Below are 279,589 nucleotides of genomic sequence, written 5' to 3' on the forward strand. Positions count from 1 at the left end.
CATTGTCCAACCAGATGACCATGAGATGCTGACGATGGAACCATCACAGGTAGTAACCACAGATATCCTCATCCTCCATTAAAATCCACCCACTTTTTTTTCTAGCCCCACCCACCAATGGGAATGTGTCCCTTGAGCTGAAGAAATTTTCCCCATCCATTGGCTTAAAGAGAAACAGTTTTCAATTAGTCTGGACAACATTAAGACTGCAGTCCAGTGCACCTGGCAGCAAAGAATTGGGTTGACACCTGAGACCTGAGAAGAAGACGCGGCTGAGATTGTGCACACTTACTTGGAAGGAAATCTCTGCTAGGAGTGGGTGCGCCTCAGTTAGTCCCCTCCCTCAGGGTAATGGATCCATTGCTCTGCAGAACCACGGACATGGCTTCTGTGCCTGCCCACAGAAACAAAATTAAAATGCTTCCATGGAAACGACAGATTGCTTCTCTTATGCCCAATAATTCTTTTGTGCCAACCCAGAGATGATTTGGCCAATGTTATTATTTCCGCGGCCTGTGTGGCAACGTGCAGACAATGGATTTATTTTGCAAGGGGCCATCGCTAGTGATGAAAGAAAGTAGCAATCTCACATGTTGATCTCCCTGCCATTGTCCTCCTTGGAATGGGAAATTAAAAGCTGCACGTCTATTGACTCCCTCCCTCTCTCTCCCCGCTGCTTCCTTTTTCTTTGAATTAGCATAACCCATCAAAAGAGGAGCAGGCAAATCAGGTTCATTTTAATAGCAAGGGGTGCACACAAAAGTCAAGGCCTGTACACTTGCGTAAGACGCTATTCACTGTAGAAGCTGCACTAAGTAACTTCGGATGCACGCACGCCATATATTTTCAAGCGCATTCCCCGTCACCCAAGAATCCTGAGAACTGCAGTTTGCTAAGTGTGCTGGGAGTGGCAGCTCTGTGGGAGGAAGACTGCAGCTCCCAGGATTCTTCTGAGGAGAGGGAGTCATGTGCTTTGGGTGTATGGCGTGGATGCATACATTGTTGGCCATCTATCAGGGGGTCTTTAGTTGTGGTTCCTGCATTGCAGGGGATTGGATGAGATGATCCTTGGGGTCCCCTCCAACTCTATGATTCTATGTCCTTACCCAGACAGGATGAAGCAGAGATGGAGCAAAGGTAGAGTCAATGATGTACATAGGCAAATTCAGAGTCCAGACCAGCCTTTCTCAACCTTGGTTCTCCAGATGTTCCTCAACTACAACTCCCATCATCCCTGACCACTGGTCTTGCTAGCTAGGGGTGATGGGAGTGCCAGTTTGCATTTCTTAGTACAGAAAGTATTGATCTGATGTGCAGAGATCTTTCCTATTCTAATTAATTCAAGAGGGTTCTGGAAGCTTCTCCGTGTGAAAGAAACAAGCAGAAGGTTCATGATGTTTGGGTTATTCCTTCAGAGAAGCTGAGTACAACTGGCTTAAACTGGTTCTGTTGTCTCTTCTGAAGGTTATGCCAGCTATAATAGTAAGGCCAGAAGGAGCCTGGGTTTCACTCTCTTTCTGTCTTTCTTTCCGTCTGGTGTGGTGTTCTGTATATGGTGTTATGTTTTTGTCTTATTATAAGTTACTGTAATATTAAGTTAAGCCTGCTGCAACTGGATTTCTTATGGACAGTGCCAATCCTGAATGTATTGGGTTAGTGACCATTATGCTTATTTGCCTTCAGTAGCAGTGAAGCTCTGCTGGATGAAATACAATTGCCTCTGGTTTATTTTGGGGGAATCCTGCAACGTGCTTAAGTTTTTACTCTGCTAACTATACGTTGGAGTAATGCTCTGGATCAATATTGAGTAGCATTCCATGACAGGTAGCTGTAGTCCAACAGCATCTGAGGACCCAAAGTTGAAAAAGGCTGGTCTAGACTTTGTGACCTTACAGGGGCCTCCTCTTTTGATGGCAATGTGCAGGGCCAGCTCTACTATTAGGCAAAGTGGAACAGCTGCATCAGGTGTCATGGAAGACAGTAGCCCAGTGCCAGGGCTGAAGTAACATTCAGCTGCCAGGGGGAGAGAGACAATGGGTTGGATCCAGGAGTAGTGTTGATGTAGAGTAGACTCTTCCCCTGCAGAGAAATCCCAGAACATCCTCAGTCTTGAACATATTGATACTTGGAGAGAGGGAGCAAAACCCAAACAACATATTCATAACTGAAAACTGAACAGTACCAACTTAAACCAGTACTGTGTTTCTAGCTTCTAGCTTTCTACCATCTCCTTTGTTTAAGCTGTAGGTCAAGAATCCATTTGAAGCACAGATTTCCCAGACTTAAAAAAACCTGTCTGGCCTGAACTTTTCAGCATCAGTTGCTGTGCCGGCTCTGAATAATATCTGAATGCAAACACATGCTTTGAAGAAAAAAATGAAAAAGAAAAGAGGGAGGAGGGCGCTCTAACAAATCTGGCTGAGCCTGTTGGGTAGAATTCAACAGTCTTTCATTACCATGGTAACACCTGATTGTCAGAGTTGATCAGATCTCTCTCTCTCTCTCTCTCTCTCTCTCTCTCTCTCTCTCTCTCAGAAGCAAATCTGCTCACTCTTTAATCTGGGTCTCCTCAAGTCAATGGGATGCTTGGTCCCTATCTTTTAGGAAAGCAACATCTGCACACCCTCCATTTCCAGTGTGACACTTGTGAGTGATGTCAGTTCTGGAGTCTGGCCGGAATGCGCACAGAAACAATTTCCTTTGTAGCTTTCCTCCCCTGGTACTTCTTCCAGAGATGCTAATTAGCTGGAAAGCCTATGTTAACATGGGCCATGTTTCAATTTCTTTTCCCACCAACATGCATATTTCAGTTAGTGGCACCTATGTGAATCTTCCCTCTTGATCCCTTCTTAATTTAGATCCTCCCTCAGCCTATGATTAAAGTATGTGAAGATTAGAGATGAGAAGAAGCCATTGATAATTATTTTCACCCTTCTTGAACCTCTCTTTTGGACACAGAAAAGCACTTGAGAAAGTTCTGCTGGATCGCAATTCCAGCTGACACGCCTCACAAAATTCACAAAAGGCTCTGGTGCCTTTTCCAACATTAGGCCAATAATATATTTACTGTACCCAGTCACCAGTCTTCGTTATCCCTAAATGCTTGGCCATGGGTACGTTGTGTTACACAGCATGAAAAGAGCTTTAGAACTCTCTGCCTTGGGGGGATGGTTTGAGTATACGTGTTTTCACCTATACACAGAACCTTTGGAACCAAATCCCCATGTAATTTGTGGTCATATTGCAAACAGAGGGTTGTCTTCCAGAAAGTAGAACCCATGGCCGCCTTAGGCAGAAGTCAAAGCCATGAAACTGGTTACAAAGTGACTCTGTTCCATTTCCATTCTGGCACACACAGCGTGCTTTAATGGTTCTCTAGAGGCTTTTAACATGCATGGCTTGAGGATGCTTCAAAACAGATGAGATTCACACAGACCAGGCAATCAGCAAGAAACCTCACAAAAACTTTAACAAGGAGAGGTCAGCGTTAAGTTGAAGTCTAAATGGGATGAAATAAGGCAGCAGCACCAAAGCAGGTGATGCAGCTGCAAAGATGTTAATTACAAGCATGAATTCCTTAAAGTGTCCTTCCTTTACCTTCATGCATGTCACAGGAGGCATTGGTGGAAGCCCGGCATTTGTCAGTGGACATTTATAATGTTTGTGGCCGAGTTTACACACAAAATGAAGTTCTGAAACATTTATTGGATTGTACCACTTCAGGGGGAAAGGCTGGGTTTTCATATTTCAATCCCCCCCCATGGGAACACCCCCTTCTATTGTACAGAGCAAAACTGCCGAGGAAAAAGCTATATTGTATGTATGAGTTTATTTGAGAGAGGTGTTGGCTTCAGGGAAGCAGGTAACTTGCTGTGCCTTCTTCTCCCGCCACTAGAGGGCACACTATCTACTTTTCCACATTGAGCTCTCCTATTTGTCAATCTCTCTCCCGTGATAAGGTGGGAAAGAGTTTCATTGGCTGAGAAGGGAAGACGAGGGTTGTAGAATGTGGCCATCCAGATATTGTTGGACTACAAATCCCGGCAGTCCCAGCCTGGCAGTCCCAGGCCACAGTTCTTCCTCTCTGGTGCAGAGGATTCTTTCCCCCAACTTTCTTGTCTTGAAGGGAGACAATTATTTTATTTTCTCTAGGATCTGCTTCATTCTTTCATTACAACATCGACACCCAACTTTTCCTCCAAGGAGCTTAAGGGAGTGCGCATGGTTCTCCCTCACTCTATTCCCCACCTCACAACAACCCTGTGAGGTTAGGTTAGGTTGAGAGACAGTGGGTCAGCCAGTGAGCTTTCATGGCAAAGTGGGGATTTGAACCCTGGTCTCTGAGGTCTTAGTCTGATGTTCTAACCACCATGCCACACTTCCTTCTCTAGATGGGCAATGCTGGTTTCCTGCATTCTTATTGCAACAGAGGATTTGGACTAGCTGACCCTTTGGGTCCCTTCCAACACTCCAATTCTGTGATTCTTTGAGAGAGCTGTAGACTGAGGTCTCCTGCCAACCTAGCAGTTTGAAAGCACACCAGTGCAAGTAGATAAATAGGTACCACTGCAGCAGGAAGGTAAACGGCATTTCCGTGCGCTCTGGCTTCTGTCACAGTGTTCCATTGTGCCAGAAGTGGTTTAGTCATGCTGGTCACATGATCTGGAAAGCTGTCTGTGGACAAACACCGGTTCCCTCAGTGAGATGAGTGCCACACCCCATAGCCGCCTTTGACTGGACTTAACCATCCAGGGTTCTTTTGCCTTTTACCTTAGACTGAGGCATAAATATCCAGATGCCCTTAATTCTTCTCCCCACCCCACCCCTAGCAATTCTGTCAGGCAAACTTGTACAGAGATTGAAGTTAATTAAAAGTGCAATTGGGGATAGGGAATATATCGTGACATTTTTATTTTATTTTATTTTATTTTAATTGCCTGGTATGTAAAGAAAGTGTGAGTCATGCTTTGCTGAGCAAAACAGACAACATTAGCACCGGCTGAGAAGGCAATTATTTTTATCAAGAGCAATTCCAACACACACACCACACACACACACACACACACACACACACACATCTCCTCTTTCATTTTGCTTCTTCAACATTTAAACACCATGTGCGGAAAGACTGCCCCTGTAGCATACCAGCACTCTCCTTCTCGTTGAAACTATTTAACAAAGAAAACAATGAAGAATGGCGTTAATATTCAAAATGAGGAAAGAAGCTCACAAGAATCCACCCCCCGCCCCGTTTCCCAGTAGCCTTCAGTTATGACCAAAGGATTTGCTAATCTGGTCCTCATCAATTCTGCATTTTTCTTCTGACTTTCTGAAATGTCTGGTATCCTGCTGCCCTACTGTAGATATTAATATTGCACAGCTTGAAGCAATAGGATGAATTAAAACTGACTTCTCTTGGAATAAAAAAATTGTCCAGACCCATAAATATGATTCAAAAGCTGTACTAACAGAACTTGTTCCAAAACAGATACAAAAACAAATACATCCAAATAGTTGTATAATATTATGTGCATGTTCAGCACAGGTTCACCTTCTTTCAAATTTGAAGTAACTCCAAACAGATCTAAAATCAAAGGTATGCCTGCCCCCACAGCTTCCATTAACCTGGAGCTGTTTTATTTTCAGAAAAGACCTCACTATCACATCCTCTGTTATTTGAGAGAAAAGTGCAGAGATTTGCAACTGAAAACCCTCTCACATGATTTGAAGTTAAACACCACGTGAGAGAGCAGAGAACATCCTATGTTATCAACCCACTTAGGTACATAGAGAGCTCTTCATTAACTTCAAGGGATTTTTCCATATTAAACCTTCAGCAATACACATTCAAACACATACAGAGAGCTATTTTCCATTTCAATGCCAATTAAACAATTATACTTAACATACCCAACGCCCCAAGCTAGCTGAGTGTCCTCTCAATAACATGCATGTGAACTAGGTATGATCTTGAGGGAATCAGAGTTGTCAGCAGCCATTGGGACGAACACTGTGACCAGGTGAGCCTACTCACTCTGCTCCCAGGTGCTACAGATGTGTCTCCTCTCCCTTCCCCTTGGACCAGTCCTTCAAAGAGAGGATCCCTTCAAATACAGGCTGCCCATTGACAGCCCTCCAAATAGGACCATCTTCTGTAATATAGAACATGTGGCCACCATCATCCAGGCTGACTGCCACTTTGAGGGGGCCCACTCTTTAGTGGATCAGTGCCCCCTACTGCACATCAGTGGACTTATTACAGAAGGGAGCAGCAGCATCATATCAATAGACAACAGGCCATGGGGTCTGCCATTTTAATTTTGCAAAATGGACTGGAGTGTTGGGGGTGCGGGGGGGGGAGCAATGCTTAAATGGGAGCCCAGAGAAGGTGTGAGCTCTGGGACTCTAGGGGTGCAGTTTGCTGACCCTGGGCCTGGCTGAGGTTTGGAATTTGATGGCAAAGCCATGTTTGCAACTCTGTTCAAAATAGCTACATACCATGCGTGGGCTTTTTGGTTCACTAAAGAAGAATGAATTATGCATATCAGTCTGTACCCTTGTCTACCATGATATACAAATGAGATGTTCGCATTATATTTTCCAAGGAGAGCCCTAAAAGCTGATAGCTTTTTTATTTTTAGCAAACCAATTTAGGGTGCTTTGTAGTAACTGCAGCTGTCAGCACTTCCATCTTAGCTCTTTTAGCGGTTTTAACAATTCAGGTGCATAATTGCCGAAGTTCAAACACTACTAATGATTCCCTGCATTTGCAACAATTCACCGTGCATGCATAGAAGACTTTTTAAAAAGTGCCTCTTGAAACCTCACAGAACCTGCACCTGATTATAACATTAGCCAAAAGCTTTGGATTGTCCAGCTGTTAACTCTTCACAGGTAAATATTTAAGAACCTTTCTCATCCAAAAATACCCACAAGTCTTCCCCCCCCCACCGCCAAAGGACAAGATGAATAGACGCTCAGGACTACACCTAACATCCCCAGACAGCTGGGCAATTTGGGCTGGCTGAGGCCGATAATGGGAGTTGTAGTCCAAAATAACTAGAGAGCCCCAGGTAGGCAAAGAGTGGGCAGATGAACCATTCACCCTTCTAGGCTTATCTGTACCGGGATAAGAAATCTATTCTGCATAACACTCTCTGTGAGTATATTGACTGTTTACTTTTCAGATTTATAGTGTGTGGACCAGCTGATTATAACAGATTAGGAGTATTTTTTCAGACATGGGTAACACAAAGTCTTATCCATTTAACCCCTTAGAGTGCAGTATATTTCAAAACCAGAGGTTTGCAAATATAGGTTTGCTCAGCCTTGCAAGAAGCCCATTCCCATATTTCTTTTGGTAGGGACTTAAGCTGGGGGGAGGAAAGATTGCTAAGGGGCTGGCATGGATTTCTGCTTTTCTAGAACAGGCTGGGATCTAGCCTGAAGAGTCTGGTTCTTCTCTATCTCATGTCAAACAAATGAGATTCATTAGACTTTATTCACTCCAATAACAGACGCTTTGTGTTCCACCCACCATTGCTTTCTAGGCATGGGTCGGAGTGGTTTTGCCTTTGCACTTCCCCTCTGCTCCTTAACAGTAAATTGGAGCAAACCGCAACCAGTGGAGAACCTGATTACCATTTGTTCCGATTCAGTACTAAGCAGCATGGTGTCCCCAGGGAAAGCGGAGGGACAAATGGAAATTTGGATGAACTCTCAGCCCAATACTTTAACCACTGCACCACCACACACAAATAATGCCTCCGGATGTGGGTATCAGAACGGGCTGAGGGATCTCCTCATGCAAAACGTTTTGAGAGTCACAGTACCTTTGTGACATCATGCAGATCAGCCAATTAGACTTGCTTGCTGGCTTGCTTTTCCCTTGATGGAAAAAGGGAAGGGAACTGGGAACACATTCTGCAGCACATACGGGAAGGCAGCACTAGATGGCGATACAGACTGCAAAATGCAAATACAAAACCAAGGCATTTCGCATTTCTGGTCCCAGAAAAAAGATGATTCCTTTGCAGTCCTGCTTTTTCACTCTCCATCTACCACCTTCCATCTTTATTTTTCTGGGAGAATGAACTGAAATGCACATTTGGCAACTTGCCCTCTCGTCATGGATGCATGCAAGAAGTGGTACCTAACTAAAAAGATCCCTTGCTTTGAACTCCTGTTGGAAAGTGGATGCTTATTTCTAGACTTCCCACCTTTGGGGATTGGGATAGTTCTCATGCTCAAAGAAGTGTAACATCAACAAATAAAATGCAACAGTCCCATATGAGATACAGTATACTAAAGCAGTCTTGTACCTGTTGAATAAAATCTCAAGCAAGGAGGTCCCACAGGACTTCTGTTTTGGGTGTGATCAGAACAGTGTGGTGTAGTGGCTAGAGCAGGCTTCCTCAACCTCAGCCCTCCAGATGTTTTTGGCCTACAACTCCCATGATCCCTAGCTAGCAGGACCCAGTGGTTAGGGATGATGGAAATTGTAGTCTGAAAACATCTGGAGGGCCAAGGTTGCCTGGGCTAGAGCATCAGACAAGGACTGGGGCAAACCCAGCTTCAAATCCTCATTTAGTTGTCAGGTTTACTCAGCCTGACACTTTCTCTCAGCCTGACCTACCTCATTAAGGGATGTGAAAGTGATCATGCTGTCTTGAGGTATAAACTGGAGGAAAAACAGGATCAAAATGCAATTGATCATTAAAGAACGGGGACAATTTAGGGGCGATGGCTGGGAAGCAGTAAGTAAGAAGTGCTTTAGCAAAGGCGCTCTGCATGTGCTCAAAATCACACCTCCTCCTCCCCCCCTAACATTCTTGAGCCCAAAAGGCCTTGCAAAAGAGTGAGAGCAAGAAAAGTCCAAGGAGACTCGAGCTAAAACCCAGTCACAGCTGCAGGCAGAAGCTTGTGTGCCAAGTTCATCTGAACCACAGAGAGCTTCCTGGTACCTGCTGCCTGGCAAGGCTGCTGGGGGGGTGGGGGTGGAATTCATCTCAGTGCTTCAGGGAGCAAACCCAGGAGCTCTGCAAAGGCTGCATGCAGCTGCTGCCTGTCCAAATCTGGCTAATGAGGTTCTGCAGAATGGCTCTGGAGTTTGCATTTTTATGTTTTCTTGGAGCTGAGAAGCAGCGCACATGCTCTGCATGCAGAAAGACCCAGGCTCCATCCCCAGCTTTCCTCTTTAAGAGAAGGCTGTGAAGAGCCATAGAAGTGCTGCTTGGGGCTCCTGGGGGTCGTAGTTAGGGGTCAGGGAGAAATTCAAATCACCTCGCATTTAAAAGCCAATTTGCACTTTCTGAAATAAAATGCGAACTGAAACACAGTCATCCTGTGAAATTTGCTCTCCTTCCAATTTTACAGTGCAGTTTTCTACCAAGTGAGGCAAGCAATGCATACAAAAATGCATATATGAGGAAGAAGTGTGCATATATTTGTGGAAATAGAATACAAAAATTCATTCTATTGCGGGAAATTGTTTTTCAAGAAAGCAAAAACAAAAACAAGCAGGCGGAAATTGCACACAAAAATAGGCATATTAGGAGAAATGTACACTAAAACACCGATGAATTTTCATGTGGACTTTTAAAAAAATTGCAAACCAGTGTGGAAATGTGGAGAACTGGATTAAAAATCAGAGAGACGAGACACCGAAATGGATTGATTCACTCATCCCTAGTTGTAGTCCAAAACATCTAGGGGGCAACAGGTTGGCAAAGACTGGAGTAGACAATTTTAGCTTATATACTGATGGCTTGTTTTCCTATACAAGGAATCAGGTCAATGGCCCATCTAGTCCAGCATCCCATTCTCACAGGAGCCAGCCTGATGCCTGTGGGAAATTAGCAAGCAAGAGCATTTTCCCTTCCTGTCAAACTGACATTCAGAAGCAAGGCTGCCTCTGACTCTGAGGCAGAGCATAGCCATCATGGCTAGCAGCCATTGTTAGCCTTCTTTTCCATCACTTTGTCTAATTCTCCATTAAAGCCATCCAAGTTGGTGGCCACCACTGCCTCCTGCAAGAACGAGTTCCATAATTGAACATAATTGAACTGTGTAAAGCAGTGCTTTTCCCTATCCGCCCTGAATCTTCAGCTTCATTGGAAGCCCATGATATTCAGGTTCAGTCCTCAGCGTCTCCAGGTAGACAACCCTGCCAGCCAGTGTAGATAATACTGAGTTAGATGGACCAATGGTCTGACTCAGTATAAAACAGCTTCCTACATTCCTACGTCCATTGGTCATGCTCACTGGGCCTGTGGGGAGTTGTAGCTCAACAACAACTGGAAGTCCACCGGTCCCCCCTGCCATAAACCAATCCCTGGGACCACGTAGCCATATCACAGATCCTTGGATAGCTCAGACTTAACATGCAACAAAAGGAGTTGAATTGCATTTCTGTTCCCAGGGGTGTTGGGCAATTCCTGCTCCATGCTAGGTTCTTGCTTGTTAGGAAAAAGATTGGAAGGAGGCTGCACACTGGTGCGTCTAACAAGACACAAATTGGAATTGATGTCTTCCTCCCCTGTGCAGCGCAAGAGCTGCCCACTCATCCCCACGGCTAAAATGCCAAGCGTACTGCTGCTGTAGCAGAGATCAGGTCAAATGCCACCATCCAGCAAACTCCAAACATTACTCTGAACATTCAGGCTGCCTGACCACCAACTTTGATTTTTTTTAAAACACAGTGTTTTCTGCTACGACACCTCCCTAGCTCCCATCCCTCACTGGACCCCACCCTGCACCTTCCTTGGGTGCTTTTGCCTGGCTGGCAGGTGGCTTTGAACAGTGTCTCTTGCTCACCTGGATGGCTGTTGTTTAGTCGTTTAGTCGTGTCTGACCAGTGGCGTAGCGTGGGTTGTCAGCACCTGGGGCAAGGCAAGTAATTTGCGCCCCCTATCCCGTGGATTTTAGCAGGGGGCAGAGAGCTGCGAGTGCGAGTGCCCCCCCAGATGTTGCGCCTGGTGCGGCTGGTCCCCCCTGCACCCCCCACTACGCCACTGTGTCCGACTCTTCGTGACCCCATGGACCAAAGCACGCCAGGCACTCCTGTCTTCCACAACCTCCTGCAGTTTGGTCAAACTCATGCTGGTAGCTTTGAGAACACTGTACAACCATCTCGTCCTCTGTTGTCCCCTTCTCCTTGTGCCCTCCATCTTTCCCAGCATCAGGGTCTTTTCCAGGGAGTCTTCTCTTCTCATGAGGTGCCCAAAGTATTGGAGCCTCAGCTTCACGATCTGTCCTTCCAGTGAGCACTCAGGGCTGATTTCCTTAAGAATGGATAGGTTTGAGGGGTACACAAATATAGAGGCCTTTGGCTTTTGAACGACTGGAAGGAAGTCTATTCTGCAGAGGTAAAAGGAACATCCATGGTGCTGCCTGCACTCACATCTTACTCCACCCGTTTTTGCCTCTGGCCACACCCACCCCGGCCACATGTGGTCTCTAGATGTTTGCCAGTGAGAGAATGTAGTCCTTGATCTGAAAAATGCCCCCCACCTGCAATGTAGCCATTGGCAGTGACAGTAGCTAATACCAGGCTAGATGCAACCCTAAACACAGGGGCGGCCAATGTGATGGGCTCCAGGTATTGCTGGACCACAACTCCCATCATCCTTGTCATTGGGTCATGCTGGCTGGGGCTGATGGGAGTTGGAGTCCATTGACATCTGGCAGCACCATGTTGGCTACCCTTGTACTGGAGAAAAGCTGCATTAGATGCAAGGGGGTGTATTTTGAAGCTGACACGCATAGGGCTACTCTGTTAGGCAGCTTCCTGGCTGGCCCTGCCATTGCAAACCAGGCTGGTGGCTTGTAATTCGTTTGTGCAGCTGTGCCAGATGTCATGGCTTTGCAGGTGTAATCCTGAGCACTAAGCTTTGTTGAACTACGGCTGTTCCTGGGGCGAAAGCTTTATTGTTCAGATTTAAAGCTTTCTGGGCTGTTGACATATATATTATTCTTAAAGGCAGATGCATGGGTAAATATTTTACATCAGCAAATAAATATCAGTGATTTATTCCCTCCAGGATGAAACCTGCAGCTTCCTCAGTTTCACAGAGGCCCTTTTAATCACAGTCATGTGTTATCCTTTAGCACCTGCTAGGCAATGGAAGAGGCTTTTAAGATACTTCAAGGAGATGCAAAGGGGGGGGGGGTAGAGAGGACATTTTTGCTCAAGCACTCAGCTCAGAGCTTAGAGAAGACCTTGTACAAGTTGAACAACACTGGCAAATGCTGAGAATTCCAGTTAAACCTGTCAACACTGACTTTGGAAGAATCAATAAAACATCCCACCATCATCTTAACTCTTATGTTTAATATTAATTTGCCTAATTTGTAGAACTGATTTCTCCCAACAATCCTCCAAATTCAACAACATCATATGGAATGTGGGTCTGTGCTGGGTTAAGGGCTGGGAGAGGAAATACTGGGAGAATGTAGGATAAATTCTGATTTTTTTTTGCTATTCAGGCAAAGGGACTTTATCCCCTAGCATTCCTTTCAGTTCTGATCTCAGTGCTAGAAAACTGTAGGGGGGATTTCAGCTGACTCTATATTAAATCAAAGAGAGGATCCATCTCATTAGTGTGCAATACTAATAAGCCCTCATTATGATGCATTTCCTAGACTTTCAGACCAAACAGGCATGTTAATAATATACTGAGTGATTGTCTGTTTGGCATACAGCAGAGCAGTAGCTGCTAACCTTTTTGGAGCAGGGGGCACGTTTTGGGAAAGTGCTGAGGGCAGCAGTCACAAAATGGCAGCTGTGGGCAAAGCATGGCTTCTGGGGAGGGAGGGCATGGCAAAAACACAACAGAAAACCTGTGTGGACATCAAACAGTATTGATTTCACATAACAGCCCTGCAAATCTTGTCCAACATCCTGCTCTTTGGGAGCACATTTCTAGGAGAATATTTCCAGGAGCACATTCCCCCTGACTGTGGCAGTGAAACACAGCCATTTTGGCTAGTGGCCCTTGGCATTCTCCTCCTCCAGGAATTTGCCTAATTCCTCTTTTAAAGCCACCCAGCTTGGTAGCCACCATTGCCTCTTGTGCAAGCAAGTACCACAATTTAACTATGCACTTCATGGTTAAAACTATTGATTTTATCTATATTTTGATTTTTTAAATGTTGTCTAAAAACAGTAAGGTAAAGGTAAAGGTACCCCTGCCTGTACGGGCCAGTCATGTCCGACTCTAGGGTTGTGCGCCCATCTCACTTAAGAGGCCGGGGACCAGCGCTGTCCGGAGACACGTCGGGGTCACGTGGCTAGCATGACGAAGCTGCTCTGGCAAGCCAGCACCAGCGCAGCACATGGAAATACCGTTTACCTTCCCGCTATAAAGCGGTATCTATTTATCTACTTGCACTTAGGGGTGCTTTTGAACTGCTAGGTGGGCAGGAGCTGGGACCGAACGACGGGAGCACACCCCGTGGCGGGGATTCGAACCGCCGACCATACGATCGGCAAGTCCTAGGCGCTGAGGTTTTACCCACAGCGCCACCTGCATCCCCTAAAAAAAGTAGACAACATTTAAAAAAATAAAAATATCTGTTATGTTCCTTTTTTTTACTGAATATTTATTAAATGGTATATAAATCCTGATAAATAAAAGCTCCTCCCCCATGATGTTCAGCATACATTTTTTTGCATGCATATGCACCAGCATACATTTTTTTGCTGGTGCATATGGCCGCTATTGTTATTACTGCCATTTTAAAAAGATCACCTTCCAAAGTTTGTTCAGTCAAAAGAGGGCTCTTGGCATGATTTCTATGCATGAGCTGAAAAACAAACAAACAGCAGAGTTTGTGACAAGCATAATTGGTTATTAAAAAGGGTGTGTGTGTCATTTTTAGCACCCTTTAATTGAATAAGCTCACCCTTAAAAGAAATAACCACACTTTCCTTTTGGAGGGTGTGAAAGAGAACTGAGGTGGAGGAGGAAGAAGCTGATAGCCAGGGCCACTCCCTAGACTGGCAGAGGGAGATTGGTGGGGCAATGCCCCATTTCCCCTAACAGACCAACCTCCACGGGGTTTCAGCCCGAGTCTTTAAGCTTTGCCGAGAACTTGCCCTACTCACTTATATTTCTTTGCCCCATACAGAAATCTGAAATGGTTTCTGTAGTGGCTCAGCGAGTTTCAAGTGTGCAAGATAAATGAATCATGTCAAAGGAGCTTCTAATGGCTGCCAAATAAAGCACTTTGCCCAGAATATATGTTTCCCTCTGAAGACTGGTTAGGGCAGACGACTTAGCAGAAAAGGGACCACTGTTAAAGGAAGTAGATAAAGCCAAGATTCCCCCCTCCCTCCAAATACAGAGTGCTTTTTTTTTTCAGGGAAAGGTTGAAAAATAAACATACTAAAGTCTCCAAAGCTAACAGAAATGCCAGAGCTATACATAGTTGAAGGCCCACCATCTTACCAACCTGACCTTAGCTCAGTTTTAGCCACCATGTGGGATACATTTAAGGTGAAACAAGGTCCTTTAACAAGGCTATAACTTTTCTTTTGAAAGGAGAGTGGCAAGAGCTTTCCATTCGTGGTTTGGGTCTGCCGCCAAAGTTATGCACAGTTATTTCTGCCAGGCTCGCTTGTTCTCAGTGAGAATCGGGTTACTTTGTCACCTTAGCAAGGCCAACTTATTTTTAAGCTTTCTTAACCATCAGACAAAATAAACTCATTTTTTTCCCTGTGGTTCTGCGTGCAAGAACTATTTTTGTGCAGAAGCATCAACTTTCATATGCTGTGCTTGTGGCATTTCCTTCCTTTAGTAGAAGAAACGCTCTCCCCAATTTAAGGTGTGAGAAGGATGTTCAGCTGGAAATTTGTAGAGCTGGTGTTGGCACGTTTGTCCTTACCATCTCAACAGTGACAGGGCTGTGATACACACTCTAACATAGAGATGAATCCCATATGTCTGCTTGTTCCAGACTCCCGAACCATATAATTTCCTCCCCGGTTATAGATCTTCACTAGGGTTATAATTTTATTTCTTAAAAAAAAAAAGCAACAGATTTTCATGGCATCTGCATGCTAATGGCAGACTCCATTTCAATCTGTCTCTCCCCAACTCCATTAGGGCAAATGAGATGCTGCCCCACCAACACCAGTCTGCCTTTGGCCGGCCCCACCTGTGTGCTTTCTTACTGACAATCAGTCCAGGAAGTGGCACTAAATGTCAGCTTCATCCTCCGATGTCCCTGTGTTGCCTTTGTAGAACAGGAAGAGGATGGGGACAAATCCATAATTAGTTTGCCCCACCTGTCATTGGCTCTGGTTCTACCTACTGCTGGGCTCCCTGCCTTCTGCCTTACCAGTTCCAACGGGCATCAGCCACCTCTGTCTTTCACACTATTCCCCACAATCCCCGGGTCTCAACAGCAGACCAGCCCAGGTTATATGCATGGATCCAGTGCTCCAAAATAGAGACAATTTTTCCATATAGGGAAGGTGTCAGGGATGTCCTGCTGACCGATTACAGGCAGGGATGCCTAGCGCCTCTTGTTTTAACCTAAAATGGATTTACCGTTTGCTAGTTCTCAGTTCAAGAACTTGGAAAAGGCTTGTAGGTGTTCTAAGCACCTACAACATGGGTAGGCAAACTAAGGCCTGGGGGCCAGATCTGGCCCAATCACCTTCTAAATCCAGCCCGCAGATGGTCCAGGAATCAGCATGTTTTTACATGAATAGAACGTGTCCTTTTATTTAAAATGCATCTCTGGGTTATTTGTGGGGCATAGGAATTCGTTCATCCCCCCCCTTCAAAATATAGTCCAGCCCCCCACAAGGTCTGAGGGACAGTGGACCAGCCCCCTGCTGAAAAAGCTTGCTGACCCCTGACCTACAACAATCTCTGCTTTAGGGATGTGTATTGTACCTAAAGACTCACTTGCTCAGTAGGTGACCCAGCTGTCAGCATTTCCTTCGGAACATACTTCAGGCCCTGCCATAAAGTCTTCCCATCTGTTTTGGTCCAAGCTCCAGAGCATGCTGTCAAGTAGCACTGTCACACATAGACTCCGAGGCTCGTTCTGGATTGTTATCTCCATAAACTGATATTCTGAAATGGGTGACGTTGCTCCATAAAATGGTTCTGGTTTTCTGCCATATGTTGTTATGGAGAGGCAGCCAATCGCTCATTCCTCCTGCACATTTCAGATTAGCTTCATCTAAATATAATTAGCTGTAATTAATGGCAGTGCTTCAGCTGTGAAGGCTTAATGTTGGAGCAGCTAACAAGTTAGGCTGATGGCGTCAGGCGTCGTCCGCCGCCGGCTGTGAGGAACGTCACCGCAGCATACATACATGGGAGGGTGAACGACGCAGTACAAAATTAGCGGAGGAGGCAACCTCTAGGAATTAGATAACAGCGCAATCATGAAGGTTCTTTCTCTGCCCACACACCAGCAGGTGATGACTGTCATTACTACTCCCAGAGGTGTTTGAGTAATAATCAACCAGATGGTCACATCCGCACTATACCTTTAAAGCACATTCAGAGCACTTTAGCAGTCATGGTTTCCCCCAAAGAATCCCAGGAGCTGTAGTTTATCCTTCAGCAAGCTATGGTTCCCAGAACTCTTAAGAAACGACAGCCCCACAGATTCTTTGGGGGACACCATGTGCTCTAAATGCATAGTGTGAATGGAATATGTGAACACAAATATATTTCAGCTCGTGTAATAAAAGGGTCAATGTCACAGGAGCAGGTCGGTCTGCAACTACACAGTTCTAAGATGGAGTTAACTCACTATTAGCAAAAACACGAGCTCCACAGACTTGGCTGTCAGGCCTAATGATCAGAGTAGCTCATTACTGCTGGTCTTCCTCCATGAAAATCAGTTGCCAAGACAGAAAGTCCCTGCATCCTCCCCAGGACTTATTCAAAGCAATCAGAGATGGTGCCTGGGTACATTCAACCTCTGCATTGTCCTTTTAATGCCTCTCTTGGTTCTGGGAGACAAGGGGGAAGGGAGCTAGTTGCATCAGGAGGGGGAGATACCTTCGACTTTTCACCAGCCTGATTTATCTCTACCTCTTGGCCTCCCTCATCCCACCCTTTTGCTTCTGCTTCTGGACTTCTTTCTGCCACCGACTCTCCCAGCTCACTAAGGCCTGTTGCCTCTTCAGTTTCAAACACCTCTTCTTCCCAGTCTTCTCCCTCTGACCACTCATCATTGTCCCACCACCACTGCTCAGACTCTGTATCTTCTTCCTTTGGGAGTTCCCAAGCTGGTTCCTCCCACCATTCCTCTGCATCCAACTAGTCCATGACAGTCAAATGGGGGTTGATCGGGCCAGGACTTGCTTCAGGCTCAAGGGGGCCCCTAGCACTGGGCCCATTCTTATGCCATTCTCCCCACCCCACCCTGTTGACTTACTCAAATTGTTCCACCCAAGTTAAGCCACTACACTCTTAGCATTATCACCTTTGGTCCATAACTCCTTATTAGTTGGTTATTTCCAGTTGCTGTACATTGGAGGTGATTCCTCAATCAGCTGGCTATGAGTGCAATTGATTGCGGGAGAGGAAACTGGCAAGAGAGCAACAGCTTAGCATATGATGCCTGTGGAGGCAGAGTATAGCCATCACAGCAAGTCGCTAATGATATTTTTGTGTGCAATTTTGACCAAGATACACAGTTTTCGCAAAGCAATTTCTCTTTATATAATGCATTTTTGTATGTTATTTCCCCTAATATATGCATTCTTATGCACGATTTAGCCAAGAAGACATGTTTTTGTGTACATTACTTGACTGGAGAACTGCACTGCAAAAGTACAAATTCTGAAAGATGCCTGCGTTTCAGTTCTTATACGGTTTCAAAAAGTGCAAATTAGGTAAATTTGCCTTTAAAATGAACCAAATTTCTCTCCCAGCCCTATTATCCTAGCTACCTCTATGCACGGCCCAGCTGTGCTGCCTCAGGTGTTCTGGGTTTGTTTGGGCAGCTTCCCTGCAGAGCTCCTTTTACATCTGTAGCGACATCCCAGCCAAGACTCCTGCTAACTTTGCTGGAGACACTTTCACTCTTCTGCACAGAGAAAAGGCTTCTGTTCCATAATCTCTGTTAATCGCCAAGTTTTGAAACAAACTTCAGCAGCTCATTTATCTCTACGATTAATTCAGGCTGTCACTGTAATCAAACTGTTTATATCAATGTTCTAAATAAACTGATTAGTTAATTAATGTGTGGGCTTAATAGATTTGCTAGCTTGTTTTTCCAGTGGACCAGTTTCTAGCACCCTTTTCATTGCTGTTGTTATCATTATTTTAAAACCACCACAACAAGGAACAAAGTTTAAGCAACTTTATCATGACATGACTGGATGTGTGTTAGCTTTCACCTGGTCTGTAGATTTAAGCAGAATGAATTGGCAGAATCCTGGTTTGGTACGTGGTCAGACTGTAGGTGGTCATACCATTTTGCAAAGCTTCCCCATGTGAAACCTCCCTACCAAAAATTAATAATCATTGCTTTTCAAGGGGAAAGGTTCTATCTCAGTCTGTTCCCCAGGTCTTAGCTTTCTACTTTCAGGGATTTTTTTAAAAAAAGTATTATATACAAGTGTCGATTTATATTAGTGCAAATTTCAGACGACGGCTGTGTTTCACTTCTCACATTGATTCAGAAATTCAGAAATAGTGTGACCTTTCTATGGAAACAGAGCTGAATTTCTCCCAGGTTCTTGCTTGGCAGCTGGGCAGAATATTACCTTCAAATGCCTCTTTCAGATGAAATGGAAAAATGTAGTCAATGGGGCCTGGAATATTCTTGAAGGTTCTGATGCCAGAGGACTTTGATGCTGCCTACCTCCCCCCCCCCACCCAAAAAAGAGACGTTCCCACTACTAGAACCCTGGTATGCGTTGATGTTGCACCCTCCTGAAGATCATGCCTCATTGTTGGAGTCTGAACTGGGTGACCTTCAAGTCTCTTGGGATTTGAAATCACCTATAACAAAACCAGAAAGGTGTGAGTTTCCTTGTTGTGACATTGAAGCAAGAGAAATCAGCTAGCAGCGGGAGCTTTCCCTTCACTGTTGATGCAAAAATGACTTTTCTCTTGGGAATACCAATCCCTCCATCGACAACAGCTCTGCAAATCACTTTTTGCTCTCTCTCTCCCCCTCCCTCTGTTTGACTATTTCCTTGTGAATTGCTGAGGACAGCAACAGCCAGGCTGTGATAGGTCTGGCCACAATAGATTTGCAGCACGTTGACAAGCTGCCACAGCGTAAACTAGCTGTGATCAGTGCCGTTGTCTACCCGACAAGACTCTCCTGTTTTAGGGTGGCTTTTAAAAATACGTCTTGTGTTTGTGTGATGCATAGGCTGGCAAAACCAACTCTGGTTTCTATAGTAACGTGAGTGACAGTTTAGATCTTAACCTTAGGAAAGGTAGAATGTGGCCATTTCTTTTTTTAGCTGTTGTGTTTGGAACGGAGAGCAGCAATTCACAGACAAAGCAGCCTTTGAAATTAAATTGTGGTTGGATACTCGTGGTTAAATATTGGAAGCAACAGCAGGTGTCCGTGAAGCATAAAACAACTGACTGTGGGAGATTATAGGATGGAAATAAATCTCACAAAGATTCCTTGAAACGGCGAATACATTTACAGGGTGCCCAAATAGGTCTAAGGACATGAGAAGAGAGCCTACTAGATCAGGTCAAAGGCTCATCAAGTCCAGCATCCTCTTCCAACCAGATGACTCAATGGGTAGCCCTAAAGCAGGTCCCAAATGCAACCTTACTCTCTGTCTCCATGTCTGATTCTTAGCAACCATTATTTGGAGGCACACTGTCTCTGATGCTGCAGGGAGACCATAGTCTTCGTGACTAGTAACCATTGGTAGCTTTATCCTCCATGAATTTGTCTAACCCTTTTAAGACTGTTCAAGTTGGTGACCCATCTTGTGGGAGCTCCTTGGAGGAAATGGAGGAAAGGCAAGATATAAATTGTGTCTGTGTGTGCATCATTTTTTAATCATAAATTTATACACCACTTAAGACTAAAACAGTGTTTTAGCCATTTATGAAAATGTCTAGTACTACATAACAAAAGTGACAAACCACAAGGCTGTGTGCGTACGATATCATTATGGCACATTCAAAACACATTCTTTCCCCCAAAGAATTATGGGCACTGTAGTTTACCCCTCACAGAGTTACAACCCCCAGGAAACCTTAGCAAACTGCACTGCCCAGAATGTGCTTTGAATGGGCTTTAAAGGTATAGTGGAGCCCAATACAATATACAGTCATACGTCGTGTTACGTTTGCTTCACACTGCGACTTTTCAGGTTACGAACGTGGCAAACCCAGAAGTGTTTACTTCTGGGTTCGCCACGCGCACATGTTCAGAAGTGATCTGTGTGTGTCACACATGCACAGAAGCGCTCTATCGTGCTTCGGGCACGTGCAGTAGTGGTGCTCTACTTACAGACTTTTTGGGGTGCGAACGGCACCCCAAAGTGGATCATGTTCGTAAGTAGAGGTACCACTGTAATTTTTTTTTTAAAACTCACAATGCAATGTAAAGCAATAAAATTCCCCCAAACATAGCAGCACCTTTTGAAAACACCTTAAGAGCCAGGAATCCCTTCCATTTTCACCCTCCATCTTGCCAAAGCTCATCCAGACATTCCATAAGCAAGAGCGTTGATGTTTGAAAATTGCCCTGCGCTGCCTGCAGAATCCACCCAATGCTTTTTTAGATGCTAGCTTTGTACAGACAAGGGAGCTTTCTCCTTCAGCAGCTTTAGACCTGGGAAGCTCATTAGCTCAGCATGTTTGCTCCATGCCTTGAATGATATTTAGGTGGCCAGAAAGTTGTTTTACCCCCCCCCCGGATTTTTTCATTCTTGGTTTGCAAACACTGGTTCAGTACAATCGGAAAGAAGCTTTTCTTCTTCCTCCTCCTCCTCCTCTTCTTCGAATCACTGCCTTCTCTCCAAAATGAAAAATCCCATCTGGCCTTTGGTGAAGCTGCTGTAAGAATTTGAAGCAGCAGCTGCTTGCATGTCCAAACTCTGCATACAAATCTGCCTGGAAATGCAAATACTGTCAAATAGGTTCTTTCTACACAAGGCAGACTGTGACCCATCTGGTTCCCCGATATGAGTGCAGGTTAAAAACCAATGCAAGGCTGAAGCTGTTTGGCTGTCTCTTCTGTGGGGAATTGATGAAATGCTAATGATGAATCTTATGGAGGCTATTACCTTACTGCCCTAAAGCCTACAGGGTCATGTAAGAACATAAGAAGAGCCTGCTGAATCAGGCCAATGCCCCACTTAGTCCAGCATCCTGTTCTCACAGTGGCCAACCAGATGCCTGTGAGAAACCAGCAAGCAGGACCTGAGCCCAAGAGCACTCTCCTCTCCTTTGGCTCCCAGGAACTGGTATTCAGAAGCATTACTGCCTCTGACCATTTAAGAAATAGTTCACACATTGACAAAAAACACATAGGAAGCTTCCCTTTAGGTGTGCTTCAGACATTCCAGGAAGTGGTGGTAATGTGAACATTTTTTGGAAGGGAGGAGGGGGATAATGGAAATGGCCTTCTCTCAATTCTGTTGTATAGTTTGATAGCTGAAGGTGATTCCTTAAGGGCATTTGATGCCTAGTGGTTACTATCTAGTGCCATCTGCAGTGCCCTTGCCTAGCTGAAGCACTATGCCAAGGCTGGGGACCCCTCCAGATGTGGCTGGACTACAACTCCCATCATCCCTGATCATTAACTACGGCAGTTGGGGCTGATGAGAACTTAAGTTCAACAACATCTAGAGGGCCACAGGTCCCCCTGCTCTTCGCTAAGCTGTAAGATGGTCAAAATAATAAATGCAATCTTATAATCCTATTAGTGAAGCCATCAGTTTCTTTGGGGAGGGGGATGGTGGCAAAGCAATTATTTTGAAAACGTTGACCTTTTGGCAAAACATGCTAAAACTCTAGTGCTTTCCAAAGTGCTTCCCGGGTCAGTCCTGAAATAGGTAAGCCTCAGATATGCACCCTTGTCCTAAACTTTGAGAACAGCTCCTGCTATGGTCCTCAGAACACTGCATAAGAACAGAGTGTAAGGGGTACTTAATGAGAGGGACTGATAGCAGTCCAAAGCATAAGACACTATCTGGTTGGCAACCATGAGAACAGAATTATTGACTCAATGGCACTGGAGAAATGTGCCTAGTGCCATCACTATCAACCTTTAAGTGCTAGTTGAGGTCAGTTGGGCCTCTGTGATGTGGGGACAGCTAAAAGCTCTCCTCCTGGATGATATCAGTGATTGGGCTGGGATATAAGGTTTCATAGTCCGAAAAATTGGGACAGTGACTTGTTGGCGGAGGGTGCTCTATAACTTACACCCATGTCAGGCTTCGAGGAATCGGCTTCCTGCCCCTGTGACAGTAGATAAGAGATCAAACGAAAGGAACGCCTTACCAGTTAGATCTTTAATAATCACAGCGAGAGAACAAAGAACACATCTCCTAGAAATGGCGGTGCTCCCAATTAAGGGATACTCCCCCCTTCCGTCCCTATTCATCTACATCACTCCTAGGTATTGTAATCTGAGTTTGTACCCTCTGTGTTTTTTGTTCTGACACTTTTGGAGCTCTCCGTGACTTTGGAGAAGGGGGGTGGATGCTATCCAGAGTATGTGAATCTGTTAACTCTCTCTTTTCCAGTGTTTCTTCTGCAACTGTTCCCCATCCAGTATTTCACAGCTTCTGCCTTCTGAACTCTGCCCCTCTGCAAACCACTGTTCCAAATCTATGCTGTCCTCCTGCTCCTGGGAAGATTCAGGATAGGGATCAGGGGAGGGGTGGCTCCCGCCATTCGTCCTCACTGCAGCCCTCCTCAGCATGGGAAATTTATCTACCCACCACCCCATCTTAAAAAACAAAACACCAGCAGAAATCAGGAATCCATTTGTGTGTGTGTGTGAGAGAGGGGATACTTTGTAGTATTGTATCACATATATTACAGAGGCTTAATAAATGACAATTTGCTTACACCAGGCAAAACACTCTGGAACACCCACCCACCTCAGATGGCTTAGAATACATGTGTACAATGCAAAGGTCAGCATCCACAAAAGGTCAGTAATAATAATAAAAAAAGAAAACTGCAGAGCTGCCACGTCCCAAGCAGATGGCATTTCAATGTAAGCTCCTTGTAACTTCTAAGGGCTGACTTCTGTGATACTGGTCAACCAGGAATGCGCCTTGTGTATATTTTAAAGCTGCTAATAGATACTCCAGCAAGAAACCGCCCTGTTTCTTCAAAGGAGTTAAAATTAACTCTGCAAAAAGCAAACACAAACCCTGCAATATATTTTAAGATAAAATGATGCTTAATTATAGATGCATTTAGGTAAGCAATTTGAAAGAAGAAACTGCTAGATTCCAAGGGACCATGGAACATTTACGGTTGCTGAATGTTTTCAAAGCTAAATCAGGACTCATATTCTGCCCATATTTTGTCAGGCAAAAAGAAAGATACATTGGTAACACAGCACCTTTGACCAGGGATAACTTTGTGATCCACCCACTCCTCAGTTGTGCATTGTTGAAGGCTCATCCATCTCCAAGCCTGTTTTCTGTTTGGCATTCAGATCTCACCACTGCCTTGCACTCAGTTTCTTGGGTGATTTGCTTTATACTTTAGCAGAACAAATAGGAATGGGGGCAGGGAGAAATTTAATTTGGTTCACATTTAAAGACAAACCTACCTAATACATTCTTTCTGAAACAATGCATGAACTGAAAACAGAGCTATCCTTCGAAATTTTCACTTCTCTGAATTTTGCAATTGAGTTCTCTTGTGTGCAAAAACGCATATGTTGGGATAAAGTGCAGCTATATTAGTGAACATAACATGCAAAATGTGTTCTTTAAGGGAAGACGGCTTTGCAAAATTGTGTATATTAGGTAAAATTACGTACAATAATGCATATATTCGCAGAAAATTGCCTTTGAATTTTCAGGAGGACTTAGAATAATTTTGCAAACTGACGTGGAAATGTGGATTTAAGATTGAAAAGATTGAGAAATGTGGTGCTGCTATTTTGATTGGGTGAAGGTTAAAAGAAAGGCACAAGGGTTTTCCATATAAGGTTGCTGGAGAGAGAAAGCAAAAGAAGCAGAGCTGTTTCTCATTGTTCAGTTATGGCTTTCTGCAGCTACTTCAGTTGTATAAAGACTGGAAGTTGTCAAGTCAACAACCTATAGTTACAAGTCATAGGCCTTGTCTCAGGTTATTTCCACAGACACCCATGGCTGCTACTATGTGAGGGGAACCTGTGACCCTCCAGATGCTGCTGGATTAAAGTTCCTATCATCCTTGACTTCTGGCCACATTGGCTGTGGCTGATTGGAGTTGGATTTCAGTGGGTCTGTTCTAAGGTTGACTAATATTGGATATTACCAAGGGACTCTGAAAATGTGACCTCCGCACCTTACTCTAAGAGCAGATAAGAAGGGAGCTGAACTCTGCAACTCGCACTTCAATTTCCACCAAAGCATTCCCCAAAGGCAAAACGTAGGGCAGTAATTTTCCAGAGTGAGATACTGGGGGAATAGGGGTTGACCACAAGGAAGTGCATGAGCTTGTCCCTGCAATGTATACCTATATACATAGGTGTGTGAATATATATATTCAAATATATATGAATATTTGTTTTCTGTGGGAGGCAGTTCTCCCTCCCTCCCTCCCTCCCCACACTTTATAATTATGTGGTGTGTGTGTGTGTAACTGATTTTATCAACAAGAACATAAGAAGAGCCTGCTGGATGAGGCCAATAGTCCATATAGTCCAGCATCCTATTCTCACAGTGGTGAAACAGATGCTGGTGGGAAACCAGCAAGCAGGATTCAATCACAAGGCCACTTTGCCCTCCTGTGGTCTCCAGCAACTGGTATTCCGAAGCATTAATTTCTGCTTAATCCCACCTTCCCTGGATTCTGGCTTTCCTTTTGCCTACATCACCCTGGCTTTCGTTCAAATGTGCAGCACTTGAATCCAGGCCATTCTTAAAAGTGTTTCAGATCACATTCCACCTCTGCAGTTTAGCCAATTGCCTCCTGACCACATCATGCGTAAAGTGAATGTCGAGATGCAAAAGCTGCCTGGTGAGGCCCCTGGGGGTAACACAATATTTTTAGATGCACAATTCCCTGAACACAAATCGTCATAAAATATGGATAACTTTTCTTGACTTGAGATGAAACTGAATGGAGAATGGGAGGGGCATTCAGAACAATACCCAGCACGGAAACACATTCTTGGAATGTTCTGTGCTTAAAGTTGATCATTCTTGTTGCTGTCGATTAAAATGCAATATTTGGACGCATAGTAGGGTTTCCCAGGGGTGCAGAAATACTATATTGCATAACTATAACATATCAATGCTGTGTTGCTCCCCACCCCGTGGCCTTATGGGTGTGTTTTGCATTCTGATGCACATGTTAGTTCTCATCTTACTTGGGTCAGGAGTAGGATGAATTAATAATTCACACAGCACTTTGGATGTGCCAGATGCTTTCTGATCTTCACCATGTTTAAGTCAGGCCTGCATAGCCTCCTGCACAGGGTAATAGGGGTGCAAGACTTCAAAGGAGAAAAAGGGGAAGGACAGTAGCTCAGTGAGAAGAACATCTGCCTTGCATGCAGAAGGTCCCAGGTTTAATTCCCAGCATCTCCATGTAGGACTGGGAGAGGCCTTTATTTTGTCCCAAAGACACATTTGGTAGTCTAAGAAACTGCTCTGCGCACCCACAATACTGTACCCAATAAACAGAAGCTAAGTAGTTTTCATGTAAGCAAAGATGGAAAGTAATTTTAAGGTGGTGAATACAGACAGCATCCCTGATTATGAGTGGGGGAGAAATTCATTTGCATTTCTCAAAACTATTAGTGAGCCGAAACACAGCTCTTCTTCAACATCTGCAGTTCTCTGAATTTTGTGGCACAAAAATGCACATACTAGTGAATATAAATTCCCAGCCTGCATTTTGTTAGGACTATCTGCTTGCAGAAATGAAAATATTGAGCAAACTGCACGTATTAGGGGAAATGCACAGGAAAAGGCATACAGATTTTTGTGTGGGCTTTTTTTTTTAAAAAAAGAAAGAAGTTTGCAAATAGATGCAAAAAAATCAAAAACAGAATTTAAAGGGGGTGGGGTGGGGTGAATAGGAAACTGAGAGGGACAGATTCATCCATCCCCATCCTTGCTAGAAATATGCTACCACTTAGAGACCCCAAGGCTTATCTGAATCAATTCCTGCATCATTCCCAGAATTGTCACACAACGTTCAGCTTTCATGCTTCCTTTTCTTTCTTGAGACAATGCTGGTCTAAAACTCGTCTGGGAAACACAAAGGTTCTCACACTCCTGTTTCAACAGAGAATGGAATGACAGTCCAAACACAACAGGGATAGCCAAACAGTTCCACCAGTTTTTCCCTTCCCCTGTATTTGGAAGGAAGCCTCTCAGAACCAACAGCAACTCATTTCAATGTTGATGAAATGTCTAGAACAGAAGCAGGCAGACGGCATGGTTCTGGGATCTACACTTTCTTCTTTACTTTACTTTATGGAGGTTCTATGTCAGGGTCATGATGGCTAAAACCCATTGACCGATATCCCTTATGAATTTGCCTAATAACAATCTCATTATTTTTAGTGTGGATCTTTATGCAGCCAGAGCAGCAGCATCCATTCAGCAAGAACCCCAAAATTTCCAATTTGTGTGCTCTGTAGTCCTATACATACTTAACTTGCAAGTAAGCCCAAATGTACTCAAGAGGACTTACTTTTAAGTATACATTTTAGAATTGTACTGGGAAAGGGGTGGGATCCAAAATGGCGAAATCAAGATTAATCATGCTAAATGGGCACAAAAATGCTGGCTGACTGTTGGAAGGAGAGAGAACAGAATGGAGTGTCCTGGGAAAGGGCGTGGCTGGTGGACAGAACAGGAAAGCTCCACACTGCGACAGATCTTCTTGCAGAGTCCATTAGGCCTTTTCAAAAGCCCATCTGGACCACTAGCCATCACCACATCACGTAGTAGTGAATTCTGTTGTTTTCAAAAATGAAACACTTTCAGGTTCTGCATGTCATCCTCTTGAGAGGACCAAGCTTATCACAGGAACACATGAAGCTGCCTTATATGGAGTCAGACCCTTGGGTCTATCAAGCTCAGTATTGTTTGCACTGACTGGCAGCAGCTCTCCAGTCTTTCAAGCAGAGGGTCTCTCCCAGCCATACCTGGAGACACCAGGGATTGAACCCGGACCCAGGACCTTCTGCATGTGATCCTTCTTTGTCATTTTCTCTGGATCATTCCCATTTTATAGTATATCTGGTGCTATAAAGACCACAGTCTGTGTTTTCAGGCAGACTGTGGCTGAAATTATGGAGGATGGTTGTTGATTTATTTTATTTTTATTTTATGAAATAGCAGCTTCCTTTGATTTTTCAAGTCACTGCCCTTTTGTGGTCTCTGAGATGATAAAGTGCAAGAGAGAGTGCACAAGTAGTTGGGATAGTGGAAAAGGGCTAAGTTGGCAGAATGTTCAGCTGAAGGATTTCCTACAGGATCACCACCATCTCTGGGGGGCCTTTGGCCTAACTTGAAAGCTGTGCTCCAAAAATATGATCCTTTGCTTTGTCTCTGCCCACAAAACAGGAATGATAATAATTACATTTATTGGCAGCAACTGGCCAATCCTTTGGCTATGAAGTGGCACCGAAAAATACAGTGCTGCTTTCTGTGAAGTGAAATTGGATTTGGGAAATTCCATCCAAGTAACCATTGTGGTTTTCTTTCCGTGGAGACAAACTTGTTGAAAGGGTGCACTGTTTCTTTTCTAGTAGTCAAAATTATGTTTATTTACCAAAGGATTTTCAATGTATGCTAGAAAATCTTGAAAACCTTTTGCTCCAGCCATGAGAATGCGGCCCTCAGAAGGTTGAATCTGGCCCTCAGGTCAAAAGAGGTTTCCCCAACCCTGATCTTATAACTTCAGAAAAGACCCAAATCTGTCTAGTTTGCATTTTCAATCTCAAAATAATCCAAAACAAGAACCATCACCCACTCACCATATCTACCTTGTACATTTAAAGAACATGACTTTCCCCAAAGAATCATGGGAACTGTATTTTACCCATCACAGAGCTACAATTTCCGGCATCCTCAACAAACTACAGTTCTGAGGATTCAATAAGGGGAGCCACGTGCTTAAAATGTATAGTATGCACGTGACCACAAGCAACTCCTCCAACATATTGAAGGGATGCCTGTGGAGGCTGCATGGGCTAGCACTGACCCAAGCAGAGCTGCGCATCATGGCTATTCATGGAGGAGAAGGTTCTCAATAGCTACTAGCTCTGATGGCTATGCCTCCAGCCTCCAGCCTCTGAAAACTGCAGGAGGGGGGAGACTGCGTTTGCACTCAGGTCCTGCTTGCAGGCTTCCCACATGCATCCAGTTGGCCACTGTGAGAACAGGATGCTGTGAGAACAGGATAGGCCATTGGCTTGATTCAGCCGGCTCTACTTAGGCCCTTTCTGTACAGCTGTATGCATCGAGACAGAACTATGTGCGGAGAAAAGCTACCGGTACTTTCTGTGACCTGAATAAATGATGCATCCCAAACAGGTTTGCAAAATGCCTCTGATATTTTGCATAATTTATGCTGCAGTCTTTGCTATTTTGCATAATTTATTCTGGCTTTTCTGGTCGACAAGCTTTACATGGCATAAGAATGTAAGTATCTACCACTGGTCCATCAAGAGCAGCAGCAGCTCTTCAGGGTCTCAGAAAAAGGTCTTTCCTGACCTGGAGATGGCTGGGCTAGAATCCAGGAACCTTTGCCTGAAAAGTATGCACTCTACCATCTACCACAGAGATATGGCCCCTTCCCAACACAGTAAGTGGTCTTATCTAGCAGCAGACGATTGTTTCTATGTAGGTATATATCGTCTACGCTAGTTTTTCCCAACCTGGTACCCTGCAGATTTTGCTGGGTTCAAGCTCCCCTAATCATGGAGCATTAGCCATGCTAGCAGTGAGGCCTCTGGAGGCACTGAAGCCTTCGCAACAGCCTGAGGATGCCAAAAGCAGATGCAGAAAAACTAGTGAGAATTGGGGACTTTGCCAGTGTAGCAACAGAGAAGGTGGCAGTTTTAAATATTGCATTCAGATCTGAGATGTTTCTGAAAGTGATGAATACTTCAGTAGGATGTGGTACAATCTGTAGGAAGGTCAGAAGTTGCCTTATACTGAACCACACCATTGTTTCATCTAACTCAGGATTCCCCAACCTGGTGCCCTCCTAATGCTTTAGACCGCAGTTGCCACCAGCTCTAGCCAGCATGGCCAATGGTCAGGGATGATGGAAGCTGTAGTCTCAAACATCTGGAGGGCATGGATTTAGGGAATTCTGTTCTACAGTGAATAGCAGTGGCTCTCCAGGGTTTCAGATCAAGCGACATTCCCAACCCTACCTGGAGATGCTGAGACTTGAACTTTGGACCTTCTGCATGCAGAGCAGCTACACTTCTACTGTGGCCGATCTCTAAAATTTGTGTGAAGAATGAATTGATTTATTTGGTTTGTGTGTTAATTCTGTAAAATCAGAATACTCAAGCCAAGGATTGTTTTTCTTTTATCGTATTGTTATATTTCATTTATACCGAATATTGTAATTTGGTTTATTACGTTGTTTTCAAAACTAGGCCATGACGACGATGACTTTGGAGTGTGAGCAGACCATGCCCTTTGGAGTGCCCCTTGAGCAGACTTGGGACTACGGAAGCCGTAACCAAATGCTGGCATGGTGTTTCCTGAGAACAAAGAGCACCGGCTGCCATTTTGAATCAAGCTGGTGGACTGAACCTTTTGAAAACTGCACCAGTTTTAACCACTGATTTCTAAACTGCAGCCCTGTGCATAGGATTTCATAATATCCAACTTGCATCAAAGAAAAAGTTGCTTCTGTTTTTTTCTGTTCAGGATTCACTCTGGAAAGTCAAGGGGACCTTTTTGAAGAAGCAGCGTGGATGATCTTGTTAATTTGTGAATAGCTGTTTCATACAGAAAGCAGACTGAGAAAGGCTTCAGTTCTGGATAATTTTCTTAAACACAGGAGTCAGCCAAGGGGATGTGGTTTAGACATGTATCCAGCCAAATGAACCAGCTGGGACAGTAAACATGTGTGTAAAAAAGAGTGGGGTATAACCAATGTCTACAATTTTTGGTATATCTCTAACTTGCATAGCAATATACAGCAAGAGCCAAACAAATTGCAATTATGTCAGTTAGGAAAAATTTAAGATCAGACCAAAGACCACTCTAGTCCAGGATCCTGTTCCCACAGGATCCTGTGGTCTGTCAAATGAGTATAGGAAGGCTGCAAGCAGAACATGAGCACCATAGGACTTTCATTCTCATGAACCCCAGTATATTGTCCCTGACAGTGGATGTAGAATATAGTCATCATAGCTAGAAGGCATTCATAGTCTAATTCTCAATGAATTTGGCTAATCCTCTTTTAACATTTGCCCAGTCCTCCTGGGCAACAGCAGGTGAAGAGGGAGGTGTGTTATTAGGGACCACTGGAGTAGAGAAAATTATTATAAACCTCCCCTCCCTACACATTGTGGTCCTGCCAAACATCCCCCCTCTGCTACTAATCAATCAATTAAAAAGAAACCTGGCATTGTTGCAGGTGAAGCATTTAGCCTCTTGTTTCATTTGGCTCTCATTGTGTCTCTTTTCCTGATATAAGTGAAGGTTAGGGCTCAACTTTACCTTTCGGGGCTAAAAAATATAAACTGGGTCTAGGAAATCTTAAGTAGGAATCTGAAGAAACTGGCATATGAGGTGCATCAGAAGATTAATGATGCTTTAGGGACGCGGGTGGCACTGTGGTTTAGACTAGGGCTTGCTGATCAGAAGGTCAGTGGTTCAAATCCCCGTGAAGGGGTGAGTTTGCGTTGCTCGGTCCCCGCTCCTGCCCACCTAGCAGTCCGAAAGCACATCAAAGTGCAAGTAGAGCTATGGTGGGAAGGGAAACGGCGTTTCCGTGCACTGCTCTGGTTCGCCAGAAGCGGCTTAGTCATGCTGGCCACATGACCCAGAAAAACTGTCTACCGACAAATGTTGGCTCCCTTGGCCAGTAAAGCGAGATGAGCGCTGCAACCCCAGAGTCGTCCGCGACTGGACTTAATGGTCAGGAGTCTCTTTACCTAAGGATGGTATAGTCTCAGGTTGCTTCCACATGACCTGTTTCCTGGTTTGGTAATGTGGAGAACTGAATTTAAGACTGGAAGAAACTAAAATTGACATATTCACCTATCACAACAAAAATGCAGGTATTTTCAGGTGTGCAGGATTTCTCACCAGTAGGTGGTGCTATGCCATTCCCTTGCTGACTGCTTTGTATTCTTATGCTACCATCTTGTTGTTCTGCGTGAGAAATTATCTGGAAACTCTGCTATGCCTAAGTATGTGTGCTACTAGAGGGACCTGCACTGGTGAAATCCAATTCTTGTCATAAGCCTGCCTCTTTCTCGGTCACTTCATGCAGTGGTCATTTAATTGGCCCTTCACAGTAACCATTTCTGAAATCTGAAATAAAAAAATAAAATAAAAAATTGTGCAGTAGCACCTTAGAAGCCAACTAAGTTTGTTCTAGGTATAAGCTTTTGTGTACATGCACACTTCTTCAGATACACTGAAACAGTGTATATATAGTATATAGCATATGTAATGAGACAAGAATCTGATAAGGGTCTGGTGACTTCTGTTTCAGTGTATCTGAAGAACTTAGTTGGTCTCTAAGGTGCTACTGGACAATTTTTTATTTTTAAAATTTATTTCAACTGCATCAGACCAACACGGCTACCTACCTGAATCATTTCTGATATTGGACATGCATTTCAAACTGCCATTCCCTTATTTCTGTAGAAACACCAGTCTGTATCAAGCCCCCACTTCTCCTTTAATTAAAAGAAAACTCAGCCTATCAGTTTCTCAGACATTTCATTCAGAATTAGACCTAAAACCCTTTGAATAGTTTCCTTTGAAAATACTCGATCCTACTCACAAGAATCACACAGGAGCTTCACATCAACTAGTCTGGAAGCCAGTCTTTACATAGCTTTTTAAAAGAAAACACAAGCTACAAGAACAGATGTTGGTTCCTTTTTTATTCAGCCAAATCCATACTTCACAAGTTAACGAAGCAGTTTTCTAAGCATTGGTAACACTGTGAACACCAGAAGAGCCTCGCTGCATCAGAGCAAAGGTTCAACTTGGCCAGGATTTTCCTCTCAGTGACCAAGCAGATGCGTCTGGAAAGCTTACAAGTAGGACTTGAAATGAATAGCACTCATGATTCTCAGCAACTGATATCCAGGGAGGAGGTACACCTGGCACAATTATTATCAACATTTAGGCACCAGGAGATGTTCATGTTTACCCAGGCATTTGGTTCTTATGAGGGATCATATAGTAGGATGAGCCTTCTTGTTTTGGTGTTATTCTTTTAGTAGGTGGAGTAGGATTTGTCCTTTTATAAAATTGAAAGATGAGCAGCTTTAGTAAATAATGCTCTTTCGTTTCTTTCTTTTTTAAAAAACATTTGTATATTTATGTGGTTTCTTTGTGGGGTTACAATCATAAGTTGTTTCAAGATGCTTTATATTGTAGGTGATAAATAAATGTTGGTAATAAAAATAATAGGAATGTGGAGATAATAGTAATGTGGAGATAATATACAGCCATCATGACAAATAGTCGTCCAGCCCACATTTTACCAGCTGAAACTCATCTTGCTTGTTTCCCATACACTTTGCAGCAGGATAGAGACAACTGAAACCATGAGCCATTTCCTCCAGCTGCTTCCTTCCTGGTAGTTCCCTAACCTTCAGCAGGTTTCTGGAGCACCACCTCAGTTTCCTGTGCATCAGTGAAGCTATTATCCCAAGTACCAGGTGTTCCCCTCTTGTCTGTAATATTGTCTCCCCTCACCTCAGGATTTAGTTTAAAGCCCTCCCAATCAGGATTGCAAGACTCTTAGCAAACACATTCTAGCAAACTACTGTGTGGTTCAAGAAAGCAGAGACCAAAACTTTCCTGAAAACACCCCCTTTTCAGCTAGTGGTTTACTTCCAGTAATATCCTCTCTTGTCCTGGGCCACGACCTTCAACAGGAAGGAGTGATGACCACCTGTGCCCTAAGGCCCTTTAACTTCCTGCCCAGAGTCTCATAGACCCTTCCTACTGTATATGTAGAAGACTATATCTGGCAGTATTGTTTGTGCTCACATGAATCAGAAGGAAGGGGTCGTGGTTACTGGACTTTATAAGACTTGGAAACTTATCTGTCACAATGTGAATCTTTGCACTTGGAAGACAGTTCCACACCTCCTGGAACATCCTGCTATCTCCACACACTGCTGCCTCTGTCCCCTCAGTAGGGAGTCACCTTCCTCCACCGCTCATCTCTTCCTCCTCTGGGGAGTAGTAAACTGTTAAACTTTTAAAAGGTGCTTATGGGCCACTTTCCCCACAATGCCTCACTCTGATATTTCCTCAGATTGAGGTATAGGCAACATTCAGAGAGCACTTTAGGAGCACCACCACCGCTTTGTTGCAATGGATTAGGCCGCAGCGGTTCTCAACCTGTGGGTCCCCAGATGTTGCTGGACTACAGCTCCCATCATCCCTGAGCTTTGGCCTTGCTAGCTAGGGGTGATGGGAGTTGTAGTTCAACAACATTTGGGGACCCACAGGTTGAGAGAGGCTGGATTAGGGGAACAGTTGCATTTTTTATTTTATTTTTTGTATTTAGGACATGAATTATGTACAAAGAGACATTTGAATGTAAAAACAGTCCAAAAATATGAGGGGTGTGTGTGCTTTTAATGATGCCATAGGATCATTAATATAATCAAACAGAGGAGCCTGTTCTTTAAAAATAAATATGCCTGCAGAGAGAGAATCAGGCATGAAACCATCACAGTAAGGCAAAAGATGGCAGCCAAGATCTCGACTGAAATCAATCGGAGGGGTGGACAAGGGACATTAAGTCTGCAGTCGTTTCTTAACATGCTAATCTCCCTCTTGGTCAAGCATCCAGGTCTTGTGCTTCAGTCTGCAGCTGCAAATCAAGTTGGCATAATTACCTCCATTCAGTGCAAGGGAGTCATATTTATGCAAGCCGATGTCTCTGGATAAGTGGCCATTGTGCCTGCCGTCATGGTAACTCCTAGCACAGGATGACTTGATGAAAGAGAGAGGTTTTGCAGTTGCTCATGTCAATTAATACTCAGGTTAAATATACATCCAGAATACTCTATCGAGACTATTTGAAGAGGGTGTTTGTTACATTTTCCCCTGCCCCCTTTTTCATTTGGACAATGCTTTTCAGAAGGCTGCGAGAACCATAGACAAATCCCAATTCCTAGCTGCATCTGCAGAGAATTGTTGGAAGGAACCCAAAGAATCATCTAGCTCAAACCCCCCATTGCAGGAATCGCAGCTAAAGAATCCCAGACAGATGGCCATCTATCCTCTGTTTCAGAACCTCCAATGGTCGTTTCGTGTCTGTTGTTCCTGCTTTCTGCCTTAGATTATGATACAGCTTTAAACACTCCATTTGAACTGACTGATTAAAAATACATCCTCTGTATACTTATTTGAAAGTAACCCCATTGAATCCAGTAGGGTTTACCTCTGATCAAACTTGTATAGAATCTGGGAATTTTAATCTGAGTCAGTCAAGGTGAAAATTAAAGTGTGTGTTTGGGGGTGGGGTGGGGTCTTTATGGTAGACTGACTAATCCAGAACGCTTTAATCTGGGGTTCTGCCCACTGCCAACATGTAGATTATCCCAAAGGGAATGTAGCTCTCCACAGAACAAAGGCTGCATACTTCTGCTGTAGACCCAACCCAAAGAAAGCCACAGAGAATGCAATTTCCATATTCATGCATTTTCCTTTATATTCTTTCAGCTCAGTATTTCTTAAATCAAGTTTACTGAAATCTTTGATGAGTGGTGATGGAAAGATCCAACAGTTTGCTCAACAATACTTGGTGGTCATTGTAACAGGAGTTGTGCAAAGATGACAAAGCCTTCTGAAGTCTACTTGCTTCAAGTCACACCTGGAAATTCAATTTACAGCTCTTTTGTTGCAGCAGAGAAAGAACTTTCAGACTAAGAATGTGTCTCTTTGTGTTTCTGCCTGAGAATATTCCTTAAAGGTGCATTATTAAGCTAATACAATATTATATCTTTAACATTTTGTCTCTAATTTCTATTAATCCTTTTCTTAAGGGTGCCATTTCAGGGTTCAGTTGTGGAGGAAAAAGATTCAAAGAGCTGTTCAGAGATACTATGGCAAACACACACACCCACACCCCAGAAAGCTACCCACTCCAGTGTATTTTAAGGATCAATTTTCTGGTTATTATCTCTTTTATATCTCATAATTACTGTAGCAGTGTTACTTATTTACTAGATTTTTTATGTCCTTTCCAAGGGCAACTCAGGGTAGCAAACATGCCTTTCCCCTGCCTTCCCTTTATTCCTTACAACAACCCTGTGAGGTAGACTAATCACAACTAACTTGTGATCCCAAGTTCAACTAACAACTAGCTTAGCTTGGATCCAATCCATAGTTTCCATGTCATTGGAAGTCATAGTTCTGCATTATTCTGTACTAGTCAGATTTCCCTGCAGTGCTGAGTCCAGTTCTGGACACTGTGCTTTGGGCAGGTAACAGAGAAACTGGAAAGGATTCAGAAGAGGATAATGAAAGTGTTGAATGTCATGTTTAACATTTCTAAATAATTCTAATCAAGATACAGCTGGGGGAAGGCAATCCACATAGCACATTCACAACATTTTCTAAAAGGCATTCCCCAAAAGCAACATCCTACATAGATGTAAGACCCTTTCTGGTTGCTGAATCTTAATTCGACGACTAACACAGCAAGCCAGACCAAGCCACGTGTCACATATAATTCTGTCCTCCAACAGAGAGGACCAGCTGGGGGAGGGGGTCAGGAGGAACAGCCAGAGGACTACAGCCACTGTGCACCTGGTTCCTGAAGTGATTGCTTCATCCTGTCTCATGGTAGGGATGGCTCTCTAGGCAGCAAAATGCCTTGAGTCTCCCCTTGCTGCTGGGACTCCCACTAACGCCACTTGCATTCCCTCAGGGACATGGGATGGTGTCTTATACTGAGCTTTAGATGTGTGTTGAAATGTATGATGTGCTCTACCCCAAAGGATGTTGAGCTGCAAAGCCAGGAGCATTCATTACCTCTTTAGCACCAGCAAAACACGGATACTTCAAGGAACATTTGACTCATGCCTGGAGTCCGATTGGCCCCATCCCCCGCCACGAGGCATAGCACGAACATTGCCCAAGGATTTAATCCATTCTGGGCATGACTATTGATTTTATAGTCCATTGTTATATTATCTCTCTTATGTTGCTCATAAATCACTTTAGTGGTCCTAATATAGTCAAGGCTCTGGAATCCTGTGCTTGTGTCTTATGGATTTTCCCTCTAGTCTGAGCATCCAGCTCTTTCTATGATTAACAATCATCCAGATTAGTACATACCGGGGTCTCCCCTCCTAGCACCTTTGTCTTCCTTTTGGGTGGTAGAGAGGAAACTGTGAAAAGCCTTAAACGAAAAGATCACCGATCAGGGTTAAGTGAAAATAACACGAACAAAAGCTTTCTCTTTATCCAACTCTGCACTAAATGGGCAGTTTTTAAAGGGGTGCTTTGCCAGCACAAAATCCTTAGGTGAGGAATTATTTGTTCAACAGTTTATAAAGGAATGTCATTCCCTGCATTAATTTTAATCTCCTTAAAAGGATTATCAGTTAACAGAAGCATATGCTCACATTCCACTTAATCCTCAGTAAACATTTTTATAAAACTATTCCCCCCCCCCAATATGTTCAAAATATTCAGGAGGGCCGCTTTGCCTGATGCTTTCAAGGTAAAGAAAGAATGTTGTACAAACTATGCATTAATGATACATGACTAATAGTAAGAATGTCTACAGTATGTTTCATGTGGTTCAAAATTTCTTCACATTCATCATAGACTTGTTGGAAGGGGTCCCAAAGATGACCCCCTGCAATGCAGGAATATGCTGCTGCCCAAATGTGGATTGAACGAAACCAGGGGCTGCTGACCCTTTTCAGTGGAAGGGGCTACATTCCCAGTTGAACAACTCTCTGATGCCTGCAAGCCACCACTGGGTGAGGCTACCCACATTCGTTTTGTCTCTCATGCAGAGAGCGTGTGCGTGCGCGTGCGCGCACACACACACACACACACGGAACAACCCACACAAACACTTGTAAGACCTCCCTTCTCTGCGCTCTTCATCTCCCAATATCCAGCTTGGATGTAGGGGTGCTCATACATTGCTTTTAATGAGTGCACACACATATTTGAGCTGTGCACAGTTATTCCTATCAATGTTCAGCAAGTGTACAGTCCTTGCATCTGTATCCACAACAGTTGGGCTTTACAAATCAACAGGCACACGATCTTTCACACAGCTTGTGCCTATGTTTAAGTGGAACTTGTGAAGAAGCTTGATGAAGCGGCTGAGCAGTGAGGAAATGGGTGCTGTAGAAAGAGCAGACACACTCAAAGGGGGCACACACCACACTCTGTTGCTCCGCCGTGAGCTCCTTGCCAATTTGGATACAATAACGGAACTGGAGGCCCCTTGACTGTCCAGTATTGGACCACTGTGACCAGATAGCCCCAGCTGATGTGGACAGACTCCTCCATGCTGGAGAGACTGCAGCACTGGGGAGAGGGCAGGCTGGTGAAGCCCGAATTGCCCTGCCCTTGGGTTTGCAATTTTGGGAGAGGGGAGACTGCCCGCTGGGGAGCGGGAGGGCTGGTGAGGCCCCCTAGATTTAGAGGCCCTAGGCTTCAGCCTACTTAAAGGTAAAGGTAAAGGTACCCCTGCCCGTACGGGCCAGTCTTGACAGACTCTAGGGTTGTGCGCTCATCTCACTCTAGAGGCCGGGAGCCAGCGCTGTCTGCAGACACTTCCAGGTCACATGGCCAGCGTGACAAGCTGCATCTGGCGAGCCAGCGCAGCACACGGAACGCCGTTTACCTTCCTGCTGGTAAGCGGTCCCTATTTATCTACTTGCCCCCGGGGGTGCTTTCGAACTGTTAGGTTGGCAGGCGCTGGGACCGAACGACGGGAGCGCACCCCACCGCGGGGATTCGAACCACAGACCATGTGATTGGCAAGTCCTACTTAGCCTATACCTAAATCTGGCACTGACCAAAACCCACCCCTGCCATATGGTGCGTGCAGTTCTGCCAGCTGAGGCAGCTGTCTCATCCTACCTAATAGAAGGAGGCAGCCCTGCATTTGGGTGTGTTTTGCTTCCATTCCTAGTTAACTAGGCCGATGAGTTAATGGCAGAGGCAAGATCTGAACTGCAGACTAGTGAAGGCTTCACTTCCCAATTCACAGATCACATTCTGAGCTGCTACTCAGAACTATCCAAGCTTGTCTAAATTGGTTGAGAAAGGATGTGTATGTTGCAATCTGATTTCCACTCTTTGAACATACACACAGGACATGTTGCCTACTATAATTTTTTAACACATTTGTTCCCCTTCACATTGAATCTTAGCGGCCTCACAATTCACAAGAGGACGCCACACACCATCTTGACCTTACCTGTCAAGAGCAAGCTGAAGGTCTTAGCCCATTTGCTGCCAAATGGAAACTTTTCTAGTCACCATTAGAGTGATGAGTAAGATTAGCAAAACAGTATTTATTCCTTTCAGTTTATGGATGCAGTAACAATCCATAATCGACATTAATAATTGCAGGGACCAAACCTTGGGTGGCAGTGAGCATGGTCAATCCGGACTGAGTTCTATTAGGTCCCCCCCTTTCATGTTCACTTCATTCTGGGGTTGTTGCTCCCCCCCAGAGAGGGGGTGGGTACCCAGGTGCCCAATGCCAGCTACATTAACATCCACTGATTTCTATAGGCAGCTTTTTCTTCCAACCTGTGGTAGCTTCTCAGTGTGAACCAGGAAATGACTTGCCAAGACAATGAGAGAGTTTTCCCTACTGCTTTAATACCTATGTGCTGCTTTATCCTGCCTCCTTTCCCAACCACTCCATTCCCCCTCTCCCCAGCTTCCAGTTTCCCCCCTCTTGATGGTCAGTCTATGGTGGGCACAGCACATGACCGACCCCATTCCTTAGAGTTCTTCTTCTTCTTTGTCTTCTTCTACTTCTCCAGATCTTGGAGTTCCCCTGAGTCTGCTGAAATGCCCCCCTCATGCATCCTATATTTTGTGCTGCTGCTTGGACTACATAGACAACGGCACTCAGAGAACAGATTCTGAAACAGAACATAGGATGGTTCCATAGAGCTTCAGGTTCAGAGGCGGTCTGCTAATACCCCTATAGCTAGAAGGCTGGGGTTGGGGGATGTTGTCAGGATTTCGTTCCTGACTTAGATTCAGCAGGGTTCCTGGGTGCACCACAGAATCATAGAATTGTAGAGTTGGAAGGGATGCCAAGGGTCATCTAGTCCAACCCCTTGTAATGAAGGAATCACAGCTGCAGCTGCCCATCCAACCACCATGTGCCATCTGCCCATGCTCCAGAACTATTCAGTACAACCTCACACATACAGTACACCTTTCATTTTAATCAATGACAGCAGAGTATTTACTAGATTAACTTTTTAAAAAAATCCATCCCCCCATCTTTATTTTGTTTTAGAAAAATAGGAGGATGTCAAGATGAGACTGGTACTTATATTGAGAATATGGAAATATTTCAGCAGGCTGGGGGGGGGGGGCGAACCCCCACTACCATGTCATTTAGCTGACTTGACTGATGATATTGAATCAAAGCTATTCTGCTAATACCCCCATGTAAGCTCTGAGCTTGCCAAGTAACGAATTTGACATTTTGGAATTCAAACAGCTTCAGAAGGCTTTTCTGAACTTCCAGTAGAAGTGCAATCACATACAGTAGAACAATTCTGTGTAATCCAAGGATTAAAGGGAATATTTTCTCAGAGCTCTACAAACTAGAATACTGCAGGAGGAAATGGAGGAGGGTGTGCATGTGTCTTCCTTCAGATAACCTTCAGGAAATGACCAGAAGAAAAAGGTGGGGGCAGGGAAACGACTACATCTGAAGTAGGGAGAGGCCCAGATCCAGCATTCTCTGACCACCAGCAGTGGCGGAGTTAGATGCATGCCATGCACTGGGCCCTTTTGTCACCCCCCCTCATGGATGACACCCAGGGCGCCCTGCCCCCATTGCCCCCTTCCTACGCCCCTGACCACCAGCACAAGGGATGTTGTGCTAACACAAGGGTGAGAATAATGATTGTGCAATATGAAACCCAGCACAACAACTAGTGGAAGCTGGTTGTGCAGTAGGTTATACAACAGAAACTATCAGGGCTACAACAACCTGTTGCACAACTGGCCATGAGAACCATGCTGGCTTCTTGGAGCCTAGCGCAGCACACATGAGTCCTCCTCCTCCTCCTCTATTTTTCCTTCAAAACCACCTTTTGAGGTATGGTGTGTGTGTGTAAGAGAGAGAGGGCAAACATAAACATCAAGGAAAGCAAGAAGCACTACGTGTTCAAGGTCATTTTCCAACCAAGCCAAAACACTGAAGGAAGGTGCAATGCAGGTCTCTCTCTCTCTCTCTCTCTCTCTCTCTCTCTCTCTCTCTCTCTCTCTCTCTCTCTCTCTCTCTGCGTGCGTGTATTACTTGAGACAGTGTGTAGCCTGAGGAGAGTTCCAAGGGCTGAGGTTCTCAATTTCAGGTCTATGGACTTTATAAGTGAGCCTGGGCTTTACGGCTCTTAAGTTCAACACTCCGTCTATCTGCTCCACACCACACTGACACATGATGGTTGCATATTAGTTTTGTCTTCTACACAATTTCTAAAGACATTCTTCTCCATTCAAAGCCATTTCTTAAGCCTTTGAACAAAACTGAGACTGCTTTTCCCATTGATTTCCGCTTTTTGCTCTCGTAACTCCACTGTGTGCATTCAAGATAATTATAGATTGATATTTTTTTAAGCTGGGGGGGGGGAGAAGCATTATCTGTCTATGCTTGTCAGTCTTCTCTGATGCTCCTTTGGTCCAAAGCCTTTATGGGATAAGCAAAGGGAGATATTTGTCAGTGTTTCTCCATTCAATTTTTTTCACGTATCTTGATTTGAGTCTGTTCAGGGGAAGGGATGTGAAGGACCCATGGATTTAAATACTTTTAATCCCTTGCTACATAGAAAGTGGTGAGAGCGCATGGTCCTCTAATGATGCTTCAGCAAACAAAGATCATCATGGGGACCAGCAGCATGATGAATAGTTTACCACACGTTGCCAAGGCAACCTTATTAAATGACTGTTGCTGGGGAGCCACACAGAGGCAGCCTGGAGCATTTTCCTTAATGAGGAATGTAGCCCCTTTGTCTGCGTTCATATTCTCCACTATTGTTATTTGACTTAGTCCCTGGATCCCTCTGATGGGGACCTTGGATTGCAGAAGTCCACCCAGTGAATTTATCAGAGAAGCAACCGTCTCTGTGAAGAGGGAGGCAGTTTTCTCATCTTGGACATGGAGTTTGGAAACTCTGCCACACCTTGTGGAAAGGGCCTTGGCAAACTGGTAGAGCACCTTCTTTGCATGATGGTAGGGCTGGGAAAGATTCCCTGTCTGAAATCCTGGACAACTGCTGCCAGTCAGTGAAGACCAGGTATAGGGAACCTTTTCCATGTCAAGGGCCAAAGGAAACCCCACCTTCTGGATTTGAGAACTTGAGACACATAACACCCCTATTTTTTCAGGATTCAGCTTCAGTTTACAGACTCACATCCAGTCCATCACTGCCTCCAGGCACTGGTCTAACCTTCCCAGATTCAGGTAGAACAGAGAGAGAAATCTTGGTGTCATCCTCATATTGATGACAGCTCATGCCAAATCTCCTGATGACAGCTCCCAGGGGCTTCATTTAGATGTTAAATAGCATGGGGGACAAGATAGAACTCTGTGGGACACTACAGGATATCCCCATGGCAGTGGATCATGGCCTTCCATAACTACTTTCTGCCAATGGCCCTGGAGATAGGAGCAGAATCATTGAGGTCCAGTGCTCCAATCTCAATGTCCCTGAGATGCTCTATGGTCAACATTATTGAAAGCCACTGACAGATAGAAGAGTCTGTGCAGGGTTGTATTCCTGACATCTCTCTCCTGACAAATGTCATCAAACATGGCAATCCGGGTGGTTTCATTGCCATGACCAGTCTGAAGCCAGACTGGAGGGGATCCAAGTAATCGGTTTATTCAAAGCATGCCTGAAGCTCTGCCGCTATCACCCTCTCAAGTGCCTTGCCCCCCCCCCCCATATTCACTACTAAGCTATAGTTCTGTAGTACTTCTAAGTCTGAGGAGCATGGTACTTCCCTCTGCTCCAGTGAAGCATTGATCACTACCTGGCCCCTGGCCCATGGTGACAAATTTACAAAACTATTTCTTAAGTCCCCTCTGATACAACTTGGCGTCTAGAGTGGCTACTATGAGTCTGCTAGGCCTTCTGAGAACAGACATGAAATATTGATCTCTGCACCTTCAGGGTAGGAAATGCTTCTTCTGAATTTCTGTTAGGCACCTTTTTTAGCCAAACCTTTCCACCTACTCAGAACATGCATATAGTGTTGCCACCTAAAGACACCAAAAATAAGGAATGCATTGTAAGACCATAAGAAAATAACTATTACCCATGTCAAGACATTCATTGTACTTTGCTAGAATATACGATTCTTCATATGTATTAAATCAACATATTCACTTGAACAGGGATGTTATATTTCAATACTAAACAAGGCACTAATCTTTGAAATAAGAACAGGTGGCAAGCCTTTCTATCAGGCAGATACATCAGGAAGGTATCCTGTTATTTATCTCTATTATGAAAAATAGGCATGCCATTTTTGCAGCACCTAGAGATTTAAAAATAGGATACGATCCTAAATTAAAATCTTAATTAAGGCTGCAATCATAAACATCCATACTTGGCTGTATATATTATTGAAACCAATGCAAATTATTTCAGAGATATGTTTAAGACATAGATACCCATGAGGAATGTGAAGATGTACATCTTTGGAATGATCTGATATGTGAAACAGACCTTGATCCCTCAGAATCTTCTTCGTTTCTTTTTTTGCCCAGCCAGATACAACATTTCAACATAGGGAACTGGTTTATACTGAGGCAGACCACTGGTCTACCTAGTTCAGCACTCTCTCAGAAGTGGCTTCCAAGAGTTTCAGACAGGAGACCTTTTCCCAGGCCTATCTGGAGATTCCAGGGATTGAAAATGGGACCTTCTGCATGAAAAGCAGATTCTCTGCCACTGAGCTATGGACCATTCCCTTGATATATTCAAACACCACCACTGACTGTAATTAGGAGTACAGTTGTACCTTGGATCTCAATCGCCTTGGCTCCCTGTGGCGATCACACAGAGCCCCTGGACGTTTAACGGTCTATTGATCCCTGTGCCACCACTGTGCTCGCTTCCCTGCTGCCACCAACCCATTACTCTCGGGTAAAACACTGAGTCCAGACAGTTGTTAAAATTGAACCAAATAAACAAGTTTATTTTATAAACATTAGCAAGTTTATGGTTTCCCAGATAGTATTCCTGTCAGTATCTTAACTTTAGTTTCTTTACCGGCCTATACCTTCCTAGTACCTTCTGACTGATTATCTCAACCGTTTGGCTGACTCCTCTTAACAAATTCTCTCACTCTCTCACATCAGTCTAGCCCAACCCACAGACTTATCCTCTCTGTCTCTTCTAACTCCAGACTGTCTTCTCAACCACCCTAACTCTAACTCCTAACTCCTCCCCTTGGGTTCCCATTGGTTAGTCATTTTACAATTAGTTAACCCTTTCCTTATGAACCCAGTATGACGTCACATACCTAGGAGGGCAAACGCCACATATCGAACAAATCAGCTCCTGATTTGGATCATGAATGGTGAGGTTTGCTTACTCTCCTAATATATCTTTTAAAGAGAATTTTATACTGATTTGATTGTTCGCTTTAAAAAAATCTGAATATAGTCAGGATTGGACAGTCTTTGTATCAATCACTAACATGGACCCAGAAGGTAGACTGGTGCAACCAACCCTCGTTCTAGAAGCTGGAGACAGCAGAGGCAGAGGAGGTGGGCCCTTTGCAAATGCATCTTTTATGACCGTTTGAATAAAGTGTCTTCAAAAGCTTGACCCCTTTAGGGTGAACAGTGGGATACTAGTTCATCTCCAATCACTACTACAGCCTTGCTTGAGGTCTTGTTATATTTTTGCTGGAGACCAAGTGAACAGCTTCCTTAAGGAAAGAAGTGAAGGCGGTGTTTGTGTGTGTTTTAAAGCATGTGTGGCCTGTTTTAGAGGAAAGCATTTGAAATATTTCACACAGGGATTACAAAAAGCTTAATATGATTAGAACTTTTCAGAATATCCACCATATTAGGGTCTTGAGTTCTTGAGATTAAGTTCCAATGTGCCAAGCTGGAAAAAAACAGCACAACTTAACTGTCAGGTAAGAATTTCTCAAAGAAAGAGCAAAAGGTTATTCTTTGCGTAGCCGGATTTACGTCAAGTCCTAAATTCAAAGGGACAGGTTCTGTCATATCATGTGTCAGGATGTCATCTAGAACAGGGTTTCCGAATCTTTATCAAGGCAAGTAGCCACAGGTACTGCTGATTCTTAATATTTCACTGTACTGAAAAGTGGGTAGCACCAACTTAAAAGTCAGCACCAACACTTTGAATTGTGCTCTGAGGTGTACTGGGAGCCAATGTAGGTCTTTCAAGACTAGTGCATTTGCCACCTCAATAAAATTCATGCCACCTGCCCTGGTTGCTACTAACACACCCACCCACCCACCCACCCACCACTTGGCTTGCTGAGTGACTGGCAACAGAATTAACCCTTAATTACCTCTGCTGTTGCATTTCCAGCAGTTGTGGACTACATTTCCCATCAGCCTTAACAAGCACAGCCATAAGGGAAGGCTGAGCTAGGCCACAATGTAGATTGCCAACATTCCCAGCCCTTGCATATGAATACATTTTACAGAGAGAGATTGTGGGTTGGGAGCAGCTTTTGCTGACTGGCTGTGGTACTCTCATGTTGTACTCTGTTATTGCAGACAAGGAAGAGTGACAGCATTTAAAGAAAAAAACCCAACAACTTCAGAGCAGATGACTGGCCACAGCGGCGACAGCTGTCTTACTCCCGGTCATCACCCAGGATTAGTGAAGGAGCTACATTCTTAGTACGTTCCCAGATTAATGTTGAACAGTGAGGAAAGCTCCTTAGTTACAATTAGAGGCAATAAGGTTATGCTGGGGCAGCTACAGTGTTGTCCAGCCTGTTTCCAAGAAAAAGAAGGAACAAGCAAGAATTCTAACAGGGCCTTAGGCTTGTTCCAATCATAGTTGGGAAAATCAAAGTACTCACAGCAAAAAAAGCCCCGATGATTCCACAGGTCAACAAGCCAACCATTTAAGAGCATCACAGCCATTGCAAAGCCATCTGCCATCTGGAAGAGACACAGATGGTCAAGGAGAGGGTCCCCTCCCCATGATTGTAAATAAATGTCTCGTCCTTGGTCATCACAAGGCCCAGGGTTATCTGCATCATGACGGGAACAGCAACAGTTGTATGGCTTGGCTGATCTATTTTTTATCAAATAGACAGATAATGTTAATGGGGTAGACAAATGTCTTTTCCACATCTACTTTCATCATTGGCTCATCTGCCAAGGAACCTCCCAAGCATCTGCTACACAACCTTTGCAGAGGCTTCTGTTCTATAATATGTGCTCAGTTCATGGAGAGAACCCTGGCGAGAACTATTGACCCTTACTGCCACTCCATGTGACAGGTCCAGCTCCTAATTTGAGGGGGTCCCTGGCCATGAGACCTTCAGTGAGACCTTCTCCTATGCCCCCTGTTGCGCTTAAGGCAATGGCAGCAACAGGCACCCTAATCAGTGCTGGGCAAAAAGGCAAGTATATTTAACTTGCATTGCATGATAATTAAAATATTATTTAAATCAATAGAAAATGTGTGTATGCTGTAATGTATGAAGAGTGGTGCAATAAGTTTTTCCACAGTGGTACATTGTCATTCTATGCCTGGGAACACCCCCCCCCCGCCATATCTTCAGATTCATCTCTGTTGTGTTGCTAACATTTGTATCTAAGTCAATTTTAAAAGCTCTAGACTAGAGGGACCCGCTCCTCGCATCTGCTGCTTCAGCCAGCTTCCCATTTTGTTACTAGAAGCAAATCACCACCGAGTGATCAAAGGTGATGCCTTTGTCGTGTTCTAGATGCATTGACCTACATTATGGCTTGCACTCCAGGCTATGTATTCCTTTGAAGTACAGAGGGACACTGAAAGCCTTTCTTTTACATCTGCTCTGCAAAGACATAAAACAAAAGCACAGACAAGTAAAAGGATTTAACCTCTTATAGGAAGATTCTTTTCCTTGCATTCTTTCAAGTATTAAGGACACGCCTTCATCATTACCACCAATCCCAGGCACTTCAGGGAGGCTGCCTTTCTGCAGTCAAGATGGGGTGACGTGGGGTTCAGAGACTCTGCACCCCAGCTATTGAATGTTCTCACTAGGGAGGCCCACCCAGTATCTACATAATGACCTTTTTAGCACCTAGCAAAGACCTCCTTCTTTTTCCCAGTTTCTCAATCTTAAATATCTGTTTGGTACTGTTTAGGTTCCCTTCTCCAAATGCCATTCTCTGCAGCTGGTTTTAAGGAGGGCCATGGTGAATCAGGCCAGTATCCTGTTCTCACAGAGGCCAGCCAGATGGAAAACCCGTAAGTAGGACCTGAGCACAAGAGCGCTCTCCTCTCCTGGTATTCAAATGCACTGTTGTCTCTGCCAGTGGAGGAAGAACATAGTCATCCTGGCTAGTAGCCACTGGTAAATCTTATGTTGGGGACTGGGCAGAGGAGGAATGGTGGAGACCACCTCCCCAGCTTGACCCTTCCAGGGTGGAGGAAGACAGTTTAGATTGACAACAGGGGTTTGAGGGAGGTCACAGCTCAGAGGCAGACAAGGGGGAAAGTTAGGAAATAATGGGAGAGGAGGAGGAGAAAGAGGAAGCACCAGAGGGGTGACAGCTGATGGACACAATGTCTTTTGAAAGCATTCCAGACCCCCCAACTCCCCCCCCCCGGTGAGCTTTGAAAGTAGGAGACCAAAGAGCTCAAGGACAGAGGCGGTGATGAGATTGACGAATGAGGAAGCGGAAGTGATGGGGGGTGGAGATTCACTTGGCACAACACCATTATCTAAGAGGCTGGGTTCTATAGCCTCTCTGTGTAAATTCTGAATAAAAAGCAGATAATAAGAAACATTTCCTTGCCTTTGTACATTCCTGGCAACCTGCCGTGGGAGTCGCTGGCAGCACCCTTCCACAAATTTGTCTAATTTTCTTTTAAAGCCATGCAAGTTGGTGGCCATCATTACCTCTTGCCCGGGCAAATTCCATGCAAAATTCCAAGTTGGAAAGCCATATTTCCAGCTCACATTCTGGTATCCTGAACTAAACTTGAGAAGCGTGTAATTACGTTTGCCTGTTTCATTCCCACCATCCTCTTGTCTCTTCTTCCCTTTGCAAGACTTTGGCACATAACTGCCCATCTCAAAATGTCTGGTCCCATTTCCAGTCGTGTCCACCTATCCCCCTGCTATCCTGAGCCCAACTCAAGAAGGTGCCCTTCAGATGCTGTTGAACTACAACTCCCATAACCCCTGACCATTGGCCATGTTGACTGGAGCTGGGGGAGGGGGTACCATGTTGTAGAAAACTACTCAAGTCTTTCTAGTAGTTAAGCCCACAGCTTTCCTCTAGCCAAAAGAGAGAGAGAAGTTATACATGATGTTGACAGTGTGGTTAGCAATGGCACCCTGTGTTTGGAATCACAGTGGTGAATTGGTATGCTGCGATGTGGGGAGGGTGGTCATCCGTCCCTAGCACAGGTGTGAATAGTTTTCCACTTTCTAGGCAAGAGTCCAAGTGGTTTTGCCTTTGCCCCGCTGCTTTCCACTGGAAAACCAACTCTTTAGTGCTAAATTGGAGCAAATGTCGAATCCGATTGACATTTGCTCTGATTCAGCGGTAAACAGTGGGTTTCCCCGGAGGAAAGCGGCGGACAAAGCAGAAGTTTGGATGAGCCCCTGGTGTTTCATTTTTACAGCGTGTGATTTCTCCAACTTGCTCACTTGTGCAGAGGTTTTTCTGGTGTGACCCACCAGGACTCCTTCAGACACTATAGCTTATACTATGCCGACTATCAGCTTCAAAAATGATTCAGAGACTGACTTCACGCAGAGCACTGCAATGAAAAAACAACAATTTTCAAATGTATTTTCATCAAAGGGTTGAGGGGAGGATATAGATATTAAAAATATTTCAATTTAAAATTAGCCCCACTCAAATTCTTTCCCCAGTGCTAATGAAAAATCCACTTTAACAAACCCATTATGGTAAATTCACAAAGCATTAATCATTTGAAAAATGGGGCCTAATTAACTGGTGGATTAATTAAACAAATCAACAGAGGAGAGGATGAGTTCTCCAAGTAAGCAAAAATATGAATCAGAACTTGCTTTCTATTTTTGGTGAAAAAGATGTGTGTGCATGTGTGTGTGTATTTATTTCCCCTTGTTGAGGATTTTGAAGTTTTCCGCAATGTTTGCATGTACTGAAAGGAAAAAGAAGTCTCAGCTAAAACGTAATTTTCAAGGTGGGGACTCTTCCTACAAGTGAGCTGGACGGTGTGTTTTGCTCATTAACTGTATATATGTTGCAAGTTAAATGGCCTTTGTGTCTTCTGCACTGGATGGTCACTTCTCCATTGCCAAAAAGGCGTTGGGGTTGGGAGAAAGACTGGACACATTTGCTTGGAAGTTGCGTAGGCTAATTTGCATACATGCAAATTTAGAAACAACAGCACAAGAAGAGCCTGCTGGATCAGGCCAGTGGCCTATCTAGTCCAGCATCCTATTCTCACAGTGGCCAATTAAGTGCCTATGGGAAACCCGCAAGCAGGACCAGAGTGCAGGAATCCTGCTTTGCATGTAGAAATCTCAGGTTCAGTCCCCAGCATCTCCAGGCAGGACTGAGAGCATCCCTTTCCTGAAAGCCTAGAGAGCTGCTGCCAGTTAATGTGGACAATCCTGAGCTAGATGGACCAGAGGTCTGACTTGATAGGCAGACTCCTCTGTTACTCCTATGCACAGGGAGCAAGGTGCCCAGATCCTGTTGCTTGAGCCCTTGCTTCAACTCCCCTTTGCCCTTACAGTGGGGTCGTCATTCAGCCCTGTGTCCCAGTTTCTAAAATGTTTGTGCCATCTTTCCATTGTGCTGCACTCATTCCCCACAGCACAACAGAACGTCTTCCTTCCTTCTTGCTCCTGCCCAACTAAGGCGCTGCACAGGTCTTTGCATCCCTGCACTCTGAAGTGCCTCTTCCTGAAAGAGGAGCTCAGCATTTTTGCATAACATTAGCTAGCCCAAATTCAGATGACAAATTCTCCTTGGAAACATGAAAAAGCTCTGCATTTGAAATTCACAGCGGTTTGCCATTTCTGCAAGGAAAGTGAAACTAAACCAAAGCAGCGGGTGCCAAATAAAGGCTTTGGACAAAAAAAGGGAGCAAAACGCCACAAAAATCCTTGGAGGAAAAAATATTTTGAGTTAAACATGGTGTGTTAACCACTTTGTTGAAAAAGCAGTTTCTGAAAGATGAAAGTGTATTTGTTCATGTCCCCACTGACTATTCGCTCTGAAATGTTTGTGCCTAACCAAATGGTTGGTTCAGTCTCTGGAAGGGTATTTTTAAATCCCACATGGAAGCCAGCCAGAACCTGGGATCTTACTCTAGAGGAGCGTTGACAGTGTGACAGTGAACAGTGAGTCATAAGCATTTTTCAGATGCTCAGAAAACAAAGTGACCACTTAAAGGTAAAGGTAAAGGGACCCCTGACCATTAGGTCCCGTCGTGACCGACTCTGGGGTTGCGGCGCTCATCTCGCTTTATTGGCTGAGGGAGCTGGCGTACAGCTTCTGGGTCATGTGGCCAGCATGACTAAGCCGCTTCTGGGGAACCAGAGCAGTGCACGGAAACACTGTTTACCTTCCTGCCAGAGCGGTACCTATTTATCTACTTGCACTTTGATGTGCTTTTGAACTGCTAGGAGCAGGGACCAAGCAACGGGAGCTCACCCCGTTGCGGGGAATCGAACCGCCGACCTTCTGATCAGCAAGTCCTAGGCTCTGTGGTTTAACCCACAGCGCTACCCGCGTCCCTTGGAAGTGACCACTTACACATTGGCTAGACAATCAGAAACACATCACCAAAAAAGAGGACAAAGGGGAGTGCAGATTTGCATAAATTTGCATGTGCTAATTTATGTTTGTAGATGCAAATTTAGATATTATTTTCATCTCATCCTGAATTCATGTTGGAAGTGAAACAGCAAGGATCATTCAGTTAGCAGCTTAAGTTAACTTTGCTAGTGGTCAATACAACTAGCCAAGAGGGTGCCAGGTGAAGGTGTTGCTTAGCAACTTAGAGTGGCATGATGTTTGCTAAGTTGGCACACACTCTAATTGGCTGTGCAAAGCTGTGGGAGTTTTTCCTCTGTACCTTTGATTGAATGTCTTCCTGCAATATACGAGGCTTGAAGTAAGAAACACAAAACTGCTCTCAAATACACAGTTTTTGTTTAGTTTTCCTCAGCCATGTGTTATCACCAGTTCTTTTCTCTCTGGGCTCCATCTGTGTTTCAACAGGACTTGGACTGAGAAGAGTAATCTCTGTGAAGTAGGAAACAGGGCCACTCGAAAATGAAGAATTCAGGACACACAGATATGCAGATTAATGTTCCCCTTTCTCCTCTTCCTTGGTGACTTCAGTGGTTTAAGCTCCCCACCCATGAAAATCTAAATGCTTGGAATGTATTCACCAATGGACAATGTTTGGTAGGCAGTATGAAGCCTCTGGAATGGACAGGCCTGAGCTGACTGCACAAGCATTAGAAGCCCAGTCATGTGCTTTGTGGCATCTCCAACACTTAGCATCCTGGCTTACCTACCTTCAGCTGAAAATAGGGAATAGCTTGTAGTGCTGTTCAGACCTGTGTTGCATTGACTTTTTTGCCTGTCTGTTTCATGGGGAAATTTGCAACACTTTGCAGAAGGATAAATCATCTCAAGTTGTAAAATGGACTACAGATGCAATATAAAATAAGGTATTCAAATCTGAAGGGGCAGAAGATTGATCAGCCCCAGAAGTGCTCCCATCTCTTACTTATATTGCAGGGTGCTATGGGAAAAGTGCACTTTCAACAATGAAAAGTACTATGAAATATGCTTGGGAGCGCCTCTTACAATGCATCTGCTCATGACTGGTTTTGTGCCATTAGAAGAAGAAGAAGAAGAAGAAGAAGAAGAAGAAGAAGAAGAAGAAGAAGAAGAAGAAGGAGAGAGATCCAGAGGGGTTCCTCCTCCTCTAAGCAATCACACAGTTAACTGGGGTGTGGGTGGGTGGGGGAACCCCCCCCCACCCTTGACCTGACCTGGGGCATTTTCGTCCAGGTGTCTTTAGATGCTTAATTTGAATAGTAATCTTGAAAAGATTGTCAGACTTCATATCCGAAAGGTTACCTTTGCAAACAGCCAAGTACGTAAGTAAATAGAAGTCATATGATTAGTTGCCTCATTGAATCAATTGGATTATTCGCATGGGCGATGTTATCCCCTCTCTATGTGCTGTATTGATCACAAGCTTCCAGGAGAATGGGCAGCAGTGGGAATAAAGGCCACACAGCAAAATCCTGGTTTTGGAAGTGGAACAGCCTTCCACACCCTTCAGATGTTTGGACTGTGACTCCCATTAGTCCCAGGCATGCTGGCTGGGGCTGATGAGAATTCATTTTTACAAGGAAATTTTTTTTGCACAGAAAAAAAATATGTCTGCCCCCATAGGATACTTTGCTGCATAGTGTTTGAAGTATCCGAATAAACTAGGGCTGCACCAATGGGGGTGGGGAAATACAAAATATGGGAGGGAATGGGTTTTTTGAAGGTACACAGGGCCCCCATGTACATATTTTCCTGTTATTTTGACTGCAGATTCTCCCCACCACCTTCTCCTCTGTTGCTTCTTTGTTGCCCTTCTGTTCTCTCCCAATGAACCAGGGGTTGTTTCATTTGAGAGATTGCACTCCAATGCTACAGGACCCATCTAATTTGGCTATGTAGCATTGGTAGGGAGGACTATACAAAAAAAGGCAATTGAAATAAAATGTGATCGTTTCGGATCGTTTTGTAAACTGCCCTGGTGACAAGTGATGCCACATGGGAAATTGGGGATGCGGAAACTTTAACTGCATCCCAGATGTCACCAATATGGTGCCCTCCAGGTATTGTTGGACTTCCGTTCCCATTATTCATGATGTTTGGCACTGCTGGCCAGAGCTGATAGGAGCTGGAGTCCAATAATTTCTGGAGGGTACCACTTTGGTTACCCCTGCTGTACCCAATGCTTTTTTCTGTGGGTACTCAAGGGCACGCAGTACCAGCACCCGCCCAATATTGAAAGTGTGACACTTCATGGTGAGTTGTTGTTGTTGTTTAGTCGTTTAGTCGCGTCCGACTCTTCGTGACCCCATAGACCAGAGCACGCCAGGCACTCCTGTCTTCCACTGCCTCCCGCAGTTTGGTCAAACTCATGCTGGTAGCTTTGAGAACACTATCCAACCATCTCAACCTCTGTTGTTCCCTTCTCCTTGTGCCCTCCATCTTTCCCAACATCAGGGTCTTTCCAGGGAGTCTTCTCTTCTCACAAGTTGGCCAAAGTATTGGAGCCTCAGCTTCAGGATCTGTCCTTCTAGTGAGCACTCAGGGCTGATTTCCTTCAGAATGGATAGGTTTGATCTTCTTGCCGTCCATGGGACTCTCAAGAGTCTCCTCCAGCACCTTTTTTCCTAAAAAGAGAGCACAGTCTGTATCAAATCTATGTTTCCTTCAGGCGACAATCCTATGCACACAGTGGTGCAGGGCTGGCCCAAGGCATTTTGGCACCTGAGGTGAACCATAAAATGGTGTGTGTGCATCCCCTGGCCAGGGAAGAAGGGTTGAGGGAGTATCTACATCAAGAACAAGTGGGGAATAAAGATCTACATCAGAAGTAAGGAAGGAGTAAAGAGCTCCACTGGGAACGGGGGTAGGGGGTAGGGGGAGACCAGCAGCACCTCCTATTGGGCAAAATGTCGAGGTGGCACTGGGGGGCAGACCTGGCCTCCAAGGAGCACACTGGCAGCACTCACGGCTACCGCAGCGGCAGCAGCAGGCAAGGCATTCCTTGGAGGGAAGGGGATTAAACTGTGCCAGGTCTTGTTTTTGGCGAAGAGGAATAAGAGCTCTTGTTAATTCACAAGCAACTTCTTTCCTGTTTAGAAAAGAGATTGAAAAAGACATTTGCCAAGGGACTATTGGAGGAGATCCCCATTAACCTCCCTTCCTCTACCAGCTTTATTCATCTCACCTCTCAGGTGTGACTACTAGGGATGAACATCCCGTTCAAATTCCATTCATTCCAAAAGGAATTCCACAATGAACAAATAAGTATGAATGGGTACATCTCTTATTATTCATAGTGGTACACATTAATAATCATGCCTGCTTGAGGTGACTTTGCCTTTTTCTGGAATCAGTAGTGATGGTAGAGGAGGTGACACTGGTGTGCTGGACTCCCAAGTATAGAAGAGAACTGAACTCAGGTTCAACATCAAGAACAAAGGTCTAGAAGTCAAGATGCCAAAGTATATGAGCAAGGCAAGAAATTCATAACTGAACAGAAGACATGACGATGTCCGAGAATTTGCCCCTTCTGCCAAGCTTCAAAAGATGGGACAAGCTGTACAAGAAACCCATGCTCTGTTGGGGCAGGTGCATCTGATCCCAGCTATGAAGGAAACACCTGATTCTTGACAACAAGGCAGTCTCCTGCCCTTCTACTCCAGCTCTGTCACCACTGCCTCCTGTTAAGCCCCTCTCTTTGGTTGGTCAAAGGACTCCTCTCTCCATGATGCTCCCTCCTTTCTGACATCTTGAAACACAAGGGGAAAGTCTCTCTCTACTATCCCTTCCAGCCACCCTCCCAATCTGCTCCTCCTCCTCTTGCATCTGGCGTTGCCAAATCATGCCAGTTCCTGATAGAGCTGATGGGTCCCAAGACATGGTGACTATTCCTGGTGGCTGCTATTTTATTTTCCCAGAATGCCCTAGATATTTTGCCATTCTGGACAATCAGAAGCCTTTTTTTTAAAAAAAAAAACAACACCTTTATTTTGACTGCCATTGCCACTCCTCAGAAAAAGAAATACCTCAGAACAATGCAATAGATGGAGCATTATGGGGAAACAAGACGGCTATTGGCAGTAGCGGTGACTGAAATCTGCTCTGCTCCCACAGCCACCACAAGAAAGGCAAGAAATATGTAATGAAAATGAATGCAAAAGTATTGAACCAACCATGTTTCTCATACAAATTCATAACAAATGCATAGCCTCTGGGTCTCCAGGTATAGCTGCATTGCAGCTCCCATAAGCCCCAGCCAACATGGCCATGAGTCAGAGATTATGATTAGTTTATGATGAATGTTCACTGCACTGATGTTACGTGAGAAAGGAGTATACAAATACTTTGATGAAATAATAACACAATTTTTAAAATTAATTTTTTACCTGCCATTCACCCTAAGGTTTCAGGGTAGGTTACAACAATTTAAAAACACAATATTAAAAACAGCTTAAAACAAATTACAATGCAAGCTGGGATACAAGCACAGAGACAATTGCTAGGGTAAAATGTTGTGCCTTAAGCATACAAGCGAAACTATATAATGAAGGTACTAGGCAAATCTCTGCAGGGAGGAAATTCCACAACTTAGGGGCTGCCACAGACAATGCCCTCTCCTCCCACCACCCAGATACACAAGGGCAGCAGAACTACCAGGAGGGAACCTACTCCTGATCCCAGCAGCGAGAATTGGTCCAACAGAATCTGAAGGGCCACTGGTGACCTACCCCTGCTTTAATGAATTAAAAGGAATAGTTTATACTGAAAATAGTAGAGAATAATTAAATGAAGATATATGATTGCTAAGATGTATAAGACTGAATCAAATAAGTGCTGGAGATGCAAAGAGGTGGCGGGAACGTTCTTTCATATGTGGTGGACTTGCAAAAGGGTAAAAGAGTATTGGAAAATGACCCATAATGAATTGAAAAAAAATGTTTTAAAGTACTTTCTCTCCAAAACCCAGAGTCCTTTCTGTTGGGGATAATTCAGACTGAAATTCCCATGTGTCAAAAAAAAGGTTATTTATGTATGCTATCACTGCTGCCCATGTTTTGTTAGCCCCAAAATGGAAAATGAGCGAGGTCCCAACTGAAGAAGAATGGCAACTTAAGTTGACAGAATATGCACAACTTGCAGACTTAACATTTAGAATAAGAGAATGAGAACAACACATGTTTAAAGAAGATTGGAAAACGTTTATTGAATATATGGGAAATAATTGTGTACAGCTGAAAACGCTGGCAGCATTAAGATAAATTCAACAGTGTAAGTAAGTTTTGATGGATGCAACAATGGAATACTGGATGGTACAGTTTTTGTAAAATATGCAGGGATTTATGATATGTGAAATGAACCATGGAAAGAGAAGAAGAGAAGTCATTGATATCTTAAGGATGTAAAATGAGTATCTTAAATTGTAAAACAGAAAACTTAATAAAAATATATATACAAGAAAATAATTAAATGACGGGGTTGGGGAGTCTTGCACACTCCCACTGATGTTATAACATTGCAGTGGCCTTGAACGGAGACTGCCAGACTGTCTCCTTAATGCCATGAGGACATGCTGCGCTCCCTTGGTCCTCTTTAGCTTTGCTTCCCGTTCGTGCCTTGACCTTACCTCCAGACTTGTCTCAGCTTCAGGCTAGGCCTGTGGCTAAATTCTGGCAGCTGCATTAGACAGCGAGCTATTTACCCAGAGGATTTGCCTGGTCCTTCTAGTGCTGCAGATGCAAATAGTCAGGATTTTGTGGAGTTTTTGCCAAGGCATCAGAAGTAGGTGGATTAGGCTGGAACCCTTAAGTTGTGGGTCTTCTTTTGTTGCCTCTCTGATGTTGCTCTTTGCAGTTATGCACATCGATAGAAGGATTATGATAGAGAAAGTTTGGCACAGGATCACGGGAATGTAGGAAGTTTCCTTGTATTGTTCCAGACCATTATTCCATCTAGCTTTGTATTGTCTACACCAGTGATTCCCCAATTTTGGGCCACTGCCCCCTTGGCTCCATAAACTCACCCCCAGCCCCCCTCCCTGCTCTACCATATAAAAAGCATTATCCAGACTAGCAGTTTTCATGAGCCACCAAGGAAGATAATAATGCAATAAACTTCAAAACAGTAACAGTTAATCACACACTTATTCAAAATCCAGTTAAATTAATTCAACAAAACTGAAGAACTTGATCCAGTGATACTAGCTTTTCTAAGTCTGTTAAGTCATTTACACCTCCAGTGCCCCCTGCAACCATCTTGCCTCTTAGTGGGCCCCCCCAGGTAATCCTACCACCCTTCAGGGGGTGCTGCTGCTGCTCACTTTGGGAATCACTGCTCTACAGCAGGCATAGGCAAACTCGGCCCTCCCAATGTTTTCGGACTACAACTCCCATCATCCCTGGCTAACAGGACCAGTGGTCAGCGATGATGGGAGTTGTAGTCCCAAAACATCTAGAGGGCTGAGTTTGCCTATGCCTGTTCTACACTGACTGGCAGCAACTGTTCAGGATTTCAGACAGGGGACATTCCCAATGTACCTACAGATGCTGGAGATTGACCCTGGGACAATCTGCATGCAAAGCAGATGCTCCACACAGAGCAACTGGTTTTCTCAGTTCCACTCGGACTTCTCTGCTCCAAATTGCTTTCACTCTGCATTGGCTTCTCCACCCAAATTTCCTTCTATGAATTGGCACTAAGAACTGCCATTATACATACGTGGGGTGACAAAGCACAGCATCTAGAATGCCATTCGGTTGCAAAAGCAGCATCACCAAAATCCAAGTTTGCCTCAGTGTTGGACGTGGGAACTGTGATATATGCCAGGGGGCGCTGTGTTCAGTGGCGTAGCGTGGGTTGTCAGCACCCGGGGCAAGGCAAGTAATTTGCGCCCCCTAACCCATGGATTTGCGCCCCTTAACCCGTGGATTTGTGCCCCCTAACCCTAACCCCCAGATGTTGCGCCCGGTGCGGCCGGGCCCCCCCTGCACCCCCCCACTCTACGCCACTGGCTGTGTTTTTAGTGCACTGCTTTTTGGACCTCTTGAAGTCCTGTCGTTCACATGCTGTGCTGTTAAGCAAGTCCTCCCCCCCATTCTTGTTACGTAGCAATAAAGTGCAGTTGTGTTTGAGACGCCTTCTCTTTCCTGATTTGTTCTCCTGCTGCCCGAACATGAACACCCCTCCCTTTGCAGAGGCCCAAAGTTTCCGCCTTGTAAAGTAACAAAGTCCAGACTGCTGACATTGCTCATCTGCTAGGTCACACCTGCTTCTTCACTTCTTCACCCTTCTGTAAACAAAATCTATTCACACACACACACACACACACACACACACGTACATACACACGTAACTGCTCTGCCCTGGTTGCCATGCAGTTGCTAAGGTATAATAAGTTATTTTTTATCAAAGTTGATCCAACTGGATTAAAAATGGAACATTACTTTTAAAAGGATAGAACAGAATAAAGCATTATATGTTAATATATCATGAGCATAAATGTCTCATTAACTTACTAGGTTGCCAAATACACAAGTTGGCCCTGGTGCTTCTGCTTATTAGCTTTGCCAGCTTACTAACACCATGCTTAAAAATATAATATGCATTTTCATCATGACAAGGCAGCCAGTCAGAAAGCCCTGTGTCTGCAGCATTTTTGCTTGTTACAGGATCCCTATACCGGGTCCTTGGTATGTGTTTGTGTGAGAGAGTAAAAGAAAAAATCCTGTACTGTGTGTCTCAGGCCTGATCACCCATGGCCTACACAGCAAGGATGTTTTAATTTTACAATACCATTCCACTCCAAACTGGGTCCGTGAAACCCCCTCCCTTTGGAGCCCAGGGAAATCCATACAGCTACGTCGCTGCAAATTTCTAAGAAAACTCTGAAGACTCTTGGTTCCAGCTTGCACTTAGATAATGTGCCCCGCAAAAGGATGTTCTAAAGAAGCTGCTGGCTTAACATAAGTGTCAGGAAACAAGAGCTTGATTCCTTGTCAAAATCTGAGTCATCTGCTCCCTGAGCCCTGCGGCATTAGAAAATAGTGGCCTTGTTACTTTATAAGAGCACACACAGCCCACATTTTCACCTTCATAATTTGGGTGCATGTGATACCAGCACAGGGAGACATTTACACAGGAAGATTTACACAGCTCCTATGGAAAGTACCCGAGGTAGTTGATGAAGCAGAGAGCCACAATAGGCATCATGTGGGATGTTCACTATCAATCCTAGAGGTTAAAAAACCAAACAAACTCCAGAGTAGTCATGAGAGTGAAGTTTGAACCTGAATTTGAAGGGGCAGTTTTAACCTTGTGTTAATACCGACACATTGTTCTATTTGGGCAAGCAGGAGGCATTGACAGAGTTCAAGGACATATCCTAGCCAGGCAAAAATACTTTTAGGTTGTGAATCAGGGCAGGGGAGGGGGGGTGAAGGGAGAGACCCAAGGGCCAAACAGAGTGCTTGGGAGACCATTTTCAGCCCCTGGGTCTGTGGTTCTTCCAATCAAATTGTCCCCTGAAGCTGGGGGATGTGGGAATAGGCAAGTTCCTTTATCACCCCCTGTGTTTTCTTCCAAGGGTTTCTTACAGCAGCACTGGAGAACGGGAGGGGGGCAATTTAGATCAGGAAAACAGCACTGGGGAGCACAGGGCTGCTGCAATCAGAATTGCCTCCCCACTCCCTTTAAAGAAAACGTGGAGATCTGATTACATGCAACATCTCTTCTGGCTGTTATGAAGCATAAGGCAGAAGGAAGAGACACGACAGCAGATTTGATTCAGGATAAATGGCAGAACTTCTTATGCCCTGTCTGTTCAGCAGGAAGCCTTTCCTATTTTTCAAGAATAGAAAGTCTCCCTTAATTTTACTGTATTTTGCAGCAATGTTGTGCTCAGCCACGATACCATTCTGTGCCATCCAAAGTCATGTTGCAGAATATAAAAGAGTGATTAAAAGGTAATTGCTGGTATTGGACTGAAGAAAGCTTTGCAAAGTTCCCGCTGTGTCCTCAGATGCAGTCAAGAGCTCCTTGATTCCTTACTCTCCCCTTCTGCTTTACAATAGAAAGTGCCTCCCGGCCCCCAAAATATTGTCTGATTGAATCTAATTTTTAGCCACTGACTGAAACTGTATTGATGAATAATATTCTTGAGCATTTGCTTTATTTTTTTTAAGTGTCTGCCATGTAAACATCATTAAAACAACAACAGCTATCTAACCTTGAATTTTATGTGTGCATGTATGCATTAAATTAATTTAACACACATTTATTAATTGGCTTATTTTAAGAGGAGAAAGAATGCATCACAGAAGCAGTTAAAACTACAGCAAAAACAAAAACATGCTGTGGGGTGGGGCTACACAAGGAACCTCTAATTTGGTTTCTTCACCACAACCCCCTGTCTGTCCATCTGTCCATCCATCTGTTCTCTACAGGTTTGGCTACTTATTGAGGTATCACCGCCAAGCTTGGCATTAGGGTTCCCAAGATGGGGGTGGCCGTCTTAAGGCCGGGGGCCATTCTGAATTCAGGTGGCAGACTAAAAAGTGACCTTGATGTGACTTCGTCCAGTTTTTGGAATAGGTTCTGCTATCTCTTGAGATATCATTGCAAAACTCTGCATTCAAGTTCCTTAAGTGGGTGGGGGCAGCAGTCTTCATTCATGTCTGGATACTGGGCACCATTTTGAATCAAGATGGCAAGCCCAAATGTGGCTTTGGCACAACGTCACCCAATTTTTGGTAAGATGGGTCCAAATTCAGAAATTACACCATCCATTTAAAAACCGCTATTATATTCCTTGGGTTCTAAAAATTCCTGGGCAGTGCTAGGCACTTCCCCACTAATCTTGAGATCCAATGTAGGATGGTAGTGGCCCCGGTTGTACAGCCAGAGCCTTGGCAACTGCCCAAGGATACTGGATGGGAGCACCAGCCTTCCCAGCCTGCCATCGACCTCCTAAGATGCCTACATGCCAGGTGGATGTTCATTTTATCCATCCAAAATTTGCCTAAGGACATTTGGGGAAACTCTGACCAATGCCCCAATCCCATTCTTCTGTTTCTGTTCTACTTTTTGCTCTTTCTCTGTTAAGAACATTGTCTTCCTTTTCACTGTACAGAATTTGGATTGTTCTCTTAAAATGTTTCTCTCTCCCCCTCTTTTCAAACTCACTTATAGAGCAATTTATTTTCACCATATTGCTTTGTGTGCTGACTGCACTTGGAACATTGTTTGGGGGATAAGAACTCTCCGCTCCTGTTGCAGCTTGAGAGCTGCCAAGATTCACTGAAAGAGCCTCATATCACACTAAGTGCACCCTTAGCAAGGAGAAATCCAAAGTAGTAGTAGAAAATGGCAACTGGTTCTGGCTCAAGCCTCAAGTCTGCAGGGGCTTCTCAGTTTGTCCCCAGAATAGCCAATGGCTGTCAATTATATTTTATTATTATCATTAGTTTCAAGTGGCTTTCAGTGTTGTTTTTTAATAGAGTTACTGAATTATTTTTTTTAATATATATATTTATTCTCTGTTTTCAGTTGTATGTGTTTTGAATTATGCTGTGAGCTGCCTTAGGTTCTGTACCAGAAGAAAGGTGGGTTATATATGAATAAATGTGTTAAATGAAGTCCTACTCGGAGCAGACCTATTGAAATCAATGAACCTACATTATTATTATATTTAACCCTGGCATCAATGGGTATAGGGTAGTATACAAATTTAATAATAAATAAATAAATATCCTGGGGGGCCCCTGCCCAGGACTCAACAAATTAAAATACAAAAAGGTAAAAGCATATAAGATAATCATTAAAAGGTAATTCAACTCAGTCATGTTTACCCTAGTATAGTGGCTAGAGAACTGCATTGCAAAATCTGGAGAACTGAGAATTTTAATAGACGGTTGTGTTTCGGTTCACATATTGTTTGGGAAAGTGTGAACTGGCTTGCTTTTTCTTTAAATGCAGACGGAATCCAATTTCTTCCCCACCCCTATCTTCTGAAGCACCCTGAAGGATGCTTAAGGGAGATATCAGTTCTCCTGCAGAGACACAGCAGGATTGCTGGGGTTCAACTTGGGAAGCCACGCTACAACTTTAAATTTCCTGGTGTGATGGTGTTCCCCCTGCCTCACTTCATCCCTCCCCCTTGCTTGTCACTCACCTGCTCCACTGCCTGTCATGGCAAGGGGCTGTTGAGAATCCTGGACCTCAGAAAGCAGAGAGGCAAAGATGCCTGGATACAGGCAACAGGGAATGAAATTAGAAGGCCTCACAAGACATTACATGTGCATCAAAATCCTCCCCAACTCCAAATGTTTGCCTGCAGGTTCAAAAGATAATAAATTAAATTGTGGTTTTCATGCAGTGGTGGCCAACCTGGAGGGCTTTAAAAGGGATCATTGGAGTATATGGCTTCCAATGTCCACTAGCCATTATGACTATGGACTACCTCCAGTGCCAGGGGTGGCAAATATCTGAATACGAGCTGCTGGGGAACATGAGTGGAGAAAGTATTCATGTCTTGCTTGCAGGCTTCCCATTACAGCATTTGGTTGGCCACTGTGAAAACAGGATGCTGGACTAGATGAGTGCTTGGTCTGATCCGGCAGGTTTCTTGTGATGCGAAACATCAACGTCTCACAAGTCCATTTCAGCTCTATTCCAGAAAGCTGAGGAAAAGGCACATGATAATAACAGTGCTCCATTTCACTTTTTAGCAATTATGTGCATTTATACATCTGGAAGACACAACTGGCCATATGGTTGGCTTGACCACTAGCCTCAAGGATTAAAAAAGAGCATCTGGCACTGCAACATCCTTGCTTGCTTTTACTCTGTCCCTCCTAATTACCTCAAGAGGCATCTTTATTTATATCCTCAACTCTGCTGAGTGCTGGATTTCAGATGCTCTGGCTCTCCTATCCCCACTGTAAACCAGATGCTGGCCTGGGGACTGGAACCACACTGTTTGCAAGGGATTCCTGCTTTCAGGCCACTCAATAATTTTGTTGAAAACTGATTGCTAAAATAATATGTCCACAGGCATATTTGGAAGTACAGCAAAGGAGTATGTATGTATGTATGTATCTATCTATCTATCTATCTATCTATCTATCTATCATCTATCTATGTATTATTGTATTTATTTATATCCCACCTTTTCCCCCAGACAGGGACTCAAGGTGGCTTACAGCTTAAATAGAAACATGTACTTAACTATGTGCTAATAAGATTGTGCTCAAATTCAAAGCAGATTTCAAGGGGTTATAATTATTACTCCAAAGAAATCATGGCTTTAATACCAACCCAGTTCTTACAGCTACCCCTTTGAGACCCCCTCCATGTAATTTTTAAATGGACCTCAGTCACTTTATTGGTTACAGGACCTTCCCTCGATACCTTATCTTGCACACCGGGAGATAGGAGCCTGGCTGTCTCGTTGGGGGGGGGGGGAATACCTCCTGGCAGGCAAGCACTACAAATCCCAGGGCCCCCTGCTGCAGAGGCGCGTGCGAGAGAGCGATCCGCCGCAGAGGTGGCTGGGAGGTGTAGTCCAAACCTTCCTCTTAGACTCCCGCTTGGGAGAAATAGTTTCCTCCTTTGGCTGGCGTCACTCGTGTGTGTGTGTGTTTTGGGGAAGAAAGAGGGGGTGGAATTGGAACGATCGCTTCAGCATCAATCAGCCAGGCGGCGCATCCAATGGGAGAAGCCGGGGGCGGAGTTGGGCGGGGATGAAGGATGGAGCCTGCGGTGGCCACGGCGGCTGGTGCAAGAGAAGCGACGCGCATGGGTAGGCTGTGTGTGGAGCTGTTCAGCGCAAAGGTGCTGAGCCTCGCTCGCGCTTAAGGAGGCTCCGCCGGCTGCTGCTGCTGCTCCCTTAGCTGGCGGCATGGGACTGGGATCCGGCTTCCTCCACTGCCACGCACAGTAAGCGATTGCACCTATGCAAATATATATAAATGTGTGTATGTGTGTATACGGATTTGAGAAAGGGAGCGATCCAAAGGGATCTTGCTTTTCGCGTGGCTGCTCTGCTCGCCTTCCTGCTGTTGCGCGCGGGTGTGGAGTTCCAGCGTGGGGAAGGCGATCTGGAGTAAGGAAAAAGGGAACGTGGTCCATGCTGCTGCCCCTCCCCAAGCGCCTGCCTCTGCTGTTCCGGAAGGGTGTATGTATTCCATATCCTTTGTGTGTTTGCTTAAGCCTCGGCGCGCACAGACACTCCTTGCGTCCAGAAGGCACCGCGAACAGGCGAGCAGATCGCGGCTTTATTCCTTTTATGCATTGAGGCGGGGACACGCGAGTGGTGGCGAGACTGAGGATGCCCCCACCTCAATTATAATTTTTTTTAAAAAAAGAATAACTTGAGGGGTGCGCTGAGTCGGTCCACAAGTCCCTGCAGGCACGTCTGCGGGGAGATAGTACTATGCGGGGTAAAGCGTGGAGTAGAGTCACTACTACAGCCATAAGTAGGAGGCGGTGGGCAGCCCAGATTGCAAAATGGTTCCCTTGCATCGTACAGTCCGTCTCACCAACCTGCCTCCCCCACCCCTCAAATCTCCCTCAAAATCTACGGTTAAGTTTCTTCCACAGATTAATATTTTCTCATTCAGCACTGTTTGACTGAGGTAGGTGGGTGGAGAGAAAGCTAAGCTGGGTTGGGCGTTGATCCCTCGGAGCAGAGAGGCGGTGGGGGAAATCCAGCGTGGCTGTGCTTATGGCCGAACGGCAGACCTGCCCTCTCCTTTGTGATTTGGTTTTTCCTTTTCTTTCATTTTTTGCTACTGTCTGTTGCACACCAGTGGTTCACGCCACAGACTTCTGTGCCTGGCGACAGGGCTGGCTGTGAATACTGAGCAATGCCATATGCCATCAAGCCAGGAACATTGCCTCTGTGCTGATATCGCACCCCTCTCCCGGACTCTCCGTTCTGGTGCCCAGATCAAGCCTTTGTCCCGCACCGGGTGGGTTGTGCTGCTGGCAGTTCTGGTGCTGGGTAGATTATTGTCGCCTTACGGTTTTCTCAGTCGCCAAGGAGTAAAAAGAGGTCAGCAGCACAGCAGGGGCAACTCGGCGAAGTGCTTATCTGGGCGTGGAAAACGAGAGACAGAGAGATTGAAGTTTAATCAAGGAGCAGCATGCTTCCCATGCCAATGAATCATGGGGCCACGCAAATACCTCCTATGATTTGCCTTTGGCTGTGGGGGAAAGAGATGCAAAACTAGCAGAGAAGCCCTGCCTAATCCAGGAGGGAGCCAAACGCAAACCAATTAGCTCTCTGCCATATGGCTTTGTCTTTCTTGCAGCCTACCTCTGGACTGTTCTATCCAGGATGCCCATCTGACAGATAATCTGCAGCATGCACTGCACTGGAAGTCAAAAGTACTCAGAATATCTGTTGATAAAATGGTCAGAATAAAATGTGTATCACAACAATAACCAGCCAGGACCCAGAACAAAGGTGGTTTATTTCAGGATAAGCTGGTGGGTGTGTATCTGTATCTCTGTGTGTGTCTTTTAATAATGTCAGCCATTTTTATTTGATTTGATTGTTGCATGAATGGTTCTGTTTGCCATTTTCTTTCTTTTTCTTTTAAAAAAAGCAAAGCTCTGTGCTTCTTTTGTTGGTGTGTTTGCCCATTTGGCTCTCTTGTGCAGGCTTCTCTGCCTGAAAGGCTTTCCTGGCAATATTTTGTTCATGCCCCCCCTTTCTTTCTGGGATCCTGCAGGAACAGAGTCAAGAAGATTTCATATCCAGCTGGGCATTTTTGTATCTGGCAGCTGGCGTGTGTTCAGAATGTGCCAGTGTAAGAGCATCTTGGTCAAGAAGAAAGGCTTGCAGATCAGTGAAGGAACACAGAAAGGGGAGGTCCCTTTGGGGTTGGTGTCGTGTCCTTTATGTTTCCAAATACTCTTTGTGATTCTTGGGATTATATCATTCAAAGTAACTTACTGAATCTGGTCCTTCTTTATGTACCTTAACTGCCTTGTTTTACCCATGATTACTGTGGTTGGGTTCACCACCACCTCGCCCCTTCTTTCATGCTTCTAGGGGGAGTGGAGAGTCTTGGCTCACTGTAGTAGCATAACACTTAAGAGTATAACTGTGAGTGCAGAACGGGGGATGATAATCAGTCCAGGTTAAATAAACCCATATAAAGGGCTGTGGACTTTATTGCGTGCTTAGGATGCCAATACCAATGTTCAGATGTTGGGGGGGGGGCACCGCCATGTGTAGTAAAATGCCTGCTGTATAAAAGGATAATTGGCTAACTAGGTATAGCATAGTGTCAATAAATGGAACATTCCTAGCCTCTGAGTCAGGCATAGGCAAACTCAGCTCTCCAGATGTTTTGGGACTACAACTCCCACCATCCCTAGCTAACAGGACCAGTGGTCAGGGATGATGGGAGTTTTAGTCCCAAAACATCTGGAGGGCTGAGTTTGCCTATGCCTGCTGAGTTGTCTCCAACTAAGTTCTACTCAAAGTAGACCTACTGGAATTGATGTACCTAAATTTGTCATGTCCATTAGACTTCAGTTGGAGACAACCACCTGTCTTTTTGACCCCTTTCAACAGAATGAATAAGTGTTTCCCCTCAATGCATCCATTTTAGAGAATGGGATTAATCAATATATAGAGCATGATACTCTTAATCTCAAGGTTGTGAGTTTGAGCCCCACATTGGGCAAAAGACCCCTGCATTGCAAGGCGCTGGACTAGATGACCCTCATGGTTACCCTTCCAACTCTACAATTCTATGATTATTGTTTTATACTGTCCGGGTGGCCACCGTTGTACCTGTGGGTTCGTTACAAGGAGTAGCTTAGGAATTCAGCCATGTAGTTATTGAAGGTAAGAAATCAGCCTCCAGATCTGTCACTGTTTTGACACTTTACGGGAAGCAGGTATATAGTTCTTATGCCGCCCACAGAAGCATAGGAAGCTGCCTTATACTGAATCAGATCTTTGGCTCATCTAGCTCAGTAATGGCTACACTGACTGGCAGCAGCTCTCTGGGCTTTCAAACAGGGAAGTCTGTCCCAGTCCAACCTAAAGATGACAAAAAATTGAACCTAGGACTGTCTGCATGCAAAGCAGATGCTGTACTACAGAGCCACAACCCTCACTGTACAGAAAATAGAGTCAGCTGAGAGATAAAACAGAAGAGTAGATCTCCCATGTGGTACTGGGCTTTACTGTTTCATGCTACCCAGCCTTTCTCAACCTGTGGGTCCCCAGATGTTGTTGAACTACAACTCCCATCACCCCTAGCTAGCAAGGCCAGAGCTCAGGGATGATGGGAGTTGTAGTCCAACAACATCTGGGGACCCACAGGCTGAGAACCACTGCTTGAAACGGAGGGGAGGGGTGTCAGTTGTATAAATGCCATACACACATTAAATGCACTATTCACGCCTAAAATTAGCATGTCAAGGAGAAGGTTCTAGGCTTGTACTTTTTGACCATATCTTAATTAAGAGGCAATGTTTTTTAAGTGAAGATGTTTCAAACACGAGTCCCCCCCCCCCCCCGACTGCAGTGGTACATCTCGGCACAAGGGTTCTGCTCATCTGGTCCAGCTCTTAGAACCACTTTCCCAATGTGTCTAATGGAGTGCTTGCTGCGCCCACAAGAGCAGCTCCCAAAACACTAGAGAGGAGGGACATGGTGCCTTTCAGGTGTCAATGGACCTCAGCTCTCACCAGTCCCAGCTAACATGGCCAGGGATTAATGGGAAACTGGGAGCCCAATAACATATTGAGAGCCACAAGTTCCTCACTCCTGCACTAAAGGGACATCTATAGGCACATATTGCCACTGTCACTGGCACCCTGGTCGCATCCATAATGGACGTATGCAGGGGTGTGTGTGGAATACACAGCACATTTATGTTGTATGCATGCATGTTGAGGGAGAGGTGCTCCCATATCAGGGCTGGCCCAGCACATTTTGCCCTTGAGCCCAAATGGAAAGTGCTGCCTCTCCCACCTTGATACTGACTCTTCCCCGGCCCCTGATGCAAGCTCCTCTTTTGCTTCCACCCCAACTGCTGAGAAAAAGGGGAGAAAAAGGAGGCCTGAAATAGAGGCCGGGGTGTGTGCCAGTGGCAGTGGGGGTGGACAGAGACAGAGGAGGATGTGAGAGGGGGGTAGGAGGCAGTGGAGGAGGCGGGCAATGAGCAGCTTGCTGCTTGGGGGGCCAGATCTGCCTCCTCTCTCAATGGTCCTGAGCCTGCCGCCCTGAGGAATTGCTTCTGCTTTCTTCATGGGTGGCTTTCCCCTTTCCCATATTGCTGAATACGGGAGTGAAGAATGCTCAAGTAATTTCCAAGTCTGAGCCCTGTGAATCCAGGCTCCATCAAGACCTGCCCTTGAACCCTGTTTAGGCAGTAGGGCGGTTCATAAAAAACTTTTTTTAAAAATGGCTGCTCCAAAGGTCTTATCTTACTACACTAGGGATTATATAGCTATATCTGAAATTTCATGCATATCAGTTAATATCTCGACCCTCCTCCACAAAAATAGCTGTTTACTTGGCCGTTTTCCTATGTCGTGAAGGCTGAAATTTCAATTCAGTGGAGCAGGGTCAAGATATTAACTGATATGCATGAAATTTCAGATATAGCTATATAATCCCTAGTGTAGTAAGACCAGACCTTTGGAGCAGGCATTTTCAAAAAATAGTTTTTTTATGAACCACCCTATCAGGCAATGGTTTTAGATATGCCTGCAGCAGCATGCTACAAAAGGCAAAGTTGTTGCTTTCCACAGCTGTCGCCCCGGTTAAACTCCTTTCCCCTGGCGCATACCCTGCCCAAGAGACATAGCTGAAAGGCAGCTTGCTGCTCTCTCTCTTTGCACTCAAGGGAGCCTCCCTTATCACTTTAGACCTTGCTCAAGGAATTCTCCTTTGCAGGTTTGTAGTGGCTTCAACAGTTTGGCATCTGGGTCAGGGCTAACCACTTTGCCCCTCCTGTTACTGACTTAACAAATCCCGGTCTCCCAAGTAACCTAACCCAGCAAGGAACAATAACAGATATAAACCTTTGTTTTTGTTTAAGCAAGCTTGCTGCACCCAGACTTGTAAATGTGGTATGTTATTTTAATACACCATTTTGTTTTATGATGTGTATGCTAAAAACTGCTGGTTTTATTTATATTTTGGATTTTTTAGATTGTTTTTAACATCTGATTTCATCAGTAGTTAAAGAATAAAACAAAATAAAATGCAAGCACAAAGCCTGCAGCTTGCACAGAATGTCACATGCAACATTACCTGCCTAAAATTGTGGCTGTGTGCTCAGTGCAATGTCTCTCTCCTCTCCACCCCAGCTACAGTTCTCAGGGCTCACTAGAGAGAAAGAATGTCTATTAAAGCAGGATGTTTTGGAACCCAGTCCCATGTTGCTAAAGAGGCAGATCTGAAGAGTTTAAGGCCACTCGTTTGCCCTTGCGGGCATCTGTTTCTGCCAACTGAGGAGGACACTAAATGCATCTGATGATGTAGACCAGCCTTTCGTAAACTTGGGTCCCCAGATGTTCTTGAACTACAGCTCCCATTATTCACAAGCACTGGCCATGCTGGCTAGGAATGATGGGAACTGTAGTCCAACAGCATCTAGGGACCCAAGGTTGAGAAAGGCTGATGTAGACTCTAGTCCACCAAAGCTTTGCCTGTAGGTCTCCAAATCAATTTGCAAATTCTTTTTTTAAAAAAAAGTCACCATGAAAATTCATCAGCGTTGCAGTCCACCCCCCCCCCAATATGTATGTTTGTATGTTATTGTCATCAATATATCCATTTTTAGGCTCACTTTACTGGAGGGTATCCATTTTTGTACATCTAACTGGGCTGGAGAACTGCATTGCATTGCATTATCTTGGAAAGTGTTAATTTCAAAGGATGCATTTCCATTTGCGTATTATTATTTTTAGTGCAAATTAGTTTGATTCACATTTAATTCCAATTTGAATCAAATTTCGCTCCCATCCCTACGCCAGATTCAATGGTATTTTGTTGTTGTAGCAGACTGATTTGAGAACCCCTCTGAAAACCATGATTGCATTTTGCATCGAACATCCTCTGCGCGAGAGATGGTGGGTGCTCTGATCTTTTTGTTTTCTGCTTTCATTTGATTAGAAGGTCTGTCTCCAATCTTATTTTTAGCTTCGCAATTTTGCCACTCGACTATCATATTCCCAGGACTTCAGCAGCCCAATAGATGAACAAGTATTTCCTTTCAGTGTTTACAACTGAATGCTTCCCTTGTTGCGCTAAAATACAGGACAACTACATGGCAAGGGAATGTCACTGAAGCACTTTCCGTGCTAACCTGATTGAACAAGGAAAACAGAATCATACTGTTGCCCAAGGCAGGCGACACATTAAAAAGAAACTTCAGGCTACGATTCTAGATACACTTGCTAGGGAATAGGGTCATTCAGACTGGAGAGCCATGCAGACATGGAACATTTGCCCAACAGCCACTCCGTGTGATGATGAGTTCATATGGGTGGCAGCCTAATAGGCTTGATCTTCAGCATTATTTTATAGATTTCCCTCATCTGTTAGGCAACGTATTTTGTGTGTGTGTGTGTGTGTGTACGGACCTATATCTTCTCACACCAGTTTTGCAAAAGAAATCCTGCAAACACCCTCCTTTTGCAAACTTTCTCCTTTATATCTCAGTGTTCTGGGGAAATGATCAGCTGATATAGCAAAGACAACTCTGGCTACATGGTTACTTGGGAGTAAGTCCCACTGAATTAAATAAGATTTACTTTGGAGCAGAGATGCACGGGATTGAAGTGCTGATATCACATTTTATACAGTAGAGGTTTGATTCCAGGGAGAACTATGATTCCTGTTATCTGTCTGCCTGTCTATCATCTGTCTGTCTGTCCATCTGCCTGTCTATCAATATTCTTCAGGGTGTCTTTTAACCAATTGATTAATCAATCCAGTGAGCTTGCAATGTGCATTTTTAGGAATCATGGGAAGCTGAGCAAGGCATACCTCAGTGAGTTCCCTGGTGGAAAATGACTTTGCCTCACCATGCACCTCTGCAGGAAAGGGGCCAGAGACTAAGGGAATGCTTTTAAGTAATGCAGTGCAAAATACTGGGAGGCTGTCCGTATGGACTAGAACCTTACAACCTGACAATTATTTCATTATCTGTTCATTTACTTACGTAGTTACTTATATTCATAGCCTGCCTTATAAACATTTGTTATCTGGGCAGCCTACAGAATGAATTCAAGATAATAAATACACTCCACCCACAACTGTGCATATCTTGGAACTGCCCCCACATGAGCTACCTTACCTTCTGGAGGAGGCACACCAAACAATTCTTACCCCACAAGCAAGGCAGCTCTCTGGGCTCTGGGACACTGTCAGGAGACATTGCAGGGCCATCTGAGTTCCTGTAAAATCTCTTGAGAGCCTTCAGAGCCTGTGCAAGAGCCTCCCAGAGCAAGGCGGAGAGCTTAAAAGTGCCTTCCGTGCTGGGAAAGCCCTGTGCAAAAATAGCTTTTAAACCTTCCATGCACCTTCCATTGCACCTTCCATGCATCAAATCTGTGTGATTTCAAGTGGCTGATCTTCAGCCGTGTAACATGTGGGAATTGCGAGTCTACTGCACAGCCAGAGCCGGCCTGCAGTACCGTCCGCCAAGAGCAAGCCGTTCCAGCACAGGGGCGGCAGGGCCAGAGGCAGTGATTCCCATTTCTCCTCAGGTGGTGAAACAGGTGGCTGCCTCTGTGTACAGCCACAATACAACATTTGAAATCAGAATGCAGCAGAGGGCAGCAGAAAATAAAAACTTGGCTGAAACAAATTTACTATTATCAACAGATTTAAAAGGCGATGACAAATTTTAAGAGGCATGCAAATTTTTAAAAATGTATTTACCTCACATCAAGTTGACAACAAGATAGGCACTAGGCCATTCTCTTGCAATCCAGTTGCCACCACGGACAGAGAAAAGGAAGAGAAAGGTTCAGAATTTGATAGATCCTAAAGAGAGATCTTTATCAGATACTGATGTGAAAATTCAGAACATAGGGGGGTTGGACTAGATGACCCTCGGGGTGCCTTCCATAATTCTATGATTCTATAAGCAGAGTAGTTCTTTGATTTCCTATGTTCCTAAATGAGGTCCTAGAATAAGAGATGTTGGGAAATGCTATTGTACATTCATTAGGGAAGTTTGCCCAAAGCAAGATGGACAGAGTCATATTTGATTTACTCTAGCCCTCCATGAGGACTGTCATTTTACTCTCAAAAAAGAAAAGAAAAAAGCACCCATGTGAGGGGCTGGCTTTATAATTTAAGGTCTTGTGGCAACATCTATCCAATCTGCTTGCTAAACAAATGCTTTGTTAATATGAAGCAGTAAACAGAAGGCCTTTCATACCCCTAAATCTACTACAGCAATAACAGTGACTTAGAAAGTATGCCTTTTAAGTCCAAACACTGGCAAACTGGAGTCATAATTTAAGTGTAAGTAATTCCTGAGAGGGATATTTTTGCAAAATCGAATCCAAAACAGGGTAAGGTACTGCAGAGACAGCTTCTAATTCTTCTTTCAATGAGTTTCCATTACACTGCCAGGGTGCCATCTCAATGAAAAATGAAAATTAGAAGCTGCTCATGTTTCAAAGAGGTTTGTGGTGGTCTCAGGATTTTGCAGAGGCTGAAATGGACAGGTTCATTCATTTCAGTGGGCCTGCTCTGAGGATAACTTAGTTGGATACACGCAAGCCATATATTGAACAGAATTAGCTTTGGAGTTATACATATTGTTCTTATAATTTAATATATAATCTGCACCATTTGTCCTTGATAGCTCATTGCGCTTGGGCGATCTCAGAATGTATGCAACAAATTTGCATTATCTGCTGTACATTTCCAGGATTAAAATTGATTTTCTGCATAGAGTTTGTTTAGCTTTGTAGGTATCAAATTGCATCTCCCTAATTGATACATTTAATGAAGTTAGACCGTATTTGTAGATGTGAGGGGAGGAAATGCCCTAGATCAGGGGATGAAAAGTTGTTCTCAGCATGCACAGAGTTGTGTGGAGATGGTCTTGCAGCATTTTAGATGAACTTAAGCAGAAGTCCCACCAGGCTGTTTCTGGGGCTACAAGACTTCCCTTGTGGAAACGGGGAGGGGGGGAGCGGGGGCAGAGGAGATCAGTTTAGAGATGAAGGAAGAATCAGTTTTAACAGATTTATACACAGAAGCTGGTGTTTCTGATCCATCCAAGTTCTACCTATACGGGGCTACCTCTTGCATAAAGTACTTGCTTAGGTCTGTACATCATTGTAAAGAAATAAATAAATCCTGACTACTGAAGTGCAGAATGACACAGAAAAGGAATATGTATATTAGATACATATAAAATAGCCAAGCCCCATGCAGTACTATATTTCTGCTGCATAATTTTAGAAGTATAATTGCATAGGTATTTTTATGCAGTTATATGTGTTGTTTATGTGCGGGTTACTACAAGAAACCTGGAGTGTATTGGTGTGTGTGTATGTGTACGTAATATTAAAAGTATAATAATGTATATACATAATATATGAGAAATTTTAGCATGTGTGGATAAGTGCACCACTGAGACTTTCATCCCTAGAGCAGCTGCAGGTGGTGTCTGATTGATGGGGACAGGAAATGCAGACGAGGCGTCCTTCCTGCTTTGGCTCATGTGGAGCAACGCAAGAAGAAGAACCTACTGGACCAGGTCAATGGCCCATCTCGTCCAGCATCCTGTTCTCACAATGGCCAGCCAGAAGTCTGTGAGAAGCGCCCAAGCAGGACTTATGCACAACAGCCACTCTGCCTGCCTGTGGTTCCTAGCAACTGTGATTGAGAGGCCTACTGCCTCTGACAGCGGCTGTGGATTAGTTGCCTAATCCTCTGTGAACTTGTCTAAATTAGTGGCCATCACAGCCTCCTTCTAGAGCAAGTCCCACAGTTTAACTATATGCAATGTGAAGTCCTTTCTTTTTTCCATCCATCCTCCCGAATGTTCCTTCATTCAGCTTCATTGGATGCTCAGGAATCCCATGCTATGAAAGAGGGAGAAAAACCTTTCCCTGCCCACTTTCTCCACAGCATGGATAATTTCATAAACTTCTGTCGTACTGCTTCTTATCTGCCTTTTCTCTTAACTAATAAGCCACAGGTGCTGCAACATTGAACAGGGACCTCATTGGAGGGTTCAGGGTGCAAGAATCAGCATTTGCAGCTGCCATAGACGGCTCCCTTAACGTTACACTGGGAAGTACAAACCACTTACTTCCTGTCTCCCTGAAATAAAATAGAAGCCAAATCCATGCATAGGGATGTTTCACATGGACATAATAACCAGTTATTTACATGTTTACCTACTACTTTATTGTAAGTCCTGCTTGGAGGTGCCAGGGATTGGGACCTTCAACATGAAAAGAAGGGGATACCATGCAGCTATGGCTCCTTAATCAAGTGTAACGCTGTGTTTTAAATTCTGAATTTTAAATTTGTTGTAACCTGCCCTGGGATCTGCTGGTGAAGGGTGGGTAAATTCTTAAACTACTATTATTACTATTATTATATTAATTAATTAGTTATTGGAGCAGTTAATATAAGTATATGTTAATGGCAATATGGGAGGAAATAGATGCTGGGCTGGTATTTGGAGACACACACACACATTCTCCATAAAGTGGAGAAGTAAGACATGTTCAGAAATTTTATTTTTTAATTAACAGGAATTAGACAGCTTTGGCACAAAGACCAGAGCAAGGCATTCCCCAGAAGAGGTTTATCAGTCTGATGTATAAATGCTCAAGATATAATAATAATCTGTATAATATGCACTAGGCTTCCAATTTGGGTTAATTCCTAAGCAGTGAAGTCACTCTGGTTATAGCTTGCTATCTTCCGAAAAATGGTTTTTGACTGGTCTAGAATATCCTGAATAGTCTTTTGCAAATGAAACTATAATTTTTGAGGATTTCTCATTTGGAGTGTGAACAACTGCTACTTTTTTTTTCTTAACAGGCTTTGCTCTTCTCATTTTTCTCACATCTTTTATTGATTCTCTCCCCCTCCAAGCTTTGTCCTTAGAGCAAGTGGATTATACTAAATGTATTTCTCATCCTGAAGGCACCTCAGCAGTGGGTCCTCTGTGCCTTACACTCTCTCTGCCTGAATGTAAAACTAGACTCTGGATGATAATGTTTAATCTGGTACCTTTGGCAATTCACACTATCATTCAGCATATGGCTGGACACTTTTTGGCCATGGCTGGAACGCACCACTATTCCCATAACAAAGGGCCATCTGAATCATTCATTATACACAGCAATTACATTTTCTTCTTTTTGGAATGTTTGCTGTGGCATGTGGACATGCATAGGAACATAGGAAGCTGCTTTATACAGTATCAGACCACCTAGCTCAGTATTGTCCATACTGGTCCAATGCCAGATCCTATGGAGAAAGTGGCAGGACTGGAGGCTGGTCAAAAGTTGCCTCAGCACAGACAGTTCCCACTTATTCCAGCAAAGCTTGCAGCCAGACTGAGGCCTTTTATGCTTCTGTCTCCAGATTACCTCTTCCATCTTCCACACCTTAAACAGCCTGAAGATGGGTTCTCCTCCTCCTCCATTCCATAGTCCCCTTCTGGTGTGCTCCTTTCGTCTCAAAGCTGGTGATCACAGAACCATAGAATTGTAGAGTTGGAAGAGACCCTGAGGATAATCTAGGCCAACCCCCTACGATGCAGGAATATGCAGGAATATCCCCATATGGGGATTGTGGTGGCATCAGAGGGGTGCCAGTGCCACCCCCCACTCCAGGTCTGGATCACTCCTAGATTCAGAAGCCATGAAAGCTGGTGAAAGAATTCTCAGAAATGGTTTTGGGGCAGGGGAGTTGGCTGAAGGCAACAGCAGAGGGAGAAAGAATTGGGCCTCTACACTAGGAATTGAGGGGGCTGAGAGCATGTTGGCAAAGAGCAGCCCCAAAACCTGGAATCAATGGTGCTCAGGGTGGTTTTAGCCTCCCCAAGTAACTGAACAGTTCTGAAGACTGTTCTAAAAGAGTCTGAACGATTACTGTACATGGGTGCAACATGAAGATAGAGATAGGTGAATCTCCAAATTTCAGTTTCTCTCATTTTCCCAACCTTAAGCTTTCTGCTCATTTCCACATCAGTTTGTGATCATGATTAAAAACAAAACAGAACTCCGCATGAAAATGTGTATCCATTTTTGTGTGCATTTCACCTGATCGACACATTTTTATATGTAATTTTGCCTGTTTTGCAATAACGCGATTGAAGCAGTCAGTTGTCCCCATCCTCCTTCTGCCGAGTCGTTTTGGAAGACTTCTGGACCCAGGCGGCACTTGACAGGAAAGGTTTTACCTGCCGCTTGGAGCGATCCTCGTTCACAAAATGGCTTTGCATGATTAATACCTGCTTCTCTCCAAGCACCAACTATTAGGGGACCATAAAGGCCTTTTGAAAACCAAACACCTTGGCGCTGTGTACAAAGCCCGCTTAGCAGTGCGAAAATGAGGTCCAAAGAGCTGCGGCGGCTTCCCAGTGGCCCTTCCGTCATCTCTCGGGTTTCAGATGTTGCTTTAAACATGAATAACTCTTTCTCCCCCACCAACCCAAGTTCCTTTTAAACCTTTGTGCTGAATATTATTGAAGAGCTCTGAACAAAGGGCAGAGGCTCTTGTCTAATGAGAGGAATAGTATCCCGAAGGATTTTGTCTGATGGAATATTCATTAGGCAGACTGCCAGCTACAAGGGTCCTTTGACAATTGCTGGGTCCCACTAAATTTGGATGCAACAAAGATTTTGTGCTACTTCTTAGCATGCAGTAAATGAATCCTTGCCCGCTTTTTTTTTTCCACAACAAGGATGGGGGGTGTCACAGAAACTGGAGCTTTCATAGTGCAATCCATTGACTGAGGGCAATGGGACTTATTCCCAGGTAAGCATGGATACCAGAGGTCAGCAATCTTTTGGGTCCTGGGGGACATTTGCCAATGGGAGAAGCTGTCATGGATGCTACACTTACATTGCAACAAAGCATATACTGCCACTGATTCTATGGACTATGATAGAGTGCCTCTTTCAAGCTAAATTCCAGGAAAGCCTTCCACACTCACAGCAATTTATGGGCATACCATTAAAAAAACCAAAAACAAAACCCAGAGAAAAGGAATTTTATAAATGATTTGAAAACAGCAGAATATAAGTTTTTAAAGAATAGAGACATATGTATATGTGCATTTCTAATACTTTAATATGTATTGATAAAACTTCAATACCTCCCACCAACCAAATTTATCTCAGGGTGATTTACTATATACACACAGACATACACACACACACACATTAGATGCAGATAGCCACACATATATAACTAGCCAATCAATAAAAAAGAATCAACAATATGTAAAAAGCACTTCACAATCTTGAGCCAATGCTTTTTTAAAATATAGATATGTTATGTATGTCTAAAGAATGCAATTGTGGCACCAGATGAGTCTTTCAGGAGAATTTGGGACGCTACAGCTGATCAGCCATCTTCTTAGTTGTCAGTGACGTCTGTAAAACATGTGATTCTGTGCAGCCAATAAAGTTCTGTGTTGGTCACAATGTGACATGTAGCTCATCACACCAGCAAATCATGCAGCATGCAGGTGCTGTGTAAGGAGATATTTACCTGCTGACATCAAATGATCACAGCTAGTAAGGGGGAATTTGTGAATTCCAGTACAAACTGAAATGATCTGCTCTGTCATGGGGTTCAATTGGATGGGATTATTGCATTAATTTTCCTGATTATAATGCTAGCACTTCTAGCCCAGGTTCTAATGTTCCTTTTACACTGCATTAACTACTACATTATGGAACTGTGACATTTTGATCAATACACTGTCATGTTTTAAATGGAAAGAAAGAACTGTACTGTATAGATCAGAACATGATCCTGAATTTTGTCATGTGGAATTGCAGTGCGAAAACTCCTGTAATTTTCCAGGTTAATGAGGTTGACCCTGTAAGCAAATAACACAGAAATGAGCATGAAACTTCTGCTAGATTCCACTCCTTTTCCAGAAGAGGCTTTTACATTGTGCGAAAGGTCACATAAAATGTAGAAATTATCAGCTAAGGAAACATAGGGAAAGTGTGATAAAGTGCTGTCCAGACCTCACTATGAACACTTTGCTTCAAAATGGGTGCTCAAACCCTTAAAATGTAAGTTCCCCGCGAGACACCAGGATGGAGATTGGCAGATTTTGTTCAGGGGGGGAAAGGGAGACTAAGCCAAGCCTGCTTCAAAACATGCTTCGAAGCATGAGATATTTCCTGAACTAGTTCCTAACCTAAGAACCTTCAACCCACCAACTGCTTTAATCCCAGCTGGGCCTTCCCTGACATCCCCCCTCCCCATAAACTTTCACCCTGACTCCTTGACCTTCATGCTCCATCCTTCATGCAGTTCCCTCCTCTTATCCAGTCACACTCCAGAACACAGCACCTCCTGCACTAATATGCAGATTGCAACCTAATTATCCATGGGCTTCCACCATTCTGGGAAGTTCAATGTAATGTTCAGCTCAAAAACTCCAAGTCCATTTAAAAGACGTATTTGGAGAGGCATCACATTTACGAATGTGTATTTAAATGTGCTCTTTTTTGTGTACATTATTGCTGAATTGAGCAGCATGCCTACATAAAGAAGAGACATGGTTTGGAATTAGACTGATTCAGCTACCCCTAATTACAGTGACAAGACCCAATTGGAAAATAACATGAATAAAAAGTGGGAGGGGAGCAAAGCTGGAAATGGCTCCTAGGTTTTGCAGAGGGTGAAAATGAATTTAGAAATAGGCCTGTTGTTTTGATTTTGCTGTATTCTTAACCTGGGCAACACGTGTAGTGCTTGCTTGGCCATATAACTTCTGTCTATCTTTGCAAAGGAACATAAGACGAGAGCCCCATAACTGGATCACACAAAAGACCCATCTGGTCCAGCATCCTGTTCTCACAGTGGCCAAACAGTACACTACAATATCCTCTTTGAGGTGAGGTGAACAGAACTATACACAGTATCCTAAGCAGGGCTACACCATAGATTTGAATAATGACATTATGATATTGGTAGGGTTTTTTTCCCCCAAACCCTTTCCTAATGATCCCTAGAAAGAAATTTGTGTTTTTCCCAGCCACTGAACACTGGATCAAAATCTTCACTAAGCTGTTCAGAAGACTAGATCTCTGGCTTGCAGTAGTGTGGTGGGACAGACCCATAGATCTGCCCTTCTAACATGGGCATTGCTGCAGCTTACATCAAGATCACTGGCCTCAGGCAATGGTGAGGATCTTCAAATGCATCGCCTAATATACACATCCTTGTATGTAGCTTTGCCTAAAATGTGCATTTAAAAGCAGATTTCCCAAATGCTGTACATTACATTATTCCCATTAATATAAGCATTTTATGCACTTTCATCTAATATATTTTTGTGTGTTTAATATATGTTTATTTAATATATATGTAATATATTTATTATTTTTAATATTTAATATATTAACATGTATTTAATATATATTGCGTGCATTTTTTTTGTGTTGGAAGATTGCAAGATTCAGGAAGGTGCAAGTTTGAAGGATAGCTTTGTTTTGGTTTGCAAATTGTTTCGATAACTACAAGTTATGCAGTCCGAATGACTTTCTACCCCATTCCCACATACAGGTGCGACATGTTGATTTTTAAAATCCATGCTTCTGCAAGTGTGAAATTTCTGTCTGTGGTGTTGGATCCGTGTTGACTCCTTCACATTTTAAGTCATAAATTGTGGCTTGATGTTTCAGCCTTCGAGGGATGAGGCTGCGCATGTGCGAACCAGTTCTTAGATTGGTTAATTGCAGGTTTTTTTCCGTTTCTGTTGCCCAACATACTACTGAGATGAGATCTCTGGGGATAATTGCTGCACCGCCCTGTTATTATGCTTTGTTTGAAACGAGAAGTCTTTAAGTGTATGTCAGGGCAAACAGTGTTCTGATTTGCACAGCTCCTTATGAACAAACAGACCCATTTGAACAGGGGGCGGAGTGGGGAAGGGAACCTTGTAATTATGCAAAAGGAGCAACCTTTGTGAACAAAGCTACATAGGACACACAGCACAGAAACACTTACCAAGGGCTTACAGTGAGAGTTTGATCTAAGGAATCGTATCATATTTATTTTGGCCAATGATCCACTTGGTCCCAGTGCCATCAACCTGACCAAAAGCAGATTCCAAATGTTCCCCAGGAAGACTTTTTCCCAGTTCTGTAACCCATGGCTGGGGTGGGGGAGAAATTTGATTCTGCTTGCATTTAAATCTACCCAGTTCAAACTTTCCAGAGCAACATACAAACCGAAGCATAGCCATTCTTTGGAATTTGCCCTTCTCCAGCTTTTGAAGTGCAAGGGATGCATACAAAACTGAATGCATGCCTAAACATGCATATATTAGTGACAGTGGGAGAGGGTGAAAACAACATGGCATTCAAATAACAAATAACCATTGGCCATGTTGGTTGGGTTGGGGCTGATGCGTGTTGGAGGCCAACAGCATCTGAAGGGCATCATCTTGCTCAGTCCTGCTTTACATATTCACTGAGAGAGGCCATTGGCCTGTCAAGCCTAGTGCTGTCCAAGGTCTCTAACAAAGGTCTTTCTCAGCTCTGTTGCCTGAGGTTCTTTTTAACCAGAAATTCCAAAGATTGAACCTGGAATCTTTTGCTTACATGTGTTTGCTTGACCACTGAACCATGGCCCTTCTCACTCCAAAATGCCTGTTTTATTTAGATTGGAGTATTTGAGAAGAACATTTCACTTATGAAGCTCTGTTATCTCTGGGTAAAAGCAATTTGCACCGGAGACTGTTTATGAGATAGCCCAGCCTGCTGTCTTCAAGAATCATGTATCTCTCATCCCTGTGACATTCCCTGGCTCAAGTATGTATTTTTTTTTTTTACAGATCTGAGATTCCCCCCTTCTTCTGCTATGATTTTCAGTGTGAGCTTTGGAAAAATTGGCACTACAAATTTTTGGGAAATTTCCTTTCAGTTCCTTGGTGCCCCTAAAGCCACACACACACACACACACACACACATATACACAGCACTATCTCATCTACCATAGAAGCTATATTTACAGCAAATGTGAATATTTTAGTGTGCATTTGGAGAGTGCAGTAGCAGCTTGCTTTGACTCCAGTGGTTTATTGCTGTGTGCTACTGATCTCTGTGGTGCATCCACCTTACCCTTAGAACAGCTGCAGAAGTCTTGCAGCACCTTGAAGACTTTTCTGTGGTGAAACCAGACTAGATTTGTCTGCCATGACATCCTGCCCTCCTTCAGCAGACACACGGATGGAAAAGAAACGTTTTTTAAACTGCTGAGCCAAGTGGCTATGAAATGTAGGTCAGTTCTGTTTTTCTACAAAGCCCAAATGCATGTAACATAATTACACAGTAACCATTCATAACAGCAGTCGCTGGTGATAATCTTGCTAGCTATAGCATGCTAATTAATTTAACCACTACAGTGGGGGATTTCTGATGCAGTCTGAACCACATAGAGTCAGATTTACTGATGTCCTCTAGTTCTGCAGTTTACATTTAAAGCTTGCATTAAAGCTGTCCTCGTATGTGTGTGAGTGTTAGCTGAGTATAATTATTTCTATATGAAGACGAAGTTGGCAAATGTTTAGATGGAACTTGCTTGGCTCCATGGCCAATAGGCAGGCACCAGTGGCAGGTCTGCGGCTGAGATGTCACCTGACCAGGTTTAAAGAAATTTGATCATTGTGTTCCTGCCCCAGCTGGGATTTTTTCATTCTTTTTTCTGTTGCTCAATCACAGAAAAGATAGGCCTTTCAAAGCTGCATATATTTAAATGAGGAGCAGTGGAGAGAAAACTCCCAGGAAAACAAAAGTGGGAAGCCTCAACAGAAGTAGAGTGTCCAGATCAAGGGAAGTAATAGCTCCACTCTATTCAGCCTTGGTCAGACCTGGAATCTCGCATCCAGTTCTGGGCACCACAGTAAGGAAGGATATTGACTAGCTGGAACGTGTGCAGAGAAGGATGACCAAGATGATAAAGGGCCTGGAAACCAAGCCTTATGAGGAATGGTTGAGGGAATGGGATATATCTCACCTGAAGAAGAGGAAGGTGGTGGATTCTCCTTCCTTGGAGCAGAGGTTGGATTGCCATCTGCCATGGATGCTTTAGTTGAGATTCTTACATTGCAGGGGGTTGGACTAGATGACCCCGAGGATCCCTTCCAATTCCACAATCTATGATCCTTGGCTAAAAATAAACACAAATCTATTATTGCCTTTAAAAAAAATCCCAGTGCGTATAAATTGGAACCATCGCTTACTGCAGGACTGTAATAAAAATCTTGTACACAGAGGACCCCGGGTTTGTAGCTGTGCTCTGAGAAAAACAGTGCATGCAAATCACACATAAAGAACGGCCAACTTTGGAGTTAAAAGAACAGATATTTACCCATGGGCAGGACCTGGGTGCAGATCCAGGTCAGGTGGGGCTCTGACTGAATCTTGTGGGTCATGGGAGGATCGTGGGTGGAGCCTGTAAGAAGTCATGGGTAGTGCCTGGCAGAATCTTCATTTCGCTGATTTTTCAGACCACAGTACTGGTTACCTGGTAGAATACTGTTTTGCTGGCTAGTCTGGTACAATATGTCTTTCCACTGTTGGAAGCAGTATGCCTCTGAAAACCAGCTGCTGGGGATAGCAAGTGGGGAGAGTGCTGTTGTGCTCAGGTCGTGCTTGTGGGCCATGTGTAAGCATGCAGTTGGCCAGCATGAGAACAGGATGTTGGACTAGATTGGCTTTTGGCCTGATCCTTCATATATTGACTAGACTGGCAATCCTTCATTCAAAGAGGGCAACCAGATGGCAACCCAGAAAAGAATGCAGCCCATAGAAGGTTGCCCAGGAGGAAATGGGCCCTTGGGCAGGCAGGCGGGATTCTCCCACCCCTGATCAAGTGGATGGAACACTTTTCAGATCCCCTTTCATATTCTAAATAGAACAGAGAGTTTCTCCTTCCTAACAGGGGAGAAATTTGTTTCAGTTCACATTTAAAGGCTAAACTTATACTTTCCAAAATTGTAAGTGAATTGAAATGTACCCATTCTTCAAAATTCACACTGAATTTTGCAAGGCACTTCTCCGGCCATAGAATGGGCACAAAATGCATATATTGGGATAAAGTGTACATAAAAATGCACATATTAGAGAAGATAATATTCAAAAAAGGTATTATATTGGGAGGGGGAATGAATGCACAAATGTGTACTTTGGGAGAAATTTGCACTAAAATGTTGAAAAATCTTCACGAGGACTTAAAAAAAAAATCAGATGTATGTGGAATTGTGAAGAACTTAGTTGGAAAAATGAGAAACCAAAATGGACAGCTTCACCAATCCCTAGTTCTGTTGTACAAAAACTGACTTGAGAAAAGGAATGATAAAATGTTCCATGGTCTCTATGCCATCAGTGATTCACTGGAAGCAGCTGTAAACTAGGAGTAATTTCACCCCGACTGGTGGTTTAGAAAGCATATGGGGGAAGGGGGAATACAAGCCTCTGCCGCAGAAGCAATAGCCTAAAAATGGAATCGCAGGCACAAACTATTTTTATTGACATGACATGATGACAAACCAAAATAGCCTCCGGGGACCGCTTTGTTAGAATGAGTGGATGCTGAGGACAATGATTTTTCAATGAAGCTAGCGAATTTGCATCTGTCCTCAAAAGGATGGAGGCATTTCATAAGTGTTCCCTGCCTGTATCAACAGCGTTGTCTGTGTCCTCCTTCCAGGAAAGTGTACGACAACACCGTAATTGCCTGCTCCCAAGAGCTTCCATTGTTTTGTAATTTTGCAACGTCCAGAAGCGACCGAGGGCGTCCACAAATGAACTCGGCAAGGGGTGTGGGGGAAGTGTGCCTAGTGTTTTCCCCCATGCATTTGTTGTCTCGTGGCAGACAACAGCATTTGATAATGAAGGGAAATGCCAGCTTCTCTCGTGTGATCTGCGGGAGGCGATGGCACCATAGGGTGGTAATGAGGCTCACTCCGACATGCCTGTGGACTTGGAAAGAGCTGGCTTTGCAAAGAAAGCGCACCACTCCAGTGTTGCCAGGATACAATTTGTGCATCGTGTTTCAGGGCACACACGAACTGTCAGTGTGGTGCAAGAACAGAGGTGGGACACCTGTGACCGTCCAGGTGGTGTTGGACTGCAACATCCACCAGACCCTGCCTGCATAGCCAGTGGTCAAGGTTGATGGGAGATGCAGACCAGCAATATCTGGAGGGCCACAGTTTGCTCACCCCTGGGATACAGGAAGGCTGGGGAACATGTGGCTTTCCCCCCACCCCTGCTCTGGAAGTAAGCCATCTGAGGTGTAGGATTGAAATGTGCTTCCTGTTTATAATTCAGTAAAAAGAAATTAATTGCCCCTGTTATGAGATGTTTGGGGAACTTTGCTGTATAGACTTAATGGCTATATTATACACTGGTACTTTTGGTTATGAACTTAATTCATTCCAGAGGTCTGTTCTTAACCTGAAACTGTTCTTAACCTGAGGTACCACTTTAGCTAATGGGGCTTCCCACTGCTGCCGCCCCACCGGCGCACGATTTCTGTTCTCATCCTGAGGTAAAGTTCTTACCCTGAGGTACTACTTCTGGGTTAGCGGAGTCTGTAACCCGAAGTGTTTGTAACCTGAGGTGTTTGTAACCCAAGGTACCGCTGTACGTTGGACTGTATGGTGATTCTATATAACCAATGGGGATCATTCATGTAGCACAATTCTAAGCATGTTTACTCCTCAGTGTGCTACACTGTATTCAATGGAGGTTACTCCCAGAAAAGTGTGCAAGGGATTTCAGCTATGCCTGCCTTTTTCCAACTTCCTCCTCCTTCATTCCACCAAAACACGATAGGGAGGAGGATGGAGACAAAACCATAATTAGTTGACTCCACCTCTCATTGGCTGTGGCTCCCCCTACTGTCGGCCTCCCTGTTTTTCACCCTACTAGTCCCAATGGGCGGCAGCCGTTGTTGAACCTACTGTCGGCCTCCCTGTTTTTCACCCTACTAGTCCCAATGGGCGGCAGCCGTTGTTGAACCAAAGGTGCGACAACCACATACCTGTGGGAAAGCAGCAAGTGGGATTTGAGCACAAGATCATTCTCCTCTCCTGTGTTTTCCAGCAATGGGCATTCAGAAGCATTAGTGCCCCCAACTGTGGAGGCAGAGCTAGCAGCATAGCTGGCCACTCAGGTGCTGGGGGCGGCCCGCACGTCCTGCAGCTGGAGGCGGGGTGAGCCGCCCATGGATGTGGGGCGAGCCACCCATGGATGCGGGGTGAGCCGCCCATGGAGGTGGGGCCCGCAGTATGGAGCCTCTCCACTGCCTCCCCCTCAGCTGTAGGGCAGCGGAGGGAGAGGTGGAGGGCAGACGCAAGTCCCACGCTGCCGTTTCAGACAGCATGGAATCTGCAGGCGCCCAAGCCACCATGTCACTCCCAGGAGAGATGCATGGCTCAGGCATGCTGCAGGCCTCGTGGTAAGTGTCGGCCCTCACGGTGTGGTGCCCAGTGCCAGATGCATTTTGTTAGGTCTGTTGATTGAACTAAAAAGTTTTGTGAGCCCAATTTTTTAAAAAAGACCCTCATATTTTTGCCATTTTGTCACCCCCCTCAGTGATGACACCCTGCTTCCTCCGCCCCTGTGCAGAGCATAGCCATCGTGGCTAATAGCCTTCAATAGCCCCCCCCCCATCCATGAAATTGTCTAATCTTCCTTTAAAGCCTTCCAGATTGGTAGCCATCACTGGCTCCTGAGGGAGCGGGTTGCGTAGTTCCCTATCCCTGCTATAAATGTTGCTGTAAATGTTTCACCTGCAGCTAACTTCACAGGGGTGGCGATAGTGAGGTTAAGCAGGCAGTGCTGTGAAGGGCAATGTCAAGAGATGATGTAAATATTTCAAAGAGCATGCTAACTTGGAAAAAAACACCTTAATTATCTTGAAAATCAAAACCCAAAGCCATATTTCAGTTCGACAACTACATACATATTTCCCTGGAAGCATATGGTATCCCATATGGACACAATAGCAAACAGTGGCAGCCCACTAGGTCCTTTCAGAGGGATGGAACATAACACAAAGAACTGCTGCACAGGAAGATGATCTGAGTTTTCCCAAACAGAAAGTATATAAAGCAAAGAGTTGTGCTGCTTCACAATGTAGTAGCCGAGTCAGATAATGCTGGCAGCTGTAATATTTTTATGTACAGAAAATGTCAGTGACGCATGCCTTTCAGGACTGAAGATGCTCAACCAATGTGTCAGGCAGAAATAAGCCTGTTTTTCGGTGTGGGGGTGAATGAAATGTAGCAAATCTTCCCTAAGGCAGGTTTGGGTAATCAAGGGCTCCGTGGCTGAATAAACATGGTAAGGATTTGGGTCAGGAAATGAGTTACTATGATTTTGCCGCTCAGACTGACCCATTTACAAGGGAGCCATACTGTACTCAAGGCATATCACATGCTATAGTGGGCCACAGGGCTAGAGCCAGGGTGGAGCCAGGGAGTGTGGATGCTTAAGGCACTGATTCACCTTGCCGAGGGTTGGGGAGAATTTTAATATTTTAAAAAAATGGAAGCATGTTTAAAGGACAGGGACATTTCTGGAAATTGTTGCCAGCTGATATTTGGTTCAATCGTATTCCTATTGTTTATTGTTATATTTGATTGTTAATTCAAACTTAATTCTATGGTGTTTTATGGCCAAACTATTATGGCTGCCCTGGTCTGCTCTGGTGGTGCAAAGGAGCCCAGAGAGCAAGCAACCTTCTTCAATAAATGCTAGAGGTGGACTGAAGCTTTCAGAGCCTCTGCCTCCCATCCATCTCTCCTAGGCTCCACCCTTTTTTAGAGAGTTAGTCTCTCAAAGGGCCAGCCCTCTCATCTGTAACTGGGCACTCTTTGTGTGCTCACTATCCCCTGCCTCTTGTGCTTCTTATGCAGTTGGACTGGTGGGGTAGGATGAGAGACACTCAGATCCTTGGGCCCAGGGGAAGGCCTTGCAGGACCTAATCCAGAAACTCCTGTCCACCATCCTCAGGTACAGCAGCCCCATGGTCAGTCAGGTGCTCAAGTCACAAACCTGGATGCTCTCCATGGGTGGTGATGCTGCAGCCTCTGACTCGGTGTCTTGGTTTCTTCTGAACTCCAGGGCCAGGGCAGTGAAGGATAGTGAGTCAAAATTCTGAAAAGTGGCCTTGTGTTTCAGGGGGCAGGGAGGTGAGGGGGCAAGAAGTGAGAAATATCTCAGAAAAAAATGCTTTCTGGGAAATTTCAAATGAGCACTAATTGTAAGCCTGGGTGTGCATGCACAGCACATTGCAGTTGCAAAGTGACAGGCAGAAAAATCCAGTGGTCCGCCAAGACCCTCAACAATATTCCAGCGGTCTGGGCAGAGGAGGAGTTTGGGAGTCGCCATTTTGGAATACTGCTCCCTATCGTCTCTGGTCATTGGCTACACTGGCTGGGGCTGATGGGGTGGGTAGAGTCCAAAATACTGTTTTTGGGGAGGCTGCAGTAGGAGAACTGAACCCAGCATCTTCTCCTGCTTCCCTTTGTACTCAGAGTTGCTTGGCTCCCTTCCACACCCTATACTGCTGTGTGCAAGCAAGCAGTGGCTTCCATTTGTATCCACTAGTGCCATGGAGAGAACCAGACTTCTCCTTCCCCCACCTCCCCAGCCATGCACAGCCCCTCCCTCTCTCCCCTTTAATCACCCCCGCTCATCATAATGACAGGCCCTTTGCTAGCAGGCTCGAGACAATGTGCTTCAGAAAACAGGAGAAATGTATTCATTTAATTCCTTTCTAGTTTTCCCCAGAACCTAATTACAGGAGTGAATTTTAAAGACTCAATAATCCCAGCCAGGAGCATGACCTCCTCTCCTGAATGCTTTAATTTGGCAACAAAGCAGACCACATTATTTCTTGCCTTTACGATACGAGAGCCACTCCAGTTCCCAAATACTTTGCTACAGCCTGCATTGTCTACAGTGCTTACGGCCTGTCGCCTATGAATTATGGCATTCCAGCAAGAGCAAAGGCGCAAGGAACACAAAATGGCAATGAGCTTAACCAGATGTAACAACTTCAAACCTCGACTCACGTGGTTTAAAACCGTAAAAAATTAAAAAGCAACAAATTATTGTTCGTTTCACACAATGCAAACTTTATAAGAAAGCAGCAATCTCCATAAATCATACTTTGACAAGAGCTATTACATTTGGTCTTATAGCTTAATCTTATTCCAATATCTAACAAAGGGTGGAACCTTAGGCCTGTGGACAAATGCAGCCCTCCAGGCCTCTCTGACTGACCCCTGAAATGCTCCCTTAGCCACCCCTATTTCCTTGGGCTACACCCCTCACCAGCCCTGCTTTACACCCTCCTTGAGTGTTTTTGCCTGGCTGGAATGTGTCCTTCAACTCTGATTAGGCCTCTTGTTTACCTGGATGGAGCAGTGTGTGTGTGTGTGTGTGTGTGTGTGTGTGTGTGTGTGAGAGAGAGAGAGAGAGAGAGAGAGAGAGAGAGAGAGTAGAAACCAGCCTAATGTACAAATCTAAATGTACATTTGATGCTCTGCACACTTTTGCTCCTGAGCCCATCCACAACTTTTATGCAGCCCCTGAATGTTGACCAGATGGGAATGTGGCCTTTGTGTTGAAACAGGTTTCCTACCCTTGTAATAAAGCTGTGACAATGAGACTTTTGATTAATTTTCACCCTCTCTCAGAGCCGATAGGAAAGCTTATGGTATGCCAATATGGTATGCCACCTCTTCCTCCTTTGGGTAATGTCTGTTGTTTCTAATCTTTTGCCACTACAGGTGGCGACCATTTTAGGCACGTCCAACTGACGCCACTTGTAGTACTTGAGGTGGACTTTCAGCTTCGAATTCACTATGTCTGGTAATTCCCATGGGTTTAAAAACTTCAAACGTGATGACATGCTGATGCTGGTGATTTCTTACCCACCCTTCATAAGATCCCAGGGTGGATTACAATATAAAACGGCAGTATTTAAATGTGTTCATATAATAGAGTGAGTCTTAATAACCCCCCACATATCTGAGGTGTCAAAGGCCAGGGTAAAAAGGTGTTTCATCAGCATATGGTGGAAGTTATACAGTGATGATGCTAGACAGAAATTCAGGGCTGCCACAGAAAAAACAATGTCGCAGGGTGGCCATTCCCCACACATAACAATGCATTTCCATCTGTCCCTCTCCCCAGACCACACCCCTCAGAGGCCTGCTCCATGCCACCCTCAAGCTGCTTTTAATTGTCTAGAATGTGAGATAATGCCCCCTCTTTGTCTTGATGGAAGATGGCGAGAGGTCTGTCTCTGTGCAGAAACTTCCGACTTTTGCGAGGTTGGAATGCAGCCTGCTGCACGAAGCTAAGAGCCACAACAGTTGCTTCACCCACTTTTGTCTGTGGCCCCACCAATCCCTGATATTTGGTTCTTGGATGGAAAAAGAGTTGTTAGTAACAGATTTATTATTAATCTGTAGAGAGCAATAACTTCTGCACAATGCACTGGGCACGGGAGGAATCAGAGATCGGAGCCACTTGTCTCTCAGAGTGATGTTTTATTTTTCAACACTTTTTATTTTTACTTTTACTTTGCAGTACTGTTTAAAAGCTTTCCTGTACTCATGAAGGGAGAAAGAGGAGGGGGAGAACAGGAGATTGTTTGAGGCTTGAAAATGGAAATCTAAATATAGCACATGTCTAAATGGGAGCGTTGCTTATATTCCGCCACCCTTCTCCTTCAGCAAGCAGGTTTCGCTGGCGATAACACTCCTGGGCAATTGCTTTCTTGATGCTGCGATTGCTGGTGAAAGGAGATAATTTATTCCAGAAGATCAGCAATGAAAAATGGGTGGGTTGTGGGATTTATTTATTTTTTGCGAAGCTGCTTTTTCAGGTATGCCACCCCCTGCCTCGCATAGGACCGTTTGCCACCCAGGGCTGTTGAACCCATCCAATGCCAGAACTGCCTCTTAGTGGTGCTTGAGGAATTTGATCTTATCACATTCCAAAATGAACTGATCTCCCATGCAGATCAGGCCATAAGTTGTTCTTAAGATTTTGCACTTCTCTGCAGGCCGTGGCTCCAAAATGCATTGAAAAGTATTTTACTGTGAGTTGAAATACTTTTGGAAGTGAGGTATTTGAGGAAAAATATGTTTCAAGAAGTTTTGTGGCAAAGTATTTTCAAATGTATGTATTTAAATTCACATTTAAGTACAAATTTTCAACCATATATATATATTTTTAATTATTTATTTCATAAAGTTTCTAAACACCTTTATTGTAAAAAAAACCCAAAACCTCCCTCTAAGATTAATACAGAACAGATTTCGGAATGAGCATATGGGAAACTGACCGATTTGTTGCACCTGAACATCCTTTGGGGACTTGAGTTGTGCAGCTCTGGGTGCAGCTGATATCTCATTGCTGCCCCTTAATATATTGGTCATTTAAAAAAACAACGACTTAGAGATATACAGATTTTCCCAGATGCATCAGTTTGTTCTGCTCTGAGTTCTGATTCTCCTGAGCGTCCAATGTAACTGGAATTTCTCATATTAATTCCAGCATTGGACCACACACTGCTTGCTGCAGCTTTCAGTTGATTCAGTTCATCCGTCATTCCTCCTCTGTGTTACCAGAGTGTGCATTGAAACAACCCTGCCAAAAGGCTACCTAGCTGTGGTCCTAAGTACGATTTCTAGATTCTTCTTGTACAATGCTTACCAAATGTGTGATTTCTTGATTATTGGTTTTACCAAATGTATGGTTTCTAGATTAGCTTAGTTTTCGTGTTAATTGCTAACAGGAAAAAACCCTATTTACAATCCCATTAACCCAGAAAATTGAAATTGGGGGTGGTATACTGGGGCATATACTTACATCCTGCAGTTTTCATGGTGGAACAGAAGCACCCATGTGTGGAAAGGGTGGGGGAGTAGCAACCTGGTCCGATGACGTTTGTTGTTGTGTCACAGCACGCCCACTGGTGTGAATAAAATGTTGTGTGGCTTGCTGGTATATTGGTGAAAAAGCTACATAACACAACAGGTACCCTCATGCTTCCCCCCCCCAAAATATGTTTAGGGGTACTTTCATTTTGACTCAATAAAATCACAATTTTATAGTTCAAATCGGGTGCAAAAAATACAGTAAGTGGACAAAAGTACAAAGATTTACAAAATGTTTAGGGGTATGTGTACCCCTGCGTACCCCCCGAAAAAGCACTAGCTACCCCAGTATGAAAGGGGCATTAGAAAACAGGACAGAAGCACTAGCATGACAGTCAGGGCAATTATCACAATATTCCCTACACTCTAAGTGAAACTCAAATGGACAGATTTCACAGCCTAATGAACTTGCTGAGTTGGGGTTCGCTGCTCCCCCTCCTTCATTACACTTTTCATGTCTCTGCAGCCGACCTCCCTGGACAAAGCAGAATTCAACCAACAGGTAGGAAGTTCTTTGAGCTCCTGGATGTTCCTAGCTATTCTTAGGTGCTTGACCTTTCTTCAGAAGCAAGAGTGAACTTTGTGTTGTCCCCGTGAATAATGCAAAGTTAAATAATACAAGGATGTTGAACATAGTTTTAAGAATAACAATATGGATTCTTCCCTTCCCTTCTGACTGTACTATTTTTAAACCAAATTCATTGAGATATGTTATAATTTTCCAGCTGTGAGCAGCTCAGCTAAGGTAAAGGCAGTGCGAGGTCTGTTTCCTCTCTGTCTCTTTTCTAATAATTAGGAACCTAGCCAAGCAATACGGTAGAAGAAAACTTAATTTCTTCCTTTAATTTAATTTGAATAGAGAACACTGTTGGGAACATAGCAAAGCCATCCTTTTTCATTCAGTAGTTTGGGAAGCTCTCCCAGATTCTACCGCCCAGAAACGTCTCCTAGTCAACGCAAGGGATGAAAAAGGAACATTCTCCAATTAGCATCCTACAGCAAAGCAGCAGTGCGTGTTGCTGACGAAACCCACACGATGGAGCTTGTGCGGCTCAGATGCCCTCTTCCAAGCGGTGCTTTTGATATTAGAACAGAGGGTGCAATGTTGAGCAATTAAAGGATAGACTGGGTGCTTAATTGACGAAGAAATAAATTTGAGCACCCGAAGATTTGAGCATTGTACACAGCGCGTAACATGACAGAGCCTGCCCAACAGTTTAAGGCTGGCACGGGAGACCTGTTTCAGCCCAAAGGCTGAATTCTCCTTAGAACAGCCTTCTGGGGGCCTAGAGGCAGGAATGGGTGTGGCCTTCCCAAAACTAGGTAGAGCAGCACAGTCAGCTGGATAGCTCAGTTGATTAGAGTGTGGGGCTGATAATGGCAAGGTTGAAGGTTCAGTTCCCATAAGGGACAGCTGCATATTCCTGGACTAGATGATCCTCAGGATCCCTTCCAGCTCTGTGAATCTGTGTGGCTCTTGCCATCATACAGTAGGCTGTAAATGCCACAGAAACACCAGTTGCTTCTTCGCACAACCTCTCCATCTTCTATCTAGGCAAGCAAGGGGCATCTTGTTCCCATTCATCAGTTCTCATAAGGATGGTTGTGGTGCCTCTTGAACCAATGGACTAAAGTAGCAGCAAATTCATGTGTCTGGCTGCCTGCTGTTGCTCCATCCGTGTACAAGGTGCTTTACAAAGAACAACAGAGCACAGAGGAGGAAAGAAGGGGAGAGAAACATAATATCAGGCTCAGCAGAGAGGGAAGAAGAGATAGCTGGAATGGAGTGAGAGCTGGAAGGGCGGGGGGGGGGGGGAGGAAAGACAAAAGATGTGAGAGGTTGGTCCATGTAGCACGCTACTGTCTACACTGACTAGCAGTGGCTCTCCAGGAGGTTTCCCGAGACTTGCCTGAAGATGCAGATGAATGAGCCTGAGACCTTCTGTATGCTAAGTTGTATCACTGGGTTGAATATTCAGTGACTGAAAGGAAATCCGCAGGAGAATAGTGCTTGAATTTGTTTTTACCCTAGTAGCAGCAAATCCAGGTTTTGAGGGGTACTTGGGCAAGACACCATCCATGGAAGTCCCCTCTCTCCATGAGTCTTCCACCTCAATGTCCTCATTCCCTGCTGCTGACTGCCTCACTGTTGCTTGCATGCCGGACAGTGCCAATGTGAAAATAGGCAGGTCCAGGTCCTCCCCGCCATCGTTGTTTGTTTGCTCCTCCACTCTGGGCCAGAGCCAGAGGCAAGTGAACAGGCTGTTTGAAGTGGTCACCTGTCAGTACACACCCACTGCTGGTCTGGAGGTCCTCAGCTGGTGCCGAATGATGCCTTGACATCCATCTTGCACTGTAGCCAAGACAAAATGTAGTACAATTGCAGCTTATGCTCATTTAACTTCCACAATTTCAACCATGCATGGTTGAAGTCTGGTTGAAATTCAAGAAGTTATATGCAAGCTTATAAAGGTAAAGGGACCCCTGACCATTAGGTCCAGTCGTGACCGACTCTGGGGTTGCGGCACTCATCTCGCTTTATTGGCCGAGGGAGCCGGCATACAGCTTCCGGGTCATGTGGCCAGCATGACTAAGCCGCTTCTGGCGAACCAGAGCAGCGCACAGAAATTCTGTTTACCTTCCTGCCGGAGCAGTACCTACTTATCTACTTGCACTTTGACGTGCTTTTGAACTGCTAGGTTGGCAGGTGCATGGACCGAGCAACGGGAGTTCACCCTGTCGCAGGGATTCGAACCGCCGACCTTCTGATCGGCAAGTCCTACGCTCTGTGGTTTAACCCACAGCGCCACCCGCGTCCCTTATGCAAGCTTATAAGAGAGGTTAAAAGCTCATTTTGCTTCATGTTTTCCCGGCGTGGAAAGGGCTTTTAAGCTCTTTGCCTTTCTTAGGAGAAAAGACCTACTCGGCATGTGAGTTCAGGGATGCTCTTGCGAGATCTCAGACTGTGTGAGTTCCCATGGGAACTGCTGGCACCAGGTGTCTTATTGTACCAGGTATTCCCAGCACAGAAAGAGCTTTTAAGCTGTCTGCCTTGCTTGCCGGACAAGGCCCTCTTAGTGTGCCTGCTCCAGAAGGCATGGGGTGCTTACGTGGTGGTGGTTACAAGGGGGCAGTTTGAGTATGCACATTTTTCTGTATACGTATATTCTGTATATATGTATATTCTGTATATTTCTATATGCCCCCTTGGAACCAAACCTGCACATAAGATGCACTCCTACTGTAGTGGGTTCATAGTTAGAACTTGGGTCTCTCTGCTCCAATTCCAGTACTATATGCATCCAGCAAACTATCCATCAAGAGAAACCTTTCCTTCCAAAATGCCTATGTCTTTACAGAAGACAAAGAAGCGACCTTAGTTTTGTGCAGCTTAATGATGTATTTTACCAGCCAAGCAGGTCTATTGTTATTTCCTAAGAGGTTCCCTTTCAGCTTGTGCTGAATGTGTTCATTTAGGCTGCAATTGCACTTTTTATGCATTATTCTTGGGTCCCATTATTTTGCTTTTTGAGAAGAACAAGCCATTCTACTTCCCTGTTCTCTTGATGATAGATTTTAAGGCTCCTGCCCTGTTCAAGAATGAATAGCGACATGAATTTGATGACTGTTTCTGGGATATAACTTATTGAATTGCAGTCATAGGAAATTCTGCTTACCCAGGGAAAACCCACAATATGCGCTCAGCTTGGAAGCAGGTTTTAAGTGACTTGGATTGTTAAAATTATTATTGAGGTATAGGGAAGGATGGCTTCATTGCTAAACTGGTAAAGTTTCATAGCAATTTTGCGTGCTGATAATTTTTTTTTTTCATTCAGAGGGCATATGACTCAAGCACCGGGGCTGTGCACCATAATTATGCCAAGGAGGGGTTATTTGCAGCCGTATTTCTGCCCTGCATGTAAGAGTTCCACGAAGAAAATCAGGCCTTAAAAGTTCTGAGAATACAGCTTAGGGGAGCATACACATGTTTAAGTTGTTGCAGAAAATATGGACCTCATTGTTATTAGTCTTGGCAGGAAACTGATGGCAGAAATGTCTCTGCTGACATTTTTCAAAAGTATAGAGGTAGATTCAGGCCCCTCCTCCTATTCTAAAAGCCCCACCTTGATTGATTGTAAACAGCTTGATGCCATGCATGTTTCCTTCAAAGAAAAGGTTCAATGAGACTTGCGGAGATGAAGAGCTTGTGAATCTTAAAGCACTGCAGAAAGCCATTGGTTAGTAGACTATAATCAAAGTGTCAGAAGGGATTTCAAGGGTCATCTAGTCCACCCCCTGCTAATGTAAACAATCTGCAGCTGCCTGTAGATGGCCATTTCGGTCCTGTTCTGGGCTTGTCACATTCAGTGCTGCCTCTGCTCTGCCATAATTCAGTTTTCACTAAAACCCGTGTTGTTCATCTTGCGATCCGCTATGACTGAAACTCACTAAATTAATTATGTAATCAATAATATAATTGATTTCAATGCATCTCCATGGAAGAAAAACATTAAAAACAATGCCAAAAGACACCTATTTAAGGAGCATTTGCAGACTAAAGAAACGATAGCAAATACTATTTTGCATTCGCTACCATGATTTCCATTCCTAACCTCCAACAAACATGCAAATTGCAGCATTTTCCACTCCCATTTTCATTTCTAATGGAATTCTCCAACATCCCTAGTGGCCATCAAAAATAGAAAGAACCACCTTCTGTCAGCCTATTTGCTGCATCTTTAATGCAATTTGCAAAAGCAAGTCTGCCCTACACTAGTAGCATAAGGGTCTTACACCATACTTAAGATGCTTCCAATATTTAATAATGTATTTATATATAAACCACCCTTCCCCCTCAGGAGCTCTGGATACTCTTCCCCTCCTATATGATCCTCACAACTATCCTAAATATGGTGACTTGCCTAAACAGTACCTAGTGCATGGGCAGCCAGTCTGGTGCCCTCTATGTGGGCTGCAAAACCCACTTGGGCAGATTCACCCATCCCTCTGGGTGGGTGTTCACCACTAATGTTTGTAATTACTTGGTCCAGAGTACAGATTTGTCCAACTCTTATGTTCCAGTGCATTATGAATCAAGCATTTATTCCTCACAAAGTACTTCTCTGGCTTGAACTTTTCAAAAAACATGTTTCTGAAAAATATGCCAGCAATGACTTTTCAGGTGTCCCTTAAGATTTCATTTATTTATTGTCTAAGACCTAGACATGAAGTACAGACGTTGCTCATACACAGCTGTGAAAAAGCCTTCTAAAGATTATATATCTTCATGCTCCAGGGAAATGTGCTCAGCTCTCTAACTCCCAAGGCTCAGAAGCCTTTCTTGAGCTGTGTCCTGTATCAGTATTTCAGGGAGTGCACAGTTCCCTGGAGAAAGAGAAAGAGAAAGAGAAAGAGAAAGAGAAAGAGAAAGAGAAAGAGAAAGAGAAAGAGAAAGAGATACATCTGTGGAACAGATCAGGGGTCTGTTTCACCTGCAATTACTGTCCAGAACTTAGGCAACTGTCTCTCTTTCTCCTCCTCCTCCTCCTCCCATATCCCTGTATATTTTCATTGGAAAATTGAGGTGTTTCAGCAACAACAAGGAGAGCAAAATGAGTCTCACGACACTACACAGCTGGAGATGGCTCTCAGAAAACATGTGAACTTTTGGCTCGTAATCACCAAGCAAATTCCAAATTTATCTGAGTGGTTTCCACCCATCACAGGTTGAACTGTGTTGTCAGGGCAGATGCTGAGAGGGGCATATGTGTTTCTTTTAGCTCAGTGATAGAGTCCATACCTTGTGAGCAAAAGCTCCCAGATCCAATCCCCAAGATCTCCAGACGAGGCTGAAAAAGACCCCTGCCTGATACCATGGAGAGCAGCTGCCAGTCAGTGTAGACAATACTGAGCTAGATGGACCTCTAGTCTGACAATGGAGCTACTAAGAGGCCCCCTCTGGGAGTCCTTGCACCCTAGGAGGTGTGTAGGGAAGGAGGCAGTTTTTCAGCTCTTTGGAGCCTAAGTTGTTTGGGGTTTAAATGCTAATGGGAGTGCCTTGAATTGAGCCTAGAAACAAACTGGCAATCGGTGCAGCTATTTTAGAACAGGGGTTATACGAGTTCTAAATGGAACACCAGCTGCATTTTGGACTCTTCTTATAAAGGAGGTGCTACCAAGTAGAGCCACTTTGCTTGTGCCTTGATATTGGCAGAGACTTTTTGCTAAACATCTCTCATTGGCGTGTCCTCCCATTTCTCGAGACTGCTGCCTCCTTCATTTTACTGAGGAGAGCACTGTTTTATTTATCTGCTTGCACATTCCGGTTGCTAAATTTAGGGGTAGGGAGAAAAACTTTAAAATGCAAATATTTGGCTGTCCAGCTACAGCGTTCTGCTTCTCAAATGTGTCTTTTAGGATTTTTTAAATATATATTTTGAATGCAGTGGAAATGTACAAAGAGTGGTCTCTCTTGCTGTGTCCTGTTAGGACAATGTTCTTCTATCAGGTATAGCTAACTTTAACTGTGCAAACTCTGCTCCACAGAGGAAACAGTGAACAAAACACAGGAAAGGATGGACTCTTTGAGCTGATATGCCCCGCAGTAGGGATGTGCACTGACCACAGGATTTGTTTTGGATCCTGGTTTGGTGCTTTGGGAAACAATTAAAAATAATCAAAATTATATTTCATTTAATAATGTGAATAACTTTGATTTAAACGTATTAGGCTACCTGGGTGTGATCGAGTCAAAGTGAAGCACCAAAAGTGTGGTTTTCAATGGGGCTCTGCTTAGAAGAACTAGTTTCTTGATCATGCTCTCTGAATTTAAGTATTGTGCCCATCTTCTAGATAGATGACCAGACCAAGCTCTCTGAAATAAATTGGAGCTGGGCAAGGATGGGTCACGCATCCAGCTAGCTCCTCAAAAATATTGTGAGCAGCAGCTTACAGGAATCCTTCCTACACCTTTGGGGCAGGGAGGGGAAATGTTTTTGTTTTGATCCAGTTGTACAAAGAATGCCTTCATCTTATCACGTGGAGAATAAAACTGGTCTCTGACACCCCCCAGAATATCTTTATCTTGGCCCAGCCTGTGAGCATGGGCAGTTTGTATGGAAACCCAAGCAGGAGGTTGAATCAGGAGCCAAGGGAGTTTATTTCCAAGAAAGAGGTTTGTTCCAAGCAGAGGCAGGCACATGCATGAAAAGCACCTTGGGCCACTCCATGGGAGATCAGGATGGTTGCTAACACATGAGCAGGATAGCCTTGGATGTTTCTTCAACAGCAGTGTGGAATTCATTGAGGCTGTGTGCTGAGATATCAGCACGATAATCTAAGATGTTGCTTCAGCAACAGCCTGAATTTGAATAGGCTGCATCTCTGCCCCCACAAGCAGAACCCTCTTGTATTTAAAGAGGGGTTTTTTTGTTTGTTTGTTTTTACAGCAATGGCTCTGATTGTAATGAGGAGGGGAATTGTATTGAGGAGGGGAGCATCTCCACCCCCATCGTTCAGCCTGGACACTGAGGTCCAGCTCTGAGGGCCTTCTGGCAGTTCCCTCACTGAGAGAAGTGAGGTTGCAAGGAACCAGGCAGAGGGCCTTCTCGATGGTGGCACCCACCCTGTGGAATGCCCTCCCATCAGATGTCAAGGAAATAAACAACTATCTGACTTTTAGAAGACATCTGAAAGCAGCCCTGTTTAGGGAAGTTTATAATGTGTGATGGTTTGTTGTGTTTTTAATATTCTGTTGGGAGCCGCTCAGAGTGGCTGGGGAAACCCAGCCAGATGGGCGGGGTATTATTATTATTATTATTATTATTATTATTATTATGGCTTGGTCATGGTTTCTGGGGTGGAGCTTGAGAACCAGAAGATGATGTCAATGTGATCTCTTCAGGTCATAGGATGAACTACCTTGGGGAAGGCGTATTTGGGGTCTGCACTGCGTGTGAATCCTTCCCTCACTCAGCCACTCCATTAGAGTCTATAGTCTTATCACTGAATGTGGAAAGCTTAACCACAGGATCACTAAAATCCTTAGTGAACCAACTTGAAAGATGGTGGGACAGAGCTGGGGAAGGGCTGCAGCTGAGTGGAAGAGCATATGATTTGCAAGCAAAAGATTGCAGGTTCAATCCCTGCCATCTCCAGGTTGGGCTGAGAAGCCCTAGAGAACCACTGCCTCTCATTGTTGACAATATTATCCAGATTGACCAATGCTCTGACTCAGTATATGTTCTGATGACAAAAAGTCCATGAGACCTACAGTCTTCTGGAAGCACCCTTAATGCCATTTTTTTTCAAAGCAAGGGTGCTGTTTCTTTTGCAATCCCCAGTATTAACCCAATGAAAAATCAAAGGTGTGTAGTTTGCTTTCACAAAGAAGGCTGTGGGAAATCCAGGGCATTTTCTCTTGAGAACTAGATTACATTCTCCAGCTTTTCACTGCTTGTGTATGAATGCGTGCCCTTGCTTTGAAATGTCCTGTGAGGCATGGAACGATTTCATCAAGAAAAACCCACAAAATCTCTGCCCACCCCTGTCTCTTGTTGCCTGGCAAATGTCCAGCTGAGGAACCTGGACAATCTCAGGCAGAATCATGTCTCTCTGCCTAGCATCTCCTACATTCCTCTCTGGTTATTGCTACTATAGGAGTGTGCAAATCAAGTACAGTAACTCCATGGGAGAGCATCTAGCTTTGTAAGCAGGAGATCCCAAGTTCGATCCCTGGCATCTCCAGGTAGGGCTGGGAGAGATCCCTTGTCAAAAACCTGGGGGAGCCCTGCCAGTCAGTGAAAAAAGTACTGGGCTAGATGGGACAATAGTATAAGGCGGCTTCCTACATTCAAGTCCTGATTTTAGTCCTGCTATGTTTGTGTATCCGTACTTGGGGTGAAATGCTTTGGCAGCCTTTTTCTCAGATACTTGAAAGAGTCTAGGCAGAAACACTTGGAGGGGCTGTGAGTGACTTCTGCTATATGTACTGTAGCTTGATTCCCCCTTGCTGACTGCAGCCAATTTCCATCCTCATCACAATCTGTAAATGTGCAAATGTAGCTTTTCACGAAAACTTCTGGTGCTGACTTCCTCTGAAAGACACCAACATTGGCAATTGTGCAGTGAACTTCCAGCAGTTTGACAGAAATTATTCAGCAGAGGGAGGGGGGAGTATTTTCACAGATCAACATAGTTTCTTCGTCTAAAACAAAACAAAACAAAAATCAATAGCAATTCTTGCTGCTGGACCAACAGGGGGAATATCTGTTTACAGTCCTTACTGCCTCATAACTCTTGGATTTGATTCTACCTGGTCCATGGAGGGAAACTTTAACACTTAGCCAGCCGACGGAGTCACTCCTAAGGATTCTGCTCTCTTATAGCCTGTAGCCATATCAGAATTAGAAAAGGGAACCGATGTAACTCCATACCCATCGATTAAATAGAGGATGGAGCACTGGTGTATTTTCACTGGGAGAAAGTGGGCAGGAAAGATTCCCCTGTGGTTGAGGCTAGGGAACTATGTATGAGTTTATGTATCGGTGTATATGCCATCAGAATCACTTAAGAATGCATTTCCCCTATTTACCATTTTTAAATGATTTTAAATATATATTTATATTATATAAAATATATTTATTGTTCCTAATAATATGCAGAGATGTTTAGTAGAATGTTATACAACACTGCAATAATGCACAGTTATATTGAATAGCCTATGAATTTTTAAAAAATGCAAGTTTAATATTTTATTAAAAAGCCACATCATCAGTCATTTAAATATATTTCAATATTAATCTTCTTCTTCATCATCATTTCCCAAGTTATTTTACTATTTCATCTACATTCCCTACTATTAGACTCCCCCCAGCAGAGACTATGGCTTCACTGAGTCTTGTTCTTTGTTGTGCCAATGTAAAATAAACAAACTCATTTTTTTTAACTACAACCCCCCCATTGTTCCCCTATGTGTGTTGCTAAATTTTCTCTTGCTGATTTCACTCCCCATACGGTGATGACATGGCTAGGGGGCAGAGCATATGGTTTACCTGCAGAAAGTCCCCAGTGCAATCCTTGGCATCTCTAGTTTACAAAAGCGAACATGGAGTAGGTGATCATAAGGTCATGCAGACCAATTGTGGTCTGCATGCCCAGGCATCTCCCCACCCTACTGTTTGCCAAAATTCCATGAATAATGAGACATGACACTAGTGTTTGGGTCAAATCAGGCCACAACTTTTATTGACCACAGATGTAAGACATTTGGCATAGGCATTGGGGCCTCCCTCATTGGATTGGGAAAGGCAGGGGGAGTCCTGGCCTGCAGTGGTATCACCAGGAAGGGTGAACGGACTTCTCCCAGTTTCTTACTTTCCAGATTTCTAGATCAGTTTGCATTTTTTCAAGTTCTCATGAAAACACATCAGCATTTAAGTGCAAATTTCTCCTTCTATGCACATTTTAAATGTAATCTGCTCTAATATACATATTTTGCAAAGCAAATTTGCCTAATATCATGTCTTTTTTCCATGATATTTTATGTGCACTTTAGCCTAATATAATGTATTTCTGTACACAGAATTTGGAGAAGTGTGAGTTGGAAAGGCTGGGTGTGTTTTGGTTCCCATTGTTTTGGAAAGTGTGAATTAGATAGGTTTAAATGCAGACTGGGTAGCTTTGTCTTTAAATGTGAACTGACTCCAATTTATCCCTCATCCCTAGCGGAGTGTTCCATCCAATTCTGGTGTAGCCTATGCACAGGTACGCTGACCAGCCATAAGACACATGAGTGTCCTTTTCTAGCTCTGCATTATCTTTTTGAGTTGGAACATATTATTTCATCCTTGTATCATTTAACAAACTCATAATATAAATCGTAGAAACCTTATGCTCTGATTTTGATAGGTCAAAGGCATTTATTTTGAACTTGGCTATTTAATTTTTGTCCACTGTAGGCAAAATTTTCTTATAAATTCCTAGTGTAATCTATCTTCCTTCCTTCCTTCCTTCCTTCCTTCCTTCCTTCCTTCCTTCCTTCCTTCCTTCCTTCCTTTTTCTCTCTCTCTTCCTCGCTCCTTGTGCGTCCCTTGATTCCATGCATGTCAGATTTGCCCATATGAATCAGACTCGCATATTAAATCAGCATTGAAAAAACCAAACAACAATAACAGCGATGCACAATTTTAGCAATGTTTTCCAGAAATAACTGAAATGTGGCTGAGACAGTGTTCAAAATAAAATGGAAACTGTGCAAGTTACACAGACATATCTTTTTCAGGCAGAGAAATAAATACAGCCATGGATAACAAAAGGTCTCACAAAGAAGCACATAATGATTTTACATTTCACGCTGGGACATAATTCAGCGTGATCGTAACTCAGAGAGGGAGAGAGACGTCTTGCTCATTCCCAAATCTTCACAAGTAACATTGAATTATATTCACTTTATTTCAGGAAAGGAACCCGACTTTAACAAGCTTATGCTACAGAAGGAAAGGCTGAATGAATCTTGAAACAGGGAGCCCAAGACAGTAGCAGGTCTTTTTCAGGTGAGTCACTTGTTTCTATAGTTTATCAGAATTTCAAAATGTACCCTTAGAAATGATCTACAACAGCCTAGAAGAAATGGCACGGGGCTTCAGGCTCATCATTATTACGACTACTGTTTAGGGAGTTAAGTTCACCTTAGAACTTACACACCTGGGATACTAATTTTGTCTGTCCAGGTGGCTATTATATTCCAGGGGAGCATTCAGGTTGTGCAAGTTCCACTCCCAACCCCATGCTGAAAGTGGTCCAGCACAAAAGCTGTGGTGTTTCTATGGAAAATCAAAGGAAACCAAGATAAGCACAGTGACAATTTGCAGTGTTGGGAACAACATAATCCAGTCAATAATTTCACATCTGAAGACCCCAAGGTGGTTATCACCAATGGAGGCTAAGGCCCGAAAAAGACTCAATATGGAGGCCAAATGGCCGAAATATTGGGAAATATTAGAAAAAGATGGAGATAATTGGAGGTTGCAGAGTTTGGAGAAACTAAAAGACAAAGTGCGAGATTGGCTACATTATGCTCAGATTAAAGAGGTTTTTAAGTTGGACAAAAAGATAGGATTCCAGGTGGAAAAATCAAAGTTGGAAACGGAATTGTTAGAACCTAAGACTAAGGTACTTTCGAGAATGTATAATTTGCTGTTAAAATGGAATACACAAGATGAAACGGTCAAATCGGCTATGATAAAGTGGGCACAGGACATTGGGTACAATATTATGTTTGCTGACTGGGAAAGGTTATGGACCACCGGTCTGAAATTCACGGCATGTAATGCCTTGAAAGAAAATATTATGAAAATGATATATAGGTGGTACATGACCCCAGTCAAGCTTGCAAAAATATACCATTTGCCTGATAATAAATGTTGGAAATGTAAAGAAACAGAAGGAACATTCTTTCACCTCTGGTGGACCTGCCCTAGAGTCAAGGCTTTCTGGGAAATGATATATAATGAGTTGAAAAAGGTATTTAAGTATACCTTCTCTAAGAAACCAGAGGCCTTTCTTTTGGGCATCGTCGGTCAGAGGGTGTTAAAGAAGGACCGAACATTTTTTATGTATGCAACAACAGCAGCAAGGGTACTAGTCGCCAAGCACTGGAAAACCCAAGATTTACCCACACTGGAAGAATGGCAGATGCAACTGATGGACTATATGGAGTTAGCAGAAATGACCAGCAGAATCTGTGACCTGGGAGAAGAGGCTGTGGAGGAGGACTGGAAGAAATTCAAGGACTATTTACAAAAATATTGTAAATTGTATGAGTGTTGAGAAAGATGCAAGATTATATATAATATGGCACCATTAAATTAGTTGAAAGGAATATGAAGATAAGTGAAAATATATGAAAAGTTAAGCTTTGGTTAAATAATATGTTAAAATTAAGCTTTTAAGATTGGGGTAAATTTATTTAACATTTGGGACATAATATCGGACAGTTATAGAATAAGAATTGAAACAAGGTGATAAATTGCTGGACAAAGTTTGATAAATTTGGAACGCAGGAACGAGAGACGCGAGGAAGTCCAATGAAGTGAAGAAAGTATGGGTATTGTAAAGTTATATGTCATTTTGTTTGTTTTGTTATATAGTATTAAGAAAATCTTGAATAAATATTTTATAAAAAAAATAATAATTTCACATCTGTAGTAGGAAAGGAAACCTTGGTTTCGACTGAGCTCTAAGCAATCAAATCAAACTTGCTGATAAACAGTTTTTACTGTAGACACTCCCTTTGAAATATTTTTTGTCGGAATTTGATGACTGTGAGGCCAACTGCAGAGTATCCTGGGTGACTGAAATTTTATCCCTCTGGATTCTGAATGTTGCCATTTTTTATGTCTAAATTGGGTCCATTTTATGCCCTTGCATGGAGATTGGCCCTGTTTGAGGTATAGGAGGAGGTCAGTAGGGCATGAAATCTCAGTGACTCAGGAAAACGTATTTCTTTTTAATTACATGGACCCTCTTTATACAGTTAATATGTGAAAGTGACTCACGTCCCGAGAACATGGTATCAGTGTTCCTGTCTCAAATCGACAACATTGGCTCTGGTTTGGGAATTACAGAAAAAAAACTATAAGGGACTTTTTACCTAGTCCAATCTCTATAGCGGGGATGGGGAACCTCAGGCCCCAGGTTGATTGCGGCCCTCTAGGCTTCTCTATCTGGCCCTCAGAACTCTTCCCAGGTCACACCCCTCACTGGCCCTGCTTCACATCCCAAGTCTTTTTCCTTGACTTGAACTCTGGCAATGCCTCTTGCAAGTCAAGATGGTGAATAGAGAGGGGTGTGCTTGTGTGTACCATAGGTGAAATGTACACGTGTTGCCCCACCCACTTTTCCTCTGGCCCCATCCACCACTGGCTTGTGGCTCTGGGAAGTTTTCCCAAAGGGAATGTGGCCCTTGAGCTGCAAAGGACCTCATCCCTGAGATATGGGAAACACCCAACAGATGCCTGCTTCCTTCCTCTTTGAAGTCTTCCAGCAAGGGAAGGCCCTTCAGGCAACACCAGAGAGCAAGGCTTTGGATGAAGGCACACTATGATGATGTCACAATGACATGGAGGGAAAACATTGCAGGGGATGCCATTTTCAGTGGCCTCCCTGTGTTGCCCCAAGTTTGTAGAGCTTTACTCGGGCAGGGAATGATGCTTGGCTCCTGTGTTTTCTCGGGCTTTTGAATGCATTTTTTTTAAAGCTTTCTGTTGTAGTATTTCATCTCCTATTGCTTGTGAATTGTATTTTAAGATATGTGGTTTTCATTAGCCAATCTGACCCTCAGGGGAAAGTGCCTTGCATTTTACAGGATTGCATTCTGCACAGAGAAAGGTAGCTCACGGACATTGGGTGCTTATTCTTTCCTTTGCTCTCCGTACAGAACGTGCGAGGTTATGATTTCCAGCCTCTGCCAGTGAAGGAAACCAGGCCATGTGTGAAAGAACAAATCTTGCTCGCTGTTAGCATTTGACCTTTTAGAAAACTGATTTCCCCAATTTCCTGATCCAGGCATCGAGGAAGTCTTACCAAGGGAACATTCACAGAGTATTCGGGGAGGAAAGAAAGGAAAAAGAATCATTAATAATTCAAATTGCCTGAATTAAGGCAGCAGGTCCATTCTTTATGCAGTGTTTGAATTAGTATAATCTTATTTCCTTTATTTCCTGTGCAACCTTTTATTAAATCCCATTTTGTCACTGCACAGCATTAGGTCTCCTCCCTCCCACCACGCTCTGAAAGAGGAGATACGGTAGGGGGAAGAGCTTCCAAAATACTCCTCATCCAAATTTCTCTCCAGATAAATTGTTTATTTTAAGCATGCAAACATTTACCGTTCCTCAACAAGTCCAATGTAGCTAACAATATAATGTAAAACAATAGCTCAACAGGTTGTTGGTTTTTTTTTTAAAAAAAATGACAACAGCAATAAAGCAGACAAAAATGAAGCTTTACTCAAAGCACACCCATTGAAATTAATGGAGTTTACCTAGTCATATCCATTAATTTCCATGGGTCTACTCCGAATAAACTCTGTTGAATACCACCCTATGGTTCCAAGGCAGGAATAGGGAACCTCCAGGCCAAGGGTTGAATGTGGCCCTCCAGGCCTCACTATCTGGCCCTTAGAACTCTCCCCAGATCACACTGTCTCTCTAGCAAACACACTCTTTACTGGCCCCTGCTTTGTACCATCCTTGAGTGCTTATACCTTTGAACATAGGGTTGCTCACAAGGTGATGCTGTCCTTGGGCTGAAAAGGTTTCCACCCTCACCCTCCTTGAACAAATGATTAAAATGAACACCCATCGACACCCACCCACCCACCTCCCAGTCCTCAAATCAGTCATTAACCCACCCTACGTGCACTTAGGTTGTCAAAAGGTGCTTGCCTTCTGCCTCCAGAACATGCTATTAGGGCAGCCTCAGCCACCTTATCCTCCAAGTTTGCCCTTCAAATATTGATTTGCCTTCATTGCTCACACCTTAATTACATTGATCTCGTTTGCACATACTTGTCATTCAAAATGCTTAGCAATTAGAGGAGGGTGACTAAGGAAGGTATTCATTTACATGCAGCCAGGTAACGCTTTTATTTAATAAAGTTTTCAATCTTCGAATGTGTTTTAATATGGTATTGCATGCTTTCTCCTTCAAATTGTATGTCGCTTTGAGGCCAAAAAAAGAAATAAAAATGCAGCAAGCAACTATAAATAAATAAAGTAAGTAAGGTCTATTCATGGAGGAGAGGTCCATTGATGCCTATTAGCCATAATGGCTATGCTCTGACTCCACAGTTAGAGGCAGCCATGGTTCCAAATACCGTACCTGTTGCTGGAAACCACTGGAGGAGAGAGCTCTCTTGTGCTCAAATGCTGCTTGCAGGTTTCCCACAAACATCTGGTTTGCCAGTGTGAGAACGGGATGCTGGACTAGATAGGCCATTGAACTGATCTAGCAGGCTCTTCTTCTTGTGTTGTTAATGTTCTTGTGTTCTTAAGGTAGATGTAATCTGTCTCCCGGGACATGGGTGGCGCTGTGGGTTAAACCACAGAGCCTAGGACTTGCCAATCAGAAGGTTGGCGGTTTAAATCCCCATGACGGGGTGAGCTCCCGTTGCTCGGTCCCTGCTCCTGCCAACCTAGCAGCTTGAAAGCACGTTAAAGTGCAAGTAGATAAATAGGTACCGCTCCGGTGGGAAGGTAAACAGCGTTTCCGTGCACTGCTCTGGTTCGCCAGAAGCAGCTTAGTCATGCTGGCCACATGACCTGGAAGCTGTACGCCGGCTCCCTGGGCCAATAAAGCGAGATAAGCGCTGTAACCCCAGAGTTGGCCACGGCTGGGCCTAATGGTCAGGGGTCCCTTTACCTTTTTATTCTATCTCCCAGCATCATCTCAGAATTGTAGGGGAAAGAAGTCACACTGCTTAAGAACAGTAGTATGCCTTTGAATACCAGTTGCTGGAGAATATGCGTGGGAGAGGGGGAAATTAGGACCATGCCCTGATTGCGGGCTTCCGATTGGCATCTGCTTGGCCACTGTATGAAATAAGGTGCTGGGCTAGATAGGCCTTTGTTCTGATCCAGCAGGCAACAAAAGAAGTGCCCTGGAGGATCTGACCTAAGGTGCAAGCATAAATATGCAAAGAGGGTGCCTCTGGGGAGTTTCCATGCAGGCCATGAAGACAACAGCCCTTCCTCCCTTACGTGGTCCCAAGGGGTTTCAAATCTAAACTGACACAGAGAAAGGAAAAGGAAATGGAGGAGGCAAAGACAGGAGAAGAACATGGATTTTTTAAATTACAGTAACACCTATTTTGGCTTGGAGAATATGGGAACCTGCGGTGGGGAGGACCTACCTCACAGGACTATGACTATGTGAAATACCTTGAACCATCAAAAGTCCCATTAGAATAGAATAGAATAGAATAGAATAGAATTTTAATACTGCTCGTTGGCCGAAATGGCTTCTAAGCGGTTTCCTAGTATAAAACGAATTAGAAGAAATATAGCCACACACATTTAAAATGAACAATAAAAATAATAATCAAAACATTAAAATGAAACACCCATAATTAAAATGTATAATGAACAAGCCAATCAAACCAGCATAATAGTTAAAACCACAATTAAAGCAGTTAACAGAGGAGGTTCAAGTGGATCAGGGGAATGCTTGTCTAAAGAGGTGTGTCTTCAAGAACAAGCAAAATGCCAATACTGATGGAGCCTCTCATATTTCAGCATGTTGAGCACCCCACAACACTGATGCTGTCAGTGAAAAAGCCAACCTCTGTGTTACCACAACCCAATAATCACCAGACTGTTGCAAAACTAACTAGGTTCCATCTTTTGATCGTTTTGGCCCTACTGGGTAGTGAATAAGAAGGTGGTCTATTGCTACTGTATTAGATCATTTTTCTACAGTCAGCAACAATGTGGGATGAGGGCTACTTTACATTAGCACAACCCCCAGAAGCCTCTGAAACCACAGTCACAACTGTATGTGGTGAAGATTGCTCAAGACAGATTTTTGATGCAAAGGAGAATTGGTGAATGGGCATTAAACTGGCTGAAACTGGGCAAAAAGCGCTCCTAACTTTATATAGCAGGGTCTGCATAGTGGTGACTGATCAGAAAGAGGTTTGGGGGTTGTGGTAGATCAGTCAATGAAACTACTGGCCCAGTGTTTGGCTGTGTTGAAAAAGGTGAATTCCATATTAGGGATCATTAGGAAAGGAATTAAGAGTAAAACTACCAATATCATAATTCTGCTATATAAATCTATGGGTTTGTTTTTTTAATACTATACACAGTTCTGGTTGCCCATGTAATGTAAGCAATGCACAAAGGAGGCGGGGCAGTTTTACTGCCAATAGTATTCCCACACATGTTTCTTATGAGGCAAGATATTACACACACACCTTCAATATGTTTCCTATATTAAATTTGATTAATTAAGAAATAAAATTTATGCTTTTAACCGCCCCCTCTGAAATACCAGGTTTGCAAAAAAAGCAATGTGCCTCATTCTAGAGAGCAAAGTGGAAAGAATCAGATGACTGTTTAAAGAAGCAAAGAGTCAACCATTCATAAGAGCTCACGGTTTCCATGCCAACGCAGTTCCCTAGGGGATATCTAAGGAGAGACAAATGCCATGAAATTTCTAAAAAGCATGCTTAGCTTGGGAAGCCTTCTCCAGAAGGCTTTGTGTGTGTGTGTGTGTGTGTGTGTGTGTGTGTGTGTGTATACGCGCATCCCACCTGTATCCCAAACTGATTTTGTAATGCCACGATTTGTATATTAGTGTTCAGTCACTTTGTTCCTGTCATATCCCCCATTGCCAGACCCTTAATCCCACCACCATCTCCATAATATGCAAGAGCAGACGCCAAGGGTCAGGCTTCAGGGCAAACAAACTCTCCTTCATGGAAAGTTATGAAAGAATATCTGAATGACTGCAGAGATATCGCCTGGTGTATGATTTCATTTTACAGATTTATAAACCTCTTCACAGCTTGAGGCCACCCAAGTGGTGCCTGATGCATCCAGACACATAGAAGTTGGTGTGTTTTACTGTTAATTTTAATTATCTTTAAATGTTTTTAACTGTTTTAACATTTCTTCTTAGAGGTCTGACGAAAATCAAGCAGTATAAAACATTGTTAAATAAAATAACTCACATAAACATGCCCACAGCTCTGCATCCCACAACCATACAAGCGAGATGAATCATCACAGTCCAAGGGGCACATTCTAGCCAGAATAAAGCACTTGAGAGAAGTGATAGCAAGGCCAGTGAGCAATGCAAGACTCCCAGGGGTGAGGTAAAGAGGCCTGTGGTTGCATTTGGACCCCTGGGCCTGAGGTTCCCCACACCTGCTCTATAATCTCCTAGTGGCTCAAGCAGGCTAATCTCCACCCCTCGCTCTCCCAATTTTTCTTTCCTCTCTGTCTCCAGGTTAATACTTTCGACATTCCATAGTTTAGCTGTCTCCACCATAGACTTTATTGCTGGGCTTGTTCTAGTCCACTTTATGGGGTTCTCTCCACATCTTCCATTGTAGGAAATGATGATAATAAAACAGGACTAACAGATAGATACACATCTCTGACTGTCAGGTCTGCAGCTAGGTGCAATCCACTTGAAGCAGAATCTGCTTCAACCTACTCCTATGGATGCCTAAGGTGAGGGCTGCCACTCTGAGGTTTTTTTGTTTACAATCAAGTGGTATATAATTGTTTACGAAACAAAATAAATGAATACGTGCTCGTTTTCTGATATGGAGATTTATCAGCTGCTTCCTCCGCCGATCTGGCATTCCATTTTCTTAGGTCTGCATTGAAGATCCCCTCATTTCAATATCCATTTGGAAAGTAGCACGTATGTGATTCAGCTGAACATCTTACCAGGTTTGTTTATTGCAGCTCTTTTGGAAATTAGAAGATTTAGTACATAAAGGGAAACACTGTGAAGTTTATTTCCCCTTCCTGGTGCTTTTTCAAACACTCTAGAGAGGTTTTTGAACATCCTTCAAAAAGCCTTTGCAGCTGCAAAACTTACCAGTCCTCTTGCATTCATCTAAATTAAGCAGAACTTTCCTCCCTACTCACATAAAGGTGCTTTATTCACACTGGCCTTCTGTTGCTGGAAACAGTGTGATTATCATGTAGTCAATGAGATTTGGCTATGTAAACTGTGGTCAAACAAACCTAATTCAGAACGAGGGCAAAATCTTTACTCTGCAACAGTTTTAATTGCCCTCTGTGGACAGTTTTGGGACCAGTTCTTTTTAACTTGATCATTGGTGATTTGAAGTTAGGAGAAAGCAGTAAGGTGGTCAAGTTTCTTGATAATCTCACAGTTCGAGGTGTGTGTGTGTGTGTGTGTGAGAGAGAGAGAGAGAGAGAGAGAGAGAGAGAGAGAGAGAGAGAGAGAATGAATTGATGCACATTGGGACAAAAGCTCCCAATTTCACATACACACCCTTGGAGTCTGAACTGGTAGTGACTGACCAGGAAAAGAATCTTTTGGTTTTGGTAAATAAGTTGATGAAAATGTTAACCCAGTATGCAGTTGTTGTTCAATATGCAAATTTCATGCTAGGTATCGTAAGGGATGGAATTCCTTGGCTGAAATCTGATTGGCTCCACTCTTTAAAATAATGGTTTTTGATATGATGGGAATCCTATATGTGGTGTTATAGCAAAAACGGACCATTCACATTTATTTATTTTTATGATTTTATAAAATTTCCTGGCCATCATTAGATTTTACAGTGATTTTACAAGATAAACTTGCATATGTGAACCAGCTACAAATAAGCCCTTAGTCAGGCCTTTTATGGTGAAGGAATCTAATACAGTGGTACCTGTGGTTACATACGCTTCAGGTTACATATGCTTCAGGTTACAGACTCCGCTAACCCAGAAATAGTACCTCAGGTTAAGAACCTTGCTACAGGATGAGAACAGAAATCATGCTCCAGTGGTGTGGCAGCAGCGGGAGGCCCCATTAGCTAAAGTGGTGCTTCAGGTTAAGAACAGTTTCAGGTTAAGAACGGACCTACGGAACAAATTAAGTACTTAACCCGAGGTACCACTGTAGCATTCTTCATACACTGAGAGAGAATGCAGACAGGCTGAAAGTGGAAGGGGGCCTTGCCCCTTTTCATGTAATATTTACATCACCCACCCACTTTTGCCTTTGGCCCCATCAACCACTGGCATGTTGGAAGGTTGCCCAACCAAGGATGTGGCCCTTAGGCTAAGCAAAATCCCCCACCTGGACTTTAGTCCAGATCCATGGAAATGGGTGTGAAGGGAATCAGTGCGGAACATCCAGATCCCAAATGCAGGCTGGCCAATTTAATGCTATTGAATATTAATAACAGGGGAAAAACCAAAAATGGGGATTTGACACTTGTCAGTAATCCTAGCATTTTTGAACTCATTGGAAAGAACATTGAAAGGCGGGAGCACATTTCATTCTACGCAAGCATTGCCTATAATCTTAGTTTTTAATAAATCGAAAGCAGAAACTTTTGGGAAATGGCCCAGAATATCACAAAGGGAGCCAGCCTTCACAGCATTGAAGACGGATACAACACTGGTTATATTTCAAAAAGGGGGAAAGGACAGCAGGCTATTCAAGTACTGCAGAGAACACGGACTGGTCATGTTTACATGTTGACTGAGGTTATCATACTTTTCTGTGTATAAGACTAGGGGTATTTTTTACTAAAAAAAATGTTTAAAAAATAATGTTTATACACAGGGGCAATCTCCTCCCCCCCTCATTTTATTAATTTTGAGTCCCCAAAAATAGGGGGCATGTTACACACGGGGGCTTGTTATACACGAAAAATACAGCAAGTATTAATTGCAAAGGAACAACATGTACGGTGGCTATGTATGTGCTCCTACGACAAAGCTTTTAAAATCCCAATTATTAAAAACCAAAGCAGGCCATCCCAAAGATTTTGCAGAAGGGAAGCTGAGTTAGTCTGTGGCAGCAAAAACAGCAGCAGTGTCTTGTAGCAACTCAAAGACTAACAAATGCTAGAAGCTTTTGCCGTAATACATTTGTTAGGGTGGCCGCCAAGTAAGTTCTTGTCAGAGTAGAGGCATTGAAATGGGTGGAAGTAAGTTAGTCATGCACATTAATTTCATTGTGTCTGCCCAGAGTTGGACTATCATTGGCTACAACCCTTAGTCTTCAATGTGTACCAAGACTAATTTTTCATACCGGATACTATGCTTTAATCCAGGCTTACCCAACCTAGTGCTCTCCTGCAGTTTCTGGACTGTAACTCCCATGATCCCTGGCCATTCGCCATGCTGGCTGAGGCAGATGGGAGCCAGATGTTCTACAACATCTTTAGGGCACCAGGTTGCTTATCCCTCCTTTGTCACCCATTGTTCAGGCAGCCCAGTTGATGATTGGAACAGTAAATTCTGTTCCTGCCTCTTGCTAAGGCAGGAAACAAACATTGCCTTCTGGTATACATGTTAGAGCTGCCTTTTGGTAATAACGTGTCCAACTGCCTGAAAGCGGAAATTAGCCACCTGATTGAAAGCGTGCCTTATAAATATTAACTATGACTTGCCTTCTAAATATAGAAAGCATATTAAAGCATCTTGCTAATAAGCAGATGGCCTCTCTTTCCCACTTGCCATCATTATCCACTCCAGACCTCTGCTGTGACACTGAGGAGAGGAACTCATCACTTGACCTTTTTTCCTCTCTCCACTGGATTACTTGGGTAAATGCGGACAAGGTGTAGAGTCTTGTGTTTACACCTTGCGCCTACCCTGTCCCCCACAACTGAGTCTTACATAGGTAGCTGCTTAATACCACTGCCCCACATAGCTCAGCATTGTCTACAGTGACTGGAAGAGGGTTCAGCAGTCCTAACAGGAGATGGTTGGCATTCAACCTGGGGCCTTCTGCATGCCAAACACATGTTCCACTGCTATAGCCCTATTCTTCCAAATAGGAACAAAATGGGAGGCTGCCTCATACAGAGTCAGACCATTGGTCCATGTAAATCAGGAGGGCCTGCACTGACTGCCAGGATCTCTCTAGGGTTTAAGACCATGGAGATCTCCACTCCTACCTGAAGATGTTGGATGTTGAATCAGGGGCTGTCTCCTTGCAAAGCAGGTGCTCCGCCACATCTTCCTATCAAGTTAGGGATATAGGAAGCTGCCTTATATTGGGTCAGACTGTTGGGCCATATAGATTTGTGTGGTCTACATTAACTGACAGGAGCTCTCCAGGGTTTCAGGTGGGGTCATTCCAGTCCCTAACTGGAAGGATTTAACCTGGGACCTTCTGCATGCAAAGCAGATGGTCTACCACTGAGCTAGGACTTTTTGCACTGAGCTACGGTGGGTTAAGCTGATCACCAACAAAAGCAGCTCTGTATCATCATGCATATGATCCAAAGAAAGTTTTTTTCTTTTGCACAATACCTTGTCAATGCTTGCCTATGCATCACCAGGGGGTTTGGACTGGGTGTTCCTCAGTATGCAGATGACACCCAGCTCTACCTCTCCTTTAAATCAGAACCAGTGAAGGCGGTGAAGGTCCTGTGTGAGTGCCTGGAGGCGGTTGGAGGTTGGATGGCGGCTAACAGATTGAGGTTGAATCCTGACAAGACAGAAGTACTGTTTTTGGGGGACAGGAGGCGGGCAGGTGTGGAGGATTCCCTGGTCCTGAATGGGGTAACTGTGCCCCTGAAGGACCAGGTGTGCAGCCTGGGAGTCATTGTGGACTCACAGCTGTCCATGGAGGCGCAGGTTAACTCTGTGTCCAGCTCCACCTGGTACGCAGGCTAAGACCCTACCTCCCCGCGGACTGTCTCGCCAGAGTGGTGCATGCTCTAGTTATCTCACGCTTGGACTACTGCAACGTGCTCTACGTGGGGCTACCTTTGAAGGTGACACGGAAACTGCAATTAATCCAGAAAGCAGCAGCTAGACTGGTGACTGGGAGTGGCCGCCGGGACCACATAACACCGGTTCTGAGAGATCTGCACTGGCTCCCAGTACGTTTCCGAGCACGATTCAAAGTGTTGGTGCTGACCTTTAAAGCCCTAAACGGCCTCGGTCCTGTATACCTGAAGGAGTGTCTCCACCCCCATCGTTCAGCCCGGACACTGAGATCCAGCGCCGAGGGCCTTCTGGCGGTTCCCTCATTGTGAGAAGTGAGGCTACAGGGAACCAGACAGAGGGCCTTCTCGGTAGTGGCGCCTGCCCTGTGGAACGCCCTCCTATCAGATGTCAAAGAGATAAAGAATTACCTGACATTCAGAAGACATCTTAAGGCAGCCCTGTTCAGGGAAGTTTTTAATATGTAATGCTGTACTGTTTTTAACACTGATTGGGAGCCGCCCAGAGTGGCTGGGGAAACTCAGCCAGATGGGCGGAGTACAAATAATAAATTATTATTATTATTTATTATTTAGTTTGGGAAGGAAAAGTCACGAAGGAACCAAAGAAAGTGACAGCTGCATCAAATTGCTCAGGCTTAGGGCTCTGTGCAAACATTAAGAACAGAGGGATGGACACACACACAGAGAGAGAGAGAGAGAGAGAGAGAGAGAGAGAGACTGTCATTGAGAAATTGAGGATTCCTAAGGTATTGGTTCTGCTTTGGTATACGAGGCTAGTCAATTCAGAACTCCAAAATCCAGGAAGAAATTTCAGTGAGGACAATTTCAGAAGCATCCAAAAGGCATGTTCAAAATGTAGCCTTCTGCAAAGAAAGGAATATGAAGTTCACAACAGATGGCAATGATAAAAGTGGCCTTTCTGACTTTAATTATGGTAGTTTCTGGTTTCAAAAATAATACTTTATACTGTGTCACCTTAATTCAGGATCACCCAATAACCTCTTTACTGTGATGCTTCAATGTAAGTTGTTATTTTTGTTGTTTGTTTTTATTTCATTTTTCACAATTTGTATTATGTGTGCTTATATTATAGTTAGCCTGCTTCACACTTCCTTCAGCAATTTGGGAACTGAAATGTAACTTCCCTTCAAAATTCTCTAACAAAAAAAGTGTCTACAAAAATGTGAATATCAGGGGAAAGTGTGCATGAAGATGCACATTTTAGTGAAAATAACATTATAATGGATCAAATTATAAACATTTCATGCCAAAGTGCATTTATTAGGGGAAATGGCATGCAAAGAAATGTGCATATCAGGAAGCATGCACACTGAAATGCTAATAAATTTTCATAGTGACTTAAAAAATAATAATTCAGAAACTGATGCAAAAATCAGATGAAACTGACCTTAAGATTGGATTAAGATTCCCTTAAGATTGGAAAAGTGAGAAGCTGCAAGATACCAAAACTGACAGAGCCATCCATTCATAGTCATGGATTGTACTGGAGTGAGTGGGGCCCAAACTGTCCAGGCCTAATCTAGGGACAATTAAGACAAGAGATGGTTGTTCGGTAACACAAACCATTTTCATTCTTCTCCCCCGCTGTCTCAACTTTTAAATCAGCTTGCATTCCAGCAGAGCTCCAGATTATGTTGTTCTTGTCGAGACTTTCCTCTGTCTCTCTGCTGGATGCTGAAAGCTTTTGATCAATATAGTGTAGAAATCTTCTGACTGACTCTGCCAAAAGCAGCCTGCAATGAGCACCGGTGACTGAAATATTTAACAGTTGAATCTTACCTATAAATCACTTGGAAAAGGTGGTGAAGAGATACATAAATACTTAACGATTGCTGGCAAACTGATGAGCTGGAATTGTAGCTGACGTCACTGAAAATTTGTTGCCACCACAATCGTCATTTATTTTCAAAGCCTCAATACCTAAGGAAATGGAGTGTTCTTTCCCTTTCATTAACTACTGGTGGCCTACAGCTAGAATAATAGAAAACTCAATATTGCCATGTCCAGGGTTGCATGGCATTAAGAGAGAGAGAGAGAGAGATCTAGAGTGGGGGTGGGGCAGAATCCATAAGGCTTGCCAGGGAACCATAAAAACCTCTAGAACAACTTTGCAAACTTGGTGCTCTCCAGATCTTTTGCAATCTGACTCCCACCAGTAAACCTCCTTCCTAACCAGTACAATGCTAAGGGACAACGATGGATCCAGGAGCACCCGAAATTACCTACCTGCTCCTTCAGAGGGGATGCAACCCTGACATTTATTATGACATAACCTTTCTAATTCTTTCTAACAATTGTGCCACAATAAACCATTTAGTCTTTCAAAATTAAGCAGGAAGCAAGTTTAATATGCAACAGATCTTGCCCCCCCCCAGTTTATGTCACCATGTGGAGGCTCCATGAGAGGCCTTGCTGGATCAGACCAAGGGCCCATCTCGTCCATCATCCTGTTCTCACAGTGGCCAACCAGATGCTGATAAGAAACCCATAAGCGGGACAATGGCACCACAGCTCTCTTCCCAGCAACTGGTATTCAGAAGCATTCTGCCTCCAACACCAGAAGTAGAACACAACCTTTGCTGTTCATAGCGATAGATAGCCTTATCCTCCAATAATTTGTTGAGCCCCACATTTAAAGGCAACCATCTTGAAATAAATGCATTGAAATAAATATGGGAGGATTGCAGAATATTTCCCCGTAAAACATTCTACTGCAAAATGCCTGTAACGATACTAGCTTTTTTTCACATCTCTGAGGGTGTGAGGCTAGCTTTTAAAGCATCATTTTTGTACAGGACTAGTAAAAAAAAGCCCCCAACATTGCTGCATAATTAAGCCTTGATCAACAGCTTGCTTTTATAATGTTGTAGAAGGGATTGCCTCAGTTTAGGGTTCACTTCACTGGGAATTTTTGCTTGCTGGACACATTTTGTGTTATTTTTAAGTGGTAGGGGGGGGGAGGCAGGAGTGGAGAAGCAATGTTACAGTAGCCCCAAATAATGAAACAGTGAGGATCCTATTTTCCATCCTGTGCATAACCCAGACCCACAAATCCCTTGGCACCCACAGCTCGAATGGCAGGATTTTACGCAAAACTTCCAAGTGGCGTGCCAACATTGCCTTCTTAAGTATTAATAATCGGCATAGGGCTGGTTATTCTTTGCAATAATAAAAACATTTAAGAAAAAGGAACAGCTTGTGTTGCTAATTTTAAATACTTAGTCTGGGGAATGTTGATCTTAATTTTATTCCCAGTAAGAAAATATTACTGAGCAGGAAAGGAGCAGTCATAAGAAAGAGAAGGATATCACCTATGAATAAGCAAGACCCATCTCCCCTTTACAAAGGAAAAATAGCAAAATTGCTATTTTTGTTGAAAATTGCTGCATCCCGGAATGAATTCTCATTCACCTGTTTTTGCCCTGTGGCAAGATAATTCAAATGGGTATGTGGTCAGCAATGTTTAAGCCATACATGGAGTCTAGCTGAAAAGAGAGCGGTGCCCAATTTTTCCTGCGTTGCATCAGGAGTGCATGGGATGAAATTCTATGCGTGTTTAAACTGTACCTGAAAATAAAATATAAAGTATTGGAGGCTTATTTCTTCTTTTCTTTCTTCACTGGAAGAAAAACCCAGAGCTGCTACAACAAGTCAACACAATGAGATTCACTTCCCCAGCAGACTGCCCTGTGGGAAGGGCATATAATGTAGCATCACTACTCCCAAAAAATATTCTGCACTTTACATTTTTATAGTATGTAGACCCCACCTACTAGCCAAAGTTCACTTGGCATCTTACCACAGATTGCAAATATATCAGAATAGACAAGAGTTACTAGGATAGGGCTGCCATACATCTGGAATTTCCTGGAAATATCCTGGATTCGTCCGTCAGAAATAGCATTCAGTCAGAATGTCCCAAAATTGGTAAAAATGTCCAACTATGGCAACCCATATCTGAAGTGTTGCTTTTTGGGCAAATTGCCTCAAGAACTTCCATTTTAGGGGGACATTTTGCAAAAAAGAAGAAGCTTTGGCTCGGGTTGTCATTCAAGGCTTAGAGAAGACCAATGAGCCATGCTTGGAATGCTAGCACAGATTATAACTAGTCCAAATTCATATATTCCAATTCAAACTGGGTAATTCTGAAGCTTGGCAACAGTATTAGTTCGCAGCAGTTCAGCTCTCTTTCTGAGCTGGGTGAAACCCCAACTTTGGGGCTTCTTCTTTTTTCCAGCCTATAGGATGGAAAAGTCTCTTGACTCTGCAACCTTGAATGACCTGTGGGGGTGTTGAGAAGCATCCTGCTGGCTGCACACTGGCTCTTTGGTCAAGCAGCCAAGCCCTGTGGCTGCCAAAGCAGACAGGAGGTGCTTGTGCACAGAATATCTCTGCCCCCTGAGAGTGGCTGTTTGCAGAGGCTGACCTCTCCCTCGCTACCTCACAAAGACATTTGGTGTGCGTCGGCCTAGCAGTGTTCGCTTATGGGCGATAAATGCCTGCATGATTTCCATAGCTGAGGTATATTCTGAGCGACTGTTTTTGGAACACCAAAAACACTCACAGAGCCTCCTGTATGCATTTTTGTACACATTACTTGGCTGGAGAACGGCACTGCAAAATGTAGAAAAATTCCCAATCTTAAGTTCAGTTCACACTTCCACATCAGTTTGTGGGTTTTTCTTAAGTCCTCATGAAAATTCATAAGCATTTTAATGCAAATTATGCCCGATATACATTTTTAAATATGCACATTTGCCCAATGCATTTTTGCATGTTATTTTCATTAATGTATTCTGTTTTATTTACACTTTATCCCAATATATACATTTTTGTATACAATTCACCATTAGAGAGGTGCATTGCAAAATTCAAATAAGTAAGAAATTTAAAGGCTTTTTGGTTCTTCTATTGTTTTGGAAAGTGCATAATTAGGAAGCTTTGCCTTTTAGCTCAGTTGGTAGACCATGAGACTCTTAAGGTTGTGGGTTCAAGCCCTACATTGGGCAAACGATTCCTGCATTACAGGGCGTAGGACTAGATGACCCTTGAGGTTCCTTCCAACTCTACAATTCTATGTGTGCTAACTGGTTGCACAACCATCTTTAACGGTTGCACAACAATCTCTGGTAATGTCTTCTCTCATGCAACAATGTTCCACCAGCCGAAGTCTACCACTTAGTGAATGGATAGGCCCCTATTTATTTCTCTGCAATGTCCACTTCAGTGCCAGTCTCCTCTCTGAAGGCTTTTGGAGCCTTCAGGTCTGGCTTTCGAAAGCTTTGGCTGGCTTTTCTCTTGGACATAAATCCTTGCTTGTAATGCCCTCTTGGAACACAGAAGGATGGGCATCCTAGGACTTCCTGTTCCACTCTCATTTTCTTCAGGTCCATCCAATCAAGTCTGAGTGGTTTTGAGTTATTTCGGCCAAAGACATCTGGCCTTTTCACTTTTATTACCTTGTTGGTCCCTCTTTGGGCCTTCGTATTGGCAAGGGCACACACTGATCCCATCGCAGGAACAGTCTCCCCAGCATGGAGCCTGCAATTTCACTTTTGTCTCCTTGCTTTTGAGGCCACATCAAGCTTCTTGAGAGGAAGTGTGTTTTTCTGCCACTGACAGGGATAAATACCGCTTTCTCTCGGCCCTCATCTGTGATCTCAGCTGCTAGTAAACAGTGGCCCATCTTTCTACAAGTCCTATTTTTCTTCATTATACTCCTTGATATCCTGACAAGACACTTTTGTTACGTTTCCTCATGTTCCTATATACTGGCCCCCTTTGGATAATATAAACCACACTCCTACTCACTGTTACTCCAGACCAAAGAATATGTAGTGTCATTACTAGAAAGAGCCCCAAAGAGAAATGAAAAATAACAAGAAAGAAATGCCCAAGGGTGCTCCAGTCCATAATAATAGGGGGTTTCTAAATTTATATCTATAACAGTTATTTGATTGCATAAAAAGGGACATGAGCAAAAGTCTTTATTCTCTTCCATGCATGGTTCCTGACCATATTTTTGCACTAAAGATCATATGCTGCACATCATGCTTTCCAGCCTGTGCATATTTTTCATGTCCTTCCAGCTGGGGTTTGCTTCTTCCTTTCATAATGAAGAGCTGCTGGTTTGTTTGAACAGCAGGGAGTTTTCTAGAAGAAAACATGAGCTCAGCTTCATTCCCAGGCATTTGATTAATAGCAGGAGGCCAGGTTTTCAACAGATATCCAACTCTATAGGTTACTTATAGGGACGGATGAAACTGCCCATTTTGGTTCTCTCTGTTTCTTATTTTCCCAGTCTTTAGTTCAATTTGCCAAATTTCCACATCAGTTGGCAAACTTTTTAAAAATGTCTTTGTGAAAATTCATCAGAATTCTAGTGCATATTTCTCCTAGTGATACACATTGTTGTGTGTAACATTATCTAATATAAACATTTCTACAAGTAACAATTTTCCCCAGTATAATTCATGATTGTATGTTATTTTCGCTAACATTTGCATTTTTGTGCACACTTTCCCATAATATGGACATTTTTTGTGTATTGCAATTTTCAGAGATGGATAGATGTGTTTTGATCCTGGAAGTGCAACCACCACCACCACAACGTTTATTATTCATTCATTTCTTACCCATCCTTCACCATCAGGTCTCGGGGCAGGTTACAGTAATTTTAAAATACAACATTAAAATCAGTTAAAACAAAATACAGTCAAGAGACTAGGATGAATACTGAGATATATGCCCCAGGTCTTAGAGGCCAGGAGGTACACATTCAGCATATGACAAAGTTACATAATCAAGGTCCCAGACACCTCAGCAGAGAGGAAATTACACAGTTTAAGGGCTGCCACATATATTACACTCTTCCAAGCCCCAATCACTCAGACTTCCTCAGAAAGTGGTGGACTCTCCTTGGTTGAAGGTTTTTGAACAAAGGTTGGATGGCCATATCTCCAGGATTCTTAAAACTGTAATTCCTGCATTGCAGGGGGTCAGACTAGATGACCCGTGTGTCCCTTCCAACTCTACAATTCTAGGATTCTGAGAGTGGTGAAGTATAAAGGGGTGGGGTCAAACTGAGCCAAATTTATCCTCCATTTTACATTATTTAACACAGTGACTGATTCATCCCGGGACCTCCAAAAACAGCACGCTCTATAGATTCCTTAGCACAACGGTTAGTCCAGCCTTGACCCTGCTGAAGCACCACGTTGGGCAAGGTTGTATGTGAAGATAGGTTGCATATCTCCTCTATAGGTGAGACGACTTGCTAGGAAAATATTGCAATGATTGTCAGCGAGAGCTAATCAAGGAAGGAGAGGAGAAAATAGGCTTGAAGGCTAAGATCTCAGGGGATGAGTTGGAGGCAGCTCAAGATGGGATCCATCCTAATGAATTCCCAGGATATTATTTCAAAGTGCCTCTAGTACTGTCCAAACCAGGAAACCGTAATACAGCCTTGCAGAAATCATTTCTTTTCTGCCAGTTCTGAAAGTACTATGGAAAGTGTAAATTTTCAAAGCAAACCACCAGAAGCAGAGCTTGCAGGTGGCAACGGCAAGGGGGAAATAAAAGGCAAATGTTCCTTTTTTTAAATGTCTCTTTCCTTCATTCCACATTCATGCCCTCGAAGGAAATCAGTGGCTAATGGGACTGATGGAAAGAGGCACGTTGAAATATAATGTGAGCTCATATCCTTGCGGCTGTATCCAAAAGCAGCAACCACCAATTTTGGTCTTCGTAAAGGCCCTGATCTATATGGTCTGCCTGCTGGTGTTTTGCTTTTATTTGTTGCACGGCAAACTTGTTCCATAGGGCTTCTGGCAATCTGTCTATCTAGACAAATTTTGTCATCTATTCTGGCTGGCAGGGTCTCTCCAGGGTCCCAGTCAATGAACTGCCTGGTCCCTGCTCCCTTTTTCAAAGGGAATTCAAACTGGTATCTAGTCTCTTCAGCATTCTAAGCTACGGGTCCCACCCTCCAGCTGCTGAATTGGTGGCCAGGCGTTCACAGGGGCTTCTCAGTTATAGGGTATGCTTAGGGCTGCATGTCAGATGTTGCTGGGGCCAGAGACAAAAGCTGGTTGAGCCACAAATACAGATGTTACTATTGCACAGTAGGTTAGTTCCTACACACCTTCCCAGTTGTCCATCTAGGCAAACAAGAGACATCAGAGTTGAAGAACACATGGATAGCTCACTTGATAAGAGCATGAGACTCTGAGTCTTCCAGGAAATGCACAAGCAGACCATGAAAGCCGATACCCCACCATCATTTGCTTTCAGCATCTGGTATTCAGGGTCATATACACTGACTCAGGAAATAGAGGATGTATTCAGTGTAGCTAATAGCTACCAATGAATTTACCTATTTTTAAAAAGTTATATGAAGCCCCTTTCAGCTGTTCTTCTGTGTACAATGAATAGGGGAGGGCTGCATGCTTCAGAACCCAGCCTAAACACATTCATTCAGATGTCTGTAGGGGTCTCCTGTGCATATGCAGGGGCTCCCTACAGATATTTGAATGAACCTTTGGAGATCAGGTATAGAGCAGCATGCATTGTACACATGCATTGTACACATAAGAACACCTGGAAGGAGATTAAGAGGTTAGTTCTGCACAATGTAGCAGTGAGTTCCATAAGCTTTTTAGACATTGCACGAGATGACCTCCGAGGTCCCTTTCAAATCGATGATTAGTCTTGATTGCATTTGTGTTTTATTTGCTGCATTTGTGTTTTATTAAGGACAGACTCCGCACCTAAAGAGTGGGTTGACATTCGGGAACAGGCAGATGCATGCATAAAAACATACTGAATGGGAAATTATGTATTTTCCCTGCTTTATGACAGAAGCCTTATGTGGCTATGGCTATCAGATTGTGACCGCCTTTTCCCTTGGGGGAGAGGAGGAGGGAACGTCCTGCGATCATCATAAATCATTATCCCTATGATCCAAAGCACACTGCGCTTTCATTTACCTGCTACCAAGATCTCAGCAGGCTCCCATTTATCATTCTATTCTGGCTCTTTCCCCTTGAATATAAATTTAAAATTGCCCTGAATCTCTTCAGCTTGGAAAGTAAACTGTTCTCGTTCGCCGCATGTCTTGTCCAACCCTGCCATGACAGATCAGTTCACATGTTATCAGAACACAGCAAGCTTCTTGGAGCTGCTGCAGAGGCCCTTCCAACTCTTTGGAAAATGTGCTTCCAAGTCCCAACCCAGGAAGATGAGCTGCTGCAGCTATTGCTGGTGCCAGGCTATTTTGCACCCTGGGCAAGGCTAACTACTTGCACTGCCACAATTTATTTATTTTAGCTAACTTCAATTTTCAAAAACAGGTGTCCTGTAGAAAAAATGAAAGGCACAAAACAGTGGTACCTCAGGTTACATACGCTTCAGGTTACATACACCAGGTTACAGACTCCGCTAACCCAGAAATATTACCTTGGGTTAAGAACTTTGCTTCAGGATGAGAACAGAAATTGTGCTCCGGCAGCGCGGCTGCAGCGGGAGGCCCCATTAGCTAAAGTGGTGCTTCAGGTTAAGAACAGTTTCAGCTTAAGAACAGACCTCCAGAATGAATTAAGTTCTTAACCCGAGGTACCACTGTAACAAAAACGCATCTGTGACCCTCAAATATAGGGTCAGTATTGTATTCCTCTGAGGTCTGTGCCCTAGGCAGCTGCCTAGCAGGCCTAATGATCACACCAGCCATGAGAGAGTAGCTAAGAGGCCAAACAGGGAATTATGCTGCTCTGCACTATTCGTCTCTGAGGCTGAGATTGCTGAAAACTGGATCTTTCTAGGGATGGGTGAATTGTCAGTTTCTATTTCTTTCAGTTCCCCATTTTCTCACTCTAAACTTGTGATTCCTGACTATCAGAAGGTTGAACTCGATGACCACTGTGGATGCCTTCCAACTCTACAATTCTATGATTCCACAGCTGCAAGTGAATGAGATGATAACAAGGCTTTCAAGTTTGTTTAATGACAGGTTAGCATGGAGGAAGTCAGAGACTAATGGGAAATAGTTAAGTAGATGCTGGGTACTTCTTTTCTTTGATGGGGTTCCTACCTCATGCTAGTTAAAACTTATTGGCAAGATCAGGGGTCAGCAACCTTTTTCAGCTGTGGGCCAGTCCACTGTCCCTCAGACCATGTGGTGGGCCGGACTATTTTTTTTGGGGGGGGGATGAACAAATTCCTATTCCCCATAAATAACCCAGAGATACATTTTAAATAAAAGGACACATTCTACTCATGTAAAAACACACTGATTCCTGGACCATCCGTGGGCCAGATTGAGAAGGCGATTGGGCGACATCTTGCCCATGGGCCTTAGGTTGCCTACCCCTAGGCAAGATGCTTTGCATTTGTATTCAGAGTGTATAGGTTGCATTTCAGCTGTCTGAATATCGTCTGTTACAAGCTGAACAGCCCCTTGATTTTAATGTGGATTGTTGGCTGGTTGGCTGGTTGTAAGTTGCTTTGGGCAAGAGAAAGTGACTAACAAATGCAAATAAATAGATAAACAAATAAACAAACCAACTAAACATATGTCCTCAATAAGCAATATTAAGCACCATTGTTCAGCGGAGCTTACTTCTAGGGAACTATGCATAAGATTGCAATCATGCTGATATTCGTGAACTGGGTATTATGGTATGTACTACTGCTGGTGTGTGAGAGTGTGTGTGTGTGTATCAACATTGCTGCCTGCACTTTTGGACTTTCATGGAGGCATGGCCATTATTATTATTATTATTAGTAGTAGTAGTAGTAGTAGTAGTAGTATGCTGCCTTTCCCCCTGCTGTGCGGACTTTGATAATGAGCTCCTGCCCTTGAACATTTACCAGATGTTAGGGACTGAACCTGAGACTTCCTGAATGCAAAACAATCAAGTAATGTCCTTTCCCCAGCATACGCTGAATCGGCCCACATTTTGTTTAAGATTCCTCAGCATTGTCTCTACTCCGGCTAGAAATGGTTTCCCAGGTTTCCAAGCAGAAGCCTTCCTCAACCCTATCTGAAGTCCCCAGAAATTGAACCTGGAACCTTCTGCACACAAAGCAGGTGTTGCACCCCTGAGCTATGCTCCTTCCCCATCGTTCTGTATCCCTTTGGCTATGGATTCTTATGAACTGCCGGGTACAAGGAAGGATCCCTCGGAGAAAGCCCTCCAAACAGATATTCCCCTCCATAGGTGAAAGTTGGTTCATCTCTTGTCGGAACAGCCTCATGGTTCTTTACAGCTCTGATAGTTTTCCCTTGCCTTTCACTGTAGAGAGCTGTGCTTTCAGTGCTCAGAGTCTCCAGCTTGATGCTGTTTGGTTCCTCCTATGGGTCTTACCCAGAGTTCATTGCAAATGTTCTGTAGGAACTGGGCAGAATCCCCCCACTCCCAGCACTGTTTATTTCCATTGATACCGCTGAACTAGGTCAGTGCCTGTCCCAGAGGAGGTCTCCATAACGTCACTGCAGTGAGATGCTGAGAACTGTTCAATGGAATCCGTGCTTCCTGGTCATGGATGCCAAAGGGAAGGTTGAACCACTTGACTGTGGAGGGGGGATGAGTTGGTATAGAAGCCAGAGACTGACAGCAATGCTAATGCAGCAGAGGTTCAGATAGCAATTGCTGCCTTCCCTTCGTGCTTCTTTGCCAATCCGTTAGTCTTCTCTTCCCCACCCCACCTTTTCCTGGAGAGATTCCTACACAATGCTTTGCAAGAATACAAGAGCGCTAGCTTGTTTTTAAAGACCACACACAATGCTGGCATGTTAAAGAATGCTTAGCAGGAAGAAAGGAACCAGTTCATACAATAATAGGTTTGGCTGGAAATTGTCGAGAGGTAGAAGCATTCAGTTGCCAGATCAGTTAGACGGGGCGACCAACATGGTGCCTTCCAGGTCTTGTGGACTACAACCCCCAGCATCCCTCACCATTGACCATGCTGACTGGGACCGATGGGCATTGTAGTCCAAAACAGCTGGAGGGCACCAGGGTGGCAAAACCTGGCTTAATTGATTAGAAATATTTTCATACACTCAGAAAGCAGCCCTGATTAATCAGGCAGCAGTTTTAATTATTATTATTTTAGCAAATATTTTAAATACAATACATATATAAATTGCAAGGGGAAAGTGACATTTTAACAGGCTCATTCCCTCCTTCATGGGAAAGAAGCGGGGCTCATGTCTCTAAAAACAATGGACATTATAATTTCATAACTTCAGGCCTTCCCCATCACCCCCCCCATTTACATTGGTAGGATACTGACTGAATGAGGCTTCCCTCATTGTCCTGGTTGCTGAACTGATCTCTTAGTCACCCAGCCATCCGCCGCTGCCTTCTGTGTGCACATATTGGGTATGCAAAGTGTCCCCAAGAGAGGCCTTGCTGTGACTTCTGCAATCTAAGAGGGAAAGCGTTTTTGGTGGCTTGCCATGAAATCACTGGGATAAATCGTGCAAGAGCCATTTGGCAGTTCAGAATGCCTACTGGCAAATGCCTCAAGGTGGACGTTCCCAGAGGATCCTGCACTGTGCCAAAACTGGTGTTGCTAAGAGCCCCTGGTTCCAATATCATCTGAAGCATTATATTTTTCATTCATTCATTCACTATTGCATTTATATCCCACCCTTCCTCCAAGGATCTCAAGGTGACATACTTGGCTCTCTTCCTCTCCATATTATTCTCACAACAACCCTGTCAGATGGGTTAGGCTGAGAGTTGGTGACTTTGCCCAAGGTCATCTAGTGAGTTTCATGGCTGAGTGGGGATTTGAATCCTGGTCTTCCAGGTCTGACGTTCTGAACCACACTGCCTGTCACGATGAGCGCATCGGGCAAGCCACTTGTCAGGCACCCAGTTTTGATTGTGGTCCACCACCATCCCACTTTCCAGTTCTGGTGAGGTTGAGCTGACAGAGTGAGGTCGAGCTGACAGAGTGAGGTCAAAAAAAGGTGCTTCAGGACCTTGGACAGGTCCAATGGAGTGAAAAACCTGTTCAGACTAGTGCTTGGTCTTAGAGTCCACTATGGCCTGGGCCTGTCTACTGCCTATTAGGCCTCACATCCTTGCTGGTGTCATAGAGTGCCTTAAAGGGGCATCACGTTTTGCTGGGTACACTGCCTGTGGGAATGAGTAGGCTCTGTGGAATGTGAGGCCCTTCGCGATGAGGAGCCTGGCAGCTCAGTGATGTCTAACTCAAGGATTGCCATCACTAGGGGGGGTTCTTAGATCTGGAGTTCTTGGTTCAGGGGGCTCAGGTTCAGGGGGCTCTGTATTGGGCTCAGTGTCAGAGGACCTGATTCAATGCCCCTCTGCTCCTGGCTCTCCTGGTCCAGCTGGTTTCCAGATCACTGCCTGGATCATGACATGAACAACTGGGCAGGCAAATCCTCTGCAATAGGTGAAATCAGGGCTTTTTTTCAGAGCTGCGTGTCGGAGGCTGTGGGACATGGCATCTCAGGCGACGTTGTAAGGTGTGTCCCCCCAAAAAAGAGTTGTTCTCTTCCTAAAAAAAAGCAACAACAGGGTTGTCCGTAAAAAAAAAGTGGGAGTTCCTGCACCTCTTTTTCTAGAAAAAAAACATTGGGTGTAATGTTACAGAAATTCAATCTGTGTTGTATGTGTACCATTTCACCAAAGCCTGGGGCAATTTCAGTCTGGTTTTGCACAACAGGTTTCTAGTAGGTTGTTGTTGTTGTTTTTGTCACATGTTTGTTCTCGGTAAAGAGGTTTGGTCACCATCATTTGCCTGAACACAACACCTTACAGCAGGGATAGCCCATTTTAATTTCACAAAGCAAAAGTGGAGTATTGATAGCTGTGAATGGTGTCCTGGAAAATATCACAGTTTTCATAAAACAGCAAAGGAGTGGAGAGGAAAAAGGAGTGATGTATCAGGAGGGTCCTTTCAGGGAAGTATTTTGAGGCCTAATGTGATTCTGCCTCTGGAGCACTGTTGCCTCTCCTTATGATAAGATTTTAAAAAGAAACCCATAACTGTTTACTTGCAATTTAATTCTGAATATATCCTAGGCAGGCTGTTGAACATTGTTGTGAATCTTGGTTTCCCTCTGCAAATCTCCTCTCTCTCTCTCTCTCTCTCTCACCCCCCCCCCACACCACCCTTGCTATAAACCCTTCTGAGGCAGCTGACAAAACAACCAGCAACTAATCAGCATAATGTATCAAATGAACAATGAAATAAACGGAGCAGGACTTCTGAGTAGGCATGGGGTTGACCTTTGATTTCGTTCTCCTTTAAAATGTAAACCTTCCCAGTTAGCATTTTCCAGTATGATACAAAAACTGAAGCACAGTAATCCTCCAAAATTTGCACTTTCTAAAATTTTGCATTGCAGCTCTCCCTTCAGGCAATGGATACAAAAAATACATATGCTGCAGTAAAGTGTGCATAAAAATGCATATATTAGTGGATATATTAAGTGGCTATAATAGCATGCATTAAAATTCATTATATTAAGAAAAAATGTTTTGCAAAAATGTTATATTAGGCCGGATTGCATACAAGCATGTGTATATTGTGAGAAAGTCAACAAAAATGCTGATGAAATTTCATGAGGACTTCATTTTTTATAAAAGTGGAGGACTGAAATGTGGAAAAATGGGAAACTCAGAGAAATAGAAGTTGACAATTTCACCCATCACTAGAAACATCCAATCTTCAGCAAGGTCGGTTTCAGAGAGGGGTGTACGAAGCAGTCTGGTTCTTACACAATCTATTTCATTATACAAATCAGTATAATACTGATGAATTTTCAGGAGGACCGGGGGGGGGGGACTGAAGACTGATGTGGCAATCTGGAGAACTGAAATTAAGATTGGGAAATGGAAAATTGAGAGAAACTGAAATCGACAGATTCCTCTCATCCTTGGTTCTTAGTTACAGGGCCTGGCTTGTGTTGGCACCTCTCATGAAAGAATGCACACAGAAGGTTTCAGCTTCATTCTCCAACATCTCCAGCTAAAGGAGAAAATAGCAGGCCTTGGGAAAGACCCGCATCTGAAACCGCAGTGAGGAACCGCTAGCTAGAACAAGCAATCCCGAGTTAGAGGGAGCTGCGTTCTGGCTCCGCATGAAGCTGCTTCATATGTTCAACTCAGTCCCTTCCTCCGCTTAGTTTAGAACAGCCTGTCTCATATCAGCCAGCCACTGCCTATTTCAGCATTGCCCCTTGGGGATTCCTAATCGGTCCCTCTTCTCCCTTGTTTAATTACTTCAGTGTGATAGACTTGCTTTAAAATATGACGGCGTCTCTTGTCCAAGTTTGCACTTATGTAAGAGGCGCATGAAGGGCGACTGTGGAAAGGGAAATGCTCCAGCAGCTCCACAGCCATGGCTCTGCGCATTACTCACACAGCGATACATCACCCCTGCAAGCCTTCTGGCCGGGCTGCCTCCAGGGTGCCAGCTTAGGCACCTTATTTAATTGCAAGTCGAGTGATTTAAAGCCGACTTTCCCCTCAGGATCAAAATGAGAAAGCTTCGGTTTTCTCTGGAAAAAAGACGAAAGAGAGCAGGAGGAAAGCATCTCCCCCCCCCCGCCCCCCAAGCCTGCATAGCTGTTAGGGATGGATATAACAAAAAAAAATTCCTTCCAGTAGCACCTTAAAGACCAACTACTGGAAGGGAATTTTTTTTTGTTTTGACTATGGCAGACCAACACGGCTACCTATCTGTAACTGGAGGGATGGATATATATATGTTTGTCTATATAGGCATATATGTGAATGACTGCAAATCATGCCTCAAAGGCTTCGCAACTGGGGAGCAAATGAGGGAAGGGCAGAGAGGCAAATGTTTTATTTCTAAAGCAAATAATATTTATTCATTTGTGAAGCCATTCATTTGCCTTCAGGGGTTGGGATTCCTGGGTTTTACCTTCGTTTATATTGCTTGAAATGTTTGCCTGTTGTAGAGACAGGGGATTAGGACATCAGAAGGAACTTGCTGGAGACCCATCTAGCATCCTATTCTGACAGACCAAAGGCCTCCAAGGGAAGCCTGCAAGTAGAATCTGAGTACAAGACCACTCTTCCTTCTTTGGATTCCTAGCAACTGGTATTCAGACGCACACTGCCTCTCACACTGAAGGTAGTATTCTCCTTGAATTTGGCCAATCCTCTAAGAACACTGGCACAGGAACATTGATTGGCAGGAATTACGGTGTGGGCTAGCTCTGTGTTTCCTACCCTGATCAAACCACCTGGCAGAAAGAGTTCTGGAAGCTTGGGACGTGTCTCCGTGAAGAGGCCCACCTCTCGTTTTGAGAAGCAAATCTGCAAATCGTAATTAAAAGAAGCAGCAGCAGAATGCAATGCCCTGAACTTGGCACCAGTGGAAAAAGCAAGCATTAGATCTGAAGGCCATTTGCTGCTGCAATGAATCATAGAATTGTAGAATTGCAGAGCTGGAAGGGACCCAAAGCACCATCTAGTCTAACCCCCTGCAATGAGATCATTTACAGCCATGTCATGATGGGTTTTCTGGCCTGAAGCATGACGTGCCAGTGGCTCCAGGCCCAGTTGTGGCTGAAGAATGAACTTTCTCCTCCCATGCCCTTTAATTTCTCGGCATAGCCATGATTTGGAGGAGGACCAGGCAAACAGCTGCTTCATTTGCTGACCTTCAATGAGTGCTCACTTCGCCAGGCTCAGCATCTCAAAAGTGGGGCTGGAAATGGCACTTTGCTTGGAAGAATCAGTTGTGGATCCTCTCCAGCCTCGTGGGCAAAAGATGGCAATGGCACTTAGTTTCACCCCATTTGCCTGTTATTTTCATTGATGTACTAGATGCCAAACTTCAGCTGATTAACTTCAGCTGATGTTCTTAAAATACATATACAGTGGTACCTCAGGTTAAGTACTTAATTCGTTCCATAGGTCTGTACTTAACCTGAAACTGTTCTTAACCTGAAGCACCACTTTAGCTAATGGGGCCTCCTCCTGCTGCCGCGCGGCCGGAGCACAATTTCTGTTCTCATCCTGAAGCAAAGTTCTTAACCTGAAACACTATTTCTGGGTTAGTGGAGTCTGCAACCTGAAGTGTATGTAACCTGAAGCATGTGTAACCTGAGGTACCACTGTAAACTGAAATTTGTTACCAATAATTTACTTCCACTCTTGCCAGCCTTTTTCTGCATTTTAGATTGCAACCTCCTGGGGCAGGGACCTGTTGGGAGCTTTTTTGGTTCTGAACTGCTGTTAAGCACCAAATACCTTGGTGAAACTGTATACATAAACAGTAAACAGATAAAGGTGCCAATCCGAGGCATACGTAAATGAAAATGAATTCCTTAAAAATGGCAATCCATTCATATACATTAATGTGTTTCTGACTGGAGTGGCAGAAATTATGAAAGCTTCCCCAACCTTTTATTAACAGTATTTTCCCCATTACATTCTCAAATCTATCTTATGGAGGGTAAAAAGTTGTGATTCTAAGGCTGCAGTCCTATAGCCACTTATCTGGGAGGAATCTACATAATTCAGAGTATACACATATAAGATTTCAAGACTTTGAAGTAGATCCTACAATAAACCACACCAGATTCTTATGACAATTTCCAAAAGGGTAACGTGTTAGCCTGCTGCAGCCAAAACAATACAGGATCTTATGACACCTTAAACATTAACTGATTTATTGAGTCCATGAAAGTTTATGCCACAATAAACCTGCAACTCTTTATAGCGCTGTAAGTTTTGCTGCTTGGGGAAGACTCGTCATTGCCTATTGATCTGCTGTTGAATTTGCTTTAGAGGTAGTCAACATAAAAAGAAGCCTGCAGCTGGATCAGGCCAAAGCTGATCTAGTCCAGAATCCTGTTCTCACAGTCACCAACCAGATCATAGAATCTTAGTTGGAAGGGTCCCCAAGGGTCATCTAGTCCAACTCCCTTCAATGTAGGAATCTCAACACATAGTCCCCCATCCAGTTTGAAACCATACTGGACCCTGCTTAGCTTTGCAAATGTGCCAGTAGTTTTACTGCTGCCCACAAGTAGGACCTATGTGCAACAGCACACATTTCATTTATGATTCCCACCAACTGGTGTTTGGAGACCTGCTACCTCTGACAGTGGAGGGAGAACATAGTCATCATGGCAAGTGGCCATTAATAGCATTATCCTCCATGAAATTGATCTATTCCTCCTTTAAAGCCATCCAAGCTGCTGGTCATCACTACATCTCTTGAGAGTGAATGCCAGAGCTTAACTATGCACCATGAGAACAAGCCACTTTGCATGCCGAGTGAGGACCATCCATGAGATCTCTGTGCTGAAGTCACTGTAGTTGCCTGAATTGCTCTGTGCATTTCTCCAGCAAGCCTCTTTCATAACACTCCCATCACAGCTCTTGATGAACAACATTCACCCAGTGATTATGATGGGGAACTTGCATTATGAAATGGTAATGCCGGGAAGCATCCTTTGGTATTCAAGCTGGAATTCAAAGCAGAGGTCTCCTTGATTCTTGAAAACAAACATCATTGAGATGCATGTGGGTCTCCTGCTCCTCCTACAGAACCCATCCCCCGATCAAGGTTGGCTTGCTATCCAGAGGACATTTAATATCCAGCTCAAGGCAAAGAGACCTATTGCCAGAAACGACATACTGAGGTTATTATGACTGACATCCAGATGCAAAGCGACCTGATGGAGAAGGCAGCGCTCTTGCTTTGCCAGCTCCACTTCCATATGAAAAGTGGATGCAGTGAGCTGTAATTGCATAGGTGCAGGTAGATGAATAGAATGTTAATGGGCTGAGGCTGAGGGTGGGTGGAATACAAAGCTGCTGCTACAGAAAGCAGGCATTCAAATGCAGTAGAGCAAGAGGATCTCAGGAAGGTGATGGGGCTCTGCAAACACTCATGTTCCGCTTTTCTGTCAGGGAAATATGTGTACAACCAGTGCTTCCAAGGGAGAGGTGGCCTGTGGCAAATGACAGGATAGCACTTGCTGGAGAAAGTGGATAGAGAAAATTTTTCTCCCTCTCCTGTAATGCTAGAACTCAAGGCTGCCAATGGAGGTGAAAACTGGATGATTCAGGACAGGCAAAAGGAAGAACTTGGTCACACAGTTAAACGATGGAATTGGCCACCACAAGATGCAGTGATGGCCACTAGCATAGATGGCTTTAAAATTCATGGAGGATAAGGCTTCAAGTCAGGGTGTCCTTTGCATGGTATGGAGAATGTAGCTAAAGAAGAGGTTCTTCTCTCTCTCCCATAATGCTAGAATTTTGGACATCCAACAGAGCTGAATGTTGCAAAGTTCAGGACAGATAAAATAAAGTACTTATCCACACAATGCGTAGTTAAACTATGGAACTTGCTCCCACAAGAGATAGGCCCCCAACTTGGATCGCTTTAAGAGGGTGATCCATGCAATATCCTGCTTCCAAACCATTTAGGGCTTTATAATAACCGGCACCTTAATTTGTGCCTAGAAGGGAACTAAAATAGGGCTACCATAAATACGGAATTTCCTGAACATTCAGCTATCGGGTGAAAATCGCTGAAATGTCTGGGAAAATCCAGACATTTGACAACCCATGTCGGAAGTGTAAATTTCCTTAAAAATAGCTCAAAAACTTTTGTGTCCGGAGTTTCGCTTCTTGAAATAAGCTGACCCTAACTAAAAGTCAGTGTAACTTGCATACAACACTTTGAATAAATGTACTGTGATTAGTGTTACTTGCAGGTGTTTCACTTGTGCCTGTGCTCACGCGCAGGGTGTGTATATTTTTTCCCCATTTGCAATCCAAAACAGGCACAAAATCAGGAGGTTTTCTTCAAGGCCCTAGAGAGTGGCTGTATGCTATTGGTGGGCAGTTTTGTAGTTCACAAGGTGTTCTATTCCTTGCTATCATGATGATGACAGTAATGTATTTTAATGTTAACTGGGCTCTGTCGATTAATCAAAATAAGACACCAGCTTTGCCCTCATACTTACAATCTATGAGCCAAACTAGACATGACACACAGTCCTGTCTCTCTTTCCCCAGACAGTTATTATATATACTGTATACAAGAAAAGCAGCCTTGGAGGCTGCAGTGAGGACTAGAAAAGCTGGAGGTGGAGAAAGAGGCTGCTTAACATAGTAACAAAAGAAGATGCCATGTACAGTGGTACCTCAGGTTACATACGCTTCAGGTTACAGACTCCGCTAACCCAGAAATAGTACCTCGGGTTAAGAACTTTATCTCAGGATGAGAACAGAAATTTCACAGCGGCAGCGGGCGGCCCCATTAGCTAAAGTGGTACCTCAGGTTAAGAACAGTTTCAGGTTAAGAACGGGGCTCCAGAACAAATTAAGTTCTTAACCCGAGGTACCACTGTATTGAGTCAACCCATTGGTCCTTCTAGCTTAGTTTGTCAAGGGCAGTTTTATTCCACTCTCCAAGTTATGCTTGTGGCCATTCAGTGGGGATTAATTCTATGATATCAATTTTTGTGTCGTGTGAATGGGTCTGTATGGAGCAGGGACGGAGGCACAGATTATAAACCAGGAAATGGCCTCTCCTCCCCAAGAAACAGGAAGCTGCTCCTCTTCCCCAAGAGGGGGCCCTTACAGGGTTCTCAACAAAATGTGTGTCTTAAACTTGTGCATTAAACATCCTTTGTCCCTGGAGAGTTGTGTAGTGGATGAATAATGCCTGTCCCAAAGTGAGATATAGACTAAGCACTGCTTTAATCACACACATTAATCTCACACCTAGCCCATGTTCAGCAGCTCAGATAAATGACTCACAGCAGATTAAATTTGCCAACAAGCAGGTAGATGAAGATGGGTTTACCTGGTCTTTACCCCCACCATGAGATCATATTTTGTAGCTTGGCCTTCTCCCCCCAACCTTGTACCCTCCAGATGTTTTGACCTGTCATTCCTATCAAGAACAGCCAGCACAGCTGGAAATATGAATGTCAATCTTATCCCGGCAGATTTTTTCTAATATCAATCTCGCCCTTTAATCTAGGAGAGAAGCAAGCCCCCCCCCACTTTCTGGTTCTGCTAAAAATACAGACAGTTCTTGTTTATTATAGGTATAATATTAAATACAAATACATTCCATGTTTGCTAAAGGAACCAGCATATAAACAGATGCATACAACAATGCATATCACTGTATAAAAATGTGTAGGTATGAATATATGTATAAAATTATGCTGCCTGGGGTATGACTATTTTACGCATATAACACACTTTTTCAGATACCGTAGTTTCGCATACAATTCGTTGGTTTTTTAAAAAAAACCTGCATGAGTGGCGTTCATACGTAGGCGCTCAATGCAAGGGGCAGGACAATGCAAGTAAAACTCATTCAAGTCAGAACCAGCCAATCTGTTTTTAAAGGATGGCCTCCAACTTGGATGACTTGAAAAGATGAATTAATCGTGAAGACTATTGGTGGCTACTAGCCATGGTGGCTATGCTTTGTCTCCACCATCAGAGGCAGTAATGGGCTTCCCCCAAGCACTTGGTTGGCTGCTGTGAGAATAGGATGCTGGACTAGATGGGCCAAATCACTCATTAAAAGTCTCCTAAATCCCCATGTTGCTCCCAAGACAAGCCAAATTTGCTTTCATGCAATCAGAGCTGGAACCTTGTTCTTTGAAATAGCCCTCTGCGCTATAGAGGTTTGGTACTATACAAGCAAAAACTGTCTAAGTTGCTTGGTCCTAAGTGGGTGATAAGGGCAGTTATACAGCATGTACTTTTTCAAGCCTTGAACCCCGTGATATTTGTTTTAAAATATACTCCTGGCAATGAAGGCCCTTTGCCTGCATTTTCAAAGCTACTCTCTCTTGCTTATGAAGTCAGGCCTCGTTATGAGCCTCACAGGGATGGCATATCAGTAGATGGGTTACTAAGAAGACAGTGCAAAATTCATTTCTATTAAAGCTCCCCCCCCCCCACACACTCTGTGGCAAGCCTTTAAGCCTCCCTGTTGCTTCAGCATTCCAAATTAGGGTCTGAAAGCAATTCAAGGGGGGAAGATTTTAATCTGAATTCTACACTGCGAGATAATCAGCGGTTAAAGTGCTGAAAGAGCGATATTAAGGCTGATATTCCCTCCTCACCCCAACTAAACTTTCCTTTTCTTTTTTGCATCTTAGTGTTTCATCACACCCTGCTGATGCCAGATAGAGGGGCTGTTTATTTTTTTAGTTTTTTGGAGTGGGTAGGAGTTGCTATGGAGACCAGTCTTGAGTGACGTCCCCTGCAGAATTACTCAGTGGGCTGTGTGATTTAATTGAAGTCATCAAGCTTGGAAAGCACTGCATTTAGGCCCCATTACATTTATTGGTTGCTAATCAGTTTTCTGGGCAAATTAGACACCACTTCTCTCCACCCACCACAAGTCTAATCAGGCAAGTATCTGTGGCTGGATCAGGATCTGTGCTAAGGGACCTGGTGCTTCTTCTTTTAAAAGTGCAGATTGGATTGTGCAGACAGGAAAGGCAATTCCATACTTATGGGTCACTACAGAACTGAGATGAAATGCCATCCCACCCATTTTCACAGCCCCCAACCTGAAATCCCAAAGAGCTGCTGCCAGGCCGCGTAGACAATACTAGGTTGGATGGACCAATGTCTTGACTCAGTGGTCCATGCTTGAATGGGAGAGCATTGCCTTTAGTTCCTTGCTGAAAGAGTCATGGCTCAGTGATAGAGCATCTGCTCTGTGTGGAGATGGTTCCAGGTTTAATCCCCAACATGTCCAGGTAGGACCGATGGAGATGCCTGCCTGAAAGCTTGCAGAGCTACTACTAGTCAGTGTAGGAATGAAAGCTGAGGGGTCAGTTGTGGAGGAGCTGAGGAAACCTTCCAGCTCTATGATTCTATGACTCCCCCCCCCCAAGGATTTCCCCTAAGTTCTTTGGGGATTTTCTGTGCCTAGCTGTAGGTCTTCCCTTGAGCTGTGGGGGAGTTTGTCCCAGATCTTCTGTGCTGAAGTGGATCGGTCTCCCAGGCAACAGCTGAACTGCTGTACTATCAAACACTCATCCCTGTTGCCAGCAGTCATTTAAGAGCATCCTCCAGTCTACAGAACAATGACAATGCATACCTTTGAGCCATTAAAAGGCACCACGCAGTCCACAAAGCAGGAAAGGAGGAGGAGAGCACTGCTGGATCAGACCAAAGGTCCATCTAGCCAAGTGTTCTGGTCAAGCAGGTGCCTCAGAAGCTCACAGGCTAGACATGATATAATGATTATCATCCTATCCAGTTCCTTCTGCTGTAAAAGCATAGAAAGCCGCGTTTTAACAGGCCAGATCATTGGTCCACTAACTCACGTATTTTGCTCCCCCTACATTTTGCCTGTGGCTCTGCCCACCACTGGCACCCCCAACTCCAGAAGCTTACCCTTGAGGGAATGAGGTCCTTGGGCTGGAAAAATAATTCGCCATCCCCGCCCTACATACCACTCCTTGTTGCTGTAGCCTCCTAACCTACTTCGCAGGGTTGTGAGGAGGATCAAATGAGGAGGGAAAGTACTGGCACACTTGGTAGGGGCATGGGGGAGGGCCTTCTTGGTGGCTGCTCCCAAACTTTGGAGCTCCCTTCCTAGAGAAGCTAGACTGGCTCCTTCCTTGCATTTCCACCAACTGGTGAAGACTTGCTTGTTCCAACAGGCTTTGGGGAATTGACTGCTTTCAAAGGAATGAGTTTTAATAGTGCTGTGGTGTTTTTATTATATGTATTTTAATAGATATGTGTTTATATTTTAAAAAATTATATTAGGGTTTAATTACTTTTTAATGATTTTCTCCTTCATGCTTTTAGCTTTTTGTATTTTATCTGTGATTTGTATTTTTACGCATAAGCTGCCTTGAGTCCCCGTCAGGGGAAAAGGCAGCATCTGTTAATGCCCCAGCCAAGGCCCACCTCCAATGTCTGATGCAATTTTGGCATGACCACCACCATCTTTAATTACTATTTTTTTTCTGGCCCAGTCCCCAAGAAGTTTCAAGAGGTATTAGTTAGCATGAAGAATCAAGCAGGAGTAATATATTAAAAAAAGAACTTCTTTTAAGCAAGCTTGCATTATTTCTGTTTTAAACTGTTCTTAACATTGTGTTTTCAATTGCTGTAAGCCTGCCCTGGGATCCTAGGGTGAAGGGCAACTACTAATTTTGATAAGGGTAATGATAGTAGTCTTCTCCCATCTCTCACTGATATGCACCCAGGTAAAATTCTAGATCATTATCAAAGGTAGAAATCTCCTTGTACTCTGGAACCTATTGATAATTAAGCACATTAGGCTCCCCATTATACTCTTGTACACCTCATTAAACACTTCACAAGCAAGGCATCTGGGGATACAAAATCTCGCTGATCAGGGTGGAATTAAGGAAAGTGTTATTGCCATGTTACTTTCCCTTAGCATCCGACCCCCTAAGAAAACTAATCATGTCTGAGTTCTACAACAACCACCATCCTTCTTTCAACAATGCTGGCCTCAGATGATTGCTCAATGTGCATTTAATTCAGTTCAATTTCTAACAAAGCACTCTTTCTGTCAGGACCGAGAGCCCTCTTAGAATCCATGGACTTGTGAGGAAAGTGCAGAGCTGGTCTTTACCGTCGACATCCCTTCCTCTTTTGCTGCCATTGACCCAGAGCACCAACGCAAACATCCCTTCTGCCTCCATGCAGATCAGTTAAACAAAATGCCCACAGAGATGAGATTTATTGAAGTATAAACTAAATTACAACAGCTGCTATGAAGCAGGTGACTTCACCAGACCCAACAGTGTTTTGCAAAAACAGCCAGTTCCATTGCTCTTCTATAAACAAGGCTCTGTGTGGATTCACTTGCCTGTCCTACTGATCCCCTGTGCCAAATAAGGACATGAAGGTGAGATTTGTCTACTTTCAAAATATTTAACAGGGTGGGTGGATGAGGCTTTCCTCACATGCTGCCCAGTATCCAATCTGCAGTTATATCTGTGGATCTATATCTATCTTTGCGTATGTGTGTGTACACACACACACACACACACACACACACAAACACTATTGCCATGATCTAGTTTAATAGAGCATACATACTTGTGTGCCACCAGAGGTCTTGTCATTTGTGACATGGTGGCAAGCTCCAATTTTCCACTATTTATTATTATTATTATTATTTTGCTAGCTAAGGGGACACTTGGCACAGTGCATTCTGCTGGGCCCCTTTCCTGGTGCTCCGCTAGGTGAGTTCCATTTAAATTTCCCATGACATCTCTAATCCAATGCTACTGTAGGGCATTTAAATGGTGGCTGTCTGACACCAAGTCCTGGGCAGCAGTGGGTGGGTGGAGGTAACACCATTACAAATCTTTCTCCCTTCCTCTCATCTTCAGCTGTGCTTTTATATTCCACCTTTTCTCTGAGGAGTTCAATGTGACATACATGGCTCTCTCCCTCCCCATTATTTTCTCACACCAACCCGATGAGACAGGTAAAGCTGAGAGATGGTGATTGGCCCAAGGTCATCCACTGAATGCCATGGCCAAATAGGCAGCTGAACCCTGGCCTCCTAGACCAATGCTCCAACCATTATGCCACATTATCTCTTTGTGATCAGAAGAGAATTGAGGATCCTTCTCCCCTGCTGTCTTTCCCACACTCAGATCGTTGCATAAGGAATTCCCTCTTTGTCTTCTTATTCACATGGATGTAGGTTGTTTCAGTGAATGCAAAAAACATCGACCTCAGCTGCACTGAGAGGCTGGTGGAATTATTTCACACACTGGAAGGGGGTTAGTGTGCTCGTGTGTGAAAGGAAAACATCTTTGATTGGGCTTTTGTGGTTGTTGTTTTTATCAGGACATGTGGAGTCCAGAGAAAAGCAGTTCCTCAAAAGGCCTCACCACAGATTTCACTCTCCCATTGTGGCTTCTGCAGATCACTTGCACAGCTCCGTGTTTTACTTAAAAAGAGATTGCTTTCTTTCCACTGGGACAGTTTAGCACAGAAGAAAAAAGGAATGTAAACATCTCTATTTTACGCTAAATAAACCTTCTGTGCTGCCCCTAGCAAATAAATAAAAAAAAATACTGCAGAGATTCATGATCTGGCCCTCCTGGCTGTGGTGTCCAATGCAAAACACAATCCTTGGCAAAGAATATCTTGTGGTCACAAGGCGTCATGAGGAACTGTTTGGCCTCTCTGTGCAAGCAGCAGAAGGAAATAGTGAATGGTTATTTGCTTTGCAATGTATATCCCACTTTCTCTGGTTAAAACAACAAGGTGCAATGTTTAGCTTTTAAATGGAATAATCCAAAGCTCTAGTATGAAGTAGGAACCCCATCAAAAGGAAGAACTGCTCAGCCTCTACTAGATGGTTTTCTTCTTCCCCTGCCTTCCGCTATGCTATACTGTTTTTTAAAAAAATGTAAAACTTGAAAGCTTCATTATCATCAGATTCACCCGCCATCGTAAGGAGAGTCTGTCAATTAACCCTGGTTCTCTGAGAGATAATGTCATCAGTTCTACTCTGAAAAATGGCCTGGAGCTGTCCTCCCTACTCCCATTCTCATTCCTCTTCCACTATATAACTGGGGTCAAGTTTCTTCAAACTGAATCTGCCAGACATTTCTCAGGTTCAAGGCCCACTGCTGATCTGATTCCTAACACCACTGTAAAAGAGGGATAGGGAATCTGTGCTCACCCCAGCAATGTTGTCAGACTACAATTCCCATCATCCCTGACCATTAGCCATGCTGGCAGAAGCTAAGGGCAAAAATGTCTTCAGGGTCCCTGCTATTCCATCTATGCTGTAAGAAACATGCTGGGCTTGAAGTGGTCTTGAGAGAAAGAGACATTTGCTGAAAACAGCCCAGGCGTGCTGACAGCCAAAAGAGGATCTGAATCCAGCTTGACAAAGTAAAAATCTAATGAACCACTGGCCCGAAGAGGTTTGTGTTCATAGTCGCATTGCTTGGCCAAAAAACGCTTGCGTTTGAAATGTCCCCAGTGCGTGTATAAATAGGTCCAGAGCATGAAGCTCTGAGTTTCATTTAATACTGGACATGTGGCTCAGCCTTCCTGGCTTCATTCCATTCAGCAAAGAATGATTCGACTATTTGGGGATTTTCGTTTAGAGATGAGTCTGGCAGCAAGAATCCATGGGAGAGCATCTCCTGCAACTTTATGAACACATATTTGAAATACATTTTTATAGCAGCACTCAATTAAATTGACAGCTTGTTTACTGTCGACTCTGGTAGCTTATGGGCTGCCCGAGTGGCATATTTGGAGAGGGTTGAAAATTGTTTGATTTAGCTCTTAAGGGCTGAAAGGAAAGGAGTAAACTCTGAGAGCAAAGTAGTGTTGGATAGCTTCAACGCTTCTTCCCTGGCGTGACAGTAAGTGAGCGGCAAGCTAGGCAACCAGGCAGTCTTGGCTATGATGGCCCCAACTAAGCTTAACCTGGATCTGGAAGTATATTGGGTCATTTGGTAAATATAGCTCAACATAGGAAGCTGCCTTATACTGAATCAGACCATTGGTCCAAATATCTCAGTATTGTCCACACTGATCAGCTGTGCCTCTAAGGCAGGCACTGTTCTCAGCCTTACCTGAAGATGCCAAGGGTTGAACATAGGACTTTCTGCATGTAATACAGATGCCCTTCAACTGAGCTAAGGCTGTCAGCCCACATTTTTTTCCCTCTGGGGAAGGTGAGAAGAGGTGAGAGAGATTTCCAAGACTTCATTCCTTCATCAAAGGCACACAGGAAGTGAAACTAGGCCCCCACCATCGCCAAAGAACCAAAATGGGGGGATTTGTTCACGTCACGCATTTAAGGAACACCTGATACACATATAAAGCATATCACTTCCTCCGAAGAACTCGGGGGACTGTAGTTTGTTAAGGGTGCTGGGAATTGTAGCTCTGTGAGGGGAAATTACAGTTCCCAGGACTCTTTGGAGAAGGTTTCGTGCTTTAAAAGTGTGTTGAACGTTCTTTCAGTGTGAGATGTGAACGTGCTCTAAGTAATATCTATTTGTTTAAAGAATGGGTCAACTGCCTGCCATTTGAAAATATTGTGGTGGTGTACAAAAAAAGAAATAAAAACAAAACACAAAGTTAAAACAGTAAAAAAAAAAAATTAAATCCATCAATATAACCAAACAAGAACAATATCCAACAATGCTCATAGCGGCTTACAACAAAGGAAACAGGAACACATTTCAAGCAGCACAAAAACATAATAGCGTAACAATAAAATAGCAAATACAAGAACACAAAAAACACATTTCAGTACTGTAAATATAAAAGGTTACTTCAGATTACTTAAGCAACATGCAGCATCCAAAAGCTTAAAGATAAAACAGAAACAGGTAAAAACATAGAAGAAACAATCATTAAGCTGAGATATAAATTTAATAAACAATGTAATGTATTTCTATTTAAATTATAGTAATTTGAAAATTTGCACCTATGCATATACACTAGCCTATGCAATCTTTTCTGCTGTTTTGGGTGGCCAATGAGCAAGTAGATACCCTGAAACATCTGGAGGGCCCCACGGGTTCCCCACTTGATGGTTGGCTAGGAATCATGTTCTCCTCCCACGGAAATCTCCTTGTCTCCGTCCTCCTGAGATCTGAAATTGTGCCCTAGTTTGGGGGGGGGGTTTAAAACAGCCCCAAGAAATCTCATTTTTCTGCCACATCACCCAATACTGAGCCAAGCCATCCAGTACAGAAACTAAGATTGTAACCAAAAGTCAGACTCTTTTGGGAATGCTTTGATTTCTATTCTACCCTAAAAGCTTTTCTCAAAGGGATAGTTATGGATCTTTTTAATGTGGAGGGAATAACCCTGGGAACTGTCTTTGGCTGCTGTGGCTTATCTTATGTGGGTAGTTTAAAATAAAAATAAAGAGTGGGAAAGGGAACCTAGCTATTACATGCAAATCGAAGCTCTTATATTGCATTCAACTATTCCCACTGGAAGCACATGCCGTCTTTTTGCAAGGGGTGCATGATGAGTCCCTTCTCCATTTGGTATCTCCACACCCTGAAGGACCGTATGTTGTTTACCCCAGAGACCAATTACCCCTGGTCTGCTGGGTAATTACACAATCAGGCTGGGGTTTCTTCAAAGCATGCTAAGTACCCAGTGGACTGCTAAGAGTTCTTCATGGTTGTTCCATTCTCTTGGATAATTATGGGATTGGGCACAGAGCTCATGTTACCTTGGTACACTGGACCAAGAAGGCTACATTTAGTTCAATTTCATTACTGCATCCCTCTGCCATCTCTAAAATTCAAATCTACCCTTCCCAGACCCTTTGGCATTATTTCTTAAGATGAATCTATATTTTAATTGGTTTTTGTTTTTTTAAAGCACCCATAGGTCTTCACAGTCTACCAAGCAGAGCCAGCTGTAAATCCCATGCAGGACCCTTTATTATTTTATTAATAATTTATTATTTATACCCCGCCCATCCAGCTGGGTTTCCCCAGCCACTCTGGGTGGCTCCCAACAGAATATTAAAAACACGATAAAACATAAAAAACCTCCCTAAACAGGGTTGCCTTCAGATGTCTTCTAAAAGTCAGATGGTTGTTTATTTCCTTGACATCTGATGGGAGGGCTTTCCACAAGGCAGGCGCCATTACTGAAAAGGCCCTCTGCCTGGTTCTTATTCATTGAGCATTTGCAGTCTCGTGCCCAGCATTACTTAGGCATTCTAAGAAACCAAAAACAACACAATTTTGAAATCATTAGTTAAAATCCGTGCAGGTTTGAAAGGTTCAGTCTGGCACCTTGGTTCAAAATGGCTCCAAACTGTAACCAAACCTAAATGAAAACCTGCTCCTTGATTTCAGGAACCATCATGCTGCATTTGGCTAGGCTATCTTCAGATGCAGAGTGAACGGACAAACAAACAACTTTCCAAACTATTGCAGGGTTATAGTCAACTAACTTCTAGTTTGAGTAGACCCAACAAAATAAATAGACCTAAATTAGTTGTAGTCATTAAGTTCCAAGTAAAGTCTTGGTTGAATACAACCCCTAGTAGATTCATCCTGATTTACTTGCACAGAGTTTAGATTATATCTGGTATTTACTGGTGCCCACAGTTAGAATTAAAAACAGAGGCACATTCTTAGCCTTGTGAGTTTGTTCCACAGTCCTTTAACTCCTGTGTCCCCTCCCGGTTATTCCAAGGGGGTCTTCATTTCCACAGCCAAATTTAAAAGGGGAAGGGGCACATTTTTGTTGCCATCAATAAACTGCTGGGGATCAGAAATAAATTGATGCTGATAGACTGTAGGAAGATCCCAACCTACCTTCTGCTCTTCCCTAAGGTACACGCCTGCACAACAACCCAGTGAGGTAGGGTTCAGCTGAGTGTAGCTAAGATTAATCAATAAGCTTTGAGGTTGGGTAGGGATTGAAACTTAGTCCAAGTGGAACAACCACTGTCACAACCAGTGCCGGGTTTACGTATAAGCTAAACAAGCTATAGCTTAGGGCCCCACTCTCTTGGGGGGCCCAAAAAAATTTAAATGAAAAAACCCTGGGTGTACATTTCCAAAATATAAGATAAAAAACAAATCACTTTGATAAAATACATATTTTGTTATGTGCAAAGGGCTTTAGATACCTATTAGGTCCATATATTACCATATAGCATATATTCAACACACACAAAAACAGCGACAATTTGTTGTTGGCAAAGGACAGCTGGACATATAAAGGGCCCTATTACCTTTAGTAGCTTAGGGCCTCATCAAACCTAAATCTGGCCCTTGTCACAACATGTGGTTTGTGGAGCAAGATGTGCTGGACTGTGCTGTGCCACATCAGAACAGCCCCCCTTGTAAAATATAAATGAAGCTATCTTCCCAACCTTCATCCCGCTATGTTCATTTTCTACTTGTGGGGAGTGTTTTGCGTTGCTTGCCAGATTGGCTTTTTCATCCTCCACAGCAAACTGCTGTTTTGCTCCACTGAGTTTTGGTTTAACTTCTTAGAGAAAGTTGTCTTAACACACATTCTCATTCAATAGCATTTAAAGCTGTTTGCAAACACATTAATTTCCAAAGTCAGGCACATAATAGCTTAGCTTCTGAGCGATGAACCACAGGCAGAAGCTCAATTAGTGGCATTACATTCCTTAGCCATTGGCCGTAGCAAATTTAGAAATATACAAATGTATAAACCACGTCACAGCAGATTTGGCCAATTTGTTACGCAATTAAACAACCCACACACCATATAAAAAAACATAATCCTATGCATTTCTGCTCAGAAAGAAGCATTCCTGAATTTCGTGAGACTTACTTCTAGGTAAGTGTCTGCATAGGCTTGCAGCCTCAGACATTTCCCTTCCCCAAACAACTAAATGTTTCCAGTGCAATCCTAGACATGTCTTACTCAGAAGTAAGTCCCATTCTGTTCAGTGGGATCTCCTCCCCGTTAAGTGTACATAGGACTTACATCAGCCACAGACAGGATAGCCAGTGGCCAAGGGTGACGGGGATTGTACTCCAAAAACATCTAGAGGGCCACAGGTTCCTCACCCTGACACCTGAGGCTTCCAGGGGCCAGATTTGGCCCTCAATGCCTCTCTATCCATCCCTTGTGATTCTCCCCAGGCCACATCCCCCGCCCCCGGGCCTTGCTTTGCAGCCTCCATCTTTTGCTTGAACTGTGATCGTTCCTCTTGCTCTCGCCTGGATGGAGGATGCTGCAGTCTGTGTGTAGAAATCAACACCTGGCTTTTGTGTTTCTGTACAAAGGTAACTCCACCCACTTTTCTCTCTGGCCCCACCCTCCACTGGCACACAGCCCCCATTTGGGGCATGTGTTGTGTGATCTGCAATGCAACTTGCATCCATGTCAATGGCCGGAAGACCCTCAAGTACTGCTTGATTTACCTTGTTCTGCACAAAGAGAATTCTCACGATCGTACATTTTACAGTTCCGGGGGGGGGGGACATTTTCACCAGCACTTCACAATGTCTCAGGACCACAGTATATGCTGCTTCCTGGAATTATCCCTTTTTCCATCCTTTTCTTGTCCAGTCCCTAGATTTCTCTGCTGTTTCAAGCCTGATTAGCTTAAGTGATAAAATGCAAGACACACATAATGCTGTCTAGGAAGAACCTGCAGATAACTGGCAAGTTGCCTTTGCTAAGAGGTAGGCAGACCTGAGATAAGAAGCAGTGGTGGCTCAAGCGGAGATGGTGAGAGAAAGAGATTATAAAATCCCCTCCAAGCTGCCAATGCAGTCTGACCACCACACTTTTAAAAATTTGAGGCAAAGGTTATGCACAATAAAAACTCTGTGGGCAGAGTAGAATCTGGAAAACCTGGGATCAAGTCCCCACTAAGCCCACGCGAAGCTCACTGGGTGACTAGTTTTTCCCCTTGAATATTTCAGCCTAAACCTACCTCAAAGTGTTGCTGTGAGGATAAATAGGAAGGAGAAAACCTCAGAGTGGGGTGCAGCTTCATCACTTCCTGCTTGCCAGTGCTGGAATACCCAAGGTGACAGTCAGCAATAGCAAGGAAGAGCAGACTCAGTCCCAGGGTGCTGTGGAGGTAGGCAGGGGGCACGTTCTTAGGGCCATGGGCCTCAGCAAGTGCCTGATGATGCCCAACCCTGTGCTGTCCCTGGGACTTGCTGATTTATTTGTTATCACATTTCCATCCCACCTAAGAAGCTGCACTGGACAGAAGGAAAAGAGAGAGAAACCATGTAAAGATGTAACCGTTTCAGAGATTTCAAAGTTCCAAGGACATGCTCTGATCAGGATACAGCTCACAGTTCCTTTCAGAAATTCTCTGCTTCATCCCACAACTATATCTGGTGGTAGATCAGGAACCCAGACAAATCTGTAACTTTTGACCACAAGCTTAAAGCAAAGATCCAGGTCTCTTCCAAACTCCTGTGGAGCAGCCCCTCTGCCTCCTTTTCCAAACTGACTTCTGGAATAGCAGGTTACTGAGTATGCTTCACTATTGTGGAGAGAAGGGCAGGAGGGGCTCTGTTGCTTTTGCAATGTCTTCTCTTCTTAATCATGGGAATAACAGCATGGGTTATCTTTGCACTCATTGGCCAAAACACAAGAAGGCAGAATGAGGTGTGCTACTTTACATGGTCTTGGATAGAATACTGCCTACATGTTTTCCTTTATACCTCTATAAAAGCTTACATTTTTTCGTGAAAGCTGAATATTCAGGGAGGGGTATGAAATATTATTGAGGAGGTCAGGACCGCACAGGACCTTTATGGCTGCAGCCCTCAGTTTGTATGGTTTAGTGCAGGTATCGCCAACCTTTTTGGGCCAGGAGGCTGTTTGAGAAAGTGCCCTGGGCACCAGTCAGAATATGGCTGCCATAGGGTGTGTGGCAAGATACATTTCTAAAAATGCAGAAAAAGAGACAGGGCCACAAAAAGTTGTGAGCATGCCTCCCCACCCAATCCTTGGGGAAAAGGCACCTCTATCAACCACCATCACACTCACTCTCTGAGAAAAGTGCTTTGCATTGCTCCTCTGTCCCAAACTGGTGGGAGGGTGGGTGTCCAGTGAAGTGTGGGGATGCCTGAGGGTGCATGTGCAATGGAGGAGAGGCTGAACCAGTGTAAACAGGTACTTGGCAGGAAAAGCAAAGAGTTACTCATGCATTGTGGATTTTTGAAGAGATACTTACTGAGACCTTTTGCAGGCCATAGGAGATGCCGGTGGCCAGACTGGTGTGTGGAGGTATCACCCTGGAACCCTTGGTTGACTGTTTGTGGGGAATATTACAGCTTTATAATTCTGATAGCTCTTCTCTTCAGTGGACACCTCTGAACATGAGCATTCTTGTTCTTTTTGTCTTCGCAGGTGAACTTCTGCCATGGCTTCTTGTGATGAGCAATGATACACTCTGAAGTCTACAGAGACCAAACATCCAAAGGAATGGTTGCTTCGCTTCCTTCTCACTGTCGCGAAATGAAATGGTGTTCCTAAGGTGATAACTGCTTCTTGCAGTCTAGAAGACACAACTTCGCTAGGACATTTTGTTTTGTTTTGTTTTTGTCTGCAAACGCACATTCTGATGGCTGGCGGGCGGTGATGACACCATGTAGAAGGTCCTGAAGGGGTGTCCTAACTGAGTTGCAATGGTTTTATACACTTCCCCATTTCCAAACGGCTTTCTGTCAGCACTGCACTCTTTCTCCTGGGGCTTGATCTTCCCATGTTATTGGCTTGGAGACAGGCTTATAGCCTCCTTTGTGCCTACCACCTATGAGAAGCGCCAAAGGGGAGATGATCCGTGCTACTTCCATGCTCTGTGCATCATCATCACCACTCCAATTTATCTGGCGCTGCTGGTGGTCTCTCTGCCTTTTGCCCTGATTGGCTTCCTGCTCTGGTCCCCTCTCCAGTCTGCCAGGCGACCGTACGTCTACTCTAGGCTGCAAGACAAGAGCCAGATCCATGGAAGCACCTTGCTCACGGAGTGGAAGGCCGCCAGCAATGGGAAAAGCTTCTGCTTTGGCAGTGCCAATGTCTGCCTGCTCCCAGACTCCTTGGCAAGATTGAACAATGTTTTCAACACACAGGCCCGTGCTAAGGAGGTCGGGCGACGGATACGGAATGGGGCTAGCAGGCCACAGATCAAAATCTACATCGATTCCCCCACAAACACATCCATCAGCGCAGCAAGCTTCAGCAGCCTGGTCTCTCCTCAGGGCGGAGATAGTAATAACCGCGCAGTCAATGTGGGCATCAAGAGGACAACCTCGATGGAGTACAAAGGGGACAACTCCGGCTCGAACAACAGCGAAGATGGTAGAGATGGCAAAGCTGGAGGAGATACCAATGAGGGCGAAGACGGCAACACGTGCATTGTGCGCATAGGTGGAGAGGACAATGGGCACATTTCAGACCTGGAAGCGGATGGCACTGGTGGCCAAGTCAATAACAGCAAGGGGCCAGCAGACCGATCACCAGAATCTGAAGCCGAGAGCCTAAAAGGCCAGACGCCAAACCATAAGCAGAAAGAGGGGGATTCTGGGAGCCTAGATAGCTACACTGCCTCGCGAGAGTCCCTAGTGAAGGTGCGTGCCGCAGACGGCCCTGTGGACCAGAGCACTGTCAACAGCAAGCTCCTTTACAAGGCCTCACTGATGAAGAAGACCTCCTTGAGAAAAAAGAGAAACACAGACGAGCTCTTTGACCACGAGATCTCCGCTTTCTTCCCTGCCAATTTGGACTTCCTGTGCTTGCAGGAAGTGTTCGACAAAAGAGCGGCTGAGAAATTGAAAGAGGAGCTCCACCATTACTTTGAATACATTCTGTACGATGTTGGGGTCTACAGCTGCCATGGCTGCTGTACCTTTAAGTTTGTGAACAGTGGCCTGCTTTTTGCCAGCCGCTATCCAGTTATGGATGCTGCTTATCACTGTTATCCCAATGGAAAAGGAACAGACGCCTTGTCTTCTAAGGGGGCCCTGTTTCTCAAGGTAGGTCTCTTTCTATATAAACTGATTCGGGGACCTTCTGGTCTGCAAGCAGGAAAAGTGCATATATGTGTGTGTACTTAGCATGTCTAGGCCCCTATGCAAATACAAAATTTGTGGTGTGCGATAAAGAACACCCTGCTTCGTTGGAACATAGAAAGCTGCCTTATACCGAGTCAGACCATTGGTCCATCTAACACAGCATCAAAATGAATTGGACCTGTCCCAAGTCCTGGGAGTGGCCCTTATCCATTTTGATACGGCCTGCAAATGAGAACATCCTTATGGGCCATGATTTTGGATCTTCTCTTCTCTAGCTCTTTGATATCATTTCTTCACCATTTTGTGTGCAAAGAACTTTACAATCCCTAGCTCAGTGAACTTTGCAGCCCTGGGGAGGTGGGTTGTGGTGGCTCCCACATGGAGAGCTGAGTGTTCCTTAGGCAACCCTTGCCAAGATGCTTGCCAGAATTGCCTTGCTAATTGGCAACCGTAATCATTTTGCTTTTATTATCTGCTCTTTTTGCATTTCATTGGCCACTAAGCTCACTCCCTTACATCCCCAGGAAGCACACAGACAGATAGATGCTTGCTAACTGAGGGTGACACGCCATGCGTCTCATGAAGTGGAAACTTCCATTGTGATCTTTTTTATTTTTTATTTGGATTTTTAATACAGAGACAAAACACACACACATCCCACCCACCCCTTCCCTCCACCCCCCAGTTGTACAACTTTCGTACAAATCTCGACATATAACTAAATACCTGGTGACTCACCCCTTCCACCCTTTTTCTGGTTTCTTTATTTATCTATTAAATCACGTATTCCAAATTTTTAATCTTTGAATTTCTTCCTTTGTTAAATTCTATTAACTCCTATTCTGCTGGATTAACTCAAGACCTGCTAGGTTATTTCCTTGTTTATACTGGTTCTTAAAATATCTAATAAACATTTCCCAATCCTCCTTGTTTTCTTTATCTTCCTTTTCTCTTACCCTATTCGTTATGCCTGCCAATTCAGCATATTCAAGCATTTTAAACTGCCACTCTTCCTTGGTGGGTACCGTATTCGTTCTCCACCTTTGTGCCAATAAGATTCTAGCCTCAGTGGTGGCACATAATAAATTTTTGTTTTTTGTTTTTTAGAGACTTCTGTTGTTACCATTCCCAAAAGGAATGTCTTGGACATTTTTGGGAAGGTTTTTTTTAAAAAAAAAAAATATCTTTTTTAATTCATTGTGAATTATTTCTCAGAATTCCCTGATTACTTTACAGGACCACCACATGTGGAAAAAGGGTCCCTCTAACTTCATTGCATTTTCAGCATTTACCTTTTTCTTTTTAAAAACATTTTCACTAGTTTGGTAGGTGTTAAATACCATCTGTGGGTCGTTTTCATCATATTTTCCTTTAACGTATAACACACCATAAAAATGATATTTACTGTCCATAAATTCTTTAAATTTCTTATAATATCCTGCTGACTGACCATCTGGCCCTGGGGATTTTCCTGTCTTAATTTGACTTAGTGCCCTTTGCATTTCCATCATTGATATTGGAGTATTTAATATATTTGCATTTTCTTCTGATATTTGTCCAATTTACATTCTTCCAAATACTCCAATATCAATTCTGCATTTTCTTGCTCCTTCTTACAAAAGTCAATGTAGAAATTAACAAATTTGTTTCTTATCTCTTTTTGACTGATTATGGAGGTTCCATTTTTTTACGGACTATGAATTATCCTTTTTTTCTTTTTCTTCTTCAGTTGCCAGGCCAATAACTTCCCTGGTTTATTATGCAAATTCAAATCTTTTTTGTTTCATCGCTTTAATTTTCCTTTCTATATCCTGGTTAATTAGCATAAAGTACTGTGCTTGTAATATTTAATTCCTTGTAATAGGGTGGTGCTGTGGTCAAACCACAGAGCCTAGGGTTTGCCGATCAGAAGGTCAGCAGTTCGAATCCCTGCGATGGGGTGAGCTCCCGTTGCTTGGTCCCTGTTCCTGTCAACCTAGCAGTTCAAAAGCACAAAGTGTAAGTAGATAAATAGGTACCACTCTGGCGGGAAGGTAAACGGCGTTTCCGTGTGCTGCTCTGGTTCACCAGAAGTGGCTTAGTCATGCTGGCCACATGACCTGGAAGCTGTCTGCAGACAAACTTCGGCTCCCTCGGCCATTGAAGTGAGATGAGCGCCGCAACCCCAGAGTTGTCCACAACTGGACTTAACGATCAGGGGTCCCTTTGTTCTTGCTATGGAACGAAACACAGCCCTGCCCAGGAGATGGATGTTTTAGGAACATAGGGAACCATTACATTGGACCATTGGCCCATCTATCTCTGTATTGTCTACATTGACAGGCAGGAACTCAGACAATGATCACTTCCAGCCCTACCCAAGGATTGAACCTGGGCCCTTCTGCATGCAAAATCCTTTATCACTGAGCTACACTCCCTCCCCATCCAGGTTTATGTTGCCAAAATTCCACACACATATCCTTTCATTTAGGCCTTTCCCAGCTCTAATTGCCCAGTTGAACTGCTTAGTAGTTGCCTTTTTTAAAAGTTTCTTGAGCATTTTGACTTTCTGCTATATGGGATATTTTTAGTTGATATTATTCATAGTTATTTGCATCAATGTATTATGTTTTAATGTATTATTTAGAGTTTTGACTTTTTTAATGCAAATGGTGTTGAGATTTTTTAAAAATAGTAAATTGATTAAATAAATAAATAGTCCAGAATGTGTGAATTAGGGCAGCTTGCTTTAAAGTGCAGACTGAACAAAATTCTGAGTGGTGACCATCTTTTTAGAAGGGATTTTTTTTTCTGGAGCAGTGTGAGAATAGACGAAGAGTTCTAGCATTAAAAACCTCCAGAGGCTTCCTGAACATTTTTGGAAAAATATTCTAAGAGTTTGGAATCTCTGTATTCAACCTGAGCTCTGCTGTTTGCAAATCAAAGGGGCAGAGCTATTTGCTGAACTCTCCTCCCATCTGCTTGCAGTGACCCCCTGCCTGTTTCCCACCTACATTTACAAAGTTAGTAAAATTTCAGTTGTTCCTTTCTTCTGGGCAAATGAGTCTGGTGTTCCATTTGCTATAAGCCAGGCCCCAAGCAAAGTGGGCTTCTCTGGCTTGTATAGATTTTGGCAAATTGAGAAAATGTGTGTCATCTTTCTTATTCTGCCTTCTGCTTTTGCTGTTCATACAGGAGGGACAAGGAGCTAGGCAGTGGGTCATAGTCCATTCAGATGAACAGGGACATTCCCCATCAACCTCAGTCTTCTCTCAGTATGAATAAAAATGCATATGTTAGTGAAAAGCAGCATACAAAAGTACCGTATTTTTTGCTCTATAAGACTCACTTTTTCTCTCCTAAAAAGTAAGTGGAAATGTGTGTGCGTCTTATGGAGCGAATGCAGGCTGCGCAGCTATCCCAGAAGCCAGAACAGTAAGAGGGATTGCTGCTTTCACTGCGCAGTGATCCCTCTTGCTGTTCTGGCTTCTGAGATTCAGAATTTTTTCCCCTTGTTTTCCTCCTCCAAAAACTAGGTGCATCTTGTGGACTGGTGCGTCTTATAGAGTGAAAAATACGGTACATTATATTAAGGGAAATTGTTCTGCAAATATGTGTGGATACGTGAATTTGAGATTGGGGGAAATGAGAAACAGAGAGAAACCAAAATGTCGCCCATCCCTGGTAAAAACACATCTCTGAGAGAGAGATGCAAAAAGAGCTGTTGTGAAGGCAGGGAGGAAAAGGCAGGCATTATGATCTCAGTGGCCATGGACTTTGCCCATCTCATAAACCCAGTTGCATTGACTTTACTGTGTGGCGCATCTGTCAGTTTATGAGCTTGGGGAGCTGCTGGCTCATCTCCTGCCCAAGCTCTTACTTGGACTTTTGGCTGTACTTTCCGTCCCTTGTTCTTTATCAGCATCGCGGCAAACAGTTTGTAGGGGCCGACGGGGAACTCTTTCACAACGGAATGCAATAAATCTCGGAGGATTCCAAGACCTGGGTCCCATTTGCCAATTAAACAAGCCATGCCTTCCAATTCTTAAAGGATGCTTTCTTGAAAATGGTGTGAGGGAAATGGGTAGGGAGAACCTCTCTCATGATACGAGAACCCACCGGGGCCATCCAGTGAAGCTGAAGCTTGGAAGCTTCCGTACAGGTGCAAAGAAGCACTTATTCACACAACACACAGTTAACCTTTGGAATTCACTGCCACAAGATTCAATGATGGTAATAAATCTGGATGGATTTAAAGGGGATATAGACAAATTCATAGGTGGGTGTGGTTAAGGCTATCAGTGGCTACTGACCACAATGGCTATGTTCTTTCTCCATTGTTGGAGGCAGTGTGCTTCTAAATACCAGTTGCTTGGAATTACAAATAGAGAGAGTTGTGCTCAGGTCCTGCTTGTATGAGGGGCATCTGGTAGGCCACAGTGAGAACATGATGCATACACTTAGAAGGTGGTCTGAGAGCTTCCTCTCTTGTTTGCTGTTGGTTCCATGGGGGCAGCTACGTTTTCCCCTGTACAAACCAACTGAAAATGGTGACACAACTTGCATTGCTCCCAAGGGAACTTGTTTTAGGTTTATTACATTTGTATGTCGCTTCCCACTACAAAAATAGTCCCAAAGCGATTTACAACACAAGTAAAAAATAAAAAACAACCATGAAAATGTTGAAAGCATGTTAAAAACATACACAGAATATTAACATGGGTTCATCCCTATTGTAATCACCACACCCAACTAGAGATGAACACCGAAACAAAACAAACATCCAATGATTGAGGCAGCCAGAATGCATGGAGGAGAGAGAAAATATCTGTGCCTAGTACCAAAATAATAACAAAGCAGGTATCAGGCAGGCCTCCCTGGAGAAAGCATTGCAGTAATAAGGGGCTATTAAAGAAAAGGTTTGTTCTCTTGTTGCCACCTGCTGGACCTCCCTTGGAGGTGGCACTCAGAGGAGAGCCTCAGTTTATGGGCAGGTGGCAAAAGGTAGGGAAAGATATGTGGAAAGGTGGTCCTTTAGGGATAGGGATCCTCTCTGGCTTTCCAAATAGGGCAGGGGTGAGCAGCCTTTAGTCTAATTTTAAAATTATTCTGCATGTTCAGAGCTTTGGCAACTGTGTTATTCATTCATTCAAGTATTGTATGCCATCAAAACACACACAATATAATGTGGCGATGTATTAAACACCACAAAAATAGTGCAATATGATTACAGGGACTGGCTGATAAAAAAAATGTAAGCAGGTGCAGAGGCCTGTCTACATAAAAAAGGCCTCCCTGAGACAGCTGAAAGTCAAAAGTCAGGGTGCCTGTTGGATCTATGTTGGGAGAGGGTTTTGGTGCCTGAGACTGGCAGGCTTCTGTGGCACAAGGGACAACCAGCAGCCTGCTAGGTAAGGAGAAATGAGAGGAGAAAAGGGGGTTCTGGAAAGACACAGTGAGAAGGGGGGTTCTGCCCACATTGGCCCTTGGACCAGCCCACCACTTGAATCTGCCCTCCAATGACAGATAATCTCCACCCTTGGTGCAGGGGTAGGAATATACTGAGCATCAAAACAGGAAGGTGCTTTGTACCAAGACAAAGCATTCTTGGTCTATCTAGCACAGCTTTTATCTGCTGTGATGGGCAGCAGTGTGTAAATCTGGATTCTTTTACTGTACGGGGCTTTCATAAAATTAAAAACAAAACAAAAAAGAAGAAGCCAAACCTCTCCAAAATCTGGGCATCATTCATGTCACTGACTCCCTTCAGCATGTGCATATATTAAGGATTAAGGGATTAAAAAACCAGTCTGCTTCCAGCTGCCCAGAGCTGAGTCATTGATTTATGACCCATCCAGGCAAGCTGGCAGCTGTTTTTCCACCCCTCTTGCAGGAAAGTAAGCCTCTTTTCCAGCTACTATGAGGATTGATAGACTTAATTATCAACTCCCAAGTCTTCACTAAGATGGGATGGAGGGACTTGTTTACTGCCAGGACTCCAAATAAAACAAATCAGTAAATCTTGCTCAGATCCTCCAGCCTAGCTAGAAAGTGCACTGGAGCAACATCAGTGCCATTTCAAAAAATCTTGTGCAAAGCATTTTATTAAGCATGCTGGGTGCAAAGTTATGGGTGCCTAAATCTCATCGATCACCATAAGATTTTGCAAGCCATGCTGTAGGGTGGTCTGTCATGAATTCCAAACTGTCTTGTTTGCTTGTTGTTCTTGCAATTACGTTGTTCCAGAACTAAAGAGTCAGCAAACTAGCTCCATCAGCTCAATGAAGTTTTAGACTTATTTTTCTTCAGCAGCAGCCTCGCCACTCCCCAAGGCGGATCACAAACTGAAGGGAGCATCAAAAAAAGGCCAGTATGGTGTAGTGATTAGAGCACCCATCCCCAGCCTGTCACCGTCTGGGTGTTTTGGGCTATAGTTTCCACCAGGCCATTCTGGGTGGAGGCTAATGAAAATTGTAGTCCAAAACATCTGGAGGGAGCCGGCTAACCAGGTCAGTTCCTGGATGGGAAATCCCCAGAATGCCTTACTTTGAGTTCTACTAAGGAGGAAAGATAGGGTAGCATTTTTATTTATTTTTTTAAATGAAGCTAGGAGCTGTTGGAAGGAAGGAAGGAAGGAAGGAAGGAAGGAAGGAAGGAAGGAAGGAAGGAAGGAAGGAAGGAAGAAAGAAAGAAAGAAAGAAAGAAAGAAAGAAAGAAAGAAAGAAAGAAAGAAAGAAAGAAAGAAAGAAAGAAAAATCCAAAATTGAACTGGGCTAGTGTAAGCCTCGTGTGTGAACTGTGATAAGTCCCACTGTGTTGCCTATTTACAAGTACAGATGGACAAACCCTCAGAGGTCTAGTAACCATTCCAGGGCTTTGCAAGCACCTCGTGCTTATTTCTGCCTACATACCTGTCCTGGGAATTTCTGCATCAGCTTTTAAAAGCAGCTTCCCATTTATTCCTAGGTTGTAATCTAAATATTTTATATATACACACACACAGCCTCTGCTAATGCAAGACTTGGCTGGAATCCACACATTCTAGATGCACTAGAATCTTAAGAGAAAAGCAACAGTGGGCAGCTCTTGCCTTTGACTATTAAGCAGAATAGGCCCTCCTTTAAATAAGAATGTGATTAGCTATCTCATTGTTTCCTGCTTTCCTTTATTACTGGGAATCACCATCGTAGAGATAACGGGGCATTTAGTTGCCACCACATCCATTCATTTCCTTTACCTTTCAGAGGTACCTGGCAATGGGACTGTTGCACATGGGGATGATTGGACCTATAAAAGTCTGATCCATCTCAGTTTTCAGAGAGGATGGGACTACGTCTGCCTCATCCTGTTTCCAGGCAAATTTGTAACGGAAAATCCTTTAAAATCTGCCTGGAGAAATGAACAAGAGGGAGGCATCAGAAGATTCAAGGGAACTCCCATGGTTTGCATTAGTATACAAAATATATTTAAGGGATAAAACCATAAAGGGGGGGGAAGGACCCCAGAACACCCAAGTTGGGGTAGAGGTGTTGGCTATTTGCAGATTAGTTGTGCTGCAGAAGGCATGCTGGGGAGACCACACATTCAGGAAACGCAAAATAACTTTTGCTAGGTTTTAATAAAAATAACAAAAACTCCTTTTACACTAAATTACAATATATCAATAAGCATGACCCATCCACCAGGGTACTGAGAGAGATACATGCTGCTCTTTATATACCATACCCAACAGCTTAATTGCCACAACTTAACAGCACCTGCTATACTGCTTCACAGCTGTAAAACTAGGTCACGTTATTTGCTCTGGCCTTTAAAGAAACACACATCTTGTGGAAGAATAATAAACCTCAAAATTTAAATAGACCATTCAACAAGAGGGTGCTTCGTGGCCACACTGAATGCTGACTGAATGCTGGAAGGTTGAGAAGGAAGCTTGGGGGAGAACAGAATGGAATGGAGTATCATGGACAAGAGCACAGCCAGCAAGGCCTGCTGGAACCCTGAACTGGAGCACTATTAACACAAACATTTTGCCTTGTATTTCTTTAGCATCTGCATTTGATGCTCAATTATTTCAATGATTGTAGTCCTGCCAAATGACCAGGAAAAAAACAAACTGCTTTGCTCCTCTACCTTTAAACAGATGTGTCTTGTCTGCTAAAACCTGCAGGTTAAATTCTTTTGCACAAAGCTTAAATCAGGTGGGGAACCTCAGGCCTGGGGGCTGAATGCTCCAGTCCTCCATATCTGGCCCTCTGTAGTTTACCAAGGCCACACTCCCTCACTGGCTTTGCTTCACACCCAGAGTATTTTTGTTTGACTGGAATGTGCCCTTGAACTCTTATAGTGCCGCTTGTTTGCTTGCTTGCAGGAAAAGAGGCACTTGTGAGAGTGTGTAGAAATTAGCTTGCCGTACAAGGGTAGAATTTGCATTAGTTGCTCCACCCACTTTTGCCTCTGGTCACACCGCCCTTGAAACAGTTGCCCAGAATGGAATCTTGGGCTGAAAAAGGTTCCCCCCTCTGCTTAAATCATCACCTGCTGATTGCTGGACCACGGTGTACTTTTAAAGGGACAGCTATAGGTCAGCACCAAAATGGACAACTCTACAATATTTGTGTGCAATGGCATTTAGCTTTTGGCAAGCCAATATTTTTCTTTTTAAAGCCATCTAAGTTAGTAGCTGGGATGGCGCTGTGGGTTAAACCACAGAGCCTAGGGCTTGCCAATCAGAAGGTCGGCGGTTCAAATCCCCAGGACAGGGTGAGCTCCCATTGCTCGGTCCCTGCTCCTGCCAACCTAGCAGTTTGAAAGCACGTCAAAGTGCAAGTAGATGAATAGGGACTGCTCCAGCGGGAAGGTAAACGGCATTTCCGTGTGCTGCTCTGGTTCGCCAGAAGCGGCTTTGTCATGCTGGCCACATGACCCTGAAGCTGTACGCCGGCTCCCTTGGCCAGTAAAGCGAGATGAGCGCCGCAACCCCAGAGTCAGCCCTTTATCTTTAAGATAGTAGCTTACTCCACATCTTGTGGCAGTGAGTTCCACAAGTTGCTGTGTTATGACACCAGGCACTCCAAGCAGTGAGGGTGGATGGAAGGAACCAGTGAATGATTAGAGCTAGCTCCATTAACATTTCATACTTACATTTAATTCTGTTTTAGCGTGCTTAAATAATATATTAACATAACATAGCTGCTTTGTAAAGTACAATAAATCTCTGCAGGCAAGAGGGCAAGAATGCCAACTCATAAAAAGGGATTTCTGTAAATCTTGTTCGACCCCAGTTTGAAGCCAAATATGCAGCAGGCAGTCAGCACATCGGAGAGAAGAAAATGCATTTCCAAAGCTTTGAGGAGAATGTGCCTTTTTGTCTTGCCCTCAAGTGTCCTTGAAAGGCAGCACCTGTGTTCTCAACTTAGCAAGAGGCAAGGTGGAAAGTCTGTTTTTGAAAATGTATTGCATATGATTTACTAGCATTCTGTAGTCACTAATTAAATGCCTACCAGAGGGTTAAAATACATAAGAAAACGAGGCTCTAAGGGATAAAACATAAAAAAGCAAAGTCCTGTCAGGTCTGGCCCATCACAGTCCAGCATCATGATCTTATGGTGGCCAAACAAATGCTTCAACAGGAAGTCTGCAAGCAGGAGCAGAGTGCAACAGCTCCGCCCTCCCTTGCGATTCTCAGGGCTAGAATTCGGAGGAAATCATTTGCATCCTTTTACAAAAGGAAATTGTTAGGTGCAGAGGGACCCAATTTTCATTGCAAGTGCACCTAAGGAAGGGGTGCCACTTTCTTCATCCGTTGTGGCCCTGAGAAAAACCTCCCCAATGGACAGCCCTGAAAGAGACACTCTCACTGGTCATTGCTGGGTGCAGCATATCACGTTGTGCTGGGCAGAAGGCTGCCCACACTTTTCAAGAACTGCGACCCAGCCCTGTGAAAAAAGCTGTAGTTTTTCTGCCTCTTTTGTGAGGGGCAGAGAAAAGAAATCCTCTGGGGTGTGGGATTTTGGCACAGAACCTGCCTTAATTTTACAAGTCTGGTGAAGGCTGGGTGTGTATTTGTCCTTTAACTTCGGGAGGGGAACCATGCTCTCTGGACAGCTGTTTATAGCTTCACTGGCTGCCCATGCTTCCTAAAATGCACTTCCCAATAGGACCCATTTGTGCCTGAGAACAATGCAGAAATGTAGAAGTTAAAGGGGAAATAAATCTTCACATCGCTTTCAGTTGCTCCAGAGGTCGCCTTATCAACGCAAGTGCCCACAATTGCTTCCCCCTTGTCCTTGTCTGTGTAAGGGCCTACAAATCTCACTTGGGGCAAGAGGAGGCAGTGCAATTGGGTAATTTTAGACTCTAGAATTAATGGTCTTATTGGGAGGGTGGTGACTAAGCCTGCAAAGTTACGCTCCTTGTTGAGGTTACTGATTGATTGTAGGCTCTACCAACATTTCTGTCCATCTCATTGTTCCCCAGTGAAAGATCAACTTGAAATCAAGAGCAAATGTGGGACGTGCCTTCTGGCAACATCACTTCCAAAGGCTCCCCCGCCCCAGACCCTTTGGGTAGTATAATATGCCTGACTTGTTGGGCACAGGGGGAGCCTGGATAATGAAGTCAGAGCAGGCGCAAGATTGGTGCAAGTTTCACTCTGCTAGAGGAACAGAAAAGGGTTGTCAGGGAGTAGAGAGAGAAAATGGTAGTCTTCCTGCCATCACAGATCCGTAAGAACATAAGAAGAACCGTGCTGGATCAGGCTCATTTACTCCAGCATCCTGTTCCCAAGGGGGCCAACCAGATGTCCATTATGGGATGCCCACATGCAGGAGAGCAATAGCAACACCCCTCCCCCCCTTTGTGATTTCCAGCAACTGATTAAGAGTGGAGATAGAATGCAGCTACTTTCAAGCCTGCAGCAAACCTTGAAATGAATGATTGAGTGAGGTGCCTTTGCAGGAGAGTTCATCAAACATCTGGGGCGACATGTTGCCTGTTTGGTTCCTGCGTGAAAAGGTGGATTATAGATGCTTTGCCACTCAACAGAAATCCTTTAAAGTATATACAGTGGTACCTTGGTTCTCAAATGGCTTGGCTCCTGAACAAATCGGCTCCCAAACACCACAAACCTGGAAGTGTGTGTTCCGGTTTGTGAATGTTTTTTGGAAGCCAAACGTCTGACACGGCTTCTGCTTACGTGCAGGAAGCTCCTGCAGCCAATCAGAAGCCGCACCTTGGTTTTCAAACAGTTTTGGGAGTCAAAAGGACTCCCAGAACCGATTAAGTACGAAAACCAAGGTATCACTGTAGTCAAAGATACTCAGTGGTAAGGAAGTCATAATGCAGGATCAACCCCGGAACCATAGGAAAGAAATGTCAAGCCAAATGTTAAGAAGATAATTATCTGAAAACAATGAATGAAAGAATGAATGAATGAATGAATGAATGAATGAATTTTTATTTGCGTCAGCCATCGGCCATAGCAATAAAACAACAATACCTGAACAGAGCCCTGCTGCTGGATCAGGCCAAAAGCCCATCTAGTCCAGCATCCTGGTCTCAGGTGCCTCCTCTGGTCCAAAAGCAAGACCATGCCTAGGAGGCCTTCATGAAGTTCATTTAAGGTTCACCTATTGTCCTCTTCTCATGCTCCCACTGAAAATGAGCTCTCAGGCTCCCCTCTGGCAAAGAGGAGAGCTGTGTGTGTGTCTGTGTTCTGGATCTTCCCCTCTTTTCGTTGCACTATAGTGCAAGGGTGCCCCTCCAGATGGTATTTGTGTTGTAACATTGGGGAAGCATCACAATGCAAGTAATAAAGCAGTATGATATGTGGATGGTCCCATATAAAGCTATCACCAATGCACTATTATTGCATCAAGGGCATGTTGCAAAATGCACCTAAACCAACCCCCCCCCCCCCGAAGAACAACCAGTGCCTCTTCTACTCTGAGAACAGTTATGCTTACCTGAGACCTTTGCTACAAAAAAAATAGTTCTCATGTTTTATCTGCAGTTAATGGGTTTTGATCCTGAAAGGCCTGATGGTTGTCCATTAACCCTTCTGTTCCTCTCTTATTTTCCTTCCAGGTGCAAGTGGGAAGTACACCTCAGGACCAAAGAATTGTGGGATACATTTCCTGCACTCACTTGCAAGCTCTGGCAGGTACCGTACAGATTGCTATCCCTTTGTTTTGCTTCTTTTGCTACTTATTGTAGAATAGAGATAGAAAGAGTGGGTTTGGCTATTCTCTTCTCAATGGTCTCTTGTCAGTACTTTAACCATCTCAGCTGAAAATGTTGCAGACAGGGAAGGGTTGTACATTAACCTAAGTATTCTGCAGAGCCAGGGCAAGCAGACAGACATCAGGTCTGCAAGGTCTATTGGAAGCCTAAGATCCATCGAGAAGATCCATCGAGAGAGGGCCGGGTGCTGAAATGCTGGCTTCAAGCGGGGTGGGAATTAGAGAGGAAACACATTAAAAAATGAATTTTAAAAGAAAATAGATTGAAAATACATATTTAAATACAAATTTCTGTGAGGGCTTAAAAATATATTGATAGATGAAGGATTGGAGAGACATACGAGTGAGTAGATGCAAAAGTGTCATAAACTAGAAATAGACAGAGGCTACCACATCTGTTGCTCATGCTGGTAGCTCAAGGGTACCAACATGAATAAGATTTGGGGGGAGGTAAGCCCCACCCCACATATTTGATCACAAGACATGGTGCACACACACCATTTGAAGGGAAATGCCCATCAAATTTGCTGAGGCCCAGCCCCCTCAAATAACTTATCGGGGGGACCAGAAGGACCTCTGCCCCTAGGAATTGGCCCCTATGTGCTGGTTGGAGCAGAAGCTGGGAAGCTTGCAAATCTCTGCACCAACCTAGAGTTGGCACAGGAGTTGGGCCCAAATTGGGTCTAGTTGCTGTCATGGGGTGGTAGTCGGTCTGCCTTGAGTTCCCAGCAGATCCCAGGCCTGCTGTGCCCCTCTGTCCCCAGATCCTGATGTCCCATACATTTGGCAGGCAGAATAGTGAGCTCCATGCTGGCGGAGTGACATTGGACAGAGGCTGGCAGAAGCTGGGGGAGCTCAGTGAAGGGACACCTCCATCCAATCCAACTACCCCCAAGCCAGCACAAAGGAGCTTGGATTGTGGTGTGATTCACTCCATGTGAAACATGGTTTACTGAACTCTCCTTGGCCTCTCCTTCCACTGTTTACTGGATCTTTCCCATTACCTTGTTTCACGTAAATCTCCAGCACAATACAACTGTAAAAAAAATCAGTTTATGATGTGGATGGTGAAAACCACCATGTTGAGTCATTTCATGGCCACCTGAGAGTATCCCGAAAGAGACCAGGGCAACTTTGTTTCTCTACCAACCTCATGTCAGCAAATAAACTTGCCATCTCAGCCAATCTGCGTAATGGTTGATAATCCAAATATTATTTAAATCTTATCTCAAGATAAACATTATGTCATCTGGTAAAGCTTTGGGCTTAGCCTATAAATTTAAAAGCTTTGCCCTCCCTGCTGCCACCTAACTTCTACAAGGAATGGTGGCATTGTTGGGAAACACCTTATAGACCAAGTCTCTTTATAGCAATCAAATAAATTCAACTTGTCAACCTTTCCTCTCCCAGCATAAACTGTTAGCAGAAGTCTAGGACTCTTTGTAAAAATATTTCTCCTGTATATACAACATTGGAGATGGAACATTCTAGACTTTGTTTTGTAAAGAGCTGATACAAAAGAGTGATGGGTCGGAATGGACATGTTAACAATATCAACTTTGGGGTACAAAGGTTGAATGTGGTTCTTGGGTCAAAAGAGGAGATAAAGGACCCCTGGACAGTCAAGTTCAGTCAAAGGTGACTATGGGGTTGCGGCACTCATCTCACTTTCAGGCTGAGGGAGCTGGCATTTGTCCACAGACAGCTTTCTGGGTAATGTGGCCAGCATGACTAAACCGCTTCTGGCACAACATGTCACCGTGATGGAAACCAGAGCACACAGAAATGCCATTTACATTCCCGCCACAGCAGTACCTATTTATCTATTTGCACTGGTATGCTTTCGAACTGCTAGGTTGACCTTCTGATCGGCAAGCCCAATGGGCTCAGTGGTTTAGACCACAGTGCCCAATAAGTAATAGGCCTCCCAATATATTTTTGATCCAATTCTACTCTTCGTTTTGCTGATCTTATTCATGACGTGAAAGAGACTCTGGTTTTGTTGTCTTCTCAATACACTTCTTTTGTAGCAGGGATGTATCAATTTGGTACCTTCTCTATATTGGGCCAATGCCCCATTCGATCCATCACCCTGCTCTCACTGTGGCCAATCAAGTGCCCTAATGGGAAGTCCAAAAGCAGGACCTGAATGCAACAGTACTCTGAGCACTTGTGATTCCCAGCAATTGACTTTCAGAGGCATACTGCCACCATCGATGGAGGGAGAACTTTGCCATCATGGCTGGTAGCCATTGGAGACACACTGAAACAGTGGTATTCAACCTTAAAGTATGAAAGTATTGAAACAAATGTAGTAATAATAATACCCAGATGTGATATTATGGCTACTTGTGATATTATGGCTATTTCCTTCATACTATTCCCCACCCCCTGAACCCCCTGCCAAATTCTAGTGGATTTACTCTTGGACCATCTCACTGAGATTTAAGGCAAAGAAGGAGCATGGCGAGAGAGGACTGGAATAATCTCCCTTTGCCCCATCAGAATGTCTCCCTTTAAGGCTTCCAAGTTCCTTTCCTGTTTGTCTTTCGTATGTTTGCTTCATATTTCCCGGCTTATCTATCACACTGTATTCAAATACAAGAGAGCTTAGGTTTTAAAAGCTTAGATGTCCTTCAATAAATCTCTGTTCATTTATGGAACAAAACAGAATGACCTGAGTTCATAACAGTGGAGTTTCCTTGGCTGTGCCGGTTATCTCATCCAAAACATTTCTTGTGTTTCTAAAAAATGAGGGATGGAACATGATGGCAGAAAAGGAAAGCTTGAGCCACATAAAAGGTGCTGGTCTGGGATGTGTTTTTGTCAAAGAAAGCCTATTTGGAAATGTTTTGAAACATACAAATTGATGGTTGCTGAAAGTAAGCCTGGCTCCAGTTTAGAATTCTGAGGTGTACGTGCAACAGCTCAAGTTGGCAGATGCACCAGTGCTGCAATTTGGGAAGCAGGAGCTGTACTTCCTGAAAAAGAAGTAGCGGAAGAATAGTGTTGGGGACAGTGGAGTCAGCACTTAAAGCAGAATTGGAGACCCTTTGTCAGCCCAAAGACACCGGGCCCTTATGGATAATCTCCTTAGAGCTGCTCTTAACTGAGAAAATGTGTCGGAGGTGATTTTGAATTGAAAATCATGAGCAGGGGGAAGACCCACCACCAACAATGAGAAAATCTGTCCATTACAGTTTCTCATTTTCCGAAAATGAAATTCCATTGTCCACATTTCCACATCAATTTGCTCCCCCCCCCTAAAATCCTTAGATCCTTAGAGAGCCAGTGTGGTGTAGTGGTTAAGAGCGGTGGGCTCGTAATCTGGGGAACCGGGTTCGCATCTCCGCTCCTCCCCATGCAGCTGCTGGGTGACCTTGGGCCAGTCACACTTCTCTGAAGTCTCTCAGCCCCACTCACCTCACAGAGTGTTTGTTGTGGGGGAAGAAGGGAAAGGAGAATGTTAGCCGCTTTGAGACTCCTAAGGGTAGTGATAAAGTGGGATATCAAATCCAAACTCTTCTTAGAACAATTTTCCCTTGATATACACATTTCTGCAAAGTAATTTCCCCTAATAAAATGCAATTTTGTATGTTATTGTCATTAGCATGTATTTTTATGCTCATTTCTTACCAGCATATGCATTTTTTGTGCACTCGGTTGGAGAACTGTATTGCAAAATTCAGATAAGTGTGAATTTTGAAGGATGGCTGTGTTTGCGAATTGTTTTAGAAAGTGTGAATCTGGTTGATTCCCCTTTAAGTGCAAACCATAAGTATAAATCTCTACCACCCAAACCACATGCTTTAAATAAAGGGGGTGACAAAAAGCTCCCAGCATAGAGCAAAAGAACAAACTCCACTCATACGCATTTAATATTTTATTTTATTTAAGTGGATACAGGTCAAGTAAGTTTTACTCAGAGTAGACCAATTGACATTAATGAACATTAAGTTAGGCCCATTTGTTTTAGTTGGTCTGCTCTGAGTAAAACTTAGTTTAACACCACCCAGTATTTTTATACAGCCTTGCAGGGCAAGAAACCCTGTCAAATGAAATCCTGCAACAATAAGAACATGATATGCAATTAACTAACCGAGCGGCATGAAAACATTTCATTTCAATAAGAAAGATCAAGTAAATAGAATAGATGTTTCTTTCTTTTGAATAAATAAGCAAAAATACCACAAAATAATCTATAGGAATTATCCACTGGAAATGAGAAAGAAAAGCAGAGCAGGATGTTGGTTACAGCCAGTCTGGTGGAAACTTACAAATCAGAACTGGGAAATCCACCCCAACCCTCTGCCTCATTCAATTATACTTGATTCAAAAGTGATCTGTTGCATTCTTCACAGTGACTTCTTTTGATTTGCTGCTTGAGTTGTAGATATGAATTTTAAAAATCACTCCTACAATGTTTAGCACCAACACTGCGTGTTCAGATTAAAAAATAAAATAAAACCAGACAACAACACAGCAACTCAAAAATTAAAAAAGACCATTTTCCACTGAGAGTGTCAGGGCTCTCAGAATCCAATCCACACTTTTGAGGAAGCAAGTCCCATTTAACTTGGAGGCCTTAACGTTTGAGTACCCAACTTTGTCTGCTAGCAATTTGGCCTTTACTCAAGAGACATGTTGTTTCTCAAGTTGTAGATCCAGGCTGGAGTTGCCCCTTGTGTCACTTCACAATCTCTAAATCAGGCTTCCTCAACCTCGGCCCTCCAGATGTTTTGAGACTACAATTCCCATCATCCCTGACCACTGGTCCTGCTAGCTAGGGATCATGGGAGTTGTAGGCCAAAAACATCTGGAGGGCCAAGGTTAAGGAAGCCTGCTCTAAATCATTGAGCAGCAGTACCTCCTTCTGACTGTCTGCAGTTGGGAGAACCCAAGAGCAGGAAATAGTAGTTGGTGGCTTCCTCTTGTGGAGAGTTGTCCTGGTGGCTCAGCGAATAAGGCACATGACACACTGGGTAGCTAAACGTTACTCATTCAATACCCCCTTGTGCCTTCAGTCACAAATTTTGTAGATCTATATTTTTTTCCTTGCCTAAAACCAGCCGACAGATATTGAATAACTGAAAACACTAGATGGGAAGCGGTTCAGCCTGAGCTAATGAAAACATATATAGCATGTCGCATACATGCGTGCTGTTATTAGTGATTCAAAAGGGAAATTTCCAAGCCAGCTCCAAATTATCTTTGAACAGAATGGTGTGAATGATGGATGAGGTAAGGAAGTCAAGCAAGGACGTTTATGGCTTGTGCATCACACAGACACACTGTGCCATAAATCAAATTGCAAAAGTGAGGGGCAGCAACCTGATGATGCAAACCTGGCAGAGCCCTTGGAGAGTATCAGTTGGACCTCACTAGATAAACAAAGGCATATGTGAAATCTCCCCCTGCCCCTTTCCACTGCATGGAATGCTGCCGCCGCCAAGTGTAGGTGCTCAGTTTCCATTTATAGCTGCGTAACCAAAAGGAATTCTCCCCAACCCTTTTGGGAGTGCACCTGATTTGCAAACAGAAGGTCCCAGGTTTAATCCCCAACTTCTCCTGATAGAAGTGGAGAAATCTTGCCAGTCAGCATAGGACCAATTGCCTGGTCCCATATAAGCAGGTTCCTGTGTTCCTTATGTTGTGTGGAGTACTTTCATTCTTTTGTACAAACAAAAGGAGCAGTTGACTGAGCCCTCGAGAACATGGGAAGCTGCTTTATACTGAGTCAGATCAATGGTCCAAATATCTCAGTATTGTCTACACTGACTGGCAGCAGCTCTCCAGGATTTTCAGGCAGGAGACTCTCTCATCCCTACTTGGAGGTGCCAGGGACTGAACCTGGGACCATGTGCAGATGCTCCACCAGTGAGCTCTTTTGTCCTTACCCAACAAAGTTGCCACCTTAATCCCATGATCAGATGTAGGAAGCTGTCTTATACTGGGTTAAACCATTGGTCCATCTGGCTCATCTAGAATGGGTAAGAAGTATTTAAAATAAAGAAACAAAGAAAGTTTGCCGATTGTCTTTCATTGAAAATGCTTTTAAATCCACATTCTATTCCAGGGATGGGAAATCTGTGGCTGTTCAGGAGATGTTGGACCAGCTTCCCTCAGCATCAGGAAGAATGAACAATGGTCAACAACCTCTCGAGGGTCATAGGTTCCCATTCCTGTTCTACACAATACTCACATTCTTCTACTCCTTAAAAAAAACGAACTCTTTACATTTGAAGGAACTCCAACATGTTTATTTTAGAATTGCATCTTATGGTCTAGTAGCTGAAGATACCACCACAATAAATATAATGAAATTTGAATTTGCTCCAGAACCCTTGTTTTGTGCTTTCTGCAGGGGACAGTACTGTTCGATGCGAACAACTGGATCTGCTTCAGGATTGGCTGGCTGATTTCAGAAAATCTACCTCCTCCTCCAGCACAGCCAATCCAGAGGAGCTGGTGGCATTTGATGTACTTTGTGGAGATCTCAACTTTGACAATTGTTCATCAGGTGAGACGGCCACTTATTTGCTTGATGTATTTTAAGCTGCTAAGCCCTAGGCTCTGTGCACAGCATAACAGTGCTGGTTACACTGCCCTAAATCCACCTCTGCCCGTGGTGGTTGGTGCCCATTGGGATTGGTGGGGCAAAGGACAGAGAAATCCAGTAAAGATAAATCCAGAGCCAGTGGCAGGCAGAGGAATTTTACTTTCCCCCCTATCCTCCTCCCTGCTAAAGACAACACTGAGATTAAGGAGAGCAAAGCTGGCAGCTAGTGTCACCCCCTGGACTGTAAGAAGGCAGGCAGGGGTAGGCTGGCTGGTGATAGACCAAGGTTGGTGGGGCAGGGCCCCATTCATCCTAATGAACCAGCCTTCATTGGCCAACACTGTGTTGTGCCTGGAACCCCACTGGTCATTACCCTCCTTTTCTTCATCACCATCCTTTTTCCCTAATAATTCCCTGCTCTCCTTCCTAGTGTGAAGTTCATGACAATGTACTGGGATAAACAAGGGTGAAGTAGAGTTATAGTGAATCACTGGAGAAAGCGATGCTTTTTAATAAATGGGGTTAATTTATTAAAATAAACAGAGAGATTATGTGAAATGATGCTGATTTATTGCTGCTCATTCTGTTCTTCAGTTTGCTTTTAATTTAGTTGTGCTGCGTTTTTTCTTTGTGAACCACCTTACACTTGACTTTATCATAGAAAGACAGGCATAAATGGCCAAATCAATAAAGAGAAGCTAGGCTACTGCAAGGACTGGGCAGGCCTTTTAAAATTCACCATGCTCTTTGCAGGCAGCAAAATGGGGAGTGTGTGGATTTCACTGAATATCCAAAGGGTGAAATTCTCCAAAAGTTTTCCTAGAAATCTCTTTTCGGAGAAATTTTTAGCTTACTGAGATTTACAAAGATTCGCATCAGTGTAGCTGGTAATAGAGATGGAGAGAAATTTGATTCCGTTCTCATTTCTTGGCCAACTTGCCACATTTGCTGTTTCCAAGGCAAGATGAGAACAAAATTGGATGATGTGAAAATTTTGAAGGAGTGCTGTGTTTCAGCTCACATATTGTTTTGGAAAGTGCAAATTTCCTTTAAATGTGAACTGAACAAAAAATCTCCCCCATCCCTAGAAGCCATTTATAGCCTCTAGTATCATTGCTAGCAGCACTGATGGACAACAGAGGCTCCAGCTTATCCATATTTTTTAGGTGGCCCAACACAATGTTGCGAGGAGCCAGAGGGCAGAGCCAAATGTCCTCTGAGAATTGAGGGGGCCAGGCCCTCTAAAAAAAAAACATTCAGGGGACCAAGACTGCCTCAGCCCTTTGGAGTCAGTGCCTGTGATGGACCCATGAAATGGGCAATAATAAATTGGCATGAGACTGAAAGAGCTACTTTTTGGCAACTTTTTTTTTTGGCCCCACCTTAGATACCTGGATGCAAATCAGGTCACTGCTCTATAAAGTAAGATGCAGAAGTGTGAACCCTGGCCAGATGATCTGATCGGCATAACCTTCAAAGCACTGTTTTATTTTTAGCAGTTTGGCTTCTTTCTTCTTTTCCTTACCGCTTTTTAAAAGCCTCGCATTTATGGATTGTGTTGCCTTGACAATAGACAGTGACAAATGACATCATTAGTGCCGGTGGCAGCCACTTGTGGGATTCCCCCAGGAGAAGCAAAAAGAAATTCTTTTTTCTTTTCTTCCAGGAGAGATGCAGAAAAATGATTAAGAGGCATCATAGGTTTCAGGTGTTTGCACAGGGCTAGATCTAAAGCAGAATGGAATGAAAAAGTTTAACTGCATAAACCTCTACCCATATGAACTGACCTGGACCCTACGATCATCATCTGAGGCCCTTCTTCATGTGCCTCCTCTGTGAGAGGTCTAGAGGGTGGCAACATGAGAATGGGCCTTTTTTGCAGTGGCTCATAGTTTGTGGAATGCTCTGGCGCCTTCATCACATATCTTTAGGTGCCAGGCAAAAACATTCCTTTTTTCCCCAGGCTTCTAGCTAGTTAAACAATCTATGGCCTTTTAATCAGGGCGTGTGTGTGTGTGTTTGTGTGTTTGTATGTGTGTGTGTGTATTGCTTTCATATGTGTATTTTTGTGTTTTTATATTGTAAACTGCCCTGTGATTTTTAGATGAAAGGTGGTATAGAAATTTAATAATGAATAAATAATAAACAATTGCCCAAAACTTAACAAGACAATTTTATGCCTTCAAATGGCATTTCCAAATAATTCCTCCTCCCAAGCTAACTGCAGCAATAAAATAGAAAATCCACCATTTTTGACTGCTTGAATTAGCTGCCTGCCTTAGCCAATCTGAAGATCAGTCCAACCCTAAGGAATAATTGACAGGTCTAGAGAGATCTACATGGGGGTAAGGAAGAGGAAAAGAAAAATGTATAGTGTGGGCTTTATCCACTGTTAGTCATACTTGGAGTAGATCTAGTGCAGGTCCATTAATTTCAATGGGCTTACTTTGCATATAACTTAGTTAGATATAATTCTTCCATGTTTTAATGAATTGCTTAGAGACTGCCTTGGTATTAAGTGGCATGGAAGTAAATTAGGGTTGCCATATTTCAAAAAGTAAAAACCAGGACACCCAAGCTTTTTTAAAGGAAACCACTGAAATTGTTGAGCTTTTTTTTTAAAGGAAACCCCCAAAATTGGTGAGTTTTTTTAGGAAGACCTGAAAGTTGTTGAACTTGCTTTTAAACAAAAACACCAAAAAAAACCCCCCACAAATTTTAGATAGAACAAAATGATGCATTTTGGAAATTGCCCTTCTGCCTTTGAAATCCCAGTGATGTACAGGAAAATCCAGACCTAGGGCAGCCCCAAGTAAATGCGATGCAATATAAATCCAGGATGATTGAGGAATGCCCACTGTGTGGCCTCTGGTTTCTCAAGCTGTGGCCTCTAGATTTTATTCCCTAACCATTGCCTGAGCTGGCTGGGGCTGCTGGGAGTTGCAATCCAGCAACATCAGGAGGGCTGCAGGTTGCTCAACCCTGCCTCCCCCTGCCCTTGCCTTTCTTCGCATGCCACTGATGTCCTTGTTCTTGGTCCTTTGTGTTGTCGCTGCAGATGACAAGCTGGAGCAGCAGCATTCCTTGTTTACGCGCTACAAGGACCCATGCCGGCTTGGTCCAGGGGAGGACAAATCGTGGGCAATTGGTAAGAGATGCTGCCATGGCCTTCGGCTTGGGTTGAAAGCAGTGCTTGGGGGGGGGGGGAAAGCTCATTAATCCATTCCAGTTCACCCCCTCCAAAAAGGAATTAGTTCATTTCCTCTGGAAAGGAAAGAATTTCCATTTCAGTTCAATTCACAACCTGTTCACATAGTTCTCAGTGGTTTTTGTTTCAGCCTTCGGAATTTGACAAGCTGCTCTGCTGTTGTATAAAATATGCTTAAGAAGATTAAGAAAACATCAAAACACACACTCATGGTGTAACAAGAACAATGGTTTTATTTATCTCCCCCAACCATCATTGTATTTAAGTTTAAAGAGCGGCATGACATTTCAGATGGAGAGGGGACTAAAGAGGGTGGCAAAGAGCTGTGCACAGGGCTTGGCAGGTGCTGCCAACCAGCTGGTTGGCATGTACAAACCCCCTCCTGGCCCAGCTGCACCTTTACCTGCCTCAAAACTGGCATCATATATGGAAGCAGCAACACAACTCAGTACTGCATACAGACTCTGGTCTACATCCATTAGGGAGAAAGCCAAGGTTGATAGGAGACCCATGAATTCCTTTCTCTTCCTAGGAACCTTGTTAGATCCAGAAGGACTATATGATGAAGAAGTGTGCACAGCAGATAACCTGCAGAAGTAAGTACCGCCTTGTTTCTCTGCTTATACAATATAGTGGCTGCTTTTTAAATCTGCACCACCAATAAGTATTGCTTTTATATTTTGGATAGTGTTTTCAGTGGTCTGGTGGGGAGGAGAGAGGGTCTCTTTCTTCGCTCTCACCCAGTAGGTGCCAGTACTCACCATGAAGTTGTTACAGTAAGTGCCACACTTTTTAACAACAAAAAAGGAGGTCTGGTACTGCGTACCCTTGAGTACCCCCTGAAATAAAAGGCTTGCTGATCAGAAGGTCGGCAGTTTGAATCCCCACAATGGGGTTAGCTCCCGTTGCTCGGTCCTGCCAACCTAGCTGTTCAAAAGCATGTCAAAGTGCAAGTAGATAAATAGGTACCACTCCAGCGGGAAGGTAAACAGCATTTCTGTGCACTGCTCTGGTTTGCCAGAAGCAGCTTAGTCATGCTGGCCACATGACCCGGAAGCTGTACCGGCTTCCTCGGCCAATAAAGCAAGATGAGTGCCGCAACCCCAAAGTCATCTGCGATTAGACCTAATGGTCAGGGGTCCCTTTACCTTTACCCTCACCTCCAGATTGATTTGGGGCTGAATCCAGGGCAGGGTGAACAGTCCCTGTGTTGGTCCAGACTGGAGGGCCTGGACCTCATTTCCGTTCTACTCTGGCATTTAGGATTTGCCACAGTGCAAACTGACCCTCCCCCCCAAATCAAATGTAGTAAAATTCCACAGGCCCTAAGGCAAAAAAAGTAAGCACTCACAAAGTTTGTGGTCTGTAGCACTTTTGAAAGCAAACTTCTCATTTATTTTAAGTCTAGTTCCTCTTGGTCTTTCAAGACACCTTGTTTGATTGGCATTTAATTCCCATGCGTAGAATCATAGAATCATAGAGTTGGAATAGACCGCAAGGGCCATCGAGTCCAACCCCCTGCCAAGCAGGAAACACCATCAGAGCACTCCTGACATATGGTTGTCAAGCCTCTGCTTAAAGACCTCCAAAGAAGGTCAAGCAGCTCTCAAATTGTAATGTCATCTTTAAAAAGAAAACTTGCTGAAGAGCTTGCAAATGATACCCATCTGAAATTGCTATTGTCATTGACAAACTAGATGAGGTTTAGAATGGACTCTTGTGGAAATCCTTCAATAATAAAATTTGCCCAAGCTATAGAAACTAATTTATCACCCTATTTATACTGACATCAATAGTTCTGGAAAGAGCCCAGTAAATTAGGCTTCCATTAGACTTCCAGCACCAACCTCTGGAAATCTATTAATAAAGTTAAGAAGCCCGCATTATTAAATACATCAATAAGAGTGACTACGTGGACCTATTTCCTTATTTAAAAGATCAATAAACACCGTTGCTACTTAGTCACAATGTGCCTCCACCTCTGACTTGATTAATAGGATACTGTTAGGGCAACTAGTGAAGAAACGGCCACTTAATTAAGATATTCACAGACCTAGGGTGGATTGGGTGTTGGTCTCTTTCACTTAATACCAATCCACTTTTCAAAGGGGCGGTCACCTGCCTATCAGTTAAGTTTTATTGCAGGTCTAAAGCTGTCACAATGTTGTATACAGTCAGGTTATAGTCTATCAGCCCAGACAATCTTTGGCACCAAAAGGGCAATTTATCAGTTCCTTATATTGATTATCATGGCGGATGTCACTGAGATTGAAGTGGCACACTTTTCTGAACTACATAATTTTTCAGTGGTATCAGAGAGATGGAGTTACTTTTGTGACAGGGTGGTTTTGGAGGACTTTACAGCTCCTTTTAATACATACTATAGTGGATACAGTGGGGAAGAACAGCCTTAACATAGTGGTAAATCATCTGCCTTGTGTGCAGGTGGTCTCAAATTCTGCCCTGGGATCTCCCACCCCAAACCCTGGAGAGCCACTGCCAGTTAGTATAAACCAGTAGTGGAGAATCTCTGGTCCATGGGCTTAATGGGGGCTGGCAGGGGTCCTAATTTGGCCCATGAGGCCATTTCCCCAAAACCATGCTCAACTACCCGACACCTAAAGTCATACATTATGTGGGGCATGTGAAGATGCAGCTCTCCCCCAACAGTGGAGTGTGGAGTGCTGCCAGTCAGCTAACTGTCTGCACCCACAAACCCCTGTGCCTCTTATTGTGTGGCTGGATTTCAAACTTCATGAGGAAAGGGAAACTTTTCACCTGACATCATGGGCAGTCAAGAAACTGACATGTGGGAAGTGTCACTTCCAGGGTGCCATAGGCATAATTTTCAGCTCTGTGGCATCCAGAACCCAAGCTTCTTTCTGTTGACTGACCAACAAAGATTGTTTCCTCTAGAGGAGAGAAGGGGGGAATACAGGCAGGGCAATCAATAGATCGGTAGATTTTAAATCTCAGTGGAAATATGTAGTCACATAGATTTTATGTCCTGGGGAGAAAAGCAGCTGGGGGTGGTAATTTGAGTATGGATGGGGGAGAAATTCAATTCAGTTTGCATTTAAAGGTGAACTTAACCTAATTTGCAGTTCGAAAACAACATGTGAACAGAAGCAGCCAGCCTGGGTGGCCCCCTAGAAAGTTTCAGTCTGATGCTCCCTTCTCAGTTAAATGCATAGGACTGTGGTAGCACATGTAACTCATTGTGCAAAGGTAAAAGTCTTTCATGGACTGGCTGGAGGCAGAAGAGTGGTGGGAGGCAGAAATTACAATGCGCAAAGGGATTCCAGGCATTCTTAAACCTACCATTTATATAAAGTAACCGCACCATAGAACACAGCCATTTTTCAAATTAATATATTGCAGGAAATATGGCGAAATGTGTTGCACATACCCCAGCCACTTTTCTCAGCTTCTTGCTTAATTTGCTATTAAGAGGCGGAGATAATCTGCTGGTGTTTCAACAGAGGTCAATTCTGTCAGAGCCACAGCTCTTTCATTAAAAAAAATGAAAATTCCATGAGTTCCCCCCCCCCCAAACCAGTCTGAAGAATGTCTTGTCTGTGGCACTTTTGAAGACAATTAATTATACAACAGTCCATATTTGAACCACCATCTTCATAGAAATGAACCTCCCTCTTCGCAGTTTTTTAAAAAATTGCATCCAGGGATCATTGATAAGTATTGATTCCTTGATACTGAATTTAATCAGAAGCAAGCTAGTGTCAATTGACTTAAGTCTCCAGAGATAATACTTCAGAACATGTTAAAACTGGATTTTACATTTTAAAGGTTGATAAAGGCTGGGTAATAAGAATCAATTGTACCAATTATTTTCATATGCTTTTAAGTTTCCTGAAAAGGAGCCACAGGCCTTGACAACTGGTGTCTCCTTTTCTTCTGTGGAAAAATCAAGATTTCATCTCTCTCATTTCCAAAATAATTGATGGTATAGTCTGGTAATTTTGGTGTGTGCCTTATTCACAAAGGCCAACTGTGGATCTTCAATCCAAGACTACTATTTGAAGAATAAGCCCATGATTCACCACAAATTGTCAATAATCCTATGTACACTTACTTGGAAGTAAACCACATTGCGTTCAGTGAGATACTTGTGAGTAAACATCTAGGGAAGTACACTGCTTTGACTGCCCATTCCTCCAGAACTGGACAGCCAAAGAGAGGCATGCTTTATTGTCCAAGGATACAAGAATCAGAGCTCAGTGGCAGAACATCTGCTTTGCATGCAGAACGTCCAAGGTTCAATCCCTATTATCTCTAGGTAGGATGCATAGCTGTCAACTTACAGATTTGAAGATAAGGGACCTGCAGCCTCGAAAATAAGGGATCAGCAGCCAAAATAAGGGATTTTAGTCAACCAGCAGCCAAACAAAGCCTCAAGCAGTGGTTCCCACAGTGCAGCAACCCGGCAAAGGGGATGCAGCAAGGAAAAACACCGTCACCTCTCCGCTGGGAAGCGCTGAGCAAAGGCGAGTCCCCAGGCAACGCAGCCTATTTGATCAGCACAAGGCATGCAAGCTCCACCCCCCAGCCCAGTTGTTCTTAGACTCCTTATTGGGTGAGCAACGCAGCCAAGCAACACAGTTGGAGCCTCCCTCCTCCCTGGCCAACAGGGAGGGAGGGAGGGAGAGGAGCTGCTTCCTTTGAAACCCGGGAAATATAAGGGGCATCATCAATCCGGGACAGCAGCGGGAAACGGCGCTGGGATAAGGGAGTTTCCTGCCAAATAAGGGATGGTTGACAGCTATGGTAGGATGGGGAATGCCTGAAAACAGGTTTCTGACTGCCAGTCAGTGTAGACAATCTAGCTTGATGGACGAACTTATATCTTATCTTTAAAGAATTGTACAGTTCTCAGGAAACATTAGGCACTTTAGAATAACAATAACAACAACAACAACAACAATGCACATGAGATAATTTGTTGATAATGGGTGTGTGAGAATTGTAATGTGTAGTTTTGCGTAGTTAACTAGAAATTACCAATATAAAATGAAACTTCAGAAATAGAAGATCTTATACCTTTGCTATCTCCAGTAAAGCATCCGCCACCAAAAACTGGGAACCCATTTGATATTTGTTAGAGCAGTGGATGACACAGATGTAGATCTGACACATAATAAACCATTGTGTGTGTGTGTTTTTAACCAGGACGATGGAAAGTGAAGAAGGGCGAAAAGCCTATATTGTCTTTCCTACCAGCAAGACCCATCCTTCAAGTCAGAAGGGGAGGAAGAGAGCTTTGAAGGGGAACGGGAGGCGAATTGACTACATGCTTTACACTGAAGAAGGACTCTATCTAGAGTGGAAAGTGGTAAGCCCAGTCACATATCAACAAGCATACTGATAACAGTTCTGCATGTTAGAATTTGGCATCAGCTGTGATGCACAATGCTTCTTGATTCAAGCAGCATTCCCCAAGGCTCACTATGAACAGTCACCCTCTGATGGGATCCCATTATGTTAAGATGCCCCTGGGAGGATGCCCAGTTTGGGTTTTTTTGCTTCAGCCATACTGTAGGCAGGGCATCATCATTCTAGAACTCCGAATCAGCCAATGATGCTGAATGTCAGAGGATTCAGGTCAGGCAAAAGAGAGGACTTTTTCCACACAGCAGATAGTTAAACTGTGCAATTCACTCCTACAAGAAGTCACGGTGGTCACCCATATGGATGGCTTTAAAAGAGGATTACAGTAGATAAATTCATGGAATACAAGCCTATCAGCAGATACTTGCCACGATGGCAATGTTCTCATCCCACTGTTAGAGGCAGGATTCCTCTGAAGAGCAGTTTCTGGGACCCACAGGTGGGCAGAGTTCTGTCGGTCACTATGAGAACAGAGCACTGGACTATTTGGGTCTTTGGCCTGATCCAGGCTCTTCTGATATGTTTATTTTCATCGGAAACATTAAAAGTGGCACACACACACACCATAGAGCTCTTTTTAAAAATCTTTTCTTTTGCTGTTCCTCCACAGGAAGTGGAAGAGTTCAGTTTCATTACTCAGCTGGCAGGCTTAACTGATCACCTGCCTGTTGCCATGCGCCTGATGGTTTCAACGGGAGAAGAGGATCCTTAAAAAAGGACGGTTTTTTGTCCCCCAAGTGTGTAGAGGAGGGAACTTCCAAACTTGTGACCAAGATGCAAGACAGAGTGTGGGATTTTTCGGATGCCCCCACCCCCTCGAGACCAGGCTTGACTCAGACTATCCTCTGGCTGCGATTCTACCTGCTTTTCAGATTCCTCTCCATTTGCATCCCGTTAGGAAGATGTTAAAAAGGGAAGCAGAGAACGTATGTGAATGTGTGCATGGGGAGATGGGGAAGGGAGGGGGGTGTCAGCCCACCCACAAGCGTCACGAGTTGCCAGGCAACCGGGCAAGCCTGTATTTCTATACTTTCACTGTGGACTTAAAAGGAACCAAGGTAGAAGTCCCAATTCTTTTGAACCAGTGCCATTCTTACAAAACAATGTTTTTTTATATATATACTGATATATAGCACAATTTAGTTTGTAATCAGTCTCTGTGTTAGTGCTGCTCCAAAAGCGAGTTTTCGAATCATTTCTTTATATATCCTTAATGAGCTAATGCTTAATTTCTCTCTTCTTTTTTTTTAAAAAAATCCTTTTCTTCCCCACCCCCTTTCCTTTCCTTTTTTCTTTTTAGCCTGTTAATGTTGTAGTAGCATGCCTGCGTCAGAAGCATGCCTCCACATTGCATGCCACTCACTTAGGAATGGAATGGTCAGTGAGGTACCATTGGGGTGGAGGTGGGTGGGCAGGTAGGGGAAACGAGAAGGATGGCAATGGTAATTCAGAACCCAAAGCATCCTGGCGACAGCATTCTTAGGACCTTCAAAACCCAGGTTTGGAAAACAGTGTCATATTGCCTATAAGCAGGCAACTGTCAAAACAGTAGGGCCAAATCCTAAAGTATTCTCTACCAATGCAATCCTGGAGATAAGATTTCAGAAGATACTATGGCAAATGTGGCAGATACAAGTGGCGGCATCTTTCCTGGACTGGTCCATTGCAGCTTGCAGTATGAGAGGTTTGGCACACAAACTTTCAAAGCTGTCTTATGTCACCACCAGACAATAAGTTGTATCTAACAAAGTGGAATGGAGTTGCCCCTCGTTCTCCTCCCCTTCCCCAAAACCTGTTTGGGGTTCCTCCCCAACCCTCCAGAGCAGATTTTGGGATGTCCAGGAAGGAAGGAAAGGAATGAGGTTCTGCTGTGCTTCTGTGCTTTCTTGGATACAACCCCGTCAGTCTAATAATCTATCTCAACTTTGCTCTGACTTTCTGGTGGCTCTGACCTGATCTGCAGCAACATCTGTGTGGATGGGGCCATAATTACCCTTCAGGTTCTGAACTTTTGTGATACCAAAATGCATTTAATAATGCATATTTTAGAATAAAATGCATACATTGAGACAAAATACATACTTAAATATTTTGTGATGAAATGCATATTGAAATCCATATCAAAATACTGAAATGCAAATTCTTGTGCAGCTTTTTTAAAAAAACAACAACAACAGATTAATATGGAACAGGAACAGATTGGATTTATGAATTTATGAATTCAGTTATGTGAATATTGGAACATTCCTCCACCAAAAGATGGTTCTCAGCACATGGAAAGGTAGTATGTCAGGGGAAAGGCTAGCCTAAACCTTCTCTCTAGTGTGTTAGTTTTCTATAGGTGGTGAGCGGGAGAAGTGAACTATGTAAACCCAGCCATCACAACCACAAGGGAAACATGACCAATGGAGTCTGCTGAATGCCTGAATTGGCCCATAGACCTATTGAATAAGTCAACAAAGTGGCACGGCTGAATCCAACGCAGTTCCAGTGCTGTCTGGATGAAGGAATCGCATGGAACAGATGGGTCATGTGCAATGCAACCACACCAGTGCTATCAACCCTCAAGGAGCACCAATGCAGTTGCTTCCTGTTCTGCCTGCCCATCCCAGTGGGATTTCTTCATTTGAGCACGATCAGAGCAACATGGGAACCAGTCACAGGGAAACAGTGGCTACTCTAGTGATGTGTATATTAGTCCTCATTCATTGTGAGAACAGAGAGAGCAATGCAAGGAAATAGGTGGTGGAGGGCCTTAGCTAAAACACAAGCAACTTCACCAGAAGCGCATAGCAAGACACAGTAGGGAAGTTCTGTAAATTCTGAATCAGACAGATTAAAAGTGCCACATGCGGAAGATGTGCCTGTCACTTCGAGGAGAGGAAGATCTCACACATTACCTCTTAACTTTTGTTGCAGAAGATTTGTTTGCTCGCTCTTCTCTTGTGCCATTCCTGCCCCGCTCCCCCAGCTTGGTGGTTCAGCTTGATTTGAGGTGGTGGACTGAAATTTCTGAACCCCATCCCTCTTCCCACAGCAGGGTTTGTACAGCATGTATGAAGGAAAGAGTGTCTTTAAAGACATGCAGAGTGCCCGAGTTTCCCCCACTAAGAACCATCAAGTGTTCCCTGCCCACCCATTGATAGAGGGAGTGGCTTCTGGGCCAGCATGGCCTAAACATGACTTCCACTGTCCAGCCACAGCACCTCATTCGTTTATAAGCTCATTCACTTGCAACACTCACAGGAGGCAGAGACGACCACCAATTTGGATGGCTTTAAAAGAGAATTAGACAGGAGAGTTAGAATGAAGGAGAAGTCTATTGATGGCTACTAGCCATGATCTTGTGTTTGAATCCTGCTTGCTGGTTTCCCACAGGCATCTATAAAGTTCACCCAGACACTATTATCTATTTTCTACCTGAACACAAATTTATTTTATGAACTCTGAATAGACCCTCACCTGCAACAATCTGTTTCTCTCCTAGTCTGCACTTCTGATGTGACACTTTCCTTTTTTAGAAGTGACAAGCACACCTTCCAGAGCAGGAAGAATCTGTACCTCTCCAAAATAGTATTGCCACTTATAAATGGTGGAAGATCAAATGTCATAGATCAACCCAATCTGCTTTTCATATCCCTCTTGAACTCGGAGGCAGAATTTTCAAATATGCTTAAGCAGTTGTGGGCTTGTCATTCAGCATTATGCACACTGAAACATGTTCCTGTCATGGGAGGCACTATTGTTGCCTGTTCAGCTCCACGGTTGCCAAAATACATTAGGGTGTAGCATAGATTGAGCCAAGCCTCCCCACCAGTCTTTAGCGAAATCTCTGATTTCGTAATGCTTCATAATTCTGCGGTTCTGCAGCTAAGGGCGACAGAGGTTGTTGCCAGTGCAACCAGTGCAACATTTTGGACCATCTCGGGAGGGAAGGGTAAGCCCCCAGTTAGTGTATCTTTGTACAGATGCATTAATTGGGGGCCATCCTCAGTGGAGAGCATGTCTCAGAATCTGGCAACAGATCTCAGTGCTATGGCTGTGAGATTGAACAAGATGTACCATAGAACCAGATGGCTCCAGAAGCAGGGTTTTTCTTTGCCTCTCCTGAAAAACAAAGAACAAGAAATCAAAGAAGATGAAATAAAAGACTGGTGGATCAGAGAGAACTGATTGGAAATGATGCAAACATTTCAGGAGAAATTGAATACAGTGCAAACATAATTTTTAAAAAATCAGTCATGGGGTTTTCTCTGTAAAAGTCAGGCACTTGAAATGGCTCTAAAAGGGATTTGAAAACTGACTTGGACAATGGGATCTGTACCAGGTTCCAAAATGAAGTCCATAATGACTGCAAAGGCTTGCTACAGGTGGGCCATAGCCTGTAGCACATCATTGCACCTGCAAAATTCTGGAGATATCAGAGTGGGAAGAAATTTGCCTTTCCACAACCCTCGTAGAGAAGGAGACTTGACTGCCTCAGCTTTAAGGAGAATCACCTTTCTCCTCCCGTGCTTTGAAAGCCTAAGCAATAGTAAAACTTCCACAGATGCCTGATCAGGCCATTCAAAAGGAGGGAACTCCAGACAGCAAATAGCTGTGAGCAGAGATTGCAGCAGATCTGCTAAGGCACCACCAATGGTGCAAACTGAGACAGGGTGGAAGGCACGGAGGCCAGCTGGAGGCAGAGCCCGAGACAATGACAGGCGGTGCCAACTGGCTCTGCATTTGTTCCCTTCCTCCTCCCTGCTGTGTTCTACAAAGGAGGAAGCTGACGGTCAGTGCCACCAGCCATTGTAAGAAAAAAGGCAGGCAGGCTGTGAGGTTGGTGGGGCAGAGCCCATTTGCCCTAGATGACTAGCACCCACGGGGCTGCTTTGCATGTTCCAGGGAAGCAGAGACAGAAAGTGTGTTAATCAGGGCTAGTTTGGATCATGTCCAAATCAAAGCACCTTTATGGACTGTACCAACCCCTGTGGTGGTGATGACCAGGAGCAAATAGGATTTCATCGCCCAGATCAGAAATCAAACTGCAATAAAAACTGCTAGCACATTTGTAAAGCTAAGCAGGGTCCAGAATGGTTTCAAATTGGATGGGGGACTGCATGTTGAGATTCACGCATTACAGGGGCTGGACTAGATGACCCATGGGGTCCCTTCCAACTTTCTGATTCTATGAGAGAGAAAAGAAAAATGCTCCCTCCCCACATATTCATCTGTCTTCATTGCATCAAACTTTCTCTACAGGGGCATGAACCAATGGATTTTCTAGTTCATGGCCCAAGCTTAACCTGACTGATGGTTTTATCTGCAACATTGCTTCTCATTCTACTTTTCTGTTTTGCTTGTATTTTATTAACTTTTTCCTGTCCAAAACAGTATGAATTACAGCTCATATGCTGTCCACCATCTCTGTTTAGAATGTTTACCACTAGCAGTAAAACTAAGCCAAGGCGCAGTATTTAAATAGCTCCCTTTAAGCTGTGTAAATTACCACCAGATATCCACATTCTGTGAGTAGCTGAAGTAGACATGCTGTGTGGTCTATAAGCAATTGTACCAATTACTGCCAAACTGTGCTACACTATTTACAGTTTTAAAAACCCACAAACGCTAACTGTCTAAATTACAGGTTACTTTCTAGGAATTCTTGCTTTTCTATAAAAAAAGAAAGAAAGAAAACCAAACCAGGTTTTTCCTTCTTCCCCTTTCAAATTTAGATGCGTTGAGATTTCTTTTTTGTGTGGGGTTTCTTTTCGGGGGGGGGGGAGGTCAGGGTCAGTTTTGAAGTAAACTTTCTCAGAGTTTATCATTCTTGGATATTCTCCATTTTTAAAACTGTAGAAAATTTGATAGTTGTAAAAAGAGGTAGATACTTTTGGATTAATCAAGAACAATGTCATTCGTAACCATTGAATAGTATTGTGGGTCAAACTTTGGGGAAACTTTTAGGCTGGGAACCGTATTCCTTTGCCTTATTAGTGCATTGACCTTGTGCCTTCTGCTGCCTATGGGAGAGCTGGAATCCTGTTTGAGGGCAAATGGAAGAAATATACTTCTCATTCCAGAGAACGGTGTTTTGAAAAAGAAAAGTAAATTCCGTACATCTGTGATCACATTCTTTCCTGTTATTGCAAATTTACATTTTGTCCAGACAACAGCTGCATTATGTACATGGCCTAAAGTCCCTTAGGATCCAATTTAATTTTCAATTATGTAGACACCAGATGGAAGGATAAAACACCCAGATCTTAGAGCATATTCAAGTATTCCACATAACCCATTGGTGGGAGGAGGTCACAGGAGCGGTTTCAGTTGTCACTGAATACCACCTTCTCCTCCCTATTTGTTGGGGAGGGGAGAAATCTTGAACTTATGGGAAGGTGGTGAACATGGTGTGCCCTTTGCAACCTTGTCCTTAACCCCTAGTTGAAATGTGGCTATGGAATCCTGTGCATGCCATCCCAGTCCTGCAGATAAAGGCCCTGAGCTGCATGACTGGTGCTGGTTGCCATGCCTTGTCCCAGACCAGCCTTCCCCAACCTGCCGCCCTCCAGGTGTTTTGAACTACAGCTCCCGTCAGCCTCACCCAGTGGCCACAGGGGTTGTAGTCCAAACATCTGGAAAGCACCAGGCTGAGCCAGAGGAAGCTGAGCACAGGCTCTGATGTATGTTGAATTTATAAGTCTCCAATTCATGCACAAAGGGTTATCACCAACCAAGCTCTAGTCAGAATAGGCCAAATGAAATTAAAGGACCTAAGTTAGCCATATCCACCAATTTCAGTGGGTTTACTCTAACTAACCATGGATATAACACAATCCTTTCCCATTGGCTCCCCTGTATGTTGCAAGGAAAAATACCCTGATTTATTCACATGCACACCAATCATAACTGTGTTAATATGTGTCTGCATTTTGCATTTAGGCATTGGTTCCCAAGAACTTGATTTCCCACACTTCTACAACCAGCCAGTTCCCTACCAAAGGGACTCCCCCAAGTGTTTTTCTAAGACTAGGAAATGTTGACATTTGAACAGGCATCATGTGCACCTGCACAACGCCAGCAAGGTGATACTAGAGATAGAGGATTTCTTATGAAAGCCACCTCAGATTTGGCTCATGCCGACTGCTCAAAATGGTTAACTGGTCGACTCAACGAGCTCCCCAAAGGCGTGTTTAAATAGGAGAATCAAATTCAAAGGAGCAGAAACCATCTGCATCTCCTCAAAGCCACTCATGACTCAATGAGATACTTGCTCCCTAAGGGAGGATGAGACCAAGGTTAGTGCTGCCTGCATAATTTATAGAACTCTACAAGTATCCTGCAAGCCATAAAGCTTTGAAAATGGGTGGAATTTTTGAACTCCAGGAAGATGGGGACATATGGTTCTGGGCAGGGTCAAGTATAGTTAAATCCGGACAGGTGGTCATGGCAGGTCTCTCTATCCAGGAATAAGAACTCTGGACAGTTCCCAGTAGGTCTTGCTGGCTGAGTTGTGAAAGATGTTGCCACAATAGAGAGCTGAAGCCACCTGAGGCCTTCTAAAGCAGGCAAAACCTATTCTGCATTAAGTCCTACCTCCTTGAAGGAGGCACCTACATTCCTTAAGAGGCCCTCACCCAATTCTATGTCCTTTGGCTTCCGTGAGGTCTAGAACATTTCTCTTCAACCTTGGGTACCCAGGTGCTCTTGGATATGCTGGTTGGAAATGATGGGAGTTGGAGTCCAACACCATCTGGGGACTTAAGGTTGAAGAACAGTAGTCTCATCCTCTAAGTCTAAGGTTGGTTGTAGGTCAACATCCTCTAGGCAGGAGATCACAGGACCAGCTACTGAATATTCTCTCCTGAGGAAAGTGACCTGAATCTTGCACTCATCTGAGTCCTGTGGGATCTAGCATCATGGTACATGATAGGTATCTAGGAAGTATAGCCTGAGACAGCACTATGCTATTCTTAAAGTATTATATAACACTACCATGAATCCCCTTAGATACAGGATACTTCATTGTCCTTTTTAGAGTTGCCATGGAATTTCACCAAGGACATTTTGAAAGTGAATTTGTTGGTCCCTTGTTAGGAGAAACGTTTAGGGGATTTTAAGGGAAGAAAAAAAGTTTTGAAAAACATTGAGCAAAGAGTTTTGCAAACATGTTTGTTTGGACTCACAATAACCAGGTTGCTAGGCCATGGTGTGCTGTGACCTGCCATTCACCAGTCAGCGTTAGGAATCCAAGTACAGGGAGTACAGGACTGGTGAGAAAACTCCCTGCAGTGAGAAAAATCCAGGTGTCAGAGGGATCAACAGATTTTGTTTAAAGTGATCCTTCAAGGTCATTTTGGGTTGATTCCTGCTCCAGAGAAAAGTATTAGGAATGTCAAGGAAGGAAGGAAGGAAGGAAGGAAGGAAGGAAGGAAGGAAGGAAGGAAGGAAGGAAGGAAGGAAGGAAGGAAGGAAGGAAGGAAGGAAGGGGTTTTTAATGAGAGAAATTAAACAAGACCAACTATGTTTCCTGGTTCTTCTTGGGCAATTACAGGACATCAGGCCACTTGGCTCCTTAAGGGAACACTCCTGCTCAAGCTGAATTACATTCAAGAATATGCTCAGGGCCCCTCAGTCTATAAAATCACAGCCGTCTTAACTAGGAGTAAGTCCTATTTAACTCAGTGGGACTTGTGTTTGAGCAAACAGGAATAGGACTGCACTATCAGTTAATGAGTGACTGTGATTACACTGTCCATCATAGAATATGGTTTCCAACTGGATATACTCGATGTCAAGGGTCACCAATGTGATATGCTTCCACTGTTTTAGACTTCAAATTCCATCTGCCCCAGCCAGCATGCCCAGGGATTGTGGGAATTGTGGTCCTCAACATCTTGAGGGCATTGCGCTGACTATCCACGCTCTTTACATACAGTCCATAAGAACACACCCACCTTCACAACTTCCTCTCTTGAGAAATATTGGACTCAACTTCCTGTCTGTAACCACTGCTGTCTGATATTCTGTAAGTGCTCTCCTTCCTTCCCTATTAATACTGTGCTTATTATTAGTGCAAAGTACATAACCTGATGGCTCCCCCTTGCCATGCCTGCTGTTGCTAGATGGAATTTTTAAAATTTGTTGGGTCTGATGGCTTTTTTAGATAATATTTAGCAACTGATGCTGCACGTTAGCTACAACCTAGTGCTTGCCAGAGGTCATGTGCAAAAGGTGCTCCCTTATATTGAGTCTGTCCATCTAGTGCTTCTAGCAGGGGTCCCCTGTAGCCCTACCTAAAGATGCCAAGGATTAAGCCTGGGACCTTCTGTGTGCAAGCAGTTCTTCTCCAACTCCCGCCAGTCCCAACCAGCATGGCCAATGGTCAGGGATGATGGGAGTTGTAGTTCAGCAGCATCTGGAGGGCATCAGGATGGAGACAGGTGCTACTATGTTGATCAAGTGTGATGAAATAGGGAGGGAAGGACATGTGTATACTTAGTATCAGCTTGTTCTTTCATGGCAGAAGTAGACTTTATGAGAGACACAGAGTTGGGTTTATTGCATATCTGTTTCCTGCTTCTTCATATAACACAACATGTAGCATGACAACACCACACTGCACATTCCTTGGCACGCAATAGTTGATTGTGCGGCATGGGAGCGGGGAAACATACAGCATAATGAACCACATTAATGGTTGTGTCATAGGATGCACGTTACCAAGAATCACTGAGAGACAATAAGCAGCAGGGGCTCTGTGCTTCTTGAAAAGTTGAGATCTGCCCAAGTTACAGGATTCACAGAGTGTCCAGCCTTATTCAGCTGTAGTGATCTCAGTCTGAAAAACCAGACAGAGAAGTAGTAGCATTTCCTGAAAGCGCCTTCCTTTCTCTTGCCTTGTTTCAATCCTGCTGGGGTTTGTTAAACCACAGTAGTGGGAAACTGGTTTCACTTCCAACTACATTCACACTGTGTTTCACAATCCTGGCTTCTAATTAGAGCTTAAACCGCAGTTTCCCAGATCAGATATAAAATAGTGAAACAAGCCTGAGAAGCACTGTATAAAGTTGTAAGAGACAAAGGAGGGAACAAAGCAGGTAATGCATGCCCAAACCTCTTCTTCTGGTAAACTATGATTTGTCAGACTGAGATCGTTCTGTATCTGAACTAGGCCACTATCTCAGACATCACCTAGTATACGTAACAGCAAGCAGCCACAGTAGCTTGATAGACCCTCCGTGTTCAGATGCAGTTTGAGTACTGGGCACTGTGGACAAACAGCAGGAGAGAAGTCTTCATGTCTCGCTCTTAAGTTTCCCAGAGGTAGCTGGTTGACCACCTTTGGTGAGAAAATTCCAGGCTAGATGGACCTTTGATCTGATCAGACAGGCAGTTCTCATAATGTTCTAGATTGCCATGATTCCAGAAACGTGAGCCCTAAAATATGCTCTCCTCCTCTTCCAATGTCTCCTCAGTCTCACTCATCTTCTCTTTCTGTTTCTCCTGCTCCAATTTCTTGTTGTTCTTCTTCTCCTTCTCATCTTCCTTCTGCTCCTCCTCCTTTTTCTCCCCCTCCTTTTCTTTCTTCTCTTCCATTGCCACATTTTTCCCACACAAAAAGTCCTCTCTTCTTACCATTATGAAGAGCTCAGTCGATGACCATGCTACTGCAGCTGGAAGCCACTTCCCTGAGTCCCTAATGAGTGGCTGCAGTCTCATAGAATCAGCCCAGTCCATTTCAACATATGCTTAGCCTGGAATGCAAATCTGCTAGTCAACACATATCGGCCCAGCTCACAGAGTGAAATGTTGCCTGTCTCTGTCCAGCTGGGAAAAGGGAGTTTGTGTAGACTTCAAACTGTGTAATAGAAAAATTCCCAATTTAACTGTTTTCATTGACAAGACAGATTAATCTTTTTTAATAAATAAATAAATCTGGTATTACTAAAGCGGTCATTCTCCTTTGTCCATAACCTGCACACAGTTTAACTATGAATCTTTGTCTTTTTAAATATTGTATTAATAGATTTAGAAAGCCTAAAAAAAAAAACTTTTTTAATTTGATTTTTTCTGTATCGTATCCTTCTAAAAACTAATGTTTTTATATGGTAAGCACATACAAACCTTCTGGCATTTTTGTTATGATTATATATAATATATAAATATATATTAAAGAAAGCCAAATTAAAATGTTCCATCCATTTCTTTGTGTGTAATGAAATGAAATCAGCTTACACCTCTCTCTCTTTTTTAAAAGATATTTTGGCAAATGAAGAGAAGTCTTTCTTCTTCACTTCTATGGTGCTGAAAGGAATATGGTTGATGCAAATGATATAATAAAATTTTAAGGCTAAAAAATACACCTTCTGTCTATTCTGGATTCTATGGGCAAGATATTAGTGCGAAAGAAGGGGCAGAACATCTGGTGTAAAACACATATCTCACCCTCATATTTCTAAACAGAAGTGAACCTCCAAAGGCATCAAGGACATGGTTGTGGCACCATATATGCACTACATATATGGTGTATGTGGTTTGCCACATTTGGTGCAATCTGGCCACATCAGTGTAAGAAAAATCTACAATGTGTTTACTTCAATTTACTTGGTCTACAGAGCATCAGACAACAAAAGAAAAAAGGAAAAAATAGGGGGAGACAATAGACATTTCCACAAGAAATAGATAGAAATACCAACCATTTTGACTTAGAACTCTTTCCTTTAAAAGTTGTCACCTGACTCTGATGATGACAGCAAGGAGCGTGGCTATACATTTCCATGATTGCAGGGCTGGAATCCACCATTAAAGCCCAGGACACAGAATTCCCCAAGGATAGGGAAAGTACTCAGCAAATAAAAAGGGATTTAATAATTCTATAAAAATTGCAATATAGGAGAACACACACAACCCAATTGCCAGAATCCAACAGGCTTGGGGGGATTCTGAGCTAGAATCAGGGTTTCCCATGTTTGAAACAGATTCTAAAACAGCAGACATTCAAGTGGAAAAAGGCCTGCCAGACTCAGGGATTTTGTGGCTTGAACCATTAGCCTCTGAGGCTTGGGGCCAGCTTAGTGTGCAGTGGGCTTGTTTGCAGTCAGGGCTCTTTCCAGGTGCGGAAGGGACCATTGGGGCAGTATGTACAGAAGCAACACCCATGATTGTTAGGCGGCATGTACTTAAAATATTAAAATCCAACCTTTAAATGAAATGAACTATATTAAAACCAGGAAACAGCACAATGGCAACATAGCTGTCAAAACATTACAATTTGTAAGGGAAAGGAAGAACCATTTTCTCCCCCCCCCCCCAAGCCCTGCAAATACAGTGGTACCTCGGATTACAGACGCTTCAGGTTACAGACTCCGCTAACCCAGAAATAGTACCTCACGTTAAGAACTTTGCTTCAGGATGGGAACAGAAATTGCGTACTGATGGCGCGGCAGCTGCAGGAGGCCCCATTAGCTAAAGTGGTACCTCAGGTTAAGAACAGTTTCGGGTTAAGGACCTCCAGAACGAATTAAGTTCTTAACCCAAGGTACCACTGTAAAGGATAAGGTTTTTATGTTCTGCTGTAGTAATTAGAAAAAAAGTCCACTAAATGTATCCAGAATGGAACCACCTGCTTTTATGCATCTGTAATAACTGTCGGAGGCAATCTGCCTCTAAATACCAGGTGCTGGGAACCACAGAATGGCGGTTTCAGGCCTTGGGCGGAATCCTTTAGTCTATCTTCTTAAAGGGGGGGGGGGCTGTGAAGTGGTGACCCACGCCCCCTTGTGGTGGTGATCCCAGGGTTCCCTGTTAAAGGGGTCTTGAGGGGAGGCATTGGCCATACGCCGAGGTTGTCATTGCTTTCCCCTCCAACGGCAGCAAAACGGGGGGAAGGCTCTCTGCTTGAACATATGTTCTCCAGAGCCAGCCCAATCCCCACACATTCTGGATAACCCTGATGTCTCCCAGATCCCTGGCTGGGGACTGGGAAGGATAAACACCCAATGCCTGAGCCAAGGTCTCCCTACATCTGAAATTTAATAAAGTTGTGGCCAATTTTAATCCCATAGCACGTTGTCTTGAGTCGTTATTCCGCTCGGGGGTCACCTGGGGGTTGGGGGGACTCCACCTGTCCGCGCAATGGGCCTTCTCTACAGTGGCTCCCCATCTGCAGAATGCTCTCCCCAGGGAAGTTTGCCTGGCGCCTACATTATACACCTTTAAGCGCCAGGCAAAAACGTTCCTTTTTAAACAGGCCTTTGGTTGATCTGATTGACATCTGATTGGGTATACCCTTTTAAAATGTGGCTCTTGGGGGGGGCGGGTTATTGGGTTGTTGTTTTTATTTTGATTATATATACTGTGGTTTTTATGTTGATCTTGTCTGTGAACTGCACTCAGACCTCTGGGTATAGGGCAGTATATAAATTCAATTAATAATAATACAGGTGGCATTTATACAATACTGTTTATATAAGGTGGTCTTGAAAATAGGAATGGGAGGTCTCGGATAGGGATGTAATTTTTGTCCCAGTCTTTGAGTACCAGTCACGGGGATCTGACTCTCCCAGTGTCCTATCAATAGGAATCAATAGCAGAAACACCAATTTGAGCCTCGTCTGAATCTGCCAGACCCGAATTTCACCCCTAACTTCAAAGCTAATTGCACTCACAAAACTTCATTAAGTTGACACGTCCTTCTGTGTGGATCAAAACTCTGCTGCCTTTGTTATTTAGAGTCCGGCCCTTGAGCAAGTTAGTATTGATCTGAGGTCGGTCCAGGCTCCCAAATCAGCTGAAATTCATCAAATACACAGAAGCTCGAAGGAGTTTGACTTCTATTGATTGCAACACAAGCACCAAAGCCAAAGCATCCGGTTTGCTTTTCTGCCCCCTTTCCCTTGAATTTTTCTCAAGGTTTGCTAATCAGAAGCCATACAGGCAAGCCGAGCTGAAATCTGTGTTTCTTCTCTCGTCAGAGAAAAAGGAAATCAATAGAACTCAGGCTAATAAGACCATGCACAGGACGATGTTGTTTTTAATGAGCTCTCTCTTACACACACAAACACACACATCTTGTGAGACAAGACAACATCTCCCTAGCTGCTGCTTTCAGTATTGCTAGTATCCCATTTACAGTCAAAACGCCTGACTTGAGCACTTCAGCTTTCAATAAAGGAGGCCCCCCAAGACCACAAATGTTCATTCTTGGGCATTAAACCAGCCTCCTAAGTGGTCTTATATGGGGGTGTTCAAAAAGCAGTGCTAGCTTTATATACTGGGCAGTGGTAGGATACCTCTGGTCCAGGGTCCTAATTTGGTCCATGAGGTAATTTCCCTTAACACCAAACCCACCTGACTCACAAATGATGTTGTATGTGGTGTCAGGCATCCTGCAAAAGAAGAATCAGGAGCTTCAAGTGCACTCATGAATGTTTATTTGCAAGTAATTGTTGCTAACAGCATTAATCAAGCATGCCCCATCCTTTTTTGTATTCTACTGACCTAAGGCAGCTGCCTCACTTTGTTTAATGGTAGGACTGGCCCTAAAATGCAGGTCTTTCAGAGGATTTTGATGAATGTGAAAGTTGGGGGTATTGCAATTATTATTGCTTTTGAACCATTCATGTTGAAATAAATGATTCATATTTTTTAGGATGTACTGCTAATCTGTCACGGCTCAGCAAGGATCTGTCCCAGGTGGTTGAGTTTGGGGGACAGGAGGGGTAGGTAGCTTGGTGTTGATCCAATCAGGCAGAGCCAGGTTTGTGGTTCAAGGGTCAAGTTCAAAGGCAGTAAAAGAGGGTCAAAAGGGACAGAGGTCTACAATCCAAATCAATCAGGGACAAGATCTCAGGTTGCAACTGAGGAGAGGGAGCTGGGCCTTGAGATAAGTTGCTCAGTTATTCTGTTTTTGAGTGTCTTGGTAAAACAGAACACCAATTAATCAAAAAGAGGCATTCGCCTATCCTTAATTAACACATACATCTAAGATCTCCTAAGCCCTAAACTCATAGATGTTGAGAAAGCATGTAGCTTCCCCCAAAGCACTTACACAGCTCAGGATGAAGAACCAGAATCCAGATGAGCTCAGGCACTAATGGTTGGGGTCATTAGCATAGCCAGTATTGATGTCCGAGCACCCTTATTCACTGAACTAAAATGGAATTTGCCTTACAGATATACACGTTGAACATTAACCAGCACTTGTTCTGCAGCATCAGAACAAAACCTTGTACATATCACTGAGAAAGGGACCGGCTCATACATTCACTGCTGCATTGTGACAAACACACTGCTGTTCAGTGGTAATAGTGAAAGAGGGGAACACAACTGTAAAAAGTCCTATTTGTTTCTGCTTTGTGTTCATGACTCAACAGAATATGAACTGGAAGCTGCTTTGCAGGGCACCACAAAGGATTCTCCCAAGCTTTTAAGAGGATGGGTCACCCATGCTGCACTCACAGGCACCAATGTGCCTGCTAGTAGTGCCTCTTATGGTGCCAGGAAAAGTCTCAGTAAATATCCCCTCAAAAATCCACAATGCAAGGACTGCCTGCTCCTACATGGCATATGCCCCCTGAAGCATGCCCACATTTCACTGGATGCCAGGACTGGTCACCAACCTTCCTTCTGTCCTGAACAGAGGAAGCGTGCAAACAGCTTCCTTCTGTGTGTGAGCATAGCTGTGGGTGATGTAGGTGCTTTTCTACATTCATTGGGGGCAGGAAGAGTGGCTGGGGGCGGCATTTTATAATCCTTTCTCTTTCTGCTCCTTTAAATGTATCCTTACAAAAATCCTGTGAGGTAGGTTAGAGTGAGACGGTGACTGGGCCCAGGGTCACCCAGTGAGCTTCATCAGAAGTGGCACTTAAGGCATGCCTATAGGTTCATAATAGTTTAATTATTTTAAAAGAGGTGGGACTTGCAACAAAATGTTGCCATACAGAGTATTCCTGTTCAGGGTTCCAGTAAGCCAGTAACCCTTTTCTAGGATACTCCATTCCAACTGCCCTCCATTCCCACACACCACAACAGTCAATGAGCCCAGCCCAACCCTTTGGGCTTCCCCCAAATAATTTTTGTATTTCTGCAAACTATGCTGCATTCCCATTCCTCCTTGTGGATGGCTTATGCTACAAAAAAGATTCACTCAGAGAATGAGTTCACTATTAGTACACAGGATAAAATAAATAAATACCGATGGTTCCGGAAAGGTGTTGGTTACCATCTAAATACCTTTTCAATAACACTGTGTATCCTTTTGCTATCACACACAAAAACACCTCCCTGATGCTGTTGATTAAGTGGGCAAAGGCTTTAGCGCCCTCTAGTGGATCTCATAAAGGATGGACACTCAAGGTTTTCAACAATAATCTCAACTGCTGCCTATCATTATAGTAGTAGTTTTCAATTGTGACCCATCAGATGTTTCTAAAGAGAAGATCAGTAATTAGGCGTGGGCATGGAGGCACATGCTTGTCATCCCTGGCTGATCCACCTGTGCAATTTGTGGCCAGTGGGGTGTACTTGGTGTGTTCTGGGCCAGCGGCCTAAATGGATTTAGTCTGCACCCTAGGACATGCTATTAGATTTCATACAATGTGCTGAGGTTCCATAGAAGACATGCAGAGATTTTCGGCAAATGAAGGGAAGGGATCCCCAGAAACTGAACCTATTGAATTAGCCTTGCCACAAGTCAGGGCATTGGTATACCACACCCAGCCAGGGTTTCAGACAATGATCATTCCCACCTTTTACTTCCTATAGCTCTCTCAATTGAAGTTGCTGGGGCTTGAAATTGGAAACCTTGTGCATGCAAGTTTGTAAAACTTCATTGTAGTCTTCTTTATATACCAACACTTGAAGGAATTTCTCTTGGCTCATGTAAATTACTTAAGATGAAAAGGAATGCTATGCAGAAGTTGAGAAGGGATGCCATCACTGTCTGGCCAAAGGAGGAAACTGTGAGGAAACCAGCCAGACCAGCAACAATAGGGTGGCAGAACAAGCCTGGTTCCTAGAAAGCAACAAGGGAATCTTCTGAAGCTGCAGCTGTCAATGATTCAGTCCTCACATTAACAAGGGGAAACAATCTGAAGCAGTCTCATCAGTATGATTATATCTGAATATAGCATTATTACTATTCATAATCTGATTCAGGCATCATTTTTAAAGCTTTACATTTAGCCGGCATATATAGGATTTCGCAAGTAATCTCCCATCCAGGCATGAACCAGAGCCATACCAGCTTACACTTTAGCAACATGGCTGCATGTGTATACACCTTCAGACAATGCCTGGGGGGTCAGTAATAGCTGCTGTAACCCAAAAGAAGAGAAGAGAAGCCCATCATAGCTATCTCTTGATATATTTATTAAGATCTGGTCAAAAAAGAATTGGAGGGGGAGGGGGAACAGGAAGGTTTTTGATTGGAAAGCTGCCACATTAATCCAAGAGCTTAAAATCCATGATAACATTGCCTGTCTTTGGGTTGAAGCTTAGGGTGTATGCAACTGCAGAGGGGTTATCAATGGGAGGTTCTGACCCAGTATCTGAACTGAAGAAAAACACAGCCTGTTTGCAGTGGGGAGTCCATTGACAATAGCCCTGCAGAAACAAGCAGAAGAAAAATAATCAACTCTGATAAAAAAAATATAATATGCTAAATTGTCAAGACCAACAGTAATCACTTTACTTTAGGATATCAGCATGCTGATTCATAACAGAATGTGTTGTTATGATCAATGAAGTCTGAATTCCATACATTCAGGGAACTGCTGCACCAATCTCCACAAGTTGGTGGTCTCATAGGCCTTCAGACTAGGCCACCAGGACTTCTGACATCTGGTGCATAACTTGGTAATGCAAATTGTTTTGCTCTTTGGAATGGAGGAAACAGCAAACTGGGCTGAACTGGAATGCCAATTACTTGATTACCTCCAAGATTTCTAAGTCTGCGGTCCTATATAAATTTACATTGTATTGCACACACAAGGTTTCACTTCTGAGTACATATGCTTGGATCAGACTGTAAGAATTACAACATACACACAGAAGCTACACTTTTAAAAAAAGACTAGTGGAGGATCTTCCCCTATGCTCTGGCTTGGCAGCAAAATCTTGAGCCTAGTGTGTTAACTAAAAATGGATTATAGCCATCCTATAATACCTCTGACAGATGTCATACTACTGAAAGATACAAATGAATTATAGTTTATACATGTTTCCAATGAGGCTTCTAAACTGCAAAAGCACACCATTTCCACTGAAAATATATGAATTCAGATTTACAACATTTATAAATGTTGGCAATCAGAAGCAGCCTTCTCTGTGGAGGTGTCTTCCCTATAGAACCATTTCCCCCATCAGCAAAGTCAGGTGCCAGAATTACTGAGCTTTGGAGACCACTTCTGCTCCCAGGCTTTTGCTGTTGTTTGACTCCAGCATATGGTACCATGTCTTAATTTAACCTGGATTGTTCTGGTCTTTTGATTGTTTTGTGGATTTTTATTGATTCTTATGGTTTTAAATTATTTAATGTGCTGTACAGCACCTTGGGATGAAATCTGAAAGGCGGTAGAAAAACATCTAAATAAATAAATTTGCCTAGCATTTCAGAGAACAGAGAAGACTGATTAAGTCCAAAAATGCCCCAAACCATCACTCAGATTAACATTCTTCTCCCTCGCCCCCCCCCAATATGGAGCAGAGTGAAGATGAAAGAGAATTAAGCATACTTTTTCATTTGAAACCTGCACAAGCCCTGTGGTAACAGAAATGCTGGGTGTCAGATGATATTCCATCCACAGAACAGCTCCGTGGCTCTTCCCAGTCCTAGAAAGAAAGAAAGCCTCAAGTATTGATTTTCTGCTAACTTTGAAGAACAACAGCACACTGACATACGCACAAATTCTTTTTGAAATATGAATAGTATCTTTCCTTCTCGGAAGCAGCATAGGCCAGAGAGATGAAAGAGCATGAATGTTACACCTATGGGAGCCTGAAACTTCCATCAGCTGGCAGATGGCTGTAGTAAGTAAGCGAAATTTCTTGCAGGAACCAAAACGATGTGTATAGGACAGTAACTGCAGTAACACATTAAAGACCTGAAGCAGGATCTTTCTGCCCGCTTTCATGCCTATATTAAGTCAAACCATCACATAGCATGAATGAGCCAACATGTGGGCTCCTGGAGAGGAGACTGCAGCCATTTTTCACCTCCCCAGTCATTTTGCTGCTGCAGTGAGTTAATTTGTGGTTTGGCTTAGTGTGTCACCTGAAGCTGGGCTCATGGTTTAGCTCTTCCAGACAAACTACAAGCTGTAAATCATAGAGCAAACCTTAGTTACAAGATGGTAGTTTGTCTGAAAGCTAAACCACAAGCTTGCAATTTCTTCTCCAGGAGTCTGCATGTTTCCACATGCATGCTAAGCCATGGTTTGGCTTAGTATAACTCGTGAAGTGGGACCCAGCTTCTTTTGCATTCTGTCTTTCATTTTAAGATTCAAACTTTAATGCAAATATCTACTATTTTGGTCTTAGCTTAAATATCTCATGTGTAACTGATGTGATTGACTTGTTTGCTAGCACAAGCTATATGATACAGTCTGAAAAATCTACATCTGATGTTTAAACAAGAATCATGCTAGAGACAAATATTGATCTTTACTGCACAGGATGTTCCAATACTTTACAGCTGGTACAATGATAACACCATAATTTGGTTCAGTGGTAACACCACACACTGTGCGCTGGTTGAGAAAGAAATGATCAGCCAGGGAACAGATGGCTATATTTGGAGACGAGAAATAAACGTCATTATAAATTGATTCAGTCATATGTTGAAATGTAATTTATACATTATTCATTAAGAGCAGTATGTTATCTCATACATGAAATATGTTAATTATTATTAAGCAAATTATAGAACTACAAAAGTTTTCTTCAGAAAAATGCATTATTAAATGCAAAAGTGATATGAATATGCTGTGGCTCTAAAATCTCAAACACCCATCTGATTTCAGCTCCCAATCTTATACCAAGTTACCACCCTTGAAATAATGGGGTCTATTTATTAGGTTTGTTTATTGCTTTTGATTTCTAGGCCCTGAAATTTCCCCTCCTCCTTCTTTGCCAGCCAGTCATGCTGTCCCAATTTTATGGTTGTTTTTCAGAGCAGCCACCAATTCCCTGGGATTTTTTTTAATTTTTGGTAAAGCTGAGCATGCTTGGCATATTGCTAATACTGGCTCAGGCACTAAATTCACAGGGATGTTAAAAAGCATGTGGTTCCAACCAGGCAAGTCAGTGAGGAATGATATCATCGTTTATGGTTATTAAAACACAATGAGAGATCCAGAAGAATTAAGAGGGACATATTCCCCTGACTGTCTCCATCAAAGATCCACCAGGGTGACCCGGGCAGTTTCCATCCAAAAACTAGACTGGAACAGATGCTAGTTCTAGTGATATCAAGCGTGTTAATAATGATACTTGACTTTGCATGCACTTAGTGCTTCTAGAGTATTCAATGTGCCTCAGATATCACCTTAGTGCAATCCTTACAATTTCACAAAGTTGGTCAATATTACATTTTTAGATGTGAGGTCTAGAGAGAACTAAGGCTACCCAGTGAAGTAATGGCAGAGACTACGATTCTTAGCTATTCTGCTGCACTTTTAGGAACATAGGAAGTTGTTTTATACTGAGTTAGGACATTTGTCCATTTTCTACACTGACAGTGGTTCTCCAGAGTTTCTCACATGGATATTTCCCAGTCCTACCTGGAGGTGCTGGGGGTGGAACCTGGGGCATTCTGCATGGAAACGAAAGAAGACTGAGCTACAGTGGCCACAGTCCTGAACAGAGCTTGCACATTTTCTCTTGGTGATACTCACTTTGTCAGATTTATGATGCCTTCGTTTTTGAGAGTGTGTTCTGGCACAGTTTGTTGGAAGTCAAATATCAAAATTTTCAGTGGATTGGATATTGATTTGCAAGGGTATTCCCACAGCGGGTGAGGTTCTGCTTCCCTTGACTCCCTGAAGTCCAAGGAGTTCTATGGAAGAAAACAAAATGGGAAGCATTGAAGTGCTAGAATATTCACAGATAAGGTATTCATTTAAAATATTCAGAGAGCATTGACGTGCTGAGGCAAAATTAACTTTTAGCAAGTCAAGACAGTAACATTTATTTCACTTCTAAAGTGAAGAAAAGAGACATTTCACTCATTTACAGAACCAGGCATTCTCTGGTAAGCTATTAGCCCAGCTAATAAAATACCAAGAGTCAAAACAACCAGATGCCAGGTGAAATCTCAGCAGATTCTGCCATTTGGAGTGTATGTGTTTATTCACCATAATGGCCAAATATTCTACAAACTTAGCATTTGTTCTCTAGGATGACATCTGGGCTAGGTAAAGTATTATATTTTATGGATGACAGAGATGGATACTGCAAAGTGCTGGACTAGGCACTAAATGAATGAGCATGCAGAATCAAACCCACAGCTCTCTCTGTCCAGCACATGCTACAGCCTGCCCAAAATTCTCAGACTGTGTGTATGGGAATAAGGCGAGTTTGTTTTTAATTAAATTGATAAATTCTATTCTCTGCAACTACGTTCAAGTCTATTTTCCTTTTTACAGCAATCTTTGCTATAGCTTTGCAGCTGCTAGCACAACTCATTAAGCTTGTCATCCCAGACATTTCTAAGTAGTGCTTTCAAATAACTACACATTTTTTGCAATTAAGTTAATTGGTCCTGTGCTTTCGAACAATGAAGGCTGAAGACTTGCAAACATTCATTTTCATCATAAGAAGGATGCGGTATAAAAGTTCTTGTGGGAGTATTCAGTATTTTAAGTAACACCATTGGACCTTTATTTGTCTGCTAGCTTTTGTCTCCTGTGGGATTGCTACTGGAACTGTTTTCTATTGTTTGTGGCTGGTTTTATTTAATTGGCCCTCTATTAGTTCTGTTGCTGCATTTTTAATACTAGGCATTTGTACTATTTTAATGGGGTGTGTATATATGCTTTTTAATTACATTGTTAGATGTAAGGTTTGTATTTTAATGATTTGTATTGGGTTTTAAAATGTTGAATATCACCCCGGGTTCCTTTGAGCAGATAGATGACTCATTAAGAATAAGTAAATAAATGAAGAAAAGGTCATGCCTGGAAAGCTACAGATTTCATCAAACAGAGCTGCTCAGATTGTGGGAGGAGGAAGGGGGGTGTTACAACAAGCTAACCTGAAGGGGAAAAAATCACCTACTCAGAACTAGGATAAGAAGCTATGGTTGGAATCCAGACTTAGTCATGCTTACAAGAGACACACTTTATTATTTATTTATTCATTTATTCATTCATGCATGCATGCATGTTTATCTGAAGATCACAGGGCAGTCTAAAATATAAAAACAAATACATATATAGCATAATAACAAACAAATCCATCAAAGGCCATAGATTTTTTAATTAGCCAAAGGCAAACCTCCTTTGGGAGCGCATTCCAGAAGTGAGGAGCCACTACAGAAAAGGCCTGCTCTTACGTTGCTACCCTCTGGACCTCTCACAGAGGAGGCACATGAAGAAGGGCCTCAGATGATGATTGCAGGGTCCAGGGTGGTTCATATGGGAAGAAGTGGTCCTGATCCATTTGAAGGATTTATTGGTCAAAACCAACACTTTGAATTAGGCCCAAACACTAACTGGAAGCCACTGCAGTCAGGCTGCCAAATAAATGGTACGTCAGCCATGATTTGATCCAATACTACATTTCCTAGTTATTGAAAATGACATAACAGAAAATAATGTTTAAAGAAACTAAGCTACATTTTATGTGATTGCCATAAAAAGGATGGCACAAAGCATGCTTCTCAGCTGGCCAGATCCCCTCTCAGCCCTTAAATGAGAAAACATGCCAAAGACTAACAAAGTGCCGCTGCTTGTTTCATGCCTGCCAGATTCTTTAGCTTGGGGTGGGCAGAAATGACATTGTGGTTGATGGGGTCTGGCCTCCAAAAATCCTATCATGAGCCTGAAGACCATTCCTGTACTATATGTCCCATTTAATGCACAGGTTGGCTAGAACCACGATTACAAGCAATTTACCTACAACCACATCTCTAATTTAGTTGGCATTTATCCAACACACAGGAAGGATAGTCTAACCTTTATCATCTCATCCATAATATGCACATCAAACCCTTCACAGGTACCACATGGGCTGCGGATTCGCCACAAGTCCTAGGGGTAAAGAAAAGGGGGGGGGGACACAATGTTATTGTTCAGTGTTTTAAAATTAAATTAAATTAAAACATGAGAAATTGGATCAAAACTGTACATTTCATCACTCCCTGGAATATGACAGCTATATTTTGAGAATTAAATTGTTTCAAAGAAACAGAATGTCAAACGACCAGAATGTCAAACACACTTATCCACAATATATTAAAACCACTCCAAAATTAAACTCTAATATATCAAGATAAAAACCACTCAAGGACTAAAGAAAAATGTTGCAAACTAATAAAAACCAGATAATTAATTGTACTTTGAGGAACCTGTATCGTTAGGAACTGAACATTTCCCCCTCCTCTCTCTCTTTTTTTTTTTTTGTGTGTGTGTGTCAGGTCTTTTTAGAGTGTAAGTCCAAGGAACCATCTTACTACTGATTTTGTAGCTTCAAACTGGAATACTTTTTGGCTAAATGATGAAGTGCAATTTTTAAAAAATAAACAAAGCATAGTATTGTAACTAAACCCACCCACACTGCCTTGGGAGCAAAACAGAAACCAGACATGTTTGTTACCTTGAATTCCACAATCATCATGTGAAGTGAAGCAGACTGGGGCAGGATAGTCACATCACTTGTCAGGTGGCTTGCCAGGGCTGTCCGGGCGTACCAGAAATATAAATTGTGCCATGGCAACAAGCTCGTAGAGAAGAAGGGTTCACCAATTAAGAGTGATACCTTGGGGTGGGGAAAAACATACATGAGGCTCAGATGGGCAACAGGGTGACAGACCACACTTCGTACCATTTGGCAGGCCTTCCAAGTCTGTCATTCTGCATAGGTGGGATTGGCTGCCAGTTGGGTACATGCAACGTAGAATGGTAACTTCAGTTGCATGGACTCCGTGTGTCAATTCCAGTGAACCTGCAAATTCGGGACCTGGGTTTGCCACTGCCAGCCAGTCAGCCTGCTCCAAGGTGATGGTAAAGATTGAACTAAACTCAATGCAGGATACCATGACATACTGCCTACGTAATGCATCTGTAAATGGTATGGCCCGTAACAGCCGCAATTTCACAGCACCTTGGAGCTTGAGTGAACATAGAAAGCCCTTAACACATTTTTGTAGTAGTAGTAGTAGTATTTTTATTTGTTTAGCTATAAAAGCCATAACAAACACAAAAACTAAACTGCCAGTCAATTTGGAAGAGGTAATTGTATCTTCTCAGTCTTGCCCAACATACTAGGTGGGTTCAGAGATCAAACCATGGTGTAGAGCCACAAAGCTCCTGAATACTTGTTCAAGAAGTGTCAAACCAAGGTTTCCGTTTATGTGTGAACTACCTCACCACTCTAAAGACCAGTAGTGGAGCTACTACTTAACTTTTATATATTGCATACAACTTCAGTGTCCAAATAATGAGGGAAATACCTCTTGACATGCTTTGTTTGATAAAGTTTATCCTCTCAAAGAGTAAAATGTTTTGGTCACACAGAAATTTAGTTATCTTACCTTTTTATCTTCAAGATCTGAAGAGATCAACAATTCAGGATGTTTCTCTATTATTTTAATTTTATCTTCTAGATGATTGGCCTTAAAAATCTTTTTTGTGAAAAAGAAAAGAAGAAAGGTCTTAGTGTTTTGTTTTTTACTGTTGTCCAAGAATAAAACCTCTTCCTAACTATGTAACGCAAAAACATTCTGAAATGTAAAATAACTTATTTTGGGTAACTAAAATGCTCTACTTTCATAGCGGGCAGGCACTTTTGCCATTACAAAAGAAAACAAAATAAACAGGAGGAGTAATAAACATAAGACAGCAGTTGCATGCAGATGTGACTCCAATATTCAATACTTACTTTCTGCATGAGTGAATGAGAAACTGCAGAGCTCTCCAGTGTAAACACCTAGAAGAAGAACAGAACACACTGGCTTAATCAGACCTGCAATTTTGGGTGGAAATTTGGGGAGGAATACCTGTCCCATGAACAATGAAAGGACCACACTGGTGATTCAATGGGGAAACTCCTATCCTTGAATGACACTCTCCTTTCCATTCTGATTGGTGTATGTGTGGTCTGTTGCCCTGCTCTACTTTGCAAGCAGCCAATAAAGACTCAAGAGCAAGACTGACAAAGAACATCAAGAATGTCCTGTATAGCAATTAACTGCTCAAATAAGCAGCGATCTACTTAAGTAATCTCGATAAAATAATTAAATACATAAATATTAAATACATTAAATACATAAATATATAAACATGCACACATACTGCATGGCATGGCCCATTCCATTACATAACTTAGCAGTCAAATGCTCTGCCACTGAGCTATACCTGTCCTGTCCTGTCCTGTCCCCTTTATAAAGATCTGAGGAATGAGATCATCACCCCACTCTTGCTTACCATCCCAGGCCGCCCATCTGCAACCACATTGTTCTTTCTTTTATCAGATCAAAATGATCAGACAACAGCAAAGGTTGCTAGGTTTATCAAGGGTGCAATGAGATTAAGGGCCACTATCTGAATGATAATCTTGTTCATTTAATTGCCCTTTTTACCCATTGTTGTCTTTTTAACTGTATATATTGCTTGTTTTATGTTGCTAAGGCCATTGGCTAATGTGAATAAAGTTTATCTATCTATCTACATAACTTAGCAGGACCTAGGGGATTAAGAATTCTACTCCAGTCAGTCAGCTGGATAACTGTTATCATGAGTAACATACTCTGCAAAACTAAATGTATATTGATAGCAGTAACAGGTCTGTACCCAAGGAACTTACAAGCTAAATTTTGCCAGTAATGGATGCAACACAGAGAAGGCTGTTCCAAGAGAAACAAGACTAACAAGGGATGGGCAAGGGCAAATGCAAATATTTTTACTTTGTTTCAGGAGGAGATGAGGACGAAAGGGTGCCAAAGCATCTTAAAAAAAGGTGGGGGGTTGGAGGTTGGAAGAGAGGTATTGAAATAAAGAACACTAGTTACTCCCACTAGTTCTGGGAGTAAGAGGCCGCAAATGAGACTGGGTGGAGCAATTTCAGTGCTCAGAAGAGTTGTGGAAGACCAAATAAATGCCACTGACAGCTCTTAAGTAAAAGCATTAAAGATAAATAGATATAACATAACATAAACATTTTTTAACATAACATAACATAACATTTTTAACATAAACATTTTTTAACATAACATAACATTTTTTAAAAATGCATAAAGGAATAGAAGAGTCAGCACATATTAAAAAAAACATTTCAATGACTGGGGGGTTGGGTTGTACCTCTTTTGCTCCAAGATGGTGAGCCAGCACAGGAAGGAGGCTGCCATCACTGATGCTGAGGCAAACACTGTTTGGCTTCAGAACCTTCAGAGCGAAAAGACAAGCTGTCAGCAATTTCCTCCTTTCCAGATGCCAAAGGTCACTGATTAAGGACTGACACATTCGCTTGTTTGAAATTACTAAGCATTGTTGCATCCCAAAGGCTGTCTAAAATCTCCATGTTTCAAGTAAGATTCATGACATTTTAAGGCAAAGGATGCATGTTTTACATTAGAAAGGTAAATACTTGTGAGAGGAATCTCACAAAACATTGTCACTATACATATTTATGGACTCAATTTTTAAATCCACATTCTTTTTCATTTTACACCAAGACATGATCCAGTTAGCCAAGTCAGGTCATGAAGGAAAGTGAAAAACAAAGCAGTTTTTGAAAGAGTACATAGGAACCGAAGAAGAGCCTACTGGATTAGGCCAGTGGCCCATCTAGTCCAGCATCCTGTTCTTACAGTGGCCAATAAGATGCCTGTGGGAAACCCTCATGCAAGACCTGAATGTCACAGCATTGGCCCCTCCTGTGGTTTCCAGGAACTGATACTTGAGCAACTGTGGTTTGCAATAACTGTTAAAAGTAGCCAACAGAAACACACACCTTCAATCTCCATTCAAAGAAACTGGGCAGAAGGCTTCCTGAAGTTCTGGTGTAACAGTCCTCTCTATGCTATTTAAGGATCCCACCATCATATTCTAACACAAAGATAGCCAACATGGTTCCCTCCACATGTTTTGGACTACAACTCCCATCATCCCTGACCATTGGACATGCTGACTGAGGACACTACTTTCGCTACTCTTGCCCTAATAGTTAGGATTAAAAATTGTTTGTAAGGTTTTTACATCCAGTGCTGACAAAATGCTGGTTCTGTGTAATCCATGCCTGGCAAATTATGACCCAGCTTCACAGTCACATTCTCCTCTCCACGCCCTCCACCCATGTTAGTCCATTATACAATTCAGGAAAGGTGCCTTTTAAATTGTCACAGAGATTTATTATGGCATTCACTGGTGTTAGATAAAACCCACTTTGCCAGACATACATACATAAATTTGCTATAACTAAGGCTAAGCAATGGAGCTGTGGAATTTTATCAATGGATCACCATATTTCAGTCATTAGGTGCTGATGAAAAGATAGCACAAAAGTCTTAGAAAGAAGATTTACTTCAAGTGCAGAGGACAGGGCAACCAGATGGAACTGAAGGACAAACTTAGCTGACAGGCTCGCTGATCAAATGTGCTGTTCAACACTATACTTGTTCTAACTGGAAAACTCAACCTCTAACTTAGGCTTGTATAGTTAAATCTATCTTTTTACAAGTCTGTATCATTAAACAAAAAAAATCTTCCCAAGCATCGCTTTAAAAATCAAATAATTATAAATGATTTTTTTTTTTAAGAAAAACAACCTGCTCCTTGGTTCCTTGTAGATTTTTATTTTATCTGTATTGCTTAGAGAGAATTTAGCAACTCTCATAGCATCTCAAGATAGGCAAGGTCTTAACAGGCATATCTTTAGACTCTACAACAGACACTACAAGAGTTTTAAATTCTTAAGTCACAGGTAGGCAACTTGCAGCCCCCAACATCTTCTGCAGTTGCCCCATTATTCTGTCCCATCAGAGTTCCTACCTTCCTGTTTATTTTGTTGTTGCTCATCCTGGCATTTCTACATAGTTACAGAACAAATGGAAGAGGCAGTATTTTATTTAATAAATATAATGTGATTTTGTTTTTTGTTCGTTTACCAGGTTGTATGGTTTTCCCCAGCTATTTAAAAACAAATTGGTGGACTTCTGCTTTGTTCTCATGTGTACTGCACACTAAAGTCAAAAAGAAATTACTTCTACTTGCTTTCCAGAATGATAGCTGTATTGGTCCATTGCATTAAAAACCATACAGAATTCCCTGCAACTGGAGGTACATCAAGTATCAACAGTGAATAAGCAAAACAGTATGCTGGCTTTGTGACCCACCATCTCTTCTAATAAGCTAAAAAAAAGAAGCAGGCATGTACACAGCTCTTCACTCAAATTCAGTGAAGTGATGCCTAATGTGCCGAGATTGAGGCAAGAAAATACCATATTGGATTTGGGAAATCTTACTCACTTTCTGCAGAGCCTGTAAATACTGCGCTGTTCGATTCTGATCGTTGAGTTCTCCAAACCGTGGCCTATTCCACAACAGGTGGGCCTGGCACCTACACACAGGACTTTCAACTTGGATAGCAGTTGTGGCATCTTCATTTCTAAAAACATTTGGATGAATAAAACCAACTCATTTCTGTTTGCCCCAAATAATGTTTACATTATAAATGGTTTTTACCAGCTATGCCTAGTACAATACCTATGGCCATTCATGGACTGGGAGAGTAACCCTCCCCAGCTTACATTCACTGAGAAAACAAACTATCCCAGCCTAACAGTCTTTGTTCAATCATGAGTATCCCTTTCTGCCTCCTATCTTTAGTTACCTGCCTTTTTGAAGCTTATACCACACAGAGTAGTCATCATGAAAGGCAGTCAGGCCCACACTCTGGCCCTGGAGAACATGTTCTTCATTTGGAAGGAAATAGACACACTGCATCCAATGATCTCTCCACTGGAAAGGTTTAAACAAAATGGAAAAGGGGAAGTCAATTAGTAATTCAAAATAAAAATGGATTGTGTGGGATAAAAAAACAACAACAGTAAATGGCAATGGGATAATGCAGATACTCCATTTTCTCAGCCCTACCTGAAAATGCTAGAGATTAAACATAGAACCTCCAGCATGCAAAGCGATTGAGCTACAGCTGTGGATGTTTATGCATTCAACAGAAAGAAACACATCAAATGCTGGCAGGATCCCTGTCTGACAACCAAGTGACATATAGTGCCAAGGATGTGACACAAAGATATACAGGAGAAAGTAAAGGAGTGCAATAAAGAACACAATTTGGGAAAGCTCTAATGCTTGTTCACACCTAAACAACCCCACTCAAGGTTACCCCTGATACAGCTTTAATGCTGGGAACTGCCTGTTTTACAATGTAATCATGAGGAAACATTCACAGCAACATAATCTCTTATTGTTTAAAGGATTCATGGAGATTTAACATCACCCTTCTGCCTTTATTTAATGTTCTGCTGTCACCTTTCACATTCATTTCTATAACCACAATGTCCAAAAACATACCTTTTCTTTAGTGAAATTAGGAATTGCAGAAAGCATATTGCCTACCCTGATGCATTCTATGCTAGAAAAGTCAAAAGAAGATGAGATGGCAAATCCAATGGAATCCTAATCTTACTTAAAGTCACTAACCTGCTGCAATCATAGACCATTGTTTATTTTTGTACAACTCCATGCATGGCAGTAAGTAGCTAAAAAACTGCAAGCGGCCATATACTTAGACATTATCATCAAGAATTGGACAATTTTAGGAGAACTAGTTTACTTCTGAAAGTTTAGCACAAATCTTTAGAATCTTTATGAGCATTCTCTAAAGGCTGATCAATATTGAATTATGGTCCAACTAAGATGCAAAAAACAACATGCACAAAAAATTCCAAAAGCATAACTATGCAGATGTTCATGCAGCTGGTGCCTTGGGTAAGTTAGATCACTGGCCTCTAAACATGCTATGTCAGCACACAACAACACAACATCCACTTATGCCTATCATACTAACAATGCCTGCACAGGGGGTGGTGACCCAAGTCAAATGAGATGCCTGTATGGAATTTCACATGGACTTGGTGTTGTTCCCCTCCCTTGGTGAATGTCGAGTCAAATTCGAATTAGGCCAAAAAGTGAAAATGGCACATTTTACAGAGCTGGACAAATTAACATCTGCCCACATATATGGTTTTAGTTCATTCTGCCAGCATTAAAATGTTAGGAAGGCAATAGAATTTACAAGAGGTTCAGTACATTACCGGGATATCTTCAGTGGTGGATTGCACCCAATATGGGGCCATCGTACATTTTATTGACCCAGCGGGGTCCATGTCAATATCCCACCAGGACAGGACCACTTGGGCTTTGCCCGACTTTATGGCCTCCAGATGTACTGTGTAGTAGGCAGAGGCTCGGCTTACTGGCTTACTGAAATCTACACTGTGGAAAATAATGAATTGCAATCAGTTCATTTTAAATAGCTACTTATTTTCATTCAGGTTGTTAGACAGAAATAAACAAACAAACAAACCATAAAACAAACAAACTACCAGTTTCCTTCAAGAACAATTCAGAGTGCAAGTTTTAACCTATAAAGCTCTAAATAAGGGGTGGGAAACATATAGTCCTCAAGATGTTGTTGGAGCTTTAACCCATCAACCTCCATTAGCATGACCAGGAATGATAGTTGCAGTCTAGCAACACTTGGAGGGTCATAGGTTCCCACCCACCCCACTTGCAAAATGGGTATATGAAGGACCACCTTCTCCCATATTAATCCCATTAGTAAGCTCTTCAAGGAAGGAGACATGGTTCTGAGAGGCCTCATTGGCTGAAATGAGGTGGATACCAGGGCCCACCACCCATTCATTTAGCACCAAATCTGATGGCTTTTAGACCACCAAGCAGAAACATTTGTTTTCCTTGGCCTTTGTGGGTTTCTGGTGTGACTTTGATTTTACTACTGCTTTGAATTTTCCACAGACTATTTTTTTATATATTAGTTATTATTTTATGAGGCATTGTTTTAAAATGATGTTTTAAGCTGCCTTGATAATCGAAGATTAAAAGGCAGAGTATCAAAATGGCTTAAACATATAACATAAAAGAGGCACTCACCTGAACATTGTAACAACGTCACTGAGAGGCGTGAAGTTATGCAAGGACACCTGATTCAGTTGGATATCATAGACTGAAGGAGCACCAGGACAGTTTTCCATTTCTGGTGGTGAGACAATAATCTTCTCACTATCTTCTGCTTGAATATGAATGGGAAATAGCTTGTTCCACGACCACATTCTTTGGGACTCCACTAACTGGGCGTATATTGTTGCCCTGTGAGGCACTGCCTCACATCCTTCCTAATCATTTGAAAACAAAGAGAAAGGAAATTGAGCAAGGTTCATTATATGTCCTTGGAATAAAAGCAAGCTCTGAAATGTGAACTTCTTAGAAAATATATAGGCTGCACATAAAACTCAGATTCTGGGCGTAAATATGAGGTCCACTCTTCAATGCCTTTGAACCTTCTCTTTACGTGCATTCCTATTTATCTTACAGTCTGATACCATAATGTTTACTTGGAAGGTATTCCTGCTGAGTTCAATGATGCCTGTCCTTAAGTGGACAGAGACTCATATTTACTATACTTTGCATTTTTGTGCCAAAAATGTGTGAAAGCTTTCTCAAAGTTAGTTGTTTCTTAAGCCATGCGCAACCAACACTGATACAGATTATGACAGGTCTATTATGAATTTTGAAGGTCATTTTGAATATCTTCAATGAAAACTAACAGTAACAAAACCGATCAAAAACAAAGAAATGATTGGCTACAATCAATCTGTGAGCTTGCAAGAATAAAATTTCTGTTACATGACACCATCTGTGAACAGTGCTCACTTCCTTACCTGTACAAGACATCTGTGGGCATGCTCATAAGACGGTAAAGCTCCCTCCCCTATCAGTTCGGTATCAAAAAGCTCTGTTATCAGGATGTTTGCACGACACTGCATGTCTCCATCTAGGAAGCATAGCACAAGACAAATAGGAGTATGCTGGTTTCTTTGTTTTCTCTTTCTTTTTCAAAGCAGGCTGCTGTGCTAATGTTAAGTCACCTCAAATAGGAGATAGGGAATGGCCTCAGGACTGCTTCTGTTCTCTTCTATACAGCTGTGACCCTTCTGTTCTTCCTTCTCATCCCCTCCCTTCCTTGAAATCAGAGGAAGCCAGCCTCTATTATATGTAAACCACCCCAAAAACATGTCTGAAGGATGGCATACTATTTCTTTTAATGAAACAAAGAACTAAATAAAGATATCCTTCATTCCATGCAACATGAGAATACAGTCCACATTAATCTCACCAGGCCCCACTGTGACTTCAGTGGAGTGCTTGTTGATGATCTTTATCTTGTCGCTAAAGCCGTTTTTCTCCACTATCTTCACAGCTGTATCAGCCATAGGTTTGAAGACCTGCAGTATAATAATCCTTATATTTAGATAGATCTGAAGTAACATTTGAATCAGGTACTTCCTAGGACACAGCACAGAGACACAGCCATTACACTACACCAGCTCTCAAGAACACAACCAAGCTAATGGCACCTACATTCAAGGTACAAACACCACCAGAAAATTACTGTATTGTGTTATGGGAAATACTTACCACAGGATAAACATTTAAGCACATTTAATCCTGCCAAATAGAAGACTTAGTAGGTACTGGGTAGTACCTGTCTGTGGCTTTTCCCAGGGAGATTAAAATGTGTTTGTTTACATAGTTTATATCACACACCTTAAACATAAATGTATGTGCCCTGGGCAGATAAGGAAAAAATAAAACTGAAAACTACTACTAAGTTAAATTAAGCATACAAACTAGCACAACAAATGAGAACAACCAACTGCTGTTTTATATTAAGAATCCCTGCCTATATTTTATCATCTTGCATGAAAGATCTAATCACTTAGGCTTCAATCCTATACACATAACTCAATGATGTTTATGTCTGAGCAGACATGCATAGGATTACTCCATTAGTGCCTAGTTTCAGATCCAATACATACAAAAGTTGGATGGAATTTTTAACTGGTCTAGGCAACAGAAAGAAACTGGGTTTCTAATAAGAGCCAAGAGTCTGCTCTTTGGCAAAGACTGAAAAATCTAACTTTGCCTTCTCAAAAGCACAGATGAGTCCTCCAATGAAGCACATACCTCCTGGCAATGTTAAAATGTGTACCTAATTAAGGTATGAACCCTGGCAAAACAAGACTGCCTTCCACCGCCAAAGCTGCCAGAAATGAACTGCTCCTTGCCAAAATGTAAATATGAAATGAAAGTTGAGGGGGGAAACAGATGGCTACACACCACCAGTGACCAAAAAGTCTGCTTTCATGAGTCAATGCTTTTTCAAAAGCAAAAAACAAACCCAAATTAAAATTAAAGCACTAAAATTCATTTCACTATCACTCTGAATAAATATCTAACATTAAAACTTTCCTAAGACACCATACAGTGATCCAGACCTACTCATGCTTAGAATAGCCCCATCAAAATCAATGGGATGAATTAATCATGGATAGTTTAAGCATCTATATTAAGCATAGCTAGTCTAGATTAAGCTCAGAGATCCCTTGGTTGCTTTGCCCCATTTTCAAGGAGTGGGGAATACAAAGTAGACTGAAATGCACCATCCAAAGTGAAGTTGCTTGAACATTGTGCTTTACTAGCAACGATAAGGACAACAGGCACTAAATATTAATGCAACGTTTCAGGAACAAAAGAGAACCATAAGGAAAGTACAGGTGGCTGTAGAATAAACACACAGACCAAAGCAATATTAGTCCCTATCACATACAATTTTGTTTACAAATCTGTTTTAAGGATCTGCCTCCTATATAACTGATTTATATCTGGTACGTAGGGACAGGGGAGCAATAATACCTACCTCAACAGCATAGCAGAAATCTGCCCCGGCTGTAGCTGCCATCATAGACAAGAGTCCAGTACCAGTCCCAATGTCTAGGACAATGGCTCTGTCTCCTCTTTCCTTCACTCTGTCCACTGCAGCACGAATACCCTGAAAATACTTTGCATTCTGTGGAAAAATACAAACCTGACAGTTGCTTCAACAAGACCAATGTTTGTTTAAATGTGAGACACATGCCCTCCAAGGTTAATAAATTTGAATCTGCAAGCATTTAAATGTTGTGGGTTAAAAGGCATTATCTTTTCAGTGGATGATCAATATGCAGATCCATAAGATTTTGTTTGCAGTACACTTATTAGAAGCCTGATAAATTCAGTATGATCTCCATGATAAATGTCTGAAAACATTAAAGGGAGGAAAAGCTAAAGCTAAATACTATTCACAAGAATGCAGCCCCAGCACTTTAAGAACTACTGATATTCCCATTACTCTCTTTCCCAATCCTCTTTAAGTATTTCATTCTAAATGAAACTTTTAAACCCTCTAAATATTGGAATACACAGCAGCAGAGGCTTGGGTGCTTTGCTTTGCACTGCTTTAAATGAAATGGTTAGTTTGCCTACAATTTTTCATCCTTTTCCTGCCAACTCTTTTCAAATAGAGACACCTGGGAATTTGCAAGTGTTTAAAGCCCGATACAGATGGACAAAATTCCCTTCAGGAAGTGATTTCTGACAGGCCTTTTTGATCCCTGACATCTTTTTTTAAAAAATGTCACCTTCTTAAAAAATTAATTAAAGGAACAGCTACCAAAAAAGCTCATGAGATAATAAACACATCCCTTAGCTTTGTCAAGATTTAATTTTGAAACAGTTCATTTAAAAAAAAACACTTTTGAGAATCACTGGGGGCTTCTTTTGAAGAATATTTAATCTTGCCATCTGAAAAGGAATTTTATTGAAGAAGAAAGCAGAGTACATAAATATCGCAGAAACCCTTGATAAGCAGATGGAATGTTCACAGAGGGTTCATTATAAAAATGCACTCATGACTAGGCAGGATCCAAAGGAAATTGAATCAACTAACTAATGCATTTTAAAGTAATCTATGCTTTGTTTCTCCAAATTTAGCACTAAAACTTCACGTCATTCTATTAAAATCAAATTAAAATAAAAGTGTTAGTCAAAATATAGTGTTGAACCACTGACTGTTTTCTACAAGAGTCTAGTCATCTTGCACAAGTATCCATCAAACAAATAACCTTGAAAAGCCAACCTCAAAGCATTTGTTTTTTACACTTGCAACAGCAGTACACAGCTGAATTTCTCTCTTTAAAATTCTGTGCTGTCTTAAAGCAGCAACTTATACAAACAGGAAATGCCTTTATCTCATATTCCTGATGGTAAGAAAATAAGAACTGCTGGCAAGATTGATCTCAAGAGGCTATCACAGAAATAATATAAAATGCAGCTGAAAGACCACAAACTCATTAAAAATAAAAGTGTTGTAAGTTTTCCCTTAAATAGTTTTGGAGCCACCAGGAATGTGTCACTGGAAAAGGGAGAAAGACCCTGTGGCTGTGACATTGAAGTCACTTCCTTGAGAAAGCCCTGTGGCTGTGGCACTGAAGTCACTTCCTTGGGAAGAGATGGGTTGCCCTGCACAGCAGTTGGCAATAATGTGTTCACTAATAGTCTCACAAACCTGATCAGGAGAGCTTTAAACTAAATCCTGAGGGAGAGAGGGACAATACTACAGAAAACAGGGGAACACCCGGTACCAGGAATAATAGCTTCACAGGAAACTGAGGCGGCGCTACAAAAACCTGCTAAAGGGGCAAGAAACTGAAAGAAGGAAGCAGTTGGAAGGAATGACTCATGGTTTCAGTTGTGTCTATACTAATGCACAGAGTATGGGAAACAAGCAAGACAATAGCTTCAAGTTACAAGAAAGAAAATTCCAACTACATTCATGGGAAAATGTGGCGTTATCTCTTAATCAAATGAAATTTTAACATGTGGCATGATAAAAGTGTGTAACTTTTGTCAGGAAAAGTTATTTGCTGTTTACTGTTTTAACAATTGTTTTCTCAAAAATTATCTTCTGTACCTTGAAAATAAATAAAAACATTATTTTTAAAAAGAAGAATGTTCTGATAGTAAGAGCTGTTCAACAGTGGAATGGAATGCCTCGGAAAGTGTTGGACTCTCCTTCATTGGAGGTTTTTAAGCAGAGGTTGGATGGCCCATCTGTCATGGATGCTTTAGTTGAGAATTCTGCATTGCAATGGGTTGGACGGGATGACCCTCAGTGTCCCTTCCAACTCTACAATTCTATCATTCTATGATACTATAAGCCAGTGGAACAAAGTCAAGGTAATGGAAGCTAATGAGGCAACTTTCAGAAAGCAAAAAATCAACTTTTAAAAAAAGAAAACAACAATTACTTACTCTGTCTTTGTCATTCAACATGTCTGCATAACATGACCTGTAAGAGAGTTCAGATTACAGATCAAAAACAGTTCAGACAAACAGGACCAGTGTTACTATTAAAAATGCAACCAACAAAGTGCTGTACAACTGAGGATGCTTTCTCCTTCTGTAGGCTTGACAAATGGTGAGTCATCCCTTTAAAAGTTATTACCAGCTATTCACAAGAAGATGAACCTTAACCGCAGGAAACTAAAGGATGAAATCCTATGGAAACTTACTTTGGAGTAAGTTCCCTTGTGCTGCGTGGGATGTACTGCTGAGTACAAAGGCATAGGGCTAAGGTGTAAGATCCATGCTATGTTAGGGTTGTTGCTATACTACTAGGATTTTGTTTTCCCCACTTGAACTGCATACAGTTAAAGTCCAGGACAACAAGGCTGTAGCTTCTGAAGGAGAGTCAGGAGATAGCCATAGAGTATAACACATGGGATCCTGCAACAAGCTCAGATTAAATGTGCACTTTTTGTTTTCTTCATTTCTAGACTATCAATCCTATTTTAAAAGGAATGAGGAATCAATACCTTTATTTTAGAACCAACCGAAAAAATAACTCACAGAGTAGTGAGCTATTTTCTGAGTTTTGAAGAACTTTTATCAGAACTTAAGAAATGCCCTACTGACTTGGACTAAAGTCTTATCCAGTCCTGCATTCAGCTCTCAGATGGGATGACCAGATGCTTATAGGGCACTACACGAAAGACACAAGTGCTATTGCACTCTCCTGCTCATGATCCCCAACCAACTGTATTCAGAGACATACTGCCTCAGATATTCATGATGATACTCTGACACAACTATCATGACTAGTAGCCATTAACAGTCTCATCCTCCCATGATTTAAAACAAAAAGGTATGCATGCATGAGAAAGAAAGGTAGGGGCGGATGTTCCTTGTCACATGTCAGAATCTTAAAATAGTAATTTAAGAAGCTTTTCAAAGAGTAAGTAGATTAGAATGTGACGCGTGCCAAAGGTCACAGGTTGCACGAAGGGATGCTGGCACAAAGAACCAATCAGCACTTCCTCCTTGGAAATATAAAAAAGTTATTTGAATCCATCTTTAGCACTGTGTTGAACTCGAGTTCCTTGTTAAACAATCAAAAACTTTATGATGTTATTATGATGTTATCTTTTTTCACTCTTGCATTCAAGTTTCATTTTCATCACAGTTTTTTATCAGTTTTTTATCCCACCCCCCCAAGAGCTCAGGTAGAACACATATCCCCACTGCCAGTCTCACAACGATCTGGTAAACATGCTAGGCTGAACCCAACGCCAACCAGTATGCTTATGTGGCTGCACATTGATTTGAATCCAAGACTCATTAAGTCTAAACCAACATGCTGGAGTACACACTGGCCTGTCACAATAATGCATAAAATAAAAGCCAACTCCCACTATACCTTGCAATTTCCTGATGATAATCGTAGTTCTCATCTTCCTCTAACCACTCCACCGCTCCAGTGGTTGGATTGGCTCTTCCACAAAAAACCTTCATTCTTGCCCTGGTTTGTTGTTTTGAGGAAAGCTTTTATTCAGATGATCTCTAGCTTTTGATTCATTATCAGAAAACTATGGCAAAAGGAAAGAAGTTACCATTTAGAAGGAGATAAATTATTTTAGATGTTGTTTTATTGATATTATTATTTGCTGTTGAGTTGCTGCTGCTATGGCTTTGTGTTGCAAATTAGAGAATTGCTTTGTATAATTGCTTATCTATTAATTGTTAGCCATCCTGAGCTCCAGATTTAAAAAATAGCAAGATATAAGAATCTTGAACGCATAAAATAAATGCTGTTGTTAACAAAACTAAGCCTTGAATGCTTCTGCCATAGGAATTTGCCATGTGCCATCATAATGCATTACATGAGGTTTAGTGGCTGCATTTGTAAAGCGGTATGCATGTGTATGTTGGAAGTGAATGGCACTCCAGACTGCCATGTAAAAATGATGCTGTTTTAATGCAGAAGTATGTAATGGTGACCAAGCTATTCCTGTGTAGATAAGGCAAACAGGTGAGACCTGAACCAAGCATCTTACTTAAATCAATCGATCAATCAATCCCTGCTATCTTAGTCAGCCTGCTCCTAGTTGTAACTCCTAGTCAGGACTAGAATCTGGTATGTTGTACCTTTTCCAAGTTTAGACACATAACCATTGATCTTTCGGACAGTTTCTTAGTCTTGTGCCAGAGGGGAGGACGAAGTGAGATTTCTTTGTAGGGTGGAGAAGGAAAGGACATAGGACTTAATCTGATTTATCAATTTCGCTTCCACACATTTTATTTACTAGTTCCTACTTCTACCACTAAAGGGACGCAGGTGGCGCTGTGGGTAAAACCTCAGCGCCTAGGACTTGCCGATTGCATGGTCGGCAGTTTGAATCCCCGCGGCGGGGCGAGCTCCCGTCGTTCGGTCCCAGCTCCTGCCCACCTAGCAGTTTGAAAGCACCCTTAAGTGCAAGTAGATAAATAGGTACCGCTGTATAGCGGGAAGGTAAACGGCGTTTCTGTGTGCTGCTCTGGTGCCGGTTCGCCGGAGCAGCTTCGTCATGCTGGCCACGTGACCTGGAAGTGTCTGCGGACAGCGCTGGCTCCTGGCCTCTAGAGTGAGATGAGCGCACAACCCTAGAGTCTGTCAAGACTGGCCCGTATGGGCAAGGGTACCTTTACCTTAACCTTTACTTCTACCACTGTTGAAATATATTAACACACAATGTTACAAATATTTACCATTATTGTAAAAATACATTCCAGGGGGAATCGGTTACAGCAAAAGAGTTTAAGGTTCTAAAAAACTCTTTTGTTGTAAAATTAAGGTACACTATAGTCACATACTGTAAACAATCTAATATGCGATACCAAATACAACAGCCTTAGACTTGAAATTAGGAAGACCCAGGCTCACTGTATGACCCTGGTGCAATTGTCCTCTCTTAGTCTAACCTACCTCACAGGGTTCTTGTGGGGATAAAACTAGAGAAGGTGAAGAGAACATTTATGTGGATCCCAAGCTTCTTGGAAGAGTGGGATAAAAATGTAATCTCTTCAGAACTCTAGACCTCGAGGCCCACAACACTCTCAAACTGTTACTAAAGTGGCAACATGTTTCCAGCACAAAATGTAAGAATGTAAGAAGAGCCTACAAGGATCAGACCAATGGCCCATCTGGTTTCACAGTGCCCAACCAGATGCAGGACCCGAGCACAAGAGCACTCCCGCTTCACATGGTTGCCAGCCACTGGTATTCAGAAGCATTGCTGCCTCCAACTGTGAAGGCAGAGCTGAGCCATCATGGCTAATAGCCATTGATAGCCCTCTCCTCCATGAATGTGTCCAGTCCTCTTTGAAAGGTATCCAGGTTAGTGAACTTCACCGCTTTCTGCGGGAGAAACGCCATAGTTTCACTAAGTGCTGTATGAAGCAGCACCTCCTTTTATCCATCTCGAATGTTCCAATATCCAGTTTCATTGGCTGTCCAAAGGATGTTAGACGGAAAGACTCTGCATGTGCACATTAAATCCTTGCCCTTATGGTCTCTTTTTGGAGGGAGGGAGGCTGGCTTCATTCCCTGAGGTGAAACTCTGCATATCCTCATGACTATTTCAGTCTTAGGTTCTTTTTTTTGGGGGGGGGGGGAGATAAAGAGGATGGCTTCTTTCCCTGTGGGGAACTCTGCACATGCTCCTGGATCCTTTTGTCTGAAGAACTACTAACTATGAACTACAGGTACTAGCCCAAGTTTGCTTTCTCTCCCACCTTCCTTCCTTCAATTCTTCTTCCAATCGTTCACGTATCTCAGATTGCTAGTCCGAGAGCAAGGGCTGATCTCTGGAAGGGGCTCTGGGAGCCCGCCTTAGTGTTTGTTTGTTTTTGGGGGGGCGACGCTTTTAAATGAATAAATGAGAATGAACTCTAGACATGCTCAGGAGCCCCCTTGGCCAGGACTTCTGCTCAGGAGTGCACAAGAGCTTCCTAACCGGGACAGAGTGCGCTGCTGAGCCTCCTACGCTCTACTTGAGGGTCGTCAGCTCGAAGTTTCCCCCGCAAAAACCAGTCAAGCCTCCCCACCCGCCTCTAACGGTCACTCCAATACCTCACCTTGCCTCCGCCTGTCAGTCAACGCTCGTCTCACGCGCTAGGCGCCGCCATCTTCCCAGGATGCAACGCGCTCAAAACGGAAAATAGCGGGGCGGGGGAGGACCCCACCATTACTATTTACCGCTGCTTTCACAGCACACCATAGAGAGAAACAGTAAACAATTTAGACACTTCCGGTTGCTATTAGATGCCTCCGTGTGCAGGGCAAGATGGCAGCAGAAAGCTAAATGGAATACAGTATAAATATTTTAACTGTATAGCCCTCATTTTCTAAAAAGCTCAAGAACTGCAGCGAAAAAGAATATAACAAGTACAGTGGAAATATAAGCAATCGAAATGCATGAAAAAAGAACCCTTTTTATGGAGAAACGGAGTCTCTTTATAATACACTAGGGAAATAAGATTCAGGATAGTGTGAACTCGCTTGCGTTGGCTGGAAGCTTGTAATATAGATAGGTTATACTTAGTTTTGGTTCGGAAATTCGTCGTGCTATGCAGCTATCCCTTTTATTTCTGGCGTTTGTTATTATGATAGTTGGTTATACTCCACTGAAAAGCGGGAGAGAACTAAAAGCATCAATGTAAGATTTACTTAACATAATGTCAGGTACAATGTAATGTTACGACATTGCGGCCACGAAGCTCACTAACCTCTCTGACTATTATTTTTGCTATTTGTTAATTAATTCTACCCAAATAAAACGATTCCACCCTTCTTGTCCCGCGCATGAAACCACGCGTTTTCCTTGACAACCATGAAGACTGGGCCCTCGGGATGAATGCTGCCTTTGCGTCATCCGGGAGGCGGAGCGACGAGCACGAGCCAAGAGGCTGTGACGTAAACGAAGGAGGTTCGGATACGAGTAGAGAAAGGGAGAAGCAGCGCCTAGCTTTTCTCACTCTCCTTCCCGTCATCCCCTGCGAGCGGCGCGGCCTGGCCCGGTTGCCATGGAGCGTGCCGCGGTGCTGCGCGTCAAGAGGAAGCGCGGCGGGGCTGTGCCGGCCGAAGCGTTGGTGTTGGCCTGTAAGCGGCTCCGGACGGAGGAAGGCGCTGCCACACCGGGCGGGGATGAAGTGGAGAAGAATCTTTTCAAGCTGGTGGCCACCGTAGCCTCGGAGGTACGGTTGAACAAGACTCGGTGTTCTGGCCTGGGCTTGTTGGGGCCTGTCGGTCGTCGTAGCTGTCCAATTCTTTTTACTCACAGAAACAATAAGTTAGGCCTCAGGCAAAGGCATCAAAAGTATCTAAAATAAAATTACTTAAAGATCATGTGAGGTGAAGGTAACAACGCGGTCATGTATAAAGGTAAAGGGATCCCTGACCATTAGGTCCAGTCGTGACCGACTCTGGGGTTGCGGCGCTCATCTCACTTTACTGGCTGAGGAAGCCGGCGTACAGCTTCCGGGTCATGGCCAGCATGACTAAGCCGCTTCTGGCGAACCAGAGCAGCACACAGAAACACAGCTTACCTTTCTGCCAGAGTTGTACCTATTTATCTACTTGCACTTTGTGGTTTCGAACTGCTAGGTTGGCAGGAGGGTTATGTATAGTTCTACTCAAAAGCAAGACTCCTACGAGTTTCCTGGGGCAAAGCCATACCTATGGATTGTGCAGCTACATGATGGTCTTTCACGACTCGTGTCAAAGCACATGCTTATAGCTGGCAGGTTCAAAGTATTATTTTAGCACCTAGGATAGCTCAGTTGGTAGAATGTGGGAGTCTTAATCTCAGGGCTGTGGGTTTAAGTACCACATTAGGCAAAAAGATTCCTGCATTGAGGGGGGTTGGACTAGATTATGATCCCCTTGGTCCTTTCCAACTCTGTGATTGTATTCCAGAACTAATTATTGAGTATTCCATTGTGCTTTTGTGGAATCATGAACTCATTATTCATAGTATTGTTTACATCTCTCTAATAACCATTTCTTCACTCTGCATCACTTTTTTCTTTCTTTTAAGGACCATCTGATGCCAAACAGGCAAGCCATTATTTGTTTGTATCTATATCTCTCAAACATTTATGGTGTTAGGTGATACAAAAAGGATTAAATTTTAGGAAAAGAGTGTTACTGCTCCCCTCCAGATAATAATACTTTTCAGGGATTGTGAATGTAACAACCCAAATTTGTTTTGAGTGTATGCTTAATTTGTTGTTTGTTCTTGTGTGAAAAAGAAAAGAAGACACAGACACACTGTATTAATTTGATTATAATTCTTCAACACTAATATTTAATACATGTTGAAGTGCTTTACAATCCTGTGCATCGGGGTGGGGAATTTGTGTGGCCCTCTGGGTGCTGCTGGTCTACAACTCCCATCATCTGACCCCACTGGCCATACTGACTCTGGGGGCTGATGGGAGTTGGGAACCCAACAATATCTGGGGGGTCACAAGTTCCCCCACCTGTGTTAATACATGCTTTCTCAATGCAAGCATGTTTCCTCAGGTGACGAGGTAAAGGTTGGTAACCCATTGTTCTGCTATGTAAGCTTACCTGGTATTAAGTTCCATTCATCACAGTGGAGTTGCTTTTTAGTAGGATTGCGCAGGAAGAGAATCAGGCTGTGATTGAGATGGCTGCTTAACATCTTGCCAAAGCAGAGGGCATTGATCTGCATACATGTGTTAATTTTGAAATAATTACTGTAATTTGAATAGAAATGCATCTTCCCATAATGGGGAAAATGGTAACCAGGTGCCCTGTGTATCTGCTTAATATGTTGTCCAGGTGCTAACTATTGATGGACCACTACCCCCTGCTTCTGCTCTGCCTTATTACTTTATCTTTAAACTGGTCTTGGACCACTTAGCCCTTCAAGCAGAGGTCTGTCTGCTGACAGTGCTTCAGGTAGAGAACTGTCCTGTGTAAACTAGGGCACATGGCTATCATAGCAGTAGTTGTCTGCTCACACTTACTCGGGGATGTAAGTACCATTGAGCTTGGTGGAGTTTGCTTGGAGATGACATGCATAGGGTTGTCCCCAGGTAGACATCAGTATTGCTAGACTTCCTGCTATGTCCCAAACTTTAGCTTTAGAAATGAGTAAGGAATAAGAGGTAAATCTCTACCATTCAACTGTACATCCTTCTTTAATCCGGTTCTTTGAAGAAATGTAATCTGATGTTTCTGAGAAAGTGGCAGGGAAAGGGTTAATCCACACATTGCACTATTTCTCTGCTCTCAATTTCCCCTCTAAAAAGCACTTGCCCAATGTATTCTTTTTTCCTTTTAAAATTGAGCTATTGGAGCAACACTGTACATACAGGTTTGTATACAACATGGGTTTTGGCTCCCAAAGTCTGTGATAGTCATTTGTAGCCATGCTTTCTTTGCACAAATTGTCCCCAGGTTGCATAGAGAAGATAAACTGTGCATTGGAATTAGATAGGTATGTTTCTGTAGTGATTATGCTGGCAGAATATACAGAATTGTTTACCTGTTATCTTTATTTTGTATACATTCATTTCCCTACACAGCAACTGGGCTCTGAGCAAGCAAACAGTCTTCTTTGTGTTTGTGTATTGCTTATTATGGCTGTAGATTTGTTCTTTAAAATAATAAGCGTTTAAGGCATAAATTGAAGTTGCATTTTTGCTTTCTTCAGGATGAGCCTGTTGAGAAATATGTAAAAGAAGCCATTACCAAAAACAAATCAGCTCAACTCTTGCGACCTTCGCTAGGAAGTGCCCAGAGAGTAATTCAGGACCTTCGTTCGTCCAAGTATGTCAGCAGACAGGAAAGCCGCTACCGTCTAATTGCCAGCCACCGACCAAATTTCTCTGATGGAGAAGGTGAAGTACTTCCTGTGAATGGGGAGGAGTTGAATAAAAGCAACCATTTGGTCTCTGGAGCAAAAAAGGACACTACACATGAAGAAAGCCATGGTATTGCAGACTCCTGTGGAGAATTTCAATTGTTTGATATTGAACAAGAGGATGTAGAAAAGGATACTGGTATGTTGGCTGCACACTTACAGGTTGGTATTGAGTCCTGAGTGGTCAAGTTTCTGGATTAAAATATAGTAAGCCAGCAGTTTATACAAAAATGCAAACTATTCAGACATCACACCAAACCTTGAATTGAATCATAATAGGAAAGGACCTTGAAAATCATCTAGTTCAATTGACTGTAGTTCACTGCTAGTGATAGTTTAGAATTCAAACCATAGCTTGATTTATTCCAAATTTAATAAGTAAACCAGAGTTTTGTGTTTCTTCTCTGCTTTCAATTTCTCTGCTTAGCATTCCACTTTCTAGGTAAATTGGTCCCTGGAGGGGAAGCAAACATCATGATAAACCATACATGAACTCTAATTAGCAAACCTAATTCTAAAACATGACACTTGATTGATTTTACCAGCCAATCTCAAATAAAGGTTTTCTGTTCAGTCAATACACCAAACCATAGTTTAGGGTTTTTTTAATCATTGTTTAGCCTGAAATCTGAATTGAATCTTTATGTCTAGTAATTTGAGAAGTTTATAAGCAAGCATTTTTAATACGCTTTCCAGTGGTTTTGATTAGCACAATTGGCAATCTAGTTGGGAGAGGTAAAGAATTTCAAGACAGTGACAAAAAGGATTCTACTTGCAGGTGTATTTGTTGTCAATGTAACTGTGTATTAGACTGTTTGCATAAGTCTCAGGGTGCTAAATTTTTGAAGCTAAAATCACCTGCTAATTCACGTTTCAAAAACAGTTTCCAATTAAACATGTGAGGGTTGTTTGGGTACATAGCCTGTTGTGATGGGGAACTTTCAGCTGACCCAGTTGTGAGAGGCTTGACATCTGATCTGTGGTGTCAGGCACAGGAAAGTTCAACTAAAACGGGGGAGGAACCTTAGAGCTCATTCTACGTACACTTCTTATTCTAAGTAACACTTCTAGGTATATTCTCAACATACATTCTAAGTACACATATTCTTCCTTTACAGCTACAGCTTCAATTTAAGCTGTGCTGAGAAGAAGAATCAAGAGCACGCTTAAGAGTGCACTCATGATTCATTCTTTTGAAGTTGAGTAACCTGAAGTCATAGTTGTTTCTTAATGTGTAAAGTCTATATCCTTGTTGACCACTAGATGTCAGCAGTTGGATGCAGTGCAGAATAGCATAACTTCTAGCACCTTTCAGAAACAGGTACAGTGGTACCTCAGGTTACATACGCTTCAGGTTACATACACTTCAGGTTACAGACTCTGCTAACCCAGAAATATTACCTCGGGTTAAGAACAGACCTCCAGACCGAATTAAGTTCTTAACCCGAGGTACCACTGTATTAGTATATTGTGTGAAATTTAATCCTCAGTTTGCAGGTATATACATGGATACAGAGAAGTAATGCAAAACACAAAATAGTAGGGTCTAAAGGGCCTCCCTGTTGTGTATATTTTGGTGGAGGGGTGGTGGTGGTGGTGTGAAGAAAGCCTAATTGCTAGGTGAGTAGAAAAAAAGAAGGGGACAGGCACCATGTGTCTTTTAAAATATTTTCAATAGACATTAAACAACAAATGTTATTTATGTTAACAAAGTCTGACTTATAGGAAACCATTAGACAGTGTGGATTAGTAAACCTTACACTTGCTTCCATCATAGGCTGAGCACATTTCCATCTGCTTAACCGTATTCCCTTGCAGCAGAAGACGTCAGTGGGCTTTGCTAAGTAGACAAGAGCAACATCAGGGCAGGGAATGCTGCCAGAATAATCTTGGCACAATATGGATACCATGTTATTTTTCTTCCTGATATTACACTTATAATGTGATGTTACTGTATTTTCTTAAATGTGTTGAGAGTCTCCAGGATACAAGTATTCTAAACAGAAAACAAAGTAGCCTGTTCCTTAGTGCCCTTTTACAGCTCTAGCTGAGAACATCCAATGAACAAAATTCTAGATAGATTATTATAATTTGTCACATTTACCTTCTATTACTGTTTGAGATTTTAGCAAAGTATCCACTGCCCAGTGTGTTCTAGTTACACCAAGACTGTGTCTACTTATTGATGCTTTTAAATGAGTTAAAGGCAGAATGGTGGGAGACAGATATTTTTGAATGAGCATTTTTAAACAAGCCGTTTGTATCCTCCTCTTTCCCCCAGCACAATATAGTCAGTTAAATTTGCATTTTGCTTTTGCATTTAACAGGAGGTAACCATTATTATTGAATGGGTTTCAACCAGCAATTTGAAAGTCCCATATTAGATTATCTTTTAGCTGTTCATAGTGAGATGCTTATAACACTTGTGTTCTATCTAACAGAAACCGGGTTCAGATGCCATTCTCTGTAATGCTGTTGAAATGATTCGTGAGAGTTTAACCATAACGGACAGTAAAGAAGCAGAGCATAATTTAAAGGAGGAATATGTTTATGACATCTACTGCATGGAAACAGCATCTCCATGCTGGATTGAGAACATACTGTCTGTTCAGCCCTACACCCAGGATTGTGAACTGGTAAGCAAATGGAAAAGAATGTCAAATAAGTGACAAAGGGGACTAAAGAAGAGAATGAGAATCTACTGTGAATTTAGGTCAACATTAGAGTATAAAAGCAAATATATGGGAGCATTTTTAATTGCTAATTACATTTAAAGACAAGGTTTAGTTTGACTGACTTACAAGAATATCCAAATGGGTTAGGCGGGATATAAATAAAATTTTATTATTTATTATTATGACTGATAACTGAAATAAACTCCCAAACACTGTTTATTAGATAAAACTGAAATAAATTGGATAAATCAGAATGTTTTATAAATTTCACTGGGAAAGGGTCCATTTGAAGTGGAGGACAGAAATACTTTTACTTTTTGGCAAGTCACAAATAAGGCAGAAGGGAACAGTGTGAGATTTGCTCATTCACATTCTTGAATAATCCTTAGATTCAGGAAGGTTGTCCGTGCTTGCAAAACACAAGCTGTATTTGCTAACTGCTCAAAGGCATAAAGGTTTTTACACACACACACACACACACACACTTAATAGGCATAAACAAAACAGGTGTCGGCAGGGATAGGGGAACATATCAGACCATAGGCCATACAGGTCTAACAACACCTGGAGTGAGGTGGTGGTGTTTATGGAATCCATCGCTTTTCATTTCTGATGGCTAACTTTTGCATTAGTTGATGCTTAGCAAGTGAGTTGCAGTGGAGACTTTCATCTCTGAAAATGCTTTTCAATTTTAACATGCAGGTGGATGAAAATCACATTGCCGAAGAAATATATGATGATGAGGATGATGAGAACAATGAGAACAATTGGCGAAATGACTACCCAGATGAAGATGAGTTCCTCCCTGGGGAAGATGAAGGTATTTGATATGATGGGCAAGCCAGTCAGCAGTTTCACTTTAATTGTTAGCGTTAACCATTAATTTTACTCCCATTACTCCCAAACTACTGTATTTTTCGCCCCATAGGACGCACTTTTCCCCCTCCAAAAATGAAGGGGAAATGTGTGTGCGTCCTATGGGGCGAATGCAGGCTTTCGCTGAAGCCTGGAGAGCGAGAGGGGTTGGTGCGCACCGACCCCTCTCGCTCTCCAAGCTTCGCGCAGATCTCCGCAAGGCATGGAAGCCCAATGCTGGGCTCCCGCGGCTTGCGGACAGTTGCCTGCATGCTGAAGGCTGGGCGCGCTGATCTCAGCGTGCCCCAGGCTTTGCACAGCTCTCCGCAAGGCGCGGGAGCCCAGCGCTGGGCTCCCGCTGCTTGAGGAGAGTTGCCTGTTCTGGGGTTGGGGGAAGCTCGGGGTTGGGGGAAGCCGGGGGGGGAAATATTTCCCCCCCTTTATTTCCCCCCCAAAAAACTAGGCACGCCTTATGGGACGGTGCGTCCTATAGGGCAAAAAATACGGTAGGTGTCAGAAGACCCAAGTGAAACCAACTATGGTTTTACCCCGTGAATGAGTAGCCCACATAGAAAAACCTTGCTGGGTCTAATGTGACCCATCACTTCTCTAATTACTTTGAACTGGGAAATGAATGGCGAGATGATGAGCAATCTGAGACAGTAAGCAAATAGAGGAAAATACAGTGCTTGGGGCATTGGCAGAACTGCAAACCATTGTATCCTGTAAAATCATCATTGTATCCTGTAAAATCTTTCCCACATTTCCAAATTATTTTTTTCCTCCTAGAATCAGAGCATGGAAGCATCAGTGATGAAGATAATGGATATATCAGGAGAACATGGGAAAAATATCAGTCTGAAGTCTTGTTGGAATTCGAGTATGATGGGTTGCAGGAGCTGGATTCCGAGTAGAACACTGGAACCTTAGTGCTCAGAAGAGATTACTTTAATTATGTGTGAATTTGGAAGTTCATGACATATGTCGTGCCACTTATGTACAGTGGATGCTGCAGTGCTTATGGAAGCCTGAGTGTCACTGGTTGTTCAAGGGTAAACAAGAGACTTTAAATTATGTATCTAAAATTGAGTAATCTAATCCTTATTCTTGCAGCTGTTGTCTCCATAATATGGTGCACTATGTGGGTAGGGCATCTCTGAACTTGATGGATATCACTTTTTACTATGTTGGAATCTTTGAAGGCTACTTCTGAAGTTAAACAAGAAGAAATTCCTTTCCAAAAGAAATGTTTTAGTTTTTCAGGTAAAACTAAAACTGGAAATGCGGAAAAAATAGAATTAGAAGATGGCAGATATGTATTCTGAACAACTCTTTCAAGGTCTCAATCTCTTGCCATAAATGGAGCTTCTGCCAACAGGAGACCGTTACTCATTCTGTGAATTGTTGATCTTTGCACTTTAGTATGATTGGATTACCGAGTAGTATGGAGTTCCTATTGACTTCAATATACAAATAAAAGGCAGCTTTTGTTGAATAGTTTCTTTGACTGATTTTTTCCCTCTGACATGGCCCTTACCAGTAGATATTTTTAAGTAGATAGTTTGCTGGTAATCCAGTGAAATGTATTACTGTACTGTTTGGTAAATTGTCTGAAGTTTGTAGACAACACTGACAGTTTGACTCCTTGTCTCATTTTTCTTTCTAGTAAGGTGAAGATGAGCTGCATTGGGTTTGACTGGGGAGTTCCAGCTACCTTGAGGGAAACAGTATTGCATTCCTTCGGTAGGGTCTGGGTTTTAATAATTATTGTCTAGTGGCAAATATCCCTTTTTAGAGCAAGGTGCTTGAATGGGTGGCGGCAGTCTATATTCAGGTATGTTTTGTGAGAACAGATTACAGTCATACCTTGGGTTGAAGTTGCTTCAGGTTGAGTGCTTTCGGGTTGTGCTCCGCGGCGACCTGAAAGTAACGGAATGTGTTACTTCCGGGTTTTGCCACTCGCACATGCGCAGATGGTCAAAATGACGTCACACGCATGTGTGGAAGTGGCGACACGCACAGACACGCAGTCGCAGGTTGCGTTCGCTTCAGGATGCAAACGGGGCTCCGGAACGGATCTTGTTCATATCCTGAGGTACCACTGTATCTGAATCCATTTCCATCTACCTCCAGAACCTAACATGACATTGTTGACAAGTCATCAAGAGTTTTGGAGTCACCAATATGTGGTAACACCCAGCTCTATCTTCCATCTGATTCAGAAGAGGCAGATGCTTGACCCAGGGCTTAGAGGTGGTGGTAGGCTGGATGCAGGACAATAAACTGAAGTTGAATCCTGAAAAAAAAGGGTTATTATGTTCTGAGTTATTGAGGTGAGACGATGGCTTATTCTAAATGAGGTTACAGTCCCCTGGAAGGAGCTGGTCCACTGCTTGGGGCGTCTGTTGTTCAACAGGGATTTAAATATTGGTCTTGCTTCAAGTCCTACCACATTTTCATTGTGATGCAGGTGAAGATGGGCCCTAGAGGTCTTGAGTTTTCACACATACCTCCTTTGCTGGGTTAGATTAAAAAATGGTACCAATTCACTGTGCTTTCAGTGCTTTTTCTAATAATTCCTAAACAGTGAAGGGTTTTTTTCCCTGTTGCGGCAAGCAACAGAAAATTTAGTGATACCATGTTTCCTCACCACTCAAATACCAGTACAAGAGGACCAGTGCATTACAATAGGTGTTGCTGAGCTTTTGTATAAAGCCTATCTTGTAGGCTTGCTATGAGAATAAAATGGGATGATTGTGTGTGTTGCCATGATACCAATATAAACATGAACAACAACAGAACTCATCCAAGTTTCTGTTACACATGGAGATCTGTATCTGGATGTATGTAACTACTGTATCTGTAACCAACTGGATCAGGCTCCTAATTAACTGCAGTTTCAATTGCTCTCATGTAGTAGGAAAAGTACAAAGAAGCATTTTTAAAAAATCTCTTGGAGTTCCTTTTTTCAGAAAGGCTTGAGCTTGGAGCTCTCTGTGTGCTTTGGATGGGGGGTGGGTGCAAAGCAAAATTCAAGTAACACTAAAACATTTCAAGCAAACATGGGGTAAATTCAGTAATAGAAATAAATAAACAAGGATGGAGCAAAACCAGCTTTACCAGACTAAATAATAAATAAAACGAACCTACACAAAAAAAGATAGCCTTAGCGCACTACAAAGGCCCACAGCTGCATGTCTTAAAAATAATATGGAGTGGGGGTTATGCCTCCAGATGGTTGGTAGGTGGCTGGAGATGAAAATGATGGAACATCCTCTTCCTCAGCTTCCTCATTTCCACATTAAGTGGAAATACTTGCATGACACTCGAAGATACAGTCTAAATATCCCCGCACGGTTATGCTTTCAAGTTCTGCTGCTGCCCTTCTTGTAATTATCAAGCAAAAGCATATGCAACACTGCTGCAGCAGTACTGACATTCTTACTGTCCCATATCACTTTTCTTATATGTATGCATTCAAAGTAGTATGGTTAAGTGTACATGTTTTCTTCACAAACAAAAAGGAGCAGGCGTATCAGAGTCTCACCATTTTATTCCCACATAGTGGAAGTTTCATCCTCCTCCCACAAAGTTCCAGCACACATTGACATCATATAAAAGCAGCCATTGTTATTAACAATCAGTTGGACAGATCAGGAGCTATCCTTTGCAGTCTTTTTAACAGTATGTTGGGAGTGTAATAACCTAGAGGAAACTTTAAAAAGGAATGCCAAATTTACACATGGGAATAAAATAAAAGTATGTGCTTTTAAGGATTATGTTTTTACAATTTCAAATAGGTCACTGTTTATTGAAAATAAAAGTAGATGCTTTATTCCAGTTTCAAACCTACTAAAGAAGCATTAGGATAGATGGGTTGTTCCAATTTTGGGTTTACTGTCCATTTTGAATCATTATGTTAAATCAAAAGAATGAACTCCTTCAAAGCACGTCTCACATTTTCTGCAGGTAAAAAAATAAACACCAAAGGAATATCTGGATAAATGGCCCAGATTATAATTCCAGCTGTGACACTAAACCATTAAAATCTGCAGTACAGGAAAGCCCCACTTTTTTCACAATCATATGCCTATTAATGCAGGTTCAAGTCTCTTAGTCACAAATAAGACATCTGAATTGACAGATTTCAGTATTTTTCCTCAAGCTGCAGCAATATAGTTGCCCTCTTATAGGGCTGTGCACTACAGTATTCAAACTAATATTTAGACAACGATGTCAAGTTCTGGGATTTTTATTATTTAACAAATGCAGATAGGGTTTTGTTCAACTAGCCATGTAGAAGTAACCAGAAACTGTGTAACAAAGGACTTCTAAACAAAACCCTTTGGTTTTTGCCTCAGCAATTACATATATTTCTATTATTTAACACTAGGAAACCCCTGGAAGTGTGTCAGTTTGCAGGCAGGGATGGGTGAGCAGTGGGTGGGTTGGAGGGAGTGGACAATACAGACACCCTCTTTATCCTTTGTAGGACACTTGCCTTCAGGAGCAGGCAGGTAACAAGGTTGCATGGAAGGCCCTCTGCAACAATCCCATAGCCAACCTCTGACATGTGATGTGCCTTCCGACAATTATCCCAGCCAGCCAGTGTCAGTTCTTGCTGGAAGTTAAGACTGCTAGTGGCACACACACTCCACTGACAAACTGAGAAGATAACACTGGGAATGAGAGAGAAAGCAGCTGCTTCTGCAACTACACTACAAGCTGTTTACTGGGCACTCTGGCCCAGGAAGCTATTGGTGAGAAGTTTTGATGTGGTTCCTGCTGCTACTAAACATGTGGGTCACAAGGAGAGAGGTGACACCCACCACCACTGTTGCTGGGAAGACTGGCCCAGGTAGCTGCCACTGGAGGGTGTGGAGCTCAGTGTGGTCTCTGCTACCACTAAACTTAGCAACCAGACTCCAACATCATAAGGTGAGAGAAGAGGCAATTGCAGCAGTTGCTGTGCACAGTTTGGTGAGCATGCTGCTGCTGAAGGAGTTCCTTGTTTCAGTTCCTGCCATGTCCAAACGGAGCAGCTGGCCCCAAGCAGCATGAGAGGACAAGGAGGTGGTAGCAGCAGCAGCTGCTGCTTGTAATGGCTGTTGTCCCAAATGCTACCATCTGCTGGATTACTCCCAAAGAAAAGGAAAGGTCATATCATTAATGAACCTGTTCTCCAGCTTAAAACACCAACAGGTAAAAAAGATGAACAGTGCAATGATATGAGTATTTACTCATCGGTCCTACTATGTTCAATGAAGCATACGTTCAGATATGAGTGCATAGAATTTCAGCTTCATAGCAGAGTGTCTACTCATAAGTAAGCCTCTTTAGACTTACATTTGGTAAGTGGGTATTGCATCCTTAGTTTTATCTCAAAGCATTCCCAGCTGAACTGACCTCCCCAAGCATGTAAACCAAACATGCAAACAAATTCAATATTGAACAGCATTAAGTCTAAAAACATAAATTCCATAAAGGGTGGGGGGATCAAACTAATTGAGAGGCTTGCTTCTCTATTTTGTCCTTCAGTGAGTTCTAATACAAAGCTCCTTGATTTTTTTGGTACAGCAAAGTTCAGTGAAACATTCTTACATAGAAAGGAAGGCAAAAATAACTGTAGATCATCCAGCTTCTTTGAGAAATTATCAGACTAAAGGATATTGACATGCTGGAACATGTGCACAGGAGGGCAACCAAGATGGCCAAGGGTCTGGAAACCAAGCCTTATGAGGCCAGTTTGGTACATTTGGCCTGGATAAGGGGAGATTCAGAGGAGATACGACTGCCATCTTCAATTACATGTTATTCATGGATGATGGAGCAAGCTTGTATTATCTTGTGTGGGTTCTAATCTGAATTGCCCAAAACAAAAACTTACCAGCTTTTCCTAAAGCTTAAAAGTTTTACTTTGTTTAATAATAAAAAGCTAAATTTTAATGTGAAGGAGAGAACAGCAGCTTCAGGGCATTAACTGCCATCCAGTGTGCTATAGGTGAAGGAACCAGTCCCTGGATCTTTAGTGACAAATTCAACCCCTCTTATGCAATAGTTTGTCATTAACGTCTATCTACAAAGGACTACTTCACACTAAACAGCTGAACTGTTGATAAGTTGGGAGAGTTATTGGTGCCTTTCAAACTCCAGCCACTTGGAATTTGTATCAAGCCTGTTGCTGGGCTGCCTATTTCTGAGCTCTAGAATACAACACTCAATTTCACTATTAAAGAAAAGTTTAGAATCTGTAGACGAAAATCATAGTAAGTTCTATGCCTGAGAAGACTGGCTTTTCAATCACAGTTTATAAAAAAAATAACAAACACTAGATCATGACATAGTATGATCTGGCAAGAATCCAAGTTTAGTAAGAATTCCAGATTCCAGTGAAGTTTTCTGTCAATTCATCATTTCTTGAGCATCTTGTTTTACCTTTTTAGTCACTTTTGCATCTTTATATAGATTTGGTTTCTAGTTTTTCTTCTAAAGTATCCATTTCTGTCAGAACACAGTAGCAAAGTAGCTGAGTGGCTCGAGTGACAGCACCTGCCCAAAAGGTAAAATAAACAATTAACCAGGTAACTACCTACACAGTAACAGTTAGAATCACTAGCTTACTGAAATGAGACTGGCAGCTGCATCAGTGGTAAATACATTCTTAGAATGAGGTCTAAATACTACAAAACAATATTTGTTACATATAAGCATAAAAAATACACAACCATTTTCTCTTTTCTTTTAATGAATATCACCAACTTAAAAGTTTTCTGAAATTACAACTTATGTGATCCTTCTATTAATCATTCATTAAAAGAAACAACCCACCCCCCCAAAAAAATACCTTACCTAAAATCTTGCTGACAAAGAGTGGTCTTTTGGAAACAGGTAAGGAGACTCCCACGAAGTATACTGGAATCCCTGAGAGTGCAATGCCGATGCCAATCAGGGAATTAATGGTGTCACTATAGAGAGGCACCACCACCAGAAATACTGAGCATATGCAGAAGACTATTGGGAAAAACAGGCTCAACTGTAAGAGAGGAAATGAACTAGAATCAAGAACAGCCAAGTCACACTTCAATTTGTACTTTTTTCATTCTCTTCAAGCGTAAGATTCTCATCAGAAACCACCTTATGCCAATCTGGAACCACTTTCTGCCTACCTAGAAAGTGTAACAAATGACACAGTGCAAGGCTACTCATCTCGGCACATTGGTGTAATGTCTCTGAATGTATTAACTACAGAATTTGAGCCGTTATCATTCTCACCTTGAGTGGCCTGTGCCGATCTGGTTGCTTCCAACGGAGGTAGAGTTGCCCAGCAATTGATAGTCCCACAAAGAACCAATAGCTGAAGCTGAAGTAGTTAATAAGCTGGAATACATCTTCTACAGTCAAGTATATGAGAGTCATGGTACACTGTTAGGAAAAAGGAGATGAATACCATGAAAACCTCAAGAAAGGCATTTTTTAAAAAAATTCTCTGTCATTAGCAGCACTTGCTCATTTTTTTGGTAGTATCACCATAACACGGCATCCTCAAACCTGAAGCCCTCCAGATGTTTTAGACTCCCATCAGTCACAGCCAGCCCATTCTTAGAATGTGCTGCATGGGCACAGTTCAGAACAACAAAGGCATGCAGAAGGGTATCCTAAGTGGCTACTTCACAATGATACAACATCTACCCCCTGGCAGCTCCAAGCTTAACCCCCACCCCCAATGGCATGCCCCATTTATTAATGAAATGCTTGTTGGTAATTTTAAAGTACAGCTGTTATGATCACTGTATATTGTGAGCAGTCTTGAACACAATTTCCTTTGTGGAAAGACAGCACATAAATTAAATCGTAATTTAATTTGGGCTGAGATTCAATATCCAGAGGTTACAAGGTGCAACATCTGTAACTAAAAAGTCTATCTAGTTACTCCATTATAGGGGTATAAAAAGCCACAGTAGTTAACTTACGTTGAAGAGAAGAGCTGGGACTGGTGTAAATCTTCCTATGTGGATCATTGACAAAAGGTCAGGCAAATGACCCTCCCGGGATCCAACAAAGAACAGCCTACCAATAATAATGATGATGATGATGATGATGTCAGATTAGACAGTTATATCTAATATTAAGTAAAAAGCAGCAGCTAATACATCAACCTGTGATTTATTTTATCCAAGCCAATGTTCAACTAGTCTGATCTGAAGCATTAGCCAAGACAGTCTAGGACTGCAACCGTTATGAAAGATTTCATGCATCACAGAATCTAGACATCATTTGCTTCCCTTTTATACAAATGCATTTGCTTGGTTGAATGAGCAGCAACATTCATGCAGATGATGCTTATTTTCAGACTGGAAACAAAGGGAAACTGGGTTTGGTCTCCACAAGTATCTGTACCCTCCCACCCACCCTGAAAATGGTTCCAATTTTGTTTTCTGCACACGGGGCAGCCTCTTCAATCCTCCCAACTCATAGCTGCATTTTCCTCCTTAGTCCTTTTCTAAACTTCTGTGCAAGAGTCAAGCAGATTCTTTTGAAAGGGCATAGCTCAGAAGGAGAGCACCTGCTTTGCATGCAGACAATCCTACATTCCACTCCCAACATCTCCAAATAGGTAAAGGTAAAGGTACCCCTGCCCGTACAGGCCAGTCTTGACAGACTCTGGGGTTGTGCGCCCATCTCACTTAAGAGGCCAGGGGCCAGCGCTGTCCGGAGACACTTCCGGGTCACATGGCCAGTGTGACATCGCTGCTCTGGTGAGCCAGAGCTGCACACGGAAACGCCGTTTACCTTCCCGCTGGTAAGCGGTCCCTATTTATCTACTTGCACCCGGAGGTGCTTTCGAACTGCTAGGTTGGCAGGCACTGGGACCGAGCAGCGGGAGCGCACCCCGCTGCAGGGATTCGAACTGCCGACCTTTCGATCGGCAAGTCCCAGGCACTGAGGCTTTAACCCACAGCGCCACCCGCGTCCCTCAACATCTCCAAATAGGACTGGGAAAATACTCCTATCTGAAACCCTGGAGAGCTGCTGTTAGTCAGTATAAGACAAGACTGAGCTAGATGGACCTGAGGTCTAACTCTGTGTACAGCTGCTTCCTTTCCTGAAACTGCACCCTTAATAGAATCTGTTATAACTGACTACAGGCATGTTTTTCTGTGTAGAAGGATGAATTTAAGAACAATAGTCAAAAAGGTATGTAAGGAAAGAGTAGCTTTGTGACAGTTTATGCCAGGGGTAGGCAACCTAAGGCCGGGGGCCAGATGTGGCCCAATCGCCTTCTCAATCTGGCCTGCAGACGGTCCGGGAATCAGAGTGTCTTTACATGAGTAGAATGTGTCATTTTATTTAAAATGAATCTCTGGATTATTTGTGGGGCCTGCCTGGTGTTTTTACATGAGTAGAATGTGTGCTTTTGTTTAAAATGCATCTCTGGGTTATTTGTGGGGCATAGGAATTTGTTCATATCTTTTTTTCCCCAAAATACAGTCTGGCCCACCACATGGTCGGAGGGACAGTGGACCTGCCCATGGCTGAAAAAAGGTTGCTGACCCCTGGTTTATGCTCTTAAAACTGCAGAAGTGAAGTTCTGTATCCCAGCTAGTTTGTTACAGAGTATTTTGTTACAGCTAGTTACAACCAGTTAGTTTTGTTACAGCTAATTACAAAGTACATCTGTTGATTTAAAGGGGGGGGGCACACCAAAAAACAACAACCCTGAAGACAAACACTGAAACCAGGAATATAAAGATCATGAGCATCTTCAGAAAGCCTGTACAATTTATACCAAGCATACAATGGTAACTCCTCCACCCTCCCTCCCTCTCTCTCTTTGGGGTAGGTATAGCCTTACACAGTACTGAAAATAGACGCTTTACCTAGATGATGCCAAAATAGATGCATTGAGTCCACCAAAGCAGGACAAGGCAACAGCAATTGGGATTGTCCAACTGAACATGCCAAATACTTGCTCAGCAAATGTCTAATGTAAGAGGGAAGGGAGAAAAATTAGAACGTGTTGAACCTCATTCACACACAGAGAGATTTCTTTGTAAAATATATGGTCAAAAAAGTACCCAGTCTGTACAACAGAGTAAACAACCCATCAGCAGATATGGAAAATGTGTCCTGCTCTGAAGTTCAAGTCCTGTTAGATTGAATTTCAGAAATAAATTCAATTTCAATATACTGTTTTAGAAAGTCCAAGGTACAGAAAATTGTGGGCAATCTTGAACAAATTAGATTGCTAAATGATTCTGTTTCTTTGCCCTGCCTAGGGCCCTAGGCAAATATGCTGCATCACAAATTATAAAAAAGCAATAAAACAGTCTGACTCCTGAGTAGCTCCAAATTAAATTGTTAAGGAAAGTATGGCTTTTAGCATAAGGAGACAGAAATATACTTGTTTGAAAGCTTTACCAAGAAATACATCCCAAATAATTTATGGTTGCTGCTCTTATAATGACCTACAATTCACTGATGACCTTCCTTATTTTTACTGCAACTCTGCATTTTTCATTGCTTTTCCTCAGCACCACCCCAGTCATGCCTCCATAATTAAATATTTCCTCTTCCTCTATCATCCAGTGAAAATACCTTCTACTGTAATCTCACTACTATTGTGGCATTTCTGCTCCACATTTGAGGAATGATGTCCCATTCTTTTTCTCCAAAAAGAGAATGCAGAATAGCCGGCCTGCACTGTCAGTGCTGCATGGGAAATAGGATGGCTAATATACAGGGTTGTAGGTATATACTGGTTCCCTGTGAACCATGGTTTGGAAACTGAAATTGGAGGCCAGCCATTGGAATATACACTACTTCCACATTCCTCATTCTCTGGAGCAATTTCCTTCATCTCTTCCATTCCCAGTGTTAGCCATGGGTTTTTTGTTACATACTCACTGATGCAATTTGTGTGTTTAGGAGGATCCATCACAAATTGAAGATGCGTGTTTTGAAGCAAATTTTGAAAAGGGGAGATGGGCGAGGAATGTGTACCTAAACCATGATTTTCAGGCAACCACCAGTACCTCTGCACTTAATCCACTATGGAGAGAGAGTAGACTGGGTACGGGCCAGTCGTGTCTGACTCTAGGGTTGTGCGCCCATCTCACTTAAGAGGCCGGGGGCCAGCGCTGTCCAGAGACACTTCCAGGTCATGTGGCCAGCGTGATGAAGCTGCTCTGGCGAGCCAGCACCAGAGCAGCACACGGAAACGCTGTTTACCTTCCCGCTATAAAGCGGTACCTATTTATCTACTTGCACTTAGGGGTGCTTTTGAACTGCTAAGTGGGCAGGAGCTGGGACCGAAAGACAGGAGCTCACCCCGCCGCGGGGATTCGAACCGCCGACCATATGATCGGCAAGTCCTAGGCACTGAGGTTTTACCCACAGTGCCACCCGCGTCCCTAGACTGGGTCATACCAATGGCCAAATCTCAGACTTGAGCATTTCAGTTCTGGTTTCAAATGTGAAGCACAAACCCAAATTCACCAATCTGTATGCCACAGTGGCATATTCAACAAGGAAATCAGGGCTAAAATTGGCACATCTGATGGGAAGGATGAAAATAAAATATGCAAGCCTATAGATTGCCAAACCATAGTCCAGCCTTCTAGTAGCTTGAGTATAGGACTTCAAAAGGAAACCATGCCTCAAATTTCAGCTAGCCGCAGAAACAAAGGCATGCCTGTGCCTTCATTTTGCATATGTAAAATGGGGTGGAAGAAGCCTTCTGTCATATTCTCCTGCTCCTCATCAGTGTCTAGATGAAACTCGTTCCTGTGCCTTGTTGGTATTCAATAGAGTAAACTCAATTAAATTAATGAAGCTAAGGTAAAGGTACCCCTGACCATTAGGTCCAGTCGCGGACGACTCTGGGGTTGCGGCGCTCATCTCGCTCTATAGGCCAAGGAAGCCGGCGTTTGTCCACAGACAGCTTCCGGATTATGTGGCCAGCATGACGAAACCGCTTCTGGTGAACCAGAGCAGCTCACGGAAATGCTGTTTACCTTCCCACCAGAGCGGTACCTATTTATCTATTTGCACTTTGACATGCTTTCAAACTGCTAGGTTGGCAGGAGCTGGGACCGAACAACGGGAGCTTACCCCGTCGCAGGGATTCAAACTGCCAGCCTTCTGATCAGCGAGCCCTAGGCTCTGTGGTTTAGACCACAGCGCCACTAAGGTAGTCATGTCCATTAACTTCAACGGGTCTACTCTGAATAGGACTAGCCTTAGATAAAACCCCATATACTGTAGATATTAGGTATTTAATTTGGTTAGTACTTTAGGCACATTTCAGTATTTAAAGGATTCAGTATTTAAAGGATTGCAGTAGATTAATGGGGGAATCTGCCAGGTTTAATTCCAAATAACCTTTAAAAAAACCTGTTCACTCTGTGAAGCTGGTTTTGTCTTTCTGCAAGATATTCTGAAAAGAAATCATCACAAAGAAAACACCACAATTTATAAACTGGATTAACTATAATCTGGGTGATTCAAACAAGCCTAATGAGTAACAGTAGTAGTAAAGAGAGAGACTGTGAATGTTATTAGGAGCTCCTAATAATATTCAATCAGTTTCATTTAAATAGTACAGTGGTACCTTGGGTTAAGAATTAAATTTGTTCTGGAGGTCTGTTCTTAACCTGAAACTGTTCTTAACCTGAGGTACCACTTTAGCTAATGGGGCCTGACACTGCCGCTGCGCCGCCGCTGCACAAATTCTGTTCTCACCCTGAAGCAAAGTTCTTAACCCGAGATACTATTTCTGGGTTAGCAGAGTCTGTAACCTGAAGCGTCTGTAACCTGAAACATCTGTAACCCGAGGTACCACTGTACATTTCATGAATGTGTAAGATGTTCTATATAACAATGTAAATGTATGTGAATATAACAATGAAACTGACTTATTGAATATTAAAGGTTTTGATAAGTACTGTGTCCCTAATTCCAGTTTCATACATGCATAGTTGGACAAGTCCTGGAGCGCAACTTCTCCTGAACTGCAGTCAGAAAGTAGTAAATGGATTAAGAATGAAATCTGATTACTTAAAGCTCCAATAACCCTTATAACTAAAAAGCTTAAAATCACAAATAGGCAACATACACCAATGAATTTCACCTTGGCCAAATTACAAGAAGTTTCTGGCTGTGTATTTGAACCTGGAAATTTTACATTTGGGATGCTATGCTAGATTAGTCTAAAGAGAATGATCAAAACACCAAAAATTTAAAAAGCTTGTTCTAAGACACAACTTAACTACTCAGCTTAACTTCCCATTAAAAAAACAAAAGTGTGCTGACCTAAAAAGGCTTAGATCCCTCATATGTCATTAAAAAGTTGTAAATATCCTATATAGGATTCTGTAGTAATTGGAGTGACCTTTAACACAACTGAGTTCTTGGAAAAGAAAGCAGAGAAGTAACCTATCAGCCCCATAGTGATGTCTAAAAATGTTAGGCATTTAAATGCCTACATAAGTAAATAGATAAGAAATCAGATAGTCGGTCAGATGTCAAAAGATCAACAATGGAATGAATATAAAATAAAAATATATTTCAAATACCTTTTGTGCATTAGTTGCAAAACATCTCATGCAATTCAAAGAATAAACTGTATAAGAAGACTGGGGGTGGGGGAGCAAGCAGGATGTTGTCAGTAGGTTTCCCCAATTTCACCCTATGATTACCCAAACTGCAAACCAGTAGTGTTCTTAGCAACAGGATCTGTCATTCATTGTCAGAGTGGAAGATAGTGGGTTAGAGCAATGCATGCCCCACCCCCTGACTTCTTCCAACCTGGCTTGGGTCTCTTGCCTGAAGCAAGAGCCCAAGAACACACTCTGTTACAGTGTTGATGCAGACTCTCTCCAGAACATTTTTACTTTCTACATGTCCAACCCACATGCATGCTACTTCCAGTCTTGCCTAAAGTGACAGCATTTCTGCAGAGTCTCTTCTATTATAAATAGGGCAACATTTTCCATGAATTGCTATGCTGGACTGAGTCCTTGCAAGTGACCAATTTTCCCAATTTCTAACAGCCCTAAAGGGTTGAATTCAGACTAAATTAGTTGGTCTAAGTTCCCATTGAAACAAATGGTGACTGCAAGTCATGACTTAATTTTAGTTACTATTGAAATAAATGGGATTTAAGCGCAAGTTGCTTAATCTGAATCCGATCTGATAAATTTAGCATTACTATTTTTGCACAAATTATATTTCAGTCAACCAACTGAAAACAATTCTTGGGGAAGGTTCAGTTTCACATATATATAAGCCTCCAAACTGCATCCTTCAAGGTTGTTTGTTTCATTCTGGATGACTGTCACCAATTCACTTGGATGTATACACACAAGTTTGGAGAAATCAAAAGGTAGTCTAGCCATAAACAGTGCCCAGAAGTTCTAGATCATATAGAAACTGGGTCATCTGAATCATAAAAAGGCTGCACAGCTCAAGATGCAACTTACTCAAAGATAAGTGCATAAACACACATAACAATAGCAATATCAGACTTACCACTGCCACTGCATCACTAGAAAGCACAGCATTAATATCCAGCACTGTATAATATGCTATATTGGTCAATATGTAGATAATTGTCACAATTGGCATAGAAACAGCAATAGCTAGAGGCAGGTTCCTGGTTAAATGAAACAAAATAAAACACAAACACACAACTTAGAAGTAGCTGTTACTCTTTTCATCCTGACTAATACCTACTGGGATATCACAAGGGATGCGAGTGGTGCTGTGGTCTAAACCACTAAGCCTTTTGGGTTTGCTGATTGGAAGGTCAGCAGTTCGAATCTGCACAACAAGGTGAGCTCCCGTTGTTCTGCCCCAGCTTCTGCCAACCTAGCAGTTTGAAAGCTTACCAATGCAAGTAAATAAATAGGTACTGCAGCCATGCACTCTGACTTCCATCACGGTGATCCGTTGCACCAGAAGTGGTTTAATCACGCTGTACACTTGACCCAGAAAGCTGTCTGTGGACAAACGCCAGCTCCATTGGCCTGAAGCGAGATGAGCGTCACACCCCATAGCTGCCTTTGACTGGACTGAACTGTCCAGTGGTCCTTTACCTTTATTTACCTTACTGAGATATCAGGTATTTACAATCATGTTTGGACTGATAAAAGCTTCATATGAGAACTAGGAGTTCTATTAAAAACAAGCTAAAGAAAATGCCTTATTTTCATTACTTTTGTGGCCTACTTCTCACAAAGGTGTTTGGGCTGTACCACTTCACACTGCAGGGTGAGGTTTACGTGACTGTTCCTCTGCTGAAAACAGTGCTATACATAGAAAAAGGCAAGGCTACAACACTCTTCCCTGGCACCATCTTTTCAGTGCACAAAGATTCTTCTTTTTGCATGGAGCTGTCATTCAGTTATATGAGCCCCCATTTAAAAGTCCAAAGTGTTGCATCGATGAGAACTAGGCCTAAGACAAGGCAAAAGGGAATCAAACCCACCTTAATCAATGGTTGAAGTGGAGATCAAGGGCCATTGTGGGGTGCAGAAGGGAAGGGGCCTGCTCTAAATCATTCTGGGCAGGTGTGAAACCCAGGAGACCCCAGAGGGCAACCCTCACAACTCCCCCCCCCCCAGGGATAGGAAGAGACCAGCAGGGCCTCCTATTTTCCAAGAGGCTGCTGTAGAGGTGGCACCAGGACTGCTGCCCCTATGGATCCTGCCACCTGAGGTGGTCACCTCACCTAGTCTCATGGGTGGGCCAGCCCTGACTATGTCCAGCTTTGTCAATCCTGCAAATCGGAAACAATGTGCAGTTTGATACAGCCAGTTAAGCTTTTCTTAATGTCTCCCAGGCTTCAAAATTCTGTTAGTCACTCTTTGTAGTGTCTAGGTTCAGAATTGTTTATGTCCATGTAAAATATTTCTTCAGCTAGAGATAAAGTTCTCTCACACTTCAAGATGAATTTTTAATTACATTGACTCTTAGGAGATACTTTAAACAAACTGAAAAAGGTGAAATAGCTTTAGGAAACATTTACCTTTCTGGATGTTTTATTTCTTCAGTTACAAAATTGAGGGTGTCCCAACCTGAGTATGAGAACAAGGCAGAGTAAAGTGCAAGAGAAATACCCCCAAGATTCCAAGATGATCCCTCAAAAGAGTCCTGAAAGTGGTCCGAGTATCCTGTGTGTAAAGGAAAAGCAGAGGAGTAAGAACAGTGTTGGAAACCGTAGCAAATGGCACTGTTAATACACTTTAGTGGAAAATAAAAGCAAGAAGAATGAGAAAGTCTCAAACTCTCTGAAGACAGCAAAGTGAGATCTACCACCATCTCACACACATGTGGCATAATTAGATGGGAGAGAATAAGATTTTAAAATGCTGCCTTGCATTTAAATAAATGGGGGGGGGGGCTACTAGCAGGCAGAAAACTAGCATAGCAAGCTGAGGGCTGGGCTAGACTGTCTCCTGACAAATTATTAATTTAATTGAAAGAGATATTTTTTATTTACGTGAAGGAACATTCAAGGAATTGTATTCCTAGCCTACAGTGACAATCAAACACCTCATTCTACTGCATGAATATACCAGGCTGCATATCATCTCCCCGTTGCTTGCCTTTAGAGCAAATAAGGGCATTTCAGTTAGTAGAAACATTGCTTTATTGTTAAAAAGGTGTAGTTATAGGTATATCAGTACTCAAATCTGAATTGTTAAATTGTGTTATTACTGTTATTGTGGTTTTTGTTGTATGTGTTTTTTGTGGTTGTTGTTTGTATTGAAAAAATGATTAAATAAATTTTTAAAAAAATAAGCACGAAATTTAAAATTTTATAAAAAAACCAAAAAACACACATTGCTTTATTTCTGAGGAACTCTAGTTCAATACATACCCAATTTACATGCATCATCAGAGACAGACTTGGCTCACAGCAGTTCAAACCACAGTTAATTAAACTGACTGCAGGCAGCCTTGGCATTACAACTTCACCTCTTGCCAAAGTACTTTTATATACAAGGTATCTAGAGTCTAGATATTTTATGTATAAAAATGCATCCAGAATGTGTTTTTCCATCACAGATTGGTTCTCAGGTTCAAATATTATCTGTACTACTAATATTTGGTTTGGTAAGGAAACAAACTATGATCCCAGTTCAGGTATAACACTAAGCAAAGGCTCAGCATGTTGCTCCCACTTTGCTTGGGAAGAAATGAAGTGCGAACCAACTACAGGTTCACAGAAAAATATTAACCATGGTTAATTGGCATTGACGTTGACATTTGAATGAGAGCAGTGCCACAGTCTGACGGCTACCCGTAAGTCTTGACCTAACAACTGTTAACCCACATCACTGAAATATTTTAGCCCATATCACTGAAAAGTTTTAAGACAACCAAAATTACAAACATACAGATGATTAATAGAGGTACTTAAAGAAGGTCTATTACTAGACTACAACAGCTTTCCATTTACAAAAGCTAATTAATATTGTCCAATTTGGCATGCTTTCCAAGTGTGTTTTTAAGCTGGATAAAAGCAATTTCACAAAAGCAGCTTTTAAAATTAATTGGTTTTATTTGGCAAACACTGCAAAAGCAGCTTTTAAAAACATTGCAGTGTCTCATTTAGAAATCTGTTCAATATTTAAGAATATCACAGCATATCTGTTTCTTCTCACCATATTCACCACTTTATCTCCTTATAAATCATTGGGAAGATGGAATAGCAGCCAAGTTAGAACAGTGATGGATAAAGGGTTATATTAAAAGCAAAAATCATACCGCCAGAAGAGCACATTGTGTAACATTAATGTATTATTCTGCACAGGCCCAACGGATAAGGAAAGAACATGGCATATAGTCCTTATAAAATACAGATGTAGTTTGGCATAGTAGAAATGCAGACTTCCTATTTTCTCAAGTCAGCATAATAAGAATGCTTCCAAAATAAACAGGAAACAAAGCTTGTTTTAAAAAATCAATAATAAAGGTGAAAACCCTGATAAACCTACAATAGCTAGGATACCATAGCTCATGGGAAAAATATTTCAGCAAGCTCAGTTGTGTAAAGTTGAACAATAGGCAATAGGAAAAACATGGCTGAGGAGGAAAGTGCTATGTGATCTTTGCTTTTAGGTGCACTCTTGTCAGCAATCTGCACATAAAGGTCATATAGGCTGCTTGTAAATGCCCGTAATATGACTGGCTCTGGGATCAACCTGGTGTTAAAGTAACAGAAGTATTACACTTAAAGGTGCATAGGGTAGATCAGGGCCAAACTCAACATGATGTTAGCTGTATCAAAGCAATTCTCATCCTATAAACTGCTTTGAGGTTCTATTACAATCAAGTGATATATAAACTTTGTTAAATAAAGTAATGTGCAAAAATTTTTCTAATGTAAATAGCTGCTGCTTGAGAAGCCTGGATAGGGCTGAGACTACAGTGGGAGGTTTAATAATTCCCTCTCCCTGTGTTAACCGCTCTCGTTCTGTGTGTGTGTGTGTGTGTGTGTGTGAGAGAGAGAGAGAGAGAGAGAGAGAGAGAGAGAGAGAGAGAGAGAGAGAGAGACTTCATCAGAATCATGGGATTGGGGGGGTGGAATTAACACCTATCCACCACTATTTCCATTCTATTCAGTCGAACCCTGACAGCCAATTGCCATTGGAAGGGCAGGGAAGCCCAGTTTTCTTTCGTCTAAAAACTTACTTTAATAAAAACAAAAACAACACAGAAAAGACACACTTATAAGACACTGACCAAACTTTTCTATTTAGAAAGTGTTTAACCTCATTGAACAAAGGAACTGCTTTGCAACCCCTGCCTGCAAAAAAACACAAAGGGAATCTGAGCTGCATGTACAATGTCTACAGTACACATTAACAACTTTCTTTGGATGGCAACTGTTATTTGGGTGAGGAGACAGAGCCAATTTGGAGTTGGAAATTAAGGGGTTTAAGCCCACGCATACCATCAGCCACCACCACCACAATAATAATAATAATAATAATGGTGGTGGTGGTGGTGGTGATGATTGATGTCTGTTTTAAATTAATTACGCATACATAAACCTGAGGTACTCATTAGATCATGTAGACCACTTGGTTTGATTCAACTAACCAAGGCACTTACATTTTGGTAAGGCAGTAGCAAGGCATATTCAACATAAAAGGTAAAGGGACCCCTGACCGTTAGGTCCAGTTATGGATGACTCTGGGGTTGCAGCGTTCATCTCACTTTACTGGCTGAGGAAGCCAGTGTACAGCTTCCGGGTCATTTGGCCAGCATGACTAAGCCGCTTCTGGCGAACCAAAGCAGGACACGGAAACACCGTTTACCTTCCCGCTGGAGTAGTACCTATTTATCTACTTGCACTTCATGCTTTCGAACTGCTAGGTTGGCAGGAGCAGGAACAGAGCAATGGGAGCTCACTCCGTCGTGGGGATTCAAACCGCCGACCTTCTGATCGGCAAGCCCTAGGCTCTGTGGTTTAACCCACAGCGCCACCCTTCATATTCAACATAGCCAGTCACTAAAACTGCAACCCAGCAACTCCTCTCACCCCATAATAAGAAGGTATCCTTTTTTTATCAGCAGTGGCATTCTTGTAATATACAATCCCTTAAGGAAAAACCTGAATCTAGGTCATGTGCTTTGGGATAATAAGCAGCCATAGCATTGTGTCAGCCCCTTAACACCATCCTTTTGTACTCTCCTATAATATGAAACAAAACTGTCCATTCTATGGACCAGTTAGCATCCACAAAACTGCACAACCAACTCCATATGCCCAAGAGTGCATTCAACTTCTACTTCTAAAACAGCAATATCTCAATGTGAGAAATATCTACAAAGACCTGGTAAAGACACTACTGCTGTGCCCCAGGAGAGGCTGGTCCATTAGGACAAATGGGGCACTACCCTCTGCAACCTCAGTCTGCAATCAGCCAGCCTCCACCTGCCTGTTTTTCTTCTTCTTCTTACAACCAGTCCAGGGGGTGGCGCTGCCTGCCAACTTCCTCTGCCTTAGTTTCAAGTGTTGCCTTTGTGGAACTCAGCAGGTAGGAGGATGGGAACAAAAGCAGAATTAGTTGGCTCCACCTGTCACTGGCTTTGGCTCCGCCTATTGCTAGTCCTGCTGCCTTCTGCATTACCAGTCCCAACAGGCACCACTTCTGTGTCTTAAAACACTCACTTCACTAGAAAACAGGTTCCAGTTACTTTGAATGTGTCTAAGAGGCTATTCTTCTACAACAGTGAAGGCTAAAAACAAGTTTTCAAAAAATGCACTGAAAATTTTAGTTTTTCGAGACACCTGCAGACACTTTGAAATGTAGAGTATTGTTAAGGGTGCAAATAAACGGCCTGAAGTGCCTAAAATGCCCTAGGGGACATGGTCTAAGGAAACTTAATGCAGCCATCTGTTAAAGCCAATAAATTTGGGTCTGGTCAGTGCCTGGATGGTAAGCCACCTGGGAAGCTGATGTACACCACCTTGAGTTCTGTGATGGAACACAGGAAGCTGCTTTATACCAAAGCAGACTATTGCATCAATCCATCTCTGTTTTGCTTACACTGACTGACTGACAGGCTGACATCTTTGCCAGTCCTATCTGGAGATACTGAGAATTGAACATGAGATCTTCTACATCAGGCACGTCCAACAGGTAGATCGTGATCTACCAGTGGATCACTGGACATCTGTGGTAGATCACTGGTAGATCAGTGGCTCCCCCCAAAGAAGCTGAACAACTTTGGCTCCCCTAAAAAAGGCTCAACTTTTGGTCCTTCACCCCCCAAAAACGGGCCTTCCCTCCTCCCTAAAAGAAGCTCAACAAGTTTGACCTGAACCCCCCCCATAACAGGGCTTTCCTTCCTTAAAAAAGCTCAAAAACTTTGACCTGAACCCCAAAAAAGGGGGTACTCTGTGAGTAGATCGCAGTCTCTTGGGAGCTGGCCACCCCTGTTCTACATGAAAAGCAGGTGCTCTACCACTGAGCTACAGAAGGTGGGATATAAATGAACTTCAATAAAATCAATGAATAAAACTAAATTAATTTTTCCATGACTAAGTAAAATAGAGGCCCAGCTATATGCAACACTTTGTCATGTGTAGTTATCTACTTAAGGGCATATATAACACAACAAAAATGAAGCTGCAGAAAGATGCAGATATTTTTTATTGGGAGGAGGGGAGCATCTGGTGTGTCTGTGAAAGCATTAAGAAGTTGCTCCTCCATGCTTCCACACCTGTATATTTTACATATGATTTTAAATTTCAGAGTAAAACCACAAGTAGTTCCCAGATTTATGGTTAAGTCACTATCTTGCTGTGGGTTTTTATTTTCAATTTTGCCTTCATTCCTACCTAAGAGTACAGATGCAAGTTCTAGTTTTATAAGCAGAAGTTGGTTCAATTAGAAAGTTGGTAACATACCATACCTGAAGCTTCCTATTTTTTGAAGGGATCTGAAACTGCTGTGAATTTTATCAATAACCCAGTAAATGCTCCTTAACATTTTTCTTCTGATCAGTACAAACCTTTACACATTAAGCTATTAATCTTACCCTGGCTTAGTTTAACAATTCCTGTTATGATGATGACAATAAGGGCAATGACTTTGGCATAGGTGAATGCATCCTGCACCCTTGTTCCCCATTTAACATAGGCACAATTTATAAACGTTAGAAGACCTAGGAGACAAAAAGGGAAGCAAGGAGGCATTAGAAAGTGCTTAGTTTTTGTCTTTTAAAAATCAGTCATTGGTTTGAAATTCTTCTCCATGCTAGAGCTAACATGTCACAATTACATATTTGTGCAAATAAGCTTAGGAAATCAGGATAAGGAAAAACCGTATTTATAAAGACACAGTTTTATTATTAAAACTAGTCTGTTATTTAACAGTTGGTTAACTTCCAACAAACTGCAAAGCAGAAAGGATTTCAGGACATATGCACATCTAAGGAGAGGGTTTAGAAGGCATGAAAATACTTGGCCCAAATTGCAGTCTAATTTATCATCTTAGGAGTAATCTTGTACCTTTGAAATGAAGGAAGGTTGCAAACGAATACACATTTTAAATGACAACATTCTTATCGAAAATAGGAATCACCACTTTAAAACTCTTTGACAACACAGTCTGTCAGTATAGTGGTTAAAAATACCCAAGCCACTAGACCTAAAGGGCTAGAAAAAATTAAGGGTAGTTTCATGGTCCTGCGAAACATCGTAAGCGAACCATTTTGATGGCATTTAAAAAACATTTACCTAGAAACGAAGAAGCAAAAAGCAATGCAAAAGGCAATGCAAAATTAATTGCTCCTTTCCCTTTAACCATCTGAAATGTCTTAATTCTCATATTCTTGATTATTTCAGAAAAATAGAAAGCAATAAAAACATTTTCAGCCATCACAAAAATGTAAAAATTGCTTATAAACAAGCTGCAGGAAAAATGGCTGAATTTCTCATCTTTTTTTCAGCAAGTCCTGAACTCCTCAATGAAATGGGAAGAGATTGACTAAAAGGAGGCAGGTTTACTTCTAGATTATGAGAAGCTGAAATTGAAAAGGATACTTCTAGTAACATTTCTAAAGGCTACTCAACTTATTACCATGCCCTACAACTCAAGTTGTTTCTATTTGACAAGCCAACCTAGATACACAGGGAGTATCTTATGACAACACAAAGTACTTATGAAACTACTCAGTAAACAATAGTATGATGAAATCTCTCTGTCTTAGTATAGCAGAAGAGTATTTATTTATTGGTTTTTACGCAACTGAGTATCCACAACTGCATTTTCCTTCCTAGCCCCTGAGATCACAGATCAAGGCAAAGCGTGTATCCTGAAATAAAAACTATTTTAATCGTGTCAATATTCTAACACATCACTGTTTCCACTGACTTGGGGAGAGAATGTTTTCATGACGTCTTGTGAGTAAAAAACCACCACACCAACCAGAGCTATGCACATGTTTTCCTATCCTGGGTTCATTTACAAATAATAATAATATATCATTCCAATCTGTGCTTCTCAGCCCCACACTAATTCTAGCCAGAGTGGTAAAACCACTCAAATCCTAATTGCCAGGAAAAGGTTGACAGGCTGTGTAGTTACCCAGAAAGCTCAAAAAAGACAAACCAGTTTCAGTGAATTTCAGCCACTTAAAAAGTAGCTTTTAATTGCTGCCCCAATTCAAAGCACTCCAAATGAAGAAACAGAAAATACATCATGACAGTAAGGGTAATAACTAATAAATTGCGGAAATTCACAACTTTTGAATTTAGTTAATCTAATCAAGTCCCAAATGGGGAGCAAGAAAATAAAGGAACAATAATGGCCATATTTGGATGATTGTAGCTTGTCTTAACAAGTCAAGATATGTGTAAGCCTTTTGTCTGTGCACACCCTTCACAGCTCTACTCAAACAAAATGCTGAAGTATTGCTTTAACCATAGTTTCTGATTTTGTTATATGGTTATCAGCTTCAGATCTTAAACAACCAGACAAACATGCTAAGTCTACACTGAAGTCCCAGTGAAGCATTCAGCCAAAGAAGGAGAGGACAAACTGTGCAGGGAGTGTGGTGCCACACCCTCTACTCCCAACCATTGTGCATTCAACAGAAAGATATGAAGGGTGATTCTAAGTGTATTCAGCCAAATGTGCATCCTCAGACTGTCATACATTCAACGTGAAAGTCGGGAGTGGAGTGCAGTGGGCAGTACACATCTGGATGGTGCATGCATCCCCTACACAGTTTGTGTCCTCATGCATTTGGATTAAAGCCTAAATAAGGTTTTACAGCCTATAGAAATGAATCCAGATCAGCACAGAGTTAAAGGTTTATTCTCTTTGTAAGAGAAAATAATGAGAAGAAAGATCTCAAGTATAGTAACAAACACAATAAGCCAGGGGTCACCAACCAAGCCGCTACGAGCACCATGGTGCCAACAAAGGCCTTCACTGGCGAACCCAGGCAGGGACCCCAGACTCTGAAAAAAAGACTTTGCAAAGTCTAAAGTCCTCCTACAAACGAAGGTATGGACCAAAATGTACAGATCACCTTCTAGGTGATTTCTGTGAAATGCGGAATTTATAGCCAATGACTGAAGACAGTTCTATGGCCAATGAGTGAGTTGTTTGGACACCAAGTAATAGGAATCCTTAGGGTCTTAAAGAGCTGCTGTTTTCCCCTCCTCTTCAGTGCTTCTGTCTTATTTTCCGGGCAGAAATTCAACAGGTTAATTTCTTTCTCAAATGGAAATACAATCACCACGATAGTACTTTCTCTAATCTTGTGTTGTGGTGCCATGTTGTATTATGCTATGCCCCCCATAGCATAAGCACGTTGTGCCTCCCGGTCCAAGAAGGCCGGCGACCTTGACAATAAGTAATGTATCCTGTTTATTACTGTGAGCTTTCTATAAGGCCCAAGAACTAGCAAATCATTACAAACATCAGAATGTAAAATATGTTTTCCTGTATCTTACTACAATAGTCCACTAAGCTCATATGAATAATTTTGCACTTCTACTTCATTGCCACTCACCTGCATTCTAAAAGATGTTACAAATTTTGAATATTTACAACTCTTGTCAAAGTGCATGGATATCTACCTGTTTTGCCTACTAATTGTTTTTCCTGTTAACAATTATCCAGCGCTTCTGGAAAGTTCCTTAGTCTCCTCATATACATACCGTATTTTTCGCACCATAGGACGCACTTTTTCCCTCCTAAAAAGCAAGGGAAAATGTGTGTGCGTCCTATGGAGCGAATGCAAGGTCTCCGCTAGCCGTCTAGACCTTGCCGGCACCCAGAAGCTTGGGGCGCGCTGAGCTCCGCACGCCCCAAGCTTTGGGATTAGCGCTCCGTTAGCTGTGTCTAGGCTGAGGATATCAGCCTGCTTCCCGGAGCGTCGGGCGCCCTGAAAGCAGAGTGCCCGGTGCTTCGGGAACACATCCGCAGTGTGGGGAGCCTTGCAGGAGTTCCCCGCAGGGCTCCCCACGCTGCGGATAGCAGCCTGCTTCCCGGAGCGTCGGGCGCCCTGAAAGCAGAGCGCCCGGTGCTTCGGGAACACATCCGCAGCGTGGGGAGCCTTGCAGGAGTTCCCCGCAGGGCTCCCCACGCTGCGGATAGCAGCCTGCTGCCCGGAGCGTCGGGCGCCCTGAAAGCAGAGCGCCCGGTGCTTCGGGAACACATCCGCAGCGTGGGGAGCCTTGCAGGAGTTCCCCGCAGGGCTCCCCACGCTGCGGATAGCAGCCTGCTGCCCGGCGGGTGGGGCGCCCTGAAGCAGAGCGCCCCGCGCGCCAGGCAGACATCCGGAGAGTGGGGAGCCCTGCAGGAGTTCCCTGCAGGGCTCCCCACGCTGCGGATAGCAGCCTGCTTCCCGGAGCGTCAGGCGCCCTGAAAGCAGAGCGCCCGGCGCTTCGGGAACACATCCGCAGCGTGGGGAGCCTTGCAGGAGTTCCCCGCAGGGCTCCCCACGCTGCGGATAGCAGCCTGCTGCCCGGCGGGTGGAGCGCCCTGAAGCAGAGCGCCCCGCGCGCCAGGCAGACATCCGGAGAGTGGGGAGCCCTGCAGGAGTTCCCTGCAGGGCTCCCCACGCTGCGGATAGCAGTCTGCTTCCCGGAGCGTCAGGCGCCCTGAAAGCAGAGCGCCCGGCGCTTCGGGAACACATCCGCAGCGTGGGGAGTCTTGCAGGAGTTCCCTGCAGGGCTCCCCACGCTGCGGATAGCAGCCTGCTGCCCGGCGGGTGGGGCGCCCTGAAGCAGAGCGCCCCTCGCACCGGGCACACATCCGCAGCGTGCGGAGCCTTGCAGGAGTTCCCTACAGGGCTCCCCACGCTGCGGATAGCAGCCTGCCGCCCGGCGGGTGGGGCGCCCTGAAGCAGAGCGCCCCTCGCGCCCGGCACACATCCGCAGCGTGCGGAGCCCTGCAGGAGTTCCCTGCAGGGCTCCCCACGCTGCGGATAGCAGCCAGCTTCCCGGAGCGTCGGGCGCCCTGAAAGCAGAGCGCCCGGTGCTTCGGGAACACATCCGCAGCGTGGGGAGCCTTGCAGGAGTTCCCTGCAGGGCTCCCCACGCTGCGGATAGCAGCCTGCTGCCCGGCGGGTGGGGCGCCCTGAAGCAGAGCGCCCCTCGCACCAGGCACACATCCGCAGCGTGCGGAGCCTTGCGGGAGTTCCCTGCAGGGCTCCCCACGCTGCGGATAGCAGCCTGCTGCCCGGCGGGTGGGGCACCCTGAAGCAGAGCGCCCCTCGCGCCCGGCACACATCCGCAGCGTGCGAAGCCCTGCAGGAATTCCCTGCAGGGCTCCCCACGCTGCGGATAGCAGCCTGCTTCCCAGAGCATCGGGCGCCCTGAAAGCAGAGTGCCCCGCACTTCGGGAACACATCCGCAGAGTGGGGAGCCTTGCAGGAGTTCCCCGCAGGGATCCCCACGCTGCGGATAGCAGCCTGCTGCCTGGCGGGTGGGGCCCGCTGAAACAGAGCGCCCCGCGCGCCAGGCAGACATCAGCCAGCCCCACAAGCTCGGGGGACAGCAGGGAGGCGCAGCGCCACTATCCCTCTGTTCCTCGACCTGGTTTGGTTTCCCTGACCTGCTTTTGGGGGGGAAATAAAGGGAAATTTTTTTCCCTTTATTTCCCCCCCCCAAAAAAACTAGCTGCGTCCAATGGTCCGGTGCGTCCAATCGTGCGAAAAATACGGTATTTAGTGAATGTGCATAGCACTTTCAATAAGTTACTTCCAGTAAGTGTGCCAGGTTTGCAGTCTTAGCCTTCAAGGAAGTAATCTTGCCTAATCTCCTTGCATATGTACAGAGAGAGCCAAACAAAAATCTGCCTGTTATATCTTAAGCAGACAAAATTTTGCAGTGCAAGAGACATGTGGGCTGCATGGCCAAAGGTTCTGGCTTATGCTCCTAGGTTGTAAAAGGCTATATTTAGTTGCAAACTAAATAATGTTCTCACTGTTATAGCAACCAGTTAGTATGCATGGTTGTTCAGGGAAAATATGGATTTCAAGATCTGAACCTTTTTTAAAAAAATCTATTCCTCCTAACCATTAAAAAACTAAATGGAAGACTCCTATTCCAAAAAAAATAATAATTTAAAAATAATAAAAAAAATCTCCACATAGCAGATGTTGGTGATAAACAGGGAATCACTGTCTTCTTCATGTCCCAATTCATGTCCTAATTCCCAGAAACACAAAGAGCTGGCCAAAGTTGGACATAATATACTGGCCCTTAATGGTTCCTCTAAGAAATTCCTAATCCTAGGAATGCTAGAAGATTTTCTGCCTACAGCTCAAGACTTTCTTGCTCCTATTTCTGGCTACTCAAGACTAAGGATATCTCAAGCATTCAAGTGGTCTTCAAACAAGTACAGCCCTGCTCCTTCTGTCATTAATCTTGCCATAACTAATTTAACTGTTTTGGAAGCATATTTGACTGTTGAATCATTGCAACTGATGCCTAGATGGACTCCTTTCTTTCCCAAGCCTACATCAAGGCAGCACTTTTGTTAATAAAATACTTACATATACAAGCCGCTGCAATAATTCGGCAAGCGATGTAAGGAGGTTGACAGGAAGGGAAGACAGGCTGCACGATATAGTTGGCAAATGTTATTGCAATAATTGCCTGGCTGGTTGGCTCAATAATCAATAGTGAAGTCCACAGACGTATAAAGGCAATGAAGCTTCCAAAGGCCTCCAATATATATGCATAACTAGCTCCTGATTTAGTGATAGTGGTTCCAAGTTCAGCATAACATAGAGCTCCAAACACTGAAAAAATCCCACCAATTGCCCAAATTACTAGTGACAATCCATAAGATGTACTGTAGTTGAGTACTCCTTTGGGGGAAACAAAGATACCTGAACCAATCATGTTTCCTACTATTAGGCTAATCCCATTAAGAAGAGAGATTTCCTTTTTCAGCTGCATTGTTCCTTGGTTTCCTTCATTTATTTGAGTATTGCCACTTTGATCTATTTTGTCTGCTTCCTTAATTGGGTAATATTCAGTCAGTGAATTCAGAGGTGAAAAATTCTCTCTCTCTTCCATGATGATATTCGCATGTATCCACTGCAACGCCAACCCAAAACTACAACAAAAGAGAAAGATATAATTAAATACTAGCAATTAACTTTTTGAGAGCTCTATTGGCTATAGTATAAGTGCTATAAACAAACAAACAAAACAAAACAAACCTGAGACATTCTTGATTTATAGTGTGAAAGGTGGGATACAATTAGTCATATAACCAAAAAGCAGAATTGAAGCATTTATTACAGGACTACTGCTCAAAACCAATTTTAAACTATAAAGTCTTAAAATGCTTCATCACAGTAAGTACAGCACATATTACACAAGTGTCTTTGTAGCAGATCTCTGGTAATTACTCATTAAAAGTTTCACTCCAAAGCCTGCACAAAATTAAGCTTTAAGCAGGTCTGTAAATAGCCACATGCCTTGTCTGTAGTGGGCAAGAATTGCCTCCAATAAGACAGGAAATTTTTAGTATGCTGGAAAATAGTTCAGTCTTTTCCCCGTTCCAAACCATCTCAAAAGGTGTGTGTCTGGGCAGACAAGCTAGTAACCTTTGTGGTCTTACTTGCAAGGCTGTATTAAAGTAATGTCACAAGTGCCTATTGCTATAATTATTCATTTACAATTCATTTACTGCTTGCTGTATTATTATAACTACAGTGGTACCTCTGGTTACAGACGCTTCAGGTTACAGATGCTTCAGGTTACAGACTCCGCTAACACAGAAATAGTACCTCGGGTTAAGAACTTTGCTTCAGGATGAGAATAGAAATTGTGCTCCAGCTTTACTTTAGCTTTGAGGAGAGACCATAGTTCAATGCTAGAGATGCATTGTTTGCACAAGATCCCTGGTTCCACCCCCGGGATATCCAGTTAAGGAATCTCAAATTGTAAGGATGTAAAAGATATTGTCTAAGACCTTGGAAAGCCACTGCCAGAAAACATGAATACTCCATAGGTTGTATCTAAGTTTTACTCACAGTAGACCCATCAAAATTAATGGTTCAAGTTAGTCATGGCCATTGATTTTCAAGCCTCTACTCAGAGTAGGACTCGCATTGGATACAACCCCATACTGGGTTGGGTAGAGCATGTAAAGGCAGCTATATATGTTCAGCTACAGAAGCTTCAAAAATAAGGCCACTTTACACATAATGTCTTCTGACATTGAAATTATCTCAGTGCAGAAAAATGTCATCGCCAAATAGGCCCCACTTAGGAAGCATACTAATTGAGGTCACAACCAGACAGCACAGGCAACACAAAATCCAGAAGGGACAATTATTTATGGAACCATACCTCTGGAGTTGATGTGCTTTACAATAAGGCAGGACAAATATGTACACGCAGCCCATTTGTTATATTTAACTTATATTAGGAATGTCCTTTTGCATTTTTAGAGCACCATCCACCAAGCACAAGCCCCCTACATATCAAGCTTGGCTTTTATCACATTCCAGACATCCATCAGTAAAATCATCCAATTAGTCATTCATTCTCTAAATTAATGCACTGTCTAGAAAATCAGACATTTCTGCTTATAATCATAGCTCAGGTTAATTAAGGGACATTTGTTAGGCATCTGGTAGATTGTGATGGGTTACCATGGACCATACTCTGTTCATTTGGTTCTTGAGGTTGTTGTTTTATTACTGTACTGTTGCTAGGTTTAGAACTCTTTATTTTTATTCTCTTTGTAAGTCACCTAGAAATTATTTTTACTAATAAAACAAATACATAAATAATGAATAGAATATGCCTAAAAAATAAAAACCATAGAAAGTGTAACATCATATCAGGAAGCAATAGTCAACCTTTTTAGACATAGGACACACCTACAAGACTTACTTTGGGGCTGGGGGCGGGTTACCTGTTCTTTCTGTTCTACTATCTTGTTCTCCCTTTTCTTTCACCTACTCTTTAAACAGATCTTAAACACAAAAAGGTGACCACTCCTGATAAGGCTGTGATCCACTTGGGACCTTCCACCTACCAGCTGGAAGTTCAATGCTGTAAGAGACCAACTCTTTCATACACTGGGGAGGGGGGAACTTTCTGGCTTTAGTTTAACTAGCGTTGCATCATATCTGATCAAACCAGTTGTTAAGAAATTGACTATGTTAAGTCTAACAAACACCACTGCTTCACAAATAAACCTATTGTTATTTTTAGCGGTTGCTGTCACATAAGTAACCTGAGCTCCTCTTGTGAAAGGAAAACCACACTAGAATGCATTTCCCTTTGAAACAACAGAAGGCAGTACTATTCTCAGTGATACTTCTGCTGTCTGCAGCTGAATTGATACTCTTTCCCAATTTATTCTATCTCAACATCACGAATACCATCACATTATTGTTTCTCTTAAAAAACACACCAAAAACTCTTTCAGGGGACACAGTTGTAATGTTCCTGACTGTCAACGTTTTGAGAGCAGGTTGTTGTATCATGCACACCCTCTTTTCATGCATACAAATTGCTCTCGCCATTCCTCAGACAGCCTATGTCTGCACCAGCATTAGCCATGCATACTCTAACCATGTTCTCTCTTGAATAGGTTTTCCAAACCCTGACTACAATGGGTGCAGGGGTTAGCACTGACCATGCCCAAGATCAGTATAGGCATAAATCCTTGACCATGGTTAAAGCTATGAGAGGAAGGGTGAAATGAATAAGTGCCATAGAGGGATGAAATACACAATCCCACAGCTTGCTCTAATATCGTAATCACAATAAAAAATTAAGAGCAATACTTCTGCACCAAACAATAGCAGTACTTTATCATCAGCCCAGAGGCCTGTAACTTTCTGGACAGTCAGTTTTACTGGTTCAGTCATCTTTACATTGTTACTGTGTTGAGTCTACAGAAAAACTCCTGAAAATCAGTATATATACTGTATTTGCTTGGTTTCAGCTAGAATTAACTAGAATTAACAACTGAGATGAAATTTTCATGGTCCTTCTCATTCTTTTTTGATTAAGAAATTGGCAGAGACATTCATGAGTAAAGTGGTACCTCTAGTTACGAACTTAATTTGTTCCGGAGATCTGTTCTTAACCTGAAACGGTTCTTAATTAGCGTGCTTTCGCTAATGGGGCCTCTTGAAGCCGCTGTGCCGCCGGCACACGATTTCCGTTCTCATCCTGGGGCAAAACTCTCAACTCAAGGTAACTCTTCCAGGTTAGCGGAGTTTGTAACCTGAGGAGTTTGAAACTCGAGGTACCACTGTATATGTGTGAACCAGCCCCCAGGTAAACAGACAGAGAAATTGTCAATTGCAAGAAAGACGGTACCACAAAGTACAAACTAATGTGCAGAATGGCTCCCCATTTGTGGAATGCTTTCCCCAGGGAGGCTCACCTGGCACCTTCATGATATATCGTTAGGTGCCAGACAAAAATGCTCCTATTTAACCAGGGCTTTGGCTGATTAACATTCTATATCCTTTTAAATGTGTTTGTAGGAGAGGGTTTTTGTTCTCATTCTTGTTTTTATTATATATTTGCACTCTCATTTTGTATATTTATGTTGTGAACCACTCTGTGATCTTCAGTTGGAGGGTGGTATACAAATTTAATAAAAAGTAATAACAGTAACAATAAGAATAACAGAAAAGTGGATTCCTAATAAACAAGCAATAGAAATCAAACCCAAACATGAAACCATCCACCCCTCAAATTCAGAGATGGTTTTGCTGATGTTTGGCAAACATTCATAAAGAATTTGTGTTCTCAGACTAAAGGTGTCACTATACATGACAATGAAATATAGGGGGGGCAGTGAGAAACCTACAAATTCTAGGTGTTTTTGAATACTTTTGAATAAATTGGAAGATGGGGGAAGGCCCATTAATGCTATTTACACCAAAACTAAAGTAAAAAAATGAATACAGAGTTCATGGTGGATTTATAGCAGGAACTACAATGACAACATACACACAAATCTCCAATGCTAATTTTGTGTCAGTTACTATGTACTTACTAATTGAACGGCTTGTTCAACGGCTTGCACACTAGTTGCAAACTTTGTACGACAGCATCAACAATTCCAGCATTTTTAAAAACTGCCTTCCCAGAAATCAGTAGCTGGTCACAGTGCTCTCTTCTTCTGTCTCATGAATCAGCATCATATATTCTGTAGAATATACAAGTATTAGGAACTCAATAAAGTGGACTAAAATAAATAAGGACTGTGTTGAATATTCACTGCAGAGGAGTACAGGATATTCATAGCATTGTTTGGCATAAGTGAAACTACTACCAAACTAAGGTAAAGTAAAGGTAAAGGTAAAAGGTAAAGGACCCCTGGATGGTTAAGTCCAGTCAAAGGCAACTATAGGATGCAGCGTTCATCTTGCTTCAGGCCGAGAGAGCCAGGATTTCTCCACAGACAGCTTTCTGGGTCATGTGGCCAGCATAACTAAACTGCTTCTGGCACAATGGAACACTGTGACAGAGGCCAGAGCACACGGAAATGCCATTTATCTTCCCACCACAGCAGTACCTATTTATCTACTTGCACTAGTGTGCTTTCAAACTGCTAGGTTGGAAAAAGCTGGGACAGAGCAACGGGAGCTCACCCCATTGCGCTGATTTGAACTGCCAACCTTCCAATTGGCAAGCCCAAGAGGCTCAGTGGTTAAGACCACAGTGTCACCCGTGTTCCTACTATCAAACTAAAACAAAAGAAGTTTGGTTATCATCACAGAGGAAGTATGAATCTGTGCTGTGTACATTAGCAGAACTCCTATGTAGATAAAAATGGGAAGAGTAAATGTATCCTAAGATACACAAGGAGACAGAATGGCACAGTGGGAAGGCAGGAAAAGAAAGGAAAGTACTAATTACACAGACTTAATTCTGGCACAGGAATCAGGTACCTGATTTGTGAGCGTCTGCAGGGTGCTGTCAGACTAATACCCTAAACTCAAAGTGACTTTATTCAGAAATATTTCCTACTGATTTCAGTGGACTCTACTTTCCAGTGAAACACAATTATAATCAGGCTGCAAGTTCTTGAAAACAAGATACTTAAAAACAATTCCAATGCAATACGTATACACCATCCTATATGTTTCTATGGTCATGGTCAGCACCAACTAGTTTTCCAGCTTAAGATGGATTGAGGGGTGGTGGGCCAGTTTCCCCCATTCCCTGAATAGCCTTCAATAAAGGTGCCACAGGTGCCATTTCTCCACAAGTCCTTGCCTTCCAGCTGGCAATTGTGGTGTGTCAGGTAAAAGGTAAAGGGACCCCTGACCATTAGGGTCCAGTCATGGACGACTCTGGGGTTGCAGCACTCATCTCACTTTACTGGCCGAGGAAGCCGGTGCACAGCTTCCGGGTCATGGGACTAGCATGACTAAGTCGCTTCTGGCAAACCAGAGCAGCGCACGGAAACGCCGTTTACCTTCCTGCTGGAGCGGTACCTATTTATCTACTTGCACTTTGTGCTTTCGAACTGCTAGGTTGGCAGGATCAGGGACCAAGCAATGGGAGCTCACCCCATTGCAGGGATTCGAACCACCAACCTTCTGATTGGCAAGCCCTAGACTCTGTGGCCCTAGACCCACAGTGCCACCCGCGTCCCTGGTATGTCAGGTAGCATCTTTTTAAAAAGCAGATTTAACTCAAGGTACTCCAGTTGCTGATATCCCTTTTAAAAAGATGCAAAGCACTGCTATCAGTACAAAGAACAGAGACAATGAAGCTGCAGGCTTTGAAAACATGCCCTCTATGTGTAACATTAAACACAACGAAAGGGAGCAGAACCACATCCCCTGGTCCTGCCCCATCAGTCATTCATGTCATCCGTAGCATTTCAACAAATGAGGGTGGGGCTTTATGCATACACTTTTGTACACATAGGCTTCCCATGTGACCTGCTACTGCCATCACATAGGGTTCTTGAATGCATGGAAGTCTATGCACACACAACTGTACATGTGTAAACAGCCGTTTTTAATCACCCTGAAAGGGGGAACATGATCCCTCCTCCCCCATCTCTAGGCTCCTAGGACAACGAAGTGTAATATGTGTGGGTGGGTGTTGATTGTGTACTTTCCTCCATGCTGCAGTCCCCTTTTAGTAGTAGTGGTAGTATTTATTTCATCCATTTGTCACTTACATATAAAATGTTTCAAAACAACTTACATCTTATACCTTTACCTCATCTCTCCCACTCTTTCATACAGATGGTGAAGGGAACAGCAACATTATTTTTTAACCCTGAGGGTAGCAAAATATATTGATACAATCTCTGGTGCCTAGGAATATTTCCTGGGAAAGTAGACAAGATAATTGTTTCACCACAGCTATCTCTCCTTTTCCCTCATTCTTTCCAAGTAAAAGAGAGCCTAGTGCCCATTTATTTTAGTGCTAGGCTGCCAGTGATATAGTATGGTCCTTTTGTATTGCATCCTGAGGACTGTTGCGACCCGCAATTGATCAGAGTGAGGGAAAGTGTGTTTCTTTGTGTGTTTAAGTGTGGGTGAATGTGTGCTTGTGTAAGTACAAGTGTAATAAAGGGTTTGGAATTTGTGTAGGTATTGAGTGAGTGGAAGAGTATTGAGTAGAATCTTATTTTTGGAATGCCCTCCCATCAGATGTCAAAGAAATAAACAACTATCTGACATTTAGAAGACATAGGAAAGTTTTTAATGAATGATGTTTTAATGTATTTTTAATCTTTTGTTGGAAGCCGCCCAGAGTGGCTGGGGAAACCCAGCCAGATGGGCGGCGTATAAATAATAAATTATTATTATTATTATTATTATTATTATTAATTATTATGTTTTGCTTTACATACTGTGTTGCTCTATTTTGTTGTTTGTTTTCCTGGCTTTTTCATAAACAGTGGTATACAAAATCTGAAATAAAGAAAAGTAGATTTACTTTGGCAGCAGCCCCTTATCCCCTGTTCCATACAAGTGAATGGGGGAAACTCTATTCAGACCTTCTAAAATGTTAAGCTCGGAGAGGGCCCCTAATGGTAGTTCCCACTCTTTCCCTCTGAATATGAGTCATTTTTACTGATTTTAATACTGTATTTTTTAATTGCCCTAGAACCTCATGGTGAAAAGAAAGCAAACAAAAACTCCCATTCACTTGTACGTGGACTTGGCTGCAACAAGGAACAGGAGCTGCCCTCAATCCATTCAACCCAAAGTGCCTTGGTCCTCAGCTGCAGGTGTCAGGCTCCACTAGTGCAGGGATTCCTAAACTGTTGTCCATGGGCATTGTTTAGGGGCAGAGAGCCCCTCACAGGGGCCTGCCCAGGACACCTTGCTGTCTGGGAGAGAGGACCAAATTGTGCCCCACCCCAGTAAAGGTGTACAGCACCTACAGACTCTTCAAGTTATTTTACACAAAAATTAGCTGCATTATTCTTATATTTATTTATACCCCACCTTTCCCCCCAGAAGTGGGATTCTAGGTGGCTTGCAAAAATTAGGCTAAACATTAGGCTAACCAAAACATCACAAAATAAGTGTGCAAGCTTCCAAGTTGTCCAGAACTCTTCCTCAAGTCAGATCAGCCTTTGTCAACCTCATGCCCTCCAGTTGTTTTGGATTACAACTTCCACCAGCCCTGAGCAAAATGTCTGGAGGGCACCAAGTTGGCGAAGGCTGGGCTTAGATGTTAGCCGGTGCAGAAGAGAGAAAAATGATGCTTAACTGAGGCCTTCCCCTGACAGCCAAGTTTTTCTCTTTCTCTTGTCCCCACCCCATTTTGCTTTTTGTCTGCCTTCTAGGGAAGACTGATGAAAAAACCTAGAGGACTTCGGAGCTTGCACACTATTTGGCAACATTTCAGTTGGCCCCACAGAAACGTCCCTAGACATAAAACACTGACTCTCCTATTCCTGGTGGTGGTAACAGCAGATAATAACATCAATCTGAAAATAGTAATAATAATAAATATTCAATTTGAATACACACATAGACACCCCCCCAAAAAACCCGCTGCCTAATGGCAGGGCCGGCCTGAGCCACCCGCCACCCTCCTCGCGCTGCCCCGACACCCAAAATAAAATAAAATAAAACCTTTTGTGGCGCCTGCACTGGCGATAAAGAGAAAGGGACCTCGGAGGCGGCGAGCGAGAGGCGCAGAAAAAAAGAGCAGAAAAAGCCGGTCTCCTTCCGCCGCCGCCGCCTCGTCCCACCCTGAGGTGAATCCCTGAGGCACCGCCACCGCCACCCCCAGCAGCACCTCGAGGGCGCCCAGCCCACCTTGGCTCTTCGCTCCCTTTTAAGCCTCGCTTCTCCTCCTCCTCGCTCACCTCACGCCCCGCCGAGCCGGAGGGATGCTCAGGCGAGAACGCCAGCCAGCAAGCCGGGCAGCCTGCCTGCCTGCTGCCGCCTCCCGCTCAGGCGACCTCTAGCCGAGCAGCTTCCTCCGCCTCTCGCCTTGTTTTGTTTTCCCCTCAGCGAGAGCGGCGAAGGAGCTGGGCTGCCGGCCCAAAGCCCCGCCCCGCCGCGGCTGAGGCGCTCGCCTGAAGAAGGCCCCCCTGGTGGTGGTGCTGGTGGTAGCAGCAGCAGCAGCGCAGGCGGCGGCCTGGACGGGGCTCCTCCCACCGCCGACGCCCTCTGGCGTCTTCTTAGCTTCTCGCAGGCTCTCCTCAGAAAGGCCCGGCGGGCTATGTTGGTTTCTCAGGTCGAAAAAGCAAGACCACGAGAGAGAAAGAGTTGAAGAAGGGGAGCAAGGTGGGGGCCGGTAGGGGGCGTTTACATATACACAAGAAAAGGTGAAAAGATTTGGCACAAACCCCATAGGGTTTATTCCTAATAAAACGTGGGGGGAAAGTTATAAGGCGGTCAAACAGTTGGGCACACCCAAACTACAGGAGGAACAGCGCATTTGTAATGAGGTCAAGCAAATTATTAGGATTATTCTTCAAAACTATATTACATAGAATTGTAGAGTGACCAGCAGTCACCTAGTCCAAGAATCTCAGCTAAAGCATCCGGTGCCAGATGGATTTATTACAATTTATTATGGACATTTTCTGCAGGCAAAGTGCAGGATTCCCTTTCCTCTATTTTATCCTCACAACTGCCCTGTGTGAGGTATGTTAGGCTGAGACATGGTGACTGACTCAGCATGTTAAAAAAAGAAGGGGGGACTGATTATATGGGAGGCAGCACATTGCAGAGGAGCATGGATTTTCATTGTAAAGAAAAGTGTTTAAAAAGCATGTGTTTGGGAGAGAACTTAGTTCTACACCAGCTGCATAGGAAGCTTAAGTTGACAGTTCCATTCTTAAGTAAAAGAATATTTATTTTTAACATTAAGGGTTTCAAATTTTGTAAGCAATATTGTTTCTCTACCTTTAATACATGTATCTCTTCTTCACTTATTTCATCTTCTGAGCCTCAGGACTGACAAATCAATTAAAGCTTAAGTCTGCCGTCCTAGGCACACTTATCTGGAAGTAGGTCCCAATGAATGCAACGGTATTTACTTCTGAATAAACTTGCATGGGATTGCAGTCAACGTATGTAAAACAGCCACCCCAGGCAGTCAATAAATATAAACAATACAATAATAAATCAATAATATAATGAACACGGTGACCATTCACAATGTAATAACAACAAAATACACTGTGTGAATATTAAAAAGAAAAGCAAGATATCCTCATCAGCATCTTTTCCCCAAGAAGCTAAAAATCTAAAATTCACCACAGGAAACAACAGAAAGGAATAATAATAATAATAATAATAATAATAATAATAATAATAATAATAATAATAATAATTTATTTGTACCCCGCCCATCTGGCTGGGTTTCCCCAGCCACTCTGGGCGGCTTCCAACAAAGATGAAAAATACACTAAAATGTCACATATTAAAAACTTCCCTGAACAGGGCTGCCTTCAGATGTCTTCTGAATGTCAGGTAGTTGTTTATTGCTTTGACATCTGATGGGAGGGCGTTCCACAGGGCGGGTGCCACTACCGAGAAGGCCCTCTGCCTGGTTCTCTGTAGCTTTGCTTCTCGCAATGAGGGAACCGCCAGAAGGCCCTTGGCGCTGGACCTCAGCGTCCAGGCAGAACGATGGGGGAGGAGACGCTACTTCAGATATACTGGACCGAGGCCATTTAGGGCTTTAAAGGTCAGCACCAACACTTTGAATTGTGCTCGGAAACGTACTGGGAGCCAATGCAGGTCTTTCAGTCTAGCTGCCGCGTTCTGTATTAGTTGTAGTTTCCGGGTCACCTTCAAAGGTAGCCCCACGTAGAGCGCATTGCAGTAGTCCAAGCGGGAGATAACCAGAGCATGCACCACTCTGGCGAGACAGTCTGCAGGTGGATAGGGTCTCAGCCTACGTACCAGATGGAGCTGGTAAACAGCTGCCCTGGATACAGATTTGACCTGTGCCTCCATGGACAGCTGTGAGTCCAAGATGACTCCCAGGCTGCACACCTGGTCCTTCAGGGGCACAGTTACCCCATTCAGGACCAGGGAATCCTCCACACCTGCCCGCCTCCTGTCCCCCAAAAACAGTACTTCTGTCTTGTCAGGATTCAACCTCAATCTGTTAGCTGCCATCCATCCTCCAACCGCCTCCAGACACTCACACAGGACCTTCACCGCCTTCACTGTTCTGATTTAAAAGAGAGGTAGAGCTGGGTATCATCCGCATACTGATGAACACCCAGCCCAAACCTCCTGATGATCTCTCCCAGTGGCTGCATGTAAATGTTGAAAAGCATGGGGGAGAGGACAGAACCCTGAGGCACCCCACAAGTGAGAGCCCAGGGGTCTGAACACTCATCCCCCCACCACCACTTTCTGAACACGGCCCAGGAGGAAGGAGCGGAACCACTGTATGACAGTGCCCCCAGCTCCCAGCCCCTCAAGACGGTCCAGAAGGATGTTATGGTCGATGGTATCAAACACCGCTGAGAGATCCAGCAGAACTAGGAAACAGCTCTTACCTTTGTCCCTAGCCTGCCGGAGATCATCAACCAGTGCGACCAAGGCAGTTTCAGTCCCATGATGAGGCCTGAATCCCGACTGGAAGGGATCCAAATGGTCCGCTTCTTCCAGGCGTGCCTGGAGTTGTTCAGCAACCACTCGCTCAATCACCTTGCCCAAGAATGGAAGATTTGAGACTGGGCGATAATTGGTCATCGTGGCCACATCTAAAGATGGTTTTTTAAGAAGCAGCTTAATAACCGCCTCTTTCAGCGGGTCTGGGAAGGCTCCCTCACAGAGGGAAGCATTCACCACCCCACGAAGCCCATCGCCCAGTCCTTCCCAGCTAGCTTTTATAAGCCAGGATGGGCAAGGATCCAGGAGACAGGTGGTTGGCTTCACTCGTCCAAGCAGCCTGTCCACATCCTCGGAGGTAACAGATTGGAATTGATCCCACACAACTTGACTAGACAGGACTCTAGCACTCTCCCACCCTGGCCCTGCTCCCACGGTGGAGTCTACTTCTTCCCGAATCTGAGCGATTTTATCTGCAAAAAACTTTGCGAAATCATTGCAGGAGATCATGTGGCCCGTACTGGGCCCCGATGTCGCAGGTGGTTCCGCTAAATTGTGAACCACCTGAAAAAGTCTCCTGCTGCTGTTTTCTGCAGATGCAATAGAGGCAGCGAAGAAAGTCTTCTTCGCTGTCGCTATCGCCACTTGGTAGGCTCGACGTTGAGCTCTAACCTGTGTCCGGTTATCCGCCACCGGCGCTCTAGCCGTCTCAACGATTGTTTCATTGCCCTCAGATCCGTGGAAAACCACAGGGCTGCCCGGGCTCCATGCAATCGGAGAGGGCGCTTCGGAGCCAAACAGTCAATAGCCCTGGTTAACATTCCAGCGGGCCACCAGGGAATCAGCTGAAAGGCCATCAACATGGGATAAAGCATCCCCTACCACTCTCTGGAAACCATTTGGATCCATTAAGTGGCGGGGGCGGACCATCCAAATCGGTCCCACCTCCCTGCAGAGGGGATGGGTCGCAGAGAAGTCCAGTTGCACCAGGAAGTGATCTGACCATGGCACTTCTTTCGTTTCGCTTTTACTTAGTGTCAGATCACCCACATCCATAGAGGTAAACACCAGGTCCAAGGCATGTCCGCGGCTATGGGTTGGGCCAGACTTATTCAGGGACAGCCCCATGGAGGCCATGCTTTCCACGAAGTCCCGAGCAGCCCCTTGTAAGGTCGTGTCGGCATGGATGTTAAAATCCCCTAGGACGACCAAGCTAGGTGTCTCCAGGAGAACATCCACCACAACCTGAAGCAGCTCGGGCAGGGAATCCTTGGTGCAGCGGGGAGGTCGGTACACCAAAAGGAATCCTGTACTGCCCCTATTGCCCAACTTCCAGAACATGCACTCGGAAAACTGGGTCTTCCCAATAGGACGCCTGGTGCAAACTAATGACTTCCTAAAATCACTGCAACCCCCCCTCCGCGCCCACATGACCTGGGTTGCTGTGCGTAAGAGAAACCTGGTGGACAAGCAGCGGCAAGGACAGGCCCATCTGCTTCATCCAACCAAGTTTCTGTTACACATGCCAGGTCAAGTCCTCCATCCATGATCAAGTCATGGATGGCAGTGGTCTTATGAATCATTGACCTGGCATTGCACAGCAGCACCTTCAGGTCATGTGGGTATCCCTTGCTGATTCTAGTATCCATCCGGTCAGGACCAGACCCGGAGGCAGGGATAGTTCTCAGACAACGACTAAACCTGCCTCCTCTGTAATGACATGGTCTGGTCTTAGCGTAACTTACTTTATCAAACCTTTATTAGGCATTATGGAAATAAAACCTTAAAAGAGAAAATAACATATAAAAGCCTTGAAATATATATAAAAAAGGCAGCAGTTTGCTAAGTACATATATATATATACATATAGAGTCAGTGGTATTCCTTGTTAACCTGCTCCTTGGAGGACTGCTGCCAAAAACTTGGCTACCCCCGCCGTTACCCTTTGGTCAACGTCGGATAGGTAGAATCCCACACATTCACCTTGCTGCGGTTCCAGACCACCCAAAAGAGGGGACAGCACGCGTTGACGGAGCGTACTGTACAGTGGGCAATGAAGGAGAATATGCTCTACAGTGTCCGGGACATTCATAGAGCATCTGCAGAGTCTCTTGTTTCTAGGAATGTTTTGATATCTTCCCCTGACAAATGCTGAGGGAAAAACATTCAAGCGGGCCAGCATAAAAGCCCTACGTTGGGCTGGGATTATTAGTTTAGTGACGTAATTGGCTCTGCTATCTAAGATATTTAATTCATAGAATATGGGGGAGCAAATTTTGTTTACAGCTGCCGTAATATTTTGTCTCTCGACATCCTTTAGTCTAGTTAGGATATTATGGGAAATATATTGCTCATTAGAATTGTACAGGGACTCCAGCTCGACGCCTAAAGATTCAATCTTTTTTTCGAGGTGCTGATACCATCTTGATTTATAGGAGTCTTTGAGCAAATCAGCGAGCAGACTTGATGGAGGGCAGCGGAAGTGGCAGCGTAACCAATACTTTATTGAGGTGGACCATGCCCAATATTCCATTGTGTGTATGCCTATTTCTGCACACATTGTTTCATATTTGATCATAGCTGGGAGTCCAAGAATACGTCTCAGAAAACTAGAGTGAATCTTTTTTAAATCATTGTTATATGCTTGGACCCATAGCGGGATTCCATAGAATATCTGGGATTGCACTTTTGTTTGAAATATCTGATTTGCCGCAGGAATAAATTGATTACCTTTCTGATAATGAAAACGGGCAACTGCTGATGAGATGCACTTTGCCTGTTTTATGGCATTTGTGCGATGGGTTGCCCACCCTAAATTGCTCTGGAATAAGATTCCCAGATACCTATAGATTTTCACTTGTTGGATTTCTTGCCCTCTTATTTTCCATTTCTCTAATTTCCAACCATTCGAGAAGACCAAAATTTTTGTCTTCTCATAGTTTATAGAGAGTTTGTTACATTCGCAATAGAGGATCAGTGAAGATATAAGACGTTTTAGACCCAAGCTCGTTAAGGATAGTAGGACAGCATCGTCTGCGTATAGTAAGAGAGGAACTGGTTTCTGATTAAGTTTAGGGGCATGTGATTCTATTTTTTGAAGGTAATCTGGCAAGTCTGATAAAAATAAATTAAATAGAAAGGGGGCAAGAATGCACCCTTGTTTTACCCCTTTCGAGATTGAGACATCCCAATCTTAGCGTAACTCCTCCTCCTACCTGTGATCGCTGAAATCGGTTGTCCCAGTGCATCCCCCCCTGTGGAACATGCCCCAGCCATTTTGTTGGCTGGGACCTACTCCCCGGCAGCCCTGACCCCTCCCCTTAAGAACAAAATAACATCTTTAAAAAAAACCAATAAAACAATACAAACAAAAAACAGTAAAAATTACAAAAACATAAAATCAAACAAATTCCCAGGCCCAATAAACATCCATCCCACCCCCACCCCCCCACATACAAAAAATTCAAAAGAAAAATTTTAAAACATTTTAAAAGCACTCTGCACCCCTCCAGCAGTAACAGCAACTGTCCTAGTGAGGCCCGTCAGGCCCTGCCCTGGGCCAGGTGGTAAGTGGCAAGAAGGAGCAGGACCCCCAGACACTCACACAGGAGAGTCCTCCTGGGCAGCAGAGCACAGCAGTCCCTGTGAGGCTTCAGGCCCCGCCCTGGGCCAGGTGGTAAGTGGCAGGAAGGAGCAGGGCCCTCAGACACTCACACAGGAGAGTCCTCCTGGGCAGCAGAGCGCAGCAGTCCCTGTGAGGCTTCAGGCCCCGCCCAGGCCAGATGGTGAGTGGCAGGAAGGAGCAGGGCCCTCAGACACTCACACAGGAGATTCCTCCTGGGCAGCAGAGCACAGCAGTACCTGTGAGGCTTCAGGCCCCGCCCAGGCCAGATGGTGAGTGGCAGGAAGGAGCAGGGCCCTCAGACACTCACACAGGAGATTCCTCCTGGGCAGCAGAGCGCAGCAGTCCCTGTGAGGCTTCAGGCCCCACCCTGGGCCAGGTAGGTGGTAAGCGGCAAGAGCAGGGCCCTCAGGCACTCACTCAGGGGAGTCCTACTGGGCAGCAGCAGGAAGAGCAGTGGCAAACAGGAAAGTAGCAAGCAGTTTAGTATATGTCTCTAAGCTTAGCTACACACAATAGGACAAGAGAACAGGCTTGGGGACACCCTTGGGCAGCATGCCTTCAGTGGCACTGCCTTTCTGATTGGCTCAGAGCCAGCCCTACCATTAGAAAGAGTGAGGCCTGGAGTAGCACAGTGCTCAAGAATAGAGCACTGTGTGCTACTTAACCTGGCTCACTCACTGGATCATCACCTTGTGGTGAGTGGGCTTGCACGTTCCTATGACCCTTGTGAGCAAAGTCATCGGGAATCTCGTACTCCCAGCAGGGTCACCCAAGGTGGTAAGGTCAAAGGGAAGGAGCTAGACAAAGAATGATCCAAGAAGTCCTCAAGGGCAGAACAGGCGGATGATAACAAGCGGTATGCTACGACGGCTGTGAAGGTGGAGGAAGGCTGCAGCAGATAAGAATCTACCGGTTGTCATGATTACTCATGCCATTGGGACAGAGCCTTACTGTGAAGACTGTGTGTTGGTCAGCGTGCACTGATCTACACACACAAAATAAATTCATGCACAGGTATCTTCTAGAAACCCACCCAAAACCCAAAACCCCAAAGTCCCATGGCGATCAGCAAATTGTAATGGGGGCAGGATCATGAAATCTGGAAGCCCCTAGTCATGAACCGGCACATGGGTGGTGGATACAGATTCAGTCATTCTGACTCAAGAAACAAGGCAGATGAGCAGCTCGGCAGCTGTATCCATGACTGAGCAGCCCTTTTCAGGATCAATTCTGCTCACCTCAAAAAGGGGAGGGGCTAGAAAGGTGCCCTACGCAAGGGAGAAACATGCCAAGAGGAAGGCACACTTGGCAAATTCACACCATGATCAACTCCCACCTGGAAACCAATGTCCCCACTGTGGAAGGACATGTGGATCCAGAACTGGCCTCCACAGTCACTTACAGACTCATTGTTAAAACCGTGTTTATGGAAGATAATCTTACTCAGCTATGAGTGATCACCAAAGAAGAAGAAAATGACTTAACCTGACCTGCAATCCCTAAGCTAGTCTGCTGCCCTCAGGTGCCTTGGAAGACACTGCCTCATCACTAGCATTGAAAGCGCTTGGCTTTTGAACAAGGAATGGGGTGTCATCTTGCCCTTTGCCAAGCCCAGGCATCAAGTATCTTGGTCAGGATCTAAAACACACTTGTTCTCTTTAAGCAACAGGAGACAAGGTTTAAGTGGCACCATGGACAGTTCCCTGTGCATTTCAGACCGGAGACTCCTTTAAAGCAAAACTTAGATGTTGTTTCAGCAGTAGTCATCCTCATTTTATGCTGAATTTTTGTTTTAATGATACTGTTTGCTTTTATGTTGCAGACTGCTAAGAGATTTTAATATATATATATTAAATGCTTTATACATACTTATAAATAAATAAAACATGATTTACAAATATGTGTTAAGTGGTTTTAACAAATGATTTTTATTGGTGTTTCAATTATCTCATTTTTACCTTTTTTACTTTATATTCTATTGTTTTACTATAATTTGTTATATTTTATTGGATTTGTATTAAAGGCATTGAGCACCAATTGGTGGAAAGCTAGGATACAAAGTTAGCAAACAAATGAGCAGGAATCAACATACCAACTACAATGGTACCTCTGGTTGTGAATGGGATCCGTTCCGGAGGCCTGTTCGCAACCTGAAAAGAGTGCAACATGAAGTGCTGTATCTGCGCAGGTGTGCAGCGAAATTTGGTGCTTGTGCGCATGCACGAAGCGTGATTTATTTATTTTTAAAAAATAATATTTATTAACAGTTTAAAGATTACAAAAAAAGAAAAAAAAATAAACAAAACAATACAATACAATACAAAAACAAAAACACTACATAAAACATTGGATTAACAAAACAAAACAAGAACAATTAAAAACACATCCAATAATTTCAATATCTTATCTTTCATTCACTTGTTTCATCGACCTCCTCATGCCTCCCTTTTTGTATTCCACTTCAATTAACTGTTTCAGCAATTCCATTCCATCTTCCTCTGTTTTCTGTCCTGTAATTTATCTTAACATATTCTAACCTTATTTTTCCCTTTAATGCATTAACAATCTATTTGTACTTAGTTCCTTATAACATTTCTGCTAAAGCCATATAACTTCATTCCAACATTTTTCTAACATTCATTGATTTTACAGTATTTCTGTAAATAATCTTTAGATTTTTTCCAGTCTTCTTCCACCGACTCTTCTCCCTGGTCTCGGATTCTGCCAGTCATTTCCGCCAGTGCCATGTAGTCCATCAGCTTCAACTGCCATTCTTCCCGGGTGGGTAAATCTTGTGTCTTCCAATACTTCGCAATGAGTATTCTTGCTGCTGTTGTCACATACATAAAAAAAGTTCTGTCCTTCTTTGGCACCTTTGATTTAGTGCTTCTGCGCATGCGCGAGCAGCAAAACCTGGAAGTAACCCTTTCCAGTACTTCTGGGTCGCCTCGGGATGCAACCTGAAAAGACATAACCTGAAGCATCCGTAACATGAAGTATGACTTGCTGGACACCGAGCTGAGTGGCAGTGAAGACTTGAGAAGCCTAAATGAATTATCCAGAGTTTATTATCCAGCCCTCACCAGCTCCAATCCTAAAGTTACGGACTAGGACAGTGGCCCTTTTAAAGAAAGATATTGCAACAGAAGCAGGGCTAATAGGAGGTACCTGGCCAGCATCCTTCATCAATCCTCAGAAGCAGCTATCTGTGACAGAGTTCATGCCACCACTTGTCCAGTGGCCTGGATTTTGGCAGTACCTACCTACCTACTTGGACTGGACTACTGGATGTGACACAGCACTAGTCTAGACTTGCTGTGACCTGTCCCTGCTGTTTAAGGTGCAATACTTCTGTGGACCCCAGTCTATGAGAAGACAGGACCTTCAGTTACCTCAATTCCTTTATATTTAGTTATTTAGTAATATCACTTCATTACCTCATCTTCACCACAGTAGTCCTAGGGTGGGGTACATTTATTTATTACAGCATATTAAATAACATTAAAACATCACTTAGAACTGTAGTTAAAATGCAGTGATTACTACAGTCCAGAACAAGATGGAAGGGGAAAAAGAAAATCAAACCAGATTTTAGCATCCTTGGTTCAAATCTTCCAAAGCAGTTTAAAAATTAACTATTGCATTATCAAAGGAGGGAGAACAGTCAAAAGAGATCCTCTTTCACGATATATGTCAGAACCATAAGCAGGCAATTCCAACAAACATGGTTATCTTGTGCACAGTTTAAACGCAACTGGGAGTGACATTCCATTGTAAAGAAAAACGACCTATGCAAAGGAGAAGGCCCATTCATCCCAAAATTACATCTTAAGGCAAATAAAGTTATAATCTTTACCCAAATAAGCAACAATAAAGCTGGGCAGGTTTATATCCGCAATAAAGAGCTTTCCAAGTTAGAGAAAAAACTGTTTAAAGAAAAAATTGTTCAGAGGAGGTAAAAGGAACTGAAGAAGCAGAGAAGTATGCTTGCTATGAACAAAAATTATTTTGTTTATATTGTACATTTCCTGAAGCCTGTTTTTAAAGAAAGGGGCACTGCCAACCTTTTAATCTAGTTTAATAATCTGCAGTGATGGAAAGGTTACAGAAGAGTAGACTATTAGATCATTACAACAATGAAAACAACAGGGAGTATTTTGGCAACTTTAGATACTAGTAGTTTATTGTGGAAGGAGTGTTTGTGCCTGGTTCCTACTCCTCCTGTTCCTCTCCATGGTTTTGCTTGACCATTGACTGCTGTATAAAATCCTCTGTAAGAGGTTTAATAAACTCCCAGTTCTTTCAAAACAGCCTGACTCTCCTCTTCCATTTTGATTGTAGCCAAGGTTAGTTCTACTCAGAGTTAACTCATTGAAATTAATGGGCACGATTAACTCAACTCCATTAATTTCACTGGGTCTACAGTAAAATTCCAGAGTTCCAGTGATTAGAAATAATAGTCCATTCCCTGAGAGTTAAAATCAAAGAGACATGAGACAAAAGGAAAAGAGATTGGGAGGGAGAAAGAAAAAAAATAATTCAAGCACTAGCTCCTGAAATTCTTAAGTTTTTGTGTTTTTTTTCTGGCAGGAAGTGAGACCCTCAGAGGATTTGGCTCTTGCAGTGTTTTGCTTTGCAGTGCACACTGGCAAACATCTGAACTCTCACCACCAACCCTGCCTGCTTGCTTGCTACCTGCTTAACCCACACAGCCAGTTAGTCAGGGTGACAGGGAGGGCAAATAGCACTGCTGCCAGGATACCACGACTTATTTATTTTTAAGGAAAAGGAAGCAGTGGGAAGGAGAAAAGCTTAGTGGCCAGACTGTGAGGCAGACCAGAATGCCTCTCATCTGTGGCCCCCTCAAACCTGCCAGAACCAGCGTAGGCACCCAAATGTTACAGTTACGCATAGTTGCCACAGGCTACAGGTTAGTTTGTTCTCAGGCAGCTCCAGTTGTATCCTATTGCCTAATGGCAGGTCAAGCACATTTGTCAGGTTGTGGGAAAGATTCTGAAAATGATTAACGGTAAGTAGGAAAAGTGCGGGTTTGCAGTGAAGTGGTTGGTTCCTTGGTGTGTTCAGATGCCTTTCCTTGCCCCAAAGGGCTGGGCAACATCACTGCCTGGGGTGGGTGACATTTTCAGGTCCAGCCAGTTGACACCAGGTCTGCTGGGGTTGTGGCAACTGGGTCCTTATGTGGGGTGCAGTCCCAGCTAATAGGGTTGTTTATGTTGTTGGTTATTTTCTAACTCATTTTTTTAAAATAAAAATAAAAACCTTCTTTTAAGGTGGGTTACAGATAATGTGTTGAAGCCAGACTGATTTTGTTGAACTTGTTGCTTTCCTCACCCCTGAACCAATTCACATGCCACACGGCTATCACATGTTAGTGACTGTGCTGTATGCCAGCCACTCCTTCAACCTGGGGAATTGCACTTGTCCTGTCAGCCAGCCCTCGGGGCTGTGGCTGCTGTTGCTGAATGTCAGGTTGGCTCTCCTTCACCCATGACCTGATTGTGGAGGAGGAGGCCAATCTGGTCTGTATCACTGCAACCTAGGTGGGTGAGACCCCGCCCCCCTGGCCACAGGCAGGGAAGGATGGAGAGCCAGGGACAGGAACCAGCAGGACATGCCTGGATGGAATGGGGATCCCTGTGGAAGCCAATGCCTGCATGGAGGTGTCTGGCCACAGTCCCCTGCCCCACCCCTGCTACACCCCTCATGCAAGTTGAGGTTCCTCATCCCTGTTGAAAAGTCATGTGTGAACATGACCTATATAGAATAATCTCACAAAGATGTGGTGTGCATGAAGATTGGCATGACTTGTTGGCTTATCCCAACTGCTCCCATTGAACTTTACGCAATCCCGGCAGCTGAATAAATATTTGGCACTTCCTAAGATTTGGCACCACAAGGAGAAAGAGCCAATTGCTTCACTATGCCTGAGGCTGGCTTCACCACAAATCCCAGAAGAGATTGTTGTAACAGTGAAATGTTTGTAACAGTGAAACGAACCTCAGCATCGGAAGAGACTTAACCGGATTATAACATGGTTGTGGGTTTTTTTTATATAGCAACCTACTTTCTCAAAAGCCTCAAGAGGTGTTAAAACTCAGTTGATGTAACTTTTGGCACTGTGGCATGTTCCTGTTGGGTAGGAAAGTATGTTTGATACCCTCACTTCTCAAATCAGTGGCAATGCGGTCTCTCAATGCTGCATTAACAGCTTTTATGAGTAAGGAGCTGTATGGAAATGAATGATACCTTTGTAACCCAAGGTAACTGATTGACAGTGTCATCTTCCAGCCTGAACTGCTACTCAGGGTAACACAGGTAACCCTTTTTGAATTGCTCACTATGGAATAATGGTTGCAAAATCATGTTGATGAGCCATAAGTCAATGGAAAAGCATATGCTTTGTATAATAATAATAATACTAATAATAATAATAAGGCGATAAAACATTAAAACTTCCCTAAACGGGAACCCTAAAAGGGTTGCCTTCAGATGTCTTCTAAAAGCCAGATACAGTGGTACCTCAGGTACCACTGTAGTTATTTCATTGACATATGGGAGCGCATTCGACAGGGCGGGCGCCACTACAGAGAAGGCCCTCTGCCTGGTTGGCTCTACCATTAGGTAAAGAGAGCCAGTGGATGTTGTGGGGGGGGGGCTGGGAGCAGTGGTAGACAGAGCTGAGTGTGCCCTGTGCCCTGTCCTGTGTCCCTTAAACTGGTGCAGTGGAGCATGATGCCCATTAAGATAGCTGGAATTAAGATTGAATTCCCAATCACATCCCAAGAGGGGCTGGCTTCCCCCATCAGGCAGCATCGGATTTAAAGGACAGCAAAATGCCACCCTCTGTGTCTCTTTGTTCCCGTCTGTCATCCCCAGCTCACTTGGAGTTCTGCCCCTCCATCTCCTTCTTGTTTGCTAACCAACTCCAAGACCCTCCCCTCCAGCCTATGCCATTCAAAGCTGAAACACTAAGCCTGGCCTTCGCATCTGCCCAACAGCATCCAGCAAAGAAGGGGCATGTATTCGGCCAAAGTAGGAAATCTATTGTAAGTTGGACCTTGCTTACAAGGAATATTCAGAACGCGAACCACACTCAGGCTCGCTTTTAACAACAAGCAATTCCACCTGCAACCGTCTGCCATATCTCTGAAGTGCAGGAGGCTGCCACACTTTCCATGGTTCAGTTATTGCCTCTGCCATGAATTGACTTGATGGTGTCAGGTGAGGCTACTCTTCTCAGCCTCATCTTCTCCGCCTGCAATATGGAGATAATAATATTGATCTACCAATGCGGGTGGCGCTGTGGGTAAAACCTCAGCGCCTAGGACTTGCCGATCGTATGGTCGGCGGTTCGAATCCCCGCGGCGGGGTGAGCTCCCGTTGTTCAGTCCCAGCTCCTGCCCACCTAGCAGTTCGAAAGCACCCTTAAGTGCAAGTAGATAAATAGTAGCGGGAAGGTAAACGGCGTTTCCGTGTGCTGCGCTGGTGCAGGCTCGCCAGAGTAGCTTTGTCACGCTGGCCACGTGACCCGGAAGTGTCCTCGGACAGCGCTGGCCCCCGGCCTCTTAAGCGAGATGGGCGCACAACCCCAGAGTCGGACACGACTGGCCCGTACGGGCAGGGGTACCTTTACCTTTACCTTTTTACCTTACATGGAGTGCTCTCAGGATTCCAACAAGATAATGCAAACTGTGCATTAAACTTCCAAAAGCTTTTTAAAAATAAATATGCTACATAAATGTTTAATTTATGTGCAGTGATACTTTGGTGGGAGATGTTCAGGCCCTTACTCAGCTGAATGCAATGAAGGGCTTTTGTTCAGCAACATCTGGAAGGCCAAAGTTTCCCCACACCTGGTCTAAAACTATCAGACTGCACCACTGTTCCTGTCCAGATGGAACCAAGCCCAGCTCACAGTCATCCCTTGCTATCTTTGCCTGTCTCTCAATTGGGTGAAAGTACATTCACTCTTTCACTGCCTGTATGGCAGATGGAGCACAACAGAGTCTACACAGGCTGAATTTCCAATGCACTTCAACATAGCATGTCAGACTCAAGTGTTTCATTGACCTTGTGGTCTTAACCTAAAACTGGAGAGCAGGTCTGTTTGTGACAGAGCAGAACTACATATCTGGATCAGAAACTTCTAACTCTGAGGGATTTGAACAAGTTGGTGCAACAGCAGAAGAATTAGTTGAACAGCTGCCAACAGTTTTCTGGTAACATGGCTTGTTATGAAACATCTGTCTGTGTAGTCCATGTCTTGTTGAAATCAACAGCCAAAACCAGAAGTCCCATAGATTGCTCTGTTTGGGCATAAAAACCTCCAGAGATCACTGAAAAGAAAGGAGGACACAGCCACAAGGCCCAAACCAATTACTTCTTCTGCTGTTGGAGAGAGCTGGGGGGGGTCAAGTCCCTTCCCTGAATTTTCAGTTTTTTTGGTGTGTGTGTTTTTTAAAAAAGTTTATAGCCTTATAGTTTATTTTAATTTATTTTATTTCCTATTTTATTTATAAGGAGATATGTAGGTAAGATCACTCCCTCTAATAGCAAATTCAGATGGTTGAGTGTCAACAGGGTTATAGCCAAAATGGGGCCAGTGGGAGATAACAGGGCACACTTGGACAAATCACAAGATTTGTAGAAGTACAAAACCCTAAAATGGGGAAAACCCCTACGCAGTAGCTCAGTGAAGACTGAGCACACCCAATAGCTACAGACTCCTGTGTATCAGGAAAGAAAAAATGGAAAGCTTGAGGGTTGGGTGAGGAGGAGAGATGGAGAGGAGGTTGCCCTGCTTGTGAAGTGAGGATATACTGTACTACAATTTTTTTTTGTTGTGGGTCCCACTTGCTCTTCCCAATTGCTTACTATATCTTCAATTGCTTACCTATATCTTCTTTCTAGCATACCATTTGGAGTGCAAAAACACTAGAAAAACCAAGAAGTCTGAAATCCTTATTTTAAAATCATGCAAAATGTAAAAAATGTATCTTACTAATATTTAAATACATTTATTTTACTTAGATTATATATTCTGCATTTGCATTCTGGTTGTTCAGTGGCAATTCCCAGCCTACTTAGCTCCCCTCACTACAAAGTTGTGGCCTTTGGAGGAAGAGGAGCAATTTTAAATCTGGAATATGAAAGCAGTTAAAAAAAACACACCCTTCCCTGCTACCTGACTGCCCATCCCCCCCCCCCAAAGAAAAACCAGGGAGAAGTTACATGGATGCCTGCCCTTCAGTTCCAAGTCCTTAATGTTAGTGACAAATTGTTATAGGACTAAGAGCAGAGCATGTCAGCTGTATTTGCCTCTTGTAATTGTAGATCCTGCTTGTGTTTGTTCAGAGGTTCTCATTCATAGCAGCCACTCCCAACATCCCTACCTCTAGTAGAAGATGCCTCCACGATTATGCAATTTGTGTAAGCGTGTTAAAAATCTCTCCTTCCTTTGCTTAGCGGGAAATGACCACCCATTCATTTCATGTTCATGCAAAAGGCAAAGAGCGGGCAAAGTGTTTCTTGCAGCAGCTTGAGAAGTTCCATCTCAACAGAAATATGTAGGTTATGGTTTTGGCACTAGAGTGATGATGCCTAGCTGTCCTGAGGGAATTTAGAAGCAGAACATTAAACTGGGGCAAATTGTTGAGCAAGAGGAAAGATATTAAGCATCCATTCTGCCATATAGCACTGATCCAGCGATAGTGGGTGCTCTGATGTACATGTAGAGCTCCCCCTGCCTGTAAGTAGGACGGCTCATTTTTGCATCCATTCTAACACATAGCATTGATCCCACAGTACTTTGCCGCTTTGGGGACACTAATCTATCTAGGGAGCTCCCTATGTCTGCAAATAGGATTGCGGATTTAGGCATCCATTTATGCACAAGAGCCTGCTGGATCTGACCCATCTAGTCCAGCATCCTGTTCTCACAGTGGCCAACCAAATGCCTGTAGGAAACCGGCAAGCTGGACACGAGCGCAGGAACTCTCTCTCTTCCTGTGGTTCCCAGCAACTGGTATTCAGAAGCATTGCTGCTTTCAGCTGTGGAGGCAGAGCACAGCTATTGTAGCTAGTAGTGATTGATAGCTCTCTCCTCCATGAATTTGTCTAATCTTCTTTAAAAGCCACTCAAGTTGGTGGCCACTGCTGCCCCCTGTGGAAGTGAGTTCCATAGTTTAACTGAGCACTGTGTCTGTTACAGCATCGGTCCAGCACTAACTTGCCAGCTGGGTGCTCTGACGTTTTATGTGCCGCTTCCAATGCCTGCAAGTAGGATTGCTTAAAATTTCTAGTACAGAGCCTCTGATTCAATGCAGCTGGTGAGAATTTTTGCCAAGTGGTGCCAATACCGTGGTACCTCAGGTTAAGAACTTAATTCATTCTGGAGGTCCGTTCTTAACCTGAAACTGTTCTTAACCTGAAGCACCATTTTAGCTAATGGGGCCTCCCGCTGCTGCCGCGCCGCTGCTGCACAATTTCTGTTCTCATCCTGAAGCAAAGTTCTTAACCCGAGGTACTATTTTTGGGTTAGTAGAGTCTGTAACCTGAAGTGTATTTAACCTGAGGTACCACTGTATTCACTTGCTGAATATTAAGGTTTGGGGCAGTTGTTAAAGGCAGGAGTCCCACTAGGGGAAAAAAAGATGAAAAGACTGACACATTTCAACAGAGCCAGCTAATCATTACACAGCTCTGCTGTTTCTTCCCTGGATCATTTGTAAGCAGGTCTCTGGAGTAGGGTGTTGGGCTGCGCTTGGCTTGCCTCTGAAAAATTACAGCTGTTTTCAAATGTAAAGGAAAAAGGGGGGGGCGGGCATTCACAATTTCTTTCATTAGTCTGGAGAAGGGTCATAGCTCAGTGGCAGAGTTTCTGCTTTGCGTGCAGAAGGTCGCAGGTTCAATCCCCAGCACAGTCATGTGAAAAATGTTTATTAGGATTATTTGCTGATATTTAATTTTACATGTTTAGATGGCTGGCTCCCTGATCAGAACTGTTGAACCTGGGACGTTCTGTGCTGCGCTATGAATTATGTCCCCCGGCAATATATGTTTACTTCAACAATTATTGGGGGGGGGCATAGCTGGTAGCAGAGCAGATATTTTGCATGCAGAACGTCCCAGATTCAACCCCTGCATCTCCAACAGGTTGGGACAGGAAAGGCTGAAATCCTGGAAGAACAGTTGATAGACTTGGTATAAGGCAACTTCCTGTGTTGAAGCATTTGCTGTGTGTATTTTTTTATGCTTTATTATTCATTTTACATATATTCATATACACACACACACACACACACACACACACACAGCACCTAGTCATCTTCACTGTCATCAATCCAGTAAAAATATCACAAAAGATACATGCAATTTCAACTATGTGCTTTCTACACATGACTTCCCATCCTCTCCATGTTTCCTTTATATTAAATATCTTGCTTTGATTTGTCATTATTAATTTATAAAAATTCTTTTTACGATTTCGATATCATTTTCCATCCTATATATTATTTACAGAAATCATTCAAAGGCAACTACTATGTTTAAGTTACAGCTATTTTTCAAATAGTTTTTGAAATTATCCCATTCTAGAATGAACTCTTGTCTGG

At 43.3% G+C, this 279,589-nt stretch overlaps 4 protein-coding genes across 12 annotated transcripts; 2 read left to right on the forward strand and 2 right to left on the reverse strand.

Moving 5' to 3' along the window:
• Positions 1 to 63,347: 63,347 nt before the first annotated feature.
• On the forward strand, positions 63,348 to 179,409 carry SMPD3 (sphingomyelin phosphodiesterase 3). Its single transcript, XM_081920328.1, has 9 exons — positions 63,348 to 63,521; positions 102,236 to 102,330; positions 148,145 to 149,769; positions 161,875 to 161,950; positions 168,394 to 168,549; positions 171,647 to 171,736; positions 172,329 to 172,392; positions 176,984 to 177,146; positions 177,813 to 179,409. The coding sequence occupies exons 3-9, from the start codon at positions 148,423 to 148,425 to the stop codon at positions 177,912 to 177,914; spliced, it is 1,998 nt and encodes a 665-aa protein (XP_081776454.1). The 5' UTR covers positions 63,348 to 63,521; positions 102,236 to 102,330; positions 148,145 to 148,422; the 3' UTR covers positions 177,915 to 179,409.
• Positions 179,410 to 194,539: 15,130 nt separating this feature from the next.
• Positions 194,540 to 218,081, reverse strand: PRMT7 (protein arginine methyltransferase 7). 5 transcript variants are annotated; one of them, XM_081920320.1, is made up of 18 exons: positions 217,942 to 218,081; positions 215,246 to 215,414; positions 213,802 to 213,838; positions 211,370 to 211,519; positions 209,786 to 209,894; positions 209,331 to 209,443; positions 208,543 to 208,784; positions 207,684 to 207,864; positions 206,237 to 206,364; positions 205,873 to 206,011; positions 203,707 to 203,790; positions 202,289 to 202,336; positions 201,942 to 202,031; positions 201,005 to 201,166; positions 200,365 to 200,439; positions 198,085 to 198,245; positions 195,925 to 196,021; positions 194,540 to 194,794 (listed from the first exon to the last, which is right to left on the reverse strand). In XM_081920320.1, the coding sequence occupies exons 2-18, from the start codon at positions 215,338 to 215,340 to the stop codon at positions 194,633 to 194,635; spliced, it is 2,073 nt and encodes a 690-aa protein (XP_081776446.1). In that variant the 5' UTR covers positions 215,341 to 215,414; positions 217,942 to 218,081; the 3' UTR covers positions 194,540 to 194,632. The 5 variants fall into 5 exon arrangements, with proteins under 5 accessions (XP_081776446.1, XP_081776449.1, XP_081776447.1 ...); XM_081920323.1 differs by lacking the exon at positions 217,942 to 218,081 and adding an exon at positions 217,821 to 217,844; XM_081920321.1 differs by lacking the exon at positions 217,942 to 218,081 and adding an exon at positions 217,600 to 217,793.
• Positions 218,082 to 218,837: 756 nt separating this feature from the next.
• Positions 218,838 to 226,784, forward strand: SLC7A6OS (solute carrier family 7 member 6 opposite strand). The gene is made up of 5 exons (XM_081920455.1): positions 218,838 to 219,060; positions 221,550 to 221,921; positions 224,201 to 224,395; positions 225,137 to 225,254; positions 226,079 to 226,784. Exons 1-5 carry the CDS (start codon positions 218,890 to 218,892, stop codon positions 226,201 to 226,203), a joined length of 981 nt encoding a protein of 326 aa, XP_081776581.1. The 5' UTR covers positions 218,838 to 218,889; the 3' UTR covers positions 226,204 to 226,784.
• Positions 226,785 to 228,824: 2,040 nt separating this feature from the next.
• SLC7A6 (solute carrier family 7 member 6) lies at positions 228,825 to 261,925 on the reverse strand. 5 transcript variants are annotated; one of them, XM_081920353.1, is made up of 12 exons: positions 261,616 to 261,922; positions 260,143 to 260,203; positions 257,317 to 257,469; positions 252,824 to 253,392; positions 246,848 to 246,973; positions 241,317 to 241,461; positions 239,819 to 239,942; positions 235,168 to 235,271; positions 233,260 to 233,356; positions 232,562 to 232,711; positions 232,139 to 232,322; positions 228,825 to 231,838 (listed from the first exon to the last, which is right to left on the reverse strand). In XM_081920353.1, the coding sequence occupies exons 4-12, from the start codon at positions 253,350 to 253,352 to the stop codon at positions 231,747 to 231,749; spliced, it is 1,551 nt and encodes a 516-aa protein (XP_081776479.1). In that variant the 5' UTR covers positions 253,353 to 253,392; positions 257,317 to 257,469; positions 260,143 to 260,203; positions 261,616 to 261,922; the 3' UTR covers positions 228,825 to 231,746. The 5 variants fall into 5 exon arrangements, with proteins under 5 accessions (XP_081776479.1, XP_081776478.1, XP_081776480.1 ...); XM_081920352.1 differs by lacking the exon at positions 260,143 to 260,203; XM_081920354.1 differs by lacking the exon at positions 260,143 to 260,203 and having other exon boundaries at positions 261,566 to 261,922.
• Between the last annotated feature and the right edge of the window lie 17,664 nt (positions 261,926 to 279,589).

Source organism: Podarcis melisellensis (genome assembly GCF_964234715.1).
Source record: "Podarcis melisellensis genome assembly, chromosome: 8".
NCBI lineage: Eukaryota > Metazoa > Chordata > Lepidosauria > Squamata > Lacertidae > Podarcis > Podarcis melisellensis.

Excerpts from the sequence above, each read along its gene's own strand:
- SLC7A6OS (XM_081920455.1), top strand. The coding sequence starts at position 218,890 with ATGGAGCGTGCCGCGGTGCTGCGCGTCAAGAGGAAGCGCGGCGGGGCT. Across the intron at positions 221,922-224,200 it reads TGTTGGCTGCACACTTACAG|AAACCGGGTTCAGATGCCAT; the intron begins GTTGGTATTGAG and ends TCTATCTAACAG. Across the intron at positions 225,255-226,078 it reads CCTCCCTGGGGAAGATGAAG|AATCAGAGCATGGAAGCATC; the intron begins GTATTTGATATG and ends TTTTCCTCCTAG.
- SMPD3 (XM_081920328.1), top strand. The coding sequence starts at position 148,423 with ATGGTTTTATACACTTCCCCATTTCCAAACGGCTTTCTGTCAGCACTG. Across the intron at positions 161,951-168,393 it reads TCACTTGCAAGCTCTGGCAG|GGGACAGTACTGTTCGATGC; the intron begins GTACCGTACAGA and ends TGCTTTCTGCAG. Across the intron at positions 177,147-177,812 it reads TCTATCTAGAGTGGAAAGTG|GAAGTGGAAGAGTTCAGTTT; the intron begins GTAAGCCCAGTC and ends GTTCCTCCACAG.
- PRMT7 (XM_081920320.1), bottom strand. The coding sequence starts at position 215,340 with ATGAAGGTTTTTTGTGGAAGAGCCAATCCAACCACTGGAGCGGTGGAG. Across the intron at positions 207,865-208,542 it reads GACGTTGTTACAATGTTCAG|TGTAGATTTCAGTAAGCCAG; the intron begins GTGAGTGCCTCT and ends TATTTTCCACAG. Across the intron at positions 200,440-201,004 it reads TGATGATTGTGGAATTCAAG|GACTTGTGGCGAATCCGCAG; the intron begins GTAACAAACATG and ends CTTTACCCCTAG.
- SLC7A6 (XM_081920356.1), bottom strand. The coding sequence starts at position 253,352 with ATGGAAGAGAGAGAGAATTTTTCACCTCTGAATTCACTGACTGAATAT. Across the intron at positions 235,272-239,818 it reads CTAGTGATGCAGTGGCAGTG|ACATTTGCTGAGCAAGTATT; the intron begins GTAAGTCTGATA and ends CTCTTACATTAG. Across the intron at positions 233,357-235,167 it reads TCTATTTTGGCATCATCTAG|GCTGTTCTTTGTTGGATCCC; the intron begins GTAAAGCGTCTA and ends TATTATTGGTAG.